Source organism: Podarcis melisellensis (assembly GCF_964234715.1).
Source record: "Podarcis melisellensis genome assembly, chromosome: 2".
Lineage (NCBI taxonomy): Eukaryota > Metazoa > Chordata > Lepidosauria > Squamata > Lacertidae > Podarcis > Podarcis melisellensis.
Genome location: NC_138529.1, coordinates 34,598,627 through 34,812,686, shown reverse-complemented (window position 1 = coordinate 34,812,686; position 214,060 = coordinate 34,598,627). Strand labels below are relative to the sequence as shown.

General features: G+C 44.3%; 4 protein-coding genes and 2 long non-coding RNA genes across 12 annotated transcripts; 2 read left to right on the top strand and 4 right to left on the bottom strand.

Moving 5' to 3' along the window:
- Nucleotides 1-5,488: 5,488 nt before the first annotated feature.
- Nucleotides 5,489-50,066, bottom strand: SPHK1 (sphingosine kinase 1). Of its 3 annotated transcripts, none has more exons than XM_081897773.1 (7): nucleotides 49,911-50,066; nucleotides 40,729-40,883; nucleotides 37,614-38,249; nucleotides 13,718-13,867; nucleotides 12,135-12,229; nucleotides 9,754-9,869; nucleotides 5,489-6,742 (listed from the first exon to the last, which is right to left on the bottom strand). In XM_081897773.1, the coding sequence occupies exons 2-7, from the start codon at nucleotides 40,745-40,747 to the stop codon at nucleotides 5,908-5,910; spliced, it is 1,851 nt and encodes a 616-aa protein (XP_081753899.1). In that variant the 5' UTR covers nucleotides 40,748-40,883; nucleotides 49,911-50,066; the 3' UTR covers nucleotides 5,489-5,907. The 3 variants fall into 3 exon arrangements, with proteins under 3 accessions (XP_081753899.1, XP_081753898.1, XP_081753900.1); XM_081897772.1 differs by having other exon boundaries at nucleotides 49,907-50,017; XM_081897774.1 differs by having other exon boundaries at nucleotides 40,729-40,859; nucleotides 49,907-49,991.
- Nucleotides 50,067-55,580: 5,514 nt separating this feature from the next.
- Nucleotides 55,581-63,463, bottom strand: LOC309362510. Its single transcript, XR_014164987.1, has 4 exons — nucleotides 63,293-63,463; nucleotides 61,046-61,126; nucleotides 57,156-57,327; nucleotides 55,581-55,701 (listed from the first exon to the last, which is right to left on the bottom strand). It is a non-coding gene; the product is annotated as an uncharacterized lncRNA (long non-coding RNA).
- Nucleotides 63,464-63,548: 85 nt separating this feature from the next.
- Nucleotides 63,549-83,793, top strand: PRPSAP1 (phosphoribosyl pyrophosphate synthetase associated protein 1). 4 transcript variants are annotated; one of them, XM_081898030.1, is made up of 11 exons: nucleotides 63,549-63,692; nucleotides 65,000-65,111; nucleotides 67,779-67,831; nucleotides 69,121-69,187; nucleotides 72,060-72,232; nucleotides 73,681-73,796; nucleotides 74,382-74,437; nucleotides 76,008-76,153; nucleotides 76,833-76,903; nucleotides 77,920-78,066; nucleotides 79,892-83,793. In XM_081898030.1, exons 2-11 carry the CDS (start codon nucleotides 65,029-65,031, stop codon nucleotides 80,048-80,050), a joined length of 1,071 nt encoding a protein of 356 aa, XP_081754156.1. In that variant the 5' UTR covers nucleotides 63,549-63,692; nucleotides 65,000-65,028; the 3' UTR covers nucleotides 80,051-83,793. The 4 variants fall into 4 exon arrangements, with proteins under 4 accessions (XP_081754156.1, XP_081754155.1, XP_081754157.1 ...); XM_081898029.1 differs by having other exon boundaries at nucleotides 63,552-63,692; nucleotides 64,977-65,111; XM_081898031.1 differs by lacking the exon at nucleotides 63,549-63,692 and adding an exon at nucleotides 63,873-64,581.
- Nucleotides 83,794-86,371: 2,578 nt separating this feature from the next.
- Nucleotides 86,372-91,724, bottom strand: LOC309362509. Its single transcript, XR_014164986.1, has 3 exons — nucleotides 91,593-91,724; nucleotides 91,240-91,393; nucleotides 86,372-86,804 (listed from the first exon to the last, which is right to left on the bottom strand). It is a non-coding gene; the product is annotated as an uncharacterized lncRNA (long non-coding RNA).
- A 360-nt stretch (nucleotides 91,725-92,084) lies between these two features.
- On the top strand, nucleotides 92,085-139,816 carry QRICH2 (glutamine rich 2). 2 transcript variants are annotated; one of them, XM_081897513.1, is made up of 20 exons: nucleotides 92,087-93,119; nucleotides 103,226-103,330; nucleotides 104,056-104,127; nucleotides 104,776-104,889; nucleotides 108,675-110,076; nucleotides 111,036-111,130; nucleotides 112,673-112,770; nucleotides 115,250-115,364; nucleotides 118,309-118,557; nucleotides 119,396-119,518; nucleotides 120,941-121,015; nucleotides 121,340-121,504; nucleotides 122,997-123,118; nucleotides 126,865-126,930; nucleotides 127,310-127,411; nucleotides 128,454-128,657; nucleotides 131,803-131,971; nucleotides 135,517-135,604; nucleotides 136,246-136,371; nucleotides 138,981-139,816. In XM_081897513.1, exons 1-20 carry the CDS (start codon nucleotides 92,370-92,372, stop codon nucleotides 139,106-139,108), a joined length of 4,368 nt encoding a protein of 1,455 aa, XP_081753639.1. In that variant the 5' UTR covers nucleotides 92,087-92,369; the 3' UTR covers nucleotides 139,109-139,816. The 2 variants fall into 2 exon arrangements, with proteins under 2 accessions (XP_081753640.1, XP_081753639.1); XM_081897514.1 differs by lacking the exon at nucleotides 128,454-128,657 and having other exon boundaries at nucleotides 92,085-93,119.
- Nucleotides 139,817-159,539: 19,723 nt separating this feature from the next.
- Nucleotides 159,540-198,432, bottom strand: UBALD2 (UBA like domain containing 2). The gene is made up of 3 exons (XM_081898078.1): nucleotides 197,743-198,432; nucleotides 196,045-196,107; nucleotides 159,540-161,461 (listed from the first exon to the last, which is right to left on the bottom strand). The coding sequence occupies exons 1-3, from the start codon at nucleotides 197,860-197,862 to the stop codon at nucleotides 161,141-161,143; spliced, it is 504 nt and encodes a 167-aa protein (XP_081754204.1). The 5' UTR covers nucleotides 197,863-198,432; the 3' UTR covers nucleotides 159,540-161,140.
- Nucleotides 198,433-214,060: the final 15,628 nt, after the last annotated feature.

Here is a 214,060-nt window from a genome sequence, read left to right as displayed (position 1 = left end):
TCTGGCTTTCTGAGGATTACCTGCTGTCTTATTTAAAATGTACAATTTCTTCTGAACAGCATATCTCTTTCCACTTTGCCTTGAGAGGGGAATAGTGCATATAGCGTAGCCTGCTACTCTCCTGGATACATGAATACTCTGCTACCAACTCAACTCTGTACACCGAGGTACCTCAGGATGGCGCTGGAACAATTGCATGGTGCAGCCCACATTTTCCGATTTCGCCTTTCACTTAGGTGTTTGCAAAGTGGCAGCTCTGCCCGACATTGTATCTCCATGGACTTACACCAACCTTCTAGCAACAAGCCTCCACGCTAATATAGACAATGGGTTTCCCTAGTCCAGTATTCTTAAGTTACAATTGCAGCCTTTATTGTGAGTCACTGTTATTTCCTATCCCCTGATCCTAGGCTGTGTGCAACCACCACTGCCACCTCCCTGCCGGCTGTGGTACAGATCATGAGTGGCGATACATTCATATTTTTGCATCCTAGATGAGGTTACATTCTGTTCCTTGTTCAGTGTACCCACATCTTTGCACGGTGTCACAGTCCCCCTTGTATTTTCCTTCCTCTGATCATGGCCTGGGTCCCCCTCTTTCACCCTCCCACTTGAATAATCTAGTTCTGAACAGGGTGACACGAATCTTGTGTTTACTCGGATATTAGTTAGTTGTTCTAGTGTTGCAGATTAAGATTTGAGAGGTAGCGGTTCTCCAGGTGGGAGGCTGCAGGATGCGATCTTTTGTGGCCATGCTGGTAAAAGAGCAGCAAAAGAAATTAAGTTGACATTAGTACCCTTTGAGGACAGGGACAAGAAAGGATTTCTCCTTTTTGCTTGCATTGCCAGACACTCTGTTAATTGTATGAAAGGGCAGACAGTGAGAGGGGGGGATCTGTCTGTGTTTCTATGTGTCATCACATTCCTCATGCAGATGTGGTCGCAGCGCCTCTTCTCCCCAAGAGACAGAGGAACGGGCCACGTATTTTATTATGATGACATTCTAAAGAAAACAAGCAAGCTTTCCCAATCCCCCAATCACCTAGCTGCCCACCCTGTTTTGAGAAGTGGCTACTCTTCCATTTTGAGTAGGGGAGCAAGGTGGGAGGAGCCACAGAAGAGAAGGCAAATGGTGCTATGGACTGCAGAGAGCTGAGCTTCAAGGGGACTCCCTTTTTCCAGAGTGCAACTGAGAGCTGTATCTTGGGAAGATCTTGCTTACTCTTTCCTCCTCGGGATCTGCTGCCATCTTTTGCATCCATCAAGCACTGTCCCTTATCCTTGCTGTCGGGCCCCACCAGAGGCATGCACAGAAGTTTACACTTTCTTTTTCTATAAGCTTTTGAATAATGTGAAGCTCTAGGTTATGCAGTTGCTGGTGAGCACACACCGTGCAGCTATAACCTCTTTTTGGTGTATGTACGTAATAAAAGAGTGAAGAGAAATTTCCAAGAGGCAAATGCTTAAAACACCCCAAGAAGCCAAAGCATGAGGCACATTGTTAGTCTTGAGATGGGCTACATGATTGTGATGTATAAATTTAAAATCTTATCTGTTTAAGTGCTGGGGAGGGAGGGGAAAGAAATATTACAAAAAAAAGAAAAAAGAATTTCTAGCCTTTCTGTACAGTATTTAAAACTGATGGAGCTGTCATATTGGGGCAATGCTTAGAGGTGTGTTACTTTTGCAGCTGTGAATGCTTGGTTGCTTACAATATATGTATAAAGTATTGTGTGATTAATCTTTTTTTACTTGCAAACTTTGTTTGGCTAACTAAGATGTAGTAATAAAGGAGAGAAAGTGGCTTGCCATTACGTTCTGCGCTGTGAATAGGTTTGGTTGTGCTTGCTGTGTCTCTGTCCATCTGGCGAGATTTGTATATAACTCGAATTCTCATTCGCAACTAAGAGGGATGTAGGCATTCCTGAAGAGGCTGGGAAAGGAGGAAGCTTCTTTGCCAGTCCATCTACTATATGTCATCTAGGGAAGGGGGACCAGTCCTATAGCTTGTGAGTCACTCTCTACCTGTGTCTCCCACTGGCAAAGTTTCCCTGGAATCCTTCCCTTTGAGACCTTTTAAGCATATCTGGTGTCCGATTCTTGCTTGTCCTATTGAGGTATGTGTTTCAGTGTTGTGTTACTTGATTATTTTTGAGGAAGCCCTCAAAATCATGTGTAGTGACTCAGGCAGTGACTGTACTCACTGCATTCTGTGAGTCTCGGTGTTACTTTGCACACTAATGACACATCCACCTGTTCACTCATGTAGCTGGAAGTGTGTTCTACCAGCAACCCTCAGCGATGGGCTTTACCAAAGACAACAAGAAAATTGTTCACAACATCTGTGTGTATGTACATTTAAGAATGGTGACAATGCCTTAGTCTGAACTTCTCATAGGTCTCCTTTCTGAAAACCCAGGCGCACACCTCAGCTCTTCAACCATAGCAACTGGGATCTTAAGTTGCCCAGTTGGTGACAGGAATGTCAGGACACAGCAAGTCCTGTGCACATGTAAATCCTAATGTCCAACTCTCAGTATTCCATGTTGTGTCCTCGCTCAGCCTCCCTGGCCCCACATTGGATCAGAAAGTAAAATGTTATTTGGAAAGGTCATCAAATGTAAACAGCATTATTAAATATCAGTTGACTAAAATTCTGTGGTGGTACTCGCTGACCCTAGCAGGAGTGATTCATGACCATGTAAAACTAATATCTGGAAGGGTTGGTTTTCTTTCTTTCTTTACACATTTTCTGATCATCTAGTTTCTGTTCTCTTCCAGGAATACGAGTCAGGAGGCAGACAGTGCAATCAAGGTATAGAGGAGCATTCAAACCACATGACTCCTGTGGTTATACAGGTCAGACACAAACATATGAATTTGTTATCTGGGGTGAAAGAACTAGACGTTCCAGAAAAAATATATAAGCCAGTTCCTTTGCTCCAGTAAACATGCCACTCAGCATTGTGCTATGCATCATGTTTACTTTTTTCCATGTAAATTGAACTAGCTAGTCATCATTCATTGCTTTCAAATAAGAACTGCTGCAGTCTTAACTGATTGGGGTGCTTTAAACAAAAAATGTGAGTTTGACTGTGGTTTTTCAAGGGTTTTTATATAAGAGATATGGGTAAGAAAAAGTGTCTCTTCCCCACCTTTCAATATGTTTCATCACAATCTCCATTCTTCAGTCTACTGAAGATTAGTTCCACTGTTGCCCGGTGTGATAAGACTGCAAACCCCAAACCCAAGTACGCTCTGCAATCTGATCACCCATTTTTCTTTGTAGAGGCAGAATGTATGAGTGGAGACTGCTCATACCGCTATACATCTGGCCTCTGCATAACCTTTTATGCTCTGTGTCCCCTGGGATTCTGTGCTATCTTGTGCACCAGCCTGGCTTCAAAGCAATGTATATCCAGTAAATGTTGCAGAGGCCTCCAGACCCCGGGCCCCATCACCATAAGGGCAGAATCTCCAGCAGTTTTAATATAAGGCAGGGTGGGAGACTAAGCCATTGCCTTTGCTGAAAAATCCAGGCATTCAGACTGGTTTGTTAAAATGTTGAGGTCCATTTGTGGCTCTTGTCACAAGGACCATATACTGGCTTCAACTATAACGAACATTTTAAGAGCTAGTTATGCGCTACAGTATACAGCTTTATCTATAAAATCTTGGATTATTGTCTCTTTATCACAGTGGTACCTTGGTTTAAGAACAGCTTAGTTTATGAACAACTTGGATTAAGAACGCTGCCTTGGAAGCAGAACATGTTTCGCTTCCTGTTGAGTGTGTTCCATTTGTAAATTGAGTCCCCCACTGCTATGAGAAAGCACACATTGGTTTAAGAATGCTTTGGTTTAAGAGCAGACTTCCGGAATGGATTAAGTTCGTAAACCAAGGTACCACTGTGCAATCAAAGCTAATTGTAGGATAAAAACAATAAATATGGTAATGTACTAATTTAAACATATTCTGCATAAACTCAAATGTGATTTCATAGCATCATAGAGCTTGAAGGGATCTCAAGGCTGTGTGGGCCAACTTCTTGGTACTATAGCATCCCTGATAGGTAACCATCCAGTCTCTGCCCATAAACTTATAATGCAAGAGAATCCACCACCTTCTAAGACAGTGTCTGTTCCACTATCAGGTAGCTTATACAATCAGGCAGTTCTCTGTTTAGTCCAAAGCCACTTTCTTGAAATTCAGGGCATGTGGTTTCGGTCCTACCTTCTGCAACTACAGAAAACAAACTTGTTCCATCATCTTATGTGATAGCCCTGCAAATATTTAAAGATGGCTATTGTAGTCCTTTATTTTTCTCTTCTCTAATCCTATTCAGTGCCACCAACCTTTTTTGTATAAGGACTTGGTCTCCTGAGCTCTCAGCTCCTTAGTTGCCCCCTCCACTGGACATGTTCCAGTTTGTTCAATCTGAGTCTTAAAACTACAGTGCCCAGAAGTCGGTAGCAAAACATTGGTAACTGTTTTTGTGTCAGTTCCACCAATTTGATACTAAATATTTAAGGGATGGTTCTCGCAGCTGCTCTGAGAGTTATGAAATCAGGATCACTGCCCATCCGACGACTTAATCTTCTTATTTCTTTACCTAAAGTATGTCTCCTGCATCATAAGATCTGTATTACTGCTTGCTTTTTAGCAAACATAGTTAACCTGTGGCCCACCAGCTGATGTTGCACTCGTAACTCCTATCTGCCTCAGCTAGCACTAGGACCACAAGTCGAAAGCTAACAATAAATCCTCCTGTCTACTTTTTTTGGTAGGAGAATGTGTGTGAGGTGAGGGAGAGAACACCAACTTTAAAAGCAGTTGTACTATTAATCTTAACTTTCTAAAATAAAGAATCCTTGTACATTATTTGAATCTTTCACCAGTAGGTTGGTGTGCAAGTATAGTAATGTTGGTTCCACCTTCATGTGTGGCTACCTCTGACAAAAATCACACTTTTCTGTTAGGACCCTTCATGGACCACTTTGATTTTGTCTGCATTTACCTAATGAATAACTATGAAAAGATGGACAGGAATCATTTCAGCTATTTTTGGCAATACATTTCTTATCTTTTTACCATCCTAGCATGCGTCTGCGAGATGATATATTGGATATCTTGAGAAAAGCAAAGGTGTCAGTTTAGTCCAAATTAAGGTGCTAGTTTTGCCATAGTATGGTAGGAAAGTGGCAAGCATGTCAGTTTGTTGGTGTGCCCACTATGGGAGAAAGTTAGCAGCTCTCTCATTAGGCCAGTGTTACCCACCCACCCCTCATTTGCAGGCAAGACTAAAGGATTTGTTAAGATGCACTTTCTTTCCAAAAGAACCACCTAAAACTTAGCATCAAGATTACTGCTAGCATCATTTTAACCTTAATTTTTCAAGAATTACCTTTTTTCCAAAAGAAAAATAGCACTAATCTTTATTCCATCTCTCCTTAAGAATATAATCTGCTGCTACATACAACTTTGGGTGTGTGTGTGAGAGAGTGAGTTTATTTTAAAAAAAAATTACAGGAGGATTAAAAGTGGTCCCCAAAGTGGCATTGGACTGAGGCATTTTTATTCACGTAGCCACTGCATTGGGATGACAGCAGGTTCTCTGCTTCAGCCGCAGTTGGTGTGCATAGAAGGTTTGATATTGGATGGAGAGGCAAAACAGAGCTATGGTCTTGGAGACCTGCTTCATCTCTTCTTCTGGGCAGTGCAGAGCAGGAAGATATTGAAACTGCAGGGAAGAGTGAGAGTCTTATGCCCACCGGAGGACAGGCTCCACCATTACTCGTGTTGTAGTTTCAAAAAATGGCTCTGCAAGCCAAGTTTCCCCTGAGAATTATCCCTGCCAGAGATAGTGTCAATGAAGTGCAGCATCGGGGGTCCTCCCACCCCGCCCCTTCAGCTCCCTGTGCTACTGATGACGCGGGCAAGCCGCCTGTGCATTTGACCTTGCACGGGTTCACAGGGCAGCACTTCCCCATCCACAGTCATGGAGCCCTTGCGCACCAGGGGCTCGAGCCGAAAAGCTTTGACAGGCACATAGTGGAGGTAGGGGCTGTTGAGAGCCAGGTGCGTCCCTTTATCCATGGCCATGAAAAACTTGACCATGGAAAGCCGGGAGACCCCTGCCGTCACGTAGAAGAGGTGGATGGCATCATCGTACAGCTTGGCTTGGGGGGCCAACAGGAGGTCTGCTCCCAGGTGGGAGTGTTGGATGCAAATGATGGAGACAAACTCCTCCTCCGGGGCTACAGTCCAGTGCTCAGGAACGGGCTGCTCAAAGGGTACCAGCAAGGAGTCCTCGAGCAAACAGCTCTTGCTGCTGGCGCACGAAGAGACCGACGGGAAGCAGCTGTAGAGGGACTTCTTGCTGCTGAAGGAGAACTGTTCGGAGTGCAGCGCCGACGAGGAGCCGTGTCCCACCGCAGAGGGCGAAGAGCCAGGGCTGGGGCTCTGGTCGCCGCAGGGCAGGTAGGAGAGGCGGCCCTTGTAGACCTGGAGCGTCGTCAGGAGCTGGAACGTGCCCACGGTGAAGCGGGCGCCTCCCAGCTTGCGGTACCTCTCGCTGGCAATGTCCACGTCGGAGATGAAGCCCCAGCCGAAGCTCAGGAAGGAGAAGAGTCGCTTGCCTGAAGCCGTGTGGAGGGACATGAGATCCATGGGGGCGTGCAGGCCTTTGCAGAGGAAGTAAGTGCAGTTCATGAGCAGCTCCTCCTTGTTGAAGTGGCCTTTGCTGCAGCAGGAGAAAGAAGGGGAGCGCATGAAAACAGTGGCATGGAAGGGGCCAGCCCATGGGTAGTTGGAGCTGGAATATGGTCAAATAAAGAAGTGGTTGCACAAAAGGTCTCCTCTCCTGAAAGTCAAAGGTCCAATTTACCCTCCTCTTCCACAGGGTGGGGGCTGGGACAAAACAGTTTTTGGACTCCTGCTTTGGTGTCCTTGTGTGCTGCCAGTACAGTGGTACCTCTGGTGTGGGAGTCAACCATACAGTGGTGGTTTCGCTTCAGCTAGGTCATCACACAGGAAGCAAAGTATCAGGGTTCTGTTCTCTCAAGCATTCTATAGGCGGCCCGTTGTCCCAACAGCCCCTTGTAGCTGCATGAAAAAAGGTGGGGCTGGGATGCAGCAGCAGATGGACAAGGGAGCAGCGCCATATTGCAGCTGTCGGGTTTCATCATCTGAGACTAGCTAGAGTGACCAGAGGGCACTGGACTCTCCCCACCAACATGAATCATCAAAAGTGCCCCCCAAGTAGGGATTTGTGGGTGTCCCATTATGTCCCCCACTGCTGCCTCTAGGTGTGTCTTTGCCCCAAGACACACCTAGAGGCAGCAGTGGGAGAGATGGGAAGCAGGGCCAAGGGCATCGGCTCTGCGGAGAAACTAGCTCCAATTGACCTGTTCTTGACCCTGAAGCATTTCCATTCAAGCCGTTCATTATACAGACTACTATACAGAACTGAAGACAGGAGCGCCTGGCATGCTCTGGTCCATGGGGTCATGAAGAGTCTGACACGACTAAACAACAACAGTACAGAACTACTACCTGGGTTTGTTGGTTTCCCCCTTAGCCCCTACCGACAGGCTTGCAGCATAAAAGGACAATTTCATGAATGTGGCTCTGGGAACCATGTTGGTGGAAGATCAGGGTAAAAAAAGAATGCCCCAAAGATGAGTTTCTACAGTGCTAGGTTTTATAAGTGAATGTTTATATCCATTATCAAGTGCTTAAACATCTTCCAGGCACCTGATTCACAACATCTACTGAAAAACAGTAGGGAGGGAGAGGTCAGTATTGCCACTTTGGTGGCAGGAGAAAACTAGGCTTCCATACAGAGGATATCAGAGGTTTGAGCTGTTTAGCTCACTATTTTCTGCAAGATTTCAAGGTAGGAGCCTTCCCCAGTCTTGCCTGGAGAGGTCAGGAATTGAACATAGGGCATTTTCTATGAGAATCACATGCTTTACAGATGAGCTATACACCCGGTAATTCCCCCTGCTGCTATTTAGTGTTGTTACTGTACAAAATCCGTCATCTCCAAAGGGGCTGCAGATTCCCCTACAATAAGATATTACAGCTGAGCAAAGCAACACTATTTAACTTTTAAGAAGAGCAAGCAAGATGGTGGGCCTGAAGTGTTTCTTGAAACATCTGGAAGTCACCAGCTTGGTTACCCCTGTGTCAGTGTCCTAAGCATGACTGGGCCCAGATATGCTCTCAAAGCCTTATTTCCCTGAGAATTACGCAACAGCGTTAGCTGGGGTGCAGGAGCCAGGTGGCTGAGCCAGCAGGACAGGGAGAGAAACGCCCATTAGCGACACCCTCAACCCACCTCATTGCCTCTCCCCTCCCTCCTCAAGATGAAGCCCACTAAGAAGGGAGGATTAGTCACAGAGCAGATGGGAAAGGTGGCCAGCTGTGGAAGGGGCAGAGGCCAGGGCTGGGGGATGTTGGTTGCGATTGCAGGGAGCGGATCGAAACCTGAGCTGAGGACCTGTAATTAAGCTTCTTTTGTGAATGCACTTTGTCCCCCTGATGCCCTTCCTCTTTGACAGCAGTGGTAGGAGATTACAAGACACCATTGGTTGTCAAGGGAAGTCTGTCAAGTGCAGCTGCCTTGCCAGCCCCACTAAGCAGAAAGATGTACAATAAACAGGGCAGGAGCAGGTACCAATCTTGGTCCAGCTGCAAGCCTGGTAGAACGTCAGAATGAGCAAAAGACGGGGGGTTCCCATAGAGTTTTGGTTTTCTGAATGTCTCCTTGCCCTTCTTCTATTCCTTGCAGAACAGAAGCCTGCAAAAGGATATCTGCGACTTTGCAGCTTACCATTGCACCACACAACTTAGCCTTCATGCAGGATCTGTTTTTATTTAACCACTCAGTGCTCATATACCGCCCTGAGCACTCAGTGTGGAATGTGGGCTGGCTTTTTGGATGAGAGCGGGAGATGCCCTTTGCTCACTCTCACCCTATGTAGCCTTTGAAATCATGCTGCCCCATGACCCACCTTTCATGCTTTCCTCCAATGTGGGAACTGTATTGGGGCTCCTGCATCTTTTTAAACACCATAAATTTTAGATTGACAAAAGAAAGATAATTCAGCATTAAGAGAGAAAGTGGAGGGGCTGTTCTGGAAACTCCTAACATTGCTTGGACCTCAACATAACTGTGGTGGCTGCTAGAAATCAGCCATGTGCTAGTGCCACTACACACACACACACAATTTCATGCTTTTAGCCAACTGTAAAGCGAGGTGTGCACAAATAGGATTCTGTTGGTAGTGGCACCAGCAGTTCAGCATGTGCCATAAGCTAAATGGGCGGGAAGCAGTTTCACGCACCCTCACTTACCCCAAGGCCTGAGGTTCCTAGGATGGAGAAGCCCCAGGAGCCAAACTTCACACATGCAATTATGGGTACATTTTGCTGCCTGAAGCTGGATAGCGCACACACCCAAACTCCACGATTTGTTAGTGCCAAAGCCAGCAAAGCTGGCAGGTGAATCTGCCCCCAGCATTGAAGAGGAAATGGAATCTTCCACCTGAGAACACCAGGTTAGTTGAGCAGGTGTAGGGCAAGCTGTGTGGCATACTTGACCCTGTCCTCCTCCAGCACCTTGCCACTGCTTCTTCTTGACCCACAGCATTCACTTGAGACAGCCACCTCCCCCTGCCTGATGGTAGGGCCAGCCCTGGAAACACACATGCAGAGCTGCCACGGGTCGAACCGCCGGAGATGCCTTACCTCATGTAGTGATTGAGAGAAGCAGCCAGGGCATTACCAGAACCTCCTGGGAGGATGGCAAGAGGCTTCTGGATAGCAGATTCCCAGTCGGGGCGCTCCATCAGTCCATTTATCACCTACAAAAAAGTACAGGTAGCAAAAGGGCTTACTGGAAAGGAAAGGACAAGGGAACAAGGGGTTTTTTTCACCTCTGACTTGGCTTGGTCAGCACAGCAGTGACCAGTCCATTTAAAACTCCAGTCTTAGGGGGGGTCAGGCCTTAGATTATGTACACAGAGGTACTGCAAATCAAACTCTAAAAATCTGCACATAAAACCTGCTGGTTTATACACACCTTTCTAAGAGTACATCTCACTGAATTCAATGGGACTCGATTCTGCTTGGACATGCACAGGATTGTGTTATTAGAGGAGTGTGTGTTCCAGGCACACCTCGTAGTTACATTATTTGAAATGAGAGGACAGTAATAAAGAATATGCTACAGGTGAGAGTTCAGTCAAGCTATTCCCAAACTCTTGTCAGAGCATTCTGTCATTGGAAGGCTGGTCATACCTAACTTCTACCAGTTCAAATAGTCAAGCTTTCCATTCACTGTAGGGTTATTCCATATCAAGTGATCCAACTTTGTTACCTCATGTCATCCATTTTTCTGAATGTTTTGTACTCTTGTTGAATGAACAAAACTAAATATAAATCTAAAAATTTAGCTTTTTATCTCATCCCATTTTTGAGTTATGAGGGCCTTGTCAGACTACACAAAAACTTTAAAAGCTGAGCCCAGCATTGAGATACATCAAAATCAAGAACACCAATCTCTTCAGAACTTCATGGGCTTTAATATGATATGTCACAAGATGGACTTGTAACTTAAATTTAAAATTTAGGTTACAAAATTTTAAAAAGTGATTAAAAATTAATAGCATTATAGATTCCCCCCCCAAAAAAAAAATATTGCTTATTTCATATTTCTAAGATCTACCTGCAATATTTCATCATGGGATCACACTGGGGGGAAATATTTTGTACATACATGTCTGCCTTATTGGCTTCTATTTAGGATAAATGGGTCTTCTTGGAGTAAAATATAACAGAAAAAACAAAACTTCAGACTGTAATATCAGTTAATTCAGGCATTTCTTTAGAAAGTTATGTAATTAAAAGGTATCTGAAAAGCTAGCCAGGCTTTTCTTTTAAAAATGTGTTCTAAAACAGAGTGATAGCTTGTTGTTGCGTTAGAGAACACACGCTTTGAAAGTATTATTGTTAGTACTTCATGAAAATTGCAACAAAATACATATGTAACCGAATTTGACGTATCTCAACTTAGTTTTGATCATTCAACAAGTGTGCATACAAAATATTAAGAAAATTGGATGACATGAAGTAAAGAAGTTGGATCTCTTGATATAGAATGACCCTGCAGTCAAATGCTTGGATTGAACCCACCATTGGAAACCGTATACACTCCACAGTTACAAAACAAGAACACAGAAGCATCTTGGAGTTCTGCATCAGAACCTGCATTTAAGCTGCACTTCTATTGAACGTTGCAACTTTTGGATCGCTTCGCCATTAGCAGGCTGCTTATTGTTCTCAAATATATTTCTATAGCCATGAAGACTGGGAAGACCCTTTAAGAAAAAGGAAGGGGAGTGGGTATTCTATCAGTTTCTAAAGCAGAAACTACTAGATTTTGCCTTGTGTAGCACAACCTACAACCATACAGAAATTTTCCACGACTCTCTTTAAAGAAAGGGTTGCAAGTTTACTATGGTTTTATCCTTTGATTGCTGCCATGCAACATGAATCCAAATCTAACTGGTCCAGTACCAAAGGTGCAAACTTTGGTAGGGGAGGGGAAACACGCAAATATTTAATGTGAATTGTTAGGCATTAGTTTCCACATTTTACAAAACTACCCATATGAAATTTGCAAACATAAATCGGAGGCCTTCCCTCATTTATTTTTACAACCTCCTTCCAATTTAAATCCTTTCTGGCCAGTGCTGCCATACACTTACCAGAGTCAATATGGAATTGGGTTCCCATACCTGTTTCCCACTGTGCAGCAGGAGGAGGACATTTCAACAGCTGCAAGACAGTGGGAGAACTGTGACCTGCAGACTTTCATTGTTCAAGACTGGATTTGCAACCCTTGCCAGTTCCCACCCACTTCCAAAGTACAGTCCCCTTCCCAGACACTTTGCACTGCAGTGGGCCAGAAGGTCTCATCGGAATAAGTAGCAAAATCCTTTACAACTATTAAACATGGGCCCACCTTGGGCAGCATCCGGTCTTTGGTGATGGGAGGCGCACTGAGGTGCTAAGACACAACAGGCAAGGGAGCCCATAGTTAGCCGGATCCCACTTGCAACCCTTACCTCATATAGCAAGCCGTCCCCAGCCATAATGACCAAGGCGCTATACATGGATAAGTCCGTCTTCCTCACCAGATCCCAAGCGTGGTTGTTCTTCTCTAGCAACAAAGACAATGAGCATGTATGACTTGTATGTTATGTCCCAGGGGGATATAGTTTTGCATCCTCTAAGGGTTCCTATTATTGCTTGGGGGGCATGCTGGCAGTATTGTTGTGGAAAGTGGAGCCAACAGCTATCAGGAGTGTGGCAGTGAGCATTCTCTGTCAGGAAGAGCTGAGAATGCACATTCTTACACACAGAGAACTGTTAATCATCCTCCTCTTGCCTTAAAGGTAAAGGGACCCCTGACCAGTAGGTCCAGTCGTGGCTGACTCTGGGGTTTTGGTGCTCATCTCGCTTTCTTGGCCGAGGGAGCCGGCATACAGCCGTAGTCAGCATGACTAAGCCACTTCTGGCGAACCAGAGCAGCACACGGAAACGCCGTTTACCTTCCTGCTGGAGCAGTACCTATTTATCTACTTGCACTTTGATGTGCTTTCGAACTGCTAGGTTGGCAGGACCTTACTCTTGCCTTACTCTTGGCTAAACCTTTACCAAGAAGGGAAATAGAACTAAAAAGTAGAATGAACCTCTTGGACTAGTCCACTTAGCCTTCTGGAAATGACATTTCTCTCCCCCGCCCCCACACACGAAATTGAGAAAAGCAAAACAAATTTGATTGGGCAGGGGGAAGTGGGGATAGTTGACAGAAGGACCATACTTCACACTACAGGTGAGGCAGGACAATCCTATCTCCAAGAGGTGGCAAAATATGTTCTTCCTGGCCATCATTTGATGTCAAATGAAATGCTACCTGTGCCAATCCTATTTGATGGAAATGGCAAGCTGGTTTGAAGCAATGTTTCATGGAATTAGGTTATGAACTGAAGGGGATGGACATCTCAAAAAATGTGTGTAACAAGGAGTTGTTCTCTCTTCCCATCCCTTCTTGGAATGGGATGAACAGGATCAGCCAGACCTTTACAGCACTTTGCTGCACTTTGAAATCAGTGAAATCACAGCCATGCTCACAAAGCAGCACTCTGCAGAAAAGGGTCAACCTGAGTTGGGCTGGAGGGAAGAGTTATTTGGGTTTCCTTTCACTGCAAAAAATCTAAGATTAGAGCCTTGTCAAGCCTATACCTGCATTTTTAACTCTTCTGTTCACACGTAGGTGGCACTGTGATTAAACGGGGCAGGCCGTGATCCTGCTAGATCAGCTTTCCCCAACCTGGTGCTCTCCAGATCCCGACCATCAGCCAGGCTGGCAGGGGATGGCGAGAGTTGGGAGTCCAACCAGACTGGGGAAGGCTGCCTTAGAATATTAGCTACCCAGACAGTTGAGCAAAGGAGTGTCCTCCAGTTTGGCAGTGCCAGCAATATCACAGGTGTGGGTGGGTGGGTGGGTCAGAGGAGAGCTGTACATAAAAGTTTGAGCACAACCACTTTTGTGGGGCTCCAGCCATCTTGGTGCATACATTGTCCTCTGTCATTCCAGAGAGAGACTGCAGTTTTCACAGTGGCCTTGTTCAGGCACAAGACTTACCAGTTATAAACATGCTGAATCCTATGTTGGCTTCCGTCAGCATCGGCTGCACTTGGGACTTGAATAGCTGCAGGGCCCGGCCTGACCCGCTGCGTGGATTCAGCAACACCATCACCTGGCAGGGCCGGGAGAGTAGCCCAAAGGTGGCTTCTGCACAAAGACAACAGAGGTGGGGAGATCAGGAATTACACCCTTGTGCAAATTAATTGAAACAAAGCATATTTTCTATGTTATTTGTAATCCTGTACTTAAAACAAACACAAAAAGTCAGTTGATCATTATGGTGTCGGAAGCCTGCAGCCAATAGAAGGAATGATGCGCTCACCACAATATATTGAGGTTCAACAAGAGAGTTATTCCAGAGCTGGAAAAGAGGTATCCTGATGGTACTGGGATATTGAAGCAAGACCTAGCCCCCTGTCACACATCAAAAGTGGTGAAGAAATTCATGACAGAGCAGCAAATACAGGTACTTGATTGGCCAGGGAATTCCCTGGACGTAAATCCCACTGGAGAATTTGTGGTCTATATGCAAAAGTCGCCTCCATGCTGTAGACTGTGCAACTATGGAGAAGCTCATTCAGGCGCTGATTCAAATGTGGTACAGGGATCTGAAAATCAACAGTGACTGTTCGAAAATAGTAGACTCCATGCCAAACCGTATTCAAATGCTGCTTAAAAACAGCAGCGGTCATATCGGTTACTAATGTACATATATGTGAGTTTTGTACATTTATATGTGAGTTTTATACAATAAAAAAAATGAAACTACATTGTTTCAATTAATTTGCACAAGGGTGTAGCATCATGGACTATGGCTTCTACCTCTACTTTTCTTATTCTGGCCTCATACTTTAAAAAAAACAAACCAAATATTTTCATTTGCTTGACCACTCAAGCCAAGTTCCAGAGTTTAAACAATGAATAAATGAAATTAAATGGAGAAGCAGATGCAACCATCAGGAATGGAGGCAAAACTCTTCTCCCTGTTGCACACTCCCAACCTTCCCATGTGCAAAGATGTTTCAAGGATAGCAAGGCTCAGCTTTGGTTTCCTTTGGGGGAGAAAATACAACAGACCACCTTTCCTGACATAATTGGAAATTGTGGTCTGCACCAAAATGGCACTCACAACCCTTTCGCAGAAGAAATACACTACTGGGTTCCCTGTCAACTTTATTTCAGCAACTGAGAGACAGCAACCTATGGATGGTTTGCAAAGGAAGACTGACCAATAGATTCTGCCCACCACCTGCCCTGCCATACATCAGGCCTCTTCCTTTGAGGGTGGAGGTGGGAATCAATTTCTCAAAGTTTGGGTGGTGTGTTCAGTTAACTACCATTAAGGAGAGGTCGCAAGACCAAAATAACCTAAGACGAGCCTGTTGAATCAGGCCAATGGCCCGTCTAGTCCAGCATCCTATGCTCACAATGGCCAACCAGATGCATTTGGGAAGCCTGCAAGCTGTACATTAGTGCAACAGCGCTTTGCATCCAGCAACCAATTTTCCTATGAAAGGAACGGTCACTCAGCAGCATGCAACACCAGCAAATCCTAGTAAATAGATGAAGACTGAAAGATGCAGGTATGCATGTCTACAAAACATACATTTTAAGCACCCCCTAAAGGATCCTGGAAACGGTTCCCTGCAGCCTTACTAAACTACAGTTCCTGGGATTCTTTGTTCTGGAAGGGGGAATGTGCTTTAAATTTATGGTGTGCCTGTTATTAGACAGAGTTCTGAGAGAGGGGTGAAGAAACTCCTCCGACCAATGCCTATTGCCTAGAGCAGTCAGGTGGGTGTTGTTGCCAACCAAGGGAGGGGAGAGTATTACAGATGTTAAATAAACTATTTTTAAATTATTATTTGCACTGGTCTACAAAGAGACGTGGGTGGTGCTGTGGGTTAAACCACTGTGCAGCTTGGGCTTGCCGATCAAAAGGTTGGCGGTTCGAATCCCCGTGACGGGGTGAGTTCCCGTTGTTCGGTCCCTGCTCCTGCTAACACAGCAGTTCAAAAGCACAGAGTGCAAGTAGATAAATAGGTACCACTCCGGCGGAAAGGTAAGCAGTTTGTGCACTGCTGATTTTGCCAGAAGCGGGTCATGCTGGCCACATGACCCAGAAAAACTTTCTGCGGAAGCAGACAAACGGCGGCTCCCTCAGCCTTTAAAGCAAGATGAGCACCGCAACCCCAGTCTCGTTTGTGACTGGACTTAATTGTCAGGAGTCCCTTTACCTTGACTTTTACAAATTTTCATCTTAAGTATCAGGTTTGTAACCCCTTGCAACTGGTGCAAATCACCTCCCACTCACCCACCAAAACAGATGGCTAGGGCAGGGTGAGAGTCCCACTGGGCAGTAAATCAATCTCTTGGCTCCCCAGCTTAGAAATAGAATTTCTAACTACCTATTCCCAGGTGGGAAAAGACTTGTTAGGATTTTGCTTTATTTTTAAAAAAGGAATAAAGGCTGTAACACAATTGTACATATTGGAAAATACTTAAAACTTTAAAAAAAAAAAAATACTGGACCTGAGCCATGAATCTCTCCAGCAGATTTTTGGCTGCTCTTAGTTATTTTGATGGGGTGGCGTTGCTTTTTGCTGTTTAATTGTTTACATTGTTCTGAGTTGACCTGAAGACTTTTTATGCAGAATGGTAGGGCAATTAAAAGAAAAAAAGAAAAAGGTAATGTGTTTCTCCTCAATGTGAGGAAATACCTTCAACGTTCATCACTTCTTGCAGCAAGCCACTTGCCATGCTCTTCAAGTTCACCATTCACCTTATGCCTCCAATGAACCAAGAGCATCTTGCCTTCCTCTTCCCCTCTGTATGCTCTGGCATAAAGAGGATTTCTCACAATGTAGTCCACCCAGTTATCAACTTTCCAGTCTCACTGTTCTGTAGACTGGCTCAGCAATCAGAGCCGGCAGATAACCCAGCACAAATGATGCAAAAAAATTTCCTGCACAAATACACCCTATTCTCTCTTCCCCCTTCCTGTTGCGTATCGTGGGTCTCCCATGATGCATGATTGGCAAGCAGGAAAGGAAGTAAGTAGGAAAATTAAAATATTTTTGCTGGGTGTTGGAATGGGCTGCGATGAGAGATGGTGTTAGTTACTAAGTTCTCTGGAACAAATTAAAAGAGGCGGATGGGGCTGGTGGAAGTAACTCCCAATTCAAATGCCTTTGAAGTAGCGCATTGCAAAACATCTCTTGGGTAGATGAGACCCCAAATAGGATAGACTGTTGTTTACTCTGCATCCAGCGAGTTCTTGCTGCTGGTTTGAAAAGCAGTGTACATACAACATTGGTCACAATCCATATTTATCCTGTATCTAACTTGTTTCTTAGGAAACGCTATGTTCTGAGGTCCTTTTACCCAAACCAGCTTTGAATGAGAAAATGAATGACCTAGCTCTGTTTAAAGCTGATGATGTGTACACAGCTTAGGTACTGAACACGTGGAGGAGGAGAGCAGAGGGACTCTCGGAAACCATGTCAAAAGTTTCGTAGGGACAACGCCAACATAAGGAAATAAAAGCTGTGCTTTAAAATGTGCCATCAGTGCTTTGAGCTCTCATGCTTCATTTCAGATAACATCTTTGGCACAGCTAATAAAACTACCAGCCAAGCTGAATGCACAGGCTGGTTTAATGTCAAGCAGGTGTGGCATTGTTCTTCAACAAGAACCAGGAGACAACCCCACTACCTGTTTGTCATCTATAGCGCAGTTAATTATATCAGTTCCCAAAAGAAAGGCAGTATCACCACCTTCCCCCATCTGCAGCAGGCACAGAAACTACGCTAAGGGGTTGCTACAGTTGCTTTCAGAAAGTATCATCAGACCCAATTAACCGTGCGTGCCAATTAGTTTCCAACATGTTGGCTGCTAGCTAGATCTTTTTGACTGCTACCCTGCAAAACGGGGCCATCCCAGGCTCCGCTTCTGTTATTTTAATAGGACTACAGTATGCGATGCTGAGAAACTGAGCTACATGAATGATTCAGAAGCGGAAGACTGATGCTTGTGGCTTCGCATCCTTTACTTCTTCCTGCCTGCCTACCCTACCCCAAAAGCTTAAGAGTCCATCCCATTTATCTTCCTGATACAGATTGTTATGGATGAAGCTGCTATCATGTCCCAAGGGGGAGCCAAACCACAGATAAAACTGGCAAAAAAAGATCAAGTTTACTCGTTTTCCTGACTGGGTCTTTATTCAATTTGGGAGGTTTTGCTTCTTAGTTAAAAGGATGTAGTAAAAGGCGTAGTGATAGCCAACAGCTTGGATGGCTTTAAAAGACAACTAGACAAATAGATGGACGATACGGCTATCAGGAGCTACCTGATGGCTCTTGTTCTACCTTCACTGTTGAGGCAATAGGCCTCACCAGGATGGAAGAAGACATCATTTTCCATTCCAACCCACTATGTGTCACACACAGCACTATTTCAATGCTGCTGCAGTTCATCTTCCACCAAAAATGAACTTATTCGTCTCGCTGTCTACTTAGGAAAAATTACATAACTTGTTGTAATTTATCCAATTACATTGTGGTTACTTTGTTCCACCTTGTTCCCTTCAGTGCAAAGGAAACAGGATGGGTTGGGTCCAAAGCAGTGCTAAGTCATGGTCCTTCCCTCTCCTCTCCCATGTCCCCCAAACCTGTTTTTGTCCAGAAGTAGTTTAACAGGGAGGACTAGAAACAATGATTTTTAAAAGCTAGTGCAGAGATTCTGCTGGTGCCATTAGCTCCCATTAATGTAGCCAGCACATTGCATCTTTGATTTCAGGACTCCCTGCCCTAGGTGCTGAATGCATTTACTTCAGCAGGCAGGTGGGAAGCAAAGCCAGAACACTGCTTTTGACCCAGTTCTTCCTCAGCTAAATAAGTATAAGCTTTGTATAACAGCCAGCCACAAACCTCTCCGTGAAACAGTGCAACTAGCCCCAGGATTAAGCTTCCACTGCCTATCATCACGTTTTTCAAGCTGCATTTTCAAGAGCGTGAAATCTTGCTAACCCCTCAAGAAGAAAACCATGCACTCCATTTTCCTCAATCCTTTTCCTCCCATGCAGAACTAGGAGGGAGAGTTCAGCCCGCCCCCTCCCCAACCACCACAAGGCTCATAGTTCACAATGCCGGGACATATTTATCTCCTAGAGCCCACAGATTACCAAGGTCAAGGAGGCGGCTGTTGATGGCCGTGCAGTGCAGGTAATAGGTAGCTGACAAGCTGGGGAGTGTTTAGGGCGATAACAAAATGAAAAGTAACTCAGACTGGCAGAAGCTGCTCAGGGAGTACTGGGATGTGAGCAATTGTTTCTGCGGCAAAATGAGAACACTGCCTGGAGCACAGCAAGAAGGTGGCTGCGCCGTCCGTCAAGGGCCTTCAGGTTTTGCATTTAGCCTAGATGAACAATAATCTTGCAGTGACGAATTTAGAAGCATGCAGGCATTCCTGGGGTCACAGACATGGGCAAGGAGAGCCAGGAAACACCTGTATTTGTTGGAATGCCATAGGAACTTTGTTCACACTGAAATTATTTCCCTTGTTCCTGGGTTTGGTGTGATGACCGCATCCATTCCATAAATCCAAAGCATTTTAAAAAAGCTATTTTAGAGGCTGAGAGAGAAATAAAGCAGAGTCTACTGTTCTCTTAAAAGTGAGGAAGAGGGGGTGGGAAGTACGGTATCAGCTCTTTCCTTGATCCTTTTCAATCTGGCTTCTGGCCCTGATTATGGAAAAAAGATGGATTTAGCTGGCAGAATCAATCTTTACAGACAGAGAGGGGGAATGCTTCCCTCTCCATCCCCACCCCCAACACTCTTAAGTCTTATCACACTGTCTGGAACATCTGGCTGAGGTGCAGGGGCTGACCAGCTTTGCTCCTTTGCCAGAAGGTAGCAGCTGGAGGAGAAACACACACTTTAGGTAACATGCTGTCGGGTTCCGTAGATCAATCCCATTGCCATGTTATTTCGTATCTCTATGCATTTAACCCGCTGGGAGACAGATGGTCCAATGCCCCAAGTCCACCAAGGAGTCCCAAAAGGATACTATAATTCAGGCATAGGCAAACTCGACCCTCCAGATGTTTTGAGACTACACTTCCCATCATCCCTGACCACTGGTCTTGTTAGCTAGGGATAATGGGAGTTGTAGTCCCAAAACATCTAGAGGGCCGAGTTTGCCTATGCCTGCCATAATTGATGGTGCTGAACACCACTGATAACCAAAAGAGCCAACAGACTCACAGCCCCCTCATCCACTAGGGAAACCAAGACCAATTCAGTCTCATATCAGGGTGAATTCAAAACAAAAAAATTTTTTTCCTCCACACTTCTTCAGATACACGAAAGCTCATACCAAGAACTAACTTAGTTGGTCTTTAAGGTGCTACTGGAGGGGAAAATTTTTTTGTTTTGACTATGGCAGACCAACATGGCTACCTATCTGTATCAGGGTGAATTCATCAGTGATGTGTTTGGCAAATAGTTACACTGGACTACCACAGGTTCCACCAACCCCTTTTGCAGCCCAGATTGCTGAAGGCCTCCTGCTTCTTGAGGGGGGAGGACCTCTGCTGGGTGACACTGTGTAGATATGCTTGGTGGCAAAGAAATGAGTTTTCCTCACCATCGAAGATGTACCTTGGAATCCCCCAGAAAATCTATCTGGGCCACCCTTGAGACCAGCAGCTCAGCAGAGAGACTCTTAGATAGTGGCATGAATGGAGCCCTACCAGCAGAACTCCTTGCCTCTCCTGATAACCCACTAGACACTCAAAATGGGAAGACGGCTGAGCAACAAGGAGGGATGACACCACAAGAGATTACTTTAACTCTACCTGCTCGCTGAGCCAGTGTTGCTGTTGCTTCACCAATAAACCACAGTTGGGTTAATCCGAACAGGTCTCAGTCATACCAGCTAGGTCAAGGTGTTCCTCCCAAATCAAAGCCTGGAAGGCAGACATTTGTTTTCCTGGCCACAGGTCCTGACATTCAGAAACACTACCAAAGGACCTGGCAGGTTGCTGGCATGCCAACCAGGTTTTCTCAGACTGGAGGATGAACCGAAAGGGAAGATAGCAGAAAGCTGCCTAATTTCCCTCCCCCTTAACAAGCTCACCAGAGGCCCACTATCACACTCTCCCTGTGCCCTGCCCTGCCCAAAATACTACCAGTGGTGTACAGGTCCCACATACACTTCTATTAACTCAGACACCAGCAGGAGCCAACAAGCCGAGGAGTGTAAAGCAGATAAAAAGCAGCAGCAAAAACTGGAAACTCATTAAGCACTCACATTCACCACCTGACAACCAAAGCCAATTCCACCTGCGTCTGCTCTCAGCCAGTTCTTAAAAAAGAAACTTCCTTTTTCGCAATGAAAGCTGTAATTCTCAGGAAGCCGAATTTTGCACCGAGTGCCACATTCTGGGCTTTTTTTGGGTTCCCACAGATTGCAACATGCGCACAGCCGCCGGAAAAGCACAGAATGGGGCATCCGTTGCATTTCTCTTCCTGAGAATCTGTCATTTTGAGGAGGGTAGTTCCAGCCCTTGTGGACACAAAGATATACCTGAATGTAAGCAGGCAATGCCTGCTGAAGTGTTGGAAGGCGAGTATGATTTCAAGTAGTTGGGGTGGGGTTTCATAACCGGAATATATTTTTTATTTAAAAAAAATTAAGTCACCGAAGATGCAAATTGGTGTGATTTACAGGCTTCAGAATTTAGAATGTCTGGGAACAGAATTTTAGTTTTAACACCAAGCACACAGAATCCCTTGTTGTACATCTGCCAGGAGTCAAAGGCACACATTCAAGGCAAAGGGGAGGGTAAATAAAGAGGCAATTGTAGTGAGGAAAGAAGAGAGCACTACCACGACCCCATGGGAAACTGGCAGAGTCTGCAACATCAAGTGATATAACAGAGTTCAAAGCAGGATGGAACGAATGAATGAAAGCGGTCCCACCTAGATAATATCTGTTGGCTATGCCAGCCAGGAAATGAAGCTTCAGAGATGGCCTATTTCTGCATGAAAGTTAGAACAATAGGTCCATCTGAAGGGAGGTCATACAGAAGACGGAGCTGACTTGTTCTCTGTTGCTCCAGAGGGCAGGAATAAAATAGAATTCCAGGATAACTTTAGCAGACCGTTCCTAACAGGAAAAGCTAGTTGAAATGGGGTAGACTGCCTCTGGAGGTGATGGGTCCTCTTTCCCTGGAGGCATTTAAGCAGAGGCTGGACAGTCATCTCTGAGGGATGCTGACGTTACATTCCCTGTGGCAGATGTTGCATTGCCTAGATGACCTTCAAGATCTGCCCCAACCCATATGGCTCGCTTTTGGTACATTGCCTTGGATAAATCTTGTTAGAGGTAGAGGGAATGACCCAGTCATGACTGACCCCTCACATGTCTAGACTGTCAGATCCTCTCTGCTCTTACTTCCTTTGCATCTTTCAGCAAAAGTGCTTTCCAGAAAGTTGGTGATACAGTTTTAGGTCTTTCCAGCTCCCTCAATCAAGTTAAGATTTTGCTGACTCTACCACAGAGCTGGAGAAAATGCTGATGCTGCCAGAAATATTTGCTTGGTCATGTCTGAGAGGAGGATGGGGCAGCAGACAGACATCATGAAAGCAAACCATGTTCTGCAGCTCAGAAAGCTCTGAAATGACAACAGCCTGTCTTTAAGGATTATATGCTACTGGGAAGGAAGAGCAGGCAAAGGCTAGATAAAGTGTTAGATAGTTCCAAGACAAGGGATAAATTTGGGTTTGTGTGCATTTGAAGGAAGAATTACCATATTTTTCGCCCCATAGGACGCACCGGCCCATTGGACGCACCTAGTTTTTTTGGGGAGAAATAAAGGGAAAAAATTATTTCCCCTCCAGGTGTGGGGCTGGGGTGGGGGAAGCCCGAGCTTCCCCCGACCCCAGCCCCCAGAACAGGCTGCTATCCGCTAGCCGTGGGAGAGCCGCACGACTTCGCGCGGCTCTCCCACGGTTAGCGGAGCGCTGAGCCCAGCGCGCCCAAGCTTCTGGGTGCCGGCAAGGTCTCCGCTAGCTGTGGGAGAGCTGCGTCTCCCACGGCTAGCGGATAGCTTCCTGAAGCCTGCATTCACCCCATAGGACGCACACACATTTCCCCTTCATTTTTGGAGGGGGGAAAGTGTGTCCTTAGGGCGAAAAATACGGTACCTAATTTGCACTTTTCAAAGCAATATGCAAACCAAAACACAGTTATCCTTTGAAGTTTGCACTGAACCAAACTTTGCGATGCAGTTCTCCAGTCAAACAGGGTGTAGAAAAACAGGTATTTGGGGGCAAGCGTACATAAAAATGAATACCTTGGTGAAAATAACATACAAAAGCGCTTTACATTAGGGGGAAATGGCTTGCAAAAATCTGTATAATAGAATAACTTTGCGCTAAAATGCTGCTGAATCTTCCATGAGAATTTTTAAAAAACAAACAAACGTGGAGAACTGAATTTAAGATTGGGAAACTGAGAAACGGAGAGAAATAAAAAATTGAAAGATTCACATCCACACTAGCCAGAAGAGACAAGACAGAATTAAAGCTTCTCCTTTACTCAGTGTTTCAATTTCATGTGCCCCCCCCATCCAAACAAACACAATATTGTTCTGACTACAGAAGCCTGGTTGTTGTAATCAGAATGGTTGTATACACCTAACATTTTATTCTGGAATCACTGGAGACTGAGTACTGTACTTGTTTTTCTACTAAGTCCACACCACAATCTAGAACTACTGCATATCTTTTTTGCCTCTGACAAGTGCTTCTTGAGAAACTGCTTTCATTCTGAAAATAAAAGCTCATTGCAGATTCATAACCTCACAGTGTGTTCATTTGGAAATAGGCGGAAACGGATGTAGGCGGTCCTGGCAATGGGGTGTGTGTGTCTATCCACACTTGCACAATGGCATGGTGGGTGGGTGTGGATGCATTCACAATCACCACTTCCTCCTTCATTCACCTGGGGCATGGGCAGGGAGGAAAAGGTACATCTAAGCTCACCAAGGGAAGGGTTTTCAAACGTGCATCCAGTAAACACACCCATCCTGGCGGACAGCAGGATCTAGAATCCATCTAGATGGAAAGCAGCATGCTGAGGACAAACAAGCACAATGATTCCACATTGAGAAAAAACTACAGTGGTGCCTCGCAAGATGAAATTAATCCGTTCCGCGAGTCTCTTCGTCTAGTGGTTTTTTCGTCTTGCGAAGCACGGCTATTAGCGACTTAAAGAAAAAGGAAAAAAACTCACAAGAACTCGCAAGATGTTTTGCGAAGCAAGCCCATAGGGAAATTCGTCTAGCGAAGCAATGCAAAAGCCGAAAAACCCTTTCGTCTTGCGCGTCTTTCGTTTTGCGAGGCATGCGTCTTGCGGGGCACCACTGTACATTTTTGTGCTACAGACTGGTTAGTATGTACATGCTACCAGCCAATGTGCGTAGGGGCATGGGGTTCTACTTGTGTCTGTGTCCATGAATATTGTGCATAGCACATATTGCCCTTATTCCACAAATACATATCTGATAAAACAGCATCTATTAAAGAAGTCAGTGAGATATCATAGGACGTTGGCCACTAGCTTACTAGAACATCTCTCTTCAATGAAATGTGTACCTTTTAAGAGCTTTTTATAGAATCATAGAATTTAGAGTTGGAAGGGATGATGAGCGTCATCTAGCCCAACCCCCTGCAAAGCAGAAGTCTTTTTGCCCAACATGGGGCTGAAACCTGCGACCCTAAGATTAAGAGTGAGTAGTCATTTTTTGAACTCTGATACTGGTACTGTGAGTGAACACGAAATCCACACAGTTCAGCTTCGTGCTGTGTTACAGCTGCTTTCTTGTGTTCACTGTAAGCTTGCTGCACAACCCTTTTATAGCAGTCATCCTGCTATAAAACGTTCTCCATTCGCTTTCTTTAGTTCACTGACGAATTTATTCAGTTCAAAACACAGTGCCTGCCCATTACATTCTGTTGGAGAATGATTCCCCGCTCATCTTCACTCATGGACTCCAGTTCCCCTCTTTCCTGACCAATACCCATGCTGGCTGGTGACAGTTGGAGTCTAACTACATCTGGAAAGCCATGGGTTAGCTATCCCTGGGGTAACCTATTGTTAGTCTTGACCATCTTAAATCCCATTGGTTCAAATAGATCTACTGCAAGATGACTAAGCCTAAATCCACTCTTTTATCAATAAATTTCATTGCTGGCTCAGCCATACTTTCGCCTGACCTGCATTTTGATCATATCGTGCACCGATTAATTCCCTTGACTCCGAGTTCTTCCGATTGTTCCACAGCTGTGCCTTGTGGAAATCTGACCTTACCTGCTGAATCAGGTCTTATCAGATGCATGGAAAATCTAGAGAGAGATTTTACTTAATGAACCTTCAATTCAGCAGGCAAGGTTTCACAAAGCACAGCCATAGACAACAAGAAAAGCTATCGGACCTGTGGGAATTAATTAATACACAAGACATGATCAAAATACAGGTCAAGCAAAAGTGTGGATGAGCCCTATGAGTATAGGCCTGTTGTGAACCATTACATGTGAAGTTTTGTGGCTGTCCCTCCCCCCATTTCAGAAGAGCAACACACACACATAATTTATGTCTCCCAATATATTTATTGACTTCTGTTGACACATTATCCGTCACAGACTATGATTCCTTCCCCACCTACCCTCCAACAGTCAATAGAAGAAAAATTAATGATTAAGAGGCATGCCAATTCTTCTTCCACTCTCACATCAACTCTAGGAGAAAAGGGCCATGTGAATATGGTGAGGACAGTGCCACAGAATGCCTGCTGATGCCCTTCAGTGTTTTCTGCCAATTATTGAGCAAGGGATGTACCACAGAGAAGAAGTATACAAAGATGTGGGCCCTTCAGAGGAAGACTGGATATGAGCTGGCAAACTACCAAGCAACCAACAACTTAGAGACAGGCTTGTTTCAAATGTCACGTTCCATTATTCCAAAACATGGACTGGTATCGCGTGGTGGACCCTCCTTCCACACTTGCCTGTTGATTTGCTCTTCCCTTTCCTGGTTTCCTCTGACCATTATTTAAACTATGGTTAGCACATTCCTTCCAGACCATAGGTTGAAGGCAATCCTGATTAGTACTGACCATGATTCATCCAATTTGGATAGCATGATAAACTAAAGTTAGAGAAACACGGATGGGAGAGGAGAGTTGACATTTGCAGGAGAGACAGGAAGAGCCTGCACCACATTCCTAATTCCCCAAATGAAAGTTTTAAAGGACCAGAATATGAACATCTGAACCAGGTCAGAATTTTCAAGCTCCTGGTTCCAAATCCCTGAGCAATTCCCCTTACCCAGGCACCCAAACAGCATACCTAGCCCCAAAACCAGAGTGCCTTGGCACTTTTATTTATAACATCCCTAAATAAAACAGAGCAATGTACTGATGATCTATAATAAATAGGATTTTCTAAAACTAGCAGCTTCACACTGAGCCATGGATTCATTTTGTAACCTTGGGATAAGCCTTTAGGTTTTTATGAATCCTCTGAAGACTTGGATCCAGGCACCCAGGTGCCCAATCAATTGTCTGGATACATTCAGAAAGTGAAGCTTGCATATTTTTAAAACCACAGAGCCCCATCTAGAAAATGAGGCACGCTGCAATTTTTTTTGCCAGATGTTTGTGCTATGGCCAGACAGCTGTGAATCAGCATGGAGTGATGCAAGAGACTTGCCAACTCGTGAGAGGCCGGCATTCTTGCTGTGTCATCTTTTCACATTTCACCCTTCCCATCACCCCAGAAGAGGAAGCTGGTGATTATTGCAAGTCATAGTGGCTTTTATAGCAGAATAGCCATAGGCTGTACAGATCTTGGACTATACTGTCTACGTGGCAAGTATCTCCGGAACAATAGTACCAGAGGGAACAACCCAAGTATTCTCTCTGCAGTGTTTCACTTTCTTCACCATTATGTTTCACAGCCCCACTCTACAGGGGTAGCGCAAGACATTTTGCTGCCTATGGCAAAGAATAGGATGTCACTCTAACTCCTTTCCATGTATAAAAGCCTGGCAGACTGAGTGGTCTTCCACTGCATCAGAGGCCAACAGGCTAGTTTAGGGGACATGGGATAAACAGTGTGGCGTGTACACAGAGCTCTGCCCTCCACTACCTCAGCTTGATCCCAGCCCCCTAGAATCTGCCACCTGAGGCAGCCTCCATACTCTACCTAATGGTAGAGCCAGGCAGCCCTGCACTGCTAGGAGCATGGAAGGATCCTGTCTGGGCATGCGCTTAGTATCGCTTGAAGCTTTGCCCTAGTTCACTCAAAACGTCTCTTTCTACATGCAAGCTGTCTTAATTATCCATGTGAAAGCATGCTTAGAGACAATATACAGTATGAATCGAGCAACTGTGGCTGCTTAATAATAGCAGTGACTCACTCAATCAATCAAGGCAACTGGATAAAGCAATGCTGTGTTTATGGGAGCTGCTGTATCCATGGTCACTCGGTCCATAAGTTATTCTGATACCTATACCTGAAGACACTTCTGTACAGAGCAAGACTGGTGCTTATTTGTAGTAGCATTACCATTAGGAAGCTCATTCAACAGATGTTGCTTATGCTATTGAAATAGCACTAGTCTGATGGCCTTGGGTGCCAGTCTTTAAAGGGATATTTCCCATGGGCCTAGTGTGTTGTCTTTAATTATGGAGTAATGAAATAAACTTCGGTTCTATTTTTGAAAGAAACTGTATGCTTGCAGCGATCCTATGACACTGTTCTTATCTCTCTGAACACACCAAAGGTGTAAACTCCTGGTATATATACTACTTGTCTATGCACAGGGCATCACACTGAATTATAACATGCATACGAGAGAGAGAGAGGGAGAGAGAGAGAGAGAGAGAGAGAGAGAGAGAGAGAGAGAGAGAGAGAGAGAGAGAGAAGGGAAACATTATGTGAAAAACTCCTTCAGACCCTTGCTACTTTATAATTCTGAACTGTTTTCTTTCCATCTTTTCTACATATTCCCTATCTGTAACACGGAAGCAATCTTATAAGGATGTTCATTCGTACAAAACACTCCTAAACAAGATTGGTGCTAAAAAAAATTCCCACACTGGAAGTGAAGGACTTTGATCATTCACAAAGTGCTTTGGCATGGATCTTGAGTAAACTCTGTTTACTGTATATCTTACTGATCTTCTGCCTATCGGTGTGAAAGGTACTGGGAATCATAAGCTGAGAGTCAACATGCCTTCCTCCCCCTGGCACACCTGCCCAGCCCTAGCCTCACCGTAAGGCTGCCCTGCCCAGCCCACCCAGGTAAGCTGCAGCAATGACACGGTGGGAAGGGCAGTGCCATCTTCCAACTCACCACTGGCTATGCACTAATGTGCAGAGTGGCATTAACTTCCTAGTTTTCTAGAGACCATTTCCTGCTCAAAATATCTGGAGTGCTATAAGCACACATGCACAGCTTCCCTGTAGCTCACGTGAGCCAGCACATGTAGCTTAGTAGAAATGCAAGCACTGTTGTGCACCACAATACACAAACTGCAAAGCAGTTCCCCACATGCCTTACAAGCAGATAATATTTGGGTCCCAAATTCTAGTTTTACAGCTTATTGGGGCTGTTGCAGTTGATGAAAGGCCTAATGCCCTAATCAGTGAAACAGGAATTTTTGGACATAGTCCAACGCACATGACATTGGACTTCAACCAAAGTACTCCTATCTAACCAGTTTCTACACTGTAGTTTGCCTGATGATCACAGAGGAAAAGTCTAATGTCCGCTTGTGCTCTGGACCCTTGCCCCTCTTGGCTGATAAAAACTAGCAAGGAAGAGATGGCTGGCTAGGCTAGGGAGGTGACTGGTGCCTCTTTACGAGAAGGGCTGGTCCCTGCCTGCTTGAAGGAGGGAGTGATAAGACCACTCCTTTAGAAGCACGTCCTGGATTCAGAAAATCTAATTACTGGCCAGCTGCCCTTCTTGGGCAAGGTTCTTTAACGGGTGGTTGTAGACCAGATCATAGAATCGTAGAGTTGGAAGAGACCCCAGGGGCCATACAGTCCAACCCCTTGCAATGCAGGAATCTCAACTAGATCACCCATGACTGATGGCCATTCAACCTCTGCTAAAAAACCTTCAAGGAAGGAGAGAGTCCACCACTTCTCATGGGAATCTGCTCCACTGTCAAACAGATGTTACTGTCAGAAAGTTCTTCCCAGTGATTAGTCAAAATCTCCTTTCTTGTAACTTGAATCCATTGGTTCAGATCCTAACCTCCAGAGAAGGAGAAAACAAACTTGCTCCATCCTTCATGTGACAGCCCTTTAGATATTTGAAGGTGGCTATTATATCTCCCAACTCCTTCAACTGTTCCTCATGTCTGTTTTGCCAGGAAAAACTGTTCCTCATCTCCCAGGCCTTTGGCTAATTAAACAATCTATGGCCTTTTAAACTGTTGGGGGAGTATTGTTTTTGTTTGTTTTTCTATGTTATGCATTTTTGTGTTTTCATATTGTGAACCACCCTGTGTTCCTCGGATGAAGGGTGAGATAAAAAAATTAATAAATAATAATAATCAAGCCGGCATAATGCCTACAGTACTCTTTTAGAGCTGCTAGATGCTGTGCCGGTTAACATACAGTCAAATTTAAGAACTGGGAAACTTGCTTGCTACTTTGTGACATTTTAGTTGGTCCTAATTAAGGTATCACCCTCTGATGACTTGGGGGGTTTGTTTATTTTTTAACCTAAGGGACCAGCTAAACCTGGTCCACATTTGAATGAAAGCATCAGGTTCTGGGGGACATTGCTAAATAAACTGGGAGGGGTTCATCAGGAAGACAATAAAGAGAAAAGTATTTGAAATTCAGTAAAAGAAGATTCTTACCAAGGGCAATATTTGGCTGGAACTGGGAGGAGGGCTCCTTTAAAGAAGTGAACACTTGCCTTTTAGCCTCGGGAATCAGTTTTACACAACACACACCCCAGCACAAGGCCAAGTGGGTGCTGACAGTGCCTCTTCAGAGGCAGTAATGTTAGCCTTTTTATTTTATTTTTAATCACTGCAACCAAGCATAAATTAATAACTGGCACATCTCACTGAATCTTAAATTAGCAGTTCAAAGATATATGCAGTAAGCCAAAGCCATATTGGATATAGCTCTGAAAGAAGAGAACATAGAATTAAAGTGTAAACAAACATGTGCCTTTGCAAGCTACCCAGTTTGAATTAAAATGCATTTGGCACAATCATGTTGGCTTACAAGTGGTACAACTCATAAAAGCAAGCCTATAAGCTGAGACATACGTACTTCAAGGCTTGCAGGAAATAACCATGACCTGTTTGTCACCCATTCTACCTTTGGCCAGGTCTAGGAATAAACTAGAAGTGACCTGTGAGGACACCATGAAGAGTTCCGGTCGGTGGCTTTGGCCCCATGCAAATTTCTTTGAATGATGGCACTGCATTCCGTCAAGCTACTATAGGCTGGCTGCCATGGCTGCCACACATCTACAAGTATCCAAATCTGTGTTCTCGTGCTAAATAACCTTGCACCATCTGATCTACGATGAACAGAAACGGTATGCGTTGACGTGTTCTTTGTGCTCTGAGGTTAGGGTGGCCCGCCTTCCCCTGTCGCCACTGCCCAGCTTGCCAGTAACACCAACTTCTGTAGGACTGCCTGATTTCCTTTCATCTTTTGTTCTTTGCTTCGAAGCAATTTTAAGAACATCTTGGAAGATTAGAGAGCTGGGCCCAGGGCCAGGAAGACACATGATGGAACACTTCTGTTCCAAAGTTTTCACAAGCAGGTTGGTAGAGCTTTTCAATAAGGGTGGGGGCGGATGCAGTAATAATGAAGGGTGCAAGAAGGTAAGATGCAACGTGTCTGCACTTTTCAGGAGCTATGTTCTGTAAGGCACTATCAGGGACCAGGAGTCTGATTCCTCTTCGTTGGGTGATGCAAGTGAAAAATCTGACCAGGAAGCAGGAAGGGGGCCCAGATCCACCCTGCTATCGGATGAACCTGCAGGGCTGGTCTCAACCCCCACCCCAAAAAGGAAGTGGAACTGCCATCCTCTGACTCAGAGAACTCCACTGCAACAGATCCAGGGCTGTTTTATTGAAGTGCGCTCTGTGATCCCATCCCAAGAGCAAGAGATGGTGTAGCAAATTACAAAACACAGGGACGCTCTTGATGTTTTGTGCCTGACCTACAGCTTTCAGAGAGAGCAGAAGGCTTCAAAAGAAGGGAATTCCATTCTGCGTAGGGCTCCAGAGTTCTAGGATGTCCATTAATCTTTTAAAAATCCTGGCTATGTCTAAAGTAGGGAGTGGGGACACTCTGCCTGCACTTAGATGACTCTCTCCACACCAATTCCATTTACACAAATGCAAACCTATGGGGATTGTTGGCCTGGTTAATTCTGTCACAGCCACTCGCCTGTTTTTGAGAAGCACCCAGAAGGGTTTCAGACCAAAACGCAGAGAAGTTGGGACAGAAGAGAAAGTGCAAATCACTTTTGGAGGAGCAGGTGGGGCAGGGGAGAACATATGCTACTACAGATAAGATTAAATCTGCCTGGGACAGGAAGGTTTCTGGAGGCCTTAGATAGACAAGCTGCTAAACAGCGGGGGGGGGGGGGTCAGAAGCTCCTTATAGGCCAAGTCTCCATTTCTCTCTAGGCAAAATGACCAAACCAAGAAGAAGCGTCTTCTGGCTATCTCTCCCCGCCACTTCTCCTCATCTGTCAGTTCACGAACTGGATTACAAAGCAACATTCTGGCCACAGAGTCAGCTGCCATCGCTCCCCGTGTCACTCTCTCTTAGCATCCCCCACCAGGAGATCTCTCACAGAGAGAGGAGCTGTGTGGTATAATTGCTCTACTTTCCCTCCTGCCTAGGACGCAGAGGGAGAACAGAAATTGTATAGGAGGAATCCTTTTCACTCTCCAAGGCGAAGTGTGTTGCTGCTCCCACCTCCTGTGCATTTAGCGCTAATGATGGGGGGGGGTGCTGAGTCACCACATGGAAGACCCAGCCAGACGTGCTGCTCAAAGCGGTCACGTGGTTTCCAAATTCCTCCGGGCCAGCTCTGCAACATGCACTGATGTCACATGGGAGATCCATGGATGACTAGTTGTGCCGATGAATAGGAGCTCTGGCTAACATATTTATCTCTGACTAACATATTCAACACAGGATTTAACTAGAGTGAAAAACTTGATCCTGAGAATTCAAAAGGCACTGAATTAATTTGGCTTCAAGAGAGGGGACAGTCAACATTTCCTACAATTAGACCTTTTAAAAAAAGTATGTATGGCTTTATGTGCATGCATACACACAGGGTAGTATATTGGGGTTGCAGTGCAGGGGTCTGGTCTCCCCTAGATCTGCAATGTGTTAGTCAATCAGGATTAAAACCTTTCAGTTTACTAAAGTAGTGCTCCCTTACTGATTGTGAAACAGGTGTTTTCTTAAATAAGCCGTGTAACTTTTCCCACCTTTGCAGGTGCAGGCCTAAGAAAAAGACTGAGCTGGTCCACACAATCCATGTGATTTTTTGCAGAACGGTGGGTGATCAGAAGATTATATGTTCCTGCTTGTGAGTCACGTTACACAGAATGATTATCTTATCAGAGCACCCTCCTGCCTCCAGACAAAGAGTCCATTTATATTCTTCTGAAACAGCCAACAAGGGGCTTGCTAAATGTTACCCAGGCCAAATGGCAGCTGCTTTTTACAGGAGCAGATTCCATAAAGCTAGGAAGATGGTCAAACGACCCAGCCTCATAGACCTGGACCCAACCTCTGATCATGTGGGTTCTGGCTATGAGATTATCATTATTATTATTATTTTATTATGGAGGTTAATATTTTCATTTGTGAATTGCTTCCCATGAGGTATGCAGAAGCAACTTAGAAGGCAACATACAAAAATAGTGGTGTATGTTAAAATAGTTAAAAGAACTGCATATACAAAATCTCTCTCTCTCTCTCTCTCTCTCTCTCTGTGTGTGTGTGTGTGTGTGTGTGTGTGAGAGAGAGAGAGAGAGAGAGAGAGAGAGAGAGAGAGAGAGAGATTAAAAGCAGTTTAAAACAACATCAGGTACAGAAAACCAACAAAAATCCAAGACAGAGATAATCCAACTGAGATAAAGATTTTAGAAGGCACCACACTGGAAGGGATCATTTGAGAACTAACGTGGCTTAGGCTGGTTAGGGTATTGGACAAGGACTGGTGAGACATTGGTTCAAAGCCTTGCTCAGCAAGGAAGTTCACTGAGAAACTGTCAGAAATGCCAACAGAACTAGCATTCCGAGATACACCCATCTTCCATCCTGACTGCTGCCACACATAGCCCCTAAACGATCCAGTGTTGTATAGAGCCTGCAAGATAAACTCAAGTCTGTTTTCTCTGGTATCAGGTCACCAACCTGGCTCATGGGGCGGGGGCTATGGATAGAGCAGTTTTAGTTAAGGCGGGGGGTGGGAGGCTTGTACAGTGGGACCTCGGGTTACATACGCTTCAGGTTACAGACTCCGTTAACCCAGAAATAGTGCTTCAGGTTAAGAACTTTGCTTCAGGATGAGAACAGAAATTGTGCCCCGGCAGCGTGGCAGCAGCCGGAGGCCCCATTAGCTAAAGTGGTGCTTCAGGTTAAGAACAGTTTCAGGTTAAGTACGGGCCTCCGGAACGAATTAAGTACTTAACCTGAGGTACCACTGTATGTGGGCATCAGAGCGCAGTTTTACATGGGCCTAGCCCACACCTTGCCAGAACTGACTAAGCCTGTTCACTTTATTGGGCGAAGAGGCAGGACAGCTACTGGGAGGCATGATTGGGAAGGAGTTCTGGGACTGGACTTGTGGATTTCTCCAAGAATGCTTCTCTCTTTCCTGCCCCACACCATCATTCAAGTACTGACACATGGTGAGGTCTGGTCAAGCTGTGGAGAAGTTGGCAATCCCTGGAATAGTCTCATAACTGAATAGCAGCAATGACATGTTTATGGAGTTGTTGTAGTCAGGGAAATAGCCCAGGGTAGCTCTGTGCTTTTAACTGCCTCCTGGCTAACTTTGGCCAACTTTGTGATGTGCAGCATTCCAGTTCTTTTTTCTAAGCCGGAGTTTTCGAAGGGGGAAATAAAGGAGCTAGCATTAGACTAATACTAGCTCCTTTATTGTACTGAATGTACTGCGAGATGTAATGAATATACTACAAGAAATGGATTTGCCAAGACAGCTGACAACAACAAAAATAGCCATTGTTACAACCTTAAGAGCAATAATGGTCTTGGGAAATAAATTCAACTGATTTCTGGGAAAGTATGTTTCAACCGGCTTTTGAGATGACTCAGATCACCAAACAAGTTCCACTTTTATTATTCAACAGGCTGGACAACGATGCAGAAAAATAGCAAAGAGCAAATCAGTGTGAGTAACCTAGGGATGAAATGGTAACAATAGTTCTCAAGTGAGCGTGGCTTCCCATGGGGCACCATAGTCTTATCCCACTGCTTCCCCTGGTCAAGGAGGTTTCCTAAACAATATAAAAACCTGCAAAACCTCTGACCCTTGCAGAGACCCAATATGAAGCTCTTAAGTAAACCAATATGAAGTTGTTTTGCACACAACTGAACATTCCTGTATCTAGCCACAACCAGCTCTTGGTGTTCACGTGGATTTTAAAAAATAATTACTTAGGGTGTGCGTGGAAATGAATTGTCACTTGAGAGCGTGGCACAACAACGTTGGGAGAGGCACCCATCACCTTGTTAACATGCACACGGGATACTCAGGCTTGCCTTGTCAAACTGGTTTGCAGCCGGGAGTCAGCACAACCTATTGCACAGGCAGAAACTAAGAGGATTTGGGAGTTTAGTGTTGACTGTTGAGAAACACGCCTCTCTGAAACATTGATTGCAGCACACAGTCCTGTGCTGCAGACCATCTAGCTATTTGCTCAGTGGTACCAGGGACACTTCTGCTAAGATGCACAGCACATATGTCCCTTTCCTCTCTCTGATAAAGACTTAGTCCTCCAGCTTTCATCCACAGTTCATTCATTTTCACAGAGACTCAGCAGCACACTTGGCCTTGTGGTTTTCACCAAACATTTAGCAAGATGAGCTAGGAGATTTCCATCTCCTTTCCCACGCTGTGAAGTGTTTGACACCAGCTCTTTCAACATGTTTCTGTAAGGTTCTGTATCTTCTAGCAGGAAGGTAAATATTCCTATGTGACTTTGCTTTTGAAATACGGGGCTTTAATTTGGGTTCTACATGCAACTGCCTTTCCCTCATGAGGCCTAGAAACAAAGCTGAACATCTTTTATCACAATTTTTGCTATATGGAGAATTTAAGTTGACAACTTTGCTGATAAACTTTGCTGAGGTGACAACTTTGCTGATAAAAAAATATCAGGGTGACATAACCAGTTGGTTTTCCATAATGATCTGTGCAACTAGATTTGGAACACAGGTGCAAATATTGTGCAAGAAGAAATAGGAAATGCCATGGAAGACGCTGAAACTTCAAAAATGTACCTGGCTGCTCTTGGGAACCAGAGACCAGACAGATAGGCTTAAGGCCGATCCAGCAATTCACTTATGTTCTTTAAAAAGCACAAGAAAATTTTTTGTTATCACCTTCTGCAACTGCAGTCCATACACAATTTGTTGCAGAGCAATACTAGACTACTTCCACAGTGGCTATATCAGAAAAACTCTTGTGGGGAAGGCTGGAGGAACTGAGCTTTGCTCCACAAGTTTGTTTTCTGAAAGAGCAATAATAGTGTATAGACAACTTTCCACTTATGTGGGAGTTACGTTCTGCAGATTGTGCATAAAGCCAACATTGCATATAGTCAAAACCCACCCCCTTTTATTTATTTATACTTTTTGCCAAGTGCATAAAGCTGAATGATCACAAGTTAAATTGGTGTAAGTTGTGAGTTACCTGAACTTGTTTTTAATGGAATGAACTTTCAGATAATTGTAATTTTAATCAGTGCTATTTCAATTTGCAGTTGATGATTAAATTATAATCAAGTAGCTGCAAGGACCCAGCAATGGTGAAGGAGGCAAGCTACTGGTCAGAGTGCTCCTCACTCCTACCCCTTTTGTGCTGCCTCTGGCGGTCAGGTCAGTTCAGCAGGCCTATGGCAGAGGTAAAGCCTCTGTGGTTTGCAGGTTTGAGAGTTAAGCTTCTAAAGCAGGGGTGACTAACCCCCGTTTCAGGGGTTTGATCACACAGACCCAGCAAGCAAATATTTCTGGCCCACAAGATCCTACTAATTTTGGTGGTGGCGGCCAATTTTTTACTTTAAAAATTATTATTTAGTAGACACACCCCTGGAAGGTAATCCCCTCTGCTCAACTGAGCTCAACCTGCTAATGGGGATGCAAATCACCTTCTCATACCCATCTGATTGATTGATTGATTGATTGATTGATCAATCAGTCAGTCAGTGAGTGTGGAGCCACAATAACTCCCTCCTCAGCTGATCTGCTCAGACAAGCTGGAGGAGGAAGCTGTGTATGTCCTCTGAGCATTTGTGTGTGAGAGAATTTTAAAGAGCCTTACAATGAGACCAACATTCATTTGCATTTATTTCTAACCCATCTAACTCTAACATAGAATGGCTAACCTGTTGCCCTCCAGACGCTGCCGGACTCCAACCCCCATCAGCCAGCATGGTCAATGGTCAAGATGATGGGAGTTGTAGTTCAGCAACATAAGGAGGACCACAGGTTCTTCTTCCCTGGTGTAACCCTAGGCTAAGTTCAACTGCGAAGTGCAGTGTTGGTGAGAACTAGTCAAGCACCACTGTCATTATGTCTCGGAGGCATCTATACACATAAATTAACATATGCAAACTTAATACAGATTTGAGTGATAGGCCGGCGCTCATGCACCTAGCAATGTACCCGAGTAGACATGGAATCCTAGGCAGGTTTACAGAAATAAGCCCCACTAAATCCAATGGTTTACTCCCCAGTAATTGTGTTAAGGTTTGCAGCTCGAGTCTCATTTAATTCCATGAGCTTTTTGCTTCTGAGTAAGCAAGTAAAAAGCCATGCTACACAGCCCACGCTTCGCATGTTACAAATTTCCTGTATGAAAGGCATTTAAGTTATGCACAGGAATGAATCTACAATGTGTGAGTCTACTCTCGCAAACTGACTTGCAGACCTGTGTTCATTTTGATGCATGTACAATATGCTGGCATAAACTGGTGACTGTTTCCCAAAGTGCATGTGCACCCACCCACCACTAAATGCACATAGGAGCAATTGTTACACAAGGCAACCGGAATAGCGACTGCACTAGTTAATTCCTACAAATAAACACTTTCCTGCAAGTAATTACTTTCTGAGTAGGAGCTTCACAAAAATAAAATGCCCCTCTCAGGGGGAACTATGCCTGTTTCAGGCATTTGTGGCTCACATGGTAAAGGTAAAGGAGAGTTTGGGGTTTTTATTTTTAACCATTTTATAGTGGAAAGCGATTTACAACATAGGGAAAAGACAAGCCGCTGCTATGCCCATTTCACCAGACTGAAAACTGAGGACCAGGCGGGGGAGGGGTTCCTCCTCGGGGTCACAGAGCAAGGGAGCACAAGGGTCATCTAGTCCAACCCGCCTACAATGCAGGAATCCTGGGTGGGATCGAACCACAAAGCTCGAAGTGGGGCTTGCTTCCGAGTAAACATACACCTCCTGGAGCGCAGGTGAAACTGGAGCCCGCGCTTGCCAGCTCGGTCCCCCCCCCTCCCTCCATCCCGCGATAGAGACGCCTCTACTTTCCGGGCGGGGCACTCGCTCACCTTGTAGGCTGAGGGTGGACGGCGTGGACAGCTCCATGATCTTCCGAGCCCAGGTCTCGGCGATGCTCCGGTTCTCTTCGGCTTCCTGGGACTCCAAGACGCGGAAAGTCTTGGCCACCCTGTGGCGGGACTCCCCGGACACCCACCAGCCCTTCTTGAAGGGGTAGCAGAAGACGGTGAAGTAGGCGGCCGCCGGCTCCCGAGCGCCTTTCCTCTGGAAAGCGTAGCAGCCGATGCAGTCCGAGAGGCTGAGCGCCGTGATGGAGCCGCTGGGCTCGGACGTGTCCAGCCGGCGGAGCAGCAGCTCGGCGCTGCTGGTGAGGCTCAGGGCGCAGCTCGACTTGGGCGCCGCCGCCGGGGCCAGCGAGAAGATCCCCGAGAGCACAACTTCGCGGGAAGGCCCGCTGCTGCTGCTGCGCAAGGTCTCCCCGGAGTCCGACAAGCCTCGCTCCATCGCCGCAGCCTCATGGAGAGGGGACGACCCGGCGCGTGCGGAGGGCGCTGCTGCTGCTGCTGCTGCTCCGGGAGCCCGGGCGTTGCAACCCTTCGCTGCCTGGCTTATCAATGAGCGGCGGAGGGCTGGCTTCCACACGGGCGCTCGGGCGCGCTGCTCTCTGCTGCCGCCCGGCGGCGACTCTGCGGAACGACACCAACTTCAAGTTCATTCATAAAAGCTCCAAACGCGCAATAATCAAAGAAAGTTGCTAAGCGAGGACATTCGCCCCCCCCCCCCCCAAGAACTTGCCCTTCCAAGCTGCGGCTCGGGAACCTCAAGGAACCGGCCTAAGCACGTGCTTGCTCAAAACTCAGCCCCGTGGGAATTAATCCGTAACAAGCCCCACCCCTTCTCTTTTGTCCCGGGACACCCAAGTCCTACGCCTCCTCCGGGTTAAGAGGTTAGGCAACAGCAAGCCCTATGTAGGGGCGCGGGGCGGGTCCTCCAAAGCAAATAATTTTTTATTTTTTTTACGGGAACAGGAATCCAAGGGCCAAATGGGGATTGCTTCCACCTGCGCTTTTTATTTCTTAAGCGGTGCCTCCATTGACAGGCACCGACTTTGCCCCATAAGAAAGCTCTGCCCACGGTAACAAGCACCAGCGTTTCTTACTGTGCCACGTGAGAGGTAGTGCTCATGTCCTACAAACACTTGGGTGAATAGGGCTGGTATCCTTTTTTCTGGATGGGCTGTTGTATCTTTAACTTCCAGGTGGAGTATTTCCCTGGCCTGGAGATGCAGTGTTGAGAAAATAATAATAGATTTTTATTTGTACCCTGCTCTCCCCTACCAGAGCCAGGCTCAGGGCAGCTAACATCATAAAACTAACACAGTATACAAAGAACATACGAACGTAAAAACAGGCAATCAATTAATTAAAATACATCTTAAAATTAGTTCAGAGCAAATTAAAATCTGGACAGATGGCAGTCCACCGGTAAAACTGAGAGTGGTTAATATTCTCCGGGGCCAACTGTTACCTCTTTAATGCTTCTATAATGCTTGTTCTTATACAGAAAGAAAAGAATCAGACTGAACCCCGACCAAAGGCCTGGCAGAACAGCTCCATCTTGCAGGCCCTGCAGAAAGATGTCAAATCCCGCAGGGCCCCAGTCTCTTGTGAAAGAGCCTTCCACCAGGCTGGGGCCAGGGCCATTCTAATCTCCGGGGCCTGGGATCTTCAGGGTGTTATTATTTGCAGACCTGAAGTTTCAGTGCTGGATTTCTGCCTGCCTGGAAGCTGTTTAAGGGCAAAGGGGGGCTCTCCCTGCTTGATCCCTTGCACAGTTAAAATGGGAGGCAAGTCTCACTGAGCTGAATGGCCCTGAGGCCCTTTGAGCAATGTGGGGGCTCCCACAGAAGCCCCACTACCTGCAAAATCTCCCACCCTCTGATGGCCTGGCCTCTGTTGGCATGGCAGCGGCACACCCATGGAAGAGGTGAAACCTTTGCGCAGAATCAGCCATGGGACGCAAAGAGCAACCTAATGCTTCACTGGGTTTGGCTCCAGATTCCTTTCCCACCTTGTGCCAAGCACAACCTATAACATTATGTCCTTACCTAACCTTGCAGCATGGCCAGGTATGGCTGAGAGATAAGTGTCCAAAGGACACCTGTGAAGGCAGTGATGTGGCAGTGGCAGACAGCAGGCCTCCCAACAGCGACATTACTGCAAATTACCAGGACAGGATAGAGCAGAGTGGAAGTGAGACCAGGGCTGTGCAGGAGCACCAACAGGATTGGAACTCGCAGCTCCACTCAACCCCAGAAAGCAGCATTGATGTCACTGTTGGGGGAGCACAGTGTGGCACTGCCCTAGCCAGCCCTGCAGAATAGGACCAGTTTGTAAAAAGTGGCAGGCAATGATAACACTCAGAAAAAGGAAGTTAGACCCACTGAGATTAATGGGACTCAGTCCTTAGCAAACATGCCTGCAGTTGTAAGCAACCATGGAGCTTTATTAGCCACGTTTATTCAGAAACTGATCTTGTCAGGTGCCTTGGGGAGCCCCTTGAGGGCCAAAAGTTTGGGCAGAACTGATTTTATATATACCTACTTATAATATATGTTTCTGTGTTAGAATTTTGTAGTGTGACAAGCAGCTCCTGATATTTTTTTTTATGGCAAGTAACTAGACTAGAGGGATAGTGTCAGGAGCCACAGGAGATGCATGCAGCTCCCCCGTGTGGTGAACCACCACACTGCAGTTTACAGCAGGGAGTCTCCTCTACTCATGGTGCCTAATTTGGAAAAGGAAGACAAAAAGTCCACCAAATCAAATATTTTAAGTAAATTCAATTTTGGGGTGGCTGGGTGGGGGGTGACAACAATTACAGCTTTTAGAAATGCATAAATCATACCAAAATATTTTTTTCCTAAACAGGAGGCACTTGGGTGGGGAAACGAAGCTGGTAAAACATTTGAGCGTAGGTTTAAGAAAGCAAAAATAAAGATGACATGCTGGGAGGATTGGCAGTGCATTCCCACTCCCCTGCTTACACGACTGCTTACACACCAGTGTTGTGATCATTAGAACTGGTGTGCCCCTCTAGACTTGGTTTGTTCTCTGGTCTTGACTAGTTCTGCCCTGCTTCTCAGTTTTGTTTTCTGGGTCTGACCTGTTATTTGACTATGCATCTTGCCTTCTCCTCTAGCCCTGACTTGCTCTCCAGTTCTGGCTTTCTCTGCAATCGATTGTTCCTCTTGGTTTCTCCTTTTCTGCCTTGTTCCATGGCTTCAGTTGTCCGGCCTCTGATCAGGTAGCTATGTTAGTCTTTGCAGCAAAAAGAAGGAAGAGTCTTAAAGATGAACATATTTTTAATGACAAACTTTTGGGATTTTATTATTTTTTTAATCCCAAACGGGACCCCAATAATTGTGGAGTATCCAAAACTTTTTGCTGCTGAAGTGGACTCTAGTGCATGAAAATTTGTATGCTACAATAAAACTGGATTCTTGATTACTTTGATGGTAGATAGGTACTTTCCCCACTTTTTAGCTGCATGCTAAGAAAAGCTTTACCTGTTGAATTTCTGCATATGAGGCTGCTGTTAGAAGGGGAAGAGCAGGATCACCCCCTAGTCCACACCCACCAAATGAAATTGTAAACATGTTGTTTGCATCTCTTAGCTCTGGAAAGATAACTGAACTTTTCAAATGCTAACTGTTGCCTGTATTTTAGCTATCTGCTCCCCTTCACCTGCACTTACTTGGTTGTGTTTCTTTGATTGGTTATAAAATCCATGGTAGATTAGTAAGAAGCCTTTTCATTGTCCATAAGGGGCACATTGTCCAAACAGGGCTATCCTTTTCACTTTGCACAGTATATGAAGATTCTATGGAGCCTCTGAAATATCTCAGTTCGCATATTAAGGAGGGTTCACTGAGGGTGAATGTGCTACTGATCTTGCACGTGAAATCTGCCACATTATAAATAACATGGTCCATCTGCTTCTTCTGTTAGGCAAGCTACCAGTACTTTAAATTTCCTGCACCCACACATTGAGAACATGGTCACCACACTCCTTGTACTAAGCAGCGAAGAATCTTAATAGGTCCTTTTACTGGGTGTGCTTGTATTTGCTTTCCCAATAGATATACAGTATGATGTTGACATTATATATTTGTATGATAGCTAATCTAGTACTACATTAACTCAATGAATGTAATAAAGACAAGCAGTTTAGAGAAGATTATAGGAACAGTAAGAAGAAAATCAATGGGAATAGTTCTACCATTGGTTGTGTTTTAATAAAACAGTAGAAGGGAGGAATGAGCAATGCATAATTTCTGCTCCTCTATCTGATCAGATGTGCCACTTGGAACAGATTGTGCAACATGTTGGCTTTTTGAATAAGGGATAAGGCTGATCTCTAAGGAGTCTTAAACCAGGATTTATAAACTCTCATAAAACCCCTTGAATGCACGTGTTTTCTTACTCAAAGGATTTACTTTACATCTTGAAATTGGATCTTGTATCAGATTTCTCTCCAGTTCTAAAGAGATTGTAGCTATTTGTTTGGCGGGGGGGGGGGGCAAGAAGGGAAACTCTGCTCATTTTATATATTTTTTCCAGTCTGCCCTGTCTGGTCTTACTTCATACTAATATGTTAGATGGATATTATTGTTGTTGGTGGTATGGTGATGGTTGTTGCAGCTAAGGGAATTGCCTCTTTTCTGTCCTATATGCCAGAAACGGCTTGAAACCAGCTTAGGTTTCAGTCCTGCATTCCAGGGATGGGGGAAACCCATGGCCTTCTTAATGTTGTTGAACGCCATCTCCCAACAACTTCAAGCAGCATGGCCAACGGCCAAGGGTGATAAGAAGAGTTGCAATCCAAAACATCTGGAGGGAGCCATTTTGTCTATCCCTGATTTTTAGGCTGTGAAACCGGTTTTTACTTAAAAGATATCTGGCCTAATGTGTCCAGCGAGAAAACACCCACATATCGGTGCCACTGCTATGATGTGTGGGAGAGCAGCTTTTGAAAAAACTTGAATACATTTCAACTAGGTGGAATGACATTTCAGAGCCTATTTTGGCTCTTCCGAAGCCACTAATTGTCAGGTAAAGCTTTGGGTCAATTGCTGCTATTTGTGGATGTTTTCCATCCCACATAGCAATGACATAAGCTTGGCTTCCCTTTATACACACAGCATTGGCAAACATTGCCCTGGAAGGATTGCATGCATCCCTGTTTAAAAATAATATACTGTGGCAAAACTTTATTCTGTGACTGGCCTCATGGCACAGCATATAATGCTACATACCAATTCACTGAGGAACATTTCACAAATTGAATTTTGTGGACAGTGTTCCAGGGGGTGAGAGGTTAGCTTGAAGAACCAAACTTTGGTCATGACTTATGTCGACCCTTTCTTCCTTATTGCTGTTTGAAGCCTGACACCTCACTTACTCATGTTTCTCTATCACATAAATTAGCTGTCTGCCACTTAGCTGACACCTTTCCAAATCTCCCCTGAGTTAAGTACGGTAAGATAGTTTTATCCTTCCCCTTGATTGCCCAGCTAATGTGTCACCCTGTAACCACAAGAAGTGATAGCCTGAAACATTTTGCTCCAAAATAATCATATTTTCTTTCCTTCTCCGGTTCTGGTTTCACTATAATTGGGGTGAAATTGCCCAGTGAGTTCCTTCCCTGGGGAGGAGAAAGCTCAGAACATTGCCTCTGGGAGGAATACTTAAATATGCTTATGGGAAGGAGAGAAACCCCTCCCTCATTGCCCTGATTTCTCCTTTGTTTGCTGAAGATACCAGGGCCAGAGACCATTGTGCCAGCAGCAGTTTTTCTTCTAAAGATGGCCTAGGATTGAATTCATATACGGTAATCTGAAATCAGACTCCATACTCGACAGCTAGATCATCAAGTGTGTGTGTGAAGTTGGCTGTAGCTTTTTGAACCTTTCTGTTTTATTGTTCTTTCCCTATCTTTTGAAAGTGTGCAAACTCTTGCCTTCCCTAACAAACCTACTTATATTTTTATGTTGCAGTCCAGGTCTTGCTGCACTACAACTCCCATAAGTTTTGCCTGCTTTTTCTTTTGCTCAGACTGGGGCATTTTCCTGAGTTTCTTGTTTGGCTGTTTGGGAAGAGTGCTTTGGAGAGAGGCTCTGATCGTTGTCAGCTTTTCTTCTGTGCAATTGGTATTTTGTGGCATCAGTGACAGTCCCCTAGGTTTCCAAACGTGCTCTTTGGCCCAAAAAAGTTGGGGACCCCTGACCTTTGGGATTAATTTTACACTCAAGTTCTAACCACTCGCTCTGCCACTTGGCCTGTACTCAGCATTTTTGAATCCTCCTTAGTTAACAAAGGGTTCCCTGTTGTGTGGGGGGATGCTCAACAAATATTTAGAGGTCCCATGGAAGAGTTTCTTCTGTTAAAAATGAAGTGACCCTGTAACAAGTGGTGGTGGTGATTTTCAGTGTTTCATGACCTAAAAAGAGAGTCCTGGGGAGAATTTTGTGTCCACAAGCAACCCCAACGTTACACACTGAGCACTCCACAATCCTACACAGGAATGTAGGCATGTGAGTGTACTGGGGAATAGCCGTAAATCATGCAATACTCTCAATTACTGTGGTGCAAGGAGCTTTCACTAAGTAATTAGTGCACTTCAGTACACAATGCTCTCTCAGCATGCTAGGGATGTGGGTCATGCAGTGGGCACGATACAATCCTGGCTACACCATTTCAATTATTAAATATGGAGTTGGAAATCATCTCATTAGGTGTAACTTGCAACAGCTCATCATTATCCTACACAACAGTGAGCAAAGCAACACTATGCATTAACCATTATAAATTACTCATTTGTTTTCAAAGCATATTTGCTGCCTCCAGAAACCTTCTATTCTCTTACCACCACCATTCCCAGTTGTTGTTGTTGTTTTTTAATGAAACTGAAGATAGGACTGATTGGAATGAGTTCAGCGCACAAATCTGCCTTTAAACCCCTTCGCTGCTGAACAAGTTCTGCCCATAAACAACATTGCTTTCTGCCTAAGCAAGGAATTGGTGCATTTTACTTAAGACATGAGACTTTTGGGGGGGAGGGCACACCAGGCTTTCTTTTTAAACTCGAGTGAGCCATTCAACCAATATCTGTTATTAAAGGTAAAGGTAAAGGTACCCCTGCCCGTACGGGCCAGTCTTGCCAGACTCTGGAGTTGTGCACCCATCTCACTTAAGAGGCCAGGGGCCAGCGCTGTCCGGAGACACTTCCGGGTCACATGGCCAGCGTGACATCGCTGCTCTGGCGAGCCAGAGCTGCACACGGAAACGCCGTTTACCTTCCCCCTGGTAAGCGGTCCCTATTTATCTACTTGCACCCGGAGGTGCTTTTGAACTGCTAGGTTGGCAGGCGCTGGGACCGAGCAACGGGAGCGCACCCCGCCGCAGGGATTCGAACTGCCGACCTTTCGATCGGCAAGCCCTAGGCGCTGAGGCTTTAACCCACAGCGCCACCTGTGTCCCAATATCTGTTATTAGGAGATGCATATTACCAAAGTTCATACCAATGATGGTTCAGAGTGCGTTACTGCTCATTTGTTCCCCCATCATATCTTCTTTTTATCTATTAAAAAAAGAATCTCAAGTTCTTCTCCAAGGGCCCTGTTTCTGAAGCAATACTGGTTCCGCTGAATGAAAGGGCTACAAGGTCTAACTCAGATCCTGAGATATGTGCCATTCATAGTTTTCTTTTCCCTCTTCCCTCTTTCTGCCTCAGAGGAGGCTACTTAATCTCTCACATGGCCCAGCAATTCTGTACAACTCCTCCTTCTTCTCCTCTCCTCCTCCTCCCTCCCTTTTCTCCTCCTGCCCCTGGTGACAAATCTTGGTTCATGTTTATGACTCATGTTTGTTATTGTCCAGCCAGGGGCAAGATTCTCAGGGACAGCAGATTATGCAATCATATTAAGTGAGCCGGCTGGGCAGAGCTGTGACACACTAGAAGAACAAGGCCAGGACATGCCATTCTTCAGCTGAAGATTGCAGTTGTTTTCACAAAAGAGGCTGAAATTTGTTTTTTGCTTTTCCACATCTCCAGTTCAAATGCAAAACCTTTGTTGGCTCAAATGTGCATTTGCTTTAAAATTTATCTGTCTTGCTTCCTACCCCATGTTAAATACTCTCACAAAAATGCATTTACTTTACATTATTTACATTAAAACAATTTCTTAGCAGCACTTGTGAAAGCACCTGCAGTGTAAGTGGCTTAGGTTAAAGGTATCAGTTACTTTAGAGTCTAAGGAAAGTGAATGACAACTGCAACCTATAAGAGGTTCTGGATTGCTATGTCCTTTGAACCAAGGAGCAAACCTAGCATGATGAACTGATAGCTGAGGGATAATTGCAGGATCATGTGACTGAAGGGCAGGGCTTTTTTTCAGCCTGAACTCGCTGGAACTTAGTTCCAGCACCTCTCAGGTGGGCACCAGTGCCATTCTAAGAGAACAAGGGAGGCATTCGTGGTGAGTTCTGGCACCTCTTCTCCTAGAAAAATAACACTGCTGAAGGAAGAAGAAGAAGAAGAAGAAGAAGAAGAAGAAGAAGAAGAAGAAGAAGAAGAAGAAGAAGAAGAAGAAGAAGAAGAAGAAACAGTATCCCCAGGTAAACTACGGTAATCTCTTCCCAGGTAGTCCAATTTCTTTGTAAACATAATAGAGATGCTTGCTCTCCCGTCATCCTTTTGACAAATGTGCATTATTATCATGTGTCTTAAGGGAATGTGATTGTCAAACAGGAATTATCTTTTGTCCTTGAAGACAAAGGAATTTGTTTCATCCTTCAATTGGAATAAGGTAAGCCCAATTGAACACACAACCCGAATCACCACATGAGGGAGTTTACTCAACTTGTGTTGCCATCAGGCTACTGATGACACACAACTCTACTTTTCTACAGATCAAGCAGGAGTACAGAGGTGGATTCAGGGGAGCACATCCGGCTGGGAATTGCAGTGGGCATGGAGTCTTGGGGGTGCCACAACTCTGATTTACAATGGAGCACAAGAAGCAGGGGGCAACAAATTTTGGCATCACACAGAGCACTGAAATTTGAGACCCCAGGGTTCCCCACTGCAGGAGTAGCAGTGGATCTGTTGCAATTGTACCTGGCCTAAGCAATGGATGAATAAGAGCCAACAGACTGGAGCTCAATCCAGGATGTTAGTGGGTAGTTCTTTTGTTCAGATGAATGGAATGCATCCTGCTCTGTAAGGTCTCTCTTGATATTGCCTTACTAGGAAATTGCCTTACTAGGATATTGCCTTACTAGGAAATGCACTGAGCATTTTACAATTTGGTTGCTTTTCTTTCTTTCCTTTTTTTAAAAGCATAATTTTGGGGACAAGGGCTGTGGGAAGAAGCCCACAAGCTGGACCAGAGTTCAACAGCACTTCTGATTCCCCCAACATTGGAAGTAGAATATAGTCATCATGGCTAGTACCTATTGATCACCTATCGCAATGGGATACCATCATCCACTTTACCTGAGGGCAGCAGGGCTAGTTTAGAGGATGCATGATGCGTGGAGGTCACACACTGCTCTGCCCTCCTCCAGATGGATATGCCAAAGAGACTCTGAGGGGAATGGCTGCCAGCAGGCGGATGGGCAGGTCTTTCACTGCTGCCCCCAGCATCTGCTTCCTGAGGCCATTGCCTCATTCTGCCTAATGGTAGAGTCAGCCCTTTGAAGGTCTGATGTGGAAACAAGTGAGAGGCGGGATAATTACCGTACTTTTCCGTGTATAACACGCCCCCGTGTATAAAATGCCCACTATTTTGGGGGCTATAAATTAAGAAAATGAGGGGGAATGTCCAGAGTTGTTGAGTTTTTTTTAGGGGGGATTGCCAAAAATCACTCACCAGCCTGGCCAATGCTACATGCACACACGTCACAACAACCTAACGTCTGTCCCATCGCCAACAGAAGCAACCTATTGCCCACCCAATTGCCACAACAACACCCAATCAACACCACCCCTTGCCAATCGTCTATTTCAAACATAATTTTTCAGTAAAAAAAACCTAGTCTTATGCATGGAAAAGTATGGTAATTGGAACTTGAGTTACATTGTAAGCAAGACAAAGGAAATTGTAATATGATTTCATTGTAATATGACCCAGGAAGCCAGCTCCTGGAGAGCTGACTCAGAGGTGTGGCCAAACTGGGGAAGGTTGTTGCTAGCTATGAAGTCTACCAGGCCTCATCAGAAATAACATTTGTTAATCTTTAATACAGCTACTAGTGGCAAACAGATGAAGACAAAATATCCCCCATTCAGTGTAAACATGAAGGCACTCTAGTAAGAGATACAGATTTCAGCTGAGAACAGCGTTTAGTTTGCTATCTATTGCTATAAAGATCTTGTTCCTAAAATGATGTCATCTTCTATGCAGAGGCTATTACTAAAATGTGAAGAAAATATCAATATTTTTGAATCTGACCTTTTCTATGCTATGTGAGGAGGAAAAGCAGTATACTTAGGGAAGCAACAGAAATGGAAGAACTTACACATTCGGGGGGGGGGGAATCTGTGCCAACTCATTTATTATACCTTGTTGGATATTGAACATAAAAGGTCTCTGACCTTTGACCGTTTTCGTTCTGATAATTTTTGCCTTTATTCCCCCATAGCTCTCTTGTACTAATCAATAGGTGCATAATTGGCAGCAGTTCAGCTTTTCTCATTGCCGCACATGCACACCAGCCAAATTTATGCAGAAAAGGTTTGTTGACCTTTAGCGGGGGCTATCAACCGGTATGTCTTATCTAATATTTTGGGACCTGCCTCCATAAGTTAAAAAACTTTGGATGGGATTCACCTAATGAGTCCTGTCAGTGGAAGCCCCAAGCAAGGACTTCCACTTGTGCAACAGGGTGTTCTGGACTGGAAGGATGCTGAGAAGTGGTGGTAGGCACCAAATGGGGAACCCCCAAGGGAATCCCCGGTGAAGGCTCAGATCCAGGGGATTGGTGGTGGGACAATGATTCTTGGTCAGAGGGAGAAGAGGGAGCAGACCGGAATGAGGAGGTATTGGAAGCTGAAGAGGCCACAGGAAGAGACTATGGCAGAGAGCAGTCTAGGCTCAGAGGCGGCAGCAGAAGGGGTCAAGAGGAAGAGTGGAGGCAGGCTGCAGAAGAAGCCAGGGAATCTCCCCCTCCTGCTGTAACCAGATCCCCTCCCTGCTGGTCTCCCAGAACACCAAGATAAACAAAGAGTTCAGAGCAAAGAGACAAGAGACAAGGAAGAAACTGGGGGAAGAGCCTTAGATAGACGTGGGAAGGTGGGAACCTTCAGTCCTTGCAATTGCCTCAGAGGGGCAAGATCTACAGGGAAGAGTTGCTGTAACCACTAGGCCTGCACTGTTTTGGCTTATTTGAATAAAGAGTTGACTTCACTGACACCAGGTGTTTTATTGCGGACCATCCCCTGACTCTGGCTCCTGATACAGAGCTATCACCCCCTCCTGCACCTCCCCATGTTCCCCCCCCCCCAAAATTGGGGGGGTATAAGGAAAACTCCTGGACAGTGCATGGGAAGAGGAAAGGGGGATCGTTCCATCTTTTTTAAAGTGAAGTGACAGAAGTCAGTTTTGTATGTCACTTCAGTTTGTTTTTTTAAAATCTATGTTTGAGAGGGGGTGGCAAAGACTACGCTTTCAACAAAAGAAAAATCCTGAAGCGTACCTAAAGAGGCTAAAGTAATTTGTAGAGACAAACGTTGCCTTCTTTGCCATGCCCATTCTGAAACTGCTGTGTTGGATAATAATGACCGTTTGGCACCAATACAACCTAGTCTGTATTTAGAAATTAAAACGAGGTGGTTCGGATCTCTCTCCTTATATTATGGTCACTAGGATCCTCCCTTCACCTCAAAACAAAAGCCAGTGCCCCCTCACATGGCAATTAGGTTTGAAAACAGACTTTCCTTGGTCCCTAATGGAAGGCTGTTTTGAACATAACTGCCGTGTAGAGAGTGGGCTGGTCAGGTGAGGAGAGCAGGCTGCATGCTGGAGGTGTAGGCCCTGCAGGCTACCTCAGACCCACAGGGTAGATGTTCCCCATCCCTGCCACAAATAATTTGACACCCTACATTCCCCCTATGTGGGCAAATCATGTATAAGTTGCCAAGTTAAAAGCTGGTGCCTGCAGAACCTTCTCCTTATGACTTCTTGGGAATTAATTCTTTCTAGCTTGGACCACGAGTCAGCACCACCTAGAGGCTGCATGTGGCGGTGATATGTACCAGAAACATAAATAAAGAGCGTTACCTGCCTGTAACAGCTATTAGTGAAGCAGCAGCTCCGTGCAGCCACATGATGCCAAGCCTCGGTTACTTGGGCACTGTTTGCATAGAGTTTCTGGAACATTCTGAAAGAATGTCTGCTGGGCAGGATGCTTCTCTTTCCTCATCTCATCCTCACAACTGGGTGTGATATAAAAGGGAGGCTGAATAATGAGATACAACCACCTGGATAGATTTTGAAATCATGAGCTTTAATATCAGAGTAGGGCAATGAGCAGAATGGTAACCAAAGTGTATCAGGGAAGGGGGAACGATCGCAGGGATAACTGAAATTTTCAGTCCAAACCTTAAACTTGTATCGCCGTGGGGCTTGCCTCTGAATAAATGTGCTTCGGGTTGTCCCAAAAGATTAGTCTGACTAATCTTCCTGTAGGATTTTGAGAAATTGTGGCAGTAGAAGCAGTAGGAGCACAGATTTCCTGTGGCACAGTACCCAAATTGGGAGTTGTGAGCTACATTCAGATGACCCTCTCTGTGTGCTTGTGGTTGAAGATGGGAGATGTCACATCCAGCACATAAAATATTCATATTGATTTTATTTTTTTTGTTGTGTCTTTTATTTATTATATTGTGTTTTATTGTATTGCAGTTTGAATACTGTGGAATTAAAATTGTTGTGCGTTAAAAGAAACGAAGAAATAAAATACCATTAAAAATCATGCTGCATCTAACACAGTGCATTACAATAGCGGCAAAAGCCAGGAAAAAAATTATTAAGCCAAGATCCTCAGCAGTTTTCAAGTGGTCCGTAATGGTTCCTTCAAAAGATCAAAACCAAAACGTATGAAAAGCCTTGGTTTTGCAAAATTTTTATTTCTTGTGCCCTCTTCACTTCACTGGCAAGACCAAACTGCGCTGCTAATGAAATACAAGTGTTTCAGCAATGAATACACACATTTATGTCTTCACCAATTTCAAAGTGTGGTACAGAAAACTTTGTGATTGGAGCTGTATGTAAAGTGTAGTGGTGGGGGTTTAAACATTTTAAATTCTATCAAATACCACTACGGTTGAGGAACAGCTTTTGCACTTTCTTCAGTTTGGCTATTTTTGCTATGATTAAATGCTCCCAAGTCATGATGTCCTGAGTAATGAAACAAAGCAGCTAATGATAACAGAAAGTTCTTGCTAGTAAATTATTTGAGATTATTACAAGGTTACTTAAGGGTTCAGAGTTTTGGACGCAGTAGGTATAGCACACTGAGCAAGACAATTATCGCTAGCCACAATGTTCCCTGCCGAATGTGGTGATTCATAAATTACTCTGTGATTAAGGCTTACAATGCTCCTTTAAGAAGCAGTAACTGTGCCTCAGCGTTACCAGTGACTGTCTCCTTTTGTGATACTTCTCAGCAGTACTGCTTTAACCACCCCCTCCTTGTGTCAGTTTTCCAAACAAACAGCCTGAAGAAAGCATAATGAGGGTGTGATACAGTCCTCAAGACGCCATGCAGAGTTGCGCACTCTTCTTCCTGTTCTCTGCAAAAATTAGGGGACTGTGTGCCAGTTATGCTGCCTTGCACAGACAAAAGAAAGTACTTCTTCACATAGCACGTAGTAGAAACTGTGGAATTTGTTCCCACAAGAGGTAAGGATGGACACCAACTGAGATGACTTTAAAAGAGGATTGGACACATTTGTGGAGTGTAAGCCATGATGACTATCTTCTACTTTCATTGTTGGAAGAGGTTTGAATACCAGTTGCTGGAAACCATGAGATGCTCCTTTCTGTCTTCCCTGCACATGGTCGAAATCTCATATTGTTTACCTTCCAAGTTTGCCTCATGGGATCTAGGCCTCCCTTAGAACTTACCACATCCTTAGCATGCTCCCATCTTCTTGTTTGGCAACAACAATCCCCTCCTGCTGCCTCTGTCTGTTTCTCTGCCTGACTTCCTTCTCTACAAAACTAATCAAGTGAGTTGTCACATTGGATCTGTATAGCCTCCATGTCTATTTTTGTGTGTACTATGAATACTTATCAACCACTCTCTGTTTTGCCTGTTGCTGATTTCCCACTGGTATAAGTGCATAAAGCAAGTTCTTTGTGGAATGGTGTGGCTGCATGAGAGCTTAGGAAACACACTTCCATTAATAGCACGTGTTTACATGTGTGTTTCCACATGTATAGTGTGACCAGGAGTATGTGTTAACTTCCATTTTCTGGTTGGGATGGATACAAGGCAGACATGCTTGCAAGCAAGGTGTACCTGGCACACTTACCAAGCACAGACTGGGTAGTGTTGGGGAATGTTCCTTGGGCTGAGCCAGAAGAGGTTATTAGTGGGTTCGTTCCTTCCTTCCTTCCTTCCTTCCTTCCTTCCTTCCTTCCTTCCTTCCTTCCTTTTCTCTCTCTCTCTCTCTCTCTCTCTCTCTCTCTCTCTCTCTCTCTCTCTCTCACACACACACACACACACACACCCCTCTCTTCTCTCTGATTACTAGTTTGTTTTATGGGCCCAATTCTAAGTGCTGGTTTTGACCCCAGAAGCCTTATACAGCTTGGGACACCTACATTTAAAGGACTGTTTTCCCCTCCCGCTATAAACCTACATGTACTCTGAGATCGCTCACTGAGGCTCTTCTCTGCATGCCACCTCTAAGAGAAATCTTCTAGCAAGGTGGGGCTGACAAGGAGAGAGAAATGTGGAGGCAGCACCAAACACAAGGAAAGGGAACTGGGGCAAATATATATGAAATCCAACCAAATAATACAATGTACAGCAGTTGGCAGGGAAGACCTGCTGCAAGGGCATAAGAACACAAGGTCTCTCTTGATTTTGCATTACTAGGGAAATTGCTTTCTGCCCCTGAATAAGGAGCTCAACAAAAGGCTCTGAGCATTTTACAATTTGATTACATTTCTTTCTTTCCCTTTTTTAAAAAAGCATAATTTTGGGGACCAGGGCTGTGGGAAGCCCACAAACTGGACCACAGTTCAGCAGCACTTCTGATTCCCCCAACAGTGGAAGTGGAACATAGTCATGAATGATCATGTCACGGCATTTGTTTTTGACCCAGATTCCCATAGCCAGTGCTACTCTCATTATAGCAAAAGGAGCCAGATTGCAAGAGGGGAGCATGTGAGGTATTCTCTGGTTCTGGAGGGGCAGCACAGTAGGTCAATCTCCTAAATAGCAGAGGGCTATTCCCCACATGGCTTCTGGTGATCTTTCATGCAGGAAGGAATAAGATAGTGGAGGGAGCTGTTCCTTCTGCAAACTATCAAGGGCAAAAAGGCGGCAGCAGTTTTGTGATGCACCGATTGATACTCCACCCTGCAGTTGTGGCCATTCAAACAGAACTACAAGCTGATTATTTATGCCTCTTTACCTTATGTCCCTACCGTTAAGGAAATATCACTTCTCCCAACTAGCTGTCTTTTATAAATTATCAAAGGGCTCCTCTAGATTACCTGTTTATTCATTGCTCAACCTGATTTGCTTGCCCAAAGCTTATGCAGAGGTTAGATTACATCTCATCTTTATTGAGCAATCATTCTGATTTGTTTGTAGGGAGGCTATACAACAACATAATCTTATTGAGCATTCATTCTGATTTGCTTGCATAACACACTTTTCAGTGCACAACTGTCACTTCCCTAAGCACAGAAAGTGCATTTTTAAAACACTAAGGTGATAAGAGTGTTTTGCCCACTTTAACTTTGCAAACCTAAAATTCCAGTATGCACTTGAGTCATTTCCCCAAAATAGCAATTCCCATCTTGATTTAGCTACCAAGTACTCCAGCTGTTTACACACTCACATTTACTTTGCATCCAGTATGTTCCCACCACTTGTCTGGGAATCAGTGTACAGTGGTATCTCGGGTTACAGACGCTTCAGGTTACAGACTCCGCTAACCCAGAAATAGTACCTCGGGTTAAAAACTTTACCTCAGGATGAGAACAGAAATTGCACGCTAGTGGCAGTGGGAGGCCCCATTAGCTAAAGTGGTACCTCAAGTTAAGAACAGTTTCAGGTTAAGAACGGACCTCCAGAACAAATTAAGTTCTTAACCAGAGGTACCACTGTACACGTGACATAAGCCAGAATCCATATCTATCCTGTTGTTTCTTAATAAATATTCCATTTCGATGTGTGTGTGGTTCCCCCCCCCCCATTAGCTTCCATCCAAATTAAGAAAAAGAACGACCTTCCTGCATTTTATGCTGGCAACACATACACAGCCTTATTTTGGAGAGAGCTGCTGCCCCCTTGAGGAAGATGCCTGCAAGTTGAGGTAGCTAGCTGGGCATTAAGATGTCATGTGAGAATGAAATTGCCTGCAGTGCTGATAAAGAACAGAGCTTAACGGAACTGAAAAAATATGGGGCTGTTGCATCTTTCAACAGGATGTGATCTTGTGCGCATCTGGAAGAAGGCAGATGTTCAAAAGAGGCCATGCCTAAAATCTTTCTAGTCTTGTTTATCATTTGTGGTCCTATAAATAACGTTCTCTTCCATTTTTTATTGGAAGATCAGAAATTACAAGTTACAAGGATTATTTAATTACAGCATCTTACACACAAGGAAAGCAAGAGGACAGGATTCTGGTACATGGTGAAATAACGCTATGATATTTTAATGAGAGCATTTGCAGCTATTGTAGAATGCGGGCACAGAGGCTTCTCTGTTCAAAATGCCGAAGGATCTAGATGCGAAGGCAACTGCTGTGAGCTGACAAGCTGAGAGCACAGCAATTCGTGCTGGCTACAAGGGTTATCATTGCTTGTTGCCCTAAAGCTCCAATCAGTGTGGGATGCCTGGCTGCATTAGAACAAGTTATTAAACATGTGGTTTCCTCCTTCAAGGCAGCTGGCAAATCTGGGCAGCTGATCCCATCAGCTTTTTTTTAAAAAAAAAATGATATAGGGTTTATTATTTTATTTTTAAAACCCTCTAAAACAGATCAGCAGCTACAAGGAGTTGAGATTTTCATGCCACTGTGAAATAAATAAACACATGAAGGAATAACAGGGATGGAATGAATCTCTCAGATCAGGCAGTTCATGCATGAATGTCACACCTCCCAAAAATATGGAGAAAAGGATGAAAAGAGGCATTTCTTGTAAGTAAGCCATGTGACACAACTTAAGAGGAGAGGCTCTGGAATTCTTTGCTGAAAATCCACTCAAGTCTAAACCCTGTAATTGCAAAATCCCCACTCTGTGATTGGAGATCATGCAAATTTAACATTTGTACAAATTCACCTAGTTGACCTGCTTCTAGGGTAAGGGTCTGAAAATTGTTTCAGTCTATTCCCTTGATCTCAGAGTTCTCTCTGCTTCCATTCAAGACCTATCAACATGTCTTCATATTCCCCCTGCCCTCAGAATCCTTGGAGGACAGAACCATACTTTAAACAAAATCCTAGATTGCAAGCTCTCTCTTACATCAGCTAGATTCTGCATTAAATGCCATATTGTGTTATATTGATCCCATGGAAGTGAATTAGCAGAGTCTTCTCATAAGAGGTACTGGTAAACAATATTTTCAATGCAACTTCTGAACCTGGATAATTTAACTGCTTGTCAGTAGGAATCAAAGCAGCAAAGACCCCAAAGCCTATAGGTGTGTATTTTTAGCCTATTCTGAAAAATAACTTCCTTTGGAAATGAGGCAAAGCGGAGACTGTGGTGTCTTTATGATATATGGTTTATTTACACATATATACAACTTGAGCCTCCAATGGAGACATTCCCAGTATTGCACTCCAAGAGGGTCTCTTGATTCTCCCATGGGTTCAGCAGCCTTGGATCTTAAACAGAAATCAGTCATGCTCTCTGTCTTCTTTTTACAGCTTGTCACAGTTTTCTTGCCAGCACATCACTGCCAACCACCACCCTAAATACTCTGGCCTTTTGTCTCATGCAAACTACCTCTATACAGGAAGGAGGGGCTCATACCCCTCAGCTGTCCAGCACAGGGTAGCTACTTTGTTAATCGCCCATCTCCCTGCCTCTTTGCTTGCGTAACAACTCAGCCATTCTCAGAATTTGTTTTCCTAACAACTCATACTCTATGATCACCAGGGTAGCCTGGCTTGTATTTTTAGCATAAGCCCTGAATCCAGTGATTCAGTGCTTGACACAGTTTAACTCCCCAAACCTTGGTTAATTCTAACTTTTATTGGACCCAGGAATTTAGGGTGTCTCAGACCCCACAAACTCATATTATTTTTTTTAGGGCTTATCCACACCTCTGCTTGTCCTGTTGCTTAGCGCAGGGAAACCTACAGTTTAATGCCAAATTGGAACAAACAGCAATTGGGTTTTCTGCAGATTGCTGTTTGTTCCAATTTAGCACTAAAGAGTAGGTTTTCCAGAGGAAAGTGCAAAGGCAAAACTGCTCAGATCCATGCCTAGAAAATCGCTCAGACCTGTGTCTTTGGCTATTACCAATGACTGCACTGCACGATATGCACCAGATCACATTAATGACTCAGTCACTTAACCTTAACATTTTGTAAGCTTATAATGCATTTAGGATATATAGAATTTCATTTAGAATATTCATAAATTCCAATATCAGCCACTTGACTCTGCAAAACTGTCATTAGGGCCCCCTTTGGTAGTAGTTTCCTGCCTCTCCTATTCTGTGCTATATTTGGTCCCTTCCTCTGCAATAATCTACACAAGACTTTAGATGCCCCTGTGAGGGGTCAGCATGGGTGATTTCCCAGCTGCCATGACATTTCCTTTTAATGTATTTTTAAAACAAGAGGCAGGACTTCATAAAATTGCTCGACACAACTATCTTCTTAAAAGGATGTAAAATTAGAGCGTAAAACACATCTCAGTGAAGCAGCGTTTATACCTGGAGTCCAGCAGGTGGCATCATTAAAAGAAACGCAACAGAATAACCAGGCATCTGATCACACTTTCCTGTAACGGAAACTTTTGCCACGGTGCTGTGGCTTTCCCAGCCAAGTGAGATGGTTTCTTGGCACAGGGCAAGTGGAAGTATGGGCAATCCCTTAAACCAGGAGAGCTAGGCATATATCCCTGTTCAGACATCATGGTCATTAGGTGGCCTGGGGCCAGGCACTATTGCCTAGCCTATTCTACTTAGCAAGGCTTTTGTGAGGACGAAATGGAAAACACGTACACCACCTAAGATAAATGGTAAGTTCCTACTATGGACTAAAGCTCAAAATGTACACAGAATGCTTTTTCACCCTCAGTAGCATATTAAAGAAAGGATCAGGGGGACCTTCTCTTGACAGGAGCAGATCCAGGACAATCCATCCATCTTATTGCTTGCAGTCACCTTTCTTACTGGATGTTAATCAGCTACTAACCAGTTTTAGGCATAATTTCTCTATGGATCTTGGTTTCCCTTTTGTCATGGCATTTGGTACCAAGATCTTTCTACATTTGGCATCCTGTTCAAAAAAACCAACAACTTTGTGAATTTCAGACGCTCAGATTTTGCACTTGAAATTTAGCTTTGAGGGATCCTTTAAAACCCTTACATCTCAAGCATTGTTGATGACATTTTCATTCAAAAATATCGCTTTAAGCTGCCACCTTCAGGGAAATTACAGTACAGTGGTACCTCGGGTTAAGAACTTAATTCGTTCCGGAGGTCCGTTCTTAACCTGAAACTGTTCTTAACCTGAGATACCACTTTAGCTAATGGGGCCTCCCGGTGCCTCTGCGCTGCCACCGTGCCATTTCTGTTCTCATCCTGAAGCAAAATTCTTAACTCGAGGTACTATTTCTGGGTTAGCAGAGTCTGTAACCTGAATAATCTGTAACCCGAGGTACCATTGTACTTAACAGAGCAGGAGGTGCTGAGACTGTATCTATGGCCCTGCAGCAGTGGGTCCTTCTGAAACTCCATATTTGAAAGCTAAGATAATATCACTTCATTATGAACATAACAAGAGCATGCTAGATCAGGTCAATGGCCCATCTAGACCCACATCCTATTCTCACAGGGGCTGAAACAGGGAGAAATCAGCAGGCAAGATTCGAGCACAAGTGGCTCCCACCAACTGATATTCAAAAGCATTGTTGCCTCCAACTGTGGAGGCAAAGCATAGGCATTATGTTTAGTAACCATCAATGACACCCTCTCCTCCAAGGATTTGCCTAACCCTCTTTTAAAGCATCCAAGTTGGTGGCTATCACTGTCGCCTGTGGGAGGCAGTTTCCTGGTTTAACTACACACTTAATTCTTTTCCACCAAAGTAACTTTAATTAGAAGAATTCTGACTTCATAATTTACTTCTGTAGTATTTTCTCCTTCACTCAGCTTATTAATTGGCATCAAGGAGGCTTTTCTACTTTTTTGATTGACTATTCTTTCTCAGTGGTGCCTCAGATCTGATGCCAGTAATTTTTTTGTTCTAGTTTCACCATGTAATCTTATTATGGCTTAAGAGTCATTTTCAGGTCAGAAGAATCAGAACATTAAACAAGTTAAGTCCATACAAGTATTCATAAATACTGGACTTAAAAGAAGCCTCACTTGTGAGCATTCGGATAACTCTGTAAGACAGTGCAATGAGGAGCAAATAAAAAACTAAGGGGGTCTGTATCAGTGATCTACTTGTTCAAATGATCTGACAACTTGACGTCCTTTTTCTAAAAACAGGCCACAAAATATGCTTTAAAACAAAATGTAACTGAATTCTCAATGTACTGCATTTCCAGTCAGTAAAGTTTCATAGCCTTCATGCTATGCATTTCTTTTCTAATTTAATAGCCCACATTCTCTTCTCTGTGCTTTTATGAAGCAAGAATTGTCAAGTTTGCAGTGGCTCTATCTATGATTTTTGTCACAGATTTAGGCCACATATTAATGGCATTTGCCTAGCTTTCTTAAGTTGTGCCAGAAGTAGCTTTGCAAGAGATAAAGAGTTGATTCCCCACAATTTGGATAAAAGGTATGTTCTCATTCGCTTTTGGATTCTTTTGTGGTGTGCTTTTAATTTTTCAGAAATGAATATTTGATGTTCTAGGAGTCTTGGTTGACCACAAACTTGACATGAGCCAACAGTGTGATGCGGCAGCTTAAAAAGCCAATGCAATTCTGGGCTGCATCAATAGGAGTATACCATCTAGATCAAGGGAAGTAATAGTGCCACTGTATTCTGCTCTGGTCAGACCTCACCTGGAGTACTGTGTCCAGTTCTGAGCACCACAGTTCAAGGAGGACACTGACAAACTGGAACGTGTCCAGAGGAGGGCAACAAAAATGGTCAAAGGCCTGGAAACGATGCCTTATGAGGAATGGCTAAGGGAGCTGGGCATGTTTAGCCTGGAGAAGAGGTTAAGGGGTGATATGATAGCCATGTTCAAATATATAAAAGGATGTCACATAGAGGAGGGAGAAAGGTTGTTTTCTGCTGCTCCAGAGAAGCGGACACGGAGCAATGGATCCAAACTACAAGAAAGAAGATTCCACCTAAACATTAGGAAGAACTTCCTGACAGTAAGAGCTGTTCGACAGTGGAATTTGCTGCCAAGGAGTGTGGTGGAGTCTCCTTCTTTGGAGGTCTTCAAGCAGAGGCTTGACAACCATATGTCAGGAGTGCTCTGATGGTGTTTCCTGCTTGGCAGGGGGTTGGATTCGATGGCCCTTGTGGTCTCTTCCAACTCTATGATTCTATGATTCTATGTCTTTAAAAGAAAGAGAGAGAAAAGAAAATGTTTCCTGGCTCTGTCTGTTAAAAAGTTTAAAGACATTTAATAATAATGGGCTGTATTATTGTTGTGCTAGCAGGAGCCAGCACAAGTCCTCCCCTGGGTCCCTCAAATTGCTTCTGTGGGGTCGGGAGAACCCCCAGGAGAGCACATGGAAGGAATATAGTTCCATTGGGGAAGTTGAAATGCTTGCACCAATGGATTGAACACCTTAATAAAACACTGAATTCCACCAATAATATGAATAGCCTTAGTTCCATTACAGTCTATGCAACATCCCCCCCCCCCCGCCCTTGACATATTTTATTTAAATATAGTACTTAAAAGACAGAAAAAGCACCAGACCTTCCTTTGGCCGTCCCACTGCAAATACAACTTGTCAAATGACTATGATATGCAATTAAAGGAAAGTAAAATGGTTGACCCTGCTTTATTAATTTAAACTCGTATTTGGGTTTATAAAAAAAAATGTTGTATTGCACGAGTATAGAGAGAGCACATTTTCTTATAATTTGAAAAAATAAGAAGAATTCAAACAGTCCATTAGTGTTTTTAGTTATCTAATGACAGATTGCTTTCCTCCTGGAGAGCAACTTTGCTGGAACCATCAAGAGGCAGACCCTGTCTCACCTCCCTGACTCCTGATCCTTAGAAGGAAGAACTGTTCCTGCTCTCTCTGACATCTTTGCCTTCTGGCACAAACATGAATGTGTTTTAGATTTTTTTTGAAATGTTAGCTGTATTTTTTTTGGCTTGAATTATCCTTTGTAAGCCAGCTTGGAGGCCTTTTTTGGCCAAAAAGCAGCATAGAAGTAAACTTCAACAGAACATAACTGTAATATAGCATGGTAGGAAAATGGTACAATGGTTGTTAGATATTTTTCATACAGCAATCTCTAGGTTTCCATTCAGTTAATGCATACACTTTATTTGTTCAGAAACAGGCCCAGTGTCAGCACCTGGAATAGCTGAACTATCCTTAAAAAAAATAAATTGGCCCAGCATTCAACTGCCCCAAGCTAGTGGGTCTAGCTACCATTTACATTTCCCACAATCCTGACATTTATTTACTTATTATGTTTATATATCACCGTTCCTTCAAAATGAGCCCAGGATGGTGAACAGAATGGTAATACAGTATACAACACATAGGGCAGGATAAGGGTGGTGAGAAATTTAAATGTTGGCTACATCCAAGTTCTCAGTATTATTCGATAAAGCTGTTGCCAGGTTAAGCCTGGCCTCATAAAAGCAGAGAGAAAATACAGGAGATACTTTCCACTAGAAATGAAGCTTCCTAAAGCATCTGGCAAGCAATTAATGGACTTGCACAACATGCTACAAAGTAATGGTAACACAAGATATACATACTGGTGAGGCCTTTCCTACAGAAAATACTGGTTATTGACTCTGGATCAAATTCTTGGCTGAGCCAGGACAATTTCCTACCTGCAGGTCTTCATGGATGCATTTGATGATGAACAGAATACTGTATTACATAGGTTTTCCAACAGCTCTCGCCATTTACCCCTGTTGAGATTTGAAGATGGGATAAAATAGCTAAATAGGATTCCTCTGTGCCTAACACTAAAGTGGATTGCTTTCCTGGCTAGCCAACTCATTGTCCTCAATTCCAACACGCCCAAGAAGAAAGATTAAGGAGACATTATCTGATAACTCTGGGTTATTTTACACACCAAGAAACAGAGTATGCACCGAAAAAAAATCCATGGGCTATATTTCAGGACATGTGTAATCAGTAAACAAGTAGCAAGCAGGCAATGAAATGAAATGAATAGTTTGTACTTGATTTCCCAGATGCATCGGACATTTACAACAATAGACATTAGTGTTTGATTTTTAAATGCTTTTTATTTGGGGTTAAGTGGAAATATATCAGGTCTGATATGTAATCACCTTTGCTTGAAACAATGGTAAAACATAAGACTTTAGGATGACCTCTGTCCTGCCTATCATGTAGCAGTCAAACATTGTTCTCACTAAGTGAGATCTTGTTGTCTAATTTTGGGAAGGGGAAAATACCGTAAATCTGGTGGCTTTCAAGCCAGTTCCCACTATCCCTGTGCTCTTACATTAGGTTTTTGGGTTTATGGCTGACCCTTTGGGTTTTCTTTGTTTGCTAGCTCTTTAAAGTGTTAGATAATGGAATGCTACTTAAGATGTAAATAAATGTTAAAATGTCCCATGTATAAATTATGATTACATGCTGACAAATCTCAGAGACTTATGTTTAAATTGCCATTTGCAAAACAATATTACAAAGATCCCATTATACTAAAACTACACCCATTAATGACCTTATTTGTATTTTTTGTCTAGAAGGAAGCAGCATCTCAATTAAAGTAGCAGTAATCTTATCTAACTTTTGGCTGTGTTGCATTGCCCCTTTATAGAATTACTGATTTAGGGCACATACTCATAATCATATATTATTTAGATTGCATCAAATATGCACTAGGCATTGTACAGAAATAATATACAGGACACACAATACCCTATCTTTGCAATTCAGAATAACGGCCTCTGAACTAAACTGCCTGGTTTTGTCGAGCAATCATTAATGCCATTTCAAGTTACATCCTATTGCTGGGAATGCAATGAAGGCTGGAGCAGCAGTTTATTATGATGGTTACATTGTGTTGAGACACCCAAGCATGGATTAGTTAAGAGCTGACTAAAGTCAATGTAGTCTCCTTCTGAAAAGAATAGATTAAAAGTTGCTGTTTGGGTCTTTTATTGAACAGCTGTTATGGTGACGGCCCCCTCCTAGTAGTTAAAAACTACAGAATGTGGGTGGCACTGTGGTCTAAACCACTGAGCCCCTTGGGCTTGCTGATCGGGGAAGGTCGGCAGTTCGAATCCACGTGACACAGTGAGCTCCCATTGCTGTTCAGAGCTTCTGCCAACATAGCTGTTCGAAAGCAAAACAGGGCAAGTAGATAAATAGGTATCGGTGCACTGGGAAGGTAAACGGCATTTCTATGTGCTCTGGCTTGTTTCTATGTGCTCTGGCTTGTGTCACAGTGTTAAGTTGCACCAGAAGTGGTTTAGTCATGCTGTCCACACGACCTGGAAAGCTGTCTGCGGACAAACGCCGGCTCCCTCGGCCTGAAAGCGAGATGAGTGCCGCAACCCCAGTCGCCTTTGAGTGGACTTAATCGTCCAGGGGTCCTTTACCTCTTCACCTACCTAGTTAAAAACCCTGCGATGGAGGGTTATAAGTTAAAGCAGAAACAGTGCTAGATTGTTCAACATCAGCCAAACACCACCATGGAGCTGTAATCCCCACTATGAAGCAGAGTTACTGAAGAGGAAGCAAAAGGAACATCTCCACAGTGATCCAGCTCAGCAATTTTAGACCCTTGGCTTAATGGTTTTGCAGAAAGGAGGAAGTGGGGCTTGCAGTACGTTCAGTATGTGGTTTGCAAGCCCTGCTCATTCTTGTTAACAGGGGCCCTGGACTTCTTCCTCCAAGTATTACTATTATATATTGATTTATACCCCTGACTTTTTCCTCTGATGGTACTCAAGGCGGTTAAACGGTATAGCAGACCCTTCCCTTCTATACTCTTTGTATAGAAGTTGTTAAACGAACAACTCCCTCTCGCCTCTAGGTTTCTTATTAAGTCATTCTCCCTCTCTCTCGAAGTCTTATAGCGCAATCTATGCATGTACAGTATACTCTGGCGTAAGTTCCACTGAGTTCAAGTTCCACGTGGGTCTTCTTATTCCCACGTAAGCAAGCGCAGGACTGCAGCCCCAGAGGCTGAAGCGTAACCTTTCTCTGCGCTCCTTCTCCTCCTCTGCCGCTTTCTGCTCGCGACCTCTCCGGCCCTACTCGACAATGGCTCCGCCCACTTCCATTCTAGAACTTCCCACTTGACCGTTGGTCGGACTCTCCCCCTCCCTCCAGGAAGCAGCCATCTTTGTTTCGGGAAAACTCTTCACGGTCTTAAGGAAGAGGTGAAGCGCTTCCCAGCTAAGTGGCAGTGGGATTTCTTTTCTTTCCCCCCCTTTTAAGACAGTCAACCGAAACATCCCCGAGTAAGCAGCGGAGGGAACGGAAGGGAAAGTGGTGAGTATTGAGCACGCTCTTCCCTCCTGCCCTCACTCAACATGTCTGCGTGACACCGGCGAGGACTGCATATCTTTCTCTCAACAGCCGGGCAGGCGGGCGGGAGAGAGAGAGAGAGAGGGGGGGGAAGAGGCCTTGCTTGCGCAAAATGGCCGCCGAGAGCAGAAGGTGGCGCTCTAGGGCGGCGTCTCTATGACCGGGTATACTGGTGGAGTTGACTCTTCGCTTGGGTTGGGGGGCTGGAGAGCGAGCGGGCCCGAAAGAGTCCTGACGAGGAAGGGACCAGTAGCTGCAAGAGAGTCGAGCGTGTGGGCGCCTAAGCCGCAGCGGTGCCTGGAGCTGCCCTCCTCCTGCATCTTTAACCGCCTCGCAGTTCTGCTAAATCCGCCCTCATCTCACTTTCCCCCTCATTCTCCCCCTTACTCCATTTCCACTCTCACAGCCCCTCCCCCCTCATTTTTAGACCCCAACTTCCCCCCCTTCCCTTCCAGCTGCCCACGCCAGCCTAGTCTCCTCTGGGTGGCCTGAGAGGGTCTGATCCTTCTGCACCTTCATCGTTTTCCATATTCCACCCAACCGACCCCCCACCCCCTTTCAAAATCCGCTTCTCCTTATTCCGAAAGTTCCCGTCTCGTAGCTCCACGCCTCTGATTCCCTTTCATTCCTCGGGAAGGCACTCGCCTCCTTCTTTTTTTAATTGCTAATATTAAAGTAAGGTGTTCCCTGCTTCCTCTGCCCCATATCTCCCAGGAAGACTTTGCCCTGCCTACGTCCAGTGCAACTTTTCTCTGGGGCTGGCCGCGTGTGTGGCCAAACCCTCTCTCCGCCACTACTCCTGTTGTCTTGAGAAACCCTCTTTCCCGAGTCTGCCTACCCCACCTTGCTTCTTGTATGTAAACAAGTTTCGTTGTTGTACTCCTTGTTGCCCTTCCTCCCATTTTTTGCATTGCATACTTACTTTGCTTTTAAATTTCAACCTTCACACTAAGCTTTCTGCATGCTAGTTCTTAGGGGCTTGACCTGTTTATTGCAAATAGTATCTCCTCTTCTATATGAGTATTTTAAGGGGGCATGTAAAGACCAGTAACACTGATCTGACTTGTTGGGCTTCTTAACTTCTTTGAAATACTCCTTTTTTGGTGGTTGTAATAATTCTGGTCTGCTGTAATAATTGGGTTGGGGAGGATCTTGCTTGTAAACTGCTTTCTCCCCCTCCCCCCAACCTGCTCTGGTAGTCTTGAGGCAGAAGAGGAGGATGCCAAGGAAATTGCTGTTACCTTATAGATCTGTGTTTTCTCACCCTCGAGCTCCAAGGGGTTTACATGATTCCTTGGCAATGAACGCAGCCAGAAGTGGCTACCGGGTCTTCTCGGCAAACTCCACAGCAGCCTGCACAGAGCTGGCGAAGAAAATCACTGAGTGAGTGTCTCACGTTTTTATGCATCTTGTTCTCCTGTATTAATGAGTTGCAATTGAACAGTATATGAACTGGAAAGTAAGCCATATTTCCTAAAATAGGCTTTTTGCCACATGCCTGAGTTTACATATTTCACTTCAGCCTACTTCAAGAATGCGTGACCCACCCAAGTGCTTAGCATTACTTTTGGTGAGCCCAATTTTTAAGACTCTTTATTTTCACTTTAAAACGCTGGGGCTTTAAGTGACAATTTAATCAGATTTAAATATTTTAAATTGAGTTTTACTGAGGCTTTTGTAAAGTAAGCATTCGTGGTGTATTATAAACAATGTGTGCACATTTGTTGATTCCATTTGTTGCTTTATTAAAGAGAGTTTGTAGTTTTCAACTGTTTTATGTGGTATAGCCATATTTTATTTGGGAATCTTGACAGTTTTTCTTCTTAGTACACTGTTAACTACCTTATCTCCTGTAGGTTGGAGAATTTGAAACTGAAACAAGATAATAATTACCCTTTTGTTCGTGGGTCTGCAACATTTGTCTGATATTGATGATATGCTAAAATCTGTTCTTGCATCAACCCTGTCTCTCCCTGATTGTTGCCTTGTGTCTGATGTTGGTCTGATTTTGCAGACATTTGGAAGAAGTAAGAAGGGTCTCTGCTTTGGAGTGCTTCTGAAGTTTAGCAGTACAGTAGTAACATAATAGATTTACTGGAACAGGCCTGTGGCTCATCTAGTTCAGCATCCTCTTATCACAGTGGCCAACTAGAAGCCCACAAGAAGAACATGAGCACAACAACACTCTCTCCTTCTGTTGTTTCCAGCAACTGGTATTCAGAAGCATATTGCCTCTGACTGTGGAGGCAAAGTAGTCATTGTGACTGCAGGGGCAAGCCTCTGTTTCTGAAGCCATGCACAAACTGGGAAACAAATATTTGTTGGGCATCACAAATGCCAGAATAAGAAATATACCCATCACTGGTGAAAGCATTTGTGGTCCCGTTTCTGCAGATCAAGCATTAGTTCAATCCAAAAGATGGTATCCTGCTGTGGCAACCCATTTGCACAGCTGACATCTGCTTGTGCGGTGAAACTTCCCCTTCTCTCCCCCCCCCCAATCCTCCCAAATCTGCTCTGGACAGTTGGGGAACCCTGTGGCGCCGGTGGATACCTGTTAAGATGGGTGTGGCAGGGAGGTGAGGAAAAAGAATTCTGTTATATTCACTGGCACAACATTGGAGATCTCCCAAAGAAGTTGGGCAAACCCCTCTGGTTAGTCCAGTTAGCATCCCAAGGGTACTTAGAGTGAAAAAAGAGACATTCATTCTGTGTTGCTGTTGTCACTTTCAGGATAACTGTGCTCCAAATCTGTGACCTTTTAAACAGCAGTAAAGCATAATTTAGTTAGCCTCTTATTCTATATTTATAATAATAATAATCTCATTATACTTTTTGAAAATGAAAAACTGACAACCTGGAAAGCTTATGAACCTTAACCTTCTATTTTGGATTTGTCCAAAGCTCAGAAATGTGTGCTGATTCTTTTCCGTCTCAGAAAGGTTTAGGAGCAGTATATGCCACAAAGGCTATGAAAAAGAAACCGTAAAACTGATTAAAGGGGTAGCCTTCTCATGTGTTGTGTGAAATATCAAAAACAAATAAGCTAACTGGCTTTTGGTTTGATGTTTATGTTCCAACAAATCTCTGATTCTATCTTGAAGCATAAATAGCTTTTCAGTGTAACTTGAAAGAGCCTGTGAAGTTGAAATGTACTATATTAACTGCTTATCTTGTAAATAATGCATATATGCTTGCTAAAATATTTGCTTAGTGATGACTTCTAATTAATGGTTGGTTCTTTTAAATTTATTTAAGATGTATTTAACTTGTCCTTCATCTCTTCATCCTACGGAGAGTTACAACATAACAAAAAAAGAGTAGGAATAAAAATTCCAGCACATCAATAGCAGCAACAGAACATCCCATAAATACCCAAGCAAACAGATGGATCATAACCTAGTTCTGCCCTTGTCAGCAACATTGACATTAATAGTACTTCTAGAAGGAAAGCATTCCATAATTGGGATAGCACCACCAATAAGGTCCTATCCCATGTCACCATCTGTTGAACTTCCCCTGCTGGTGGGACAACTAGAAGACAACTGAATAAATTTTCTACCTGTATACCTTAGTATCTCTCTTTGTTCCTAGAACGTTTGAGCCATCTGAGGCCTACTTCAGTTTCCCCCAGTTAAATTTCTAATGCCAGAATTATGTAAGTTCCAGTATCCTAGGAAGAGTTAGACCAGGTTATGCAGACTGAAATGCTTTTCAGTCCCTTCTTTTTAATGGGAAATTTGCTTTAAGAATCCTGCAGCCCTGGCTTTAGTTTTAAAATTCTACTTAAACTAGCTGTAAAACTCAGGGTAGATATCCTAAGCCACTTGGATATGTGTGTTTGCTCTTACTGTGATAATAGTTGCTTCAGGAGTGTTGTTCTGACCAACAAGCAGGATTGAAACTTTGTTGTGGCAGGCAGCAGTTTGTCAGTAAGCCCTGTCTTTTAGTGCTGAGTTTAGCTTTGCTGTTCTAGAATTGCATGGTGAGAAATCCTATGTTAGTATGCTATTGTTGAGAATGTCTCTCTATGTGTGTCTCTCTTTCTAGGCGACTTGGTGCTGAGCTCGGAAAATCTGTGGTATATCAGGAAACCAATGGAGGCAAGTCAGGTTTTTCTTTTTCTTCTAGAGCATTTACTGAAGAACAGACTATAGACATTCCAAAATTGAAAAGGAAAAAAAAAACCATGGGGAAATTATCATTTTTTTAAAGTCTCAAGGCCATTTTCCCAATGACTATTCTCCTGTTTTCAGAACCCAGAGATGAGCCCTTTGATTTTCTAGCTGTTTCCACAACACGTAAATAAAATTGCTAAGGCTTGTTTGTCAATGGCTGAGTGAGCCTTTGACAAACATATTCAATATGTGTATTAAAGACTTATTGTGCTTTTTTTACCCTTGCAAAAAGAACTGTTTTTTAAATTACATTTATACCCCACCTTTCCTCTAAGGAGCTGTAGGTGGCAAACATTGCCCCCCCACAACACATTTTTTCATTCCCGGAACCACATTTGTACCACTGTGGAGTGATAGTTGTGTTCAGATTCCGCCTCTTGTACCTAGTTTTGTGACCTTGGGCAAGTCCCTTGCCCCTATCTTGCCTATTACTGTGTTTCCAGCTTTGGCCAACCAAACGTCTCTGGGAGGCTTATTATTATTATTATTATTATTATTATTTGTACCCCACCCATATGGCTGGGTTTCCCCAGCCACTCTGGGCAGCTTCCAACAAAGATTAAAAATACATAATGAGCAGGGCATGAGGACAACAGTGTTTCCCTGTTTGTCCCCAGCACCTGGTTTCCAAAAAGGTATACTTTCAACATGGATGATTAACTTTGTTCTTTCAGCTGATGAGGAGGGGCATCCATTGGCAGAGCTTAGGTGGAATGGTTTGGAAGAGTTTTGGACAAGTTGCGTTGATGGACGGTGGTGGGAATGGCTTGGCAGGGTAGAACTTGCAGTCCTCCCACCTGTTTGGATGCGCTAGTAATCCCTTCCCACGCTCACCACATCTAAACCGCATGCCCCTGTCCACTGATCACAACACGGATATTCCTCCAGCCAGCTTTAAATTGTGAACTGCTTTAGAATGCAACATGACCCCTAGGAAGGCTAAAAGAAAAAAGAAAGTTTAAAAATACTGCAATACATCAGGCAGGCTTAAGCTATCAGACAGACTCTAAAGATCCATTATCTCAAATAGACACTTGGAAAGCATTTTAATACTTTAATTTTGTGAAGTCTTTATGGTGGTCTACAACAGTAATAAAGTTGTTGTTGTTAAGTCTTTAAACCCACCCACCCCATTCCAGCCATGTTGCTTATACTTAGGTACCAGTAGGCTAATTTGCAAGGATTATTTTCAAATATCTGTGCTTCCTTTACAGAAACAAGGGTTGAAATAAAAGAATCTGTTCGAGGTCAGGATGTGTTCATTATTCAGACAATACCCAGGTGAGGGTTTGTGGGAGTTTTGTGTGTGTATGTGTGGATTGAATTCTGAATTTTATAAACCCACATCCTTGGATATGTGGGAACTCTGGTTGAGTGGATTTGTTCTGGAGTCTTTCCTCTCTATTTATATGTGTAAATATACTTCTGCCATCCCTACTACCCATTCACCATCGTTAACAAGAGAGCCTATGATGTTATTAATGCTAGTTAATCTTTTACACCAACAGTGTGGACTTTAAATCCAACACCTTAATGTGGCACTTAAAAGTGACAGTAAATGAAACCCAATGCAATTCCTCAGCCTGCAAAGCTCTCCTGAAGACTGTATTAGTTACTCTTCCATTTCCTTGCTATTTTGGGATCCTCTTTTTTTTTAAGGTTCTTGCTCCTTTAACTAGATTAATCTTTATAGCAGAACTGTATAATAAAATGCCTCTTGCCAGTAATGTGCCTGCTTGATAGCCTTTAGTGCTGTTTAGTTACAGCGCATCTGCCCAGGAGTTCCCTGCCTTTCTGGCTGTGTGCTGTAGCTTCAAAAAATGATCCTATCTTGCCTGGTATTTAGTTTTATCCTTTCTCCATGTGGAGTGCCTCAACTGCCACTCTCTTTATCTGCTATGCAGATAACCTGCCCTGGTCAACTTTGGGAGCAAGGGCAGGATAGAAATTTAATCAGTAATAATATCCAAGGAGCAGCAAGGGCAGTTCATGGGTGCTGTTTAAGTTTGTGGTGTTGGAAAGGTCTGAATCGCAGCAAAGCTGCGACTCAACAGCTCTGAGGTATGTGTATAAGGCACCCTTTCAAATCAATTTATAAAAGCAGATTTCCTTCTTCCTGTCTCCCAGATATGGTGTAGCTTGCTTGCCTGCACATATCTAGGTTAGTAGCTTGGGGTGCAGAAATAGCCTTAAAGAACTATTCTGTTTTAGTTCACACAAACCTCTCTGTCTGGTAAGAGCTTAATGCCCCAGATGATGAGGCGAGTTATGGGGCTGGGATGATGGCTTTTGAACCAGCACTGCAGTAGACGTGAATGGTGAGTAAGACTAGATAGGAGTAACATAGTTGGTATCCGACCATGTACCATATTTACTCAAATGTAATGGGCACCTTTTTGGGCCAAATTACATCACAAAAATTAGGGTGCTCATTAGATTTGATGGCAGATTTACATTTGGCAGCAAATACTGTTTTTATTTCAAAGTTTTGAAAATCAAGGAGCGCTTTAGATTCAGTGGTGCATTAGATTTGTGTAAGTACTGTATATCTATGATGCTGGAAAGACATTGCGTTCTTTCTCTCTCCCATTGCCCGTTTTTCCTGCCTTGAGACTTCTGAACAGTTTTAACCTAGGCCTATTTCCTTAACATGTAAATGTGCCTAAAGTATTGGGGCTGTTGTTGTTCCTACTTGGTCATTATGAATCTTAGTTTAAAATCATAAGCATAAGTTGATAGCTTGTGAAATGCATAGTCCTAGGAAACAATGACTGTCCTTCCTTAGCCTCTGCCACCTTAAGCCACAGAAGGGGGAAATTGTGCACTGTTAACTTTTTGTCTTAATTGCTTGGGGGATGGAGTGGTTTTATGTAATTCTTGGCTACTTCCTTGATGGTGAACAAAGCTTTTTTGTGTATATAAACAGTGCAGTGTGGTGGAGATAGGAGGCAGAACAAACCAATTTGGAGAACGTTGGCAAATGTGTCAAGATAAATGGGGGTTTAATTTTCCGAGGGAAAGCTTACAGTGGAAGAAATGAGAGCAGCTGGCTAAAACACAGACTTAATCACTCACATGTCTTTGAGAGCCAAAAGACTCCTAAGGGTATCATCTCAGATGATCAGGAAAGACTGTGGTCCAAATCTGGTGGAACGCCAAGTGCAGATGAAAGAAGGGTTGCAGCTTGAATGTTCACTGTGCTTCAGAGATTGTGCTCCTAGAGTGCTTCCAGGTCCAGAGTTCCCCTAATACCTTCAGCAAGTGATTAGGCATGTTTAGGCCTTTTCACCTTCTGCCAACACTGTTTAGCTCCTTGTTGCAAAAGGCTACTGCTAACATCCCACACACACATTCTTTTTTGAAACTGGTGATCAATGGGTCTGTCAGGCACTATGTAAAAAGGAAAGAGCTATAGCTGGTGCAAAGGAACTTTTGATACACGTTGACATGGTGAACATTAACACTGCCACAGATGCCACAATACCCTCTATTTGGAAGGAATTGATCTTTTAGTGCAGTGGTTTTCAACCAGTGTGCTGTGGCACCCTGGGGTGCCTTGAATGACGCTCAGGGGTGCCGCAGGCAACACTGGCCTCTGTCCCTCTTTCCTTCCCTCCCTCCTCTGATGCCCAAAGGGTTGCACAGCTGTTTGTTGCAGCAGCCCTGGCTACAAGCTCTGCAGTTGACATGCATTTTAATCTGGCTTTCAGCTTATCGTTGATTTTAATTATTTGGTTAAACGTTAAAATAGTTGTGTTTAACTGAGTTTTTATGGATAATGTCATTTCTGTAAACTGCTTTGAGGTTGTTTGCAAAAAAAACCCCAAGCTGTATTTTATGGAATAAAGAAATAAGATTGGTAACGGCGCACAAGCTGTTTACTTGGCAGTGTCTCCACCATTTCTGATATTTGCATTCAGAAACCCCTGGCAAGTTTCTGCAAAACCCCAGAGATTCTGTGAATATTACTTTGAAAACTTTTCGTTTAGGTTAAAAAATGACTTTGTTTGCTGTGGTCTAAGAAATGAAATAAATGATTTTTTAAAAATCTGGTCACATTATTTTGGCTGACATTGTCTTCTTCTTAGAAGAAGCTGTTTCTAGAATTTGACTGGCAGATGGATTATTGATTAATATTTTTGAACAATTTCAGAGATGTGAACACTGCGGTGATGGAGCTGTTAATCATGGCTTATGCACTGAGGACGTCCTGTGCCAAAAATATCATTGGGGTAATTCCCTACTTCCCCTACAGCAAACAAAGCAAGATGAGGAAGAGAGGCTCTATAGTCTGCAAACTCCTTGCTTCCATGTTGGCCAAAGCAGGTGAGTGAGCTGACCAGAAGCAGCAAGATTTTACCTCCCACAATAGATCTGACCCTGAAGAAGTGAGTGGCTGTTTTTGCAGAGAGAGACCTTCCTGCTATAAGAATACATTTCTTTTTTTGCAGAAAGAACAGCCAAAAATAATCCTAAAACAAGCCACATATGTAGGATGGCATTTCTAATACTAACAGTGATTTCTATTCAGAAAAAAAACTAGAAATAGCTACCCTCAAACTAGTAATTTGATTTTATATAATATAACAAGAAACTCTTTTGATGCCCTTGAAAAAGTGGTTGAATTTCACCACACCTTTCTCACAGGGTGTTTGTTAGGATAAAATAGAGGGTAAAAAACATACATAAATGTTTTTTTCTTAGACGAAGGGTGAAATAGAAATGGAATCCTTAAAATTCCTGGCTTTGCTCACTGTGGGTAGGAGACCATGCCTCTTTTTGAGAGACATAAGTTTGCGAAGGCTGGAGCAGCAAAGGTGACCACTAAAGTAACAAAGTTCACAGGAGGACTGTTCTCTTGGGCCTACTGAACCTTGGATGAAACCCTGTCTGGCTCTTCTTTTTTTTTAAAGCCCTGTTCTAAATATTGCACAAAAACATTGGCATAAAGCAGTGGGGGTTTTTTAGTCTTGTTCCTGCTCTACGTGTTACTACTGTTTCAGTGCCAAAGTCCGTTGTGAGTCAACATCTGGTACATCCATCTAAGGTTCAATGGTCCCTGTCACCTATAATGCAGAATGTGTGTGGCAATAATCATGATGGGTTACCCAAACCCAAGAGACCAGTTACCTGTTAGGAGTAAAATTTGTGAATGAGATTCTTTAAACCACTGTTTCTCAAACTATGTGATGTGGTGGACTGGCAAGCCCTACCCTCCTCGTCATGTGCCAGGGACTGGGGCCATATTTAGTTCCTGAAGCATCCTGCCCAACCTTGGCTGTGATGGAGCCACCATGGACTGGCAGCCAATGACTAGTGAACCAGCACTAGTCTGCAGACTACCTAAAGCAGAAGTGCTTTAAACCCATGTTACCTGGGTACATCAATGTGACTGATACCCTACTGCACTTCTTAAGCAAGTTTAATGGACTAACCTTTTTTTTGCCTGAGGGTCACATTCAACCTTTGCTAAACCCCAGAGTGGAAGTGGCTGAAAGGGAGCTGGTTACCTTGCTTGCACACAGACTTTGCACATGTTCCCTCTTCTCAGCTGATCCATTCATCTGCATTAGGCCACTGGGCAGTGGGGTGTGGAAGGAAAGAAGCTTGCACCATTTCACCCACCTCAGCACCATGTCAACTTTACTTTCTTTCCCCCATCAGCTCTTGCTGTCAGATTTAGTGAGGTCTTGCGAGGGTGGGTTGGGTGTGCATCAGGCCCCTAGGCTGGCAGTTAGCACCCTGGTGTAACGTATGTTCTTTCTGTTTTATAGGCTTGACACACATCATCACTATGGATCTTCATCAAAAAGAAATCCAGGGATTTTTCAGCTTTCCTGTTGATAACCTGAGGGCTTCCCCTTTCTTGCTTCAGTATATACAAGAAGAGGTGAAGTTACTTGGATCCATCAATAGTTATAATCTCAGCTTGATTAGAACGCTGTTTAGTGCTGGTCTTTTTTAGACTTGTATATTGCTTATGCTTGCTCTAGGCAACTAATCTTTGCTGTTAAAGGGGATCCCAGTAATATATCTTAACAGCCTCCTTGCTAAAAGTGCAAGCTGCCTGGCATGTTGGGAAGCATTTGCTGATAGCTTGGTTAATACTGGGGGTAATTTTCTTCATAGATTTTCTTCTGCCTTTGCCTCTACCTGCTTGTGGTGGTTGTTAATGAATCCATGGTTTCATGTTTTAGTGTGGCCCTGAGCTAAGGCTAGTCAAATATATATATATGGACGGGGTCTAATTACTTAAACATCCTGCAGCAATGAAAGTAAAAACTGTGTAGAACTATTTAAAAGCCAATTTTAGTTGAATGTCTCCCAGTGTTTTGAGAATGATGATACCATTGCTCTCAGCTGTCACCCTATGTAACAAAAGAGCAATTTTATTTATTTATTTAAAAAATCTAATTCATTCTGTGTCAGAGTTTAACTGCTTTTAATGTCTCACCATGGTTTCAATGTGCTCCAGATTCCTGATTACAGAAATGCAGTAATTGTAGCAAAGAGTCCTGATGCTGCTAAGAGGTAAATACAGTTTAATTTTGATGTGAATAAACCCAACAAAATCAGCTTGTACAGGCAATGTTTAAAGATGCCTTAGCACTAGAGATTAAATGGTTGATATGTGAGGAATTGGGAAAAGAAAGGTGATTGGTTTCTGTTTTCTCTCTTGCTGGAGAAAGTGACAGGCTCTGCTAGGAAACAGTTTCTTTTTATCAGAAGTATAGCAAGGAGATGCACCAAGAACTTGTGGGAAATGCTGAAATGCTCTTCTTCATATTCTTCAACTGCATACCTTAAAACACCAGCGAGAAACCCTGAAATAGATTTTAAAGATATATGATAAATTCATCCCCCTCTGAGCTGCAAAAAGGTCTGTGGAAGGATAGTGTGGGAAAAGATCTTCTTAATATAATTTAATAGGCATGAACCTAGGGCAGTTTTTTAATATAGGATGGCCACTGGAAAACTGCATCAGTGTGGCAGATAGAGTGTTTAAAAGATGCCTAGCCCAATGCATTTCTGGACCACCACCTATATTTGGAGAGCTTTATTCAGTATCTAGCTCAAGAACAACTGACATGTCTCCCTTAGTTTTCCTGAATTGAAGTAGTAATTCTCTCTTTTTAAAAATCAAAATGGAGTGACAGTTGATGCAACTGCAGCACCTTCAACCTGTTTGGACCTGGTGCATGCACAGTCTTCATCCCTTCCTATATCTTTTTACCATTCAATAACTTAGCTGTGTTACTCTTATGTGACTATTCTGGTGTGTCCCTATAGACCATATGAAGGAAACCAAGAATATATGTAATCTGCTTAGGGGTTTTCCTTGAGTTTTTTTTTTTTTTAAAAGGCTTGGGATCAGTCCATCCATGCCAGTAGAAAAACAGTTTGTGTGTAGTGATCCTTCTTGTTCAATTACATCAGCTTCCAGTGAATACCAATGCAAACATTTTTGAACCTTTGGAGACACTGTTTCTGGAATACTTTGAACAGTTGATCACTTTGAGACACTTTCCTCTTTTCCCTTTTGAGTGGAGTGTAAAGTAATGCTAAGGAGATCACTCCCATCAGCACAAGGATTTCTGCTTTCCAGATGGAATGGTCTCCCCTCTCCTTCTGCATGCTGTTCTGGAGGAATTTTCCAACCTCCCAGGGCTGATCTGAGTGTGGGGAGCCCCATTGTGTTAGTGGTACTTGTTGCCCTGGCTTCCGCCAGCACAGCTATTTAGATTAATCCAGACCTAGGTTATATCTTTAGTTCAACATTTGAAGTTATTACAGAGACAGAGGAAAGGAGCATCATGTTTTGGAAGTGTTTGACACACTTCCAAAATAAATAGCATCTGCTTTTCATATTAAAGTGGCAGAAGGTGATTGTGCATGGAGTCCATTTTGTTAAAAGGAAATTGAAAAACAATAGTGAAAAGCAACATTCTTAAGCATTAACTACTTATTGTTAGTTGAAAAAGCAAACTCCTTTCCCAAGCTGAATCCTGTTTAAATGAAGCACATGGAAATGAGCTAAAGCAGAGGACTTTTCAAAAGTGAATATATTTCACCCCACTAATATCTTGTTGCTTTTATGTAGGGCCCAGTCTTATGCAGAGCGGCTACGGCTAGGACTAGCGGTTATCCATGGGGAGGCTCAGTGCACAGAGCAAGACATGGATGATGGACGCCACTCTCCTCCAACAGTAAAAAATACCACTCTGCACACTGGTCTGGAGCTACCCTGTATGTTGTTGCATTTTTCTTTACTTTTATTTTCCTTTGGTTTGATGTGCAAGGCATTTCAACGTAAGAGCCATCTGAATTCTCTGCTGAGGAAACAAACTTTGCACATATAATAATTTGTAGCTATCTAAAGGGAGATAAGGAACCAAGCAAAATTAAGTTGCTTTTAAATCAGAGGTCATGCACACATCCAGGAATAATCTGCAATCAGTTGTTTAATGGCAACACCAGAAGTCTCTCTCCCTGCATTAACTTTCTAAAATGAAAACTGGGTGATTTGTGTGGAAAGGACTGGTCCTGAAAACCTGGGCTGAGCATGTGCTCAAATAGGGCTGCCATATTTCAAAAAGTAAAACCCTAAATACCAGTAAGTTTCACTACCACCACCCCTCCTCCTCCCCTCCCCTTCGAGGAGTATCTAAAGATGACCTTTTAAAGGGTGGCTGAAATCAGTGATGTGAGACATAATTTTTGTGCCTCAACACCATTCATTCAGAATTGCTTAAATGTGACAAGGTTTGATTGTTTATGTTCAATAATAATAACAGCTATTTGAACTGTCTTTCATTTAAGTGAAACAAAATGCCCACTATGAGGTCTCTTTCGTACAAAGCATGAAAGATGAATATGCATATTACAATGAAGCTGTGATTCTGATGTTGGGTTTTTTATTCCTTAGTTATGATGGCCAAAGAGAAGCCACCAATAACAGTAGTTGGAGATGTTGGAGGTAGAATTGCCATCATTGTGGTAAGGAACTAAAAGGCCATGATGACAAATGGGATTTTTTCCCCTAGGTTTCATTACATCTCAAATATTTATGCCTGGATGCAGTTGGGATTTCAGGACTGGGCTAGAAGCCATGCAGGAAAACTAAACAGTCACATTGTATTGTCTGGTTTCACTTTTTCCCTACTAATTAAATAAGGTAGCTATCCTCCAGTATTAAATGGCCTTATGAGGCTGTGGTATAAATTCCTGTTAGTGTTCTGTCTGGAAAGAAAATCTAACTCTGATAGACAGTGACACCTCACTGAGTGAAGCTTTGGGGTTCATTACTAACTTCCTGGACAAAAGTCTAGGTACAGTAGCCTTTCCATTTGGAGGGATGATTGTTTTAAGATGCAAGACTAGACATCCTGGCCTATCCAAGCTTGTATAGTGTGCATGTTGCCACTGTGTCATAGAACTCCATATGAACAAGCTTTTCAGAACCTCCTACCCAAAGGTCCCTATTCTGGTTTCTCAAACAGTCAACAAAATTGACAGGGCCTTGTGCCAAACCAGTACATTTTGTGTAGCCTTTGTGACTAGCTTCCTATTGCCTGCCTTTCCACAAGACACTTCTTGAGTTTGTAACCAGGAGCATGGGCAGCTTGCATTCTGTACCTCTCCTTGAGAGAGAGCTAACTAAAGCCATTTTTGTATTTTCAAATATATCTTTGCCCAAAGAAGCATTTTCATGTATATTTTCCAAACAGTACTCCTTCATAAATCTTTGGAAAGTTTGTGCCTGTCATGTGCTCATTATAGGAACTTAGCCCTGTCCAGGAAGCAGACTCATACCATTCTGGTATAAATACCTGCTACTGAAATCCTTATTGGCAATGTACCAAAAGTTCATATGTAACTTTAGGTTAGACACTGAAGCATCTTCAGATTATTCCAGATTTGCCAAAGTGGTTACATACTGCTTGTGGGACAGTGGAGCAGTTTGTGCTTGCTAATAACTTCCAGATTTAACTGGGATGTGTTTTGCTTCTCAGGATGACATCATTGATGATGTGGAAAGCTTTGTGGCAGCTGCAGAAATCCTGAAAGAGCGTGGTGCTTATAAGATCTTCATCATGGCAACTCATGGGCTTTTGTCTGCTGATGCTCCACGTCTAATTGAAGAGTCATCAATTGATGAGGCAAGTCTTGGTATATTGCTCTATGGGCAAGATTGCCTCTTATTTGTGTATTAGTGTTGTTTTAAATAGCAAATGATGGATTTAGATTGATCAATAAGTTGACAGATTTGTATATGGAATACAAGACTGTTGCACATTCTGAATATGACAGGAATTGTAGGAATGACAGGAATTGTAGTACAACACACAGCATCAGTTGGCTTCTGCATGAATCTAGCTGTTGCTGGACTAGGATTCCCATCAGCCCCAAGCAGAATGATCCTTTTTCAGGAATGACAGGAATTGTAGTACAACATCTTGAGGACTAGCCCCCTGCCCTGCTGCAGCATATATTTTTCAGTAGATGGTAAACTAACTGGAGTTAAGAGTTTTGCTGAGATTGAAACCAAATGCTATTGGTTCATTACTCCAAGAAAAAGAATGGCTGGTTTAAACAAGAACCTTACAAACAGGGATTCCCATTCTTCCACTACTATAGCTCAACACTTAAATGTTTTCTGACTACAGAAACACACAGCTGTGCTGTGGTGGCTGCCTGTCTCAGTAATCTCATACTTCAGACCAGGGGTAGGCAACCTAAGGCCCGTGGGCCAGGTGCGGCCCAATCACCTTCTCAATCCGGCCTGCGGACGGTCCAGGAATTGGCATGTTTTTACATGAGTAGAATGTGTGCTTTTATTTAAAATGCATCCCTGGGTTATTTATGGTGCATAGGAATTCATTCATATTTCTCCCCCCCCCCAAAAAAAAATAATATAGTCTGGCCCACCACATGGTCTAAGGGACAGTGGACTGGCCCACAGCTGAAAAAGGTTGCTGACCCCTGCTTCAGACCATAACATTTTTCCCACCAAGAGGAATGCTGTGCTGTAGTGCCTCCTTCCTCCTTGTCTTACTGCTTGTGGAAACTTGAAGCTGCATCCATGTGGCTGCATTTTTCCAAGCAGGAAAATGCAGCAGATTGCTACAGTGGCAATACTTGTGGTGCATTTTGTCTTCTGGCCTAGAGGTTTACAGTCGAGAGCCATTAACACAGTGCCCATCTATGCAAAACACTGAGTTGTACTCAGATTACACCTACTGAAATGAATGGACCTAACTTAGCATCTCATTTCAGGGGGTCTACTCTGAGTAAAACCTAGTTGAACACCATTCAATATGCTTTCCCCATGGCCAGATATTATGGGAAATTGTAGGTCTAAGTGTCTTTCTAGGATTTTAGCACTATTTAAATAAAACTGCAGCTGTACTTCTAGATTTGTCTTAAATCCTAGGTTTTAAATTTAGGCAGACAAGCATTGAAAGCCCCAGCCACCTTTGGTCCAGGTGAATTGTTGCTTTTTCAGTGAGTGGGTGCTGCTGAGCTTATTACTTGACACTTCATACTAGAACTAGTGTTTCAGCTTGCTTGCTTGCTCACTCACTCACAACCCTCCTTTCTCTGGCCCACCTGTTTATCTCAAGCAGTTCAGGCAGCAGCAGCTGTTTCTGAGGAGCAGAGGCGCCAGGTGTTGCTTTCAGCTGCCTCTCCTGTGCTCCTTACTACCAGCTGCCCTGTTCTCTTGCAGCTTTATAGTTTTCTTTGTGGTTCTTGCATTAATTATATTAATGACACCTCCAACTATTGCGGGGCATCAAATGCAAATACCTTACACAATCTCAAAACTTTCCATTAAGGAATTTAAATGCAAATGCACACTGTGTGTGTTTGGTGACCCATCAAGGAACTTCTGGTTTGATTTTATTTTTCAAAAGTTAGATCCTGTGAATTATGTTTCAGCCACATTTCTAAATTTAATCTTTTTGCTTCCCTGTGCACTGCTAGGTGGTGGTCACCAATACAGTTCCTCATGAAGTGCAGAAACTGCAGTGTCCCAAGATAAAGACTGTGGATATCAGTTTGATCCTCTCTGAAGCCATCCGCCGAATCCACAATGGGGAATCCATGGCTTACCTCTTCCGCAACATTACCATGGATGATTAGATTCTCTTTATCATTCCCACATCCTCATTCCTTAAATAGAAGGGAGAAAAGAAATGTGCAAGGAAATATGCATGAATCGGCAGTGCCACAAAGTTGATGCTATTTGGGTGGGGGAAGCATTATTATGGGTCTGGGTGTCAAGAGACTGATGCCGTGAGGCCCAGGTATTTCAATTTCACTGGCCAACAGTTCTCGGAGCCAGCTAGATCAGGGTGCATTGCAGTCTGTTTTAAAAACCGATACTAGTGGTGGCCTTCTGTTCTTGTTCAGCAAATCTTGTGTATTCAATTGCTTACAGAGATTTGACTTCATAAATTCTCTAGTCATGCATGTCTTCAAGCTCCATGGAAGGAGGTGTGATTCTTCTTGCACTGCTGGAATGTGCAATGCCCTCTTACTGCCTTTGGAGCCATTCTTAATATGGGTGCAGCAGAGCTTCCTCTTGTGAAACCATCTACACATAGGTACATTTTACTGCAGTCTAGGTAATTTGATCAGCAATAACATAGCATGATGCTAAGGGGTTCCAAAGTCATGGTAGAAACTAGAATGTGCTACCTCTCCTCCTCTATAGAGCCCTAGGTTCCAGTTCTGCCTAGCTGGCCATGAGACAAGAGTATATAACATTTTAAGACTCTAGCTACAGTTTGTGAGTAAATTTGTAAGATTAAGTACGGTCTGATGGGATTTGCTTCTGGTGGTATTCTGTGTTCCTTCATGGCCAAAAATTAAAGCACATCGGCCAGAAAGTATAGAAACATCCATGTAATACCTTCCTGTGTGTTTCACACAGCTGTACTCTTGATGCACAATGGTAAATCTAGAACAGTTTTTTATCTGTTGCGTCCCTAAGAGAGAATTCTATAGTGCTATCTATTAACATATAGGGTGATTCTGCCTGCTGCCCAGTGCAGTGTTTCTTAAAGCATTTTACTGAGAAGGTATGCAAAATTCAAATCTTTTTGAGATAGTCCCATTATATGGCAGCCTCCAGCTAACAGTGAAACTGCCTACCCCTTGTGCTGTGTTCTCCTAGGGTGCTAGTGTTTGACCTGTAAGATTCCTGCAACTGTCTAGCATAACCTTTTCTTTTTACCTTTCGGTTGTTGAGGTCCAATGACTCCCAGCCTCCCTGGTCATTGAGTCATGCTGGCTGGGGTTGAGGAAGCTGTAGTCCAGTAACACCTGGAGGGCCCTAAGTTCCCCATTCCTGATCTAAGCAATAGAACGCTTGGTCATTAGTAAGAATGAATAGCATACTTATATGACAAATTACCAACCTCTTTAAGGTCTGCTAAGTAACAAAACACTCCAAGACAGTTCACAAAAGCAGCTAGTGTTAATTGTATTTACTCTGATAACTGTTTGATTAAAAGCAAGAATGTTGCATTTGCCAACTACTGGAGGCCTAAGGCTGCCGTTCCACTCTGACTGGGCAATTGGGGTGAGAGATGACTAGGTACCAGCCACAGTCACTGCTTGGCTGCCTGGTGGCTGCTACTCAAAAGCCCACTCAGTGTTACTAGCTATCATAGAGATGGAGAAAAGGGAAGCAAGCCTGATGCTGCCCACCATACTGATCTGGCAGTTCCCTTTGAGGGAGCCCCTGGAACATGACCCAGTCCTTTGCTCTGCAGTGGCTCTGCCTGGTCCAATCCATTTAGCCCTGCTCCCCCGCTTTGGGCCCAGTTGTTCCCTTACATTTTCTAGGACCAGACCCTATTTCTTTTTAACAGTTCAGCTGAAGGAAGATTTAGATCAAGGTAGCTTTTTCCTTATCACATGTGATGGTGTAATAGGAGAAAAACTGCACCTGATGAAATACTTATTCCTGAGAGTGGACTTAAAGGGATTGAAGGTCTAAGAAACTTTACACCTCTGGCCATAGTTCTTGTCAGCTTCCAAAAACCCCTCTCCTGGCCACCTTGTTATTTTAACAACTCAAATCACCATGTGAGGGGTTTCCCCCAAGTCCCACTTTATCAACTCCACCAGCTCTTTGCTTCAGTCTACGATTGAACCTGTAGTAAACCTTCATCTTGACTCACTGCCCCCCAGCTTCCTACTGAGAGTGGCTCATTACAACACAGGCTCCTTCTACAGTGTAATGACTAAAGCAGTGGAGGTGTGAGAATTCCAAGTACTCACTGCCACTGTGGACATGAGGCACCAGAAGCTTAGAAAGAGGATGTATGAATCATCCTTTTAGCACGCTTTGTAGCAGCCAAACCACTTAGGTCCTTGGCTCACAACAGCTCTTCTTATCTCAGCCTCTTGCATAGGACCTTTTCCCAGTCAAACTGAAGACAGATACTGTATACTATGTTCTGTTCCAGAAATTTCACGTCTCAAGCTCTTGCCTGGCCTGAGCATCGGGCTTGCTTTCAATAAGTCAGCTTTCATTAACTCAGCAGTTAGAAGACTAATTAATACTCCATGGTGTCATAGCTGCTCAGCCAATTGCTGTCAGAAGCTTTACTAACGAGGAGTGTTTTTTTGTTTACTGCATTACAATAGAGAATACACGGGCAGCCAACATACCCTTCAGGTGTTGCTGGAATAGCTGCAACAGGTAGAGGTTGGTGTCCAGCAACTTATTGAGTGCATTCCATTGGCTACACCTGGATTATAGGATCTTGAGAGTGCATTCAAATACTCGTATTGAAAGATGAGAAAACAAAAACCTGCTGTGGACTAAACAACTCATTTGTTAACTAATTATCAACAGCCACATTCTGACGCCAAACAATAAATGGTCCCAATAGCCATGGCAACAGGATGCTAAAACAGCAACATTTCACCAGCCATGCAAGCAGATATTCTGGCACACCCAGGCACGGTTTAAGTGCCTTATGGGTGAAATGGCAATTCTAATTCACACTAGAGGTTGTAAGAACAGAGCCCAAGCATACAGTATCTTCTAGACTGATAAAAATGGAAACAACTTGTAATGTTGAAACTCCCTTAATAGCCTGAGTTATCAAAAACACAGGTGAGGCTTTCAAAAGTACCATGAAGAGTGTCTTCTTCACTTATCTTTGGGGGGGGTTGTTATTCACCTTTCCCCAACATATTTTCCCTCCAACTCAAGCACATTTTAAAATGTATATCATTCCATATTAAATTACAGGCAAGAAAACTGCAAGTCCAGGACAGGCTTTTAACTGTTCAGCAAGTAAAGTTTCCTCCATTTATGTATGCAAAAGTGCACACAATACAACTTAACTACCTTTCTGTCTCATCACGGCTACCTAGGTATGCACATCTTGTTGAGATGCTGTCTTTTAAAAGCCCTCCCAGATGGCTTTAAACATAAGCAATACCTTGGGATAGGTTTACTATGAATCCTGAGCATTAGAGCAAAATTACTCTCATCCATTGCTGTGATTTTTATGAACTCGGATTCAAAATTGTCTGAGAAACTTCTAATGTTAACAGTTAAAGTATTAGCGGCATTGTGTAAAGTTGTGGGTAAAGTCCCAAACATTGTGAGGTCTCCTTTGCTCTCAATCGGTTCAAATATTCATGATGGATTTCTGTTGCCAGTTTTACAACGATGAAAACCACCTATATTCATGTTGGAGGGTTAAAATGTTCATCTGTGCATTATCATACTGCTTTGTTTGAACACTATATTGGTCCTTAATGTTCTAAGCAATTTGGCAGAGACAATTGATATGTCAAGACCCTGGACTACAACAAGAGGGATGGTGGATGAGAATTAAAGTGATGTAAAAGTGTTACACATGGCATTTGAATTTTGTTTCTGTCCACACTAATCCTAGAGGGTTTTCCTTACATATTCCAGTTGTTGCATCATTTTCCCTTTAGTCTTGTAGGTTTTAGAAAGAAGGCCCATAACCTCTCCCATTCCATCACCTCCAGCTCCTGGGGAAGACTTGAAGAGGTTATTTTTGCTAGTTTAAGTTAGAGCTTTTGGAGGGAGCTGGCTTTTGGTTTTAAATGGGAAATCACTTCTTTTTCAGATATTTAGAATATTTTTTTCCAGATGCATAACTTAAGTTTCTTAACTGCTTTGACATTTTAACATTTATCCCCCTCATTCTCATCTTGCTCTGTTTTGCTTTTTTTCATGCTCCTTTTTAATTAGGGTGACAGGGTGATGCAACAAACCCACTTACTAGTGCAGACAGTTGCAACCTCCATTTCAAGTAAACTGCCCGCCTCAAGCTGAAGCTATGGGAGAAGCGAGTATAATTTATACCTCAGCTTTCTGAGATTCTAAGACAAAAGAAGTTCTGTCATGCCACACCATGCAACTGGTCACAAAACAGCACACAGAACATGATCCAAGTTTCACAGAGGAGGCAAACCATACAACTGAGAAATGGGCAAATGTCTAGTAGCCTTCTTGCGTGATCAGAAAAAGCATGCTTCCATTGCATTTTATCTTTTTCAAATTTGATTATGTTTACAACCATGCAGAGTCTTATCTTAATCAGAGCTGCCAAATTAAGAGTGGAATTTTGCCACTTGCTGTGGACATGCAAAACAAAACAAAAAACCCTAGATACTTCAGAAAGAACCTTGGTGTGCTTTTGAGAAACAGGGCTGAAACTGGTCCTGATCTGATGCACTGCCTAATAGGTCCTGGTCTCTTCCTTGTTGAACCAGAAGGCAGTTTGATCAGGGCTTATATGCAAAAAAGTAACACCTTAGCCTGTACACCATGGTAGGATCTCTGGCCTCTGTTTTGAACATTCTAGGTGTATTATTCCTTTGCGCAAGCTGTGAAGATTGCCTTCTTGAGCAGAAATTTTATAATGTATCCAAAGAAGAGGTGATTTATTCAGAATATTCCTGTAGTGTTTAACATCTATGAACCCTTTGTGCATTTCTCAGAGATACTGATGGTGCAGTGGGTAGTATGAAAAGCCTGCTGTCATGCACATGTAGTCAGTTGTTTTTAGTCTTCCAAATCAGGGTGAAGTGGGGAAAAAATCTAAGCATCTACTTTTTGTCAAGCTTGCTTGCTAGAGCCTGTTCTCAACTGCTATGATTGCTGCTAGGAATCCCAAACAAAGATCCTTTTCAACCATTGGAATGGGAACTTTGTTATCTTAACCCTATATTTATTGACTTCCATACTAACCTGAGAAAGGAATGATGGAGCTTTGTGGGTTGGCATAAGGAGGCAGCCACAGTAACACCTTAAATTAATCTTGCAGTGACTGTCACTTCTTGACAATGGCGCGCTTTGCACCTTGTTTTTCTTTTCAGTTTTCCTTTCTGTTTGGGAGCCCATGATTGATTTTTAATAATTTTTGCTTTGTCATGAGCAAAACTGCAAGCAAACCCTAGAGGGAGGTGCACAGAGAGAAAAACTATGTACGTGCCCTTGCCTTTGGGTATCTCACAGGACACAGCCTTCCACTTGCATGTATTTTTATGATAACCTGGAAAGCTCTTCCACACTAAGGGCTCGTCCAGACTGCCTTTTGTGCTGTGTTTCTAGACACAGGTCGGGGCGTTAAAGCTTTGTGTCCAAGTTGTTTTTTTGCCAAAGCACTTTCCCCAGGGAAATCCATGTTTTACTGCTGAATTGGAGAAAATGGCAATTGGATTCTCTGCATATTTGCTCAGATTCAGCAATAAAACATGGGTTTCCCTGAGGAAAGCGCTGGGACCAAAAACAAAACAAAACAAAACCCCACAACACTCAGACCCAAAGCTTTAAAGTGTGTGCCCATGTCTGGAAAGCACAGCTCAAAAGGAAATCAGACGAGCCTTAAGAGACCAAGGTATGAACAGTATGAACACTATGTTCAGTGTATGAACAGTGCCAATCAAATGCTAAACATGCCCTGGGAATAATATCCCATAACAGAAGGCTTAAAGGGGGTTAAGTGAGTATTCTTCCTCAAAGAAGTATCACATGCAAGATTACACCTTTTAGGTGTAATCTTACACATTTCCCTGCATAAATTTCTCCTGGGAAGTGAGGTGTCTTTGAATATATCATATGATCAGTAGGACTTGTGAGGTTTTAATTTTGCTCCTGAAATGAAGATCTGCCTGAGGTTTTATAGAATATAAATACAGTAGAAGGTTTAGATGGGATTACTGCATTTTGTAGTGATACAAAATAACTGAACTAGGCTTGTACATCAGTAACAGCTTCAACAAGACATGGAGAATTCCACATGATCCCCTATTTTAGAGGCGGAAAATCTGTTGCAGAGTTTCAGATCCATGCTTATGATAGAATTGATGCTGCTAGCTAAGGACCTTGTGAAGGATGCAGTGGGTGAATCATTCTGTTAAAACAAAAAACAAATCAAAGTATCATTCCAGAGGGTCTTTAATTCTTGTAATTTGAAGGTCCTTGTTTAATAACTCAGTATTTGGATTTAGCAATGCCAGAGCTTAATAGCCCTTTTGAGTGCCAGCAACTGAAAGAGAAAGTGACATTTCTTCCCTTACATACCTGGAATTGTTTATACAACCAATGGGGCAAACTGTGATTGTAGTTATGAAGGCTAGTTATAACAATGAGATCAGAGAAAATGGTCACAGATTCTCTTTCCAGCTGTTGTCTTCAAAATATCCCAAGAGCTGCTGGTACTTATCTCTAAACTGGAAACAGCAATTAAGTTGTGCCAGCAATTATGAGGAGTCAAATGCAGATTATGTATAAACAGTGCACACACATCAGCTGCGGCCCTCTGACTTGTTATATATACATCATTGGTGAGCAGAAATCTCTAGTAAGCGAAGCTGACCACCCGCTTTCCTGAGAAGAGTGAAGGAACACAAAAAGGATTCAGAGGGTGAATTAAACAAAGGATGCTGTACTGTAACCCACGGCTTTGGAGCTGTTATCAGGTGGCTCCACTCACAACAGTAAATAAGTCGACAGTTGTGCTTCTTCCAAGTATATGCCAAGAATTGTCTGCATCCAAGTAAGCACTTGAGGAAGCTTATAAACACATGATTTTAAATCTACAGCTATATCTCTTTAAGAGTTTCTAGTGTGAGTAAGGTAAACGTAAAGGGGACCCCGACCATTAGATCCAGTTGTGACTGACTGGGGCTGTGGCGCTCATCTCGCTTTATTGGCCGAGGCAGCTGGCATACAGCTTCCGGGTCATGTGGCCAACATGACTAAGCCGCTTCTGGCGTACCAGAGCAGTGCACGGAAATGCAATTTACCTTCCCGCCGGAGTGGTACCTATTTATCTACTTGCGCTTTGACGTGCTTTTGAACTGCTAGGTTGGCAGGAGCAGGGACCGAACAATGGGAGCTCACCCCATCACGGGGATTCGAACCACTGACCTTCTGATCGGCAAGTCCTAGGCTCTGTGGTTTAACCCACAGCGCTACCCATGTCCCTCTCTAGTGTGAGTATTTATGCACTAAAATGAAAACTGCAAGAATTGCTTTTCTGAATGAGGCCAAGGTGCATCTAGTCTAGTGTTCCGACTTGCAGCCAACCAGGTGCCTCTAGAAGCTTATGAGCAGAGCAAGTCATGCTGGGAATAGTCACCTCCTTGTTTGTCCCCAGCATCTGGTCACCAAAGGCAAGTGGCAATGCCTCTGAACATACTGGTTCCAATTAGCTGTGCTTACTCAACACTCAATAGCCTCACTTCCCTGAGCCTTGTATGTTGATCACAGGACATCTGATAAGCCGGTACCTTCCACCTTTGTAGCCTTTTTTTGCATTGCCCCTTTTGTGCAAGGCATCAAGACTGCCACAGTTGGGGAGTGGATATTGAGCAGCTGAAATGCGAAGACAACTCTCATAGGCGGAGGGCGCAAGGGTGAGGCATAACCTATCAAGGAGCTAAATCACCCCTGGGATGCATTGAGATGAAGGGTAGGTTATAACTATTATTTTTAACAAAATAGAATAAAATATGAGGGGGAAATGTGAAGGATGTTTCTGGACAAAATTCAAATTTAAGCAGCAGCAGTGATTGTGATTCTTTAGTTAGACCAGATTTGCTTGTGGTCAAAAGAAAAGCAAAAGAGTTGTATACACTGCTTTCTGGTGCTTATCTGATCTGGGTCACATTCACAACACAGAAAGTGTGCAGTGTGTAAACGGAATACTTTCTCGGTAGGAACTCATACGAGGCTTTGTCAATAGCTGCCTCCATCCTATTTCATGTAATATGCTGCCACCTGCAGGAGGCTTGCACACATCTATCTTATTATTGGTTGTATATTTAAGGGTCAGGGTATGGCCAGAGACTCATGCAGCTTGGTAGTTGCTTCGTGGAATGTCAACATTTGCTTGCAGTTGAAGCCAGTGCATGTCAGAAGGGTAGAGAAATCTTATTGAACTCTGTGGAACTTAGATCAGAGTAGACATGTATAGGATTCTGCTGCTGTTCTTGCTAGGCTGCCTATTGTTTCCCCACCCCCACCCCTCTCTCTGCTTCGTTCTTTCACTATTCCCAGCCTATGGGAAACTGGGGATGCACTAGAATGGATCGATAGCTATGAATTCCATGTGAAAATGCCAAGAACAGCTTGTAAACGTAAGATGCTGCCTTATACCGCAGTGGTTCTCTAGGGTTTCAGGCAGGGAACATTCCCAGAGCTACCCAGAGACACCTGGGACCTTCTGCATGTAAAACACCACTGAGCTGTGGCGCATAAACTAGATGGACTGAATGAGGTTTAGGCAGGGAGATGCAGACTAGGGTTTGATGATAAATTATTGTTTAAATGACCGTATAAGTAGTTGCATTGGCTTGTCAATTACACGGAACAGCTTGTGTAGTTCAAGGAACTATGTATTTGTGCAGTTATTTGGACTTAAAACATTTACTGCTATTCTTGTTCTGAGCATTGTATATCAACAAACCAGTTAATTTGTTTCATTTACAGTCATGAGTCTGTGATTCTTGTCCTGGATTCAGTTTTACCTACTGGGGTTCACATATGGACCAACACGAATCCTGATTTTTCTGTCTAGCTTCACTCACATATACAAAAAATATATAGCTGCAGCATCCTACCATACCTAATGTAAGGCTCCCCTGATTTCATTGCGCAGTAAGTGGGTCTTGAAATTTCCTACTTTGTTTAGAGAAAGGCACTTGGGCACTATCCAGACCACCTCCCCCCCCTCTCTCTCTCTCTCACACACACACACATAACCAACATGGACACACACTCCTTTAACCATATGTTTCTTGTTCTGTTTGCATCTCAGATCTGAGAGCATTACAGTGCCCATCTGTGCAGTGCACCTTTAAAAGTGGTCCCTGGGTATATTACGAACTATATATAGAATATCATTTCACCTCCACTGCAATGCAGTCAGGCCAGAAGTAGAACACCGCTATCTAGCCCAACACTTAGGAGAAGCAGAAAATACGGCAAAGATATATTCTTGATCATGGTTTTAGAAAAGCTGTCCTTGTTGCTGTTGCTGCTACATATTTCTTAGTTGCCCTTCAACAGCCGGTCTTAGGATGGGTTGCAATTTGTAAAGACACAATTAAAACAGCAATAAAAATAAACAACCCCATGCATAACCTTAAAACAGTAATTCCATAGTGATCTGTATTAGAATTCAGCCAGGATTCCTTACACTTATGAATCAAATGTTGAGCATTAATTTCATATGCTTAAGACCTGTGGGAACTCCTGCTCTTAATGTGCATTTGCTGTGCGGACTGTAAAGCAGGGGTAGCTAATGTGCCCTTCAGATGTTTAGTGGTGCCCATCAGCCCCAGGCATCAGGTCCAAAGCTAGAACTGGAGCTGTGGTCACTAATGCGTTGGCTACCCCTGCTCTACAGCAGGTCCTTAAGGGCATTTTCTCATCTGTAAATACAATTGGCTTGGGTGAGAGGAACTGAGCACAGCCACCAGCTCTCATCACATGATGAGGGCATCTAATCACAGATAAGAGATTCTGCAAAGAATTTGCTATTTTTTCCCCCAGATTCAAGGTGCTAGTCCTTTCAGTACACACAAAGAGCTGTTCTGAGCTGATGTTACATACATACAGCATTTTATTTGTATGCCGCCTTTCCATAGCTAAAACTATGCTCAAGTTGGCTTACAACATGAAAAAATTGCATAGTTACAAATATAACCCTAGTAGTAAAAAACTAGTGTATGAATGTATTTGTTCATTAGTCAGCATACCGTGAAAACATGATTACGTCCTGCAAAGTAAATTCACATTGTTTTAGAGTAGCTGACATGAGTAGACTGATCCTATGCATTTCACTCAGAGATACATCCAACTCTGTCCAGTGGTGGTTTAATCCCAAGTGTCTGCCACAGAAATTTTGGCTTTATTGATAGGGAAATTGCCAACCCTGTTAAGAATATAGAAATCCATCATTTCTGGCCCTCAGCCAAGCTGCCTGGGACTAATGAGAGCCGGAGTTCTCCATCCCGGCCCTACATCTGTTTCACTTTTGCCCCTTTTTTCACTCCAATGACCAGTTGCTCTTTTGTGCTACTGTGGAGAAGACAGGAGCAAAGGAGCTCAAACTGCAACTAAACAACAGAAGTGAGATGTTAGGAAGAGCCTTCCAATTGCGAGACAGGCAAAGCATCGGGATATTTCAGTTGAGATGTGACAGGCAGCTGCTGCTTGACGGAAGTCACTGTGTAGGTGAATGTTTGCTTTGAGATTTGGGAGAGAGCAAGAGAGAGATCAGGGCTCCAGGGATGAGGACCATGTGGTCCTCCAGATGATGTTGGACTGCAACTCTCTTCCTGTGCCGGCTTGGCACTGATGGGAGTCCAACCGCACAAAGCCCCCCTGTCTGCTGTACTCACTGTCGCATGGGAACTTTGTAGTTGCCCATTGTTGGAGGAAACATGCTTTGGAGTAGAGGGCATCACTACATATTTAAAAGACCTGGGCCACAAGCCCATTGGACATAAATCTGCATGAAATGTGCATGGGTTTTATAACTGTATCTATAGATATATAAAAAAATAGAATTATATAAATTTAATAAATAATAATAATATTTAGATTTCACAAATCAATGCAAAACTAACCGTTAAATAGAGTGTATGGAGTTTGGCGAGATGAACCTTGAGATCCCTTCCAACTTTACGATTCTATGATACACAGAGCCTGTTTTTCTCACCACTCCAATTTCCCCCACTTGCCGCTGTCCACAGTTTATCTGTTCCCAGTATCTTGAACACTGAAAACAGCGCTGTTGCAAACTAAGCCGTACCTGAGACAGGTCGCTTTCCACCATCCTAGGCCTTTGGTTGCAAGGAGAGCTTTTGCAGGGGTCTTGCTTCTGGCAAACGATGACCTTAGGGCTAAATCACGCTCACGTGGTTCTGCGCAGTATTTCAGCACTTTCCCCCTTTTTCCTGTAAAACCTACGGGGCAATTTAAATGTTTAAAGTAAACAGATCTACGAATGCCACCAACAGATATAGGGGGACAGCCCCCCCTTTAAAAAAATCACTGTGTGTAGCGTCTAAATTTTATTTTATACTTTTTGAATCTGCTGCTCGGAAACTCATAGGAAAGAAATAGCTTAATTAAAGTGGAAATCTATTAAACTGGCTAACAAACCTCCCCGATTCCTTCGGCTCCCGCCCATTCCTCTCTGCCTAGCAAGGGCGGAGGGAGCGCGCGGAGTCATAATTCGCGCGGCGCCGCGAGTCCCGGAACGGCGGAGGGCGGTCACCCCTGTCGCGTAGCAACCACAAACGCCGGCTCGCAATCAGCCGGCAGCCGGCGAGATAAACAAAAGCACATGAGCAGTTCTGGAAGCCAATCCTGGAACGAGAAGGTTTGTGAGGCAACCAATGGAACGCAAGGATTCGAACGGGGCCGGATTGTCCGCGGCGGAGGCGGTGTCTCTTCCGAGCTTCGGCGGGGAGCTGCTCTTCAGTCCGTCGCTCGCCCGAGCTGCGAGCTGCGTTGGGGGCGGGAGCTGCTTAGGCTGAGGGGAGCTTTGAAAAAGCCCTTTAAATAGGGGTGGTCGTTTTGAGGGGGCGGGTGGGAGAAGGATAGGCAAATAGAGCAAAAAGATAATGCGAGATAGAAGCGCTGCTCATCCCTTCAGGGCGCGAGCCTGCTCACTTTTAGGAATGGGCTTACAATAAATTAGGCTTAAAAAATAAAAATACTCCAGACAGATATTCCTTGTTAAAAAAAAAAAGGGAAGAGCTTTTATTTATTGAACTGCCTTCCCATCCCAGCGTTATATTTTCATAGGGGTTAATAAAAGATTAGGACGGGGTTGTTTTTTTGTTATTTCTTAAAAGAAGATTTTATTTTATTTTTCTTAAATAAGGCAGCTGGCAGTTGTCGCAAAGAAAAGGGTGGGTCGAAAGGGGTGCAGACATGTCTCTGAAAGTCACCTTGTACGAGTTGGCGGACATCTCCATAGGGACTCCTGAGGTTGGCCATGTCAATTTCAATGCCCTCCACACCCTCCTCCATGCCATCCTCAGGTACCTCAAAATCCAGGATGCCATGGCGGAGGTCAAGGTGGATCGGGGCCCGCCACCCAAGCCAGACATGCCGGAGGCTATTGAGACGGGGGTTGGGGAGATACTGTCCGATGAAGAGTTACTGAAGGGCAAGGATGGCAGGGCAGGCAAGGAGGGCCGGGAAGGCAAGGCAGGCAGGGCAGGCAAGGAAGGCAAGGAAGGCTTGGTGGGCAAGGAAGGCAAAGAAGGCAAAGAAGGCCTGGAGGGCAAGGAAGGCAAAGAAGGCCTGGAGGGCAAAGAAGGCAAAGAAGGCAGGCCCAGGAAGGAAAAGGGGGTTTCAGACAAAGACATAGAATCTCGCCTTGACGACTTGGAAAATAAAATGTTTGCGCTGCAGGCGAACCTCCAAGGGATGGCAGATCAGGTGCAAGGGGTGGAAGATCAGGTCCAAGGAATGCAAGATCAAGTGCAGGGAGTCCAGGGGAAAGTGCAGGGGTTGGGAAAGCGGGTCAAAGGGTTTGAACAGCAAATGTCTGGCCTAGAGAAGCTGCCTTCTGGTACCGACTTGATGGATAAAGCCAGGAGTGGCTCTGTGGCCGATCTATGGCAAGCGATGCAGTTGCAGAAGAAAGTTGAAGCCAACGAAGAGGGCATCAACAAGGTATGTGAATGATTAAAAAAACAACACCCAGATTGTTGAAATTTTAGGGGCATGCAAAGGTTACATCGGAATTGAGTTAAGAGTGCCCTTTATAGCAATTAATTTTAGACTAGTTTTTGAAGGAGGCATGAAGGGCATGCGGACTGTTTTGGCTTGGTTTTTTTCCTTTAAAGGCCTAGCTCGCTGCAGGGATACAGTACAGCAAGCTGTCAATCATTCCTTTCTGAAAGTTCCACCCCGCCCCAAAGATGTTTAACTGTCAACTTGTGTTGGAGTGAAGAGACAAAGGGAACTATTATGCATTGTTATGTTGTGTTGGCAAACACCATAATCTGCTGCACCGTGATTCTAGATCTGTTGTGCAGATCTCGGCAGTACCTGAAGCTTCACACGTATTCCTCCTTGGAGGTGATGCCTCCTGGAATAATGAACAGAAGCATAAATAAATGTTTCCCCATGGAATCATTTCTTAACCCTTAAGAAAATGCATCAAATATGCACTTGGTATTTACATCTAGGTACCTTGTCAATACAAGCTTCACCTCCTCCAAATTTCCAGAATTAGTATTAATTCCTGTTTTACGTTTTTGACTTAAGAGTTTGAATACTCTTTCAAGCAACTGATTAGTCAAATGCTGGTTCATACATTTCAAAAACAGTGCATGCCAAAGCTTTTGTTACTTGTAGTGCTTCGTAAAGTCATTGGCAACAGAGAAATCACTGTTTTGCTAAAGTTCTGAGAAATCCAGAGGATTTGCTAAGTTACACCAGACAGGCATTGATTTACCTGTCAAAGGAGCACTGGGACTGGCTAAAGTGGAAAACTGGATGGATGCCAGTAACACTGTGTGCCCCCACCCTCTGCCCTCAACATTTCCCCCTGCATTAGAATTGGTGAACCAAAGGCAGCTCAGTTTGTGAACTGTGAGGTATGCTATGCCAAGATTGGCTCCCAGCAGAGCTAAGCTTTGCAACAGGCAACTGCAGGAGCAGTTGAAATATCTTGCATTCCTTAAGTTTCCATTAGTTCTAGATGCTCCAGTGAGCTGGACATGTAGAGACTCATCTCTTGCTATTTAGAAGCTGGCTTATTCTGGCTTGTGCTGAGACCCCAGCTGGGTGGGCAGGAGTCCGTTCCCTGTATTCCGTGCATAGGAATAACATTAAATAGAGCAGAGACATGGAATATTTTTCAGCCTGAGGGCCACATTCCTATCTGGGCAGTCTTCCAGGAGCCACATGCCACTAGTGGGTGGGACCAGTCCAGAACAAAATGTTGGTGGAGCAATTCATGTAAATCTTATCTTTGTACAGTAGACTAGTTTCTACACATGCTCCCACACTCTTCTCTATCCTTTCTATCCAGGCAAGCAAGAGGCATTATCAGAGTTCAAGGACACAGACCAGCAAGGCAAAAACAGTCAAGGAAGGAGCACGGCAGGGGCAGGGAGGGTTGGTGCCTAGGGAGAAAGGGTGTGGCATGGAGAGAGTCCTGAGGACCAGACAGTGAATTCTAGAAGGCCATATTTAGTCCCTGAGCCTGAGCTTCTCCACCTCTGTGGCAGAGTGAGGGAGCTGTTGGGGGCAGTAACGACACCCCCAGTCCTGCCATTCAGTCTGCCCTGTGCCCCCTAAGCTAACCTGCTGCTCTCAGGATGCTGCTGCTGTCTCTGTCAACCAGCACTGGAGTAAGTTTCAGCCGCCAGTTGAATAGCCTTTGTATGTGGAAAAGGGGAGCACCATCTTCTCCCTCACCTCAGGCAACAAAATGTCTTGGCCTGGCTTTGGCCTGTTAGTTCTAGCCATATCTTGATGCACACCAGGATGTCTTAAATCAGGTAGCCTTCCAGTTAGTTAGGTCTGGTTATCATTTGTAGAGTGTTGATAACAAATTAATATGAATGCAGTTTTGGTAGGATACGTGGTGTGTGTGTGTGTGTGTGTGTGTGTGTGTGTGTGTGTGAGTGTGATGAGCTCCAGTCTCCGCTGGGAGCCCTGAAGGCTCCACTTTCCATTTTCGCCATCTGGGACTGAATTCCAGTCCTTCTGGACATGGACATACACTCACATACAGACATTTGAGAGTGAGTGAGGTGGTTTCCATCTCTACTATCCTCCACTATGGGGCCTTCTGAGGACCATCTTGCCCTGAAGGGAGGAGAGACTAAAGACAAACTGGCCTGGAGAGCTGCCTACAACCTGGTTCCCAGTAGTGGAGTTGAGGTGGCCTCTCGCTCCCTTAATCGCCACCCCAGGGCTACTCAAAGAACCTCTTTACCTGTGGGAAGGGGAGATGTGGCTTTCAAAAAATATCCCTCTTGTAGATTATCTTGGCTGGCTTATTCTATAGATTTAATTGCTGCCTCTTGTTTTAAGATTTTAACGTAAACTGCTTTGTGAGAGTCAACTGAAAAGTGGTATATTAAATTGAATTAATCAGTGTATATAATATTTATCAGATTTCTATGTTTCATTAGATAAGAGGAACAGAATCATTTTGCAGTATAGAGTCCCCCCAGACAACATACCCCTACTAGTCTGTGAGGGGAGCTATAGCAATAAGTACATGCTCATAAGTACTCCAGATTCGGAGTGGATAGTGATGACAGGGCAAGCTCTGTGTGAAACTGCCTATGAGTTAATGAGCAGCAAATTGTTATGTCCAGTCGCATCTGGCAAAGGCCTGGGACAAGTCTGTACTTGAATTCTTAGTGAGATAGCTGCTGTTCTGATTTTCAACTAACCTCCTGGTGTCTAGTGCATTGAAGAGGGTGGTAGGAAATGTAATCATTTAGTGAATTTGAACTACTGTTTCCTGGTTTCCTATTTGGGGAGGCTTCCACAACAAAGCAAGACAGAGACTTGATTATTTCCTTTAGTAGATGATTCATTGCCTAGGCCTTATCAGATTAGTCAAGACAACCAATACCATGACAGAAAAACTCCTCACCGTGGACATGTGTGTGAATGAACTTGAAGGACATTAATGACAGCACATATTGCAAGCACATTTTATGGTTGGTTTGTTTTTGTAGCCAACAGGAGAACTAGAAACTTACTTTGAGAATGTTGCCTTTATTCTGTTCATGTCCTGGTGAGCAAGCTAGCTGACTATTCCCCCCGCCCCCCATCCACATAATCCTACTGGAATCTTAAGACTGCTCTGCTGGGTTTTCTTCTGGCTCCAAACCAACTTTCTAAGAATTACCATGTATCTCCTGTGGTGCAACTGAAAGCTATGCTGTTTTCCTTATATACATGGAAGTACATAGGGAATAGCTAAATTTGACTCTTCATAACACCAGAATCAAGAGGCGCATACAACTTGAGGCAGATAAACTATTTAGGGAGGAAGCAGGGTTGAAGAAAACCAGTATCTTTATTCCGCAACCACCACATCATCCCTATGAGGCTAATAAGCTGTTTAAGGGAAGTGTAGCAGTCCTGCTGGAAAGCTGTCCTGGTTCTAGGTTTTATTTTTGGAAGGGCTTGGGCAAGATCTCTGGCGACAGCCACTTCCTGCTTACCACTGCCCATTCACTTGTCTCTTCCTCTGGAACCTAATCTGCACCACTTCCCAGAGGGACAAGAGAAAGCTTGTGGAAGTTACTGCTCCTTCTCCTTACTTTACTCACTTGGAGAGCAAGGCTGAATGGGCAGTAGTGGTCAGGACCAGAAGGCTCCAGACTATAGTCAGATGTCTAATGCCAATCCCCTATGATACTCCTGGAGTACAGATCTAGTCTGGGTGTTTGTGTGCAAATCTGAAGGTGCTGGGATAGGATCTGACAAGTGTTATAGACAGGGTTCCCATATTTCAAAAAGTAAGAACCAGGTCCCCCTGAAAGTTGTTTTCCTACAAAAACGCCAAAGAAACGCAATCTTTTTTTTTTTTTTTTTTTTTTAATTCTCTGTTTATTAAATTTTTTACACAATCATACAATCATCTACAAACCGCAGCAGAACATACAATAGGGGATCAAAAAAGCAAAGAGGAAAGAAAAAAAAAAAAAGGAGAACAGAAAAAAAATAAAAAAGATAAAAATAAAAATAAAAAAGAGAAAAAGCACAAGAAAAACAGAAAAAGAAAGAGGAAAGAAGAAAAACAAAACCAAAAAAGGATAATAAAACATCGTTCCGTACACTGTGACTTCCATCCTTCCCGGTTTGGGTTGTACAATCCTTATAGTTTACTCGCTGATTACATTATCATTACCAATGTTCAAACATTACAGGTTTTAAATTCCATCCACTGAGATTTTCAACATTCCATAAGTCACTTCAACATAGCCCAGAAATTTACTCCAGTCATTTTTTAATTTAGTATTATTTTGAGATCTAATTCTTTGTGTCAGCCTCGCTAGTTCTATATATTGGAATAGTTTCGTCTGCCATTCTTTAACTGTGGGGGTGTTAGATGTTTTCCAATTCTGCGCCAACGCGATCCTGGCCGCCGCCGTGGCGTATTGGAAGAAGTTTTCATCTTCTCTTTTAATCTCTTCTCCTACCATTCCTAAAAGAAACGCTTCCGGTATCTTAGGGAAGTTGTATTTTAAAATTTTCTTTAGTTCCTCATAAATTTGGTCCCAGAATCCTCTCACCACCTCACAGGTCCACCACATATGAAAGAAGTTCCCCACCTTGTTTTTACATCTCCAGCATGTGCTATCACCGGTTTTATACATCTTCCCCAGACTTGCCGGGGTGATGTACCATCGGTACATCATCTTCTCTAGATTTTCTCGGAGAGTAGCACATGCCGAGAACTTCATACCCTTTTTCCATAGTTTCTGCCATTTCTCCTGTTCCAAATTATGTCCCAGATCTCTGGCCCATTTAACCATGACCCCCTTGACTGCCTCATCTCTGGTTTCCCAGCTTAACAATTGTTTATACATTTTAGAGAGGAGTTTGCTATTAGATTCCAATATCTCTACCTGATATTTCGATTTTTTTTCACTTATCCCTGTTTTTTTATGCTCGAGCCACAACGCATTAATCTGATGATATTGAAGCCAGCTGTTTAGTTTTCCTTTTAACTCCTCATAAGGTCTGATTTTCCATCCACCCTCCAGTTTGACTAGGAGGTCCTCATACGTCCATCTCTCCCCCTCTTGGTTTGTTTTTTTGAGCGTTATAATATCTATTGGGGAGATCCACCAAGGCGTACCGCTTTCAATTACTTTTTTATTTCTGTTCCAGGCTTCTAGTAGAGGGCCTCTGATAATATGATTTGAGAAGCTTTTGTGGGCTTTACCTTTATCTTGCCATAAATAAGCGTGCCAGCCAAACCTGGCATCAAAGCCTTCAAGGTCCAGTAGGTCTGGGTTTTTTAAAGTCGCCCAGTCTTTTATCCAACAGAGGCAGGCAGCATCGTAATAGAGCCTTAAATCTGGGACTGCGAAGCCCCCCCTCTCTCTCGCATCCGTCAGCAGTTTGAATTTAATTCTGGCCCTTTTCCCCTGCCATATGAATTTCGTCAGAATTTTTTGCCAGGTCTTAAAACATGATGTTCCTCTTATTATAGGGATATTCTGGAATAAAAACAGTAGTTTTGGTAAAATACTCATTTTGATCGCAGCCATCCTTCCTGACCAAGACAGTTTTAGCCTATTCCAAATGTCCAGATCTCTCTTAATTTCTTGCCAGACCTTGGTGTAATTATCTTCTAATAAGTTTATATTCTTTGGCGATATCCATATTCCCAGGTACTTAACTTTTTTTACTACTTTAATGCCGATCATTTGCTCCAACTGGATCTTTGCCACTTCATCTAAATTCTTCACTAGAATTTTAGTTTTCCCCTTGTTTAATTTAAACCCCGCCAATTTGCCAAATTCTTCTAAGATCTTTACAGTATTACTAACGCTGTTCATTGGTTCCTCTAAAGTTAGCACCACGTCATCGGCATATGCCTTTAGCTTGTACTCTTTCTCTCCGACTTTTATCCCCTTTATTCTTGATGACTCCCTTATTTTATTTGCCAATATCTCTAGAACCATAATAAAGAGAAGGGGGGATAACGGGCAGCCTTGTCTTGTGCCTTTCGCTATTGTAAAAGGGCTGGAGAGGCTATCATTTATAATCAGCCTTGCCCTTTGCCCTGAGTATATTGCCTTTATCCCTTCTAAAAAGGGGCCCTCTATTCCTACTGTTTTTATACACCGTAACAAAAAGTTCCAAGAAACATTATCGAATGCTTTCTCAGCATCAATAAAAATTAATGCTGCCGGGATATCTATCTTCATATCCAGATATTCGATAATATTCACTAAGTGTCTGACGTTATCTTTTAACTGCCTATTCGGTAAAAAACCCACTTGGTCTTTATGGATGGCTCTCATTAAGTACTTCTTAAGCCTGCTCGCCATAATATCTGCAAAGATCTTATAATCATTGTTGAGCAGGGAAATTGGTCTATAGTTTCTTATATCCGTTTTCTCTGTTTCTGTTTTTGGTATTAACGTAATATGTGCCTCCCTCCATGAATCTGGAATCCTTCCTCCCTGGAGGATGTTGTTAATAACCTCGCTGAGCACTGGGGCTATATGATCTCCTAATATTTTATAATATTTAGCAGTTAATCCATCGGGGCCGGGTGCCTTCCCGTTTTTCATTCTCTTAATGGCTTCCCTCACCTCTTCTACTGTAATACTTTTATTTAGGTGTTTTTTTTCCTCATCCGTTACATGGATCCCTCCACACTCTGTCAGGTATTTTTCTATTTCTACTTCTTCCTCTTCTCCCTTCTCATACAACTTTCCGTAAAATTGGGTAAACCTTCTTTCTATTTCGGTTGTTTCTTCCACTATCTTATCCTCTACTATAAGTTTATTTATCACGTTTTGCTTTTTCCTCCTCCTTAGCTGCCATGCCAGCAACTTCCCAGATTTGTTCGCCGATTCGAAATATTTCTGCTTCATGAATTTAATTTTCCACTCTACCTCTTGATTTAGTAGTGCGGAATATTGTGCCTGCAGCATACTGGAGGTTTGTTTAAGTCTATCATCTCCTGGTCTTATTGCTAATTTTTTTTCACAATCTTTTAGTTGGGTAAGGATCTCTTCTTTCTTTTGGTTTCTCAGTTTTCTCCTATGGCTATTTTGTTGTATCAAGAGGCCTCTTAGGACTGCTTTACCGGCGTCCCAGACTACGTCAGGGGACGTACCCTTATTCCAGTTTAAATCAAAATAATTCTTGAGGGTGGCTTTGGCTTTATCTATCACCTCCTCGATTTCTAAGAGGTACTCATTCATCCTCCACCTGTACGGACCTGATGTTTCCTTTTTTATTTCCAAAGCTATTGGGCAGTGATCTGATAAGGTTCTGGGTTGTATTTCACATTCCCTTACTTTTGTCAAAATTGTTCTTGAGACCCAGATCTGGTCTATTCTGCCCCAGCTCTGGTGGGGTTCTGAGAAATGAGTAAATTGCCTTGTTATAGGGTTTTTGTGCCTCCATATATCAATTAAATCAAAATTCTCCACCAAATTACTAAAGGATTTTGGCAGCTTCCCTTGATTCACTTTACCCTTCTTTACATTTCTATCCCATTCCGGTGCTGGGACCCCGTTGAGATCCCCAAGTAAGATTAATTTATGGTCTTCCAATTCTAGTAGTATTTGTTCCAACTTCTCAAAAAATTCAGCTTTATTTGTGTTGGGGGCATAAACCGTTACCACGTTGAGTTTCTCTCCCTGACAGTTAAGTTGAATTCCTAGTATTCTCCCCTCATCGTCTTTACAGATTAGTACCGGGTCCCACTTTTCTTTAACATATATCACTACTCCCCTTTTCTTATTTATACCCGAGTTAACAAATTCTACCCCTAACTTCTTATTTACTAGGATATGTCTATGTTTTTTTGCTATGTGCGTCTCTTGGAAACAGATTACATCATAGTTCTTATTTTTTAAAGCTTTCTCAATTTTATTCCTTTTCAATTTTTCGTTCAACCCATTCACATTCCAGGATAAGAGCTTCAGTGTAACGGCTATTGTTTAACTCTTAAGTGTATTAAGCACTCAGTTCAGTTTTACAAGTTTAAAATCTAGAGTCCTTGTTCCCTAGGACCTCCTCCTCTCCTGCCGCCTCTTCTCCCACCGCGGCATCACTCTCCTCATTTTCTTCCTCAGCGTCTCTTCCTTCCTTTCCCGGCCCTCTCCCCCTCCATCTCTCCTGTTTCTCATCCAGCTCCACCTCCATTGGCCTGTTCTCTATCCTGCCCAATTCCTTCTCATATCTTCTCAAAAATTTCTCAGCTTCTTGAGGATCCAGTAACCTAAACTTTTTATCTTTGTAGAAAAAGGTGATTCCTTCAGGGAATTCCCATCTATACTGTATGTCATTTCTTTTTAAGACCCCTACCACTTGCCTAAACCCCTCTCTTTTACGTAGCAGTCTTGTCGGTATTTCTTTATAGATAATGATGGGCCTCCCACCGATTTTCAGTTTATTTCGATAGCTTGTTTTTAGGATCAAATTTTTCATTTCCATTGAATTGAAGATCACTAGACAGTCACCCAGGAATTTATTTGGCTTCAAGTGTTGAGGTCTCGTTTTAATTCTAAATGCATTTTCAATAGTTTGGGTCACCTCATCTTCTCTTAATCCCAGCCACTTTGATAATTCCTTAGCCATCTTTCCTTTTATGTCCTCATTCCTTTCCTCTTCCACTCCCCTAAATTTTAGGTGTAGTTGTTTTTGTCTCAGTTCTGTCATGGCTAAGTTATCCCAAATCTTTTCTTGTGTTCTATTTAATTCTCTCAGATCTTCCTTCATCCTTACTGATTCTTTTTTCTGTTCCCTCATCTCTTTCTGCATTCTTTTGTTAGAGTCCTCAATTATTTTGGATTTGGTGGATAACTCTTGGATCTTAATTGAGAGTTCTCCTACTGCACCTTCTATTTTTTTGTCAATCATCCCCTGCATTTCTTCCAATTTACTTTCCATATGTAATTCATTTTGCTTAAATTCCTCCTTAATTCTTGCCCAAAGGCTCTCCAAGTCTCTTATTTCTTCTTGTTTTGATAGTCTCCTATCCCCTTGAGTCCCCCCTCCTCTTTTCCCGTCCCTCCCCCACATTACTAGGTCTCTCCCTGTGGGGCTTACACTCTTGTTCTTACAATTCTGCGTGGTTTGTTTCCGTGGTAGTCAAATACAATAAAGGGGTAGGGGAGATAAGAGTTAGGAAGAGAAAAAAAAAAAGGGGGTAGCGGGGGCGGGGACTGGTTTGCGACCAGGGGAGAGCCGTGGGCAAAAGACCCAGAGGCAGTAGGAAAAACCCAGAAGAGGCACCAGAAGGGGGGCGCTCCCACCCACTAGGGGGGGTTGGGGGGCTCGTGTGAAGGTGCGATATAATAGCCCCACGACGACGCCTTAGTATGTGTTGGTTCAAAGGGGGACGGAGTTCCCACCCACGCTTTGCTAATACAGCGTCTCGGAGATTCAGTTCACCAAGGTCCTCAACGCAATCTTTTTTTAATGACTTGCCAGAACAAAGCGCCGCCTTTCAGAAATCCCCCTGGATGTCAATTCTGCCTTTTAAATCCCAGATGTATGGTAGCCCTATTTTAGACGCCTAAGGTGTTCCTGTGCATCAGCACTCTTTCAAAGGCAATAATATCTGAATTTCAAGATAAAGAGTTTGTACCTGCTTGAAGATAGTTGACTTTCTTATACTGAAGTTTAGAAAAATATTGTTGCCTCTGCAGCAAAGCGAATGGTTAAAACATATTGGGCATCAAAAAATTGTTGGAGGTCCCCCTTGCCCTTGCTCAATATGTTCTATCCTACCACCTTGCAGTAGGTGGTGAGCTTTTGGGGGGCTATATTGATGCTGTTCCCTCTTTTCCTCTCTTGGATGTAGTTTATCCTGGGGAAACAGCTCCTCTCCAGCGTAGGCTACTTAGAGTAAAGTAGGAATGGGCTCTGTAAGACCTGAAAATAGGTTTCCTATGTTTTCTGTCTTTGGCAGTCAGAGACATTAGGAAACACATGGTAGCTTCTTGTCAGTTGGAAATTATATTTAGGCTGATATTTAGAGGAGTCCATGCATGCATTCATTCATTCCTTTCACTGATATTGTATCTCTTTTTGTATTCTAGGCCATATCTTTGTTGCAGGATGTAATAGATGAGGCTGGCAAAATGAAGGCAGCCACAGCCAATTTAGAGGATGAAGTACAAAAAATCAAGGATCACTTAGCATTGGTAAACTAGTCCACGCCTTATTTCCTTCTATTTAACCACTTTTCCTGTTGGGTCCACCTAACCCCTCCTGAGTTCAGGAGGAAAGCAACACTGAGAGGATGAGAGGTTCAGCAGTCTGACCCACATGTTCAATGTGTTTGTCAAAGTGGAACTTCGCTCCCATTTTGATATATGATTGGGGAGACCTACTGTTAAAGAAATGGGCTGATTGTCATTGTGTATTATTTGCCCCAGGCCTAGCCATAGGTCTGGAAGTGTTGGAAGAAGTCATTCTCAGCCTTGGCAATCCAAAACTCAACCTGGCATATTCCTAGCAGCCACTGGGATGCTATGCTTAATACTGTGTATTTTTGAGCAATATTGAATACCCAGATACATCCCCAGATGCTATCCCATGAGAGCAATTCAGGTTTCTGGGCTATGCTTTTGTTTCTTTGTTCTCTTGGAAACGTGATGTTTGCTCCTGTCCCCAAAGGCTTGTTGGGAGGAAAAATGGCCTGCTGCGCTATGCATTTGCTGTGAACTGGGCATGCATAAAGGTGCTTGAGTTTTATTTTCCCTACAAGGCTTTTCCCCAGGTGCTCACCTCTTGTATTCTAAAAGTGTGGGGAAAACAAGTTCACTTTTGCAGTGCTCCTTTTACAATATTAGAACATGTTTGCACTCATACATTATTCCTGAGCAGCCTGGGGAAATCCTAAATTATATTTTTCTTCCTTTCGCAGTTGGACCCCCATGCATTTGACGATCGACTGAAGACTTGCTTAAGTGATCAGATAAGTTTGGATAATGAAGTGGTATGTTCCCACACAGCTCCTCTACAGAACACCAGTCTCCATGCAGATAACAACCTCTCCCTGCTGTGTGCTAGTTTTGCAGAGGACCAGATGTAAATTCAGTGACCTATCAGATTGCCATGGTCAATAGGCATTGGCAAATTCTGTCCACACTGGTCCCAAGCCTACTTCCCCACCCTGCCAGTTCCAGCACATCTGCAGTCTCAGACTAGCATACAGTGTTCAATTTGTCCATAGAGGGGAACCCAGCCACTTGCTGGCACATGATTTGTTCATTTTCTGTACTCCCAGCTTTGTGCTAATGTATCAGATTCATAGCATCCGAAGCTGCCTTGAAGATGTACCCTCACTGGTTAGTTCAAGCAGCACCTGCTAATCCCCGTGTGTGTGTGTGTGTGTGTGTGTGTGTGTGTGTGTTGCAACATTCAGTACCTTCCCATCCCCGCCCTGTTGACACTTCTCCAAAAAGGGTTGTCCCATAGTTTGATGTACCCACTAGCTCTTCGCTGGTATGTATCCTAGTCATCTGATACCTCTCCACAGCCAGGGTTCCTAATGAAGAATAAATGAAGGTGGCTGCAATGGCCTCTTCCATACTATTCATTGGGAATAAAGTGTGACCTCTTTAATGTTTTTGTTTGTCTGTAGAAAGACTTAGAGAAGAGGCTGAGCCAGTTTCCTTCCCCAGAGGAGATGAGCAATATGGTGCGGTGGGACGTTCTAGAGGATGTCCTTGTGAAAGGGAAGAGGAGCCCATCTCCTGTGAGTATGATTTGTGTAGCAAAATGAAGATTGGAGGATAAAAGGTTTGCACATGAACGTTTTCTTCATGAAAAATACCAAGACAATGCATGCATCCTTTATATGTTGAATCTCACGTCCTATTTATCCCCTTCACTTAGACCTATATTATTGTGTACAAAAAGAGTTTTCTACGTACAGTCTGTGCACCATGAAGCACATTTCTTCATCATCTTATGGCCAGTTCCAGGGGTGGGGGAAACATTTATTCTGTGCTAATTTTCAGTGGCCTCTGATCAGCCCAATGTGGGTCTTCGTTTTCTGCCTTTTGTATTTAATAAGCATGCAACAAAGTTGATGACAAGCTAGTGTATGGCTCACATAGATTGTTCTGGACCTTTCCATTCACCTCCACTGCTTGCCATCTGTCTGGTCACTATCTTGGCAGATGCTGGATGAAGATACTACTGTACAGGGCTTTATTTGTTCTGCCAGGACTCAGCCACAGCATCCGCCAGCAGCTCAGCTACAGTTTCAAGCCCAGAATACAAAAAGTAAAGCTAAATGAAAGTGCCCTTAAGCCAGATGCAGGGTGCATTTCCCTTGCTACTGAATAACTGCAGAGTATTTTCACACATCAGGAATATTGTTGGGCGGGGTGCAAGGAAAGCTTTTGGAACAGAAAGTGATGTTTCCAAACAGACTTGAGCCCCAACATCTCCCTTTTAAAAAAATAAAAAATGAAGCGCTGAACGCATGACATAAAAATGCCACTTTTTAAGCATAAAAATGGGCAGATACAGAGTACTCTCATAAGGATGGAAATCACAAGTTAATCTAGCTACAAGTGTTCAAAGATTGGTCTTCCTGGACATTATCTGTTTTCCTGGCAGGCATCACTAATCAATCCTGGTGACATCATCTCAGCCTGGCAGCCTGTTTGTCCATATAGCATTCAGAAAGCTAATCGTACTTGCTGAAAAATAGCAAATATTATACCCCAATATAGGTATTTTCTGTGAAGTTGGTAATTGCCAATTGGAAGGTGGCCATGTCATCGTTTTCTGGTGCATCATGGTGAAGCCTGTATCCACATGGTTTTAAATTGGGGACAGTGTGGGAGGTGGAGGGTATCTCCATTTTCCTCATAGGAGGTTGGCTTTGCTTATACTCTCCAGTGCTTGAGCACATGCCTCTTCTAAAACCTCAGAAACCAACCCATCTCCTTGAACAATGCTAGTTCTACCCCCTCCCCTTTGACTGCATCCCATGGCTGAAATGAATGTGTGACTAAGAGGGGTGCTTAATCTCCCACTGCCACCAAAAGAAGGTAAGTGTTTAGAAAGGGTCCTATGTTAGAAGCACAAAGCTGTTTGCACAAGGCCATCTCCAGACATTTTTCTGCCTGAGGCAGAACAACAAACAATGCTTTCCCCCACTGGTCAAGGTCAGTATTTATCTTGTGTATGTTTTTAGCCTGGAACCTGGAGCAGACAGTGATAGTACCAGGTGTGGAGAGAACATTCCTCAAATGGGGAGCCACCCTTCTCATAAGGCCCATTCTCATGTTGCCACCCTCCGCACCTCTCTTGTTGAAGGCACACAACAAAGTTTTTCTGATGATTGCTGTGCCCTGGTAGGTTCATGTGTGAAGAGGCAGTCCAAAAGGTATTGGAGTCCTTAGCTGCATAAGGCTTAATTAGGTCAAAATCAGCACTCAACAAAATCAGAGTTGAGCCCGGAAACTAATTGGTAGCTAGTGTAGTCATGCCATAATTGGTGTTAAATGCTTAGGTCGTCTTGCCCCATGAAGAGTCTGATGAAGCGAACTCTAGTCCGTAAAAGCTTGTGCCATAATAAATTTGTTAGTTATTAAGGTGTCACAAGGCTCTTTGTTGTTTTGATTTGCACTTGGTTCTCCTGTGCATACTGCATTTCCTGGATCTTGAAGAAAAATCTGTGTCCTGAGCATAACCGTGTTGCAGTGTTATAAAGACTATGCAAGTTTGCATTTCTTTCACTTGAGAGCAAAGGCATGCAGGAGTTTGAGAAAGAGAAAAGCAATGTAGCACCTAAACAACAATGTGAGAACACCTCAGGGCTATTGTTTCGGCCCCTGAAGAACATTTAAAACAGTGCAGCTCCAAAGCACCCATTTAGAATTGTTGTAAGCATCATTAATTTCACATTTCCATAGAGTCATAGAGCAGCTAGTGTCCCATAAGGCCAGATAGGGCAAAACTTGCATGCGTGTTAAATGCCCGCATTTGGATATATAGCCAGTTTCCACAAAATAATGAACTGTTTTAAAGTGGTATGATAGATTCATTACTGTAGATCATTTGTGCATGTGCAAAGTACAGATCTAAAAAAGATACCACTTTACTGTAGCATCTTTCCATGGCTTAATGATTGGTTTGAGGCCAGGCTTTGGGCTCTGGGCCCAGCCATTTCTTACCTCCAGACTTAAAAGAATTCAGTGAGCAGCAAAATGAAATATTTAGGATTCCTGACAAAGGTACAATAGCAGGAATTCTAGAAAATTTACCCAGCTACTTGCTTTCTAACCTTTTGGGAAAATCAGCACTTGGTTGGTCTATTCTGAAATGTGCATAGAAATTGTTTCTGGCCAGTGTAATTCTTTGTTCTACATCAGAATCTCAATAGAAGGAATTCACTGCAGTGAAATATTCCCTCTTGGTTTATATGTACTCTGATTCCATGAGTGAGTCTTTCCAGTCTCTCAGTCAACATGGTATAATTGAGTGAAGCAGAGTGTTACTTTTCAGGATGTTTCTATGTCTAAAAGCAAGTCTTCATGATGGAGAATCAGCTGTAATCCATGGGCTCCTGCTTTTTTCCTTTTTCTTATTAAGTGTAGGATCAGGTGTCAGTTTCTGCTTTTTGATCTGAGCAGCAATAATATTTCAGGAACAAAAAGTAGTTCTGACTGAGTGTATGATGGCTCTTATGCATTCCTGCATAATTTCCCTGTAGATCTTGGACAGAGGTAGCATAAGCTAACAACTGCAGAACCAGAGGGATACAGGCTAGGGATTCAAGTATTTGAGGGGAAAGGACTGGTTTATGCCATTCAGTTCTAGTCTTTATTTTCAATACCAGCCTAGACCCCTTGAACATGGCAAGTAATAGTAATGAAAGGTTGCCTCTGAGCACATGCAGATTGTCTTCCTCTCATCAGTGAGTTAACCACAGTTAACTCCCATTGTGGACAAAGGAGAAGCACTGAAGCTTATGAATGAAATTGCCCAGCTGCTGCTCCTATACAAAGGAGGGTTTATGAGCTTTTCAGTAGCGACACTGGGGCGGACTTGGATCATTCACATTTCAGCAGCGCCTTGTGACACTCAGAATGCCATTTCCTATCAAAGGCCTCCTAGATCTGAATCCAGCAATCTTACCTGTTGCACCACGCTGTCCTTGGACACTTAGGAAACTTCAAAAGGCCATTTCTTGTGGCCTTACCCAACTAAGGGCAATCCAGTCAACACCTCAGATTGTGCAGCATGTATTGTTGGTTTGAATTAAGGATGATACAAAACCACTTGACCTGCTCCCAAAGTGACAACGCCCTTGGATTTGCTGAGGGGTTGTGGCATGGGTGCTGGCCGCCATCTTGGATTTGCTCTGGTGCAGCCCTGCAGTTGAAGGTGGTGGTAGTGTTCCTGATACACAGTGGACATGAGATGTTCTTATGAAGTCAACTGCAAGATGTGAGATGCCTGTGATAATGCCCCAAGCTAAAGCCACCCCTGCTTTTGTCACTCCTCTCTATATGTTTCTAGGTGACAAGTCCAGTCCAACACTCCCCAACTGATTCTGCGACCTCTCCAGAAAGCAGAGCCACTCCTGGATCTCCAGGAACTTTGCCTGGCACTCACAGAAGAGAAGGAACACCGGCTGGTGCACCAGGGGCTCCAAGAAGTGCTCCAGCAGGCATTCCTGGAGCTCAGCCAGGCCAGCCTGGTGTTGCTGGTGCTCCAGGGACCCAGCCAGGAGCTCCTGGGGCCCAGGCACCCTATCCCGGGACACCTGGGGCCTATCCTGGAACCCCTGGAGCCCAAGCACCCTATCCTGGGGCTCCTGGGGCCTATCCCGGAGCCCCTGGAGCCCAAGCACCCTATCCTGGGGCACCCGGGGCCTATCCTGGAGCACCCTACCCTGGGGCACCTGGGGCCTATCCTGGTGCTCCTGGAGCCTATCCTGGAGCCCCTGGAGCCCAAGCAGCCTATCCTGGAGCACCTGGGGCTTATCCTGGAGCACCTGGGGCTTATCCTGGAGCACCTGGGGCCTATCCTGGGGCTCCTGGGGCCTATCCTGGGGCTCCTGGAGCCCAGCCTGGTGCTCCTGGAGCCCAGCCTGGTGCTCCTGGAACCCAAGCACCCTACCCTGGGGCACCCGGGGCCTATCCCGGAGCCCCTGGAGCCCAAGCACCCTATCCCGGAGCACCTGGGGCCTATCCTGGGGCTCCTGGAGCCCAGCCTGGTGCTCCCGGAGCCCAACCTGGTGCTCCTGGAACCCAAGCACCCTACCCTGGGGCACCCGGGGCCTATCCCGGAGCCCCTGGAGCCCAGCCTGGTGCACCTGGAGCCCAAGCTCCATACCCTGGGGCACCTGGGGCTCAACCTGGAGCACCTGGGGCCCAGCCTGGCGCACCTGGAGATGAAACAGCCTATCCTGGAGGCCTGGCACCCTATGCCGGAGCCTATCCCGGAGCCTATCCTGGAGTCCTTGGCGCCCAGCCTGGTGAAGCCTTCCCTGGAGGCGCTGTCATTCCATGGATACAAACTGGATTTCCCGGACCCCCTCCATTCTATCCTGGTTCTCCTGATGCCCAAGCTGGGTACCTTGGTCAGCCTGGGATTCTTTGGCCCAGTCCTCTTGGTTACCAGCCTGGTGAGGGGGCTGGTGCGCAGCCTGGAATGCAGCTTGTATTGCCCCCTGGGCCTGTCCTTGGAGCTACACCTCCAGCATCTCCGCTGCTCTCCGCCCCAACCCCCATGCCACTGTCCGAGTCTGGCTCCACTTTGGCCCCAGCCCGCTACTCTGAGACTGTGGATGCCCTGCGGTCTCTCGCTCAACTGACGGACTTGTACTATGCTCTGCGAGACCAGATCAGCCTCCTAGATCAATTCAAGTGTGGCTATGCCGATCTCCGCAGGCTGCAAGACTTCCTCACAGATGCACGTATGTATCACGTGTGTATCGGTTTCCTGGGTTTCTGTTTTAAATGGCAAATATCTGGAACCTGCTTCGGCAAATTTCCAACAGGTTGGGCAACCATTTTTTTCTGGGAAGGAAAATCTAAAAATGTTAGCCCACCCAAATGTTTGGAGGGTTGATTTGGGGGTTAGAGCTAACCTTTTGGACGTTTCCTGGCAGCATTTCTTGGACAGTATGGCCAGTGATGATGGGCATAATGTCTGGAGGGTCAAAGGTCACCCATCCATATGAGGAATGAGCATGTTCAGTGGGCACACTGCAGGGAGGCTAAATGGAGAATCTGGAAGGAGGCTTGGCAGGAACAGGAGCTTTCCATGTTTTAATTCCTACTTGTATACAGTCATACCTTGGTTCTCGAACGTAATCCATTCTGGAAGTCCATTTGACTTCCAAAAACATTAGAAAACCAAGGCTCGACTTCCCATTGGCTGCAGGAGCTTCCTGCACTCAATCGGAAGCTGCGTCAGACGTTCGGCTTCTAAAAAACATTTGCAAACCAGAACACTTATTCCGGGTTTGTGGTGTACGGGAGCCAAAACAGATGAGTACCAAGGCATTCGAGAACCAAGGGACAACTGTATGTACTAACAGCGAACTTTCGTTCTGTGAGTGCTGAATCTTATTTAACTAAACTGGCATCATCCACCCACAAGAGGGAGCTATAGGCTTGTTTGTGGGGAGAGGGGGGAACCCCAAAGTTTGCAACAACAACAACAAAAACTGAAACCCCCAAACAGTGTGCACTGATACTGTTCAATGCAGTTGGAATGGACTGTCCCTAAAGAAGTGGGGGGAATGGGATGGACTATCGCTACACAGGGCATGGCTGTTTGACTGGAGCCCTGAATTGGACACTACAGTGTTTTGTCACCTGATGGCTCACTTGTATATATTTATAATTCTACTGTGTTTTTGCTGGATAGTTTACCGGAACATTGCTCTCATCCCACCTGATCTTCCTGAAAAGCTTGCTGCACTCCAGGCCATGGAAGAAGACATGAAAACTGAGAAAGAGAAGGTAGGGGACTGTCAGGGAGAGACTATGCTGCCTTATTTGCAGCAAGAATGTTTTCAATCAGGTTTTCATATAAGAGGTATGTCCCAAGAAGCATCCTGTTCTTAGAAGCCATCAAAGCATATCCAAAACATAAAGTTCATTGTATCAGCACTCAACCTTTAAAGCGTTATGAATGGAATATATTTTGACCAACTTCCTAAACACCAAGGTGTGGGGGGGGACTTTCTTGAAGTTGCGCAGTCAATTGACCATCATTGACAAGCACCCCCAAACCCAGCCCTCCAGATGTTTTGGGACTACAACTCCCATCATCCCTAGCTAACAGGACCGGTGGTCAGGGTTGATGGGAATTGTAATCCCAAAACATCTGGCGGGCCAAGTTTGGGGATGCCTGCCCTACTACTTGAAACAAGCTTCTGAGTATCAGAAATCCAAGCCACTTAAATTGAAAGCTGAGATTTTGAGAACTGTAAGCTGGTTTGCATGCTAATTTGACGGCAGAACTTGTAGAAATGATTTTATATTTCTGATTTCCTGCAATTCATCATTTCTGAATTACAGTGATGTTTGTTAGCTACAGGAGGTACCAGGTGCTCACAATTCCTACCATGGATGAGATCAGTGAGATGCACTTTAGTTTTTGTTTTTTTCTGTGCTTCTGCAAACTGCAATTTAAAATAGAATGTGCACTAGCTGCTTGAAGCTCAGTGGTGTATTTGGGTGGTCCCAGTGTGGTTCCCCTGTCTGTCTGGGTCACAGTGACCACCTAACTTCACCAGGCTTAGTTTGATCCTGCATCCTGCTGTTGTCATTTCCTTGAGTCTCCTGCTGACGCTTTGTCAATTGCTCAGGGTCTAGTTTTGCTTGGTTGTAGCAGTAAACATGTGCTGAAAATAAATCTGCCTTCAGGATCGTTAGAGGGGATTGTTATTTAATTATAATTGCCCCCCTTTTTTCCTGAATATGATGACAGTATTCCCAATGTCAAGCTTAAGCTTTCTCTCCTTTTTTGCAATTCTTAGTTCCTTTAACAGGGGAATTCATCGCTCTACTATTTTCCCTTTACAACATTACTATTGCTCATGATCTTCATTTAAGAAACATATAACCTTTTTAGTATATTCACAATGTAGTCATACAGTTTACTTTTTGTTGCTGTTGTTGAGGTGTCTTTAAGGGTCTTTAAAAGACGTGCTCTGTTTTATTTGAGATATTATGGGTGGTGGTTAATCTTCAGCCTGATTTTGTGACTCTAAACTTGAAACTCAGCCAGTAGAACCCCAATGTTGTGAATAATGATGATGCTCCAGTTACCAATGAATCAGTTTAACATTCCTCATAGGAAGCACTTTCTTAATTTCTAGACCTGAACCTTAGCTCTGATATATGTGGATGTAAACTATCTATTGTTTACAACATGGGGAGGTGAGGATGTGCCCCTTTCTCCCAGGGACTCTCCATAAAGGAAAATTAGTGTTTCATGACCAAAGTTCTTCAAGGCAAGAATGGCTTTTGATCCCCCTACCCCAATTGTGATTCTAGTTAAACAAGATCCAGAATGTACTTGAAGGAGAGCTGGCAGAAACAGATGACAAACTGGAAGGAGCTGGTCAGATCAACATGCAGATAGGTTTTCTGAGGTAAATAAGTAGCCACTATACTGAAGGAAGCCACCTAGTAGGCGAGTCCAGTCTCAGTCTTATCAGCTAAAACATTGGCCTGTCATGTTTGGTGTCACCACAACCAGCTTAATTGTGGAGTTACATAATTGTTTGCTGTACAGTAGGAAGCCAGAATGGGATCTTTACCAGTTAATAGTTCCATGGAAGTTGAGGGGTCTTTCTCAAAAGTGCAGCTGAAATAAGATGCCACAAAGAATTGCTCAGTGAAAATTAGAAGTGGTTTGAAATTTCACTGGCTTTCTAGCATATACACACTAAAAAAAGGAAGAAGAATTCAACTGAATTTTTTTCAATCATATTTTGGAATGTCATCAGTATTCTTTCCCCCCAGGCAGATTAAATAGAAAACTCTGTGTGTGGAGCAGCTTTTTCGGACCTGGTGTCCTCCAGATGTTTTGGACTATAACTTCCACTAGCCCCAGCTAGAATGGCCAATGATCAACTTCCAACGATGGGAGTCATAGTCCAGCAACATCTGGAAGGCAGAAGGTTGGCAAAGTAGCTCCTTCGCTTTATAGCACCAATGTACACACAGAAGAAGGGATGCGGGTGGCGCTGTGGGTTAAACCACAGAGCCTAGGACTTGCCGATCAGAAGGTCGGCAGTTCGAATCCCCACGACAGGGTGAGCTCCTGTTGCTCAGTCTCTGCTCCTGCCAACCTAGCAGTTCGAAAGCACGTCAAAGTGCAAGTAGATAAATAGGTACCACTCCAGCGGGAAGATAAACGGCGTTTCGGTGTGCTGCTCTGGTTCGCCAGAAGCGGCTTAGTCATGCTGGCCACATGACCTGGAAGCTGTACACCGGCTCCCTTGGCCAATAAGAGATGAGCGCCGCAACCCCAGAGTCGGCCACGACCGGACCTAAGGGACCCTTTACCTTTACACACAGAAGAGATTTCAAACACAACCACCCAAACCTGTTAATTTGTAACATAGTTAGAAATTACTTAAAACATTTTTATGCTGCCATGTATATGTGAATGTGCAGAAATGAGTTTTGAGAGGTATTGTGACAAGGCCAAACTCTTAAAAGGTGTGAGTACACCACAGAAAGGTCTTGCATCCCCCAAATAAATCATGTGTGGGGAGATAGGGAGGCCTAAGCAGCTGCTTAAGATTGGACCCAGTAGATGGAGCTGAGGCTTGGCAGAGGTCAGCGTGGAAGCCCCTTTTCCAGTTCTGGCATCCCTCCTATAAAAGCACACCATACATTTAAAGCACCAGTATACCACTTTAACCGTAGTGGCAGGCTTCTCCCAAGGAATCATGGGGGTTGTAGTTTGCTAAGAGTGCTGTGAGTTGTGAGCCTACCGCTCGCACAGCCACAGTTCCAGCACTCTCTTAATAAACATCAGCGACCAGTATATGAGTGCTTGTGAGAAGATCATGGATGCTACTGACATGCAGTCCCTCCAATAGTATGTCTCTGGGTGTGAGGAAGTGTGATGTGACTTCATTGTTTTTGGGGCTTCCTTTGTTTTATTGACTGGCACCTTCTGAGGGCAGGAAAAACGATCACCTCACTTCACTCTGCCCCCACATGTAACTAGGATGACTCAGTTATGGTTTGGCAGTGTCTGCATCTATCGCTTGGGTGCCAGGAAGGAAGGAAGGAAGGAAAGACTCAAATGATGGACTCGATCCATGTTGTTCCTCTCGGCAGGAGCTTAATTACAATTGTGTGGGAAATGGCCCCCATGCCTCTTATTGTAAGTGTGAATGTGCTGAGGAGCCCAGCACTCCTGGGTCAGAATCTCTGAAAGAAGGAACACTGTGTAGATATATTGTGAGTCTTATAAATTTTGATGGATTCGCCGTGTTCTGAAATATGGAACATCTTTTATGTTCTATTGTACTCACAGTTTTCTCATGTTAATTTTTAAAAGTATTAAAAGTTTTTCACAATGCAATAAGATAACAACTACAAACAGAACAAGTAGAATGTGGAGAGTGAACTTGCAGTTTTCTAAGGGACAATTGCCATAAGAAACACCTGGCATTCCTAGGAGACAGTTGTCATTTGTAAACCTTAGAAAGAGATATTTTAAGCTCCACACCCCCAAACTTAAAGTTCTCTAATTCACAGCCATGAAGGCCCCTGCAAGTGGTCTGTCTTCCTCAAATTGATTCTACATTTCTGGAAAAAAGTAGCTAGAAGTCAAATTGCCAGGATGATTTCACATATTGTTGGGGCATTTTGCAGTGCAATGTGACTTGATTACAAATAAATATGCCAAAGCGAACCCCCTACCCTCAAAAGCTGGCCAAGAAGGTGCATTTAGGGAGTTGGTTGTGGTCTAGTTTCAGTGACCCCAGTTTACCCCAGAACTGTGTTGTGAGTGTTTCTGATTTCCTAGAGACCCACACTCCAAAAACGACTTTCTTTTTCCTGTTTGGTGAGTAACTCCTCTCTATTGTTGTTGGCTTTGCGGTACAGAGCAACAGTGCAGGATATAGAGAAAGAGCTAAAGGAGCTCAGAAACAAGCAGGATACGGGGAAAGCCAAGCTGGAGCAGTCAGTGACCGACACTGCCATCTACCTGCAAGAACAGGTCAGCGAGTGGAAATGTGAGGTCTTTCTTCCTGGCTGCCAAGAATCAGTCACATGGTTTCCCCTGTGATTTGGTTTCAGATCTCCTCTTGAAACATATGTGCTTTGCAAAGGCTCTGTAGAGGTGGCTCTTTCACAGTGAGAAGAAAAGCATGACACTTTCTAAGGCAAGAGCCAGACAGGGCCAAATCTGCTTGGAAATTCTAGGAAAGAAGATTGGTCTAAGTTCTTCTGCTGACTCCTTAAGCTGACAGCCACCTTGTAGTTAGCCAGGAGGAGTAACAGTAAAGAGGGAGTAAGAATCCCTTGCCAGTGATCAGCTTGCCAGACATGCTTCTTCAGCTTGCCCTGAAGAAGTACACTCCTAAAATTGTAACTTTCTTGTACTATTGGGTTCAGCTGTGTCATTGGGTTTGCTAAGCAGGAGTTTTCAATGATGCTATCCTCGATTTAATAAGCATGCCCTGCTGTGATGTGGGGAAGCCCACAACCCTAGGAACAGTTTTGATCTAATTTGGGAGGACTGATTCCACTTTTACAAGTAGATAGGTAGCTGAGAGTTCTCTGGGCTGGCTTAGGATACATGTCCCTGCAGGAACCCCACAGTTGGTACATGGACAGCTGTCTGTTTTTATTTTTAATGAAAAGCTCTCTTCCTAATCCTCCAGATAAAGCTCTGGCCGCTTCTGCTCAGTGGGTCAGACTCTGGTTGCCTTGCTTTCCTGCTGCCTTGCAGGGCCTTTTGCTCTGGAGTTGCCAGTGTTTTGAACCAGCCCCTGTGGCTTTCTGCTTTTAACAGCCATTTGTTTTGCAGCTATGAGCAGGTATTAATCTTTGGCTCCATGTTGTGTAAAGCATCACCTGCTGTTTCCCACATACCGAACCTCTTCTAGAGGTATAGAGAAGGAGGCCACACTGTCCTGTTCCTCTCCCCCAATGGTAACCCTGTTTCTTTCCCATAGCCATCCAGCTTAGTTTTTTGGAATGCTCACTTTCTGCTGTTGTGGATTTGTAAGGGAAGTCCTACCCACCCATAACCTCTTATTGGCTTCCCACTGACAGTCAGATGAGTAGCCTGACTTTTGACCACGCAGCATCAAAGGTGATGAGATTAGTTCATTTGTGTCCCCCCCTCCCCCACCAAGCATCCCCTAAATCATCTATGCAAGCCCAAATGTGGGAATTCCCAAATAAAGTGATGGAGGAACCATGTCGTCAACAGGCCAAATCCCAAAGGAGGTTTTCCCCAAAGAGAAATGGGGTTCTCTAAGCCTCTGTCTGCTCCTGCACACTTCCACATTTGAGGAAGCTGTGGGAGCTCAGACCCAGTGGTGCTCCCTACATTTCACGCTGTTGGCTTAAGACAACCTGAGTTACTTTTAAAACTGAAGGGCAAGGTGCTAAAATGCCCCGGGTTGCTTCCCATTAGCGATTGCAACAATGAAACTGTAAAAAAGTTACCAAATAATTACTAAAACATCCACTGCATTAAGCAGATTGAAGAGGCATGGACTAGTAAAACGGTATTTGCTTGGGGAACAGAAAGGTTCGGCAGGAATAGATCCTCGGTGGAGCAAGCATTCCACAGATGGGGTGCCACCACAAAAAAGGCTCTTTCCCCAGCCAGCCACCTTCACTTCTAAAGTCAGGAATACCCAGGGAAGGGCTTCAGAAGGAGATCTTTGGGCAGGTTCCTGCCGCACTCCCCAGGGAACCCACTCCTGCCATGCATTCTCAGGGAGCTTCAGAGCAGCTGCAGCAGCCAAGGGCCTCACGTTTCTGACACCTTTATGATACCCATTTGTAAACAGATGCAACTTTGCCATGAGCCACACCAGATGGGAATGAGTGAAGTGCAGAAGGGTGGCAGTGTAGCCACAGCCTGATCCTAAAGGGGTCCGTGTTAGCTAAAATGACATCAACAGTGGCACAGAAATCCCAGGCAAATGCCCTTGGCAGTAAGAGATATTTGTGAGCGACTGTGTAGAGGCAGGGGGAAAGGGAGGGGACTGTTGAGTGTCTTGTGTTGGGCAGTGAACCGGCACATGATGAAATAAGTGCCACTCCTTGGCCACTGAAACCTCCATCCCCTCCCCTTTGACAACCTGAGAGCTAAACCAGAGATTGCGCTAAATGCATCTGTTCAAATTGCAAGGGGCCAAGGACCAATTTTCATTGGGCTGCAGAACGTGCAGAAGACTGGCTTAGCTCTTACAAACCCCCATAGTCCTAACAAAAATCATTTTCACAAATCTTGCTATTAACTGTGTGTGGAAGAGCTCCTACTGGCACCAATGAAAGCTTCCCTTCCAGAGTGAATAGAAACTTTGGCTTCTAGGGTATATGTCATGTCAATATATAGAGAGCCAGTGTGGTGTAGTGGTTAAGAGCGGTAGTCACATAATCTGGGGAACCGGGTTTGCGTCTCCGCTCCTCCACATGCAGCTGCTGGGTGACCTTGGGCCAGTCACACTTCTTTGAAGTCTCTCAGCCCCGCTCACCTCACAGAGTATTTGTTATGGGGGAGGAAGGGAAAGGAGAATGTTAGCCGCTTTGAGACTCCTGAAGGGTAGTGAAAGGCGGGATATCAAATCCAAACTCTTCTACTCTTCTCTTCATATTGGTCCGTGAGAGTTTAGCAGACCCTGCTTTCTAAAACTTCCACCCCGTCTCTAGTTATGAGCTCTAGAAACTTTTATCTCTTAAGATGCCACTGGGATTCTTGGCATTATGGTTGCGTTGCCAGACCCTTCCTGCTCCTGCCTGAAAATAATGTAATAAATTGTTGTTGGTGTCTTGAGAGACAATGGAGTGGGCCAATTAGAGCAGCACGATATAGCTGCCGCCACCCGTACTCGACCCCAGTTCTGTGGAAAATAGGAAACATTTTGTCGTCTGACTCCCTTGTCTAAAGCTGGACTCCTCCTTCTCTCCCTTGCCCACAGTTAGACAAGCTTAGAGGTGTCATAGAGAACATGATGGCTTCCTCGTCCACACTGCTGTCCATGAGCATGCCGCCTACCCCGGAGCCTGGGGTGGCTCAGGTCCAGAGCACATGTGCAGCTTGCAGCTTAGATGTCAGTGAGAAGGTTAGCCAGCTGTTCAAGCGCTATGAGCAGCTGCAGGACTTGATTAACAACTTCATGTTAAGGCAGGCAGAAGGCAAACTAGCCAAGAAACCCAAGCACCGCCAGGTAAGGCCGGCGCAAGAACGTGACCTCAGGTTTCCAGGAGGAGGGCAGAGGGGGGAGTTCAGGGGGCTCTGTGTGGATGCTGAGGCCTGATCTGAGACTTAGTGGTAAGGCCTAAAGAAGGCTCATTTTGGGAGTTACGTGGTGGGAAGCTGCGGGACACTGAGGCTTGGAAGCAGAAGCTACAGAATTGTAGAAGGGTTCTCCAAATGCATGAGTCAACCTGCTGTCCTCAGATGGCATTATGGGTGCAGCTGCATATATTCATATCATTTATTATCCTGCCCATCCTTAGAGACGGGATCTCTGAATCCCTCTCCCATCCTCCAAAGTGGGATAGAGAGATTCTTGTCCTAGGTAACATAAGCAAGGAATTAAGGAGGATTGAACAAGCCACCATACCATAGATAATGGTTATGTCCATGGCTTTTTTGTGATTCTGTTTTCTCATATGGCATCTTTTTGTTCTTTGTGCTCTGTAACAAAGTGCCAGGATTTGTGCTTGCTTTTGTATGCTGAAAGTGCATTAATATCAGCACCTAGGGGCAGAATGGAAGTACAGTGCAACATCAATGATAACTAGGGGCAGGCGTGAGAACAACACACGTGTTTCCATCCAGAGAGGAGACACATGCAAAGGCAGAACCCATGGGTGTCTGCTCCTAAGTACAAAGTTTTTGCTTGATGGTGTACTGTCATCTTCAGGCTGTAGTTCTGATCCAATGTAGATAAAATACGCATTGCACCAAAACGAAAGGGAATTAACACACTTGGGGAGGGATTTAATTAAGGAGACCCATGTCAATGTTGGCTTTCATTACTTTGTTGCTTTTGCAACCAGGATGAAGAGATGCTCAACCAGATCCAAAGCACCATCCTGCAAGTTCAGGATGACTGTGAGAAGCTGAACGCCACTGCAGGCACTCTTGTAGAAGATCATCGCCAGAAGCAGAAGGAGATCAGTGTAGGTGATCTTGACGCCAGGTTACAGGGTCAAATGACATGGGACATTCCCAGTGTTGTTGCTTCACAAGGATTTGGTGGTGCTTCCTCCAGAGGGAAGCAGCTGGCTCTCCTCCCTCTGTTTACTGTCGAGAGACAAAGCAGGTGACTGAGGCCATGAGACTATAGCAGTGGTAACAGTACTGGATATCCAGCTGGGTTTGTTGGCATTTGGTCCAAGCAGCTACAAATCAATCAGCATCAGCATCAGCAAATCACCTCTTATAGCAGATGTTTGGTATTCGGGCGGGGGGGGGGGAGCCTGTTCTCCAGGGGCCATCATGTTCCCTGCCACCAGACCCCTCATGGGAGAACCAGCTGTATAATAAGCCACCAAGTAGCTGCCAGCCAGATTGTCCAAAGAAAAAGGTGTGATGCTAAGATGTGCAGTATTTTGGCTCCTTGCTGCTGTTGAAAACAACTTTGTTTTTTCTTACAAGTGGGTAAGAGTTCTACCTGATGTTCACTAAACTTTGGTAGGGTTGCCAGGGGCCCCATCAAATCACCCTGTTGCCCTTCTTGGCAAGTGAGCGTCCTCCCACCCCCACTCTGCCCCCAGTATCGATTCCCAAAATGTTGAGCTAGTTAACCTAAAGCATGCTTTGTCAATACACTAGCCTACAATCTGTTATCAGTATCACTCGAGAGATAGAAGCACAAGATGGCTCACTTTGGAATGAGAGTTGTGTGATTTGCAGTATTTGGACGCAATGAGACCTTGCAGAACATGTGCTAGTAAATGAATATATATATATAATTTTAAATAAAAGTGTAGTGGGAATGAAGAACTCTGTGGCCTTCCAGATGATGTTGGACTACACACAAATCCCATCATCTCTGATCTTTTTTTTTCCCCATAAATTTTTATTAAGTTTTCTTTTACAAATAATTTTGACAACCGTGTTTACAAATTTACGATTTTTTGAACTTCCACCAGCACCTCCCTCAATCATCCATTTTTCATATCTTTACGCATTTTCTATGTAATATTGCCGATTTGAAATTAACCTTCCATCTCAGTTCCATTCTTACAATATACCTTATATTATCACAAAGCCTCTTTAAAACCCACTAGCGTTGTCTGTTCATCACATATAGTTTTCAGATATTCCGTAAACTTTCCCCAGTCCTCAATGAATTTGTGATCTTTCTGATATCTAATTTTTCCAGTCATTTTGTCCAATTCTGCATAATCCATAAGTTTCATTCTCCACTCGCTCAAAGTCTCTGAGTGATCATCTCTGATCATAGGCCATGCTGCCTGGGACTGATGGGAGATGAAGTTGGAAACATCTGAAGGGCACCAGATTCCTCTGCCCTGCTGAGTAGGAATGTGAGTCTCTGGGTAACCACCTTTGATTACTTTGCTTTGTGTTCTTTACAGATGTTGTTCAAGTCCTTGGAGAGACTAGAAAATGTAAAAGCAGACAAAGACAGCCTTGTGATGGAAATCGATGTGGTGAGGAGTTGTACTTGATAACACATCACAGTTATCCCATGCGCATCGAGCCATGGCTTGGTGCTCCTGCATAAGCTCTGCTTGCAGAGGGAGCTAGCGTATGAAGTAGATGGGGCCTGGATTCTGCTCCCAGCTCTGCAGCCAACCTGCAGGGCAGTCATTAGCAGTTTGAACGGGGATTCTGGTGCTTGCCATCCTTATAGATTGGAGGGAGATGCTCTCTGGACATGCACACTCAGAGCTACTGATGGGAAGGGCGGGGGTGTTCTTTGCGATACAGATCCGACCAAGGATATGCCCCCATCTTTCCCCCTACTTTTCCAGAAAGCAGATAAGGCTGCCCTTGCTGCGAAGGTCAGCCGTAGCCAGTTCGATGCCACCACGGAGCAGTTGCATAAGATGATGCAGGAGCTGTTGAACAAGATGGCTGGGCAAGAACAAGATTGGCAGAAGATGCTTGACAAACTCTTGATTGAAATGGACTCCAAGGTAAGCAAGGCTCTTGCCTTGCCCATGATTCACAGCCAGGCCAATGAGGGCATCCCAAAGTGCCGAGAGCTTCCCATGTTTGCGGTTCAGTGCTGTGGAATGTGGCTGGGAGTACCCAGTGACTCATGCAGAAGCACATCCCTTTCTGCCCTGTTCCCAACACTTACTGTAAGTGTTTATGCTGGTGAGCCAGCCATGCATGTCTCATTGCTCGTGCCTGACCCTGCCAATCAGGTGAGCCAGGGTAGGCTGAAGGGTAGGAATACACATGATTCCTGCCTCTAAATACTAGCTTCTAGTTTGTTTCTGGACACAATTTGAAATGTCAGCTTTTACCAGTAAATCTCTATAAACAGGATGTCTGAAGTAGGGATGGACAGGCCAGTCTAATTGTCAACCAATGCGTGTTTTACATGTGTTTACTTGTGGGTCCCATTCTATCCCATTTCTGCATCAATCTTTTTAATGCATTTTTTAAAATGTTTAATGTGTTTGATCACATAAAATACATATTTGTGTATGAACTTTGTCCTTAAATACACATTTTTGAATGCATTTTAGTATTTTTATTATCTTTTACCTGAGAACTATATTGCAAAAATTATAAGGGTGCAAAAAGTGGAGGATAATTGTGTTCTAATCTGCTGTCCAGGAATGCAAATCAGACCAGGTCACTTGAAAATGAAAGGCCAAGTGAAATAGTTGAGCACCCCTAGGCCAAAGGCATGCCTTCTCCTATAGAAACCTGCCTGTTCATACCAATTGTCATCTGAGGCTCTTCTCTGCTAACCTGCCTTCAGAACCTGCACTTTTTTCTTCTTTCCCTTTTAAGTTTATTTTAATTTAAACATATGAACATTTCCATTCTTTACACACCATACAATTATCTTAAATGTTCTAACTCACGCCCTCTCTAAAACAATGCAGTGTAAGTTAATATGCGTTTTTGTATGCTAATCTTGCCATCCAGCCATTAATTATTTAATATAGCTTTTATGGTCTTTCATATTGTTTTCAAAGTACCTCATTTCAGCAGTCAGAAAGCGTTAAATGACCCTCAGTTAAATCTTTGCTTCATTTAATTGGTAAAGGGGGAACAAAATATTTCAATTTGTTCCTTTCTCTGTCTCTCCCCCTCCCCCCGCTCATCACAGGGTCTACCTTGTGGTGGCACCTCGCCTTTTGAAACACTCCCCCGGGGTATCTCCTCCATATCTAGGCCTTTACCACTTAGGCACTGATTAATGACTATGCCATTTTCCCAGCTTGTGTTGAAATGGATGCACGACTTTTCTGCCGTAAGCTGCCTTGAGCACCAGAAAGGTGGGCTGAACAATATTTTGAATGGCAGTGACTCACTCAATGGGGCAGAGCTTCAGTGCTAGCTTTGCAGCGGTGCCGCTTCCAGGATGGTAGCGTTGCAGGATGGTAGCGTTGCAGTGCCTTGAATATGCAGCTCTCTCCAGAACTCTCTCTGTCCCTTTCTGTGCAGCTGGACCGCTTGGAACTGGACCCCTTCCGACAGCAGCTGGAGGAGCGCTGGAAGGATATCCGGAAACAGCTGAAGGAGAGGATGCCACAAGAAATAGGAGACGAAGCTGCTGGGATCAGGAGGTAAGAAGGTCTGAAGACAGACAACTCTTATCTTCCGGTAGACGTATGAGAACAGCGGGCAGATGTCAAGCCAAATCTGATGCACGTTGCCACACGTGTCTCACGTTTGTGGGTGTTGTGCGAAAACGAAAGCCTCCAGCATGCCAATGCACACTGCCTACAACATGCTCCTTGGAACCGTGTGCTGGTTTTATAGTTGAAGGGTCTTAAGTAGAGGATCAGAATGCTGAGACACTGCCTGTCAGGATAAGATGTGTTGGATGGACTATGGCCCTTTGGTCTGGCCTGACCTCAGCGCACTTTATATATCTGGTATAAGTTCCTGAAAGAAAGGACTTTGGAGTAGCTTGCACCCTAACCTAGCACTTTGAAGAGAATGGTTATTCTCCAGCAAGCTGGGGTCCATACGTCCTACTTCTCTACTGCACTCTTTGGGCTCCGGGTATTTGTTTTTGACACTTACGCTGGGAACAGTGAGCCCTGTTCCAACACCGAAAGCCTTGCCAAAGATGCTTTCTCTACACCAGGTAGGCAACCTAAGGCCCGTGGGCCGGATGCAGCCCAATTACCTTCTCAATCCGGCCCACAGACGGTCCAGGAATCAGCATGTTTTTACATGAGTAGACTCTGACCTTTTATTTAAAATGCATCTCTGGTTTACTTGTGGGGCCTGCCTGGTGTTTTTACATGAGTGGAATGTGTGATTTTATTTAAAATGCACCACTGGGTTATTTGTGGGGCAAAGGAATTTGTTCATATTTTTCCTCAAAATACAGTCCGGCCCACCACATGGTCTGAGGGACGGTGGACCGGCCCATGGCTGAAAAAGGTTGCTGACCCCTGCTCTACACCATCCTTGGCTTTTCTTAGTTCTCTCTGCTCAAGCTCTTTTCAGAAGTGTTTGCTGCTTCTAGGCATAGTTAGCAGCTTGTGAAACAATACACCCTTGGCTTTGGCTTGAAGGAGTATACCTTGCCTACCTGCCTATATATCTATTCTCCCATGCCATTAGGTTGCCTAGAAACCTCTGCTTTCAAAGAGTAGAAGTTATGATTTGGGGGAGGGGTGCTTAAAAAAAAAACTGCTTTGGAAGACTGGAAGCCTTTCACGTTTACTATTGCAGTATGATTAGAGTAGGCCTGGGGTCAAGTGTGTCCCTCCAAGCCTCTCTGACTTACTCTCTTTACTCTCCCCAGAGTACACCCTCTCTTCTCCCTGGTTCCAGGCAAGTCAAAGGAGTGGTGGAATTGATAGCTCAGTTGGTTAGAGTATGGTGCTAATAACACCAAGGTTGCAGGTTCGATCCCCCTATGGGACAGTGGCATATTCCTGCATTGCGGGGGGTTGGACTAAATCATGGGTAGCAAACTAAGGCTCAGAGGCCGGATCCGGCCCAATTGCCTTCTAAATCCGGCCCGCAGACAGTCTGGGAATCAGCGTGTTTTTACATTAGTAGAACGTGTGCTTTTATTTAAAATGCATCTCTGGGTTATTTGTGGGGCATAGGCATTTGTTCATCCCCCCCCCAAAAAATATAGTCTGCCCCCCCACAAGATCTGAGGGAGAGTGGACTGGCCCCCTGCTGAAAAAGTTTGCTGACCCCTGGACTAAATGATCCTCAGGGTCCCTTCCAACACTACAGTTCTATGATTCAGCCCCCCCCTAGTCTGCTGGTCCTCCTTCAGTGTTTTTGCAATGCATGTCTTCAGTAAAAAAAACACACACACACACACACACAAAATTGTGTGTGTTAGAGTACAAAAATGCATTGTGTTATGGAAAATTGCCAGCAGAAATGTGTGTGTTAGGTAAAATTACATATAACGTGCACATCTACAGAGAAATGTACACAAAATTGCAAACAATTTTTTGCCTGGACCTTTCCCCCCTCCCCCCCCCTTTTTAATGCAAACTAATGTGGAAAAGGGGCAAACTGAATTTTAAGACTGGAAAAGTGAGAACCCGAAATTGATAATTTTGTTCAGATGGGGCTCTCTCTGAATCTTGGACGTTCCCCTGCCTATAGGCATCTCAATCGCACTCTGCTGCATAGCTGTGTTTTTTGTTTTGGGTTTTTTTGAAGTCTTTTGGAAGGAGTGGCCCCGTTGGCCAGCTGGCACTGTCTCATCCCTCCACGTTGTTCTCAATGGATACTCTTTACTTCATTGCTGCAAGCTGCATCACCCATGTGTCACCACCAGAGGGTGGTGGTGCTTGCGACGCATGGGGACATGGGGCACAGCTCACTCACCTCAAAGAAGGGAGAGCGAATAGCCTCAGCGATGGAAACTGGCAATTACGAATGCATTCTGCTGGGCGGAGGGTGGTGGCACAGTCAGCAGCCCCCATACTGTGTGCCCGTTATGTAAGAAGATAGAGACTGGATCCAACAGCCAGGCAAGCCGCCTCCCAGGCCTTGCTCTCTGCTTCCCTCCACATCCTTTGACGGAACGAAACAGTGACTGTACTTGAAAGAGTGGAGGAATAAGGCGCCAGCAAATGCTTTCCGACAAGAAGCATGGTATCCCCAGGCGAAGTTGTGTGTGCGCAGTTAATTCCAGCTCTTCCTCCAGGGCGATCTTCAAGGAACAGAGAGGCTTGAAGCTACTTAAATCCTGCCCCATGCACCAAGTACTCTTTCCCAGCAGTAGCTGGTGGTGCCAATTCCTGACTCATAACCCCGCTCACCTCTGCTTCCTTAACGTCAGTCAGTTGGGATTAGGTAAAGGTGTGTCATGTTTGGGAGGGAAGGATCTCCATAGCTACCTGATCTCCACCGGAGGAATCTGCTTCCCTCGAAGAAGGGAAAAAGGGGTTGGGAATAGAAGTACAGTACAAAGTGCAACCGACGTGCAGTTTTGAAGAGGGGAGTACAGTGGTACCTCGGGGTTAAGAACTTAAATCGTTCTGGGGGTCCGTTCTTAATCTGAAACTGTTCTTAACCAGAAGCACCACTTTAGCTAATGGGGCCTCCTGCTGCTGCTATGCCGCTGCTGCACGATTTCTGTTCTCATCCTGAAGCAAAGTTCATAACCTGAGGTACTATTTCTGGGTTAGCGGAGTCTGTAACCTGAAGCATCTGTAACCTGAAGCGTATGTAACCCGAGGTACCACTGTACTTGTTTTCTAAAGCAGGTTGTTGACGTTCTTTTTTAAAAACAACTCCCAACGTTTTCGCATGCAATTTGACATTTAGATTTTGAAAATGTGTTGTTCTAAAATATCGAGAATGATCTCCTGTTGCTCTCCGACAGCTCCCCAGGTGGTCAGTTTTAAATAGGAAGCACCCATGCTGAGTGTTAGGATGCCCAAGTTAATTCCACACTGTTATGTTGCTACCCAGGCAGTCAGAAACTACATAGGAAAGGAGCGAGAAGGCAGCAGGTGAATGTGCCTGGCCTGCTTGTGCTGCAGTGTGCGAAAAGGGCCTTCTGCATCTCCTCCTCATCCACGGAGAGATCTGTGAGTGCCTGGTGTTACCAAGCACATAAGGAGCTCCCTAGACACAACTTGTGTTGCTGCTTCTTCTGCTGCTGCTGTTGTGAGTCCACAAACCTTTCAACTTCAGGGCATCTCCCCCTTCATGAAAATGTGTGTACAAACTATCATTTTACTCTCCTTCGCACGGACCGTTCAGGCAGACATTTGCATATCCTGCATATCCTGTATCAACCCCCCCCCCTGGCACCTGCCCATTGCCGTAATTCCTTCATTTGGCCTAAGCATCTCTTTTTCTACCCAAACAGGAGACTCCTGGCCCATTTCCACTGCATCTCTTGCGACCGACCTTTGGAAATGGTTGTTCCTGGCCCGTAAGTCCATGTGTGGAACTCTTATGGTGCTTGTGTGCTTATGCTGCTGTCCTGGGCGCCTTCGGGAGAAAGGACAGAAAATTAACAATAAATATTTATAGGGGTATGTGGTGGTTTAAAAATAGGTGCAGTACAGGACTTGGAAGCTGGGTGATTTGGATTTGAGTGCTCCTTGCTCAGCCATGATGGGGAAACCACAGCCTCCAACTGGTAGCTTGGGAAAAACACATCCCATCAGCCAGCCCAGGGTCCTGCATGGCCTGCCCTTCCGTGCCAAGCAGATGTCAGCAGCTGAACCAGGGACGACTTCCTTGTCCTGTAGCTGCTTCGTTCTCCCACCCCTCCCTTTGCTTAACCTGCCTGCTTATTGTCTTGGCAGACACATCACTACACTCCCTGCTGTGCCAGGTTTACCTGCTCACCAATCCCTCCGGCCATACATGGTTTATGAATTGGAACAAATCAGGCAGCTGAACCGCAGGTACGCAGAGGACAAGGGGCTTCGGAGGGGTTTTTCTGGTTCTTAGTTTGTGTGTATTTTAAGAGGCAGGTCAGGTGGGAATTGGACGGGGCACAGATTTGGAAATAGGGGGCCTGCTGGGGAGAATGAAACTGAGAAGAGAACAGATGCAAAGTGCCTCTGGCCTTGGTGATATTGCTATCATTCTGTTGGGGGAAGGCAGGAGTGGCAGGAAAATAGCTTGCAGCCCAAATACTCCTGCCTAGCAAAACAAGATTTTTCACTGACAGGTTGGACAGAGGGAGCTCCCCCATTTCCTCTGCCCCATTTGCATGTGATGAGAATGGGGCAATCGTTTCAGCAAACTGGCAGGTAGGGGAGCAGGGCAGGGAATTAGTCTCTGTTGGTGTGGCAAGCCTTTTCCTGGCAGCTAGTGGATGCCATTGTTTGTTTCCTACAGTTCTCTTGCAAACAATATTCTGTCACCGTGTAGCAAAAAATTACAGTGGCATCTGTTAACCAGAGGCTAAAAGAAATAACCCCAGTGCCAAAGTTAGGAAACCGGTGGTGGAAGGAGGATGGGGATATAAGGGGGTAGGTGGGGGTGAATCCCTCCCTTTCCTCCAACCATCCCTCTCAAAAATTGGCTGAAAGTTTCCTTTGGGCAATCTCTCAACACATCCTTAGATAGAAGTGTCACTGGATGGGCCAGTAGACCTCAGCAACCCCTCCATTTGTTACACCCAGAGGATCTTCTGTAGAAAATGTGTCCCATTGAACATGTGTCCTTTGCCTTTTAGATTCTTCATAGCTGTCAGTTTGAGTGAACCTGGTTAGGTCCTCCCGGGTAGCCTAGCTCCACGTAAATGTTCTCACTAGTTCCTGCTTTCTCACAAAAGGCGTGTAAAATGCAAGCAAGGCATGCTGGAAGCAACAGGCCTGCTTAACAGTATGATTTCTCTTTTCCATTCTCTTTCTGTGGCTGTTTGCCGTCTCCTTGCTCTCTGGCTTGTGCTGCTGCACCCCACCTTTCCCCTTCCCATCCTATTGTACCCCACCCTAGTCTGAAGTTAGGACCTGGTGTTCGTTTTGATGCACTGGAGAAGAGTGCGAGTCTCAATAAGCTGCGCCGCATCCATTCCAAGATGCTCATGGATATACAGAAGGTGCAGAGCCATTACAGTGGTGGAGCAGCGAAGGTCAACGCTCAGATGATCAGGGAGATGCTGCAGGCCCAGTGTCTTGGCTCAACCCCGTATGGCAAACGGTAGGAGAAAAGGTCTCGAGCAGTTGAAGTTCATAGCTCCAAAGCAACGAGAAGCAAAGTAGGGCTGGCACTCAGTTTGAAGGCACCCGGGACAGATCAAACTCCACGCCCCACCCAATTGCAGCTTCCTGGCCTCACCCACCGTACCCCACTTCTGCCGCCACGCCCCAGTTTTTGCTGAACCTGGTGCGAGCCAGGGTGCTCCTCTGAGTGTTGCTCCCCCAGGGGAAAACCAAGCAGAAGCCAGCACACAGGAACACCCTGGCTCTTACCAAACATGGCAGGAGCCAGGGCATTCACCCAAATATTGCTGCTTCCTTGGCTTCTCCACCTGGATGCGGGGAAGACGAGCAGCAACGCTGCACACTGGAATGCCTCCTCCTCGGTGGCAGGAGTGGTGGAGAGGGCAGAGTGCTGCCTCTTGCATTACCACCACCCAAGGCAGGCACTGTTCCCTGCATCACAGGCGAGCCGGCTCTGGGTGGTTGCTGCATCAGCCTCCATTTTATTATCCCAGAATGAGTCTGGAGGAATAAAATATGTTGGTGGCTCAGGCCACTTTGCTCAGTGCTTCTTTGATGAGTATGGAATTGGGTAAGCTACATTTTAAAAAATCAAAATCAAAAGGAGAGGGCAGCAGAGTCAGCTCCAGTGGGCTGTCTGGGGGTTCTGGGCCCAGACATTTAACCCATCATTTCAGGTGCTGATGCTGGGCTTGAAGTAATGCTTCATTACACAGCCATCCTAGGGATTTCAAGGCATGGACACAACAGAACTCCAGAAATCCCTGAAAGTCAGATTTATGAAACAGTCATTAATACTTAGCTAAATCTCTGGGTCGAGCTCCTGGTTAATTATTTTTATCCAGGTGGATATTCCAAATAGGTTGTGAACAATATCAGCTTTGCAAGAAATCAGCCACGAGAAGAGCAGGAGCAGCTAACTATTTGCTGAGCCTTCTCACTTACCAATGTGGAACTTCTTCACTTTGTTTCACACATGGGTGAAAATTCCTATTCACAGAAGCCACTTTTTGGAACAAGTTTCTGTGTGATAAGAAGCAACAAACTCCTCATGTGCTCTTAGATAACTAGCATGCAGGATTTATGCAGATTCTTATGTAGAACCAACTTCAGTGTAGGAATTTCGTCATGCCTGAAGCAACCCCTTAAGGTGCTTCTCCTTAGCGTACATATAGCTCTGTGAATGGAAAGAATGCACATATTTAGTGGTCAGACTTGCTGCTGCTGCTGCACGGTAATAAAATCTGGAATTCCAAAGCAAACTCTGAGCTTGAGATGTCTGTTGAACAAGTCAGACCTGACTGCTACAGCTTCACAATATATTTACTGATGTCTGCAGGACAACTCCTTTACCTGCAGAACCAAAGAAGTAACATGCAAACAAACATTAACCTTGTACTGCAGGTCAGGTATGCCACCCCAGTTCCCAACAGCAAAGTTCCACCAAGACTTCAGAAACCCCTCCCATCAAAACTGGCAATGTAGCTTGCATTTTTATTTCTGCTTCATTGTTAGCTTGCTAGTTGCTGCTCCACCTATTGCTTCCATGCCTGAAATTCTACTTTCTGTCTAGGAAGCTCCCTCCTTGTCTACATGCTGACTTGTGACAAGATCTACTCTTTCATTCTGTTGTGTGTGTGTGTGTGTTGCTGCTTGATGCCAGGGAGACAAAGCCAGGAACAGGTTGTTGTTGTTGTACACTGAGTGTGTACCTAATATTTCAGTTTTCCCTTCCACCGTGACCTCTCTGGAGCGGCTTAGTGTTTTCTGCTTTATTTGGGAAATGAATCAGTTTTGACATTCTGAAAATGTTCAGTGTAATTGTGAGTGGTGTTTTGTGGGATAATTAAGGACAGCGGTGCTAAATTGTGATAAAGAAATGTAAACCCACCCACCCCCAAAAGTGCTTTCTGAAGTTAGCATTTCAAAATATCCTTGGGCAGGACTTGACCCTAAACAACCTGGGAGCGGCATTTGGCTTGCTCTCTCATATTTATCTTATTTACTTGTCTGTTCCCACCTTTCTCCCTCCAAAAGGAGACTCAAGGTAGCTGCTAAAGTGTACCATGAAAAATCAAGCACAGCATTACTGTGGCATATTACACATATACACTCAACGCAAGCCCCACCGAGTTCAATGGGGCTTACTGTGGAGTAAGCAAGTGTAGGATTGCAACCTAACTTTTTTTAACATTCGGCACCGAAACCAAATTACTATTGCACCTGGAAATAAGACCTTTCCTGTTCCCTTTAACCTCTCAGCAGCCACAACAAAAGGTGGTGCCACAGACCTTCCACCTTGCTCATTTCCCGTTCCCCTCTTGACCACCTTCTCCCCAGCTATAACATCCAAAAGGAAAGTCCTGCCTGGTCTAGCTCAAGGGTAGCCTCCAGAAGAAGCTGGACTCCAACTCCCTTCAGCCCCAGCCAACATGGCCATCGGTCTTTAATGGAGCTGCAGGCCAACAGCATCCTGTTGGTTATCACTGGTCTAGCTAGTAAGCCATGATTGTGACTGATGGATGGGATCCCCAGTTGAGTAAGAGGACAGGTTGGGTGGGTGCTGTACTTTTATGAGCTGCTTAGAAGACGGGATTTCCACATGCAAGGCTTACCGGCTGAGATTCTCGTCTTCTGCACAGTTTAAAGATGTGGTAGCCCACCCTGGTCCCCCTTTTCACCTGGCCACTGTAGTGAAGTGAGAAAATGAAGAATAAGGCAGGAGGAGTTGTGGCTGTGTGTTGGGACAGCTGGTCTGTTAAAGAATTGGTGCAGCATGGAGAAGCAAAGCCAGCACTAGCAGTTGGACGAGTATACAGATTTTGTCACAATCCCCCAGGTACCCATGTATGGTTTGGGGTGTTGTCCTCCAGAAACCAGGTTAGTGTAGTCAGTTCAGCTTCAGACTCACTGGTAGTGGGGAGCCAGGGGAGCAAGAAGACAGAGCACCTGTGCCTTTGACAGTTGTGTAAAAGATGGTGCAGTTTGTGTTACAAGCTATACTTGCTGAAACTCCACCACCTACAAACCATTCAAGGTTCAAGAGCCTGCTCTTTTGCATTCGGGCCCCTTACACACCGGGTTTCCCCCCCTTTGACCTGTTGACCCTTGATTCCTAACAGCGACAGGCTTGCTGATATGTCAGACTTCAGCTACATAAGCGTTCCTCGGCACTGCGGGGGCAGCCACACCCTCACTTACCCATACCGGCGTTATGGACGGCTGCAGCAGTTTGCACAGTCTATGGCACCAGTCCAACCGGACGAAAACGCCATGTTGGCGGTGATGAAGGTAATAAGAACTGGGGGTGGGGAGGAAGACAGAAGGTGGGGCTTGGAAGTCAGGCTGGACTCAGAGCTGACCTGTAGGTTTTGGAGCCTACAAGGGATGCACAGGCCTGCACTTGCTTTGCATGATCCACTTCACATAAGAGGGAGAAATTCAGTCTGGATTGCACTGAGTTTTTGCTCACCCTCTGTCCATTTGGTTTCTTCACATGTAACTTTGAACCTCATCAAATTGATTAGATTTTTTTAAAAAGAAAACACTACTGCACTTTGCATTGGATGAGCCCTAGCACTAGTAATAACACAGAGAAAAACTTCCCTCGTCAGTTTTGGCAATACTATGCCTAATTTTATAAACCTCAGGCATGTTTTTCCTGGTCTGCTCCCTGCCCCCCCCCCCCAAAAAGCTCCAGTGCTTTCTTTTGTCACAAGGGAAGTGCTGCAGCCCCTTCATTTCCTGCACCTTTTCCACCTCTACAATATCCTTTTGGAGATGTGGCAGCCATACTTCTACATAGCATCTCAACTAGATTGATATGAAGGCCCTGTGATATCTACAGGCTTGTTTTCAGTCTCTTCCCTATTAATCCCTAGTAAGGAATTTGCCTCCTTCGCAGCTGCCACAAACTAGTTTGATACTGAGCTTTTTCTTCCAAGATCCGGAGACCTCTTCCATGTCACCGCCAGTTCAGGCTGATCAAACTATATCTGAAGTTGGGATTACTTTTACTTTTGCCCCAAGGTGCATCTTTATGTACACTGAGGTTCCACCTCCCATTTTGTTGCCTACCTACCCCATTTGGAAAGATCCTTTCGCCTCAGCCAATAAGGAAGTTGACCCATTGCCACCTGCACACACAGTACCTGCGTGCATCAGTGCCTGTGGAGAGCCCTTTCCCACATTGTCTGAATGTGTGAATAGAGGGTGAGGGAGCATTTCCTTCCTGCTTGCTGTCAGCAGCAGATATGACTGTGGTTGTCGATGGAAAGAGCCCCAGAACCCCATTCCCGTGTCCTTTTTAACATTGGGGAGAGGGGTTATATGAGCTTCCCTACTGAACTTAATAGTCAGGCAGGTTCATATAGGAAATGGAAGCGAAACAAATTTTACTGCTCTTGGTCTTAAGAGAAACCACATACTTTCTTTTTCCTGACCATGGCTGAACCCTTCTTTCAGTATTAGAGACTTTCCTTCCCTTCATAAACTTGTGCTCATTCACATAGGCTGTTTGCTACTATTTTCTGCTAATTTATTTTAGTAGAAAATGAAACGGGCCTATTTTAGGTTCCCATTTCAAGGCTCTTCTACTCTTGTATGTGGGCGGGGGACACACATTTAAGCTGGTTTTCAGAAACACAAAAGTTATAAAACCCAAGCCCACAATTCTGAGTAGTGTATAAAGGCTGAGTACTGGAACGGCAACAATAAATGGAAGGCAACACAATTATTGGTCTGGACACACTTGTTGACCTTGAGGAAGTTGCTGTATAGGCTTATTTCAGACCCTGCAAAAAGGGAATAATGTATTATCTAAATGAGAATGAGAACAAGATCGCCGTGTGTAGAAAATGCTCCTTTCTAGCTGACATTACAATTTTCTCTTAATGGCAGGACTAATGGCTTGGTATTGTTCCTGTGATACACATTTCACCTGCCAGCAGCTTATCTCTCTCTGAATTATGTAACATAAAGATAACTGAAAAACAAATTTCCTTTTGACCACACTCTCCTGATTTCTTTTTTTTTATTATCTTTTGTTAGCAAAAAGTTAATTTAGATTGCAAAATGTTTTGTTCATCCTTGCTAGCTCAAACCAGTGCTAGTTCTAGGCCAGTATCCCAACTCTCATAGTGCTTGTTGCTAGAAGCCATGCAAGAAATACAATGACTAAAAGGTTTGGAGGCTTCTTGTGTATCAGGATACATGTCCTGATTGTGGGGGCTCAAAAAGCCATATATTTGTTTAGTTCCTTTTTTTATCTCAGATGTTCTTCTCCCCCAGATACCCAATCAGATGCCCACCATCCAAACTGCAGCCTCTGTCTTAGTTTCCACAGCCTTGGCCTCCTTTCCTTCCCTTCCATATTTCCCTGACATAAAACATGCATCCCACCTCTCTCCCATGAATGGCACTCAAAATAATTAACCACAAGAAATTAAAACAACTGGAAAGTAAAAATATTGAACAGAATTCTCCCTTCTCCAGCTTTCAATTATCCCCCACCCACCCAAAAAATTTTTGCCCAAGCTCCTCCTCCTGGTTGGAAATTTAAATGCCACACATAAACAATACAGTATTCAAGTAGTCATCCTACCTGTAATCCAAACCTGCATGATGGACCTGCTTTAATTTAAGACATACTTGTTCATCTTTTATTCCCTCTGCTTAGAAAAATGTAAACATATAACTCTCTTGGTCTGACCTTACCATAGTACAGAGCCCAGTACAGTTGTGGGTTACAGACCATTAGTTCCTGTTCTTCTCCCTTTTCTGGGGGCAAAGTATAGATTTCCTCACCAGTGGCTGCAACTGGGCTCTTTCATTAACTTTTCTAATTCTTGAGGTTTTTAGGACAATATTATATTGTTGCATTTTTAAGTTGACAACCATGACGTGTTGGATTTACATGAAAGCTGCCAGTCTAGAAGATGAGAGCTTATCTTCCGCTCGGGCTGAAATCTTACAAATATATGCACTGGGAGACTACTTCGGATCTCAGAGTTTTAAACCAGTAGATGGAAATAAATGTGATAAAGCGTTGGGACAAATTCAGCTTAAAATCCAAGTTGCCTGTTACATCATTGAAAGTCTGTACAGTGGTACCTCGGGTTACATACGCTTCAGGTTACAGACTCCAGTAACCCAGAAATAATGCTTCAGGTTAAGAACTTTGCTTCAGGATGAGAACAGAAATTGTGCTCTGGCAGCACAGCAACAGCAGGAGGCCCCATTAGCTAAAGTGGTGCTTCATGTTAAGAACAGTTTCAGGTTAAGTACGGACCTCCGGAATGAATTAAGTACTTAACCCGAGGTACCACTGTATCTGTTTACTGCAGAGGGGATTCCAGCGTTTCCCACTCTTTCTCAGTCAATGGAACCACCAACAGGTTGCAACCTAGAGATGAAGTGTCTACTTTTGTAACCTCCTTGGTAGAGTAGGGCAGCCTTCTGCAACAATGTATGCCCTCCAGATGTTTTTGGACTCCCATCAGCTGCAGTCAGAATGGCCAGTGGTTAGGGCTGATGGGAGTTAGAGTCCGACAAAATCTGGAGGTTGGAGGTAACATGCAAACAGGTGTGAGTGGACAACAGGACTAAGGCAGAGATGGGCAGGGAAGCTGTCACTGGATCAGGGAATCTAAAAGGCAAACCAGGGATTACTAGGTTCCAGCCTGGCCACCGTACTGTCAAAATGAGAAAGCTTTTCAAGCTCCACCGTAAGTGTTGAGACTGATAGAGTGAAACTGCAGGACTGGCTTGTAATGGATTTTTAATGTTTGCCCTTGGGGCTAAATTGAAATCTGCCCTGTGCTTGCATTGATTCCTAGCATGAAGAGGTAGATATACTGGGTCTTGATGGTCATATCTACAAAGGACGGATGGACGCACAACTCCCATCAATAACTGGAAAGGACGGTAAGTGTTATATTCCATGTGCAGATGCTTTGGGTAGATTTTATTAACCCTTTCATGAACACTGTTCAGGTTATTAAGTGTTAATATGCAGAGCTGCCTTTACCTTGCATGGAAAATGTGAAACATTTGCCTTCAGCTGCAGAATGCAAAGCCAGCACCGTTTTCCTGCTGCCGGTTTCTATGGCTAGGGGTGATTTAAGAAAAAGAAAAGAGCTCTAGTCCATCTCTTGATTGACCCTTACTCCAGTCTCAGAGCTGGGAGATGTACAGCAATTGCCAAATGGTTTACTGCACAGATGGGGAACCTGTGACCCTTCAGTTGTTCCCTGTCTACCATCTCTGTCACCTCTGACCATTGGCAGGCTGACTTTGGTTGATGAGAGTTGCAGTTGAGCAACATCTTGGCAGATCAGATCACAGGATCCTCGCCCCTGGTTTACTGAATAAGCACATCTGTAAGAGACCTTACAGGGGGTTGGACTCGATGGCCTTTGTGGTCTCTTCCAACTCTATGATTCTATGACCTGATGCATGTAAAAGGATGGCTCTTGTTTGGCTTCTTTAAATCACTACATCACTATTTGTATGTGTGTAACAGAAATACTGAAGTGTCCTTCCACCCTCTGTGCTTCTCCCACCAGGTGTTTTAAAACCGAGAAACAAGCTCATTCGGTCGTCCTCACAAAGGCATCATCCCACGCTGAGTGACATTGCCAATCTTCCAGCTCGTCCCCACACTGCCAAAGTGTCTTTGCGCAGCATGTCAGGTAAGTTCCGAGCCAGGTCAGGATCCAGAAAAGATGAGATGAGACCCACTCAGATAAGATAGTGAGGTTTCCTTAATTTATATACTCATTCTGGGATTAATATAGAATAGGACAGTCCACACAAGTGGAGCGTCTGTGAGACAAACTCTGCTTTTATATTGGTTTTATACTGTACCTAGGGCCCCTGCAGACATCCTTTTTATGCATTCATGATTATTTGTGCTAATGATGACATTGGCACAGTTATATGTGATTTCCGTTATCATTGGCATCTACATTGGACATACAGTTTTGTTTCCAAACGTTGCATGTCCCATAATCTCCTGCTGAAATCTGGTAACTTTTCATGCCCAGAATGTTTGGGGTGGTGATGGATGGTCAAGTTTAAATACACTACTAATCCATTGTTAATTGCACCTGCAAAAAAACCAAAACCCACTAGTCTGGTCGGCCTTAAAACTGTTGTGGCTTTCCCAAATCATCCTGGGAATTGGAGTTTATAGAGGGAATCTTGTTAAGAGAGCTGTAGTTTGCGCACACTCTTTGCAGAACTATGTTTCCCAGAATCCCTTGAGCAGGGGAGATTTCAGTTAAGCCAGTTTTAAGGCTTTATAGAGTGGGTATTTCCTCTGTGCGTTCTATAGGCAAGTTCCATTGTACATCTTTGCAGATTTTGTGCTCAGGGAAGTAGCTTCATGCTGGTTCTTTAAATTAATAAAAAAAAGGGCCAGCAAAGGCTTCTAGTGAGAGGACTGTCACTGGTTCACTGATTCTAGGTCTGCTTGCAATCTCCACGCCTGCCAATCCATCTGTCCATTATAGAGAGCTCCCTTCTGGTAGCACCGTGGTGCTGAACGCTCACATCTGAGATGTAATTGCAAACACAGTCAGTTAGAACAATTGGACTGTGTGCCAGACTGATTGAAGAGCAGTGCAGGAAATCATGGAGCTGCTTAGCATAGACCAAGAGCACTGTTTACTAAGCAGTGCACCTAACTTGTGGAAATGTACAGAACCCGTCGGTGAACTTTGCCTGCCCTGTGCGGCGAATGTGGGGGAAGAGTGGAAGGAGCAAGGCTGAGGGTGAAAGGGAAAGGAAAGAGCCAGTGGCTGCTGGAGAAATTTTAACCACCTGGATAAAATTATCTCTCTGCTCAAAGCCGGCAGTCATTTTGCATATAGGAATGACAAGAAGGGCTTGATGCTCAACCCCATTACACCTCGGCTTGAGGACTGCTTTACATGTTACAAAATTGGCAGTACACTAAGTGTACCCGTGAAGTAGTCTGTAACACATGAAACGCAAATATACTTTTTTAAACTGAATGTGGGAAAACAAGTATACATTGTGAGAAGACTGGACCAATAAAGGCTCTCCACAGCCTTAAAGGTGTAGGGATGTGGGTGTGGGTGTGGGTGTGTGGGGGTGATGTGTTTCCTTGGGTGGAGTACATATGATGCAGCAGGTATATTCTGTTCTGTGCATAACAATAGAAAAGTTGCTAACAGGATCTGGAAGATAATTCCTCTCCTCTTTAGCAGGAGATAGAGAATTGCAAATGCCATATTTCATTTTCCATAGTGACTTCTAGCACTGAAACCAAATCCTGGGGTTAAATGCTCCTGTCAAATTAACCCTGCCTCCATTCCAACTACTGACTGTTTGAGATGCTGCTATCTTTTTAAAACCTAGATCAATCGTCACAACCCCATGAGTCTAAAATGTTTGTCACGGTAAATGGGCCAGTGCACATAATATGCCAATTTTGTGCATCACTTTCACTTGCAAAATAATTAAAAAAAATAAAATTGGAAGCCTTCAAACTCCATGCAAGGAGGCATGGGTCTTGAGCCTTCTGTTGGTGAAAATTTATGCTTCTAGCAGTCAAAGTCTGGCTAGGTGAAGCATCAGGCTTTCTGCATGGGAGCTACATCTTCACTTTTCTAGCAGAAACAAAGCCATGTAAAAAACTAATAAATTTGCATTCAAGGTCATAGTGCTGAGCAGACCTCTTATCCACTGCCCTGCTGCTGTCGTGCAAGACAACAAATGGGGAGAGTGCTACTGCACTCAGCTCCTACTTTGGGGCTTTCCACAGGTATCTGGTTGGTTACTGTGAGCACAGAATGCTGGATGAAATAGGCTATTGGCCTGATCCAGCAGCCTCTTCTTCCATTCTTAACAAGGTGATCTGAAGCTCTCAAGGCTACTTCCCACATTATAAAATAAGCTGGCACAACCATATATGTAAAGAATTGTGAACCTGGTGCCTGCTAGATGTTATTGGAATGCAAACCTCATTATCCCCAACCATGTTAGCTGGGGCAGATGGTAGCTGTAAGTCCAGGCATAGGCAAACTCAGCCCTCCAGATGTTTTGAGACTACAATTCCCATCATCCCTGACCACTGGTCCTGTTAGCTAGGGATGGTAGGAGTTGTAGTCCCAAAACATCTGGAGGGCCAAGTTTGCCTATGCCTGCTGTAGTCCAATGGATAAAATATTGGTTAATCAGTTTCTTATACTCATAATAATTAGATCTGGGCTTGTAGTCCATTCCAGTTCTACAATTCTATGATTCTGTCTATGGCGGCTGTTCTGTGTTGCAGCTAAGTCTGCAGGGGACAAATCCACAACCCATTTGCGGATCACGGAAGAGCCTGGAATGCATGACAGAGAAACCATTGAGCTACGAATGACGATTCCCTCAAGACACTCAGATGAGCAGTCAGCATAAGCAGAGACCCACCAGCTTTGTGCCCCAATGAAAGCATGGTTCTTACAGATGAAAGAAAGACAATAAAGAGTGAACAAAATATGAAGAAGATCATGCAGACATACTGCTGCCACAGGAACACAGCCTCCTTGCTGTGCTTTGCCTACAGCAGGTGCAGTCTCTGTGGTTCTTCCATACAGTGATGTTCGCAAGGGCTGGGCTGGGCTGGGCTGGGCTTGGGACCAAATGTGTTTGGGGGGGTAGCAACATATCCTTCTGTAGAAACCAGTTTTACTGGGTCTGTGGCCATTCATTTTATTTGTCCAAGGAAATTGGTTCTTCAATACAAATTCTTCTGTTCAAACCAGTTAAAGAGACAGCTGATTTCAAGTCTCAACATCTTCAACTTCCTCCTTTTCCTCTTGTTGTTTCTTATTCCAGAGCCAGGCACACATTGGCCACTGAAATAAAAAAAGTTGCTGTGACATAGAGGGGCAATCCGGTTTGGGGTCCAGCTAATTGCTGCCCCTGTTGACTTTAGGGAAGGTGGGGGGAAAGATACAAGACTGCAGTGGCTGAGTGGAGCACTGCATGTTGGGCTATGTATTCTTTAGTTGTTGCAGTTTTATCTTAGGAAGTTAATACAGTTGCTTTTGGGTTCAGCACGTATAACTCATGACAAAATTTATCACTCCTGCGTTCATTAATAAATATGGAATTCATAGCTTTCACCAGAGTCAGTAATTCAGATCTGTTTCCAGAGTGGAACTATTTACTGTTCAAAATTTAGATGGCCATTTTTGTTTGTTTTGATGCAGTGCACACCAGTAAGGATACCTGTGAGCAAAAAACTAGTTCTCACTAGAGATTGAACATGCTCAGCAGGTTCCTGCTTAAAATGTCTACCTCTTAAACTGGTCAGGCCATGCTAATTGGAATGTATGTAGTATGAAAAGATGATATGTGTTCAGTTATTTGGCAACCAATGTAAAATTTAAATGGGTTTATGTTGTTGGCTGGCATGCCGTGGTCATCTTAGTCCTGTGATATGACTGGGCAAGTAAAATAGAAACTTCATACAACCCCAAAATAGCAGAGGAACTATGGGGAAATACATGTGGGTTTCACAAGGTGAACATTTATTTTCTTCGTCTCAAGTATGGGTTTGAACTGATCAGTGAGTTGAGCAAGCCGCTAACTAAATTCCACTTCTGTGTGGCCAAAACTTTCACCCCCTTGCAAATCTTAAATCATCACTTTGGAATTCCAAAAGCTTTCCAAACCAAATAAGCTTTGGGTGGAAAACATAACATTTGGTTCCCCAGTATGGCTGCGGATCTTTCAGTGCCTAGTTACATCATGCAGAATGCAAGCAGACTGGGAAAATATCACAGGCTGTCTCATAAGACAACAGAAGGGCGATATCGAACTGTTCACGCGGAGGTGCTAACACACAGTAGAATGAGAGGGATGTTGGCCGAATTGTTCTTGGAGGTCAGCATGGGTAAGTTACCAAGAACTGTGTTTTAGCAACATATTTGCACCTATTCAGTCTTCCCATGACAGCACGGCTGGCACCAAAGAATGACAGTGTCAGGCATTTGCAAGGGCTCAGAGAACAGTAGCAGGGCCACTGCATCAACGTTCTTGCTGTCTTTTATTTTATGCAGGACATTGAAGAAGCTTAAGTAGCAGTGAGAAAGAAAAAACACTCTCCTGCCTAAACACACCACACAAAGCAAGAGGCTTTACCTACCCTTCCTCCAGAGTTCTCTGAAGGACCAGAGGAGATAGGATTGATCTCTTGTGTCACACCAAGGCCTGCAATGTCACAATATTTTCTGCCCACTGTAGATCACAGGTGTCTCCCCAATGTAAATTACTGGGAAATGCTTCATAGGGACTGAGTGCTTGTGGGAGTCACACCTTGGAACTCTTGGTGACCATGGCAGGTAGGTTATCAGTCCATGTGCCAGCTCCCTCTAAATGGGCATAATATAATACAAGTAGAATCCTTACAGATGGGAGAATCATTAATCCAGAGGTGGGGAACTTGTGACCCTCCAGATGTTGCTGAAATACAATTCCCTTCTTCCCTGACCACTTGCCATGCTGACCAGGGATGATGGGAGCTGGAGTCCAGTAACCTCATGGGCTCCCCACCCTACCCCTGCTTTTTTCCACCATCATGTGGGGGGATTTAACTTAGGAATTTGTGAATAAATGTGACAGAGTTACATTAGTTTGTGCAAGAACCACCCATAGGGCTGAAATTAGGACTCATCAAATATAGGCTACACCTGAGGCTGTGGAGTTAAAATACCATGATGCTGTCAACGAACTAAAGAAAGGTGTGTGAGACAAACATTCCTCAATGTCAAGCTGTTTCAAAGCAATCCATCTAACATACAGCATACTTGGGAGGGGTTTAGTATTCAATCCTCCCCAAACCAGAATGGTCAGTCTTTTGACAAAAGTCTCTCTCAAAAACATTGCCAGTTTATTTTAATTTATTTAATAAAATTTATATGTGGCTTGACTGTAGAAAAACCTCTGAACAGTTTATATATTATCAATTGAAAATGTGAAGTATCAATAAAGTACCTTCCATGTATGTACAGGAGGCATGCAGGAGATGCACACCAAGAGATGTTTGACATAATAGTCCTCAGGCTTTTTTGCTGCAATCCATCCTATTGTGTTTGTGATTCAGAAAATCTTTTACATTTGGTTACAAACAACAGAAAAACATGCTGCTACTCCCCTGACGCATTCCTGGACCCAAAGAACTCTGCCCATTTCAACTGCTCCTGCCAATACCATTTGTATTAAGTCGTCAAAGATCCAAAAACCATAGGTATACATGATCCCTCGAGACCAGATTTAGTATTTGGTCAAGATAGCCTTCAAAATTCACTGGAGAAAGTATAAAGAGACTGCGCAGTCTACTATGCATTCCCCCCAGAAGCAAGCATGGGCTGTTGTATTTTATGCATGCTCCTTTTTATTTGTAGCACTTTCTCCATCCCTAGCATGCATTTGGGCAGCACACACATCCCCTCATCTCTACATCCCCCCAAAATGCCTCCTGTACTTCTCCCTCCCCCCTCCAAAAAACCCCAAACCATAAGGCTTTCTTTCCCTCCAATGCTGCATCCTGCCTGCTTTTGCTATACTCTGTCAAATGGTTCTTAATGTGCTGCCCTCCAGAGTTTGGGCTCCATCATATTGCAAGTCAAACAGAACACATGCCCACATGCCAATGAAAGGGATCCTTCTAGCATAGCACAGCCTAGCTTAAAACAACACCCTGGTCCGACAGAAATGCAACAAGGGAGGCAGAATGCCCAGGGCACTTGTGGTCGGTCCTCAGCTACTTACACCCCAGGGTCACCCCCTTTACACTCAGAACATGTCCCCACTGCAACCCTATCTCCAGTTCTTTGTACTATGGGCAGAACCTAAGCCAGTAGCTTGCATGCTTGGAGTGTTGAAGTGAGGTAACAAACAGCCAAGCTGTGGACAACCATCCACATTTTATATTCCATGTGATGAAAGTGGAGGAGGAAAATGCATTTCACCACCACTTCCTACTGTGCTTGGCTCCTCAAAACGCACTTCTAGTGAATTTAGTGGGACCTTCCCCCAGGTGTGTACAGAATTGCAGTCTAAGAATGCTGTGACAAAGAAGACGTGTTGGTGTCCACCATCATACCAGAGGTAATATGATAGTTTAGGGGGACCTGCACAGGCAGTATGGCACACAGAGCTCTGCTTCCAAGAGAAAGGAATGGTCACCCCCACCCAGCAGCTGCTGCCTGAGGCAGTCATCTCCGCCCCATCTAACAGTAGGGCCAGCCCAGCATGTTAAGCAGCAAGAAATTACAAGCTCTCTCATCCTCCTCCCTCCATATTGTGGCATCTCTAAGCAGAAGCTCCTTCGGTTTCAAAAGTGAGTTATCTATCTTCTCAGAACGACCAGAGCTGTGGCCTGTGGCCTACAAAGTCATCTGCCTTTCACAATATGGTATCCTGTCTCCGGAAGCAGAAGCATCATTCATAACCCCTTCCTTGGCCTGTTCTCTGGGACTGGAGATAGAACAGCAAGAGCCGGAGACACTATCACTTCCATATACCCTCCTCCTCGCCTCTTCTTTGCCCTCACAAGCTGCTTCCCATTCACCAACGGCCCTTTCCACTCATTTCAAAAGAGCTCTTGAGGGGCTGTTGCAACACTCAAGACTGGAACACCGTGTCACTGAGGGGAAACCACAGAGACCTTAGGGCTTTTTATTTGCACATTAAAAAGGAAGTTGCAACAGCAGCTTGTGCTTTCTTTTAGACATTGTGAAGGGAGAAACTCCCTTGTTTGCACCACCCTGCACTGAGAGGCGTAGGGGCTAGGCCCACATCTGGAACTGGGGAAGAGACCCACAAATCTCCCCTCTCCATGTTGTTATGCAGCACATCTTTCTTTCAAGGACTTCAGGCCAACATAAATATGGGCTACAAATGGAAATGGGATGGGCCATAGGACTTGTTTTCAATTCTTTTGTTTTGTCTTGTCATGTAAAGAGCCATAATATACAGTGCAAGTGATGCCTGCCCTTGTATCTGCATGGAAAATGTAAGGTAGAAGGAAAAGGCTACATGGGTTTTATCTCACGAACTTCACAATATAGCTCTGAATGGAAATTAGGCTAGACTCGAGAAGAGAATTACCTAAGGCCAACCCCAGTGAACTTCATGGCTCAACAAGGATTTGAACCTAGGTCTCCCTGGGTCAACTACACTACACAATATAATAAAGCATGTGGTGCATCATCTTTCATCACCTCCTGCAATGTGCAACATGAGTTTGAGGAATATTGTGATGACAGTTCTCTGTCCAGCCTCCTGCAAAACAAAGCCGGCGAAGATGCTTTAGCTGTACCTTCTAACACTGGACTAAAGAAAAGCCATGTACAGTGGTACTTCAGGTTAAGAACTTAATTCGTTCTGGGGGTCTGTTCTTAACCTGAAACTGTTCTTAACCTGAAGCACCACTTTAGCTAATAAGGCCTACTGCTGCCGCCACGCCGCCGGAGAACGATTTCTCTTCTCATCCTGAAGCAAAGTTCTTAACCTGAAGCACTATTTCTGGGTTAGTGGAGTCTGTAACCTGAAGCGCATGTAACTTGAAACATATGTAACCCGAGGTACCACTGTAATCTAAACACACTGGGTACAATGGCGCCCAGATTTTTCCCCTGGGCTTTCCGCAAAGCATGCAAAGCTGAAGGTGCAGAAGTTAAATGTATGTAAGATGTGCGCTTACTGTACTGCATACCACACACAAAAGAACTTCCTAGCATGTAGTGAGCTACTTGGCCTGTTATACAGAGTTACTTTTAAAAGGACTGTAGATTGGATTGAAAGGGGTCTGGTCAATTTCCTGCACTGATCCAGTTTGTATAGAACCCTAAGCCTAAGAAATAGATGAATAACTGAGTGCACACTATTCCCTCTTGCACTTAGCGCTCTGACGATAAATTTTCAAAGGGGAGAGACATCAAGGCGGCATTCTAAAGCGAAAATGTTTTAATAAGTGATTTTAGCTTACTCTCACATCGACTTGAGTGTTCATGTTGAGGAGACAAAATTTCTCGATGTGATAAATTACTGTGACCCAGAGAAGCAGGTCAAACTCACACAGCTAACTAGAGGGGAGGCAACCCCTGACTTAACAACGAAGGCGCTCAGATCTGGGGCATGTTATTTGCTCCTTTACGTGTCATGCACACAAAGAGGAGTTTATGAGAAGGTGAAGCAGGGGTGCACCCTTGTGTGCCTCCCCCTTTCAAGCCCCTAATATCTACACGCAGGGTGTGGGTGGCAGGGGGTCATGCAACATCAATTGGAGTGCCAGTGGCAAGATTTTGCTTCCCTTTATACTCGCAGATACTTATTAATTTGTGTCATGAAGTAGTGATCCTGTGAGCAAGTATTGGTTAGTAGCTTGGAGGGAAGACTCAGGAAAGTGACCCCCTCCTTGACAATGTGTATAATGGTAAGGGAGACTTGTGTTACTGAACTGCTTGGGGACAGCCACACATTTATATGAGTGGTAAGATGCTCCAAAAATTCAATACATTTAACCATGAAAAATGAACTCTGTAATAGAAGATTACTTGCAATGGGAGATTCAAAAACGGTCAGATATATTGAAGATGCTCAAAGGTTAGTTAAAAACGTCATATTAGGGACTCGAAAACAGAACGTTTATCTTAAAATTGGAAAGTTACAACAATCCAAAGAATGCAGCACTGTGGTAGACGAGTTGAGTCAAAGAAACTATAAAAGGAAACACCACGAGACAACTTCCTTTAAAAAGTGGAAGTCCTGCCCAAACGAGATAAAACATGAAAGAGCGCAGATACTGACAAAATAAATATAAGCTGATAAGACAAGCAAAAAGAAACACAATGCGGCGGAGATGTTGGAAAGCATAATAAAAGCCAGAATGAAGAAGATCAAGCCTTGCTGAGGAAGTGTCAGCAGAACTTCTGCCAAGTCCTGATTCTCCAACCTTTTAGAATTCTTTTGGTGGGCTCAACATGTTAGGGTTGCCATATTTCAAAAAGTGAAAACCAGGACACCCTGAAAGTTGTTGAGTCATTTTTAGACAAACTCCAAAGCTTTTGAGGCTGACTTCCCAGGTATGTGGTTGCGCTTTGCTAGCAAACTAGCCCAATAAAACAATCAGCACATAAATGTAACTGATATAATATTGCAAAAAAAAAAGAAGGAGTCATTTGCACTCAACATATGATCCACACAGACTCTCAAGGAAGGTTTGCAGCATGGTTGTGCACACTGTAAAGCTGGTGCTATGGCGGCAAAGAAATGTTTCGGAAACCTTTTAAAAACACAACTTGATCACAGTTGACCAGCTGACTGTTGTACCTGGTACCTAAATCAAAGCAAATTAGCAGAATTGCTCAGGAAGGGAGGCACTTGGTCTTATCAGTCTCTTAGTGCCCAGATATAAAAAGATCTAAGCTACATATGGTGCTTCATAGCAGTCACTGTTTACAAATGATGAACAAGTCTAACTCTGGTCTCAGACCACCACGCTGTTGGCATTTTTTTTGTACAACCAATGTGTGTGAGGGGGAAAACTGCTTTTTCATCATACTTCTGGCAAGCCTTCAAGTACTTCTCGAAACCACCTCTTCTTCTCTCTCTCCCGCCCCACGCTTTATGTCTTAAACAACACAGGAGTGGGAGGAAATCCAAGTCTGGGCAGAGTGTAGCAGGGAATGCCAGGAGGAAACACACTCCCCACAACCCACAGTTCCAGCAAAGGCAGCAAAGTTGGAGAGGTATTTTTATTCCAGAAACCAAGCCACTTGCTTGTCTTGTGGATGAAAGGAGATAAGACGCTTCCTTGAAGCCACTTGCTGCGCAACACGTACGGGAATATTGCATTGGCTCTCCCTATGGCTTCCCTGCCCTGACTTGGCCTCCGTCCAACAACATTGGTTGAGAGTGTTAAAATAAGCCTATTGCAAAAGAATGGTTTTGTATACATACATAGGGGACCTTTAAGGGAAGTTTAGCGGGTGTGGAAGGCCTCAGTCCTGAGTGAAGCAAGAATGTGCTTGCACTCCTAGAACAGGAATTGTTTTGAGCAGCCAGCGGGTACAGTTATCAGTAACAAGGCCAGTCTTTAGCCTTTGTTTTGCAGCCTTGGTTCGCCATGAATTAATCGAGGAACCCAGCCTCCTGTTTCACCCGTAAGGGGTGGAAGGGAAAGGAGGCAGAACTGTGAAATGCTACCAGTGCTTTTACTCTAGGGGGGAAAAGGTGCTGGTAAAAAAACTTGATTGTAGCTCAACAACTTTGGCCAAAAAATAACTTTTGTGTCTGGATTTTCACATTTTAAAATATGGCAACCCTAGCTAAAAACGCCTTGTTTTTTGTGGTTGTGGGTTGTTTTAAATTGTTTCTAATGGTTTAAACCCACCCTGGGACCACAAGGTGAAGGCCGGCTAATAAATTTCACAACAACAACAATATAAAAGAGGCAGTGTTCAAAAACATGTGATACAGATAAAGCTCCTGACTGGCTGAAGGAACACACAGAAAAGTAGTGCAGCTTTTTTCCATATTGGGGGGGGGGGTGGGGAGTACAGCTTCTATGCACAACATGAAGAAGCACTTATGAAACCTGCATTTGGAGTCCCTGAAGTATTTTGTGTTGTTGAGTTTGCGGTGTTTGCTGCGTTTTCCTTGGCCGCAATGCCAAAATGCAGCTTGAACCAGTTGAGAAGTCAGGTGTGCCTCAGGTTCAGGGAGCCACAGAGTGCAGGACTAGATTGATTTTCAATTTTTAATGAGGAACTTTCCCCCATACAACTCATTTAAGGCTTTAGAGCTGGCCCTCTGACAGAGCAATCAGACAATTTGCCCCGCAGCCAGCTTTAATGCACACCCTGGTTCTGTGACTGAAATATCAACAGACTTTAAAAACTAATTCAGAATTCCTGTCATCCATGAGGAAGCACAAAAACCTGCCAGGGTATGCGTGGTGGCAGCAGGGAGATCCAGTTTAACCACCCTGACAGAATACTGCAGGGTGATTAATGGACAGTTAATTCAGAATAACAGAATCGTAGAGTTGAAAGGGATCCAAGGGTCATCTAGTCCAACCCCCTGCAATGCAGGAATCTCAGCTAAAGCCTCCATGACAGAGGGCCTTCCAACCTCTGCTTAGAAACCTCCAAGGAAGGAGAGTCCACCACCTCTCATGGGAGCCTGTTCCACTGCTGAACAGCTGGTTGCAGTTTAGGGACCGCTTAAACTAATTTATTATAGCATAAGCTTTTGTGGCCTAGAGTTCACTTCATCAGAGCCATGAAATGTGCAAGTTGCTTGACTGACCTCATATACCTGCCAACTGAGGTAACACTTCATGAAGCTGATGGCCTCTAGGCTATGAAAGTTTTGAGTCATTAAAAAAAAATGCATTCATCTTTAATTACTGTATCAGGACTCTGTTGAGTGACCAGAGGTATAGCAGGTGGGCACCATCTTCCCTTTGCAACACTGTTTATTCAGCTTTCCGGTACTGTACTTTAATTTACATTACGGTGTAAACCCTACTGCCCCCTCTGGTGGTCTGAGAGAAGGCATTCTTGGCTTCTTACAGGGACTGCTGTTTCAACTCCCTTTAATACATGAGTATGCAAACCATAGGTAGCTGCCTACAATATTTGGCCTAACTAGCCTCCAAAGAGAAAGCAAGGAATAAAAGTCCTGTGTATCTGACTGTGTGTGTGTGTGCGCGCGCGCGCGTGTTAGTGCCATAACATGGTCTACATAAAGTAAAGTACTTCCATTTCCAATTGGCAGTTGCACGAGAGCCTCAGTCTAACTAAAAGTCTGCACAGGGCAACTAAAAAAATGGTGATACTGTATAAATCAACCCTAATTGAATATAAAGGAGTACAGCTTCGCTACCTACCCCAGACAGCTTTTATATCCAAGAAGACCTGCACTGCAGACAGCAAGGCCGAAGATACACCTCATTCCTACTCTTAAGGCCTTAATGCTATGAACAAGACAGACCCAATAAAATGGCCGCTGCAGAGGGGTGGTGTGGAGTCGACTGCATATGGGTTAATCTGTTGTCAACACACACAGCGCTTATGAATGAGCACAGCGCTCTGGCCCTTCCTGCTGTCAGCCTCCATTGCTCCCTGAACAGAGCAAGCATTCAGTATGTTGCGGGTGGAAAGGGGGCAAAGGAGCCCTGTGAACTAGCCTATTCATTGCAGCTCTCCATATTTCCCACAGTGTCGGTACATTAAATACATGAGCACATTCAGTCCTGAAGCGAGAGAAAAGAATAGGCACCGTAGAGTCAAAACAAATTCTAGCCAATGAAAGGCCAACCAAGCAGGCCTGGAGCTGTTGGGCCTCCCTGCTAGGATGAGAGCAGCAAATGCTTTCCATACGTGCGTGTTTGTATAAATTATTTCTTAGCAATGTGGATGAATGGCTGCAGTTTATCCATGCTACTGCTGCTGCTGCTACTACATGTCCAGGGATCTTAAGTTTATTCTGTGGGCGTATCCAAACTACCAGTGAATACATGCCCCCAAAGAAATTTCAGCATTCATGCAACAGACCTCTATTTAAAGATGAGAACATATTTTGGAGGGGTGGGCGGGCAATTCATTTTACACAATGACCTGAATGTGTGCTGGAGGCGGGGAGGGAGGGAAAATAGTACAGCTTTCGAAAAGACTGAAACACAAACTTAAAAAGCAAAAGTTTGTGAGACGGCAAGGTGTTGATGCATGGGAAAGGGGGTTGCTACTTAGGAATAGGATGAATCCTTCCAGGCTTGAGTGGGTACAGAGAATGGCCTAGTCCGCATGCCATATTAAACTATAGGGTTTTTTTATTAAAAAAATATGGTTGAATGTGAACAAGCAGTGTGCTCATGCATGCTGCTCAAATAGCTCCTCCCACTCCTTTTGCTTCTACGCTGTCAACAAAACAAGCTGGCGTCTACTTTGTTGTGATGTTCAAATCTGGGCTTGTGGGTTTGTTTCCTCTAAACATGCAACAAGCCGTAAGTCAAGAATAAAGCATGGTTACTGCTTGTGGCTGGTTTGAAGAACAATGAACCACAAGCCAGATACCACAATAAGCCAGACTCTACCTAGTTTCCCAGTGGTGCAACAACATCAGGAGCAGCGCTTATGGGTTGGGAGCAAGAACTTGCTGCACATTCACATTAATGTTGTATTTTAATCTTGGTTTTTTAGCTGTATTTCAATCAGTTGTTTTTGTATTTGGTGTTGGCCACCCTGAGCCCAGTCTTGGATGGGGAGGGTGGGGTATAAGTAAAATTATATTATTATTATTATTATTATTATTATTATTATTATTATTATTATACCATAGTTTGTTTCAAAACTTTGGTTTAATGTGATGTAAGAACCAGGGCCAATGCATGTAACTCTTCTTCTACAGTAGGCGGAAAAAACTTGGGGTGGTATTCATCCAAGCTTTACTCACAGCAATCACACTCAAATTAAAGATCATGACTAAGTTAGGTCCATTAATTTCAATGGGTCTATTCTGAATAAAACTTAGCTGACCACCAGCCTTTATGTCACGCACATAGAGAGGAAGAAAGCTGTTAGTACTGGAGATGGCACAGGGCCCCCCATAAATGGGGCCATGATTCTTAACCACATTCTACAGAGCAGTCCCTTGTGTTTGCTCAGATTCATGTGTTAGCTGCAAGTCTCATCCATTATGTGTCCCAGTTTGCTATAGTAATAGCTGATGTGCCTGAAATTCTACAAGTGGGAATTCAGAACAGCATACCAGGCGACTGAATTATCGCACAATTTGCATGCCAGCTGCCAGAATGCTAAGGCGTTTAAGGAGCAAAAAGCTTTGTTGCTGCCATTGCATGAAACTGGAGGTGGGAGGGGTAGGGTCCAACTATGGCAAGTTTTGACTAATGCAAAGTACACAGCGGAACATAGGAAGAAGACCACTGGTTCATCTAATTCAGTACTCAGATAAATCTGCCTCTCCAGATTTCAGTTAATCAAAGGAAAGATGTACACTTGGTTCACTGATAACTCACAGCTGAATGTATATGGATTCATTGCCCGGCATAGTGTTTGGGGAGAATCAGCCTCTGTAGTGTTTAGTTTCAAACTTGCATGTGTGAACCAATACTAATGAGAGATATTCGATTGGAGGGTCAAGGGTGGGGTGGGCAGGGAGATGAAGTAACACGTAGTTTAGAGCCTAATGAGTAGTTCCCATAAATGTAGACAGAGGGGGGAAACCGTTGTTTAGAGCTTTGGGCATTCTAAACCTTCAGCGTCACACTGTGCAAAATACAGATTCTGTGGCCAAGTACACAATGCATCTTCCTTCAGCAGAACGATGGCTTCAAGCTACAGCAGAAGTCGTTAGATGCTAAACATTCAGCATGTGGCTTATTCTGTCTCTTAGTGCACTGCATACTGACATTACCTTACCACATGTTCCTGTGGCACACACAATGAGCAGCAGATATATATAATTGCTTCAACCATTACCGGTATTTAGAAGAGCCTATCTAACATAGGAATGGGGAACCTGTGACCATTGGGGCCATGTTAACTGGGGCTGATGGGAGTTGGAGTCCAGCAACATCTGGAGAGCCGCAGGTTGCCCTTACAGGTGTGAAGAAAATAACAAAACAGGCAGGCAGGCTGAATCCCTTTGCAATGCTCAGGGAGGGTAAGATTCTGTACACAGCATAGTCTTTTTGTCCATGTCCATAACTAGAAGCAGCAGGCAAACTAATGCAAAACAGGCATGTACAGTCAAAGCATTAATGATAGCAGCAAGCTTAAAAAGCACAGTCAACGTGCCTGACAAGACTAAGGGTCTGTTTAGTCCAAAGTTTTGTTTCTTGCAGTTAGATGCTCCTTGGGAGCTCACAAACAGGGCATGGAATCTTCCTCTTTTGCTTTCCCCCCCATTATACTGCCTCTGGTTATCATTTAGTTATCATGGCTGATTCTTATGGGTTCCTTCCTGCATTTGTCTAATCCCCAGCTTTTAAAAGCCATTTCATGGAGGTTTGCTCCTCCTGCAGCTTCACCAGAGCCCCAGCTTCAGCATCTTTCTGCAGAAAAGAAACATTATAAATTGAGAAGACATTTTTGATGGTTAATTAGGGGTGGGTGTGGATTTTTAAAAAATCATTTGCTCTTTTTTAATCAGCATTGTTACTGACTTTAAATCTCTGATAGAGGATAAGATATAAACTCAAACCACTGAACCCATTTGCCTGGTGCAAGGAAGCGAATTCATGTGCATTTCCAGGAATCTGCCACGTGTTGCAAGAAGAGAGGAGTGCACACAACCCGGTGGGGAGGCTTACGCAAGAGGGCAACTCTCGCTCATAAAAGGGCACAGACAGCAGCACCTGCCAAGCAGGGATGACACCAGATCCCTAGGCTACCCCAGCCAACTAGGACTGGGTTTCTGAGGTCCTGTGGAAGTGATAGCATTTGGTGACAACAGTCAACAGTGTCACTGGCTCCATCACTTAAGTCACTGGTTGCTTCACCCTTCTCCAGCTTCCCATTGGTTGACATTCTGCAAGGCTATTTTCGGATTTGTTCCCAAAGCACAGCCAAGACATTAGTTTGTTATTGTTCAGCTTCTCTCTCTGCCTTTGTGCAAGATTTGGTAAGTGTAACACAGCCAAGGTTTTTAACAACATTACAGCATTCAAGGCAGCTTCAGTTACTACTGGAAGAAAAACAGCAAGCTTTTCTCCAAACCACAAAGCTATCAAGCTTACTGCGACTACGGCCAGGCATTCTGGGGGGAAACCCCCGATCGCCTACTTCTGAAGCAACCCTTTCGCAGTTGTGGCATGCGAAAACCCCACACAAACTGGTGGTCTGTCCCAGTCCCAGATGATGAAAGCAACAATTGAATCACATGTGTGCTTTGTAGCACTTTAGAAGTCGAAGCACTTCTCTTATCTTCTCAGGAACCCCTATGTAAGAATCTTGAAAAAGGTGAGTCAATACCACCACCACCCTTGCACAACAAGGCACCTACTGAGGTCGGGTCAGATAGATTTGAGTAGAGAACTTCCTGGCTCTCTGCTCAGTTGCTTAACCACTACATGGCACCACCTCTTAGCTTTGGACTATGTTTCTCTGTGCCCAAACAGTGCTCCTCCTACAGCATGAGTCAACAAATCTAGAAGCAGTTTTTGTGTTGCAAGATCTAGCTGCCAACAACTTTTACTTCAAATTAACATACAGAATCAATCCTGATTAGGGCACCCAAAGCACTAGGTCTGTACACTTTATCCCTGCCAGTCTATAACGTCAGCCAGGTCAAGCTGCATAACGTGCCTGATCCTTATCTGTATTGACAATGCCTGCGACTGTGGCGCCATCAGCAAACTTAATTAAAAACACTCCTACTGCCATTACCCAGGTTACTACCCAAAGTATTTCCTAACATGGGTCCCATGACTCACCCTTGAGGAATGCTACTTGGTACTTATCTCTAGCATGGAAGCGCTTTGTTCTCGCCAGTAATTCCTTACCCACTGCATGATACCTGCACAAAACATTAAGTTAAAGGAGGATAATATGAGCTTCCTGTGCCTTATCGTATCAATGGTTTGCTGAACCAGAGAGGCATAGGTTTTATTTGACCAACTGATGTTCTCGTTGCTGAACCCAAGTTTTAATTTACTGAAATCCAGAGAATTGGTTCGGAACACATTTCCCTAATTAAGGGAAATCAGCAGCAATTTTTAAAAGATATCAGATTAGGGTGCACCGCTCCATTCTATATTCCGTTACCTACCAAAAGCATTCTAACACTCACATAGAATCTACTCTATCACCTTTAGAATTCTCGCTTTTACAATTTGGTCCAGGCCTTGTTTACCTCTTAAATTAAACTAACAGGTCTGCGGTCACCTAGGCAACTTATTCCCTCTTGTTACATATAGGCAATATATATAACCATTAAGCGGCAGCCATCAGGTTCCGTGTCAATCTTCTCCTTTGACACTCTCCTTTGACACTCTCAGTGGTAGATCAGTATAGGAGTTCACAGAGCGATATATTGAACATAAACTTAACTGGAAATAAGTCTCATTAAAAGCAATGTGAAACAGCCTGATACTTCTGAATAGGCGTGGTTTAAGAGTTTCAAGGTGTGCTTCCAACAAACGGAGCAAATCTTTCTCTATGATCATTATTGGGACTAATAAGAGTATTCGCTGTATATTTATACTACACTGTACCTGATTTCTCTCTCACACACAGCAACTGAAGTACAGCAAGAAGACAGGTGTAGCAGCAACACGTTGACACAGCAAATCCTATACATCAATAGCGAACTCATTCTCTTAAGTGTAGTTCCTTCTGAAGCTAGAAAGGACTCCATCTATGCCTAGTAGGAAAGAACCCTCTTGACAGGTTTGCAAAAGTATGAAAAACAAGGGTTAGGAAAAACCTAAAAGGAGACCCCCAGAACAAACCAATGAAGATTTTAGCATGCTCAAATGAAATGAAGCATCCCAGAAAAAGGAATGGCCGACTCGTATTACGGACAAGAGCATTTCACATGGCAATATTTCGTTGTAGGTCCAATGTTTTCTATATTTCTTATGTTTACAAAGCTTAAAGTATAGCTACACCATTTGCAATGCTCCTATTTAAATTAAAAAATACATAAATCTACATGCCCACATTTTTGCAACCTAAGACTCGACTAAAGCTGTTCTCCCACTCCCACCCAGAGTTAAACAAAAGCAGTCTGATGAACAACAAAGGCCAGCAGACTTCCCAAAACAGAACAGCAGACTCCATTCCCCTCCTGAAACGATTTCCCCCACAGCTGCCAAGTTGCTCATTTGCTGCTTTCAGGAAACAGTAAGTAGTGCATCAGCAGCAGCTGCCTGGAGTTTAACCTCTTTTATACGTAATGCTTCACTATAATTTCTCGGCTGAACGTGGACACAGTGTGAGTCAGCCTGACTAAAGCACAGGAGGGAGAAGACTTCTTTGAAGAAATGAGACCATCAGTGGCCAAAGCATCCACCCCTTTGAAAGGGCATTCTGATCTGTTGGCAGAACAGGACGGGCACTGCATGAGTGTCAATGCCTCTAAGGCAACAGCTGTCACCCATATTATGCACACACAATATCTAAACCACTCTTACTTTTGACTCAATTCATTCTAGTAGCAATTTTGGGTCTTTGCACTATTCAAGCTATTGGGTCAATGAGGACTAGAGCCATGACCATTTGAGATAAGAGAAAGGAAGCTATGCTTTCCCCTGTAGCCTAAAGCCAGATTCCAGATTTTATATGCCATGCTAGGCATGTGGCACACACAGCAGCTTCGCTGCAAGCCAGGCTTCGAACATGCTTTTTTAAAAAACGACAGTAGTGATGAAAACCGATCTTTCCAGAGGGAAAAACACAGAGGGAAAAATCCTCCTGTGTTATATACCCAATTTCTCTCTGCCAAAGCTCAAATCACTTGAAGCACACAGACAGCAGATGCTGCAAAGACATTTTCAGAAGCCAGCAGAGCTGTGTAACTTTCAGCTCCCCTCGCCTCCCATTTCAAGCATGTTGTTGGTGGGAACTCATCACAGGCAATAGTAGAAAGCCAGAGAGATATATCCCTCAGAAACTTCCAACTGGTTCAAAATGCAGCAGCCAGATTACTGGCTGGGGTTCTATTTAATGGCTGACAGTTCATTTCTGGGCCCAGCTTTTTAAAATACATTTGTGTTTAAAAAGCCCTGATCACATAGCTGTGTCTTGCATTGTATAGCTTTCCCCATATGCTGAAGACACACCTCTCCCCCGCCCCTGCCCCAACTTTGGCAGTTGCAATATTTTGTTTTATGGGGTCCACGTCTTTTGCTGAATTTACACTGTTATGTTCCATTTGCAATGGAGAGATTGTGCAATGTGTTGTTGTTTTTTAGTTGTAGATTTCATTGCTGTGATGTGCCCCGGTGGAAGGCAGAATGTAAGAAATTGTATGAACAAACCCTGAAAATGATGAGTTGCAGGTCTCTGCACCTACTCCCACAATTTTCGTTGCTTGTGGAAGATGCAATGCCATCGGCATTAAGTTCAGGCCTTACTTAGCCACGTTAAATTTGAGGTGGACCTAGGGGTTTTGAAAACACACACAAAGCAAGTTCTTTAGAATCCGGGCCATCCATCCAGTGTACTTCAAAGAAGCCCAAAATAACACCAGCCTGGTGCTTTTGGCACAAGGAGTCAAAAGAATCGTAGCTTAGCTACGCTGCATGTGAAAAAGTAAGAATCTAATTTCTCAAAGAGGGGTTCTTGGAGAAGGTATTCAAGAGCATCAAGAGCCAATTCCACATAAGGGCTAAAACCAGAGAGGGAGATTGTAATTCTCCATGGCAACAAGGACATGGGAAGTGGCCCCTCTAGCAGTTTTTTAAACAGAGAAGCAATCCAGAGGCATTTAGGAAGTAGGATAAAGCAGCACATGGGCAAATTGGAGTGGGGGGAGACAGTGTGGGGCCAACTGCACTACCTCTCCCCCCAGAATCTCATCACCTGCTGCAAATTGGAGAGGACAGCATCATGCCGAAACCTAAAAAAGTAGGGACAGTGGTTGCATGCTCAACCCCCAACAAAAGCCTGAATAGGGCTTAAGAGTCAAGCAAAGATGTTAAGCCTATAGCCTCTTAAAGGTATGTATAATTCAGGAGTCTTCTACCCAGAATTTTACTTCCTTTCCATGTACACTGTTATCTGTTTTGATAGTCAAATTGCTGGGATCTGGGCAGAACAGGGGTGTTGTGGCTCTCCAAACATTGTTAGCCTGGAATTCACTGTGTGTGTATGTAAACCAGAGATGGGAAACCTGTGGCACTGCAGATGTTGCCCGCCTCCAATTTCCACCATCCAGCACACTGACTGTACTAGATGGGGCTGATGGGAGTTGGAGGCCAATACAATTTGGAGGGCCACAGGTTCCCCATCCCTGGTCTACATGGGGTGGGGGAATTCTAGGCTGCTTCTGCCATGCCCTCATGCTATTAGAAACAAAGCTCAGCTATTACTGACTGTAACAGAATGGTGTATTCTACTCACTAAAGAGTATTTTTGTTTACCTAATACCGAGATGAAAAGATGGAACCAACAGTCTCCAATCTTGCTAAGGATTTGTCCCTCAAATGTGTAAACATGGGAGCATAAAGCCTTTAGTGGTTGGTTGCAAACACACTACTACCACTCTATACAAATATATGCAAAGCAGGTCCTGCCCACCAATGTATATTTGGGCTGAAGGTGGGGCTTCTGGGTCAGAAAAAGACTACTGGTTTGGAGTGAGCTCAGCGACTGCTAATATACCTGATCAGGTACGTGGGGGGGGGCACAGGTGGTGCTGTATTGAATATAAGGAAGGTTTTTAAAAATGGTCCATTGGTAGATCACTAGAATGACAGACATTTGGCTGAACGGAAGGCAGTCATACAAGAAGGCCTAAATTCACCAACACCAATGTGGTCCAATAGCGCAAGGCTGGCCTACAGAAGAACAGTGGCAGTAGCACACCATTGCCTGCAGGAATTTAGCAATGAAGTGTTGATGACAGCCCCACTTTTGTTCTTACACCAAGTTGACAAAGGGGGGGGGGGAGAGAGATTTGAGCAAGTGTTAAAATTCACACTTATAAAGCTACACTTATTAACAAGGCCAATAGTGTGAAGGAAGGGCTTACAGCAGACTTTAGTCTGGGCTGTAGAAGAAAAGATGGGACTGAGAAGCAAAACGGATCGCCTTCACCAAGTTCTTCTCATTGCAAACAAGATCTCTCGGACTTCTTTTTTATGACAGCAGGCTTTCCATCTCTCTTCGGAAATATGCATAGCACTGTTCTTTTGGGTTACATTATCCCAACTGAAAGCAATAACGGCAGTGACAAGATTCCACAATGCAGAGATGAACCCCCAACTCATATTTAATAATTATCCCCCAGGTGGTGTTAAATTCTACTTTCCTTGCCCATAATTATCCACCCACATTCCATTATATATTGAGCTGCTGAAGACACCCCCATAGTAAGAACAAACAAATGTACATACAAACACCCACCACAATTTGGACTTAAATCCACACCTTTATATACATGTAGATACCTACCTCTGTGTGCCCAAGAGACAGAGAGTTTCACACCGCTTGCATGAAACTGGAACTGAGGGATCTTGTGTTTTTCTGGATGTTGGCCTGGCCCTGATCCTGGTAGGAAATGTGTTCCAATATCCAGATCCTGCATTCAAATCAATATGTGGCCCCTCTGTTCACTTCTCCATGTAGTGAGGGGAAGGATGGCAGAGGAAGTGTGTAACCCCAGCTTTTAGTGACACAACAGTGTGTGTGTGTGTTCGCGTGCACACTCACGCACAATGGGAAAAGATGCCTCAACGCCCACTTCAATGTGTTTTTGTTCTGGTCAGAGCCTACTCAAAAACTTCTATTTTAAAAAAAATCCACTTCTTCCAAAGCAATAATGCCGACAGCAGAGATAAACTTGAATGCAGCTTGATATAGCGGCTCCACACAGAGGTCAAAGCAGCCAAGTGTTCACTACAAGGCAATTAAGAGAACACACAAGCACTCTTCTTCAGGGGTCTAGGGAAGAGGTGGAACTAACATGAGGTGGTGGTGTGGGAACAAGTCGGCGAAGGGTGCATTCACACTGCTGTTTATTCCGTTTTCCGGACATCTCCCTAAATGTTATTTTGCACATTATATTTGAGCTTTTGCACAACGCAAAAGCTACTTCGGGAAAACGAATGGAATGGAATATTGTGCAAGTTTAGCACTCATTTTCATGTTATTTGACTCCAGCAAAAACTGTTTGCAGCCCTCTCAACCTGGAAAAGCATGGGACCTTGAGTGTGGCATTCCCCCATTTTCACGCCGCAGCTGCTCACATGAGGAGCCGAGAGGCGGCATACCAGCATGCACTGCACTGCATTTTGAGGCTCATGCCCTCCTTTTTTAGCCTGGTTAGAAAGCATGCCGGAATTTCAGCACAGAATGGCACAATGTCAAGGGACGGCATTTTGACATCTGTGCGAACAACATTTCCCGCACCGTGTTGGTGCAGAGGTAGAGATGTGGTGGAACAGGCCTACGCAGTGTGAAAGGAAAGTTAGCAAAACCAGGCACTAGCCTCATAATAAATGAATGCAATACACCCACCATACAAATGCAACCTAAGTCTGCCCCCTGCCCCATCATCTCCCTCTGCAAATTAGAGGGCAGAAGCCCGAAAGGGAGGTCCTGCTCCTAAACAGGTATGTTTCCCATGTGATGTAAATCCTGGTTTTCCAGGGGTCTACACTGCATAGGGGAGTATACATGAGTAGAAGCTGGCTCCCCGATTCACAAAGACACTCTCCAACCTCTGGAGAGAGAAATGGGAATGGGAGTACAGCTAGCACTCTCATTCCCATGTTTCTCTCTTCATTGGGCACTGAAGTGTGTAAGTGCTTTTTTTTTTAATCTGCATTACGAAGCAATTCCAAATGAATGCTAATATTAACACCGACGACCTAGTTTCGTTTTGCTTTTCACATAAGCCAATGAGTGACGTGCAACAGGGAAGCAGGGAAGAGCGGAGTAGGTTTCTAGATAAAGGAAGGGAGGGGGAGGAAGAGGAGAGCAAGCTGTGTGCCTTTGCAATGTCGCGTATGTAAAGAGGAAGCGTTGGTTTTTGGTTTCCGTTCAGTTCTAACGTCTATCATTCATACCCAGCAGATTTCTTTGAATTAAAGAAGAAGAAGTGTAAGGCAACAGGGTGGGGGACAAAGAGACAAGTGCCACTCTGGTTAAAAAAGTGATTTTTTTATTTTTAAATTAATATAAAACCTTCAACCTGTTTAAGCAAGATTCTGATTTTAAAACCTAAAAAACAAAAAAACAAAAAGAGCCTCAGCATCTCCCTTGCCGCCGGATGTCAGGGAGCACTCTCTTGAGTCCTCCTTCGCATAATCCATCTTCTGGGGAGGTTGACGTTTCTGTTTTTATACCTTTGAAAACTTCAGCAACTTCCCTTCCAGCTTATCCTCCCAAATGCTTAAACTTTGTCCTTTTAAAAAGGGAAACAGCTTGAGAGCTGAAGGGGAAAACCATTCCCCCCAAAAACAAGAAGGGGACAGGTGGGGGTGGGAGAGCAATAAAGAGTCTGTGGTAAGGTACCAAAAAACAAAACCCCCAACCCATTTCTAGTTTCTGCTACTTGGAGCACACCTGCTGCAGCCGTTGAAGAAAAAGGGTTTCAATAGGCCAAAGTTGGGGCAATGGAGAAAGGGTTTAAACCCAAATGACAGCACGGACGCAAGCCCACAAAACCCCACTCTCGCCCATAAATTTGCCAGCCCATGTATAGGCTAGAAGAGCTGGCTGGTTTTGCCAGACTGTACATGTCTCGGCACCTGTCAAAAAGGGACAAGATTTGCCTCCTTGAATGTACAAAATCTTGAGTAGGACTCAACATGGTCTCACAGATTTACAGCCCCGATAACGTGACATTTTGCACTATTCCATTTTTTTTCTTTTCTTTTCAGGCTCCTTCTGTGGCCTACAGGAGAGCCCTGTGGAGCGGAGTCCACAGTGGAAAATTACTTCCCCAACCCCTCACGCTCAGTCACAACATGGGGCAGGGGGTAGTAGAAGCTCAATTCCTTTAGCAGGTGACACCCCACCCAGCCTAGGAGGCTCTCTGAACCGCACGGGCACACAGCCAGCCACAGAATCTGAGGCCTGTGCTTTCCCTTCAAGCAAGGAGGGTTTCTCCCTCAAGGCCCCTCAACCGTCTCAGCTGCTACAGGCAACTCCGGACAACCAGGAGCCAAAGGAAAATCAAGAGGAGGGCAACAAAATTGGGAAAAGATGGAAAGGAGAGGCAACTTTCCGAGCTCTCCCGGCCACCCCCAATCACATACATACGTGCGCACACACAGGGTGACACCTCGAACCCCCCCGACCCCCCCGGATCCAACACAGCCACCCTTCTTTTTTCCAGGCAGCTTTCGCAGAATGCTACCTGGATCTTTGCAATTCCGTTGCTTTCATTCGTGATGTATATACATTAGATATATTTATATATTTATATATTATAGTTATATAATTTTTTTTTCTTTTAAAAAAGAGAAAAAGATCAGTTATTAACTCTCCTGAAGAGTGGATAAGGGAAGAGAAGGAAGGTGGGTGCGGGGGAAAGGAACATCGGGGTTCGGGCTGATGACGACATCTCATCAGTTTTTTTTCTTTAAAAAAAAACACTATAAAATATTCCAGTGCGATCTTCAGGGGGGAAAAAAATACCCCCACCCCATTTCCCTGTGCCCCCTTGGATTTGCCACACCCTCTTTACCGCCCCCGCCACCCTATCAACTTCTCCCCCCCCCCATTCCAAAAACATTAAGTCTTATCTCTGGCCATCCATTGCTGCCATGGCTTTCTGCTGGGGGGGCCCTTGCTGAGACACAGGAGGCCACATGGGCTGCTGGTGGTGGAGGTGGTGGTGGAGGTTGTGACTGGTGGGCGACGAAGGAGGGATCCAGGCAGGTTGGTGGTTTGGAGGCGAAGAAGCCCAGTAGGGGCTGAAGCTACCCGGAGGAGAGCAAGCCATGGATGTGATAGGGCTGTTGCTGCTCTGAAGGTTCTCTGAAGTCCGCAGCTTGGAAAACATGGCAAGGGCGTCTGGGAAGTTGGGAGGCGTGGCTGGAGTATTGCTGGGTGTGCACATCTGGAGGGCAGAGAAAGAGAGAAACAGGGTTATAATTGTGGCTCCCTTCGCCTGGTCAGTGCAAGGGTTCACCTAATGACTTCCCAAGTCTACTTTAAAAATAATAATAATAGAAGGATATCCAGCTTCCACATGCAACACAAGGAAATAGCCCCAACAAGAGCACATGGCTTCCTCTCCTTCCCCCAACAAAGCAGCACAATATAGAGTCTGGGAAAATAGAGAAAAGAGTTTAGGTCGTTTCCAAAGCATGTGCCACACCCTTGAGCTCCCTTCCTTAAAAATTAACTACCCCACTCTGCTAAATATTGGCAGAGGAGGGTCCCATATTCACACCTAAAAACAGTGGCTGGATCGGCATTTTCACCAGCCTGACTGAATGCACCAAGTGGAAGGTCTGAGAGGAAGGGGAACTCCATTTTCCACATGGATTAATCAACTGGATGGGCAGAGGATCAATAGGAGCTCATGGAAGAATGAAATAGAATATAACAAAATGTATAAATATAACCAAATGATTTTTAAGAAAGGATTTACAGCTGGTTTAACAGATTTGATGACCTTGACTATTCAACCTGTAGCCTGGCCTGGGTCCCACTCAATGCTACATTGCTCCTAAACTCATACCTGCCATCAAGCTTCTCCCTCAATAAATTCCCACCTTCCCACACAATAAATTATTGAAGGAGGATGGGGCAGAAGGGGCAGATTGCTGCTTGGCGAGCTCCTCCTACCCAGAAGTGGACAACCTTTTGCTGACAGTAGTTACAAAATGTTGCTGAAGGAAACGAATGGCAGGAACTGTTATCAAGATTCTGGCCAAATCTGACTCCAGAGGATGCCCTGCTTTGGGCAGGGGGAAGAAAGAGAGAAAGGGGTAAAGTGATGGGGGGAGAGAGAGGATGAAACACTGGTTTACAAGCTGCTTCACAGAAGGATAACAACTAAGGTCTTCACCAGTGCTCTTCAGATGTTGTTCAACTACCCATCTCCCCTCACCACTGGATAGCTGGCTTGGGGTGATGGGAGTTGTAGCTCCAACAACTGGGGGACCAAAAGTTGAAGAACACTGGTCTACACCACCCTCCAAGTTTATCCAGCCCCCAAGCAAATTTTTCTGCCCTCCCCTCCAAAGATGGGGGGCAGAGATATCTGTGTGTATGTGTAGCCTAAAAATGTTCGCTCCAGAATCTTCCACAAGAATATCTAGTTGCTGATCAAGGTGTTAAAGCCTTCCCACACAATAATAGTAGGAAACTAAGTGATTTCCCTTTGCACAAACCTGCAGGAAGCAGACTTTGGGCTGGCACCAATCTATGGGCTAGTAATTGGAAAACACACATAACCCCCTTTTTTGGTATTTAGTGACAATATAAAACTGAAGCAGGAGGGTTTAAAGGCCCAGACCATGTATGATGCAAGATGCATGATGTACACGCCAGGAAAATAGCTGGTCCTACAATTCAGAGAAATGGATGCAAAATCTAAAAGCTTCCAAACATGGTACACACTGACCAAAGAAAGGCAGGATGATGCCTGTTTGTCATGTAGTTTGCAAAGTTATGTTTCATTTTGCTTACACAAAGACAGAGATGGATTGCGCAATCCCAAAATGTACAAAAAGCTTTCTATGTTATGCCATCAAAATGAAGGTGAACAAACAGAACTGAGTGTGTTTTGCATAATTCCACGACATTTCAGAACGGGGGACCTTTTTGGTTCACAGGAGGCCCCATTGTCAGTGAGCAATGTTGTCTCATCCCCAACAACTGCATTTACCACTGTGCAGGGCTGCCTTTGTCTCGACATGTGATGTTTGACATGCATCATTAATCAAGCGCCAACCTCAATCTTCTGGGGAACTCTAAGACTCAGGGCTGGCCCTTTATCTCAGCAGCATCTCACAAACCACCCCCTCACAATAAGCACACTTCCTTATTAAACATCGCCTCCCTCCTAAAGCCTGAGAAGGAAGCATGACAGCTTGAGAATTGAGAACCCGGCAGAAATTAGCTGCACCAATAGAGGCCAATTTGCAGAACGTGCCATCTATGATGAAACAACGCTTATTAATTGCCCCAAGCACGTTGTCTGTCTATACCTTTTGTCTGGCTCCGTCACCATGTTAAATCGACTGCTCTCTAAAGCGGTTCCCTCATCTGCAAGATGACCTCTTTTATCAGATCAAACACGGCCAGGTACGCAAGTTCCAGTTTAAGTGAGCAGCTGTGCCAGCTTCAATCTTCTGCAGCCATTCAGCTTTCCTATGGGTCCACCCTGCAGTCAAATTCTACTCATGACGTGCTGGAGTGCTCCAACAATCCATGCTGGCCTGGTCTGGCACTCTACTTAAATGGGGGCAAGGGACTGTGTTTGGGAAGCCCATCCACAGAAAGGCACCCAAGAAAACGAAAATGCACGCACAAAAGAAACTAGTTACACTTTAACTGACCTTTTCCTCACACATGGCTCGGCATATAAAGCAGGGGTGGCTAAGCTTTTTCTGGCCAGAGGGTCGTGTTCACCCTTGGCCAACCTTCTGGGAGCTGCATGACAGTGGTGAGTGTGGCCAGTTCACATGGGGACATAGAAAGGTGGTTATACAGAGTCAGGCCATCTACCTCAGTGCTGTCTGTACTGAAAGGCAGCGACTGGCAGTCCCTCACAGACCACATGGAGGTGCCAGGAGCCGAACCTTTCACAAGCAAAGCAGATGGTCTGCCACTGAGCATCTTACCCACGTGCCACACATGCCCATAAAACAGAGGATCATGCGCAGCCTTCCCTCCCAAGCTGATCTATGCAGATCACCTGAGGGAAAGGGGTTATCATCATCTCTCTGCATGTCAAAGGCTTGATCAGATGACTGGGGAAGGGGTGATCTGCATTCCAACTGGGGAGCTGGGCTCTGCGTCCCAGCACTGTCTCTACTTTCTTTTAATTTTGCCAGAGCCAAAATCAATAGGGACTTTGAGAGGTGGGCAGAAAAAAATTGCTGGGGGGGGGGGCAAAACGAGAGTTGCAATTTCGTCACCTCAATATAAAGAGTAGGGACCTTCCTGTCTTTCCAAATGTTATATATAGGTAAATCAGATCTAATTTGCATTAATACCTGACCATTCCCCAGCTAATTATCCTACAATTAATACACACACACACTGGAAAATTTGTATTTGCAATTGAAAGAGTTGAGCACAGTAACAGGCAATATCCCCATGTTATGGAACCACAAGTTTCCATCTGTGTTAATGCTTGAAAACAGAAGCTGAGGGTTCTATGCTTTTTTCTGGCTCAGACATTTCCAAATGAGAGCAGGTGAGGAATATTTCCTGTCTCTGCTTCCCATGCATCAGGAAGTTTCATCCAAAATGCCCCCATCTCAGATATTAGGTACTTGATACTGGACAGCTTTAATAGAGGGAGTTGGGGGGGGGGGGTTCCTCGTTCTTCAGGTAATCCTAATAGGGTAGTTTCAAATTGCTTGGAGAAAAATTGGTTCATTCCAGCACAGTCTGGGCCCCACCCTGCAAATAAGTATACTCCTTTTTGTCGGGTCCCTCTAAAAGCTACATTCAAAGTCGTCTGAAAAGAGGAGCAGCTACCTCAATCACCAAGCACTGCGTCCATCCTACACACCTACATGCAATGTCAAGCCCTGGAGTACTCTCCACGTTTGCATACAACTTTCCCTTGGGGCGGAATCTGAACACGCCACCCTTCTGCTCAACCTACTGGCATGTTTGTTTTGACGACTGAGCTCTTTTTTTATTATGTGTACGCAGACTCTCCTGCCTTCCATTTCCCCAGTTCTAAGACTCTGTTTTGTATCTATCTCAAGGTGCTCTTTTAAAAAAAAGGAAAGAAGAATGAAGATAAAACACCAAAAGCTAATCAATTTGTCTAGGCTTTAAAAAAAAAAAAGGTACCATGGCTAGCTCAGACACCAGGTTAATAAAAACAAGTTTCCTTTTGTAGTCAACTATGTGAAGGTGCATCTGAAGTTTGAGTGAGAACAGCAGCAATTTAGCTAGCGCACTACAGTAACTCTACTCTAAAACAAGAGAAGTCTAAAAGGTTTGCTAGACATCTAGTAACCATGTATATCCAGTGGGGCATAGGCTGCAGGTATGTTCATGTTCCTCTGCCAGCGTGGTGTAGTGGTTAAGAGCGGTAGTCTCGTAATCTGGGGAACTGGGTTCGCTTCCCCACTCCACCACATGCAGCTGCTGAGTGAGCTTGGGCCAGTCACACCTTTTGAAGTCTCTCAGTCCCACTCATCTCACAGAGTGTTTGTTGTGGGGGAGGAAGGGAAAGGAGAATGTTAGCTGCTTTGAGACTCCTTAAAGGGAGTGAAAGGCGGGATATCAAATCCAAACTCTTCTTCTTCTTCTTCCTCCCTTGTGTGACACAGTGTAGAGTTGATCTCCCAAACCTCCCCCTCATAAAAAGGAGCCTGGAAGATTGCCTATATTAACGTATGCCTTGCATCACCCATCTGCACAGTGAGGTGCCCAAATCATGTATGTAAATAAGCCGGGCTGACAGCATTTCTCAACCCATCAAGATGTCAGCCAGCCCTAACACCCTGATGCCAAATACATTGTGTGGAACTAGTTGAAACAATGGGATTTGGCTGCCAAGTAAGAGTGTCTCAACCTACATAATTTATTCAAATTTAATTTTTTACACAACTGCTTGCATGTAGGGAAAAACCCATGAGCGTCATCAGACATGTGCTTATTTCGCCTCGCATCCAAGTGATGAGGATTAAGTTTCCCACTGTATGGAAATGTGACCAGAGAAGACACACGACAGCCTGATTACTGTGTTACCTTCAAGGAAGTAATCTCTCTGTAGGAAACTCAAGTCAAGCAACCCTTCCCAGAGGCAACTTAGGCACAACAAGTTGTTGGAAATAAAACCCACTGATTTATGGTGCTCACTTGCATCTCGTATACAGTGGTACCTCGGGTTAAGTACTTAATTCGTTCCGGAGGTCCGTACTTAACCTGAAACTGTTTTTAACCTGAAGTACCACTTTAGCTAATGGGGCCTCCTGCTGCTGCCGCGCCGCCGGGGCACGATTTCTGTTCTCATCCTGAAGCACTATTTCTGGGTTAGCGGAGTCTGTAACCTGAAGCGTATGTAACCTGAGGTACCACTGAAACAATAGTATTTCTTTACTACAGGTGTACCTCCCCCTTTCCTCCAAAGAGCTCAATGGGCAGCATACGTTGTTCCACACCACCCTTTATTTTCACAACAACCCTGTGAGGTAGGTTAGACAGAGATATGAAGACTGGCCAAAGGTCACCAGTGAGCTTAATGGCCAAGTGAGGATTTGAACCTGCATGTCCCCAGTCGCAGTCCAACAGCCTAACCACTGTGCCACACCAGCTCTCTTGTTACCCTGATATATTTTGCTTCTTTACTTAGAAAATTTATAAACCACTTTCTCAAAAAGTACAGTCACACCTCGGGATAAATGTACTTCAAGTTAAGTATTTTTGGGTTGCGCTCCATGGCGACCCGGAAGTAATGGAGCACGTTACTTCCAGGTTTTGCCACACGTGCATGCGCAAAAGCAGCAAAACGCGACCCACGCAGACTGCGTTCACTTCAGGATGTGAACGGGACTCCGGAACGGATCCCGTGGTACCACTGTACTTCGAATGGTGTACAGGTTCACACATACACACACACAAAAAAATGCACCATAGAAAAGTACACAGTTACCAGTCTTCATCCAACTCCTGGACTGGAAGATTAGAACCACACTAGAAATATGCCATAAACAGATGAACACAACTAGTTTCTTCTATTTTGCAGCCTACGTAATATCAAGCACAGCTTTTTCTTTTGATGGCCTTACTCTAGAATTACTCTCAAATGAGAAAAACGGATCATTATTCAAAAGTTGCTAAGTGAAACCTGCCACAAAGTTTTGAAGTGTGGAGCGGCTCCTATTTACGATTCTAGCCTGCCACCCATTTTCAACTCTGGTTTTCCCTCTCTCCCACCTGTGCTGAACCAAAGGTGAACTTGTTCCGGGAGCTTTGCTAACGCCATCTTGGTAGTCAAGATTAACCCCACAACTAATTGGTAGTTGTTGTAACAATGAGCTTTGATATACGCGAATTGGCTTGCTTTGATGTTACCCTTATCTGTGGGGCTTGGGGTGCTGGGCTCTGAGCCCAGAAAAGGGGAGCTATCTGAAAGGTTTGGATATTTGCCACCTATGCCCTCGTCTGGCCAGATGGAGTGATGGGAAGTCCAGGCCAAAGTTACATATGCTGCAATTTTTTTAGGCAATGTTTATAGTAAGTATAATATAATCCAGGGCAGCGAAACTGAGTTTATGTAGCTTAATGCATAAAAATGTTAGCCAGTAATCCCACCTCAATGAGGTCAAATACATAAAGCCAAGATGCAGTTGGCCTCTACAGTTATCATTCATGCCCACCTTAGGCAATGTTATGAAGATGCCTCACACCGTATAAACACTGGCCTATAGGGTTATTTTGTGATATTGTGCATGTTTTTAAAAAGCAAGCTTCTAGTCCCCATACGTAGAAGGAAAACATCTGCAAGCGTCATGTGCTAAAGGTTCAAACAGCAGGGGCTTGCTGCAGCCAAGGGGCCTTCCTTGCCCCTACCTGCTCCCCACACCTACTTCATCCTTTTGAGGCCTGTTTCTTTCTGCCATTTCAATCCTTTAAAATATTCTGAATTCTGAAGGGAGAAAACCTACCCGATTGGAGTCAAAATGGTCTAACAATGCAATGTCAAAATCAAGCCTGAAGGAAAAGTTTGGCCCAACTCTGAAGCCAGTGCAAAATACAAGCTAGATCCCACACACTTTTGGTCTCTGGCCCTGAGCAAACTACTTCTGAGGAAATGTGGCCCTTGCCTGGGAGTGTAGGTTCCCTAGCCCCTTTAATCCTGCAATCTCCTCACTTGTTCATTTTTAATTCTTTTTTATTTTTTAAACAAAACCTATCTCTGCATTAATTCTGAGGAGATCCAGAACATTTTTGGCACGAAGCATCGTTGTGGCATGTTGCTTTGCTTTGTTTCTCCAACGCCAACAGAATAGGCGTCATGTGAGTCCAATAAGTCACTGTAAAAACACGCACACACAGAAACTACTAGAGCCTTGCTTTATTGGAAGGTGTGTTCTGGGGGTCATGTTTACTAGAGGGCAAGTTTCCTGTGTCACAAACAAGCCGAATCAAAAGAACTATAGTCCACAACATATATGGCAAAAACATTGCCAGTGAACACCATTGTCCTGAGGAGAAATGAACATTTCCCTCCAAGTAGCGCGTGCCAGATTAAACAATCCCAGAATAGACCAAAAGGGTGGGGGAAGAGTGAGAGAAAGAAAGAAACCCCACATCGGTTTTAGTCTATTTAGACACCGTGAACATGGCTGCCCTCTCTGAAAGGCAGGGCCCCATGTTAGCAGCCTCACAGTGATCAGCAGCGTTACCACAACAAACAGAGAAGTTACAAAACTAGCAAGGAGGGGGCTTCTTGCTCGGGTTACAAGAGACCTCCAGTCCCACATACACACACCTGCAGGGACATCCATGCTAGGGTCACATAACACAACTTGGTGAAATACAATACCAACCTAAAATCCAATGGATCTTTCAAGAGGAGAAAAATAGGTGTGAAAAGTAACTTAAAATTGACAACACCTCTTATAATATAACAAGGGCGGGGGGACTACCTATGTGTACACACACAGACACACACGTGTTTTTAAGATTAGGAATAATAGGGAGCTGCCTGGCACTGTCAATCTATTGGCCCATGTGGCTCAGTTCCTAGACCAGTGTTTCTCAAACTTGAGTCCCCAGCTGCTGTTGGACTACAGCTCCCATTATTACTGACCACTAGTCTTGCTCACTAGGGATGATGGGAACTGTAGTCCAACAACAGCTGGAGACCCAAGCTTGAGAAACACTGTCCTAGATATTGCTGAACTACAACTCCCAAGCTGCTTGGTCAGGGATTATGGGAGTTGTAGACCAGAAACATCTAGAGCACTAAGTCTACAATGCTGACAGTGGCTCTCTAGGGTTGCAGACAAGAGTCTTCCAACCCATCTTGAGATGATAGGGATTGGACTCGAGACCTTTTACAGGCAAACCACATGCTCTGCGTTGAAGCTAAAGCCCTTCCCTGTGTTTTGGGTTGGAACAATAAAATACACAGTCATGTCAAGTAATATGCTTTGCTGATAGTAAATGATGGGAAATTTTTATATAGGTTTTTTTTTAAAGGCACACAAATGGAAAGTTCAGGGTGAATTTGCAATCCAGAGCAAACACACAGTACAGCCATTCACAAACAAAGGTAGTTCCTGGTCTCTAGGAGAACCAGCCAATATAGTTCAAAGATGAGCATATGCATAAGCGCTCCATCCAGCTAAATCAGTGTGCGTGGGGAACAATTTCTGCGAAGGCCATAATGGAACGTTTGTGAACACCCCGCCAAATCAGGTCAAGGGATTCCCCCGGAGCAGATTTGGGACGCGGGTGGCGCTGTGGGTAAAAGCCTCAGCGCCTAGGGCTTGCCGATCGAAAGGTTGGCGGTTCGAATCCCCGCGGCGGGGTGAGCTCCCGTCGTTCAGTCCCAGCGCCTGCCAACCTAGCAGTTCGAAAGCACCCCTGGGTGCAAGTAGATAAATAGGGACCGCTTACCAGCGGGAAGGTAAACGGCGTTTCCGTGTGCGGCTCTGGCTCGCCAGAGCAGCGATGTCACACTGGCCACGTGACCCGGAAGTGTCTCCGGACAGCGCTGGCCCCCGGCCTCTAGAGTGAGATGGGCGCACAACCCCAGAGTCTGGCAAGACTGGCCCGTACGGGCAGGGGTACCTTTACCTTTACCTTTTACCCAGGGAGCAGCAGTTCCACTGTGCTTGATTGAGCAAGTTGTTCCACACACACATTTTTTTTTACTGGATTCAATCCAAAGACTCAAAAGCCAGGAGAGGCCTGCTGGCCATAGAAACAACTCAGGGCACTGTGAGACCTGAAAAATTCAAGTACTGTAGAGAAATGAAATCTAAAGAACACATAGGCATCTTCAGATGAAGCAAGTGGCCAGAGATTGTAACTTCCTTTACTTTTCTGAATGATGTGCAGCAGCGAAGAGATTGTTCCATCCATGCAACAAATCAAAGCTACGTGGGCTATGAAAAATGTGGACAGGCCCAAACACAAAGGTCTTTTTACACCTCAGTCTCAGTTCTACTATGTCTACTTTATAAATGGCAAATTGCCTGTGGCAAGCAAACTTGAGGAAGTTGACGTGGGTGGAGCTAGGGCAGAATATAACCTCCATTATAGTACCTCGATGTTAAAAGGGTGGATTTTGTAACCAGGGTGGGAAAAAAACCAAGGAACAGGTTCGACTTTGCAATGTAGATGTATCCCTATCAGCAAGAGCCAGGCTGCTTTTTCCTTCTCATCTACAGACTAATTTAGCTAGCAGCTTGCGACATCCTAGAAACCTCTGGAGAGGTCCAACACAAAAAGAGTACAGCAGAAAAGCATCTCCGTCACCAGCTTCTCCTCACTTCCTGGTAAGTCCTCACAATTTTGTGTAATCATTCTAATTTTAGCATCTTAAAACACACACAACCCCCCCCCCCGGTCAGGTCTCTCTCTCTCCCCCCCCCCAGTCGTCACCCCAAATGCCTGCTGTCAACACCCATTTTGCAGCTGAAGGTGGGGGGGGGGAAACTTAAAATGGTGAGGGCCAGCCCACAGAAGGAAGAATTAGATCACTGTGTTCGGTGTGTACAAAAAAAAAAAGAGGAAAAAAAGCCTGCCAAACTTCAGAAAGGAAGAGGAGAACATGACTAACAGAAAAATGGGTGTGTGTTATGAAACAGCTGCCTGGGAAAAAGTGTGCAGCAGCCCAAAGAAAGGAGTGGGGAGGAGGAGGAACAGCAGCAGGGAAGGGTTCCTTTACCAATGCCCCAGTTTTAAAGGAGAAACAGGCCATTACTCCTTAAAGAATAAGGTACGGTGGTACCTCTGGTTAAGTACTTAATTCGTTCCGGAGGTCCGTACTTAACCTGAAACTGTTCTTAACCTGAAGCACTACTTTAGCTAATGGGGCCTCCTGCTGCCACCACGCCACCAGAACACGATTTCTGTTCTCATCCTGAAGCAAAGTTCTTAACCCGAGGTACTGTTTTTGGGTTAGCGGAGTCTGTAACCTGAAACGTATGTAACCTGAGGTACCACTGTATAGAAATACTTCTGGACCACACAGCCTAGACACCTCTTTGTAAATGAAGGTAACTCAACGGAACAGTAACACCCAAACATACAGCCCAGAAAATCCGTTCTCCCTCTTGTTGCATTTGCTATTGGATGCAGGAGAGGGAGGGTGTTACCTATCCTAGCTGCAGGTGAGTTACCCCACCATCAAGCAGCACAGCCAGGCAGGAGCAAGCCCAGAACAGGCAGAAAGCAGGACCTATATAATTATAAACAGGGTTCAGCAGGGAGGAAACCATTGCATAATGCTCCCTTATACATGACTCAACCTTCCTGCCTGTCAAATTAAAAACAAACAAACGCAGCAACAACAAAATCCTAACAGAAGCTTTGCAAACTAAGGATTGGCAAGCGGAAGCACAGAAGGTAACCTTGACCTTCCTGGCATAAAACAAGCCCAGCTCGCCACGTGGGGCAAACACTCTTTTGCAATCCCAAGCAATTCAACCTTAACACTCAATGCAGCCTAATAAGGAGGGGAATAGACATTTCTGAGCTTCGTATGCTGATTTATAATAAACTATACTACCTCGGCTACCACAAAGATCTCATCCTGTCCTTGCACTGGAAGCTCCCCTGTATGTTTCATACGGCCACAGTTCAGTGTGGGGTGGGTGTGCAAGTAGGTTTTTAAAACAGAGAAGGCATTCACATGTGCCACAACAGGAGCATTAATTCCAACTGATTCGCTGCAAGTCGGAATCACGCTATCAGCTGCTATGTGTGTGGGAAAACGGCACCATTTGTGCCGGCAGCAAGCTGTGCAAAGTTAATATAATTAAAACAGTTAAGCTGTCACAGATCTCTTTTATTAAAGGCAAAGTCAATGCAGTGGTGTGAACTGACCCCAAATGGCATCATTGAACGCATCCATTGGCAAAGCAAGCAGCCTGGGTCATCGTCTATTTAGGGGTGAAGGCGTCAGTTAAACAGGGTGCCCACCCCCAGGATAAAGCAAAATGGTTTGTGATAAGCAATACACTGACAGCCAAATCAACAGTGTTGCTAAACGGAAACCCACCAACAGCCACAGCTGGACTGCTGCGAGAAGGAAGTCTTGGGAAAGAGCCGATTCATGCGCTGGGCACATGACTGTGAGTTTGTCACTTGTCCACTTTGTGCCTCCTGGTGAACTCCTGTAATGTTTGAAGATTCCTGTCTATAAACACAGGGGGCAAACTATCCCCTTGTGACACAAGTCCATCAAGCACCTTTAAAGACATGCATTGACCTTTCAAACACTCTAGCAACTACTCAAGTGTACCTGAGAGGCAAATCTGTCTGCTGTGTAGGAGAAATGCGAACTTTCCATGCTGAGAAAACACACAGGCACAGCGGTATCTTCACTGTCAAGCTACATTCATAAATATCACAGGCCACACCCACAGCATACATTTAAAGCACCACTATACCACGTCAACAGCCATAGCTTCCCCCAAAGAATTATGGGAACTGTAGTTTAAAGGTGCTGAGAAGAGAGCCCTATCCCCATCACTGAGCTACAATTCCCAGAGTTCCCTGGGACGAAGGATTGGTTGTTTAAGCACTCTGAGAATTGTAGCAGAGGTCTCCTAACTCTCCGGTCCCCTTAAATGACGGTTCCCAGGATTCTTTGGGGGAAGCCAAAGCTGTTCAAAGTGCTGTAACAGTGCTTTAAATGTATGGTGTATTGGCAGTCTTTGAATCACAGAGATCTGCTGTGCGGTGCAAGACATTGCTGCTAAACACACGGCCAAAGTTAGAGCATATGCAACAGCCAGTTGCCTGGGACAACTGCAATTCTCAGAAGGTATTATCAATGCCGTTTTGTCTTGAGATGATCCTATACAAACATGCCAGTTTCAAACTAGGTTTACTGTATTGAACAATTTATTTTGCTTTTGCCAGTCATGGGAAGGGACAACTAGCTAAGCAGGATCCCAAAGCCTCGCCTCTGGCTATTACTTTTGCCCTCACCCCCCACTTAAGATTTTATGTATGTCCATGGGGTGCTCAGTGCTCGGTCAAGCACCAAGTTCTGGCCTTTTGCTTTGTGGAATCTCAGAATATACATAGCTGTGTAAAAACAATAAAAATTCCAATGTTGCTCTCAACACATCTCAACAGCACACCTACATATTAAATTCAATTATTTCTCGTAGCCTAAACCACTTTCCATTTATCATTCCAATGGCCTCTGGCCACAATCCCTGAACCTCTGAAGCTGCTTCAGCCCCTCAGACATCACAAGGCGCTACTATTTTCTATGTGATTTGTGAGTCGCCCTGAAGGAGAGTAAGTAACTGCAACTCCACTGCATGGTTAACAATCAAAGCCTGCTATACCTGCAACACAGAATGAGAGCTCATTTAAAAAAAAAAAAAAACACCAAAAACCTTTAAAATTGCATTTATTTGGGAAATGGAGCATTTGTCCATATTTGCTTCTATTAACCTAGAAACCGAGCTTTTCGGGGGTGTCAAGGCTGCAGCTGGACAAAGGAAAAAAGGAGGAAGGTTGGATGCATGCATGTGTGTGTGTAAGACAATCATTTTATTTTTTTAGTTTCCATTTGTTCCTTAATATAAAAATGTTTATCCTACCCTGTTGCTGCTCATACAGCATTCAGGGCAGTTCCTAACAATGTAAAATCGCATTACACTAGCACATAGTCAAACAGAAAAATAAAACAATAGGAGAGACAAAATAAACTACATTAACATCCATTTGAAAGCAGCAACAGCAGAGATCACAGGTAAAACTGACCATATGTATTTTTAAGTCTTTTGAAGTGTTTAGGCTACTTGCACTCTAACACATTTTTGTTCCTTCATATGCTCACCACCTGACCAAAGACTTTCGGCTGATCTTGGGAGAAGGAAAGTGACATCAAGTCTGGTTTCAATAGCTCTGAAATAAACCCTGAAATAGCTCCATTTACAGCACACCAAATGTAGCAGAAATAGCGCTGATTTACACATTATGAATGAGTGTTCATGCAAGCATTGACTAGAGCATATACGGCCACATGACCAGTACAGTGCAAAGAACTTATGACACCATGTATATCGTCTCACATAACACCTTGCCGTTCACCTGAGCATGCAGAAGCATGTGTGTGTGTGTGTGTGTAAAGAACTTTGAACCACAAATGAACACTGCATGATCCTGATGTATTAAAACAATGCTCAGTGGGCGGGGGTGGCTTCTAGGAGGAAGTCTGGACCTTTCATTACACGCTGGCTGTGGCCAATGCTACAAGCGCTACGATAACGCACATGGTTACACAGAATGCTACGAAAAGGCTCTGATTTCAGCTGGTCATTTATATAGCTCTGACAATGTGCATGGTACAGAGCAGAGAAAAGCAAGCAACACACCAGCAGGTCCCTGCCCCAAGGAGATTACAATGTACAGTTCAACATTGGGGAGATGAAGGCAGGGGGAGAAGAAAAGGGTGAAGCAAGAACAAAAGAAAGCAATCAAGATGCAAACTTAGGAACATGTTGCAGCACTGACACAGCCAGGGGGGAAAATCTTATATTGTCCCAGCACAAAGAAAGCACACACAAAGCAGTCATGGCATCTTCACAATAGACGAAACTAAAGTGCCTAGAAACGTACAAAGCCACAAGCAAGCATCTTACGCCAGTGCTCCGTAAACATCCAGCGCACTTGATAACCTTAAATATTTTATAGTAAGCTGTAGTAGTAGGAAGGAGAAGATCCCCAAGCTACCCTTACAATCAAACGCGCGCACACACACACACACCAATTTCTTTTGTCCACATCCAATTACGCAGTTGGCCTTGACATATATTCAAATGGAGCTTGGCTGTGTTTTTCAGAACTCAATAAACTAAGCAAATAGACAATCATCCTGGGTGCTGGAGGAACTACAGAAAACACAGAATACTTTGATGTAGCTGCTTGCTTGCCTTTACTCAATTCTGCGTTGCTCATTCACTTTAGTAGCCCAACTATTCTCCAACAGACAAGGCTGCTCGTGTTTCCTCTACTACCTCTTGCCTACAAATATGTACCCTGCTTATCAATAAAACCATGCCCTAGGTAGGCTTAGGAAGGTATAACAAAAAAATAGAAATAAAGCTATAACCCAACAATGACAGGTAGAGGAACATATAAGGAGAGGAATAAAACAACAACAACAAAACTGCTGCTAAATATATTTGTTAAATTTGCACCTTGCCCTTTCCACCCCATAGTGGCTCACAGTAAAATAAGGTCTGGGTAAAACGCACACACAAACATTTTTTTGCCAAGAGTCAAAAACACAAACCGTTAGGTGCCAAGTATACGGAGCTGCAGGGGAAACAATTCTGGAGTCAAGGTAGCACTAGACAGAAGGACCCAAAGTCTCAACCACCAACCAGCCAATCTTGGCTGGTTAGGTCATCTGAAGGAAGAACTCCTCAGATGACCTCAAGGAATGGGCAAGTTTGTACAGGAATAGGCAGCCTCTGAGATACCATAAGCAAGGGCAGGGATACTATGGCCATCTAGAACTTGCTGGTCTACAACTCCCTTCATCCCTGAGCACTTCAACCTCTGGAGGGCCACAGGCTCCCCATTCCTTCCCTATACAGGGTGGGTTCATGTCTCATAGGTTACCAGCAGCATGTTGACTAAAGCCTCAGGACACACAACATAACGCTCTTGAAACTGGCAAGCTGTGCTCCAAATGGCCTGGTCATGTTGTGGGGATGCCTGATTATCGTCTTCCAAAGCAACTACTCTCTTCCGAACTTAAAAATGGAAAGCATATTGCTGGTGGTCAATGAAAGAGGTTTAAAGACTGTCTCAAGGCAAATCTGGAAAAATGTAGTATAAACACTGACAATTGGCAAACACTGGACTGCAAGCGCTCCAGTTGGAGAACAGCTTTTACCAAAGGTGTCATGGGCTTTGAAGACACTCAAACTCAGGATGCAAGGGAGAAACGTGCTAAGTGGAAGGCACGCTTGGCAAATCCACACCATGATCAACTCCCACCCAGAAAGCATGTGTGGATCCAGAATTGGCCTCCACAGTCACTTATGGACTCATTTTTAAAACAGTGTTTATGGAAGACAATCTTACTCGGCTACGAGTGATCGCCAAAGAAAAAGAATAAAGAGGTCCCAGTTAGAACCACAACCAAAGCTGGTGAAAAGAACTTCGTGCCATTTGGGTGTCCAAAAAGCAGGAGTATAACCTCAGATGAAACTCCAACCCTTGGATCAGACCATTAGCAGCACCTCCATCTTGTGCAGGCAAAATCTCAGTTTACCCCTTGTCCAGTTTATTACCGACCCCAAGACATAAGATCGCCTCTTTACTACCATCATTTTCGCTGGTGGAAAACAGCAGCAGAGAGGCACTAACTGAACCCAAGCCAGGAGGAACACCCAATTCTCCTCAATACAGACAAATTGGTAAATGCATCTGCAGACAAGGTGTCAGATATTCCTTACTGCACAGGTTATTTTCTTCTTTTCAGCAAGTTAATAAACCCAGTCTGTACCATTTCCACTTCTTCTAAATTACCTGCCTTTGAGGGGGGAAGTGGGTGGGTTTTTTGTTTTTTAAACTATTCATGACAAGTATATTTCATTCAAAATACTCTAGGCCAGCACTGGGCTGCCTTTTAGCAAAAAGTGCTGCAGTGTTGCACATTAAAATTGTCACACGTACATCAGCATGCAGATTAAGTGCAATTAAAGCATTCTGCTTGTTATTTTCAAAACTCTGGCAGACACAAAGATGTGATTTAAATGCATGTTGTTACACCGTGGCAATAACACAGGATCAGTTATTTTGTGCAGAATTTAGGACTCGGACCCTCATATTTATTTCAAGCAAGTTGCTAAATAGGTATGCTTGAAATTGTTTGTAGACAATGCCTAACAGTGGTTCAGAAACTGGTGAAATGGGAGACTTCCAGATATGAGGAAGAAGAGCTCAATGCCTCCCTTCCTGGGGCTACAAAAACAGTACGAAATAAATATAATCAAATGGGCTTCGTTACACAGGTCACAGAATACAGGTTTTCTTGTGGCCGTGTTTTAAAACAGAGATTGTGAGGAAAGATGTGCACCAGGCTTCAGGAATATGTTTTGTCAGAGCAGAAGACACCTGGAAGCCAGTGGGATAATTACTGTATTGCTACAAGCAACTGCTTGTATAAAGCTGCCCTGAATCCCCTCAAACACACCCCTACTATCCTCTTGCTGCAGCCAGGAGGAAAAACCAGAAGTGATTACCAACTGAGTGACTGCAGGACTGCACACCTACTTTTAACACCCTCCCCAGCTGCATTGGAAAACCTGCCTCCATGGTCCAAGAGTCTAGGAAAGTGGACAGAACTATGCATTTATTTTTGGAGGCTGTCAAGATGCTGTTGGATTCCCCAGTGCCATGATTTGGAGGGCCACACATTCCCAGTCCCCATTTTAAAGGAAAACAAGAGTGCCCCCTGTTGCCTACCAGCACTGTAGAATTCTACAGTGGTACCTCAGGTTAAGTACTTAATTCGTTCCAGAGGTCCGTACTTAACCTGAAACTGTTCTTAACCTGAAGCACCACTTTAGCTAATGGGGCCTCCTGCTGCTGCCGCGCCGCCGGAGCACAATTTCTGTTCTCATCCTGAAGCAAAGTTCTTAACCCGAGGTACTATTTCTGGGTTAGCGGAGTCTGTAACCTGAAGCGTATGTAACCTGAAGTGTATGTAACCTGAGGTACCACTGTATTTCCCAAGGTACTCCCAAACCTCAAAGAGGTGGTGAATGTAAGTGAGAAGTCTGCCAGGCGAGGGGAGCACAAGAACCAAGAATTATTTCAAGCCGCCCTGATTATCGTAATTTCAGCCTCAACATGCTTACTTGCTTTGAAGTACTCCCTCTCTTTTTTTTAAAAAAACTCCTTTATATAAGAAAATCACAAGCATCAAAAATATACAAAGACAGAAGTGTCCATCCATTCTTACCACAACATTGAAAACACTTGAATTTTCAGCTTTTAAAATTATTGATGCTAACTGTTATAGGATCATAGAATTGTAGGGTTGAAAGGGATCATGAGGGTCATCTAGGCCAACCCCCTGAAATGCAGGAATCTTTTTGCCCAACGTGGGGCTGAAGCCCTATATTTTTATATTTAATAAATTGCATGACTTTTACAGTGGTAAATAAAACACAATCAATCTTCAGTGAATTCTTCCCATCTTTCCTTTTCTTCTTTCCTTATAACGCATCATTATTTAAGGGTTTGATGAATCAAGAAGATTGGGGGGGGTGGAATCTCTGCAATGACAGCTAAGTACCTCCCCAAATAATTGTCCATGTGAAGTAAAAAGGTAAAGGTAAAGGTACCCCTGCCCGTACGGGCCAGTCTTGCCAGACTCTGGGGTTGTGCGCCCATCTCACTCAAGAGGCCAGGAGCCAGCGCTGTCCAAAGACACTTCCGGGTCACGTGGCCAGCGTGACATCGTTGCTCTGGCGAGCCAGAGCTGCACACGGAAACACCGTTTACCTTTCCGGTAGAAAGCGGTCCCTATTTATCTACTTGCACCCGAGGGTGCTTTCAAACTGCTAGGTTAGCAGGCGCTGGGACCGAGCAACAGGAGCGCACCCCGCTGCGGGGATTCGAACCACCGACCTTTCGATCGGCAAGCCCTAGGCGCTGAGGCTTTTATCCACAGCGCCACCCGCATCCCGCCATGTGGAGTAGGCAAGTGTTATATCCATGTGGCGCTCTAAGGAGTGTGCACTGGGGAGGGGGGTGCCAGGGAGTGTAGACAAGTGTGAAAAAAAGGGAGAAGAAAGAAGTGGGGCAGATGACTTGTAACCATGCTTGCTTGTGACACAACAGGGGAACGGTCCCCATAGATTCTAGAAACAGACTGAAGAGCAGCCCAGGAAGAAGTCAATTTTGCTTCCAGGGACTGCCTCGTCTACATGTTAGGGCCCTGTCCTCTTAGGCATACATTTATTTATTTTTTTTAAATAGTTTTTATTGTGTTTTTTCAGACATATACAAAAAAAGAAGAAAAAAAAAAAAGCACAGAAAAAACAAGAGATAGACCAAAGGAAGATAAAAAATTCATAACCCTTCAACAACTTATTTCAACTTTCTATCGAGCTTCCCCACATCTCCCGCACAATGCATTCTTAACAATAAATTTATCAGCAAATTATAACCTTGTTTCATGTGTTTCTTTTGTACTTTCAATTGCAGTTTAAGTTTAAATCCCTTACTGCTCATTTACTCTAAAAACAAAACATATTATCATTTTTAACATTTAAACTTGGATCCTTTCAATAATGTTATCCAATTTCATAAATGTTGCACACTCATTACTGGGGCTAGCATTTCAAATTATGCGTCATTTTATAGTTCATATAACTTATAAAATTTTTGCAGGTAATTCTTAAATTTTTTCCAGTCCTCCTCCATTGCTTCTTCTCCCAGATCTCGGATTCTGGCAGTCATTTCGGCCAACTCCATATAGTCAATCAGTTGCGTTTGCCACTCTTCCAGTGTGGGCAAATCTTGAGTCTTCCAATATTTGGCGATCAGAATTCTTGCTGCCGTGGTGGCATACATAAAAAACGTTCTATCCTTCTTTAACACCCCTTGGCCGACAATACCCAAGAGGAAGGCCTCCGGTTTTTTAGAGAAGGTGTACTTAAACACCTTTTTTAACTCGTTATAGATCATTTCCCAGAAGGCCTTCACTCTTGGGCAAGTCCACCAAAGGTGAAAAAATGTTCCTTCAGCTTCCTTGCACTTCCAACATTTGTTATCAGACAAATGGTATATCTTAGCAAGTTTGACTGGGGTCATGTACCACCTGTATATCATTTTCATGATGTTTTCTTTCAAGGCATTACATGCCGTAAATTTCATACCGGTGGTCCATAACCTTTCCCAGTCTTCAAACATAATATTATAACCAATGTCTTGAGCCCACTTTATCATGGCTGATTTAACTGTCTCATCCTGTGTGTTCCATTTAAGCAGCAAGTTATACATTCTCGATAATACCTTGGTCTTTGATTCTAACAGCTCTGTCTCAAGTTTCGATTTTTCCACCTGGAATCCTGTTTTTTTATCTAGCTTAACAACCTCGTTAATTTGGGCATAGTGAAACCAATCTTGCACCTTATCTTTTAAATTTTCAAAGCTCCGCAACCTCCAATTGTCGTCGATTTTTTCTATTAGTTCCCAGTATTTCGGCCAACCGACCTCCATATTGGGTTTTTTCCGCGCCTTGGCCTCCACTGGTGATAACCACCTCGGAGTCTTACTTTCCAATAAGTCTTTATATTTCATCCAGACCATAAAGATTGCTTTCCTGACAATATGGTTTTTGAACATTCCATGTGTTTTTGCCTTGCCGTACCACAAATACGCATGCCATCCTAACGAATTGTTAAAACCTTCCAGGTCTAGGACATCTGTATTCTCTAATAAAATCCAATCTTTCAACCAGCAGAGGGCTGCCGCCTCATAGTATAACCTTAAGTCCGGCAGGGCAAACCCCCCTCTTTCTTTTGCATCAGTTAGTATTTTAAACTTTATTCGGGGCTTTTTGCCCTGCCAGACAAACTTTGATATATCCCTCTGCCACTTTCCAAAACATTCCACTCTGTCCACGACCTGCAAGGTTTGAAATAAAAACAACATTTTTGGCAAAACATTCATCTTAACAGCAGCAATTCGGCCCAGCAAGGAAAGCTTCAGTCTCGACCAAATTTCCAAATCCTTCTTAACCTCTGACCAGCATTTCTCATAATTGTCCTTAAACAAGTTCAAGTTTTTAGGCGTCAAGTTTACCCCCAGGTATTTCACTTTCTTGACCACAGTTAACTCTGTTTCCTTCTGAAACCCCTCTATTTCTAAAGGCGTCAAGTTTTTCCCCAAAACTTTAGTTTTCTGTTTGTTCAACTTAAATCCTGCCACCCGACCAAATTCTTGTATCAATTCCAGAACTCTTTTTGTACTAGATTCTGGCTCCTGTAATGTTATTACTAAGTCATCTGCAAATGCTTTCAATTTATATTGTTTCACTCCGACCGTAATCCCCTGTATTTGCCGGTCCCTCCTAATCATGTTCAACAAAACCTCCAGGACTGATATAAATAATAGTGGGGATAGGGGGCACCCCTGGCGTGTTCCTTTTTCAATATGGAACTCCTCTGTCACCACATTGTTCACTATCAACTTAGCTTTTTGTTCTGAATAAATTGCTTCTAAGCCATTTTCAAACCCCCGTCCCACTCCCATCCCTTCCAAGTTCTTCTTCATAAATTTCCAAGAGATATTGTCAAAGGCCTTCTCAGCATCAATAAAAATTAACACTGCTTTAGTGTTAATATTTGTTTGTAAAAGTTCCAGGATATCAATAATGTTCCTAGTATTGTCAAACAAATGCCTACCAGGAAGAAAGCCTGCTTGGTCCTTATGAATTACTTCATTTAAAACCTTTTTCAATCTACTTGCCAAAATGTCTGCAAATATTTTGTAATCCACATTTAGGAGTGAGATGGGACGGTAGTTTCTAAGTTGATTCTTTTCAGTTTCCACTTTGGGTATCAATGTGATGAAAGCTTCTTTCCACGTTTCCGGTGTCCTTCCTCCCCCCATAATCTGATTGCAAACCTCCATTAATGGAAGAGTCAAATAGTCTTTTAATATCTTATAATACTTGGAGGTGAGCCCATCTGGGCCTGGAGATTTGCCCAACTGCATATTCTGAATGGCACCCTCAATTTCCTGTTGTGTTATTTTACAGTTCAAGATTGATCTCTTCTCCTGGGATAGTTCTGGTAGACCATTGAGTTTCAAAAATCGTTCCATCTCAGACACTTCCTCAGGCCCTTGTGTATACAACTTTTTGAAGTATTTCTGGAAACACTTTCTAATTTCACCTGGTTTCTGGATATTTTTCCCTTCCACCTCTAGATTGGTAACATAATTAAATTTCTGTCTTTTTTTCAACTGCCATGCCAGCAGTTTTCCACATTTGTTTGCTGACTCAAAGGATCTTTGTCTCATTTGTTTAATTTTCCATTCCACTTCTTGGTTTATCAATTTCAAATATTGTGCCTGATAGAATTTGATCTCTCGCAAGATCTCTTTGGATTTTGGTTTAGATCTCAGTCTTTTCTCTCCATCTCTTATCTTCTCTAATATTTTATCCTTTTTCCCATTCCAGAGTTTTTTCTTAATTGTGTTTTGTTGTATCAGAAACCCCCTCATTACAGCTTTGCTAGCGTCCCAGACTGTTCTTTTTTCCACTGAAGTGTTCAAGTTGATTTCAAAATAGTCCCTTAATGTTTTTTGGGCCTTCTTTACAAACTCTTGATCTCTAAAGAGGGTGTCATTCATTTTCCATCTGAAGGATCCGGCTGGCGTAAGTCTCAATTCCATTTTCAGGGCGTTATGGTCGGAGCAAGTCTTTGGGCAGATTTCCACTCTTATAGTCTTCGGTGCCAGCCCTCTAGTCCAGATTTGGTCGATTCTCGTCCATGACAAGTGGGCCTCAGAAAAGAAAGTTCCCTCTCTACCTAGGGGGTTCCTTGTCCGCCAAATGTCGATCAAATCCATATTGTCTGTCAGTTCAAAAAAAGTTTTCGGTAGTCTGCCATCCTTAGTTAAATTTTGGCTCTGTGACTTATCCATCAAAGTGGAGACTACCCCATTCATGTCTCCCATCATAATGATGTTCGAATAGTCCAGATAGTCCAGTAATGTCTCGTGCAGCTTCTTATAAAATTCTGCTTTCCCCTCATTTGGTGCATAAATTCCTAATATCAAAACTTTTTCTCCTTGGGATTGTATTTCAATTGCCAAGATTCTCCCTTGCTCATCTTTAAACAAAAATTTCGGTGCTAGGTTCTCCTTTACGTAGATCACCAGGCCTCTCTTTTTTACTTTGTCTGACGAAACAAATTCTTGGCCTAGTCTTTTGTTAATTAGTACTTTCCTGTGGAGCCTAGTCACGTGCGTTTCTTGCAAGCAAATTACATCCAAATTTTCCTTTTTCAAAATATGAAAAATCCTTTTTCGTTTTTCCGGGGAATTTGCACCGTTAATATTCCAACTGTACAGCTGCAGAGACATCCTGTATCAATCTGTTGTTGCTCCCTATGGGGTGTCCTCCTTTTTATCCGGGTCCGAGGGAGATGGTATTGGTTCCAATCCAGGCTGTGGCGGAGGCCAAGGAACTGCTGTTCCCTTCTGAAGATCCTCTCCGTGGTCGTGCAGGAACTTCTGGTTGTCCTCTTTTGTCTTGATTCTAACCTTCTTTCCTTTGTATTTAAAAGATAGGCCTTGTGGGAACTCCCACCTATAGGGTATTCCGTTGCCTCTCAAAAGTCTTGCTAGGTCAGTATAGATGGCCCTGAGATCCAGTAATTGTTTTGGTATATCCTTATAGATTTCCGCTCTTCTATCCTGGATCTCAAGTGATTTATTAAAATGAAGGTCAAGTATTTTGTCTCTCTCCTGTTTGGTCCTTAGGATAATCAAGCAGTCTCTTGGTCTGTCCTTCCTGGTGACACTTCCCAATCTAAATGCCGTTGTTATTTTGAAGTCTTCGTCCTCCTTTATTCCCCAGAATTTGGAAAATTCTACTGTCAAGAAACCAGTCAAATCTTCCTTTTCAAGCTCTGGGATAGAGCGTAATCTTAAATTATTTTCCCGATTTCTCAGTTCCACCATAGACAGGTAGGCCTGCTGGTCACTGATGTGCTTATGTAGTGGCCTTACCTCTCCTTTCAATTCATCCACTTTTTGAATTGCTTGGTCAGCTTTTTCGTTCGCAGCTTCGGCCAATTTCCGATTCTCAGAAGTAGCGTCTTTTAAATTCCCAATTGCTTGTGAGTGCTGTGCCACTTGTTCAGATAGCTTTGTAATGGAGGATGTGGCTAAATCAATTTTTGCTGTTTGGTCATCAACCTTCTTATTTAAAATTGCAAATTGTTGTAGCATTTCCTTCAGAAGTACATCAGATCCACCTGCAGCCATATCCTCTATTGCTGGTTGTTCAGCTTCCTTTAGTTCAGCTGTTGTTGAGGGTTCAGTTCCCTTCAATTCAGCTACTGTTGGAAGCTCAGTTCCCTTCAGTACAGCAGGAACTGATGATCTACGTGACTGGGAAGTCAAAGTTGTTTGCACAAGCTGGCCTTTTGCTGCTTTCGCTTTTGCAGATCTTGTTTTCGGTTGGCCACTCATTCCCCACCTGTCTATGAGTCAAGGTCAAGCTGTCCAATGTTCCATGGGAAGGACAGACCTCAATGTAGATAACCACCGCGGAGAGACAAAACAAAGTTAGTTCCCAAGAAGTTGTAAATCCCAGTCTCCACCAGAGGGAGTACAGTTGGAGGGAGTACAATTGGAGTTCAGGAGAGAAGGAAAAAAGTTATGGTCGCCATTAAAGATCCTGCAGCTAAATAGTTTACCAATAGTCCAATAGTCCTTAAAACATTTCTTTCCACCAGCAGAGCCCTTCCAAAGTTGCCAGAAATGTCACCTCCCAAGGCGCAGGATACAGTTACTTAGTTATATAGTCCAGAGTTGCCTCTATGTATCTATCTCGATTTTATAAATTGTATCCGCAAAAGACATTCTTTTCCCCTGCCATCCCGAGGCTGGGTTTTAAACTTTAAAGTCCCCAAAGGAGAAGGTTCCACACTGTAGAGTAAATTAATTAAGAAGAAAACTTGCCTTTCATTTCAATCCTCAGTTCTGTCAGACGCATAATACTTCCACTTTTAAAATCCTTTTCTACTGCTTCCAGCCTGTCAGTTCCTTTGCCTTTGATCTGTAAGCTTTGCCGGGAGACGGACTTCCTCTTTTTCGTCTCCCGCTTTCAGCCGAATTTCAAAATTTGTAAATCCAAAATAGAGTAACACTTACTCACGAGTAGATAATTTAGAATCCAATGGTCGAGGAAGAAAGGTCGGCGCTCATCGGCAGCAGCCGCGCGGCTTCGCTCCCGCAGAAAGAGCGATGAACTCTCAGCACCGCTTCCCCTCTGCGCTTCCGGAACCCCTTACGGGGTCCCTTCTTCGTTTCGGGGGTCGCTCCAGGTGCCCGCTGAGTCCCACGGCCACGAGCTCACTCTGCTCGTGGTTTTTCTTAATGGATCGTCGCTGAGCCGTAGCGGACGATCCTTTTCTGCGGAGCCCCTCTTTAGAAACTAAAGAGGACCGCCATTGCCATTTCGCGCCGCCTCCGGAAGTCCCTCTTAGGCATACATTTAAAACACGATGAAAGCACATGGCTTCCACCAAACAATCCTGGGAAATGGTAGCTTGTTAAAAGCGTTGGAAACTGAAGCTCTGCGAGGGATAAGCTACAGTTCGTAGGGTTCCTTGGGGGAAGTCATGTGTATGAGGCCTTCGGTCACTTTCTGCTACCCTTGATTTGCAGGTATAGTGGTACCTCGGGTTAAGAACTTAATTCATTCTGGAGGTCCGTTCTTAACCTGAAACTGTTCTTAACCTGAAGCACCACTTTAGCTAATGGGGCCTCCTGTTGCTGCCGCACTGCCGAAGCACGATTTCTGTTCTCATCCTGAAGCAAAGTTCTTAACCCTAGGTACTATTTCTGGGTTAGTGGATTCTGTAACCTGAAGCGTCTGTAACCTGAAGTGTCTGTAACCCGAGGTACCACTGTAGCTGAAAAATGGTAGGACTGAAGAGGGCAGGATGGGGAGAGCCCTGAACAGCATTCACTAAAAGGCCAAAAGGCTGTGGCCTTTGCTGCAGGAAAATGTGTGTGTGTGTGCGCGTGCACACACACAGATTTTATTGTAGTTTTTGGACTAGAGTTTGCCTTTTCAGGCCATCTTAAAATAATTCCTCCCTTCCCCTGCAACTATCTGTGTCACTACACTGCAAGGTCTGATACTCTGGGGTAGGTTCTTGGGATCAAAGAAGGCTTCAGGTGTTGGGGGGGTGTGAAATGGGTTAAAGATTACCTTCCCTCCTTTCTCCAACTGGAGATCTTCCAGGATCAAAGTTCCTCTGATGGGAACAAGTTAGTCATGCCCACTAATTTCAATGGGTCAATTCGGAGAATGACTAACCCTAGATACAGTCCTCTAGATCCAGGCAGTAACACTGATACTGGGTCACTGAGTCACACACACACACACACACACACACACACACACACACACACACCATGTTAAATGCTCTCCTCTAGTCTAAAGGACTGGCTAGATCTATACATGGTTAGTTTTAAGTTATGCAGTATCACCCTAGAGACCATTCACTGCAATGGGAAAAACCTTTAAATACTCACAACCAAGCAATTACTTCCTTCTCTTCAGATGAAGTACCTAAACTAAAATTAGGAGATTTAATTCAGTGTCTTTTCTTGGGAGTTTCCAAATTGCTAGCAGTTCAAAGGCAATGAAAGCACGCCCCAAGGCAGCTACCTGCCTTCAACACAAGTAAGTAGACATGGAATTTTGCCTCTGTAACCCCCACATACATGACCTGGTACACTGGTTGGATCAAGGGAACAGCTGTGCTGTTTTCCCCCTTCATTTATTGCCTATCTACAATGTCATATCTGTACGGCCTAAAGGCAGAGTCAGAAGGTCTCTTCCCACATGCTGTTGGCTTACAGCTCTTACATCTGTAACACAAAAACCTTGCACAAATACTGTGCAAAGACTGAAAGATCATTAGCCCCCCATTTCTCTCCCCTCTTTCCCCCCCAACTGCATAATGTCTATGACAACATTGTCTCATACCAAATGTAAACAAACTGTGAAAATGACTATGAATTGACTCTATGAATTGAAAGTAGAGACGCTGTATGTACTTTTTGGTTACACAAGTAAATTTTTAATAAAAATTCTTCTTCTTCATCATCATCATCATCATCTCTTAGATCCTTAACCACTGGCCATGCTATCTGCAGCTAATGGGAGCACACCCGGAGAGCCAACGCTTGGGCTTAGAGAACAGGCAGTAGTCACATCGCTGATGCTAAGCAGAGCCGGTTCTGGATGCAACTTGGATGGAAGGGCAGTGGGTTTTAAAGATGTTCACCCCCCCCCCCCGAAGAAGATGTGGGGCCTGAGTACCATTAAGTCAATAACTGGCCCAGGATAACAACCACCTAACTCAAGCCAAGTACTGTCACTAACTGCAAATAGAGGTTTGTGTGTGTATTGCAGGAACTTTCCCCCCCTTTTCACTAGAACCCTAAGGTTTACCAGTTGACTCTAAGTACAAAACCATGAGATGGGAAGCAGGCAAGCATTTGGAATTAAAAGAAGAGACTACTGCCAAGTTCCTGTTCAGGACAGGAATTTGTGTTTGGTACTAGAACGCAAGCTTGCAATCCTTCCACCCAAAATACCACCCCTGCTTTTCCTGAGCTTTCTTCAATTTGGCGGCCTAATGTCAAGTGGGTTGGGAGAGATCCGGACCTACGTACTTTTTGCTCATCTAAAGAGGGTAAAAAAAAATAGTTGTGATGGCCTATTATAAATAAATAAATCCAACAACCACAGCAGGGAAAGGCCTTTATTAGGACCAACCCAAAGGGCACAAAACAGTGAGCAAGCTTTTGAGTTCCCCAAAGCTCTTCGTTGAGCAAAAGCAGTGGCCGGGGAAGAGGAGAAAAGTTTGCATTGGCCTCAGTCTTAAGAGAGAATGTCAGAAGAGACAGCAGACTTAATTGGATTAGCCTATCCCAGGTGCTATGAAAGGTTTCAGATAACACCCAAGAGTGCTAAGATAAAGGAACACACAATTCCTTATTTTTGAGAAGATAAAATCCAGCACCCGGTTCCCTGCCCATTCTGCTGATCTTTCTAAAACAGGGGTGGGTAACCTTTTTTTTCCTCCTCTCCTTGTGGGCTTGGATACCAGTGGTGGGCAGAACAGTGGGTGTTACTTTTAGCAATACAAAAGGCAGAGAGGGTTTTTTTTACATATTCACACCTCTGTCCTCCTTCCAAGCAAGCAAGAGGCATTATGATGACAGATCAAAGATACATTCCAGACAGGCGAAAGTATTCCCAGGAAGGATCTATGGCTTTAGGGACTGGGTGCGGCTAGGGGAGAGTTCCTGGTCAAATAGAGAGGCCTTTGAAGGCTGCATGAGGCCTGAGGTTCTCTGCTCTCTAAGGCAGAGGTCAGCAAACTTACCGCACCTTGGGCCGGTGGTAGGCCAGAGAGCGCGTGTCAATATGTGTGCATACTTCCGGGTCGGAGGAGCACCGGAAATACCTTGTGCGCATGTGCACAGGCCTTCTCCGACCCGGATGTGCACCAGAAATAATGCTTGTGCATGCGCAAATAACGCGTGTGCATGCCTACAAGCTATTTCCAGTGCTCCTCCAACCTGAAAGTGGGCAGCTGTGCAGTGCAGCACCGGTAAGAGTGGACGGTGGCAGCGCGTCAGATAAACAAGTCCCTCGGGCCTTATCCAGCCCGCGGGCCTTAGTTTGGGGACCCCTGCTCTAAGGAGAGAGGAAGTGAAACAGCATGATAGCAGTACAGCAGTTGGGAAGGCATGGGTAGGGACAATTTTTGTTTCGGTGGCAGGGTAGTGCTGGTGTCAAGCAAACCAAGGGCTTGGCTTGTAGACACAATGAGGAGGGAGGTGATGTCAGCAACCCAAGACTCTTTAAGCAGAACTAGATGCCCCTTAACTGAACTGCCACAAGGACAAAATAAAAATACACCAAATTTCTCTCCACTCCACCCCCGAATTTTTGTTTTCTCTGGGGAGCCAGGGATTTTCCACTGGGCTTAAGCAGAAACATTGCTTCATATGCCCCACATGCTAGTGTTTCAACCAGAGAGAGGGGCTGGAAGCAAAGCAAAACACCACCCTCTAAAATCCAACATTTAAGATCCTGAAATGCCTCTGGGAAACGTAGATTACAAAAGGGGTTTCTGGGAGGGAATAGTCACACAGAACATCATGACTTGAGCATTAGTTTCCTGATTAATGTGTCACCGGTTATAGAGAGATTGGGGGAGGGGGGGAATTGAAGATAGCCTTCCAAAGGAGACAGGATATCCTTTGTTTGCAATCTCTATTAAACTGCCCCTAGCGAATGCAGGAACTGTAAACTCCTTAATGCTTGGCAGTTGGGAGAAACATTCCAGGCCATGTAAAAATGGGCCCAGCTCGTGTCTCTTTAATGCAGCTATGATACAGCGATGCCTTGGCTTAAATCTACATCTCAGAAACAGTTTTTATGAATAAATGGAGCCCTGGCAAATCTGCAGTCTGCATGCTAATGAGAGAAATAAGGAATTTCATAGAATGCCAGACAAGGAGAGCAGGAAGGAGGTTTTCCTCAGACTGTCGAATCTGTTTACTTCTATTGTTTTGGTTTGGTGCTGCTTTTCAAAGTGGCGTCTACCTGTCAGCGAGCGCCGGTGACTTGCTTTAAACACACACACAACATACAAATATAAGGATCAAAGAAAGGAGGGCAGAAGTGGATTTGCTGGCAATATGTCCAGAAGGGCACACAGCACCAAGAACTGGATATAAAACAGATTATACAGGCTAAGCTCCCTGTAGCAGTCAGGCACTGAACTAGGCTCCCCCGCTGTGTGCTAAGCATTTCAAACACCTTGAATCAAATCTGAAATCCTACTTGCTTCTTTCAGACCGCTAGCTGAGCTGCAGAAGGGACTGCACAAGATGAAAGGGGTCCGTCAAGATTCCAGCTTGGCTCCGGGTATGGACATGATTAGCCGAGACTCCTGGTGATCCCTGGAATGTTGTCTAGCTCCATGATGCAAAAAGGGCATCATCACCTTTCCCTTACTTACCCTTAGCAATGTCTCACACACCCAAATGACAAACCCTCAATGCTGCCTGACTCCATTTGATGTGCTGCAAACCCCAGCTGCCAATCACAGGTAGCTGCCTTCTCCCCAAGTCAGACCCTGGAGTCCCGTCTAATTCAGTCTTGTCTATGTGCTAGCTGGCAATGGTTCTCCGGGATTTCAGACTGGAGCCTCTCTCAGCTGTATTTGGAGATGGCAGCACTTGAAACCCGGGAACTCTTCCACGCAACGCACATACCAGGGTTTGTCCTTTCCTATATGTATCATAGCTACTCATGGTTCGAAACCTCACAATAAGATGACATCATGCAGATTAAGGTAATCAGGAGCCAGATTTCTGGCGGCAGACACATAATGCCTTCCAGCAAAGCTGGACTTTTAAAAGCCATATATTGGGGCAGATGCATGGGGGAAGTGTGGGCTGTGCCCATGTGAAACATCCTAGCTATACAGTGGTACCTCGGGTTAAGAACTTAATTCATTCTGGAGGTCAATTCTTAACCTGAAACTGTTCTTAAACTGAAGCACCACTTTAGCTAATGGGGCCTCCTGCTGCCGCTATGCCACCGGAGCACGATTTCTGTTCTCATCCTGAAGCAAAGTTCTTAACCCGAGGTACTATTTCTGGGTTAGCGGAGTCTATAACCTGAAGCTTATGTAACCTGAAGTATATGTAACCCGAGGTACCACTGTATAATAAAAAGGCTGCTACTACTGGACCCAATAAAGGATCAAGATGGCATCTCCAGTGACTCTAATTCAGGTGTGAGAGATCTTTGACCCTCCAAATGTTGCAGAACTACATCTCCCATCATGCCTGGCGATGCTTACCTAGGCTGATGGCAGCTGTAGTTCAACAACATCTGGACAAATAAATAAAAAAAATTGTCCAGTAGCACCTTACCAACTAAGTTTGTTTTGGGTATAAGCTGTCATGTACATGCACACGTCTTCAGATACAAACAAAAGCTTGTACCCAAAACAAATTTAGTTGGTCTCTAAGGTGCTACTGGACGATTTTTTTAAAAAAAAATCGACTGCGTCAGACCAACAGGGCTACCTACCTGAATCTACATTTGGACAGTGTTAGCTCAAATATATAAGCTAGGTGCCAAATGGCACCTTAAATCTGGGTTACAGTAGCCACAACGGAATGTCTATTTGCCAGGAGGTTGGACTGTGATCTCAACTACATTGCTTGACTGTAGCTTGCTCTTACAACAATTCACTTGTCCCAACATGCAAGAAGGAGAACCACACTCAGTGGAAGTGGAAATAACTGTGGACTAAGGCAGAGGTTTCTAAACTGTGGGCGCCAACTTGGCGCCCAGAAATCTCCACGTAGTCACAATTGGACCCACATCAGTAAGAAAACATGCCTGGCTAATTTCTAACACTGCATCTGGAGGGCCAAAAGTCCCCCATACTTGCTTAACCAAAGGGTCATGAGGCCTGTTTTATTTTCCCTTTTCCTGGAGAACTCGGCAAACTTTTTGTACACATTTTAACACTGCAACATATAACCCCATTCCGCAGCCCCAAGTGCAGAATATCTAGGGTTAGCTGATTTATGATTTAGAGGTTTAATGTTACCAGGAGACAGGAACGTCAATGAGGTCTCAGAGAACTTAGTAGGCTTCACCACTTGGGATGGGCTTGAATTCCTTGTAGGTTACATGTGAAGCGACTCAAGGACACTGCATGCAAGTTTTCAAGCAAACCTCTAAACACAAGAGATCTACTTTCACATTCAGGATTAAAAGAGCAAGCTTAAATTAGCTCACTGGCCACAGGGAACGTGTTCCAACAAACCTGGCAGTGGAATATGAATCAGGATTCCAGCTCTTGCCACCTCATACAGGCCATTCCTCTTATACCACAGTTTGTTTCCCAACATCTTGAATTTACTTGTCTATACTGTATTGCACAGCAAACCCCTGACAAAAAGAGGGAGGACTCTGCTAAAGAACCTAACACATGAACTTTGATAAGGCATTCATAAAATACTAGTGATAAGGCAAAACCAGAGGAATGATAAACAAAACCAGAGAGACGAGGACATTGTGAAGCCATATGGAGAGGGAGGGAGAAAAGATCCTTTAAACAGACTAAAGATACTTTAGAGCAGGGAGCTGTTAAATTGCATTTTGAAGAGAAAATGCTGATTCAATATTTTAATAAAATCTTGAATTATTCCAGGAATCAAAACAAGAGGGATATTTAACCCAAAGTTATAACCTTGGCATGACAAACGGAAATTATCTTCTAAAATTCTCCATCTTTGAGAACTCAGTTTTCCTATGCTAAAGTAATACAGACATTTCCTGATTATCATTAATACTTCTGTTAAACTGTGAAAGGGCTTTACACCCCCAAAGCTTTGTTTATTCCCGAAAACATTATTGGTATGCAAACCTCAGCTTCACTACCTGAAGAATCATGGAGCAGATGAGGTGACAGACTCTTCTCTGCCTGATAATACTAAAGTCAGAGGAGACTATATGTGGGGGTAGATGAACAAATAATCCAATCTGCTGCAAGACAGCTTCCTATGGCTTCTGAAGTGCATTGTAAACCAGGTCATGCCCATTACACAAAAAAGACAAATGGAAAGGAACATTTGCTAAAGTTAACCTATCTCCAAGAAAACTGGGTCACACTGCTCATTGCAAAATATATACAGAAGTAGACCAACAGAGTTTTCTTATTTCTTATTTTATTTATTTTTTGTCATCTGGAGAATAGCAAACTGTGTCCTCAAATTTCAGTCACTTACCATTTACAATTTTGTTTTGTACACAAAATACACCTAGGACAAAAAATAGCCCCAAATGCTACAGTCATACCTTGGGTTACAAATGCTGTGGGTTGCTCGTTTTTGGGTTGCGGACTGCGCTGAACCCGGAAGTACCGGAATGGATTACTTCCGGGTTTCGTCGCTCGTGCATAAGTGCAAAATGACGTCACGCGCATGCACAGAAGTGCCAAATCGTTTCACTCGCGTGCGCAGATGCAGCACTTCAGGCTGCGAATGGTGTGGGTTGTGAACATACCTCCTGTACGGATCACGTTTGCAACCCGAGGTATGACTGTACAGTGGTACCTCGGGTTAAGAACTTAATTCATTCTGGAGGTCCGTTCTTAACCTGAAACCGTTCTTAACTTGAAGCACCACTTTAGCTAATGGGGCCTCCGGCTGCTGCCGCGCCGAAGAAGCACGATTTCTGTTCTCATCCTGAAGCAAAGTTCTTAACCCGAGGTACTATTTCTGGGTTAGCGGAGTCTGTAACCTGTAGCGTCTGAAACCTGAAGCGTATGTAACCCGAGGTACCACTGTACTGATTTTTGAGACTGGGATATGTTTCCCCCATCCCAGCCAATGTTAATCTATTGTGGTAAAATAAAAAATACTATCCATTTTTCCCCAAATAAAAATCAACCCCACTCCCGAAAAAAGCAGTTAGGTGCCCTTCCTCTGATAACACACACATCATGGCTTTTATTCTAGGACATTTTACCATCCCAAGACTCATCAGCTTGAAGTAAAAAAACTACCCCATAAAACTTTCAATGTCCAATTATTAGTTTTCTTAACTCAACAAGCTGGTGGGGGCCATTGTGCATGTGATATTCCTTTCCAATATCAATAAAAAGAGTAAATGTGTGCAGTTGCATACATATGCAGTCATGTTCAAAACTTTCGTATTTTGGTATGTGCGATTGTGACAAAACATACATTTTCATGGGTTTCACAAGTGAAAGTGTGCACATTTCCCCAACACTTACACTCACATTGGAAAGGTACATAAAACAACCTTAATTCTATGCCCAGAATGAATCATGGTTTAAAAGTCTTCTCTTCCCAAGATTAGACAGGGGTGACAGGCTCAGAATCTGCTCTACATGAAAACTCAATGTTTAAGTACAGGGCTTATTTGGCAGTGGCCCCAAAGGTGCTGAACATCCTCTCCAGCTATGTCCAACCCTGTAGAACTTGAAAATGCACCAGAGTCTTTAACTGAGATTGTAAATATCCCAATTTACTTTTTTTAAAAGGAATGTTGTAATTATTTTCCATAAATCACTTTGTTAGGTTCTCCTGAAAAGCAGTACAAAAATGCCTTAAAAGGAGTAAGACATGCACACAAATATCCATTTCAGGAAATTTTATGATACGGACCCTCTAATGTTCCCTGCTGGATGTTTCCTATTAATTTGTCTCTTTTTGTTGTTTTTACTTTCTCATAACTTTATCATATGATTCACTTTAATCTATTTTAAGGCCAGCCTGAGGAACATAACTAAGAATATAATGAGCATATCTAAAGGTAGAACACTACATAACTAAATTTGTGGCTATTTGAATAAACAGGATTGCTCTTACATAGCTAAACATTCCTATTGCAGCTAAAGCTTCACAGATATGGGCATGCAATAGCAAAAAGAAAACAAAGCGCTTTGAAAATGTTCCCTAAATTCAAATGGAAAACTAGTAGGTTCTCAGGATAATAAAATCTACACTACCCAAGTAGCAAGCAAACAGCATTAAAATTCCATGAGATATTTCTTCCTCAGTCTTTCCCCCTCCCCACTTCTAAGGCTAGACATCGGGTTTTAACAATGGCCAAGTGCGGGGGGGGGGGGGGAGCTGCAGCTTAAGTCTCTATCTTCTAGTGTCCTAGCACACAGCTCTGGTTTAGTTTTCTTTTTTTAAAAAAAAACACTTCCTTTGCTTGCCAAAGAAACTTGCCCTCAGTCAAGGTCATGTAAAGTTTTGCTCAAGTTTAGACGAAACGTGCAGAGGCAGGGGGAATAAAAACCCAAACTTTGTCTGAATTTGCTCCTTCCCTCCAACCCTGAAGGTTTTCCAGTTATTCAAGAGCATAAACATAAGTAAGATAGATTTATGTGAGCACAAAGGTTGGGGGCGGAGGGAGGAGAAGAGAGAAACAGAAGTCCATGTTTCCTGGCAGACATTTTGGCTCTTGTTTACATTTGCAGTCTGTGTGTTTCTCTTGTTGCAGAGCAATATGGCTGTCTGAAGAGCTGACAGCTTTGAATGCACAACCACTGCTGGCTGCAGGCTCGTGTTCCCCTCCCAGTATCAAAGGTTGTGTAAAATTATGCAGACGTTGCACATATAAGGCAAAAGAGTTCCTCCTCCTCCTCATATTTACATGGTTTGACAAGTCAACTGCTGTTAAGGAAGGGGGTGGTCTTTGATTTGTCGTTTAGAAGGTGCTTTCTAAGCTTATGGGGAAAGGACTTAGGCAGTTTTGTTCTGGGTTTATTTGTCCACAGTAACAAGGAATATGCAAAGTGTTTCTCTTTTTTAAAAAAAAAAATGGCACGCACTCACACACAAACACATAGTCCAATTGCAAAATTTCACTTCAGCCCACAAGAAACAAAGATACTGTGAAGAACAGCGTGAACCTGAGAAGTTTGAGCTACTTACCATTTGATGGTGGTGGTGGGTGTTAGGAATGTTGGTTTCTTGAAAAAAAGCACTCAAAGCAGTCTATGTTTAAAAAAAACAAACACAAGCCTACAATTAGAACAAGGGGCTACAGCCTGGACAAAATAAGTGAAGTTGGAGGGCAGGGATTAGCAGCAAGATTTTTGCAGCAATAAAAAGAAAAGGAGAAGACCTCCTGACATGCTTCTTCCCCCCCTCCCCAAATACTTGAAGTGTCAGCAAATAATCTAAGTTGACAAACGCAGGCCCGTTTTGGGCCCTTGCATTCTTCAGCATTGGCTTGGGACACCTTTGAAATGTTAATTTCTCCTCTCCCTTTTGGGAGGGGAGAACAGGAACAACAACAACAAAAGAGACAGAAGAAAACCCAAAACAAACACAGCTTCCCCTGCCTTCAGTTTTCACAAGACAAGAGGTGTTCACACACACCCCAAAAAGGCAGGAACCTAGAAGAAGAGACTGAGGAATGTAAGGGAACATACACACACAGACCCCAATTGCAATTGGGGGTGGTTTCCTCTTTTTTTAAAAAATGTTGACAATCAAGTAAGAAATACAAGTGTTTGTTTAGATTTAGAACAAAAAGAGGGGCAGGAAGAAGTATTGGCGTAAGGGGGCAGAGGGGACGAAATGTATAGTATAATTTATAATATAGTATAGTATAAACACTATATCTAGTGAAAGTGAACAAAGAGCCTTATTGCATCTGTGGTCAAGATGCTGGCTCAAACCAATCTTTTCCTGCTCTCCAGCCTTATTAACCAAAACAAAGAGCACACCTTTAAAGCAGTTCGGCTAGGCTGGGCAGAATCTGACCACGTTCCTCTTTAAAACAACGATGTTGCTATGTTTCACCATGCAAACCGCTTGTGTGTGTGTTAGGGTGCGAGAGATTACTAAACACAGGCCAAGCTTCGAAACTGATCCCACACCCCCTTCCCCGGTCGAAGGGGAAAAAATGCCGTCGTCTCCTTGACACTTCTTTTCCGCAAGGGCCTGGTGGCCTAGTCAAGAAATAAATTACTATTAGGGGGATGGGGGCTAGATAAGCAGAAACAAACCGGTCGTCTTTCTCTCTCCCCCCCTCCTCCTAACTACCGCATGGCCTACTGGAGGTTTCAATTCTTAGAGCGATTCTGAGTTTCCCTTCAACTCGAAGCTTCCTGGGTTTTGGAAATAGTTATTCCAACGATTGCTCCGACCATGCAGCGGCCGTTCTCTCCCGGCCTAACAATTACAGTAATATAAATGTGCGTCCAACACCCCCTTTTTTTCCCTCCTCCACGACCAGCTGCAACAAGAGATTAGTCAACACGCAAAAAGGCCCAGCGCATTCCCAGCCCCGGAAGGCACTTACTACTCCGGGAGGAGGCAGTCGTTCTTTAAATGCCTTTGATGGGTTGTTTATTTATCTGTTGCCAGCAGAAATCCGCCGTCCCCCCCCCCCGCGTTACACAAAAGGGTGCAGGATCTTTTTGTACGTCTGTGTGGTGCGGGGGAGGGGGGCTATTGCTGAAAGCGAATCCACCACCACGGGCAACTGTTTCCGCCACCCACCACCCTACTAAGAATTGGAGGGGGGGGGTTCGCATTAATTTCCACCACCTTTCGCTCGTCGGCATTGCGGGTGGGGGGGAGGGGTGCCGCGTGGGTAAAAAAGAAGGGGTCTCAACGCACCTCGAACTGCCAGTGTGCCGCCTGCAGCAGCTGCTTTGCTTGATCCGCCGCACAGCCCGCAGCCAGCACGAACTGGTTGATCATGACCTGATGCCGAAGCTCCTCCATATTCACCGACATGGCGAGAGAAACGAAACCACAACAAGGGAGGGAGGGAGGAGGAGGAGAGCCAAACACGGCGCCGGCGGTATGCGTGAGTGTTCCGGGGAGGGGAAAACCCACAAAGGATCCCTTCTTCTCCTCTTCCTCCCCTAAACTCCCAAACCGCTTCTGTGTATCCGAAGCTTCAGAGCCGATGAATCGCCCCCTCGGCCTCCCCCTCCTGCTTCAATCGGCACGAACAAGGGTATGTTGATGTCCCCCTCCCGCCCCTCTCGTAGCTCCTCGGCAGCTAAAACACCACAAACAACAGCATCCAGGGGAGGAGCATGTGGAGAAAATCGGGGTGGGCAGCGGGGGAAGCCGGCGGTGTCTCAACGTTCTATTCCACGCTTCCCGAGGCCGCTGATTGGCCGCTGCAGTGTTCTCTGCGTGTATGAACGTTCGGTGCGAATCTTCCAGGCGATGGATGTTTCTCTTTCTTTGTCCCGCCCCCTTCAACCCCATTGCTTGCATTTGATTGGAGGAAAGGAGCCACTGGGCTCCTTGCTTATTGGTTGGATGCTATGTTTTGGCTGAGAGAGATGCTGCCATTGGTTAGGGTTTTTATCGTAAGGGGGAGGGTAAAACTATGCTCTTGTTTGAACTGAACTGGAAATTCTACTCCTTTTGTTGATTGGCTGCTCTGCTCCCCCTCCCGTTCTTTTTTCCACTGTTGTAAAAAAGAAGAAGAAAAAGAAGAAGGAAGAAGAAGAAAAAAGAGTGTAGTTTGTAAAAGCCAAGTTCATTGACGAGCTTCACTGTAACCAGCATGCTCAGCTGGAAAAACAAGAAAGCACAGCAGTGATTCATTTCCTTTGAAAAGGCTGGTCATCCTGAAAACTAAAGTTATCACACAATAGAAAAAGATATAGATAAGATGCATAACCACTGTGGGAAACACAGTTTAGAACTTCCGGAGCAAAAATTGGAAATGTTACTTCTTGTAATTTTATGCTAGCCCAGCTTTTACTAATTCATGCCAGAGCAAAATGCTGGTGACAACTTCCCCTTGAAAAAAAACATGGTTTTGAAGAAATCTGTAATGCAGTTTTTTTCCTGTCTGCCTTCTTTTTATGAATCAACTTCTCTAGGGCCTTGAATGAAGGGGTGAAAATTCTCTTGGGGCTTCCAGACCCCCCTGGGCTAAAGGGAAACACAAGGTTGATCCCTGATTACCTTTAGCCAGGGGTCAGCAGGGGGCCAGTCCACTGTCCCTCAGACCTTGTGGGGGGCTGGACTATATTTTTTTGGGGGGGGATGAATGAATTCCTATGCCCCACAAATAACCCAGAGATGCATTTTAAATAAAAGCACACATTCTACTCATGTAAAAACACCAGGCAAGCCCCACAAATAACCCAGAGATGCATTTTAAATAAAAGAACACAGTCTACTCATGTAAAAACACACTGATTCCTGGACCGTCTGTGGGCCGGATTCAGAAGGCGATTGGGCCAAATCCAGCCCCCAGACTGTAGTTTGCCTACCCATGCCTTTAGCTCTACTGCCAAGTGCTGACTGCTGAGCAGAGCCATTCCTACGCGATGCAGTAGAGACAGCAGATTTGGAGTTGCCATTAGAAGACAACACGTTGGCAACTATTGTATGATTGCCATATTTTTTGTTACCACCAAGGGAGCGGTCCTTTAGGCATATTGCCTCCATTTGTCCTGGGCCATCTGTGCTGCTGAAACTGTTGTGGGCATGTTGTCAAATGTAAACCTGCTTGGGTTTATTCGCAGACACCTCCCCCTCTCTATGAAGTCATGCAAAAGGCTATTCTCACACTGCTATTCCAAAATGCAACCCCCAGGGAGTACTGACATGCAGGCTATCACCTCAATACAGTGGTACCTTGGGTTAAGAACTTAATTCGTTCTGGAGGTCCATTCTTAACCTGAAACTGTTCTTAACCTGAGGTACCACTTTAGCTAATGGGGCCTCCCACTGCTGTCGCGCCGCCAGAGCACGATTTCTGTTCTCATCCCGAAGCAAACCCGAGGTACTATTTCTGGGTTAGCGGAGTCTGTAACTTGAAGCATCTGTAACCTGAAGCTTCTGTAACCCGAGGTACTACTGTACATGGTAGGTGCATCTGGAAATCTGTGTGGCTTGACTGAAACTGCAGCTTGCTGTGGGCTAAGAGCTCTTGGAGAATCACAATTCTGACATTGGAGGGTTTCTGAACCATCTGAGGGTGTTATATGTGCATCTTACAGAGCAACCCCACTGAGTTCACTCCTAGGTAAGCTGTGTATAGGACTGCAGCCTTCAATACATTGTGAACCTCTCTTTCCCCAACATTGTCAATATGGGATAGAAACATAAGACTTGCTCTGTCTCCATCAAACTGATCAGCTATAGCCAGCCAAGTGCTATCGAGTTTGCATTTTCATCACTGCAGCACACTGGAATATTGACAGGGAACTTTCCACTCAACCACAAGATCTCTTTGCTGGTTCAGGCCCCATCACTGTAATGCAAAATGTTTTTGTGTGTATGTCGCCTCCCCCCTCCCGCCCCCCCAACAGTGGATCACTTTGCACTGGCTTAGACTTACACTGAAAATCATCTACTGCTTTTGTTCCCATGATCACTCAGTTATAGGAGCTCTTCACAATTTGTCTTTGTTTCCACCATTCTGAATAGCTCAGTATCATTCACCACACTCTGGGCTAATGTTATTCCTGCCTCCAAATCACGAATGACTTAATTAAAGGGAATGGGGAAGAGAAATCAGATGTACGTTATAGCCAATAAATACGGACAGATTTGTGCCAGAGTTGATTTAAGGCTCATGTGTCAAAATGCCCCTCTTTACTGAAGCATTTTAGCTGCAAGGATCCAGTTGCCACAAATGGTGTTAATCTCTGAAATCAAGGCATTCTGGGGTGGCTGGTCCTTTGAAAGTGCTCATGTACAATACTCTGCTGCCTGATCTTAGGCATACTTATTCAGAAGGAAGTCCCACCAAGTCTCATTTAACAGCCTGATCCAATAGCCCTGGTCCAATATGGTTCCCTCCATAACTGGGGATGATGGGTGTTGCAGCCCAGCTGAATTTGTAGGGCACCACTTTGGCTAACTCTGCAGTAGCACATCATAGTTGCAATACTATATCCAACCAGCAGCAGAGACAACAATACAGCAATAGCCGTAGAAACAAAAGCTATTAGAGCAATGTTGACAGACACTTCTGCAGAGTTCCTGGAAACTCTTATCCCGCCCACTAATCGCAGTGTCACTCGTTGACAACACTCTCTCGGGTTGGTCATATATGGGAAGCGCCAATTAACACAGAGTGTCTGGAGGAATGCGACAGCTTGTCATGCTACCTAATGCCTCCTCTTTTCATTGGCTTGCTGTGGACTGACAGCTGGGTGGCAAGCATGCGGGATTCCCAGGAGAAGGGTTTGAGTCCCACGGGAGCACCAGTGATTACAAAAATAAAATGCTAGCAACAACCACAACCAATTTGTGTTGCTATCATCAGTAGGAAGGGAACAAGCATTTTGCAAGGGAGAAGAATGGAATATTGTAAGAGCATGATTGCAGGGAATAGAACCATGAATTGGATGTTAGCTCAGTGGGAAAGAGTAATGCAATAGGAAATGGGAAACGGAGGTTCAAAGTTCTACCTTGAGGAAATACAAACATGGCTGCCACTCCCAGAAGGCAAAGTTCTCTTTTGGCAGCTTTTGACAGCAACAATAATTGCAAGTGTTGAAGGGATGAGGCAACAGAACTAGAGGCAGATTGGACAGAAATAAGATCCACAATAGGTTATTACTGTAGCTATTTCCTGTGATTCTAGCCCATTAACATTTCCCTTCATCATGTATCAGACGGATCCTGGCTCTGAAGGGACTGTACCTCTTTCTTAACTTCACTACACATCACTTAGAAACTATGGGGTTAACAGACCCTCCAAGTGTCCCTATTGTCCAGGGAGGAGCTGTAGGTGGAAGCATAACTCCATGGGAAAACAAAGACTGCATGAATTCCTGCTCCAGTCTCTCTGTTTCCCAACTGATTTCACTCTAATTATACTGAACTCTAGGAAATGGAGAGAGTGTCTCACACACAACCGAAAGAACCGTGCAGAACCCCATCAGAGTGACTTGCACAGAGGCGAAGGAGTCTCGGGGGGGTCAAATATGCCCCCCCCCCAGGCTCCCTATATGGCCCTCATGACACTTCATCCCCAAACCACACCCCTCACTGACCTGCTAAACCCCCTCCTCTAGTTTTGTTTTGGCCTGGTTAGAATGTGCTCCTGATTATAACCTCACCCAGGTAACTTTCTGCCTTGGGGAGTCCTAGCATTTCATCAGACCCCCTTCAAACTATTACAGAACACTCACTTACAGTATGTTCATTATGATTTTTTTGCCAAGCTAAGGAGGTTAATGGCTTATGTCTCTAGAGACCTGAGAAAGGGCACCTGCGAAGGTTCTGAGAAGACAAGTCTTATCCATCTGCCCTTCTTTGTGTTCTCCCTAGCTTCCTTTGTGCAAAGTGCCCTGTCTGTTAAGTTGTGGGTGAACATATCAGACGACACAGCGATTCTTCAAACAGCTCTTGTTTATTCACAGGCCAGAACAGAACTGAACTGAAGGGTTCAGCCAGCCTGCTTATATAGAGCTCCACTAGAACGCAACAGTAACCATTTTCTGTAACTATCCAATCACTGAATGTTACTTTCAATCCCTTATTTGCATATGTGGACCTGAGTGAAAACTATCTACAGTATCCCCCTGCTGGCCCAGGGTGAGAACTTCAGTACATAACACTGTCAATAAAGTCCCTGATTGCATGCTCCTTGTTCTCTAGACGTGGCAGGAGGGGAAATGATGTGGAAGTCAAGGCCACGTGTTTTCATATATATGTGAACTGGGGTTCCCTGGCCACATGCACAGGCACATATAAAGCAGTGCTACCAGATTTACTGCACCGGGTGTCAAGCCTAGGGGGCACCACAGGGCATCGCAACTCTGACGTAGTGAGTTAAGCAGAACGGAAGGTGGGAGCCGAATTTTGACTTTGCTGAAGTATGAAAAAACAGTTCGCTGTCACAGCGCTGTCAGGCAAGGAATGTCCAGAGCGAGGAATTAACTATAGGATTGTCAAAAGTACACTCCTACATTTCTCAAGCTACTCCAAGGTGTGCACCCAATGAGGCAGTTTCAGCGACAGGGAGGTCCTGCCCCAGACCTTCCACATGTTCCTCTTTTCCAGGGACATCCCTGATTTAGAGAAACCATCCTGGTTTCTGATTTGATCCCGGAATGTCCCACTTTTCCTTAGGGCATCCTAATTTTCATTGGAGTAATGTTGAAGCGTATGGAGTTATCAGACCCCCAAGCCGTCTGAAGGCAATCGGGTATAGGGGTGGTTTTTTTAAAAATGTTTAATGTTTTATTTTGTTTTTATACGTATTGGAAGCCACCTAGAGTGGCTGGGGCAACCCAGTAAAATGTGTAGGGTATAAATAGTAAAGATATCGTTATGGAATGGGATATCCCTATTTTAATTGGAGAAATGGTGGAGGGTATGCAACTTTGGCTCGTGAATCTCCCCCACTGGAGCTGTGCACAAGCAGGCAAAGACTACACCTGTGTGTAACCTTCTGTTCCTCTGTCGAGAATGGCAACAGGAAGATTTACATATGCAAATATGTGAAAAACTGTCGGGCCTTTGGAAGTGCAGGAATTTTCCCACTTGCTTTACTGAATTGGACTTTTGTTGTTGAGTTTTGTACTGTTATAATTATATATCTACTGGACCGCCTCTCCTGGTATGCCCCGCAGAGGACCTTATGGTCCATGAATAACCATAGTTTAGAGGTCCCCAGCCCTAAGGAAGTCAGACTATTCTCCACCAGGGCCAGCGCCTTTTCAGTGATGGCTCCGACCTGATGGAATGCTCTGTCCCATGAGACTAGGGCTCTTCAGGATTTAACCTCCTTCCGTCGGGCCTGTAAGGGAGAGCTATTCCGCCTGGCCTTTAATTTGAATTCAGCCTGATCATTTATTTCCCTTCTCTTCCCTCCCCCTCCCCATTTATGAAGATCACCCACTCTGAGACCCCACAGCTAATTCTCCCCCAGCCTCTTCGCTGGCCCAAGTAGGACCAATTCAGCCAGCTAGCCCTGGGGATTATCTAATGCTTATTTCCTCTAAATTGATTTTTGAATTTTATTCTTATTCATGTTTTATACTGTATTTTATGCTGCTTTTATAATTAAGTGTTTTAAATTTGTTGTTAGCCGTCCTGAGCCCAGTTTTTGAACCAGGAAGGGCGGGGTATAAATAAAATTATTATTATTATTATTATTATTATTATTATTATTATTATTATTATTATTATTATTATTATGCAGCACTACCGTTTGATTCCTTATTTTTCAAACCAGCTTCACAGCAACTAGCGTTATTAAGCCTTTCCTAATTTGTCACCAGGCAAGGCGCGGACAACTTTGCATGGGGGGAAAAGCATCCCCACCCCATTGACACCATATATGGTGTGTATACAAACATAAATGAATCTGACAGTAATGAAGCCGTGTTGGTGTGAACAGCTGGGAGGAAAGTACTGTGAAACGCATGGCGGGGGGGGGGGAACCAAACAGTTCACTGCACTCTAAGATGGCATTGTGGTGTTTGGGAAGCTCAATAGCCCAGTTGGTTAGAGTGCGGTGCCGACAACGCACTCAGGTTGCAAGTTCGATCCCCATAAGAGACAGCTGCATATTCCTGCATTGCAGGGGATCGGACTACAGTCATACCTTGGATTACAGAAGCACGATTTTGGGTTGCACACTGTGCTGAACCCGGAAGTACATGCGCAGAAACGCTAAATCGCACTTTGCGCATGCGCAGAAGACCAAATCGCAACCCGCATGTGCAAAGATGCAGCACTGCAGGTTGAGGACGCTGTGGGTTGCGAACGTGCTTCCCGCACGCATCCACTGTAGATGGTTCTAAGGGTCCCTTCCAACACTGTGAGATATCCTGCTCTATGAGCCAGCTACTGGATTGGGAAACTGAGCAGCGATTGTTTTGTAACCTGGTTTCCCAAATCATAATCTGACACCCTAATCACAAATCATGCATCATAAGCACAAGAAGACTCTTGTTCTGAGTAGTGAATACATCACTCTGGGGTTCAGCCATATGACATCTAAGGTCTGAGAGTGGGCGCAGTCCCAACACTTTACCTGGGAGGCTGTGCAACTGTGTGCCTAGGCTACAGGCTACCCCAGTAACAGGTAGGTGGTGCTAACATATCACAGACTCCTCATTCTTGTTAGTGCAGACAACCTAGGACATTGGTCACATCCATACCATAACTCAGAGCACCTTTACAGTACATGGTTTCTCCCAAGGAACCCTGGGAACTGTGGTTTACCCCCTCGCAGAGCTACAGTCCCCAGCAACCTTAACAAACTACATTTCCCAGGATCCTTTGGGGGATAGCCATGGTGTATATGCAGTCTGAAAACTGTTTCCCACTTCTTCAAACCCAGCTCTCTGACTACTATCTCTGATGTACTTACTCAAGAATCCTTGCTTTCAACCGACCTCTCTGACTTGAGTAACTATGGACTGCTCCAAAATCTCATTATGCTGTATTCAGCCACACTGCATAAAATTGTTTTTCAGGACAACACAGATATATTTTATCCAGAGATTCAGTTAATCTCATGAACAGACTTTGGTTTGGAATAGGTTTGCTGCCTCCAAGACTGGAGTCTACCTGCCTCAGCCATTAACTCAGCCTTCAGAAACTGCCCTTTCTCCCTTATGGGTAAAGATCATTAAGTTGCTAGGAGAAAGGAGGTCATTTTTTGCCCTCTTTGCTCTCAGCAAGTGAGCTGGTGTTAGTGGACTGGTGGTTAGTGTCAAACTAGGACCTGTGAGACCAGAGTTCAAATCCCCAATCTGTCATGAAGACTACAGGGCTACCTACCTCACAGGGTTGTTGTGAGAACAAACTGGGGAATAATCAAGTATGCCTCTTTGAGCTCCTTGTGGAATGCTGAGATATAAATGTACAAATAAAACGAAATATACCGTATTTTTCACTCTATAAGACACACTTTTTCCCTCCTAAAAAGTAAGGGGAAGTGTGTGTGCATCTTATGGAGCGAATGCAGGCTGCGCAGCTATACCAGAAGCCGGAACAGCAAGAGGGATCGGTGCTTTCTCTGCGCAGCGATCCCGCTTGCTGTTCTGGCTTCTGGGATTCAGATTTTTTTTTTCTTGTTTTCCTCCTCCAAAAACTATATATTTTATGGTCTGGTGTGTCTTATAGAGCAAAAAATACGGTAAATATGAACACATTTCTTACAAAGCACCTACTGCTGCCTCTAAGCGTAACTTGCCAAGGGCCTTACTATAATAATATAATAAGTTACAGTCTAAATTAGAATATACCTCTTAATAAGTTTTAACCCCCATGACAGAGTTAATAATGTATTGTTCTTTTGCTCCACCATTCTTGTCCTGTATCTCATGGGGGAATTGTAGCGTACCTGCCTGGTGCCATTAATATAGGTCTAATCTGCCTGCTTTTATCCCTAATTCTCCAAGTGATGTCACAATCCAATTTGTGACATTGTGCATGCTTACCATGAAACCAGGTCAGCAAAGCCGCAAAGCCAAAAGAAAAGAAAGGTCCTGTATATTGAATAATATTATTATTATTATTGTGGTGGTGGCGGCAGAACAAGGTTGTTTATGAAGGACGTTGCCTACGCTCATGTGGCCAGGCTCCATTTTGCTTTTTGAGGGGGGGGGTCAAGTTTTGAATCCAATTGATTTGCTGTCCTAAAATCAGCAAGAAACAGAAACGACCCACTTTTCCCCCTCGCCCAGTCCTTTCCCTCTGCTCTCATTCTACAGTCACAGGCTGTCTTGGCTGCCGCTTTACGTCTTTTAAAACCACATGAAAAGAGAAACCAGCCCTATATTAAGACTTACACGGCGTTCGCAAACAGTGTAAAGATAATTGATTTAGAGGAACCCCAAGGCACTCAGATTCTGCAAAGATGAAAGCCATGCAAGGATCTAGGCAGACAGATACAGATTTTGTTATTATGTGGTGTGAGCTTCATCTCAGAAGCGAACTTCAAATGCAGTGAATTCCACAAATTTGTCAGATACGGGCTCAAATCTCAGGCATCTTTCAAACAGGCAGGACTTGTGTCTTAAAATCTATAGGAAGCCGTCGCTGAGCGAATTCATTATGCCATTTGTTTAAATCATATTTCTCCCCACCCCGCCCAATCTTGCCCTGGTTCAATAAAACAACTTCCTAGGCAGTTAAAAGAAAACACTTGGGAAAAAATCCATTTAAAATAAAGACATCCCTTAAAACAACTAAGAATGCAATATTCCCCATGTCTACTTAGAAGTAAGGTAAAGGTAAAGGGACCCCTGACCATTAGGTCCAGTCGTGACCGACTCTGGGGTTGCGGCACTCATCTCGCTTTACTGGCTGAGGGAGCTGGCATTTGTCCGCAGACAGCTTCCGGGTCATGTGGCCAGCATGACTAATCCGCTTCTGGCAAACCAGAGCAGCACACGGAAACGCCGTTTACCTTCCTGCTGGAGCAGTCCCTATTTATCTACCCGTATTTTTCGCTCTATAACACGCACCAGACCATAACACGCACATAGTTTTTAGAGGAGGAAAACAAGAAAAAAAATTCTAAACGAAACAGTGGATGTATGATTTTTGTGGTTCATGCTGTGGCCACAGACATGTGATCTGACAGTGAGTTTGGAGTAGCCCAATGCAAAAATCCTGAGGATCCATGTGGATCCATGCTTTGTAACCACGTTTTTGCACCACTGCGACCCCAGGCAACAGTGGGTGCATGATTTTTTTGGTGCATGATGTAGCCAGGGACATGCTATGTGATCTGATGGTGAATTTGGGGTGACCCAGTGCAAAAATCCTCAGGATCCATGTGGATCCGTGCTTTGTAACCACGTTTTAAGTGGGGAGGGAAGGAAAAGCACTCAAGGGACAAGGAGCACGCGTGGGGTGTGTGGAGAAGGATGCTGCGAATAATGCTATTTAGCGAGCTGAGTGGGGAGGAGAGAGGGACAGAGAACCTGCTTGCTTTAAAGGAGTAAGTGTAAGTGTAAGCGGCTCCTCTCCTCTCCCGCTTTGCTCCTTTAAAGCAAGCATGCTCTCTGTCCCTCTCTCCTCCCCACTCAGCGGCTCTTCTCCCGCTTTGCTGTTTCAAAGCGAGCCACGGAGGAGGGAAGGAAGGGGAACCATGGATCCTCTGCTCACAACTGCAGCAGATCCCCCCCGCCACCTGCAGGCATTCGCTCCATAACACGCACAGACATTTCCCCTTACTTTCTAGGAGGAAAAAAGTGAGTGTTATGGTGCAAAAAATACGGTACTTGCACTTTGATGTGCTTTCGAACTGCTAGGTTGGCAGGAGCTGGGACCGAGCAATGGGAGCTCACCCCGTCGCAGGGATTCAAACCGCCAACCTTCTGATCGGCAAGTCCTAGGCTCTGTGGTTTAACCCACAGTGGCACCCGTGTCCCACTACTTAAAAGTAAGCCCTGTTAAATTCCATGGGACTTAGTCACAGGTAAGTGAGGCTAGGATTGCAGCCTATAATAGATTAAGAGGAGGTCGATGATAAAAAAAAAAATCTGTAACGAACAATCGATAAAATGGTTAAAACAGCATTCAGATAGTCGGGGGCTTCCAAAAAGGCCTTTGACAAAGCTCTTAACAAAGAGGTGGGTTGAAGGATGGGCCATAGCTCAGTGGCAGGAGATGATCCAGGCTGAATCGCTGAACAGGACTTGGGAAGACTCCTGGCCTGTACTCAGGAGGGGTGCTGCTGGTCAGTGTAAACAATGTTGAGTTAAAAGGACCAACAGTCTCTCTTGGTACAAGGCAGGCTCCTTTGTTCCTACAGTATATGAGAACAGGTGGCACTCCCCGGGGGGTGGGGGTGGACTTTGGCATTTCAGATGTCAACGGCACCCTGCAGAAGGCCAAAATTCGTGCCTCCAAGCCTTCCGTTCTTGCACATGCACTACATCATAGTCGCGAGGCCCTGCAGCAGCACCCCTTGGCTTGGAGCCCAGTGGAGGGGATGAAATCGGTTGCGCTGTCCTATTCTGTGAACCGCCCTGGGATCTTATGGGCAGTATGTTAATCAATCAATCAAATAAATAAATAAATATCTGCCTCTGGCACCAGCTGAGTTAGAGGGAGAGCCTCCTTTGCTGTTGTTTTTAGAAGGGTACAGGGAGTTGTGGCTGAAATGTGTGTGTGTGTGTGTGTGTGTGTGTCTCAGGGGCTTGTGGATAAAGGCCTCCCATACCCATCTGAGCAGTGCTTTCAAACTGCATGGTTTGATCTTCATAACACCTATCTTCTTCATGACCTCAACTTGGAACTAGGGCTTTGCAATGATAGTAATTAACTGTGGGTTGTTGGTTTTTTCTAATTGCATGTGTTTTTGTGTAAATGTGTTTTTATTATATTTTTGCCTATGCTTATGTTAAGTTATAAGCCTCTTGGAGACCTTTTGGGGGGTGGTATAATAATAATAATAATAATAATAATAATAATAATAATAATAATAATTTAAATTATATCCTGCCCATTTGGCTGGGTTGCCCCAGCCACTCTGGGCAGCTTCCAACACATATAGAAACACAATAAAATATCAAACATTAATAGTAACAATCTGATCCAATACAAAAAAGTCACAATAACTTTTCAAATGAACAACCTATATAAAATAAAGCAATATTCAACAATCCCTTAAGGGCGAGCAACAAATTATTGTTGGATGGAAAAGCCTTCTTGCAAAATTTGAAAACATAATGTTGATAATAAATAAATATTGTGGAAGAAAATAATAATAATGATAATGATAATAATAATAATAATTTTTATTTATACCCCGCCCTCCCCAGCCAAGGCCGGGCTCAGGGCAGCTAACAAGCAATAATAAAAACAAGTTGAATGAATACAACTTAAAAACAAGATTAAAATACAACATTAAAACACTGAAACATTAAAATGCAGCCTCTTCACAGGAGGAGAAAGGAAAAAGGAAAAAAGTATAATAATTATAAGAGCAGTTCTTTCTCGTTTGTTCAGACTTCTCTTGCCCAAGTATACCAGTTTCTCTCACCCATTCTCCCCCCTCCCTCGGGGGGGTCCCATGTCAGTATCATATTTAATGGCCTGGATGTAACTCTTGCCAACCTGATGGCTGAAATCAGAGCTGCCAACATTCTTTTCTGCCAGAGCTCCTGTGTGTATCCTCTGACGGAAGAAAACCAACAAGTGTCATCTGTTCCCGCAAGGAGGCACAGCGACAGAAATATGCAGCACTGCCTAAGAGTACTGCCAAGAAAACTGACAGCAGCAATCACAACCATCACTTGTCTTCATGATTTTTTTGAGTGGGTGGGATGGATAGAAGTGAGACATTGCACATGTCTCTCTTCAGTCCAATGGAACATCCACTGCTTTCTAATCCACTAAAATTCAGGGAATGATTTTACAAAGCTCCCCAGGCCCTTCCGTAGTGGCCATCCCCTCTCAACTGAAATTAGCACCTGCCCAACAAGGGGCTGATAACAATTCGGATTGGACTTCCCTTTGCCTTTTAAATTCCCCACCATCTGGCTCCCCCTGCTGGCAAAACGTTTAAATGCAACGAATAGCTCTTCACAGCGCTGTATGTATTCTGCAATTGGCAACAGGAGACTCTGGAAATAAATAAGGCTTCTGGGAAATTGTCCACTTCTGGGCTTTGTGAGCACAATGAGGTACACACCCCAGGCAGCTGGTTTTACATGTCACAAAGGGCAGCAAATTATTAGCTATTTAAGTTGTTATTATTGTGCCTTTCCTCTCCCAAGGAGAGGCAATTGTTGGATTTCCTGCCAAAATAATGCGGCCAGTCTTAAGTGTTTTGGTTTTTTCCATTTTGATACAGCCGGGGCAGGATGGCCTTTACTGTTCTGCCTCAGGCAGCAAGTGTCTCAGGTAGGTCATAATGCTAACAGCTGCCTGTATCTCAAAACACGGGTGGCAAAAAGAAGAGGAGGAGTTTGGATTTTATATTCCGCTTTATCACTACCCTAAGGAGTCTCAAAGCAGCTAACATTCTCCTTTCCCTTCCTCCCCCACAACAAACACTCTGTGATGTGAGTGGGGCTGAGAGACTTCAGAGAAGTGTGACTGGCCCAAGGTCACTCAGCAGCTGCATGTGGAGGAGCGGAGACGCGAACCTGGACTCCACTAACCCAGAAATAGTACCTCGGGTTAAGAACTTTGCTTCAGGATGAGAACAGAAATCGTGCTCTGGTGGCGCAGCAGCAGCGGGAGGCCCCATTACCTAAAGTGGTACCTCAGGTGAAGAACAGTTTCAGGTTAAGAACAGACCTCCAGAACGAATTAAGTTCTTAACCAGAGGTACCACTGTATTCAGATTGCAATCTTGGGCAGACCATTCGTATCCACCTTGCCCAGCACAGCTGCTTCCAAAAGTGGTCAGTGAAGCGCTTCTGGGAAGCTTGGAGGCAGGACATAATGAAGGCAACAGCCATCTCATTGACAGCAGCTGGTATTCAGGGGGGTTGCTTAATAGGAAGGCTTGCGGGTAGATGGAGATGATCTAGTAGGCTTAGCTTGGTAGGTGTAAAATTCCCACTTCTTGGGGTGCTAGCTTCCTCTGGAAAATTTTGAGGTGGAGCTGGCACAATAATTTGTTTATTTAAAATTTATTATTATTTATATGGCTGGGTTTCTCCACCGTCTTTAGTACTTTCAAATTCAAATAATCCAGTCTACAAAATCCTGTGCATGGCCTGTATTTGAGTAGAATTGCAGAGCTATGAAAATTATGCTGTGTTATGGCTTTGTTTGACCTAAGAGAGAAAACAGCAATTGGGCTCCTGATTTTGCATTTAAAAAAAAACTCTGGTAGGATCTTCTCTTGCAGTGTTATTGTCATTTTGCACCACTCCACTGCAGTATGGCAGCATAAAATACTCTGCTGCAGCTGCAGCAACAGCAAGTGCACCGTAAAACACTGGCGCTGTACATAATGGCTTGCGCTTTATGGATATTTGCAAGCATAACATTGAATTATTGCCTGCTCCAGAAGGGTTCTGCAGCCTGTTTCATGATGTTATAACAGACTCTAACCAAAGTGACTGGCTTTGTTACTCCCTCGATTCACCATTTTGCATTTAGCTGGGGATTTTATCAACCTGCCATGTTCCCAGATGATACGACGAGATATATTCTGCCCACCTCTATGTTTCAGAATAAATTATGCAGAATGTTGTATTCGATTTGCGTAATTTATTCTGATTGCAGTTTGCAAAATTTGCAAGCGCAACCGGGAGTGGTGGTAGGAGGGAGTGTGAAAGGCACAGCCTGCAGTTAAAGAACTAAGATTTGCCAGGAGAAAATCTCTGCATAGGCTGCACTCCTCACAGTTAGGGACAGTGATGCCTATTGATTTGCAGTAGTCTGAGACACACCAACAGAGCAGTCCTTGCCTGTCTGCTCAGAAGGAACTCCACTGAGCTCAGTGGGACCTACACCCAGGAAAATGTGTATGGGATTGGAGGCTAAGACTGCACAGGATTCAGGTACTCAAGAGAATTACAGTGGTGCCTCGCAAGACGAAATTAATTCGTTCCGCAAGTCTTTTCGTCTTGCGAGTTTTTCGTCTTGCGAAGCACGGTTTCCCATAGGGATGCATTAAAAATCAATTAATGCGTTCCTATGGAAACCGCCTTCAGACCAGGTCCGGGGACAGTCTGTCCCCCGACCTCTTCTGAAGGCCGACGGGGGGCGAAAGTCTTTGCTTTCCCCCCCTGCCTTCCCGGGAGAGTGGAGAAACGCAGCGCTGCGTTTCTCCGCTCTCCGGGGAAGGCAGGCAGGGGGGACAAAGACTTTTGCCCCCCGCCCGCCTTCGGAAGAGGTCCAGGACCTCTTCTGAAGGCGGGCTGGGGGCAAAAGTCTTTGCTCCCCCCACCTGCCTTCAAAAGCCGTCCGGGATAGCGGGAAGCGCTTCCCTGCTATCCCGGACTGCTTTTAAAATGCTGGCGGTGGGGAGCAAAGCCTTTCGGCCCCCGCCAGCCTTCCTGGACCTCTTCTGAAGGCCAGGGGGGGGGAAGGCTTTGCTCCCCACCGCTAGCATTTAAAAGAGGTCCCCGGAGATTTCCCTATGGGCTTTCTTCTTGCGAAGCAAGCCCATAGGGAAATTCGTTTTGCGAAGCGCCTCCAAAACGGAAACCCTTTCGTCTAGCGGGTTTTTCGTCTTGCGAGGCGTTCGTCTTGCGGGGCACCACTGTACTGGATTTTCAGCCATACCCACTTTTAATTTCTAAAGTACACCGTTTGTACTTTTCCACATTTTCACCCTATGCGAACTAGAAAATTGGTTTTGAAAACTAACTGAACACTGAACACTGTCATTGTTAAAGCCTACAAAGATCTGGAGTGACTGGGTGCCACAGAAAACAGAACCAGTGTACCTACAATAATTGCACAGAAGGAGGATTTTGACAGGTGTGGCTTGCCATGTCGGAGCCAATGGTGTGGCTTGCCATATTTGCATGTGTACTGAAATGTTCTCTTCTGCCATTTTAGTGTGCAGTTACATTGCATCATTTCACCTTACTCTGAGACTATAGTAGACTCTAGGCTATAAATGCAGCAGCTGCGACCTCTTGAGCGGCCATTTACTACTTAGAAGGCTGCCTGGAAAAGGATGTAATTTTGTTTTCTCTTCTGGGAAACTCCCTGCCCTTCCTCTCCCCCAAGCCCTTTGATGTTCCATGTGCCCAGTCCTCCACACCAGGTAATATAAGGACGGGAAGTTTTGAGATGCTCAAAATTCACCAGACATTTCTGTTGCAAAATGCAAGGAAATAGGACCGTGTGCCTTGAGGCCGAGCAGCTCAGCCATCAGCCAACCCCTAAGCTTTGTATATCCAAACAGCCTCATGGAGCTTTCTGCATAGATATCAGGTTTCCCACCGAATGTTTAGCACTGCCCAAAGAGTAAGTGTGTGTTTATAACACTGAGTTTCCTATTTAGGCTTGCAGGGGAGTATTGGCGAGGAGGGAGGAGCTGGGTTGGGCGGGGAGG

Bases quoted from the DNA above. Each gene is read 5' to 3' on its own strand.
- SPHK1 (XM_081897773.1), bottom strand. The intron at 12,230-13,717 runs GTAAGTCTTGTG...CTTTGTTGCTAG, and splicing joins ATTCAGCATGTTTATAACTG to AGAAGAACAACCACGCTTGG. The intron at 6,743-9,753 runs GTAAGGCATCTC...CTCCTGCTGCAG, and splicing joins TCTCTCAATCACTACATGAG to CAAAGGCCACTTCAACAAGG.
- PRPSAP1 (XM_081898028.1), top strand. From the start codon at position 64,948: ATGCCAAGGAAATTGCTGTTACCTTATAGATCTGTGTTTTCTCACCCT. The intron at 69,188-72,059 runs GTGAGGGTTTGT...GAACAATTTCAG, and splicing joins ATTATTCAGACAATACCCAG to AGATGTGAACACTGCGGTGA. The intron at 76,904-77,919 runs GTAAGGAACTAA...TTTGCTTCTCAG, and splicing joins GTAGAATTGCCATCATTGTG to GATGACATCATTGATGATGT.
- QRICH2 (XM_081897513.1), top strand. From the start codon at position 92,370: ATGTCTCTGAAAGTCACCTTGTACGAGTTGGCGGACATCTCCATAGGG. The intron at 111,131-112,672 runs GTAGGGGACTGT...TTGTGATTCTAG, and splicing joins TGAAAACTGAGAAAGAGAAG to TTAAACAAGATCCAGAATGT. The intron at 135,605-136,245 runs GTAAGTGTTATA...TTCTCCCACCAG, and splicing joins ATCAATAACTGGAAAGGACG to GTGTTTTAAAACCGAGAAAC.
- UBALD2 (XM_081898078.1), bottom strand. From the start codon at position 197,862: ATGTCGGTGAATATGGAGGAGCTTCGGCATCAGGTCATGATCAACCAG. The intron at 196,108-197,742 runs GTGCGTTGAGAC...TTTTAAACATAG, and splicing joins CGGCACACTGGCAGTTCGAG to ACTGCTTTGAGTGCTTTTTT. The intron at 161,462-196,044 runs GTAAGTAGCTCA...TCTGCCCTCCAG, and splicing joins CCCACCACCACCATCAAATG to ATGTGCACACCCAGCAATAC.